This window comes from the organism of the source record quoted next, unplaced genomic scaffold, assembly GCF_019419815.1.
Source record: "Pyrus x bretschneideri cultivar Hongxiangsu unplaced genomic scaffold, Pyrus_bretschneideri_v1 Contig3, whole genome shotgun sequence".
Classification (NCBI taxonomy): Eukaryota; Viridiplantae; Streptophyta; class Magnoliopsida; order Rosales; family Rosaceae; genus Pyrus; species Pyrus x bretschneideri.
The window spans coordinates 12,009,034-12,286,807 of record NW_025999612.1 but is presented as its reverse complement, the minus strand read 5'-3'; the positions used below and the strand labels follow the sequence as shown (position 1 = coordinate 12,286,807).

General features: G+C 37.4%; 42 protein-coding genes, 1 long non-coding RNA gene, 2 other non-coding genes and 4 pseudogenes across 55 annotated transcripts; 25 read left to right on the top strand and 24 right to left on the bottom strand.

Moving 5' to 3' along the window:
- The first annotated feature begins 1,951 nt into the window (after window positions 1-1,951).
- On the top strand, window positions 1,952-3,307 carry LOC103938720. Its single transcript, XM_009348758.3, has 2 exons — window positions 1,952-2,476; window positions 2,959-3,307. The coding sequence occupies exons 1-2, from the start codon at window positions 2,054-2,056 to the stop codon at window positions 3,130-3,132; spliced, it is 597 nt and encodes a 198-aa protein (XP_009347033.2). The 5' UTR covers window positions 1,952-2,053; the 3' UTR covers window positions 3,133-3,307.
- Window positions 3,308-3,678: 371 nt separating this feature from the next.
- LOC103939735 (non-specific lipid transfer protein GPI-anchored 10) lies at window positions 3,679-4,589 on the bottom strand. Its single transcript, XM_009349854.2, has 3 exons — window positions 4,238-4,589; window positions 4,000-4,101; window positions 3,679-3,830 (listed from the first exon to the last, which is right to left on the bottom strand). Exons 1-3 carry the CDS (start codon window positions 4,587-4,589, stop codon window positions 3,679-3,681), a joined length of 606 nt encoding a protein of 201 aa, XP_009348129.2.
- A 957-nt stretch (window positions 4,590-5,546) lies between these two features.
- Window positions 5,547-6,176, top strand: LOC103939728. Its single transcript, XM_009349841.2, has 2 exons — window positions 5,547-5,834; window positions 5,926-6,176. Exons 1-2 carry the CDS (start codon window positions 5,585-5,587, stop codon window positions 6,075-6,077), a joined length of 402 nt encoding a protein of 133 aa, XP_009348116.2. The 5' UTR covers window positions 5,547-5,584; the 3' UTR covers window positions 6,078-6,176.
- Window positions 6,177-8,018: 1,842 nt separating this feature from the next.
- On the top strand, window positions 8,019-8,946 carry LOC103938715 (heavy metal-associated isoprenylated plant protein 26-like). The gene is made up of 3 exons (XM_009348744.3): window positions 8,019-8,215; window positions 8,316-8,397; window positions 8,564-8,946. Exons 1-3 carry the CDS (start codon window positions 8,204-8,206, stop codon window positions 8,836-8,838), a joined length of 369 nt encoding a protein of 122 aa, XP_009347019.2. The 5' UTR covers window positions 8,019-8,203; the 3' UTR covers window positions 8,839-8,946.
- A 4,484-nt stretch (window positions 8,947-13,430) lies between these two features.
- On the top strand, window positions 13,431-17,228 carry LOC103938704 (aluminum-activated malate transporter 9). Its single transcript, XM_009348734.3, has 6 exons — window positions 13,431-13,849; window positions 14,332-14,469; window positions 14,601-14,870; window positions 14,989-15,125; window positions 15,229-15,375; window positions 16,052-17,228. Exons 1-6 carry the CDS (start codon window positions 13,462-13,464, stop codon window positions 16,778-16,780), a joined length of 1,809 nt encoding a protein of 602 aa, XP_009347009.2. The 5' UTR covers window positions 13,431-13,461; the 3' UTR covers window positions 16,781-17,228.
- Window positions 17,229-17,593: 365 nt separating this feature from the next.
- LOC103938694 (serine/threonine-protein phosphatase 2A 65 kDa regulatory subunit A beta isoform) lies at window positions 17,594-22,180 on the top strand. The gene is made up of 13 exons (XM_009348725.3): window positions 17,594-17,741; window positions 18,049-18,465; window positions 18,781-19,027; window positions 19,163-19,275; window positions 19,414-19,493; window positions 19,658-19,799; window positions 19,935-20,015; window positions 20,107-20,211; window positions 20,684-20,866; window positions 21,169-21,261; window positions 21,456-21,595; window positions 21,679-21,745; window positions 21,866-22,180. The coding sequence occupies exons 2-13, from the start codon at window positions 18,073-18,075 to the stop codon at window positions 21,983-21,985; spliced, it is 1,764 nt and encodes a 587-aa protein (XP_009347000.2). The 5' UTR covers window positions 17,594-17,741; window positions 18,049-18,072; the 3' UTR covers window positions 21,986-22,180.
- Window positions 22,181-23,112: 932 nt separating this feature from the next.
- On the top strand, window positions 23,113-28,688 carry LOC103938683 (coatomer subunit alpha-1). Its single transcript, XM_009348716.3, has 5 exons — window positions 23,113-23,270; window positions 23,392-23,617; window positions 23,958-24,452; window positions 24,700-27,726; window positions 28,406-28,688. Exons 2-4 carry the CDS (start codon window positions 23,410-23,412, stop codon window positions 27,645-27,647), a joined length of 3,651 nt encoding a protein of 1,216 aa, XP_009346991.2. The 5' UTR covers window positions 23,113-23,270; window positions 23,392-23,409; the 3' UTR covers window positions 27,648-27,726; window positions 28,406-28,688.
- Window positions 28,689-39,288: 10,600 nt separating this feature from the next.
- LOC103938668 (cytochrome P450 CYP736A12) lies at window positions 39,289-43,242 on the bottom strand. Its single transcript, XM_009348700.3, has 2 exons — window positions 42,374-43,242; window positions 39,289-40,195 (listed from the first exon to the last, which is right to left on the bottom strand). The coding sequence occupies exons 1-2, from the start codon at window positions 43,058-43,060 to the stop codon at window positions 39,359-39,361; spliced, it is 1,524 nt and encodes a 507-aa protein (XP_009346975.2). The 5' UTR covers window positions 43,061-43,242; the 3' UTR covers window positions 39,289-39,358.
- A 5,219-nt stretch (window positions 43,243-48,461) lies between these two features.
- LOC103938658 lies at window positions 48,462-59,125 on the top strand (annotated as a pseudogene).
- LOC103938649 lies at window positions 58,987-61,455 on the bottom strand (annotated as a pseudogene).
- Window positions 61,456-62,410: 955 nt separating this feature from the next.
- Window positions 62,411-64,101, bottom strand: LOC103939718 (protein PLANT CADMIUM RESISTANCE 4). The gene is made up of 3 exons (XM_009349830.3): window positions 63,265-64,101; window positions 62,848-62,919; window positions 62,411-62,719 (listed from the first exon to the last, which is right to left on the bottom strand). The coding sequence occupies exons 1-3, from the start codon at window positions 63,347-63,349 to the stop codon at window positions 62,571-62,573; spliced, it is 306 nt and encodes a 101-aa protein (XP_009348105.2). The 5' UTR covers window positions 63,350-64,101; the 3' UTR covers window positions 62,411-62,570.
- Window positions 63,428-64,042, bottom strand: LOC125479724 (proline-rich protein 2-like). Its single transcript, XM_048589448.1, has one exon. It carries the CDS (start codon window positions 64,040-64,042, stop codon window positions 63,428-63,430), a length of 615 nt encoding a protein of 204 aa, XP_048445405.1.
- A 4,514-nt stretch (window positions 64,102-68,615) lies between the features above and the next one.
- Window positions 68,616-69,924, top strand: LOC103938639 (cell number regulator 2-like). The gene is made up of 4 exons (XM_009348667.3): window positions 68,616-68,961; window positions 69,088-69,159; window positions 69,278-69,487; window positions 69,593-69,924. The coding sequence occupies exons 1-4, from the start codon at window positions 68,784-68,786 to the stop codon at window positions 69,670-69,672; spliced, it is 540 nt and encodes a 179-aa protein (XP_009346942.2). The 5' UTR covers window positions 68,616-68,783; the 3' UTR covers window positions 69,673-69,924.
- A 1,580-nt stretch (window positions 69,925-71,504) lies between these two features.
- Window positions 71,505-73,929, bottom strand: LOC103939708 (annotated as a pseudogene).
- A 679-nt stretch (window positions 73,930-74,608) lies between these two features.
- Window positions 74,609-76,985, top strand: LOC103939697. Its single transcript, XM_009349810.3, has one exon. It carries the CDS (start codon window positions 74,794-74,796, stop codon window positions 76,873-76,875), a length of 2,082 nt encoding a protein of 693 aa, XP_009348085.2. The 5' UTR covers window positions 74,609-74,793; the 3' UTR covers window positions 76,876-76,985.
- Window positions 76,986-77,582: 597 nt separating this feature from the next.
- On the top strand, window positions 77,583-79,858 carry LOC103938598 (peptidyl-tRNA hydrolase, chloroplastic). The gene is made up of 8 exons (XM_009348625.3): window positions 77,583-77,846; window positions 78,000-78,084; window positions 78,468-78,535; window positions 78,620-78,670; window positions 78,816-78,889; window positions 79,035-79,093; window positions 79,208-79,284; window positions 79,369-79,858. The coding sequence occupies exons 1-8, from the start codon at window positions 77,598-77,600 to the stop codon at window positions 79,480-79,482; spliced, it is 777 nt and encodes a 258-aa protein (XP_009346900.2). The 5' UTR covers window positions 77,583-77,597; the 3' UTR covers window positions 79,483-79,858.
- A 2,746-nt stretch (window positions 79,859-82,604) lies between these two features.
- Window positions 82,605-84,392, bottom strand: LOC103938608 (protein ASPARTIC PROTEASE IN GUARD CELL 1). Its single transcript, XM_009348635.3, has one exon. The coding sequence runs from the start codon at window positions 84,308-84,310 to the stop codon at window positions 82,847-82,849; it is 1,464 nt and encodes a 487-aa protein (XP_009346910.2). The 5' UTR covers window positions 84,311-84,392; the 3' UTR covers window positions 82,605-82,846.
- A 2,987-nt stretch (window positions 84,393-87,379) lies between these two features.
- LOC103938617 (putative pentatricopeptide repeat-containing protein At1g53330) lies at window positions 87,380-88,849 on the top strand. Its single transcript, XM_009348647.3, is given in 2 exon segments — window positions 87,380-88,236; window positions 88,239-88,849. Coding segments are annotated over 2 exon segments (1,401 nt in total). The 5' UTR covers window positions 87,380-87,404; the 3' UTR covers window positions 88,808-88,849.
- A 975-nt stretch (window positions 88,850-89,824) lies between these two features.
- TRNAA-CGC lies at window positions 89,825-89,897 on the top strand. The gene has a single exon. It is a non-coding gene; the product is annotated as a tRNA-Ala (tRNA).
- Window positions 89,898-90,543: 646 nt separating this feature from the next.
- Window positions 90,544-92,585, bottom strand: LOC103938628 (ATP-dependent Clp protease adapter protein CLPS1, chloroplastic-like). The gene is made up of 3 exons (XM_048589615.1): window positions 92,427-92,585; window positions 91,746-91,893; window positions 90,544-90,969 (listed from the first exon to the last, which is right to left on the bottom strand). Exons 1-3 carry the CDS (start codon window positions 92,488-92,490, stop codon window positions 90,708-90,710), a joined length of 474 nt encoding a protein of 157 aa, XP_048445572.1. The 5' UTR covers window positions 92,491-92,585; the 3' UTR covers window positions 90,544-90,707.
- A 769-nt stretch (window positions 92,586-93,354) lies between these two features.
- LOC103938590 lies at window positions 93,355-95,097 on the top strand (annotated as a pseudogene).
- A 2,086-nt stretch (window positions 95,098-97,183) lies between these two features.
- On the top strand, window positions 97,184-100,967 carry LOC103938581 (carbon catabolite repressor protein 4 homolog 3). The gene is given in 15 exon segments (XM_009348602.3): window positions 97,184-97,370; window positions 97,373-97,564; window positions 98,056-98,184; window positions 98,187-98,218; window positions 98,334-98,399; window positions 98,505-98,557; window positions 98,649-98,730; window positions 98,902-98,988; window positions 99,140-99,232; window positions 99,336-99,368; window positions 99,470-99,582; window positions 99,795-99,906; window positions 99,981-100,066; window positions 100,174-100,258; window positions 100,516-100,967. Coding segments are annotated over 15 exon segments (1,365 nt in total). The 5' UTR covers window positions 97,184-97,285; the 3' UTR covers window positions 100,633-100,967.
- Window positions 100,968-103,564: 2,597 nt separating this feature from the next.
- Window positions 103,565-107,865, top strand: LOC103938574. The gene is made up of 9 exons (XM_009348595.3): window positions 103,565-103,896; window positions 104,024-104,197; window positions 104,743-105,148; window positions 105,238-105,521; window positions 105,622-105,690; window positions 105,785-105,841; window positions 106,129-106,181; window positions 106,273-106,348; window positions 106,538-107,865. Exons 1-9 carry the CDS (start codon window positions 103,853-103,855, stop codon window positions 107,472-107,474), a joined length of 2,100 nt encoding a protein of 699 aa, XP_009346870.2. The 5' UTR covers window positions 103,565-103,852; the 3' UTR covers window positions 107,475-107,865.
- Window positions 107,866-111,929: 4,064 nt separating this feature from the next.
- On the top strand, window positions 111,930-112,864 carry LOC108866601. The gene is made up of 2 exons (XM_018645534.2): window positions 111,930-112,447; window positions 112,626-112,864. The coding sequence occupies exons 1-2, from the start codon at window positions 112,346-112,348 to the stop codon at window positions 112,707-112,709; spliced, it is 186 nt and encodes a 61-aa protein (XP_018501050.2). The 5' UTR covers window positions 111,930-112,345; the 3' UTR covers window positions 112,710-112,864.
- Window positions 112,865-115,707: 2,843 nt separating this feature from the next.
- Window positions 115,708-121,922, bottom strand: LOC103938565 (pre-rRNA-processing protein TSR1 homolog). Its single transcript, XM_009348586.3, is given in 23 exon segments — window positions 115,708-116,212; window positions 116,391-116,454; window positions 116,560-116,638; window positions 116,740-116,973; window positions 117,048-117,134; window positions 117,222-117,481; window positions 117,565-117,668; window positions 117,805-117,880; window positions 118,544-118,732; window positions 118,872-118,970; window positions 119,346-119,429; window positions 119,579-119,685; window positions 119,688-119,700; window positions 119,772-119,864; window positions 120,089-120,166; window positions 120,319-120,441; window positions 120,553-120,693; window positions 120,774-120,824; window positions 120,960-121,091; window positions 121,206-121,283; window positions 121,367-121,443; window positions 121,564-121,671; window positions 121,799-121,922. Coding segments are annotated over 22 exon segments (2,373 nt in total). The 5' UTR covers window positions 121,649-121,671; window positions 121,799-121,922; the 3' UTR covers window positions 115,708-116,093.
- Window positions 121,923-129,106: 7,184 nt separating this feature from the next.
- LOC103938554 (histone deacetylase 15) lies at window positions 129,107-134,534 on the top strand. Of its 2 annotated transcripts, none has more exons than XM_009348579.3 (18): window positions 129,107-129,264; window positions 129,880-130,138; window positions 130,268-130,438; window positions 130,550-130,658; window positions 131,272-131,342; window positions 131,679-131,754; window positions 131,906-131,970; window positions 132,247-132,302; window positions 132,397-132,520; window positions 132,631-132,756; window positions 132,861-132,911; window positions 133,015-133,083; window positions 133,187-133,295; window positions 133,485-133,564; window positions 133,660-133,742; window positions 133,841-133,886; window positions 133,979-134,150; window positions 134,242-134,534. In XM_009348579.3, the coding sequence occupies exons 2-18, from the start codon at window positions 129,944-129,946 to the stop codon at window positions 134,358-134,360; spliced, it is 1,722 nt and encodes a 573-aa protein (XP_009346854.2). In that variant the 5' UTR covers window positions 129,107-129,264; window positions 129,880-129,943; the 3' UTR covers window positions 134,361-134,534. The 2 variants fall into 2 exon arrangements, with proteins under 2 accessions (XP_009346854.2, XP_018500757.2); XM_018645241.2 differs by having other exon boundaries at window positions 129,112-129,264; window positions 129,867-130,138.
- An 80-nt stretch (window positions 134,535-134,614) lies between these two features.
- LOC103938545 (transcription factor MYBS1) lies at window positions 134,615-136,501 on the bottom strand. Its single transcript, XM_009348567.3, has 2 exons — window positions 135,720-136,501; window positions 134,615-135,321 (listed from the first exon to the last, which is right to left on the bottom strand). The coding sequence occupies exons 1-2, from the start codon at window positions 136,148-136,150 to the stop codon at window positions 134,832-134,834; spliced, it is 921 nt and encodes a 306-aa protein (XP_009346842.1). The 5' UTR covers window positions 136,151-136,501; the 3' UTR covers window positions 134,615-134,831.
- Window positions 136,502-139,987: 3,486 nt separating this feature from the next.
- LOC103938535 (protein DENND6A) lies at window positions 139,988-144,219 on the bottom strand. Of its 2 annotated transcripts, XR_007260210.1 has the most exons (5): window positions 143,785-144,219; window positions 141,661-143,406; window positions 141,366-141,558; window positions 140,355-140,727; window positions 139,988-140,247 (listed from the first exon to the last, which is right to left on the bottom strand). XR_007260210.1 is itself a non-coding variant. In XM_048589464.1 (4 exons), exons 2-4 carry the CDS (start codon window positions 143,271-143,273, stop codon window positions 140,506-140,508), a joined length of 2,028 nt encoding a protein of 675 aa, XP_048445421.1. In that variant the 5' UTR covers window positions 143,274-143,406; window positions 143,785-144,219; the 3' UTR covers window positions 140,294-140,505. The 2 variants fall into 2 exon arrangements, 1 of the variants encoding a protein (XP_048445421.1); XM_048589464.1 differs by lacking the exon at window positions 139,988-140,247 and having other exon boundaries at window positions 140,294-140,727.
- Window positions 144,220-155,540: 11,321 nt separating this feature from the next.
- On the top strand, window positions 155,541-159,522 carry LOC103938522 (leucoanthocyanidin reductase). Its single transcript, XM_048589787.1, has 5 exons — window positions 155,541-155,916; window positions 156,157-156,297; window positions 157,471-157,708; window positions 158,326-158,529; window positions 158,786-159,522. Exons 1-5 carry the CDS (start codon window positions 155,701-155,703, stop codon window positions 159,064-159,066), a joined length of 1,080 nt encoding a protein of 359 aa, XP_048445744.1. The 5' UTR covers window positions 155,541-155,700; the 3' UTR covers window positions 159,067-159,522.
- Window positions 159,523-161,967: 2,445 nt separating this feature from the next.
- On the bottom strand, window positions 161,968-167,995 carry LOC103938513. Its single transcript, XM_009348524.3, has 14 exons — window positions 167,271-167,995; window positions 166,384-166,474; window positions 166,193-166,277; window positions 165,206-165,290; window positions 164,908-164,977; window positions 164,345-164,414; window positions 164,034-164,079; window positions 163,655-163,904; window positions 163,367-163,572; window positions 163,145-163,219; window positions 162,920-162,989; window positions 162,681-162,761; window positions 162,485-162,564; window positions 161,968-162,404 (listed from the first exon to the last, which is right to left on the bottom strand). The coding sequence occupies exons 1-14, from the start codon at window positions 167,390-167,392 to the stop codon at window positions 162,326-162,328; spliced, it is 1,410 nt and encodes a 469-aa protein (XP_009346799.2). The 5' UTR covers window positions 167,393-167,995; the 3' UTR covers window positions 161,968-162,325.
- Window positions 167,996-168,618: 623 nt separating this feature from the next.
- On the bottom strand, window positions 168,619-173,988 carry LOC103938503 (DNA mismatch repair protein MSH2). Its single transcript, XM_009348512.3, has 13 exons — window positions 173,798-173,988; window positions 173,591-173,640; window positions 173,342-173,374; window positions 172,131-173,204; window positions 171,421-171,975; window positions 171,239-171,349; window positions 171,031-171,120; window positions 170,853-170,924; window positions 170,562-170,672; window positions 170,289-170,415; window positions 169,940-170,142; window positions 169,592-169,744; window positions 168,619-169,274 (listed from the first exon to the last, which is right to left on the bottom strand). Exons 1-13 carry the CDS (start codon window positions 173,844-173,846, stop codon window positions 169,074-169,076), a joined length of 2,829 nt encoding a protein of 942 aa, XP_009346787.2. The 5' UTR covers window positions 173,847-173,988; the 3' UTR covers window positions 168,619-169,073.
- Window positions 173,989-180,145: 6,157 nt separating this feature from the next.
- Window positions 180,146-183,149, top strand: LOC103938490 (transcription factor TCP12). 2 transcript variants are annotated; one of them, XM_009348501.3, is made up of 3 exons: window positions 180,146-180,342; window positions 180,644-182,159; window positions 182,884-183,149. In XM_009348501.3, the coding sequence occupies exons 2-3, from the start codon at window positions 180,870-180,872 to the stop codon at window positions 182,980-182,982; spliced, it is 1,389 nt and encodes a 462-aa protein (XP_009346776.2). In that variant the 5' UTR covers window positions 180,146-180,342; window positions 180,644-180,869; the 3' UTR covers window positions 182,983-183,149. The 2 variants fall into 2 exon arrangements, with proteins under 2 accessions (XP_009346776.2, XP_009346767.2); XM_009348492.3 differs by having other exon boundaries at window positions 180,146-180,348.
- Window positions 183,150-199,181: 16,032 nt separating this feature from the next.
- On the bottom strand, window positions 199,182-211,466 carry LOC103938476 (transcription initiation factor TFIID subunit 2). 3 transcript variants are annotated; one of them, XM_009348477.3, is made up of 25 exons: window positions 211,255-211,466; window positions 210,667-211,009; window positions 209,867-210,012; window positions 209,710-209,776; window positions 207,825-208,024; window positions 207,570-207,723; window positions 206,793-206,877; window positions 206,577-206,668; window positions 206,170-206,301; window positions 206,015-206,068; window positions 205,250-205,318; window positions 205,043-205,140; window positions 204,595-204,942; window positions 204,412-204,499; window positions 204,177-204,302; window positions 204,036-204,092; window positions 203,191-203,270; window positions 203,054-203,096; window positions 202,525-202,611; window positions 201,989-202,078; window positions 201,621-201,679; window positions 201,444-201,534; window positions 201,186-201,351; window positions 200,909-201,092; window positions 199,182-200,751 (listed from the first exon to the last, which is right to left on the bottom strand). In XM_009348477.3, the coding sequence occupies exons 1-25, from the start codon at window positions 211,368-211,370 to the stop codon at window positions 199,398-199,400; spliced, it is 4,329 nt and encodes a 1,442-aa protein (XP_009346752.2). In that variant the 5' UTR covers window positions 211,371-211,466; the 3' UTR covers window positions 199,182-199,397. The 3 variants fall into 3 exon arrangements, with proteins under 3 accessions (XP_009346752.2, XP_009346760.2, XP_048445045.1); XM_009348485.3 differs by having other exon boundaries at window positions 206,170-206,295; XM_048589088.1 differs by lacking the exon at window positions 201,444-201,534 and having other exon boundaries at window positions 201,186-201,388.
- Window positions 209,284-209,355, bottom strand: TRNAF-GAA. Its single transcript has one exon. It is a non-coding gene; the product is annotated as a tRNA-Phe (tRNA).
- A 1,063-nt stretch (window positions 211,467-212,529) lies between the features above and the next one.
- Window positions 212,530-218,208, top strand: LOC103938461 (general transcription factor IIE subunit 1). The gene is made up of 10 exons (XM_009348469.3): window positions 212,530-212,703; window positions 212,829-212,951; window positions 213,718-213,838; window positions 215,650-215,775; window positions 216,006-216,115; window positions 216,205-216,391; window positions 216,509-216,712; window positions 216,854-217,090; window positions 217,186-217,375; window positions 217,650-218,208. Exons 1-10 carry the CDS (start codon window positions 212,681-212,683, stop codon window positions 217,739-217,741), a joined length of 1,413 nt encoding a protein of 470 aa, XP_009346744.2. The 5' UTR covers window positions 212,530-212,680; the 3' UTR covers window positions 217,742-218,208.
- On the bottom strand, window positions 214,373-215,742 carry LOC125479775. Its single transcript, XR_007260256.1, has 2 exons — window positions 214,861-215,742; window positions 214,373-214,569 (listed from the first exon to the last, which is right to left on the bottom strand). It is a non-coding gene; the product is annotated as an uncharacterized LOC125479775 (long non-coding RNA).
- Window positions 218,209-228,131: 9,923 nt separating the features above from the next.
- On the top strand, window positions 228,132-228,909 carry LOC108866504. Its single transcript, XM_018645222.2, has one exon. It carries the CDS (start codon window positions 228,136-228,138, stop codon window positions 228,559-228,561), a length of 426 nt encoding a protein of 141 aa, XP_018500738.2. The 5' UTR covers window positions 228,132-228,135; the 3' UTR covers window positions 228,562-228,909.
- Window positions 228,910-231,183: 2,274 nt separating this feature from the next.
- On the bottom strand, window positions 231,184-232,363 carry LOC103938450 (oleosin G-like). The gene has a single exon (XM_009348460.3). It carries the CDS (start codon window positions 232,138-232,140, stop codon window positions 231,496-231,498), a length of 645 nt encoding a protein of 214 aa, XP_009346735.2. The 5' UTR covers window positions 232,141-232,363; the 3' UTR covers window positions 231,184-231,495.
- Window positions 232,364-233,398: 1,035 nt separating this feature from the next.
- LOC103938434 (protein CHUP1, chloroplastic) lies at window positions 233,399-236,633 on the bottom strand. 4 transcript variants are annotated; one of them, XM_048589705.1, is made up of 3 exons: window positions 236,291-236,633; window positions 235,280-235,928; window positions 233,399-234,689 (listed from the first exon to the last, which is right to left on the bottom strand). In XM_048589705.1, exons 2-3 carry the CDS (start codon window positions 235,286-235,288, stop codon window positions 233,775-233,777), a joined length of 924 nt encoding a protein of 307 aa, XP_048445662.1. In that variant the 5' UTR covers window positions 235,289-235,928; window positions 236,291-236,633; the 3' UTR covers window positions 233,399-233,774. The 4 variants fall into 4 exon arrangements, with proteins under 4 accessions (XP_048445662.1, XP_048445663.1, XP_048445664.1 ...); XM_048589706.1 differs by having other exon boundaries at window positions 233,399-234,686; window positions 236,291-236,629; XM_048589707.1 differs by having other exon boundaries at window positions 236,291-236,628.
- Window positions 236,634-237,751: 1,118 nt separating this feature from the next.
- LOC103938425 (translation initiation factor eIF-2B subunit delta) lies at window positions 237,752-241,783 on the top strand. The gene is made up of 7 exons (XM_009348429.3): window positions 237,752-238,356; window positions 238,504-238,638; window positions 239,049-239,407; window positions 240,105-240,849; window positions 240,963-241,059; window positions 241,137-241,191; window positions 241,346-241,783. Exons 1-7 carry the CDS (start codon window positions 237,882-237,884, stop codon window positions 241,403-241,405), a joined length of 1,926 nt encoding a protein of 641 aa, XP_009346704.2. The 5' UTR covers window positions 237,752-237,881; the 3' UTR covers window positions 241,406-241,783.
- A 702-nt stretch (window positions 241,784-242,485) lies between these two features.
- LOC103938416 (zinc finger BED domain-containing protein DAYSLEEPER) lies at window positions 242,486-245,742 on the bottom strand. 2 transcript variants are annotated; one of them, XM_009348420.2, is made up of 5 exons: window positions 245,432-245,742; window positions 245,247-245,326; window positions 244,772-244,993; window positions 243,720-244,579; window positions 242,486-243,604 (listed from the first exon to the last, which is right to left on the bottom strand). In XM_009348420.2, the coding sequence occupies exons 2-5, from the start codon at window positions 245,284-245,286 to the stop codon at window positions 242,687-242,689; spliced, it is 2,040 nt and encodes a 679-aa protein (XP_009346695.2). In that variant the 5' UTR covers window positions 245,287-245,326; window positions 245,432-245,742; the 3' UTR covers window positions 242,486-242,686. The 2 variants fall into 2 exon arrangements, with proteins under 2 accessions (XP_009346695.2, XP_048445491.1); XM_048589534.1 differs by having other exon boundaries at window positions 245,247-245,742.
- An 812-nt stretch (window positions 245,743-246,554) lies between these two features.
- LOC103938404 lies at window positions 246,555-250,163 on the bottom strand. The gene is made up of 4 exons (XM_009348408.3): window positions 249,858-250,163; window positions 249,555-249,676; window positions 247,373-247,576; window positions 246,555-246,974 (listed from the first exon to the last, which is right to left on the bottom strand). Exons 1-4 carry the CDS (start codon window positions 250,077-250,079, stop codon window positions 246,872-246,874), a joined length of 651 nt encoding a protein of 216 aa, XP_009346683.1. The 5' UTR covers window positions 250,080-250,163; the 3' UTR covers window positions 246,555-246,871.
- Window positions 250,164-253,367: 3,204 nt separating this feature from the next.
- On the top strand, window positions 253,368-255,236 carry LOC103938393 (single-stranded DNA-binding protein, mitochondrial). Its single transcript, XM_009348400.3, has 4 exons — window positions 253,368-253,700; window positions 253,800-254,026; window positions 254,711-254,811; window positions 254,909-255,236. The coding sequence occupies exons 1-4, from the start codon at window positions 253,419-253,421 to the stop codon at window positions 254,986-254,988; spliced, it is 690 nt and encodes a 229-aa protein (XP_009346675.2). The 5' UTR covers window positions 253,368-253,418; the 3' UTR covers window positions 254,989-255,236.
- A 101-nt stretch (window positions 255,237-255,337) lies between these two features.
- Window positions 255,338-255,679, top strand: LOC103939680 (peptidyl-prolyl cis-trans isomerase CYP26-2, chloroplastic-like). Its single transcript, XM_009349794.2, has one exon. It carries the CDS (start codon window positions 255,338-255,340, stop codon window positions 255,677-255,679), a length of 342 nt encoding a protein of 113 aa, XP_009348069.2.
- Window positions 255,680-255,716: 37 nt separating this feature from the next.
- On the bottom strand, window positions 255,717-259,233 carry LOC103938382. Its single transcript, XM_009348392.3, has 7 exons — window positions 259,092-259,233; window positions 258,562-258,784; window positions 258,218-258,341; window positions 257,756-258,093; window positions 256,651-257,572; window positions 256,226-256,404; window positions 255,717-256,048 (listed from the first exon to the last, which is right to left on the bottom strand). Exons 1-7 carry the CDS (start codon window positions 259,175-259,177, stop codon window positions 255,950-255,952), a joined length of 1,971 nt encoding a protein of 656 aa, XP_009346667.2. The 5' UTR covers window positions 259,178-259,233; the 3' UTR covers window positions 255,717-255,949.
- Window positions 259,234-260,541: 1,308 nt separating this feature from the next.
- On the top strand, window positions 260,542-261,591 carry LOC103938375 (mavicyanin-like). Its single transcript, XM_009348384.2, has 2 exons — window positions 260,542-260,869; window positions 261,132-261,591. The coding sequence occupies exons 1-2, from the start codon at window positions 260,689-260,691 to the stop codon at window positions 261,470-261,472; spliced, it is 522 nt and encodes a 173-aa protein (XP_009346659.1). The 5' UTR covers window positions 260,542-260,688; the 3' UTR covers window positions 261,473-261,591.
- A 561-nt stretch (window positions 261,592-262,152) lies between these two features.
- On the bottom strand, window positions 262,153-266,417 carry LOC103938367 (DEAD-box ATP-dependent RNA helicase 51). The gene is given in 13 exon segments (XM_009348374.3): window positions 262,153-262,561; window positions 262,694-262,819; window positions 262,901-262,969; window positions 263,099-263,203; window positions 263,307-263,345; window positions 263,597-263,806; window positions 263,808-263,897; window positions 264,056-264,133; window positions 264,321-264,362; window positions 264,626-264,709; window positions 265,058-265,243; window positions 265,416-265,601; window positions 265,869-266,417. Coding segments are annotated over 13 exon segments (1,791 nt in total). The 5' UTR covers window positions 266,268-266,417; the 3' UTR covers window positions 262,153-262,384.
- Window positions 266,418-270,819: 4,402 nt separating this feature from the next.
- LOC103938357 (protein MIZU-KUSSEI 1-like) lies at window positions 270,820-272,123 on the bottom strand. Its single transcript, XM_009348366.3, has one exon. The coding sequence runs from the start codon at window positions 272,015-272,017 to the stop codon at window positions 271,151-271,153; it is 867 nt and encodes a 288-aa protein (XP_009346641.2). The 5' UTR covers window positions 272,018-272,123; the 3' UTR covers window positions 270,820-271,150.
- Window positions 272,124-273,384: 1,261 nt separating this feature from the next.
- On the bottom strand, window positions 273,385-277,098 carry LOC103938346 (protein Dr1 homolog). Of its 2 annotated transcripts, none has more exons than XM_048589030.1 (6): window positions 276,785-277,098; window positions 276,602-276,696; window positions 275,028-275,117; window positions 274,478-274,572; window positions 274,019-274,087; window positions 273,385-273,823 (listed from the first exon to the last, which is right to left on the bottom strand). In XM_048589030.1, the coding sequence occupies exons 2-6, from the start codon at window positions 276,654-276,656 to the stop codon at window positions 273,662-273,664; spliced, it is 471 nt and encodes a 156-aa protein (XP_048444987.1). In that variant the 5' UTR covers window positions 276,657-276,696; window positions 276,785-277,098; the 3' UTR covers window positions 273,385-273,661. The 2 variants fall into 2 exon arrangements, with proteins under 2 accessions (XP_048444987.1, XP_009346631.1); XM_009348356.3 differs by having other exon boundaries at window positions 276,602-276,663; window positions 276,785-277,089.
- Window positions 277,099-277,774: the final 676 nt, after the last annotated feature.

Below are 277,774 nucleotides of genomic sequence, written 5' to 3'. Positions count from 1 at the left end.
GAGATCTTTACTATGAATTAGGTGTTGAAGTGCATGAACTGCACGGAGGTTCCCAAGCCCCCGGCAGTTCCAACTCAAGCAACTTATTTATTCCGGCAGGGTTGATCTCTGTCAACCTCCGCTAATAAAATAATAGACTCCACCTTATCCATGAGTTTCCTACGTCATCTGGGAGGGGCCTCAAGCTCCTGACCTTCCCTTTGAAGACGTTTTCCAAGCTTTGGTAATGGCGACCTAAGCTTATCTTAGGGAATGGATAGCAAGCTACCCATTAGAAAACCACCATTTCTGTGATGTGTACGTGATTTCTTCCTTCATTTCTGTTGAAGCTGCTCAATAATAGGCATTGAAAGGATCCGAGCCCAGTTCAAAAGTCCCAACCTTAGAAAAACCCGAAGCGTCTGCCAACTGGTTATGGTTCACACTGTGGTCCATAGGGGTAGATTGCTGACTCGGCCCTGATTGGGAGAAAAGTTGAGGCCCACAAAGTTCCAACCCACTATTGGCCACCCCCGGGGAGGGGGGACCCATAGCTTAATTGAGGCTTATGATTAGGGGAAACGTCCTCACCAACTGGCATAACATTCAAATCAAACCCAAAAAATCGTAAACCTCCATAACTAGAAGACCTTAGTCGTCTTGAGAAGAGAACCTTCATTATCATCAATCACCACTATTCACTGCTTCTCTATGGTCAGCGCCAACCGCGCTGCAAAGTTCTCTACCATGTTGTCCATGAACCTTTGGACGACTCGCCAACTACGATTGACTGCCCACCAAAACTGGTCTCCAACAAGCTGGACAAGCCGGACTAATATCTAATGGGACACAAGATCCGTAAACACCACAAATCCCTAAACACCACAGATTCCAAAGGTTTAACTTGACTTCAACGCTACCACCGGACTCTGACTTGCCGTAGCTCTCCTAGTGATACTTAGGAAACACTAAGAAGCCCTATAGAGCATTTCCTATTTATTTTGATCCAATCCAATTATAAGTTTAGGGTTTAGCTATATATAAATACACAAATTAAGGAGATTTACTTCCTATAAGCAAAAAATAAATTTAATTACACCTAATTTATTTCAGTCTTCCACATTTTATTGTGTAATTACAGTAATCAAACCTTAAACCTAACTTACAGGCTGCTTCACCATTTTGGATCACCACAAAGACTTGTTCGATTTCTTTATCGTTAACAAGAGCTAGAAAAGTTATTAGAATTACAGGCTTAGTGTAATTTTCTTTTCATTTGTAAAGTGAGAATTTTTAAGTTTGATTTTCACAAGAATTGACTTTGATATTAAATTATTATGACAGACTTATTGTGCGACTTTAATACAAATCTCATACCGTTTAATATAAAATGTTGTTGCATAATCCCTCACTTCCTAATGTAAAATATCGTTGAATAAAAAAAAATATGGCTTCTTTTTTTCTTTTTTTTTTAATCTAAAATGGTCCATGAGATTGACATAATTCTTTATTTTGGTCCATGACAATAAAAATTGGTAAAAGTGGTCTCTAAATTTGTCCACTATAAATTATTTTGGTCATTTCCTGAAAAATTTGCCAATAGCCTCACTATATTGTCACATGAACGACCATGTGAGCACATTTATAAGGGTATTTTTTGTCAAACTAACCCCTCCACTTAACGAGGATATTGACAGATTTTCACGAAACGACCAAAATTATTTATGATGGACAAACTCAAAGACCACTGCTATCGATTTTTATTGTTACGGACCAAATTGAGGAGATGTTAATTTCAGGACCACTTTGGTCAATCAAATTAAGTATGAGAAAATAAACAATACACCACATCACTGCTTGGGCTCATAAGATGGAACAATAGTATACTAACTGGACCAAAGTGGACGGACCGGACGATCCAATATGGAAACAAATCTGGTCAAGTTTATAGAAAAACATCCATTATCATCTTCCCACACTCATTATCTCATCCACACACGCTGAAGAGATATTTGCACTCTGATCATTTAGCTTTGAGCTGCTAAGAACACAGGGATTCTCACTTTCCTCCCTCATGGCTCTAGCCATAGCCAACAGTGGAAGTTCCACCGGCGGAGCTAGAGTCCTTTACAGCAGCTCCACCACCAGACAGTATCCCTACACCAACCTCTCCTCACAACGCCAGCTCCTCTTCCCTCCCTCCTCCAGAAGAGCCCTTCACGTGGTGGCAGCCAAGAGATTCACGTCCAGAACTGGAAGGACCGACGGCAAGAACAGGAGGAGCAACACAACCACCAGAGACCAAGAACAAGAGATGATGGGGTCGCAACGAACGGCTGAGATTGAAAACGTCGGTGGTGGGGCTGTGGGAAACGTTGATGATGGGTATTTCTTGCCTAAGCTTCCCGGGGATGAGCCTTGCTTTTGGGAAGGTGAAAAATGGGACTGGCTTGGATTCTTTGTGGAGTACTTGTGGGCTTTTGGTATTGGCTTTGCGGTATGTTCACTACTACTCTTGGTTAATTCGTTCATCAATTTTTGTCCTTAATTTAATGTTGGGTGTTTATGTTCAATGATTCGTATGTAACAAATCGATGATTTCAAAATAATTTAGATTTTATTAATGAACCGTCTATTTATATGGTACTTATGAATCAACTAAACAATTACCAATTTGATTGATTCTTTTGCTAGAATGATCCTTAAATAATGAATAAAAACAAATAGATCCAATTATAATTGAATACTACGAAAGTTCGTTAATCACAACTTGATAGGCACTAGTTAAGGGTGTACTTCTTTGTCGATATATAAACTGCAATGCGGATAAATTAAAATACATAACAATGCATGATTAGATTAAAATACCGTAATTGTGGCATTCCTTGTACGTAAATTTCCCGCCCACTTACGTTCTTTACAAATTGAAGGCTAATGTTTGACCCCCGGCCGTTTGTTTGTTTTTGTTTTTCCCTGCAGCTTATTGCTTGTTTAGTTGCTGCTACTTCTTACAATGAAGGAGCAACTGATTTCAAGGAGACTCCAGTCTACAAAGATTCGTTCCAGTCTCGGGAGTTTTTGGAAGAACCGGAGGCATCCAACCCGGATGTCTTCGAATCCAACCCAACCGAAGTGGCTCCTAGTTTGGAATAGTTTCTCAATGAAATACGTGATACAATCCTAGGCAAGCAAACATTCTGTCGTAGTTAAATATCTCTGTTTGTAAGGTGACTTTCCACATCTAAACATCTTTTGTTTTCTTTCTGAATTGTATTTTATGATCTTGTACGATGTTTATCAAATTGTCAGAGATAGCATTATTTGTGGATGTATCTGTTTGAAGTAGAGAAAACTTGTGTGTTACCGGGTGTATACACGTGTGTCTACGTCTCTCATCACACACGGGTGTATACTTCCGGTAACAGGGCATAATCTCTGCTCCCTGTAGGCCGGTCTGTCATCTCTGGTTTGCACCATCGAAAAACAGTTCCACAACACTTAAACAAAACCTAAGTAAGCTGAGATCCCATATATAATTTGACAGTCACCACTGTTTTTATTCAAATCAATAGAAGTTAGATGCTATCTAAATAAAACCGTAATGAAATAAACTCTCGGTCCTAAGTTATAAGTAAAATCTCTAAACACAACATAAAAAACCATCCAGATATTAATATGGTGGTATAAATATGATCATGTTCAAAATGGAACTCCTGCCACCGGAAAACCTGCCACAGCGAAAGCCACTGCAAGATAACTTCCCATCTTCAATTTGGTCCCAGCATTTGCAGTTCTGCTAAAACCTAACCCCATCGTGGTGGGTATTTGTGCAGTTTGAGGCATTGGAGTGGCTGAAATCCCAAAAAAAAATTGCAAGCCCGAATTCAAGAACTTAGAGGGGATAGTAAAAAGACTAAAATAAGCGAACTCAAATTACGTTTAGATTGTTATTTAATTTTTGAGGCATTATATATTTTGTAAAATTAGAGGGATTGCACAAGAGTTAGACATTTTTATTACCAGCAATTGTAGAATTAGCAGCAGATGAGTTGGTGTTTTTTCCCAGAGGGGGATTTTGAGAACTAGGTGAACTAGGAGGCACAGGTACAGGTATCCCTGCGCCTGCAGCAAAAAGTTCGAAAAAAGATTAGAATAATATGAATTCATGTAAGATTATGTAATGACACAGAACAGTGAACAGAGCTGGACTCAGAATCGAAAAAAAAAAACCCCATTTTTCTTCAAAATCAGAAGTTACCCGAACAAGTAGAGATGTTGACTTGAAGGCTACAAACAACAGGAAGCTGGAGAGCACGAGTGGTGTTGATAGGGAATGTGCTCACAGTAGTATCGTTGAGGAAAAGGCAAAGGCACTCTGGCTGCTGGCTGTAGAGCAGCTTGAGGTTGTCACAGCATGATTGTGCGGGCGACATGGCAATGCCTTGCACGAATGGCACACATGGGGCCAGTGGAAGAAGCTGCGTGGTGCATTGAGCAATGGTAGGGTTTTGTGAGAGGACGGGTGGCGGAAGGGAAACGAGAAAGAGGAGTAGAGTCAGAGAGGAAATGGAGAAAGGATCTTGAAGTAGAGAGCTGTTAGGGGAAGCCATTGTTGTGTTCTCGTGTAGAAGAGTTTAAAAATGACCAAATAAGGTGTAAATTAAATAGACGAATTCTGCATGTTTTGAATGTGATGAGTTTCTTCTGCATGTATGGTGTGTGTTATTCTCTGCATGCATTTCTTGCTGTCTTTTGAGTATCTGTTGCTACATGCACTTCTTGCTCGAGTTCCCTAATAAATTTTGTAAATTGACCTCAATATTTTGCTTGTGTCTTTGCAAGCTACTATTTCACAACTCCAGATGATATAAAACAAACAATATGATCAATTAAGAAATTGGTACTTTTCAATACCTTAGTAGGGTTAGGGTTTAGGTCGATTGCAAAGTGCTAAAGTTTCGAGAGATTGGTCATGTGAACAATACTGAAATTCAAGTCCTCCAAGGATATGAATTTTGATTTTATCTCCTTGTTTAAAGAATATAATCCAATTTCAAATAAGGGAGCTAGCTAGAAGGATCACTATCCAAAATAATCAAGCACAAAAAGAAAATCATTTGCGCAGTTAATATGATTTAATTGTTCTACCTACAAATTAAAAACGTCACTTTCTTCCCCACGTACGTTCTCCATGTAAATACTGGATAAAACGAATTTCTCCAACATAAAGGTGATTGCAGTGAAATCATTACAGTCGAACCACTTCTGTTTCATGATTCTGATTTGCTACTTACAATTTTCCACGATAACTACTACAAGGAAAGGAAATATGAGCAAGAAATATTTAAGGCCATCAATGGACTCACCATTTTTGTCAACTTCAAAATGAATTCCTGTCAATTTCCTCTGCTGTTACGCAAACTTTGGCGTCTTGCTGTCCTAAAGCTTATGCAGCTCAAAATCATACAGATAAAAATTTTCAATCAAATATCTGATTCGATTAATTGGTAGGTGAACTGAAGCTAAGCAGATTTAATTAACGCGGTTAGGTAATTAGCTGCTATATATATATATATATCACTATTCTATATGTGGTGATGGTATAATGGTTTATTATGGCTTATCATTTCCTGTGCTGATAGATCAACAAAGCAAAGTCATGTCTCCTACTTCATTGGCTAAGAAGAAGTTTGTTCCAATGAGAGGCCACAAGAAGGCCAGTAAAAGCCGGCTACTTCCTCCAACCGGCTCTTCTGCTAGAACCAGTCCAGAGATGCAGGAAGTGGTTATAGGTGCTGATTTTCGATGCAGCAAGTGTCGAAAGAGCGCATCCCAGGTGATATCGGATGTTGATGGTAAGAGTTCTTTAAAACCTTTAAACTGTTCTGCCACTCAATCAAAAAAACTTCTAATGTACTCGTTGATGAGGTTTTGCATTTCTTGCAGATGTGGATTCCATGGCGGTACATCTTTTGGATAAGAAGGTTACACTCACTTGTAAACCAGTCCGTAAAGGATCTCTAAGGAAAATCTCGGCCTTCAGCGGAAAACTATCTCACAGAGCCTTAAGGACTGCGAGGTTTTATACGCGTCACTGATTCCGCCAAAAAATCGTTTCTGATAACGAATTGCCCTATGCATGTAAAAATACCTAGTATTTGTGTTTCCTAAACCCTTAAGTTATGATCATCATCTGTAATGTTGGCCGAGGTGGTGTTACAATAAAAATATCCTTAGGCCTATCCTAAATAAAGGGACACATGAAAAGCAGGTCTCCGATCACACCTTCTCTTAATCCTAAATGATATGCAACTGTTGGGGCATAAAAATGCTGAGAGTTGTTTTATGTCGATGAGGGACAACGTTTGTTTTATACTTATATGAACTTAAACTACTTCTCATATTACCAATTAATTTTATGGTAAAACCTCAATTTCATCACTAAACTTCGACCCCTATTTCTTTCTTTCTTCAAAAAAGAAAAAATAAATCTAGCCAAAAATAGACTCTTGCAGAAAAGAATCAAAATAATATGATATGCTTCTTGGGACTTAAAAAAACTTCACTACTTTCAAGATGTTTATCTCACAAAAAATAAAGTAATGTAACGAAATTGATAAGCAAGAAAAAGAAAAAACATTCAAATTATTATACAAAATTTTTATTCACTTACAAACTTAATACAAAAAAAACACTCAAACACCCTTACATTTCTTCACTCTTTTTCTCACTTCTTGCTCTATTACATGGCAACACACACACACACACCCCCCTATTTATAGGTGTGGTTTTGCCGACTTGAGTATTGTTTAACAACCACACAAATTGCTAGCTTTGGTCTTTCTAGAAAAGACTACATTAGAGTTTAGATATTTCTAGATGGCTAGAAAAGACTACATTAGATATAGTTTAGATATTTCTAGATGGCTAGAAAAGACTACATTAGATATAGTTTAGATATATAGTTTAGATATTTCTAGATGGCTAGAAAAGACTACATTAGATATAGTTTAGATATTTCTAGATGGCTTAACAGACTTGGGCTTTGCCGGATATATTTTGATATGCGTGTATTCCACCGACATGCTCTTGCTAGAATTATGTAGCATTTGCATGAATCATCCATTGTGCTTGTGTGCCTTTTCAACATGGGTAAGACTCGGTTCGAGACAAGATTATAATTCAACAATAACAACGTAAGATTTATATGTAAATATGGTACTTATTAAAAATAAGCTTGAATACAGCTTCTTATAATTAGAATGTTTATATATTTTTGATATGGTCTGGTATGAAATGAACTTATAATCATAGAATTGACTCGATCGTCAGATATAATTTTATAAATCATAAGTTCATAATATACGTTGGCGATTTCCATTTTGGATGGAACAAATTAAACTACTGATTCTTCGATTCCAGTTATTAATAGGTTCCCTACAAGCAGCCTAGAAATTTTTAACATAAAATTAGATATACACTCAAAAGCATCATGATATACATTGAAGATGACTAGAAAATCAAATATGATTTGTGTAAAACAAGCCTATACAGCCATTTCTTATATTGGCCGTTCCTTAATTCTAAAGGCAAGATTAGAGAGATAAATAATACAAAAGAGAGAATTTTGAAATCCCAAAAGGAAACCATTAATTAGAGTCAACTAAACTTTCCACATTCACCAGGATTAAAGCATTTACCATGAATTTGGAAAGGAAAAAAAGTGTATTCAGAAAGGTGATGCTTTTCCATTGGCATATATACAGTTATATGCGCTTCTGAAAGCAAGAAAGTTATTATGCCCTAAGCTTAGTGCACACGGGAAGTCAGAAAAGTTATAAAAAACAATGCAAACATGTCAAGAATATAATGGAAAAATCTAGCCACATTGCCAGCGGATACATATATACATATACATATATATACATATACATATACATATACATATATATACATATACATATATATATATATATATGTGTGTGTGTGTGTGTGTGTGTGTGCATCTTTACTGGGTGGAAGAATCAGATCCCAAGATGAACAGTCCATGAATTAATGAATCAACAGAATCAATGTAACCAGCTCATGACACTCTCCATTCATCCTTTTTCGTTTTCTATAATATCACAATGCATCATTGCCTTTAATATCACCATTTTTGTCGTCCATTCGAGAGTTTTGGATTCTGCAGCAATAGTACACATCTCTCTCTCATTACGATTTCATGGCAGACAAGGTATGCTTCAATTGACATTTTTTTGGGGTCAGGAATTTCATTAGTTTCTTCTAATCTTAGTTATCTTCTGTATCATCTGATATTGATTATGCATGTCCAGTTCTGCTACATGCTGATGAGAATCCATATGGACTGCAATGGTTGTTACAGAAAAGTAAGGAGAGCAATTCTCGATATTCGAGGTGAGAACACTTCCTTTTTCTAATCTCTAAACTCTTGGCTAGCTAGTAAAGTTGGCTAGAGCAGTCTTCTCCTTTCTGGCAGTTTAGATTGGATTATAAACTCTTAAGTTTTGTCACATAATTACATAAATATATATAATTTGTTTGTTCATTTTGTTATGCATAGAGTTGGAGACTCATTCGATAGAGAAGAAGGAGTGCAGGGTGAGCGTCTGCGGCAGATTTATACCGCAGGACGTAGCGATCAAGATAAGGAAGAAGACAAATCGCAGAGTTGAGATACTCGATATACAAGAGCTTATGAGCAGTAACACCACCACCAACGATCAAGAACACCTCCAAGATCAGACGCCACGTACGCCTTTGATCAGTTCTTGGAATAATGTCGTCTCGTACCCTAACCAAGTTGAAACTTTTTGTACAGAATCACACCACCGTTAAACTTGATTCGACTGATTAATGTGCATTTAAAACTACTGTAACCATCTTTCTTTACAGAGTTGGAGTATGCAGGATAACTTGTATTAGGTTAGAGAGACTGGTCAAGTTTGGTGTACATTATTTATATCCACTATTTGATTAAGAGATCGACTTAAGTATTTTACTTTGAGGCCAAACTACGTTTTATAATCCCCGTAATTTCATTTGATCTTCGACTTAAGGATTCTTAGTTTTGACATAAGGGGAGTCTTGCAGTTTGTTTAAGATTCCAACTTAAGAGAATCCATTCAATTAACAGAATGAAACTCACGTTTTTGTTAGATTTTTTTTTTTTTTGAAATATCATACGCACTTATACACATTTTTTCAAATTTTCATACAAACTAATATTTTAAGAAACTTGTCATATCAATTTTCTAAAATTAAGAATTTGTCATCTCACGCTAACTCCATTAAGTTTTTTATAAAAAAGAAAAGAAAAATGGTTTCAGAGTTGTTTTGGACTTTTGACCTCATTTTTGCAAATTCTTTTTATTTTTATACAAAAGTATATGTACACAAGGGGTGGGAAAATAAATTGAGGGTGGGAGAATAAATTGAGCTTGAGCTTTTGACCTTTTCAAAATTTCTGTACTTACAAACCTCAAAAACTTTGGCTAGTAAAATCAACATGTCAAGTTTGTTTAAAAAACTTATGATGAACTACTAAAAATTATATTAGGTTCACTGACAAGGAGTTTAAAATCCCCATTCAATTGTAACCCTAGTACAATCCCCAATTCGATTTCTGATTTCAATTTATGGTGTCAGTGCTCATGATATTTTCTTTTGATTTCTACATGATCTACTAGCTTACAATCAAAGAGATTTTTCAATGGTGCCTGAAACACAAGACGAGATACCAAATGTCAATATATAGTAAGAGGAACATTTGAAATTTTTTTCCTTCTAATTGTATGATAAAATACGGTGTTCTCCCATATCTTGACATACTAGAAAATGTGGCTTTTTTTTTTTTTTGAAAAGAAACGATAGTAGATTTCATTTCATCATAAATTGCATTACAAGGGTTGATCCATCTCTAAGCATAGAGCTACACATAGTCCTCGACAAGTATATCAGTTAAGATATTAGGTGGGGAACCGGTCCATTCACAGCTTTGCATCAGAGATAGGCCAACTTTTGCAAGGCGATGAGCAATAGGGTTAGCGTTTCAACGAATGTGCGTGATATTTGCTTCAGTGATTGTGTTCAGTAGAGCTTTGCAATCCTCCACAACTTGTCCGATGGGTGACAAATTGAGGGTAGGATCCCTCAGTGCCTCTACAATCTGAAGTGAGTTTGTTTCAATAAAAAGGAATTGATAACCCCTGTCCATCGCCCATAGCAAACTTGCCCTCAATGCCATAGCTTCCGAGAGCAATGGGGAGGATATATTTTCAAAGCTTCCAATACAAGTAGACATAAAAATACCATCACCATCCCTGATAATAGCACCAAAACCAGCAGCAAGGCTCGTTGCGTTCCATGACACGTCAACATTCATCTTGAGCCGCCCCTGGGGTGGGACAATCCATCTAGGGGGTGCCTCTCAATCTGCTATTTTGTTCCTCACCTGCGCTTATGGTTCTGGTAAACTCCAGCCACCATTAAATAGCATTAGTAGTGCATACCTCAGGAGAGTTCTCATCCCAGAGACTGTGCCCCCCCTCCCCCAGCCACCATTGAATAGCACTAGTAGTACATACCTCAGGAGACTCCAACTTCTCGTCCCAGAGAGACCGTGCCCCACCCCTCCCCCCCGGGGGGTAATTTCATTTGATCTTCGACTTAAGGATTCTTAGTTTTGACATAAAGGGAGTCTTGCAGTTTGTTTAAGATGTCAACTTAAGAGAATCCATTCAATTAACAAAATGAAACTAACATTTTGTTAGATTTTTTATTTTTATTTTTTGAAATATCATACGAACTTGTACACATTTTTTCAATTTTTCATACAAACTAATATTTTAAGAAACTTGTCATATCAATTTTCTAAAATTAAGAATTTGTCATCTCATGCTAACTCCATTAAGTTTTTCATAAAAAAAAAAATAAAAAAAAAAGAAAAAGAAAAAATAGGTTTCAGAGTTGTTTCGGACTTTTGACCTCATTTTTGCAAGTTCTTTTTATTTTTATTTTTATACAAAAGTATATGTACACAAGGGGTGGGAAAATAAATTGAGGGTGGGAGAATAAATTGAGTTTGAGCTTTTGACCTTTTCAAAATTTCTGTACTTACAAACCTTAAAAACTTTGGCTAGTAAAATCAACATGTCAAGTTTGTTTAAAAAATCTATGATGAACTACTAAAAATTATATTAGGTTCACCAACAAGGAGTTTAAAATCCCCATTCAATTGTAACCCTAGTACAATCCCCAATTTGATTTCTGATTTCAGTTTATGGTGTCAGTACTTATGATATTTTCTTTTGATTTCTACATGATCTACTAGCTTACAATCAGAGAGATTTTTCAATGGTGCCTAAAACACAAGACGGGATGTCAAATTTCAATATATAATTAGAGGAACATTTGAAATTTTTTTCCTTCTAATTGTATGATAAAATGCGGTGTTCTCCCATATCTTGACATACTAGAAAATGTGGCGTTTTTTTTTTTTTAATGAAAAGAAACAATAGTAGATTTTATTTCATCATAAATTGCATTACAAAGGTTGATCCATCTCTAAGCATAGAGCTACACATAATCCTCGACAAGTATATCAGTTAAGGTATTAGGTGGGGAACGGGTCCATTCACAGCTTTGCATCAGAGATAGGCCAACTTTTGCAAGGCGATGAGCAATAGGGTTAGCGTTTCAACGAATGTGGGTGATATTTGCTTCAGTGGTTGTGTTCAGTAGAGCTTTGCAATCCTCCACAACTTGTCCGATGGGTGACAAATTGAGGGTAGGATCCCTCAGCGCCTCTACAATATGAAGTGAGTTTGTTTCAATAAAAAGGAATTGATAACCCCTGTCCATCGCCCACAGCAAACTTGCCCTCAACGCCATAGCTTCCGATAGTAGCGGGGATGATATATTTTCAGAGCTTCCGATACAAGTAGCCACAAAAATACCATCACCATCTCTGATAATAGCACCAAAACCAGCAGCAAGGCTTGTTGAGTTCCATGACCCGTCAACATTCATCTTGAGCCGCCCCTGGGGTGGGACAATCGATCTGGGGGTGCTTCTCAATCTGCTATTTTGTTCCTCACTTGCGTTTGTGGTTCTGGTAAACTCCAACCACCATTGAATAGCACTAGTAGCGCATACCTCAGGAGAGTTCTTGTCCCAAAGATTGTTCCACCCCTCCCCCAGCCACCATTGAATAGCATTAGTAATACATACCACAGGAGACTCCAACTTCTCGTCCCAGAGCACCCCCCCCAAAAAAAAAAAAAAAAAAAAAAAAAAAAAAACCCAAATCACGGAGTGTCAGTGTTCCTCAAGAGCTGCGAGCCGCCGAGCTCATCCACGCACATTTCGCATAATGGCATTCCTTCATTAGGTGGATGGTAGATTCGCCAGATCTACCACACAATCTTTTACGTGGCTTTGTTCCGAATAAACATGCGCATGAATTTGAATTGACTGTTCAATGGCCTCTGTATCAAGTTTCAACATTTATCCAGAACCACTGTATATTTTGCTGCGACTAGTCAAACAGGTGACGACATCATTTCCTTTGCTGCTGGAGGAAGTACGAATCATTACGAAACGCGTTCGAATGATAAAACCTTATCCGGATAAATTTAACCGCGCTGCCAAACTCCGTCAAATCAATAAATTGAAACCCGCGGCAATTTCTTTGCACCTTCCGTACCTATATTATTGGACCTCTCTCGTTAATTTGGTTACATCCGGCCAAAATAAAAGTTTCGTTAAAATAAATAAATAAATATATATATTTTTTGTTTTTCAAATAATACAATTTAAAAAAATTATATAATTATTATTAATATTTAAAAAAATCTAATTATGCACTGCTTATCCTTTTATATGTCGTATCTGATCAATTGCAAATAAGGTCTCTCGAATGCTTTGGTTTGGAAAACTTCTTGATATAATTACAGATCTTCTTTTAGACGATAGTACAAACTTTGTAATTTTGTTGGTGCATGAAGCTCTTTTTCCTTTGACCTAGTTGAAATCTTCGATAAGTTTTTTTATTGAGAATCATTTAAATGCACCCATCTTTTTATATATATGTATAATTTTTGTTGTATCAATGAATATCGTACTTGTTCTAAAAAACTATTAAATAAAACGTAAATCGACATAACAAGACAATTTCGTACTAAAAGTACATACACACTGGAAAAAGCACTCCCAATTTCTAGAATATAACAAAAAAAGACAAATAACAACAAAATTTCTTTAGATCCAAACCGAAACATTTTCTGAAGCAATAAAAAGTAAGTAAATAAACAAATAAATAATAAAAAAATTAAAAAATCCCAAAATAGTATAACCACATGTCTCCAAGTTCAACAAACACAAGCTCATACTTTCTTATTTTGTAATCTACTTTTCTTTCCTCTACTGTGTTACAATTCCACTTACCCTCTTCCAACAAAAATGGCAGCAAAATTGGGTTCCTTCAAGTACACTTTCCAGGAGAAGAGAGAGCGGTTGCTCTCCGTCCAGAAGGGCTACTCCTACTCCGAGCTGGGTGGCTTCCCCAACATCGAGGAGCAAGAGCCGTCGTCGGGGTCTACCCGCTGCTGCACTTTCCGATCAGTCTCCGACCGAATTGTCGGCTGGTGCCGAACCGTGCAACATGTCTGGAAACGGGCGGTTCGGATGGGTCAGTCCGATCCGAGAAAGATCATCTTCGCCGCGAAGATGGGTCTGGCGCTGATGATCATCTCGCTGCTCATCTTCCTCAAAGAGCCGTTCAAGCAGCTCAGCCGCTACTCCGTCTGGGCAATTCTTACCGTTGTGGTGGTGTTCGAGTTCAGCATAGGTAAAATTGCTGTCTTGCCCATTCTCTTCGTTTTCGGGTTTATTTAGCAGTTTCGTCATCTGGGTCTTCGTCCTATTGGTTTTACGGCGGAACCTCAACTAGGGCTTCTATTGGATATTACTTTTGATTTTTTTGCAGAATTTGAGTTCTTTGTATGTAGATTTGTTTATTTAATGTGGAAAGAAACGAACTTTACTGTGGTGAATTTAATAAAGTGTAATGTAATCAGTGAAGGGAATTGGAAAAAGCATGGAGCTCATGATTATAATAATTAATTGAAGCTAAAGTTTTTTCCTTCTTTTTGGTTCACGGGAAGTTGTTATTTAGAAGAATGAATTTTTGTGACCAAAAATCTTTCTTTTGTATTAACAATGGTTCGAAAGGTAAATTCTTTTTGTTACTGTTGGACCTTCGACTCGATTTTGTTCTTAGCCGGGATTCAAGTGCATTTCTTTTACACTGCAATCTGCGCTCTTATGCAGGAGCGACTCTGAGCAAAGGATTTAACCGCGGGTTGGGGACATTTTCGGCTGGAGGCCTGGCTTTGGTTGTGGCAAACTTATGTGGGCTAGCTGGAGAGTGGGAAGAAGTCGTTATTTTCGCTAGCATCTTTATCGTAGGTCTGGATTTGCAACCAGTGTACATTTTTGGTTTTTGTAATGTCAGTGAAAAGTTCAACTATCTGCTAGACTTGCTAGTTGCTAAATTGTTGTTTGATTTTCATTTTCGTGGCATATTATGCGGTTGCTAGGATTTCTTGCAACTTATGCGAAGCTGTACCCGACAATGAAGCCTTATGAATATGGGTTTCGGGTGTTCTTGTTGACATTTTGTTTCATCATGGTATCTGGGTATCGGACAAGGGAATTTGTTCATACAGCTGTGTCTCGATTCTTTCTCATTGCACTGGGTGCTGGTGTTGGTTTGGGAGTAAATATATGCATTTTTCCCATCTGGGCTGGTGAGGATCTGCACAACTTGGTCGTAAAAAATTTCATGGGTGTTGCAAAATCACTGGAAGGTTCGTTTACTATATGCTTCGAATTTGTTGGACATTGTAAAATCTTTCTCTTTTATATGCCAAATCCCAGTTTTGTCATTACCAATTTCCTTTGCTGACCATCTTTATCATTTTTTAGGTGTTGTTAACAGTTACCTTAATTGCGTTGAATATGAGAGGGTCCCTTCCAAGATTCTTACCTATCAAGCTTCCGATGATCCACTCTATAGTGGCTACAGATCTGCTGTGGAATCTACAAGCCAAGAGGACACTCTGGTATTTTTCATTGCAATATGTTGATGATTGGCAATTCACGGCATTAGCATATTTTTTGGTTTTGGTTTTGGTTTTGTTTTAAACTCATTATTTTTATTTGTAGATGGGATTCGCTATCTGGGAACCACCACATGGTCGATACAGAATGCTTAGATATCCATGGAAGAACTATGGAAAAGTGGGTGGTGCACTAAGGCATTGTGCATTTATGGTCATGGCATTGCACGGATGTATACTTTCTGAAATACAGGTACTAACCATGTCCAACTACATCGTGAGGCTATTAGTAACAGAGATTTAGTGTTGTTTTTTTTTTATTATTATTATTTTTTCCTTTTCCCATTTATCTGTGCTTCTAAAGATGGTTTGATATAGCATGGCAATTTGCTCATTTGAAAAGCAGATCCTTCTAATTTATCGTTAATTGTGTTTGTTTGAGAACGTGTAATTTCTTTCCCACGTCTGTGACCACAATGGAATTTGTGCACTCAGGGTGTTCATAGATTTGTTTGTTACTTAAATTTATCCTCATGGTCTACCTTTGCCTGTTAATTTGAATTGTGCGTAGATTACCATAATTTAAGTTTTTCTTGCGTACAAATGAATTGTGAGGAAGCTCATTGAGTACCGGTAGTCATGGGATCCATGATCTTTTCATTATCATGAATGGGAAAGTTTTTCCTGCAACACATCTCCGGTGTTTTGGTATTGAAGAATTCTCGTTGAATGATCTATTTGTGTGGGGTATAAATACTGTATTTCTAATTTTCTACGTGGTATCTCATTTTGTATGTTCATCTTGTTTATGTGTGCACCTTTAACGTCTTCATGATTATGGTTTTTCTTGAACTATCTATTTCTTTGTGTTCATTTATTTGAAATGTTTTAACGTCTTTTTACTGAACCACTGGTATGTTTATATGTAGGCTCCTGCTGAGCGAAGACAAGTATTTCGTAGGGAACTTCAAAGGGTTGGTTATGAAGGTGCCAAAGTTTTACGTGAACTTGGAAACAAACTGAAAACAATGGAAAAAATAGGTCCCATAGATATACTCAATGAAGTGCATGAGGCTGCAGAAGACTTACAAAAGAAAGTTGACCAGAAGTCGTACCTGCTTGTTAATTCAGAAGGCTGGGAGATTGGAAGTCGACCAAAGGAGCTGGGAGAACCTCAGGACTTATTGAACGTGGATGATGAAGAAAATTATTTCCGGGAATACAAATCCCTTAGTGAAGCTGTACTTGATCTCAGTTCTTTTCCTGCGCCACAAAGTTGGGATGGCCAGGTGCCCGCACAGCCAAATGGCGCAGGCTCCGTACCAACTGAAGTCAACCACTCGAACCTGCCCGCAGGTCTTTCGTCAGGAAGTATGTTCATGAAACAGATATCGTGGCCTGCAGGACTTAAATTTAAGGTTGATGAACCGCCAGTAGCGGAGGAATCCAAAACCTATGAAAATGCTAGTCAGTTGTCATTAGCCACATTTACATCCCTGTTGATAGAGTTTGTCGCAAGGCTTCAAAATCTCGTAGACTCATTTGAAGAACTAAGTGAGAAAGCACATTTCAAGGAACCTGCCGAACCACCAGAAATCTTAGAGCCACCTCGCGGTCGCAGGGTTTGGACCCGATTGCTCAACTGTCTGAAATCCTGAAACCAGCACGCAGGCAGTACTATTCCACTTTAAGGAGATCTGCTGCTACTGCTAGTTCAGTTCCAAAATACAACGGCGGCACTGATTTCTTCTGCTGCTGTCAATGTCATCACTCACGGCTTTCTTATTTATCGATGGCATGTGAAGTGATCTCTATTTGGTTGATAAAGTAAGCATATAAGCCGCGCGGAGATGGTGATACCTCCGCCGGGGAGGGGTCGGATAATTTGCAGGCTAACGTTAAGATTACTCAGATCAATAGGGGATAATGAAACTGTTGTTTTCTGACAAACACTGCTTACTGATATTGGTGGTTTTAGTTTTTGCTCCACCAATTTGGAAGATAATATAATTCGGAGTCAACAACTTTTTACTAGGCTCTGTAACGCCCCTGTATCGCGAACTATATATATATATATATATATATATATATGAAATTATTTCAATATTTTTCCAGTGTTACTAATACATGGTTATTAGCTTATATTGCGTTTCAATTCCTAATCGAATTCAATACCTGTATTTCATATACGGCAGGTCTTGAGTTTGATTTCTGACGTTAGTGAATCATATAATGGTGGCAAGGGAGGCTGAAATGTCTCTGAAGTCTTCTCGACGGCTAAAAGAGTGGATTGCCGTGTTAAGCCACCATGTTTTCTGAAAAAAAAAGAAGAAATTAGACTTGACTTTCTAAAACTAATCGTAGAGACAAAAATGGGGGAAAACCGGATCCGGTGCTGCCCAAATTAGGACACGGAAAATGAAAATCGGGTCGGGCAGGATCCGGTCCTTTCCACCGTAAAATGTTTGGTAAAAAACAAAATGGAAACAATACTCTCTCTCCTCGCTCGCTCGCTCTCTCTCTCTCTCTCTCTCCTCTTCTGGTTTCTCACCCAAAAGATCTGTCCCATTTCCAACAGTGTATCCTTCTAGATCGAAGCTCTGCAAACAAAGCCCTCAGGTAATCCACTTCTCTCTCCTCTCTCTCTCTCTCTCTTCTCTCTCTCTCTCAATCTGCGTGTTTGCGCTTTATTCTATGGATCTTGTTGGAAATCGCTTGAGATATGTTTTTTTTTTTTTTGCTAAGCATTGTTTAATTGAATTAGGGTCCGTAGCTCTTTCTTCAAGTAGAGGAATTTATGGAATTCGTTTCAATTAGGGAGTAAAAGTTAGGGGAAAAGTCGAAAACAATCGAAAATTGTTACCTGTATTTGATGCAGAAGTGGATTTTTTCTTAAGTTTGTTGGGAATTTTTGTTTTGATTTCAGTTAGAGGCATAATTTGTAGAAAAGATGGCTATGGTTGATGAAACTTTGTACCCGATCGCCGTTTTAATCGATGAGCTGAAGAACGAAGACATTAAGCTCCGTTTGAACTCAATCCGGAGGATTTCCACGATTGCCCGTGCACTCGGAGAAGAGAGGACCAGGAAGGAGCTGATTCCTTTCCTCAGCGAGAACAACGATGACGATGATGAAGTGCTTCTGGCAATGGCGGAAGAGTTGGGGGTGTTTATCCCCTATGTGGGTGGTGTGGATCATGCCAACGTTCTGCTCCCGCCTTTGGAAACGCTCTGCACTGTTGAGGAGACATGTGTGAGGGACAAAGCGGTGGATTCGTTGTGTAAAATTGGCGGGCAGATGAGAGAAAAGGACTTGGTTGAATATTTCATTCCTTTAGTTAAGGTTAGATGATTTGGTCCTATTCCATTATTTAATTGTAGTTGTTTGCCTTCTCATTACGCTTTCACTCTGGACACATGATCCTGTGGTTTGACCTGGCGGATTGGGTTGTAGAGTGTATATAAAATGCCATGGTAGTAGGTTCACAATTCAAAAGTTTCGTTATCTCTTTTATTTTCTTCCCAGTTCATAAAATGTAATTATTCACAAAATCCACTAGAACTTATATTTTGTTCACGTTATCCCTATGAGAATCTTTACCTCAGTGCATTGGAATGACTTATCTGTATTTCTCTCCATGCATCACTTTGAATACAGAGACTTGCTGCCGGAGAGTGGTTTACAGCCCGAGTTTCATCCTGTGGTTTGTTTCATATTGCTTATCCTAGTGCCCCAGAAACTTTAAAAACGGAACTACGGACGACATACAGTCAACTGTGCCAAGATGACATGCCCATGGTTAGGAGATCTGCTGCAACTAACCTGGGAAAATTTGCCGGGACTGTAGAAGCTGTGCACCTCAAAGCTGACATAATGTCTATATTTGAGGATTTGACGCAGGATGGTATGTGTCTCTTCTCACTCTTGCATAAAATTCTATTATCATACACCAATATTCTATCTTTTTCTTAAAGACGGTTTTATTAATCTTAGCATTGGTATTTAGTATGAACTTTTTCCTGATGAATCTTGTTTTCAGATCAGGATTCTGTTCGGTTATTGGCTGTTGAGGGTTGTGCAGCTCTTGGGAAGTTGTTGGAACCTCAAGAATGTGTGGCCCATATTCTTCCTGTCATTGTTAACTTTTCACAGGTATATCATATTTCTTAGTGTTATTATTGCATGCGGTAATGAGCAATCTTTACACTTTGTTTATTCTGAATTATATAAATTGCAATATTAGATGTACTCTCGCCAATATTCATGATGCAAACTTGTTCTTTGGACCAGGATAAGTCTTGGCGTGTTCGGTACATGGTTGCGAATCAATTATACGAGCTGTGTGAAGCTGTTGGTCCAGAAGCTACAAGGTAGTCAGTTTATTTTGTGGCTTGGCTTTTATTGTGAATACTGTATTACTTGGATTAGGATGTTGTAATTATGTAAATGTGAATCAATTGCCCGATCTCTCTCTCTACCTACTTTGTTGAGTTCTAAATTAATTGATGAGTGTGGTGATGTTGGTATATATTAGGTCGGACCTGGTGCCTGCATATGTTCGGCTTCTTCGGGATAATGAGGCTGAAGTACGAATAGCTGCTGCAGGAAAAGTAACTAAGTTTTGCCGAATTTTGAATCCAGAACTTGCCATTCAGCAGATCCTTCCTTTTGTAAAGGTTACACATCTCACCTAATGTGTGGATTATATTTTCCCTAAGCAGTTTGTTGTTGAAGTTTTTAGGCAATTCTAAATACCATTTAGCTTTTGCTTGTATGAAAATGATATGACTTATTATGTTTGCCTGCCGTAGGACTTGTCAACAGATTCTTCCCAGCACGTTCGTTCTGCATTGGCATCAGTAATAATGGGAATGGCACCAGTTTTAGGAAAGGCAAGAAAATTTTGGGGCGTATTGAATTCAAATTCTTACTTTGAAGATAATTTTTCTCCCTCTCATTATTACTTTCTTTTGGTGGCTGCAGGATGCAACCATAGAGCAGCTGCTGCCTATTTTTCTCTCTCTTCTAAAAGACGAGTTCCCTGATGTGCGATTGAATATTATCAGCAAGCTTGATCAAGTCAACCAGGTTTGTCACAAGTTTTTCTATCTGTATGCTTTACATATTCTTTTTTCTGTGTGTATCGAACTGGTGGTGTTAAACATAAGATTTTGTATATTGTACATACTAGTATGTGATCGTTGGACTGTGTGGTAGTCAATTTTGTTTTGGATTCTCTAGGAAGGTAGACCTGTTTAGTAGTGTACTGCTTTTATATGAAACATAGCTAGCATTTGTGCTAAAGCAATGTTGATGAATCAGAAAAAGCTTTTGCAGTATGGTGCTAAATTTTTACTTTTACAGACAGTAATGATGATCTGATAAGGAAATTTTAGCATTTGCAAAGGAACATAGTATAAACATGAGCAACTCAATTGTTGGAGTTTTCAGAGAGATGCAAGAAAGGCTTTAAATTCTGAAATCATAGTCATTAAGTGTATTAGTTAAAGTTTTCATATTGAATTTGAAAAAGTTGTGGATATATCACTTGTTGATGCAGGTAATTGGGATTGATCTGCTGTCCCAGTCTTTGTTGCCGGCAATTGTTGAACTTGCAGAGGATAGACATTGGAGGGTTCGGCTTGCGATAATAGAATATATTCCTTTATTGGCAAGTCAGTTGGGCGTCGGGTTTTTTGATGATAAGCTTGGGTCTCTTTGCATGCAGTGGTTAAATGATAAGGTTAGTGCGGCTTCTGTTTTGAGTAATGATGTTTCTATATCTCGCGTTTATCTCGACTCAAAAAATCAAAAAGAACAAGAAAAGGAGTGGTGTTGATGCCTGTATTGTTTCTTTTTCATCATCATAAACAATGAATTTGCTGCCTATAATGGTTTCCTGGTTATGAAGTAAAAACATAGGATTCTTCTTTCTGGGTGGTTGACAGCTGGTGCCGTTTCAAATTATATAAACTGTAATCGGTGATGCAGTCTTGCCTTGTTTTAGATCTGTTTTACTGACAAAACTTCTGATGATGATGGTAGGTTTACTCAATACGCGATGCAGCTGCTAATAATCTGAAGCGCCTTGCAGAAGAATTTGGCCCTGATTGGGCAATGCAGCATATAGTCCCACAGGTTCTCTTTCTTTCTTTTCCTTATTCTGAAAAGATTAGATATGGTTATGTCTAATAAGCTGTAGTGACATATTACTAAACATGGTTATCGGACCCAGCCTTGTTAAGGGACTGGATTGTTGAATAGTGTTCTTTTGAATTCGAAAATCTCTTGACATGGTAACTAAACAGTTGAAATTGGAAATCTCTTGACAGGTTTTGGAAATGATTAGCAACCCCCACTATTTGTATCGGATGACGATTCTACATGCAATTTCCCTACTTGCCCCTGTTTTGGGATCAGAAATCACTTGTTCCAAGCTTCTACCGGTGGTAGTCACTGCATCAAAAGATAGGTATAGATTAGAAGCTATTAAGTTAAATTACGCTTCTTGTTTGATTTAATTTGCGCCGTTGGGCTGAGAGTTGCTTCTTGTAGGGTACCAAACATCAAGTTCAATGTGGCTAAGGTGTTGCAGTCAATTATTCCGATAGTTGATCAGTCGGTAAGTAATAAAAATCTCTTCATTTGATACTCCGAACGCACACGAGCATAAGATTCAAAACACAATATGCAGATCGAGTGAAAGTACTGAAGGGACTTATGCATAATACGCTTTGCGCAGGTGGTGGAGAAAACTATTCGTCCTTGTTTGGTTGAGCTTAGCGAGGATCCCGACGTTGATGTAAGGTCCTTTGCTAGCCAAGCCCTTCAGTCAAGTGAACAGGTCATGATGACTAGCTAGCGAGGTAGTCCTTAGTTTGCACCTTGTTTACTTTTTTTGTGGACCACGAAAATCAGATGTATCTTTTACCCTCTTGTGACTCGGAGGTGGTTTTCGTACGCTCGAACGATTTGCCATGATTTTGATTCTTTAGTACATTTGTTCACATCAGTGTTAGTAATGTTGTATCCAAATGTGGCGTTGGATTTTAGTTTCTTCACCTTTGTAATGGGTTGCGAAGAATGATTTTCCTTTTCCTTAAGAGTCTCACGGTATTAGCAAAACCATTCAAGTAATGGTCCTTCAACAAAAAATTTGTGACCAGTAGTCTTTTAATTCATCAAAATGTTCAGGTATGGTTATTTTCGTTAATTTCGTCAAAACTTACGTTCAAATGAGGCACATGCCACATACTTGAGGTTGAATGGAGAGGTAAATATGAAAAATTAAAATGAGAAAATTGTAGCAAAACTTTTTCAATTTTAACGCAATTGGAATACTGGTTTGTATTAATGGTCCTTTTATTATGACTTATTTTGATGAAAGTTTTGAAGAGATGACGAAAATGACTAGTGGTAAGGCACGGTTATCCATCCCTCCTGGGGGTTGGGAAGATTCACATAAGCATTTCAGCCTCTCTTTGGCCACATGTCTGGCTTCTAGACCAGCAGCGGGATTCAAACCTGAGACCTCCAGTTTTGAGTTTGAGGGAAATCTATCAGTCCGTCCTTTACCATTAGGCTATCAGCTAGTGGGTACTGGGTGTGGTAAATTGGTTAGAGATGTGCTATCTATACATCATTTTTTACTTTTCACACATTCCTTGTTAATTTCTTTCTGTTAATCTTTTTCAATTTATCTGTTCTGACATCCGAAAACCAAAAAGATGTGGGAGATGTAAAAAAAATGTGTAGATATCACACTCCAATTGGTTATTGTATATTTTGCGAAAAAATTGTCGTAACTCGAAGTCAATTGCTCTCTCGGGTGACGCACTTCTACTTAATCACGTCCATCGGATTCCAATCCAACGGCCACCGTCATCTCGCCCAATACTCAGGTGACGCAATTCCACTCGATCACGTCCATCCAATACCAATCTGACGGCCACAATCACCCAGAACAACGCCATAAAATTAATTAGTAAATAAAATCCGTCTTCTCTATCTAAATTTAACTCACCATTTGTCTCTCTCTCATCTTTCTCTCTCCATAGATACAAAACATGCACACATCGGCCTCTGGAGGTAAGTTTTGGATGCATTGGTGAGAAATTCGGATCTCTCACTCACTGATCGGATCTAAGGTACGATGCTCATCACAATTAGGGTTTCGATTCAGATCTTTCCCAATTTTGTTCCCCCTAGGTTTTGCGTTTTGATGAATTTGTGGTCTGTTTGGTTTTTATGCGATTCGATTGGGTGCAGTGACCGCGGTGGTGAAAGATGTTGACCAAGTTTGAAACGAAGAGTAACAGAGTGAAGGGACTGAGCTTCCACCCTAAGAGGCCGTGGATCCTCGCGAGTCTTCACAGTGGTGTGATCCAGCTATGGGACTACCGTATGGGGACGCTCATTGATCGATTCGACGAGCACGATGGGCCTGTTCGCGGCGTCCACTTTCACAAATCTCAGCCCCTCTTTGTGTCTGGAGGTACCGAATTCATATCTGAATTATTATTTTTCTTTTAATTTTGTTTGGATTTTGATGTATGCATTTGTTTTTTCGCAGTTAGATTTGGTAATTTTTGTATCTGGTTTGATTAGATCTAGGTTGGAGGCAACTGTGAATACGAAATTAAAATCGTAATTTGAATTTGTTTTGAATAAAATTGAAATTGACACAAACTTAGCCTGAGTGCTTATATCCGAAAGTTTCCAAGGCTTATATTCGAGTGCGTTGAGATAGCTCTCTTTGCTCTATTGATTTGTACGAATGTTACTTTTTTGTGTTACGCGTCATGTGTTAATCTAGCTGTGTTGCATTTTTACAGGGGATGATTATAAGATTAAAGTTTGGAACTATAAGATGCATAGGTGTCTTTTTACTCTCCTCGGGCACCTTGATTATATCCGTACCGTGCAGTTTCACCATGAGTACCCATGGATTGTGAGTGCCAGTGATGACCAGACTATTCGTATATGGAATTGGCAGTCACGTACGTGTATTTCAGTGTTGACAGGGCACAATCATTATGTCATGTGTGCCTCATTCCATCCTAAAGAAGACCTTGTTGTATCTGCCTCTCTTGATCAGACTGTCCGAGTTTGGGATATTGGTTCCCTGAAAAAGAAGACCGTATCACCGGCAGATGACATTCTGCGACTCAGTCAGATGAACACAGATCTTTTTGGCGGTGTTGATGCTGTTGTTAAGTATGTCTTGGAAGGGCATGATCGTGGTGTCAATTGGGCTTCATTCCACCCCAACCTGCCTCTGATTGTCTCAGGAGCAGATGATCGCCAAGTTAAATTATGGCGAATGAATGGTATCATGATAATTATTTTCCTTTTCATAATCATGGGGCATTTAACAAATAATTTTATTAAATGTTAGTCTCATAGGAGTCCATGGAACAATTTCTTTTGAATATAAATTTTGTTCATCTGTATTGCAGAGGCAAAGCTTTGGTTATGTAGGCAGAAAAGATTATAGTGCTTCTGAATAATCATTTCAATTGTGTAGGGGATACAGTGGTTTGAGTTACTGATTCAATTTGTTCATTTTGTATACAGATACAAAGGCTTGGGAAGTGGATACATTGAGAGGGCACATGAATAATGTTTCATGTGTCATGTTTCATGCCAAACAGGACATAATTGTATCTAACTCGGAGGACAAAAGTATACGTGTCTGGGATGTAACGAAGCGGACTGGAATTCAAACTTTCCGAAGAGAGCATGACCGTTTTTGGATTCTTTCATCTCACCCTGAAATGAATCTGTTGGCAGCTGGTCATGACAGTGGCATGATTGTATTTAAGCTAGAGAGGGAACGACCAGCCTTTGCAGTGAGTGGTAGTTCTCTGTTCTACGTTAAAGATCGCTTTTTGCGGTACTATGAGTTTTCAACCCAAAGAGACACACAAGTTATTCCAATTCGACGCCCTGGTTCCACCACTTTAAATCAAAGTCCAAGGACTCTTTCTTACAGTCCTACGGAAAATGCAGTTCTTATTTCTTCAGACTTGGATGGGGGATCATACGAATTGTATTTGATACCCAAAGACAGCATTAGTAGGGGTGATAGTCTGCAAGATGCAAAGAGAGGTATTGGAGGTTCAGCTGTGTTTATTGCACGGAATAGGTTCGCTGTGCTTGACAAATTGAACAACCAAGTCTTGATTAAGAATATGGCGAATGAGGCTGGTAAAAAGATCCCCCTTCCTTTTGCTGCTGATGCAATATTCTATGCTGGATCAAATAATTTGCTGTGTAGAGTAGAAGACAAAGTGGTTATATTTGATCTCCAGCAAAAAATTATTGTTGTTGAACTTCAAACCCCCTTCATCAAGTATGTTGTTTGGTCCAATGACATGGAAAGCGTTGCCTTGCTCGGCAAACATGCCATTATCATTGCCAACAAGAAGCTTGTGCATCAGTGCACTCTTCATGAGACAATCCGTGTGAAGAGTGGTGGCTGGGATGACAATGGCGTTTTCATTTATACGACTCTAAATCACATAAAATATTGCCTCCCTAATGGAGACAGTGGAATAATCAGAACTCTAGATGTTCCTATTTACATTACGAAGGTTTCTGGAAATACTATCTTCTGCTTGGATAGGGATGGAAAAAACAGGGCCATAGTTATTGATGCTACGGAATATATTTTCAAGCTATCTCTATTGAAGAAGAGATATGACCATGTAATGAGCATGATAAGGAACTCACAGCTATGTGGGCAGGCAATGATTGCTTATCTGCAACAGAAGGGGTTTCCTGAAGTTGCCCTCCATTTTGTGAAAGATGAAAGAACCAGATTTAACCTGGCTCTGGAGAGTGGGAATATTCAAATTGCAGTTGCATCCGCTACAGCCATTGATGAAAAAGACTACTGGTATAGGTTGGGGGTGGAGGCTCTTCGCCAAGGCAATGCGGGTATTGTGGAGTATGCCTACCAGAAGACTAAAAATTTTGAGAGGCTATCTTTCCTTTATCTCATTACCGGTAATATGGAAAAACTGTCCAAGATGCTGAAAATTGCTGAGGTCAAGAATGATGTCATGGGTCAGTTCCACAATGCACTGTATCTAGGCAATGTCAAGGAGCGTATTAAGATCTTGGAGAATGTTGGCCACTTGCCCCTTGCTTACATCACTGCTTCAGTTCATGGCCTACATGATGTTGCTGAAAGGCTATCAGCAGAGTTGGGAGAAAATGTTCCGACTTTGCCGCAGGGGGAAGTGCCCACTCTTTTAATGCCCCCTACCCCAATTGTGTGTGGTGGCGATTGGCCTCTTCTTAGAGTCACGAGAGGTATTTTTGAAGGTGGATTGGATAATGTTGGCAGGGGAGCTGCGGATGAAGAGGATGAGGCTGTTGATGGTGACTGGGGTGAGGAGCTGGACATGGTTGAGATTGATGGCTTGCAAAATGGAGATGTCACTGCAGGATTAGAAGATGAGGCAATGGGTGAAGGACATGAGGAAGAGGAAGGATGGGACCTTGAAGATTTGGAGCTTCCCCCTGAAGCTGACACACCAAGGGCTTCTGTAAATGCTAGTTCATTTGTTGCCCCAACTACTGGCATGCCTGTAAGCCAGATATGGACCCAGAGGTCATCTCTTGCTGCTGAACATGCAGCAGCTGGCAATTTTGACACTGCTATGCGTTTACTGAAAAGGCAACTTGGATTCAAAAACTTTGCTCTTTTAAAACCAATGTTTCTTGATCTTCACACTGGCAGCCACAGCTATCTACCTGCGTTTTCATCTGCACCGGTGATATCTCTAGCGGTTGAGCGGGGGTGGAATGTATCTGCTACCCCAAATGTGAGAGGTCCACCAGCACTCGTGTTCAATTTTTCCCAGTTGGAAGAGAAACTGAAAGCTGGTTACAAGGCTACCACAAATGGGAAGCTCGCTGACGCTCTGAAGATCTTTCTGAGCATTCTTCACACAATTCCTCTGATTGTTGTTGATTCTAGGAGGGAAGTCGATGAAGTCAAGGAGTTAATTATAATAGTCAAGGAGTATGTTCTGGGATTACAAATCGAGCTGAAGAGAAGGGAAATGAAAGATGATCCAAAACGGGAGCAGGAGCTTGCAGCTTATTTCACGCACTGCAATCTTCAAACACCTCACTTACGGCTTGCCTTGAATAGTGCACTTACTGTTTGCTATAAGGCCGGGAACATTGCCACTGCAGCTAACTTTGCCAGGCGGCTGTTGGAAACCAACCCCACCAATGAGAGTCTTGCAAAGAAAGCCCGGCAAGTGCTGCAGGCTGCAGAAAGGAATATGACTGATAAATCTCAACTGAACTATGATTTCAGAAACCCATTTGTGATTTGTGGGGCAACATATGTACCAATTTACCGAGGACAGAGGGATGTCTCTTGCCCATATTGTAGCTCACGGTTTGTGGCAACTCAAGAAGGGCAGCTCTGTACTGTTTGTGACCTTGCAGTGGTTGGGGCAGATGCTTCTGGGTTGCTTTGTTCTCCTTCTCAGGTTCGATAATCAAGCTTACTACTAAGGGTTCATCTTTTTGGAAGCGGAAGTGGTCATATCAGTTGATCAGTATCTGCTAGTTAATTGGGTAAGTAATACAAACAGTTCAACTTTCCAGTTGATTGTTTGTGATGTCTCCTTTTCTCCTTTATTGTCTTTGATCCATTGATGAAAGTCGATGGTGTTAAAACTGTTTGTGAAATTACACTGCCCCTGTATCTGTGTGATATCAGTTTCATGTCTCCTTTCTCCTTTCTTGTCTCGTTTAGGTTGGCTGCTTTCTTTAATCAGAGGGTCATGGAGTAATTTATGCGTGTTATTTTCTGCCTATCACACTCGGTTGTTTGTAACCAATAACTTGAACATTTAATTGTTGAGGTCATATGCTGGTTTGTAGGTGGTGTCATATCCTGTTGTGTTGTAAGAAGTACTGTGATGTTTTAGTTCTGTTCTCTTCCGTCTTGCAGTTTCTTGTGCATCTTTCGGATATTAATTTTAAGGTAGATGTAGTGGAGTGTAGTCCGTTTCTGCACAACCGGGGTTTTTTGTGTTACTATTGTATTTTATGCAGTCGGCCTACTTATGTTGCACTAGGTGTTCTATGTGGGGTGTATGCAATTGCTCTATTGACATTGCTTTCTTGCAAAGCCAATTTATTTCGACATTAATTTTCACTCTCGGTCATTCCACAATATTAAACGAGACTGCTCGTTCCTCTAAGTTTAGAACGTAAACTTTATTATGCGCATTCTTTTTTCTTTTTGCAGACGATGGCGAGCTAGGAAGGGGAGGATGCCCTGTTTTTGGCAACGTTGGTGCTATTTTGTTTTTCCGACCGAGGCAAAAGCATCGGTGTATTTACTCCTAGAGAACTTTAGAATTTTAGAACTTTGAGCAATTTTTTTTATTTTCCTTAATATTGAAATGGTTGTGTAGTATCGAAGCGCTCACGGTTTTTAATGGTATAGTTACTTTTAGTTGCCCAGAATTACAGTTACAGTTTGTTGTTATGATATAAATTATAATCGTATTTGAAAGATTATTGTTTTAGCACAAGCCATCTTTGATTAACTTCTTTTGTTTGCCACTTTGACGGGGATGGGTCGTACGGTTGGGTTGCGAGCACCGCTCTCGAGTCGTCGTGGCAGGCGTCGGATCTGGCGATATCAAATTGTCGTGGCCGCCAATCTCGAAGTGTGTGTGGGTTGTCTGCGTCATCAGGGCGTCGTGAGGGGTGGTATTGTCAGGTCCCTCGTGAGCAGCATCGTGGGTGGGAAGGCGCGTCCCTCGGTGGGTGGGAAGGGTCGCGCCTTCCCCTGTTCTGTTTCACCAATACAGTTTTCAGTTCAGTCCAATTCTATTGAGGCGGTCACAAAACCCAAACTTAAGGTCCACTTAACTATCATTAAACCTTTCAAGAGTAAAACTCTTCCAAATTATCTGACCACACACTTGGATGCATGTGGAATCAGCAATGGTGCAACGGGATGAAACCTAACGCTCTCTTTGACAAGCTTGTTCAAGTAGTACAAATTCGGCAAATCGCTCTCCTCCACCGTTGGATCCATTCTGATTACGGTTTGGAGCTCTCGTTGGAGAAACTTCAGAACCCTAGGATGCCTCAAGAGTTCGGCTAGAGTCCAAAAAATCGCAGTCCCTGGCATGTCTAGGGCACCCCAAAACATGTCAAGTAAGATGGCTTTCGCGTTAGTTCGGTCGATGACTTCACATCCCATTTTGATATATTACCAAATGGAGTCAAATCTTTCATTTTTAAATTGTATATTACCAAATGGAGTCAAATCTTTCATGTTTAAAATGATTTTGATATATTATCAAATGGAGTCAAATCTATGTTTAAAATGAGTTCTTTACCCTATACTAGCATCCTCTTCCTCCTAACTCCTAATCCACTTCAAATCTTGCGTGTTTAAAATGATTTTGATATATTATCAAATAGAGTCAAATCTATGTTTAAAATGAGTTCTTTATCCTGTACTAGCATCCTCTTCCTCCTAACTCCTAATCCACTTCAGTTCTCTCACACTTTCTTCTTTGTTTGTCTCTCTTTATAAAGAAGTTAACAAATGACATTGACATAACTTAATCGTAACCGTTCAAATAGAAGAGGAGGAAAGAGGAGAACGATTATAAGAGGAGAGAATTCTACTCCCTTTACCCTACTACACGCAAAACAAAATTTAACCAAATGATCGCAAAAAATAAAAAATAAAAAATCAAATTTACATGAATTGTTTTATATAAACAATAATATTTCGACTTGTACTCATGCAGCTACGCCCATCTGCAATTTTAATCAAATTGAGAGAGAGATTTTGAAGAAGCATAAAGACTTAATGCACAAGAGTTGATTGAATATGGATGGATAGGGATTCAATGAGGATAGTGTGAGGTAGCAAAGCGTGCCACCTGTTGAAAGTAACACTGCATGTCTTGTTCTAGATGTACATACATGCTGTGTGTTTTCAACTTTTCACGTGATTAACATTTGGGGGGGGGGGGGGGGGGGGGGGGGGACCAAAAAAGTAGCCAAACTGCATGCGGTTAATTTCTGGTGTTTGGGCGGATGAGATATTACCAGAGGGAATGTCTTCACCTAACCTGAGGGACGATGGCTATTATTCAAGATAACGTACAGAACGTTGTCTGTGTGGCGACTGTATGGAGTTTACCATAGACCTGTGTAAACAGATCGGCTTAGTCTTTTAAAATGAATTGTTGTTGGTTTAGAAAAAACCGATTAATAAAAGCATGAGCAATAATTTTCATGAAAAATGCAACTCGTAAGGCCAGTAATAAGGAAAATGTAATGCCATTTGGAAGTGGCCTTACTATCGTTTCCAAACTTCTTTACTTTGTCTAGCAAGAATTTTAAGAAGCTTGTGGTGTGGAAATATTTTTTTTGAAAATAGTGGTTTCGTAAATTTTCGTAGAATTTTGCCAAAGCTAATTAAAGCATGTGCCTAACAGTTTATATGAAACTTGGGCAAATATCTTAATTGCACTTGCGTAACATTGATATATTCGAGTGCAAATATGAAATTTGACTACAATATTTAATCAAGCAAGAAATTACAATCAAATTCAATCAGGGATACACAAGATAATTCCAAGATATATATTATCTATTCAATAATATCTTTAGGATAATTCTTTCCTACTCCATCCAGCGAATGACACACCTTGGCTAACTGGATGATGATACATAGTGCAAGATCTCTCTCCTCCATAGTGACCCTAGCTCCTATAAATGCCTCATTCTCCACCAAATTTTAGTAAGTTTTTGCTATGCAATTAAGCCCTAAAACTCTCTATTTTCAGATAAACTGACTTAGGCATTGAATATCCATTGGCCAAACACCCCCAACCTCACTCTTTGGGTGCGTGGCTTTGTCTTTGATCAAAGGTGTTTATTTGTTTTGTAGGTAAGAAATTCGTCTAGGCCGAAGACGACGGATTTTATTTGCTACCACAATATTCTCCTTTACCACCCTTCACTTGTAAGTAAGAGGTCTTAGGTTCGAATTTCATGAATGACAAGTTTGATACCGATTTATTGTCTCACCCTTTGGTGTAAACATATCATTGTATTTTAAGAAGAAAAAAAATAGTGAGATGGTTGCTACATGAGAGAGTTCCAGAGAAAAAATATATTTTAAGAGAGTTAAATTTAAGAATTCGTTTGATGACTATTTGATTTTTAGTTTTTGCATTTGTGCTTGAGCTGTGGAGAAAATATAAAGGAAAAAAAGAAAGAAGAATGGTGGGAAGAAGGAAAGAAAGAAATAATGAGCGAATGAATGAAATCTAGGTGCAAAACCCAAAAGACAAAAAAAACTAGGGAAACACAGATAAAGTGATAAACTTAGGGTGCAATTATTGAAATATTAATCTAAACCATCTCCAATTGTATTAGCTTTTTGTAAGATAATTTTAGACATCAATTAAGAGAATGAAAAAATGCGCCAGCATCCAACCTATTTAATTCACTCAATGAACAGTGATAGATCCCAATAAATAGTAAAAAACCAAATACATCCCCAATCCTAAAAAAAATAGCCTAGTCAATTTTATTAAAATATTATTATTTTTTATTATAAAATTATTTTTAAAAAATATTATTTTTAATTTTTGACTTTATAAAAAATATTATTAATTTACAACATTTTATTTTTATTTTTTTAAAGTTTTTTGGGCGGAAAAATCTGGACCGTTGATCTGAAAATCGAACAGTCCTCATTGTGACACGTCAGTAGCCATTAATTTTAAATTTTAAAAAAATTTTACCGTTGGAAATCCAACGGTCCAGAAAACTAGCCATTGGAAATCCAACGGACACAGAGGAGCCACGTCCCCACGCCGGAAACCCATATTGTGCCTACATAGTGGACCTCGCCTTTGCGACGCTGTCAGACGTGCTTGTGTTTTGCATGTGCCTGGTGCAAAAAAAATCTAAAACGGTATGTGACGCCACTCTGGCGTCGGCATGACATCACATAGCCCGGACCTTGGCTTAGCACATTTTGGGTCGCCCTATAAGACATCTTGGGCTGTGAGCCAACTTATTAGGCTAGGCTGGAGCAAATTGGCTAGATGCCGGGCCATTTTGGCTGCTGGGTATCGAGCTATCCACTCCCGATGGACTTGCTATGAGGATCAGTGTGAGGTAGCAAGGCGTGCCACCTGTTGAAAGTAACACTGCATGTCTCATGTTCTCGTAGTACAGTAGCCAAAAGTAGCCAAACTGCATGCATGCAGGTTAATTTCTGGTGTTTTGGCGGATGAAATATTACAAGAGGGATTGTCTCCACCAAACCTAAGGGACGATGGCTATTATCTATATAAATCTATTCTATATATATAAAGGAAACAACCAAAAATAATGAAACATTCAAAATACAATAAATTGTCTTTAAATTTTTTTAAAATTACGGTTGAATTAAAAGGAGTTAAAATGATTCAACAATTTTTATTAATTTTGAATGAATTTAAAATTTTATACCTTAGAAAAAAAATAACAAAACCCCACGTTAGTGGGTGGTTTATGCTTAACTTCTAATTTATTTTCAAAAATATTATTAATAAAAAATATATAACTAGAAAAAACTTGAATTTCTTAATTTATTTTGTAAAAAATCATAATAAAACTTTAATTTAACGTACAAAGGCCAATTGTCACATGCGTACGCGTGTGACAAGAGGCTAGTTCAAGATAACGTACGAAACATTGTATGTGTACTGACTATATGGAGTTTACACATACACTTGTGTAAACAGATCGGCTTAGTTCTAAAATGAATTGTTGTTTCTTAATTTAGAAAAACCGATTAAAAATTGGAGCAACAATTTTTGTGAAAAATGCGATTTGCAAAGCCAGTAAGGAAACCTTAATTAGTATCGTTTCCAAACTTCTTTACATTGTTTAGCAAGAATTTCAACAAGCTTGTGGTGTGGAAAAAAAAAATTCTGCGAAAAAAGTGGTCTTGTAAAATTTTCATAGAATTTTGCCAAAACTAATTAAAGCATGTGCGTAACATTTTCGGTGAAACTTGGGTAAAATCTTATATTGCACCTACGTTACATTGATATACTTGAGTGCAAATATGAGATATGATTACAATACTTACATGTATTTTGTCAACATAAATGATTTTGTGTTTATGTATATACAATTTTTTTCAATAAGAAACCCAATATTGCAATTTATTTCATATAAAAAGAGAAGAATATATAAAATGTAGGTAACATTGTTTCTAATGAGTTATCTTACGTAGTTATTAAAGTACCAGGTTTTTCTTAAAATGCAACTTTTGGCATATAATACAAAATAAAAAAGATTTCGTTCTTGTTAAATCATTTAAACAATTGGAGAAAATACATGTTGTCCACTTTCTTATTTATTTAGTGATGATTGATTTATTTTCTCCATACAAATGTTATATTTAGAATTAATTTTTTCAGATAACTATATAGAGATCATGACAAAGAGTTAAGGTCAGAATTTGCCTAGAGATGATAGGCACTCATCATGGAGGGTAGTAGTCTCTTTTAAAATCGCTACTAATTCTTCTTTGCAAACAATTAATTAAATTACAAAGATCAGTAACGATGTATCTAAAGATCACACAGTAAAAGTAAGATTACACAAACTGCTAAAGCGGCACAAACATACGCAATAAGAACTAAGCCAAGAAGAAAACCACACAAATTGCTAAGTTGCACAAACATACACAATAACAATTAAGTTGAGAAGGAAACCACGATCGACTCATCTCCCCAACCACAAGGTAAGGCACACTCATCCCAAGTTCCCAACCATCCACAACATCACGGGACCCCGACTCAATCAAAGTGTATTTGTTGCTAACTCGATCATTAAAAGCGTTTTGACAATACATCCTGGCCAACTGTGACGTCCTCCATGGATGCATGTGGAATCAGCAATGGTGCAACCAGATGAAACCTGACGCCTTCTTTGACAACCTTGTTCAAGTAGTCCAAATTTGGCAAATCGCTCTCCTCCACTGCTCGATCCATTCCTATTACGGTTTGGAACTCTAGTTGGAGAAACTTCATAACCCTAGGATGCCTCAAGAGTTCGGCTAGAATCCAAACAATCGCAGTCGCTGACATGTCTAGGGCACCCGAAATCATGTCACGTAAGATGGCTTTCGCGTTAGTTCGTTCGACGACTTCACATCCCAGGAGTCAAATCATGCATGTTTAAAATGATTTTGATATATTACCAAATGGAGTCAAATCTTGCATGTTTAAAATGATTTTGATATATTATCAAATGGAGTCAAATCTTTGTTTAAAATGAGTTCTTTAGTCTGTACTACCATTCTCTTCCTCCTAACTCCTAATCCACTCCCATTCTCTCACACTTTCTTTTTTGTCTCTCTCTATAAAGAAGTCAACAAAAAATGTTGATATGACTTAATCGTAACCGTTCAAATAGAAGAGAAGGAAAGATGAGAGATTATGAGAGGAGAGAATTCTACTCTCTTTACCCTACTACACACAAAACGAAATTTAACCAAATGATCATAAAAAAAAAAAAATCGAATTTATATGAATTGTTTTATATGAACAATAATATTTCGACTTGTAATCATGCAACTACGCCCATCTCTCTGCAATTTTCATGAAATTGAGAGAGAATTTTGAAGAAGCATACAGACTTAATGCACAAGAGTTGATTGAATACGGATGGATATGGATTCAATGAGGATATATAGTGTGAGGTAGCAAGGCGTGCCACCCTTTGAAGTAACACTGCATGTCTTCTTCTAGTTGTACATAAATGCTGTGTTTTCAACTTTTCACGTTCATCACATGATGGAACAAATGGACAAAAACCAAATGGCTGGCAATACCAAACTAACCAAACTGCATTCGGTTAATTTCTGGTGTTTTGGCGGATGAGATATTACCAGAGGGGATTGTCTCCACCTAACCTACGGGACGATGGTTATTATTCAAGATAACTTACGGAACGTTGTCTGTGTGGCGACTGTATGGAGTTTACCAAAGACCTGTGTAAACGGATCGGCTTAGTCTTTAAAATGAATTGTTGTTGGTTTAGAGAAAACCGATTCAAAAGCATGAGCAATAATTTTTATGAAAAATGCAACTCGTAAGGCTAGTAATAAGGAAAATGTAATGCCTTTTGGAAGTGGCCTTACTATCGCTTCCAAACTTCTTTACATTGTCTAGCAAGAATTTTAAGAAGCTTGTGGTGTGGAAAAAAATTCTTTGAAAATAGTGGTTTAGTAAATTTTCGTAGAATTTTGCCAAAGCTAATTAAAGCATGTGCCTCACAGGTTATATGAAACTTGGGCAAATATTATTTATTCAATAATATCATTGGGATAATTCTTTCATACTCCATCCAACGGATGACACACCTTGGCCAACTGGATGACGATACATAGCACGAGATCTCTCTCCTCCATGGCGACCCTAGCTCCTATAAACACCTCATTCTCCACCAAATTTTATTAACCTTTTGCTACGTAATTAAGCCCTAAACCTCTCTCTTTTTAGAGAAACTGACTTAGGCATTGAACATCTATTGGCCAAACAACCCCCCACCTTCACTCTTTGGGCGCGTGGCTTTGTCTTTGATCAAATAAAGGTGTTTATTTGTTTTGTAGGTAAAAATCCGTCTAGGCCGAAAACGATAGATTTTTGCTACCACAATATTCTCCTTTACTACCCTTCACTTTTAAGTGAGAGGTCTTAGGTTCGAATCATATGAATGACAAGTTTGATACCAAGTGATTGTCTCATCCTGTGGTGTAAACATATCATTGTATTATAAGAAGAAAAAAAACAGCGAGATGGATGCTACATGAGAGAGTTCCAAACAAAAAGTATATTTTAAGAGAACAAAATTTAAGAATTCGTTTGATGACTATTTGATTTATAGTTTTTACGTTTTGTGTTTGAGATGTAGAGAGAATATAAATGTGACATCCCGTCCCGGAAATATTAAAACGTACATGTGAATTGTCAACTTTGCCCCTAGTTCGTTTTTTTGACGTAATTGGTTGCTTTGTGTGGTGTGGCATGTGTTGGGCCACACACACACACACACACTGTCACTCTCACTCTCACTGTCTTTCCCTGTCTCTCTCTCTCTCTCCCGAGTCTCTATCCTCCTTCTTCTCCTTTAAACTCGTACGGACACACACACAACTACACTAAAACATCACAGATCGAGGGAACCAAGACCACCATCGTGCTTGTGAGGCTGAGAGGAGTCCGGTGGTGCCATTTTCAAGTAAGAACTTCGACGTTTTCACGTCGATTTCACAAGCTCCGTTTGGGGTACTATTCATGCAAAATTAACCTAGCTAGTTTTTGGGATTTTGAAGCTTGTAGTTGTGTTTGTGAGGTTCCCAGGAGCCTCGGAGTGCTTCGTTGGACAAATTTGGACGTCGGGAAAGCTTGGTTCGAAGTTGGCCGGTTTTTGAGTTTGAAGACAGGTATGATCGCGTAGTTTTTAGCCTTTAAAAGTAGTCTATCGTGATTCTCCTAGGTCTAAGCTTCATTTTGGTTCAAGAATCATGAAAATTGGTTGAAAAACGAAGGAGAATAGTGAGTTTAAAGTTTTCCCAGTTTTCCGGTGACCGGAGTCCGGCGAGGATAGGCCGGAGAAGAAACAGGAATATTCTGTTAATTTTAACGGAATATTCCTAACGGCAGTAACGGTATCTTGTTAAGTTTAACGGAATATTCCGGAGTTTTAACGGAATATTCCTAACGGCGTCAATTGACACCGTCAGTGTGCACGGCACGTGGCCGCGCGTGGGGGCGCGTAGGTCCGTGCCTATTTTGGCGCGTGGGGGCGCGTGAGAGGTCCAAAAATTATTTTAAAAATATGGTTGTGATCCTGAGGTTGTGTAGAGCACGTTGGTATATTCATTTGTCCATTTTGAGCAATGTATGAGAAGTTATTTTGAACGGAAGGTTATGTGCTTTAAAGTTAACGTTTTTATAGTTAATTCGCATATAGGTGATTCCTATCCCGAGGACGAGCGTGCACACTCGAGGCAGGGGGGCTACGACCCTTCCACATACCAGTGAGTGGGCTTTTGGTTTTCCGTATATACCTATATACATATAATTCCCAGAAATTAGTATAAATGCTTATTCGTTATATGCCGTTTCTTTTATATAATTGGTGGTTATGCATGATTAGTTGCATCTACGTTTATTTATAAATTCAATTATGTGTATGTATATATATATATATAATGGTGCTGTGGAGGCACAGGTAAGTGCCAGATAAGCGTTATTTCATATATGCAGTTAATGGTGATTAGAGATGCTTAAAGAGCTCATAACCTGCACCCCCGGTGTTAGTGCTCCCGCCCAGAGTAGGGCACAGTCCTTCACGTGTTGTTCACTTCCTGCACCACACGCTCAGCTTGGATCCAAGTTAGGTGCACAGTCCTGTCGTACAAACCACTATAGGTGGTTCCGACTCGTAGGTGACCCGCGATTATTCGCACAGTCTTCACGTGATCGTAGCACTAGAGCGTTTATATGTATCGTACCCAGGCCTGTCGTACAGACCACTATAGGTGGTTCCGACTCGTGAGCAGGTTTAGCTGTTGAGATTGAGATTTAAGCTCTAGATTCAGCCGTACAGGTCACTTTAGGTGACTCCGGCTGCCAGTGATAAGTTTTGACACGGTTTATACCTGAGCCCTTGCATATTATTATGAGGTTTTGAGCATGACGGCATACCTTTGAGCATGATGGCATACCCTTGAGCATATTTGGCATATTTATACCTACGTATATATGTTTATTTTCTGGGAAGTATACAGGTTTTACGGCGAGGGGTTAGAATGTATTTTATGAAATGGTTTTCAAAGAATTTGTTTTTGCCCACTCACGCTTTTGTTTTGCGCCCCTCCAGGTTCTAGTAGCTTAGCGGGTTCGGTGGTTTTCTCAGAGAACGTCCCGGCATTTCTAACAGACACGCACCGATGTAGGGTCACCTTCGGGTGCACTATTGTTGTATCTTTTCTTTGGACTGTTGTAGTCTTTAGGCTCTGAATTCAGCGTCTCACTTTCGCTAGCACTTATTTTATCACATTACATATGCTAGTTTTAAATTATTCGTACTTTTATATTATTTCCTTTAGCTTCCGCACTGTGCACATGGCTACGTCACCTCCACGTGACGGCCAGCATGCCCTGATCTCGGTTGGGGTGTGTCAATAAAGGGGAAAAAGAAAGAAGAATGGTGGGAAGAAGGAAAGAAAGAAATAATGAACGAATGAATGAATTATGAAACCTAAGTGCAAAACCCAAAAGACAAAACAAACTAGGGAAACACGCATAAAGTGATAAACTTAGATAAGTAAGTAAAAAGGGCGCAATTATTGAAATATTAATCTAAACTATCTCTAATTGTATTAGCTTTTTGTAAGATAATTTTAAACATCAATTAAGAGAATGAAAAACGTATAAGATGATTTTAAACATCAATTAAGAGAACGAAAAATGTATTATGGTTAACACTTTTTCGATGTAATTACTTTAATCTTTCCTAGTCTGAGATGGCATAAAAGGAACACAAGTAATGCTACGGAGATTAAATTTTGTAAACTAAATGACATGGAAGTTGATAATTGGATTATCATTTAAACGTTAATAAACGTGTTCATTTCTTATTTGTGACATTTCATTTAGTTTGCAAATTAGTATATAAATTTAGTTTCTTTAGCATTACTCAAAGAATACTATTATAACTACAAGACATTTATTTCAACCCTTTATGAAGGTTGACCGAGTAGGATTTGTAGTCTCCCTTGGAATACTATTATAACTACAAGACATTTATTTCAACCCTTTATGAAGGTTGACCGTGTAGGCGGTACGTAGGTGGGCATGGTGACAAGCAAATTAATTTTTACGGGAGGGAAAATCGAAGAAGCAACCTCAAGTGCAAGGAATAATATTCTTAATCAACTGAGCTACAAGATACTTGTATTAATTCAAATTATACGGTTAATTAATGTTTATTTATGCCTAGACATACTATATATATATATATATATATATATTAAGAGAGTAATACTAGAGAGACTAAATTTGGAGACTAAAATTGTAAACTAAATGATATGTCACCAATATAAATGAGTACGTCTATCAACGCTTGAGTAATAAACCAATCATCAACTTTCATTGTACAGGCGGCACGTCGGCATGGCAAGCAAGTGTTTGGCTTTCGACAACGACAAGCCAAATTTCTCAGTCATGTCCAGGTCTTTAGGTAGCATTCCACTAGGGAGCTCCCAGTTGAAGCAGTGCAACAAGTTTCCCAGAGCAAAACGAACTGTGGTTAACCCTAATTGCATAGCAGGGCACCCTCTTCGACCAGACCCAAATGGTATGAGTTGGAAGTCATGTCCACGTAGGTCAACGTTACTATTCATAAACCTTTCAGGGTAGAATTCTTCCACATTATCTGACCATACACTTGGATCCCTCCCAATGGTCCAAATATTGATAAAGATTCTTGATTTCTTGGGTATGTGATATCCATCAACTGTAATGTCCTCCATGGATTGATGAGGGACTAGTAATGGGGCAACTGGGTGTAGCCTTAAGCTCTCCTTGACCACCATGCTCAAGTAATCCAGCTTTGGCAAATCGCTTTCTTCCACCATTCGATCCATTCCGATCACACTCTGGAGCTCTTCTTGGAGACGTTTCATTACTTTCGGGTGCCTTAAGAGTTCGGCCAGGGTCCAGATAATCGCCGTGGCTGAGGTGTCAAAGGCACCCGCAATCATGTCGAGTAAAATGGCTTTGGCATTTTTTCGCTCGAGCATGTAGACTTCCTCATCGTTGGGCTTTAATGGTTGGTGGATTGATGAAAGCAGCACGTCTACAAAGTCCTTATGATGATTGCCTTGTTCACTTCTGGAACCTTGCTCATGATCCTGAATTATCTTTTCGAGTAGTTGGTCGACAGTCTTGCTAACTCTCTTCATGCGCTTGGTCAATCCCTAAGTGGAAGAAGTAATTAAGATTCCATACAATCAATCAATCATATGTACTTCTAGTCGAGTACTGTAGCCATCATTTTTATGAGACAACGAAATGGACAAGACATGCATGCATATATAAAAGCTATTAAATCTTGTATTTTTGGAGTAACTTTTGGGTGAGGATAGGCACATACGGTGACACTCTCACATGGGTGCAAGGGATCATGTACAACCCTTTTTTCTGAGATGAAAGTAACAATTACATAGAGAAACGTTAGTTTTGTTTAGTTTCATTCCTATATATAATCATGTACATTGAGTTTGATTCCCATAATATTATTGGACTTCTTTTGTCCTTATTTTATGTATTAATCTCTATTTTTCTCTATCAAATGGTTGATCATTTATTGGAATTAAAGTCATTAGTAATTATTAAACTCAATAATCAGAGTCACTCATGTAAAATGCAAATTTTCCGTCCTAGGAGTTTGATTCTTACAAAACTGGACTTAAACTCAATTTTACCCACTGCGTAAGGCCTCAAAATCTATATCTACATATTTACTAGCATTTTATCTTTTGAATTTTTGTAAAATCCTCATTTTCAATGGTAAAATAAAATCCTTATTATTAGTATTACATCCTTTATGAAGGATAAGAGAAAAAAAATACACATACATGTAACATATGGTTTTAAGGGAAGGGATTCTCATTTTTCAGATTAGTTGTGGAGTTTATACTGCATTGAACTTCAACGATATCCAAATTGTCTATTTTCAAGTTGTACCTCTTAAATCATTCTTGCAAAATTAGCCAAATATAAAATGTTTGAGGCATCAACTAATCTAATTGAGCTCCAAGACATTGACGAACATTATGTTATAAGAAACATTAAATTTCATCGTGACAATCAAATGACCAAATGATTTCGGATTGAATTGATTTTTTTGCAAGAATGACCTATGAATAGAGACAAAATATAGACAATTCGTATTATTGAAGTTTGACGTGGAATGAGCTCTACAACTAGTTTTTTTTTTTTTTTTTTTTTTTTTTAAATGGAGATCCTCCCTTAAAGAGCCTGTTGAATATATTTTAAATTTGTATAGTTGATTGCAGAAATTAAGGTTCCTTAAATAATGAATTGTGCATTAAATCCATTGCTATTGTAATGATATCCCGGATGGCATTGGCAACCAAATGGATAAGATAGGGAGCAATTTGTATTTATTACTTTAAGTTGGTCAGAAAGATGTAAAATATTGATTGGAAAATATAAATAAGAACTTATATACATATGTATGTATGTATATTTTTTTATGGTGGACTCCGCTACTCTAAGAGAGAAAATTAAATAAAAGCTCAAATTTACATCTCCCGTTAGCATAGAACTTCCATCTACACATCTTGAAACTATAAAATAAGATATTAATATGTTTTTACATCTCGAATTAGGAGATAGTTTATCGTCGGCAGGCTATGGAATGGACCATACTATATGAATCATATGATTTTGCATTTATAGTTTGCGGATGCTTTGACTTTGTGAGTCATATCACCAGCAAAAAGACGATAAGTGAGCTGGCTAAAGTAAACATATATTCCTCTCAGATTATCAGATTAATTTGTACGAAAGTGAACTAGTTAATGACTGAGTTTGGATATGCTTTTTAAATGACTAAATTGCTTTTGGAAAAAATGTTTTTGGATTCTAAAAGCAATATTTCAAGTGCTTTCTACAAGAAGCACCAATTATATTTGCTTCGTCTAGAAAGCACTTTAAACGTTTTTCCAAGATTTGCTAGCATTTTTATTAACGATTGTTTTTAAAAATAATTTTACCAAATACACTTTCAATCATTTTAAAAACACATTCAAACAAGCTCTGTTTCCCTAAACTATGAATTAATCTCGTTCACTTTATTTGTTGACACTGCTTCTGTTCCTGTTGATGGATCTATTGAAATACGTCATCTAAATAATAGAGTTCAAATCTTTTTAGAGGAGTAGTGCTAAGATCAGTCCGGCATATGTGCGTGCACTTATTTGCAACGCCTCTACTTTGTGTTTGTGCTTAGCAATAGCGTGAGTGCAATGATTCTAAATGCCCATACTTTACAGTGTTCCTAGCATTTCCCTAGTTTTATTATTGATTCATCTAACAAGTTTGGTAGTTAAGAATGAAGGGTAACATACCTGAACATCGAGTGGACTAAGGAATGGCACATAATCACTAATGTTGAAAGCTCCTGTCAAGAATAGGGCTTCCTCAATAATCCCCTTGAGATCAAACATATCATCATTTTTTCTCCCCAACACCATCCTATACGTGATTCCCTCAACAAGCTCACCGACCTTCTCACTAAAATCCACCACCTCGCCCGCCTCCGCAGCTACCTTCAGGGACTGCACTAACAACCCTACCTCCTCTCTTCTTAGCGGAGCAAAACTCTCAATTTTCGAGGGACAAAGAAGTTGAAGCGTGCAAAGTTTCCGAATATGGCGCCAATATGGGCCATATTCGCTAAAGGCCATGGCCTTCGTGCCGTAGGCCATGTACTCAGAGGCTTGGAGTTTGGGGCGGCTAGCGAAAATGGTGTCGTGGGTTTTAAGGAATAGCTTTGCTGTTTTGGGAGATGAGACCACTATGGTTGGTATGGACCCTAGACGCATGGACATTATAGGTCCATATTTTTTTGCCAGGTTTTGGAGGCTACGGTGTGGGAGGTCGCCTAGCATATGAAGATTGCCAATGATTGGCAGTGCCATAGGGCCAGGAGGTAGTGTTCGGCTTTGCCTTGAGGAGGCATTGATTAGGCGGAGGAGAGACCATAGGAATGTAAGGAATACAAGGATGAGGATGGCTATTTCTGGAGGACTCATTTTATATGATTTCTGGGTGAGATTGATAAATGGGACATTAGCCACACACACATATATATATATACATGTGGACTCATTTTGTTTGATACTTATAGAGAGTTCAAGATCCAACAGCTAATTGATATAATACCAAATGCTAGCATGTGAAAAATGAGTTCTTTAACCTCCATTAGGATTGTCTCCATTCCTAATTTCTTTCCCTTTTTCTTTCCTTCTCTCACATTTTTTCCTTTGTCTTTCTCTATCTATAAAGAAGTCAATAAAAGATGTTGACATAGTTTAATTGTAAACCGTTCAAATTGGAGAGAAGGAAAAGGCAGAGAGATAAAGAAGGGATAAAATTCTACTCCCTTTACCCTACGCCTACTTCTGTAATTTTCATGAAATTGAGAGAGAATTTGAATATGGATGGATCAATCCTCATGTGCCATCTTTTTGAAAGTAACATGTCTTGTTCTAGTTGTACATACATGTGTTTTCAACTTGTTGGGGGGGGGGGGGGGGGTTGGGGCGGCGGGGGTGGTGTTTAACTTTTCCACGTGATTCACTTTTTTTTTGTGGGGGGGTTGTGGGGGGATGCACAAGAATTGAATATGGATGGATATGGACAACATGAGGATACATGTGCCATCTTTCGAAAGTAACATGTCTTCTTCTAGTTCTACTTACATGCTGTGTTTTCAACTTTTCCAGGGAGGTGTGGGGCAAAACCAAAAAAAGTAGTCAAACTGCATGCAGGTTAATTTCTGGTGTTTTGGCGAATGAGACAGGATGGTGGCTATTATTCAAGATAACTTACGGAACGTTGTCTGTGTGGTGACTGTACGAAGTTTTACACATAGACCTGTGTAAATGGATTGGCCAGCTTAATTAGTCCTAATATGAATTGTTGTTTGTTGATTTAGAAAAAACCGATTAAAAGCCCTGTGCAACAATTTTTTTTGAAAAATACAATTTGCAAGGACCAGTAAGGCAGCCAGCCCTGAAGGGGGTGCAAGTAGTGCCACAACATAGGGTTCCCAAATCGGAAGGGCCCCTGATTTTTTAAATTTGCATGTATATACGTATATATAGCAGTATGTGTAGAATATTATAAACTTGAGTCTAAGCGCAAGTGGTATTACCGCTTCTTTACATCGGCCTAGGTGATGGGGTTCGAAACTCGTCTCCATTTTTTTTTTTAGTTTATTTTTATTAAATGCATAAGCTTCCACAAAATAATATAAAAATTCCACATAATAACATGAAAATTCAAATCTTGACCCTCTAAATAGTTAAGGAAAAACAATACATCACATTTCCACTTGTTGATTTGTTAAATTTGTTTGTGCTATTATAATTTAAAGAAACTCAAATGAAAACTAAAATTATTTTTTTGAACAAAAAAATAAAAAAAATATTCTTAAGTACTTTTTAAGACCTCCAATTAACTTTCGCATAAGGCCCCTAAAATCTCAGGGTCAGCCCTGCAGTAATTAAGGTATGGAAAAAATATGTCAGTCATCACTAAATAAATAAGGAGGTGGACAACATGTACTTTCTCCAATTGGTTAAATGATTTAACAAGAACAAGACAATCTATATTTTTATTTTATATTATATGCCAAAGTTACATTTAAAAAAAAAAACCTGGTACCTTAATAATTCCATAAGATTACTCACCAGAAATAACGTTACCTACATTTTATTTATCTATTTTTATATGAAATAAATTGCAATAATGGGTTTCTTATTTAAAAAAAAAATTATATATACATAAAAAGATAATCATTTACATTGACTAAATACAAGTATTGTAGCAAGGTCCATATTTGCACTCACATATATCAATTTTACGCAGGTGCAATATAAGATATTTACCCAATTTTCATCTAAAGCGTTACACACAGGCTTTAATTAGTTTTGGCAAAATTCTAAGAAAATTATACAAAACACTATTTTCGAAGAATTTTTTTCCACACCACAAGCTTGTTAAAATTTTTGCCAGACAATGAAAAGAAGTTTGGAAACGATAGTAAAATTTACAACGTTATGATTAAATTATTTATTTTTTTAATAATTATTTAGAGAGGTCATAATTTGGCTCCACATGGTTGCCGATGTGTGGATTTCTCACATATGACCAACTAATTGGGTCTTACGTGAGGGGGCATGTTTAACTATCTGACATTGGACAGAGACAGAGAAAAAAAAAAGAGTTTAAATATTTTAACTCTATTTCAACTAATACTGAGGTCTTTTGTAACAAAATTCCACACTTATCGGCCTAAGCATGTAGTAATTAATAAGTTAAAGACAATATTAGTGTAGTTAGAAGTGGACATTGGCCCATCTCCCAGATACTTTATTCATGTAACAAGTTTGGTAATTAACAATGAAGGGTAACATACCTGAAGATTAGGTGGACTAAGGAAAGGCACACAATCACTAATAGTGGGGAGGCTAGCAAAAATGATGTCGTGGGTTTTGAGGAATAGCTCTGCTGCTTGGGGAGATGAGACCACTATGGTTGATATGAACCCTAGACGCATGGACATTATAGGTCCATATTTTTTTGCCAGGTTTTGGAGGCTGCGGTGTGGGAGGTCGCCTAGCATATGAAGATTACTAATGATTGGCAGTACCCTAGGGCCAGGATGTAGTTTTCGGCTTTGCCTTGAGAAGGCATTGATTAGGGAGAGACCACAGGAAGGTAGGGAATACAAGGATTAGGATGGCTATTTCTGAAGGAATCATTTTTTATTAATTTCTGGGTGACATAGATGGACTCATTTTGTTTAGTACTTATAGAGAGTTCAAGATCCAATGGCTGATTGATGCATTACCAAATGGAGTCAAATCTTGCATGTGAATGAGTTCTTTACCCTAGACTACGATTCTTTCCCCCCTAATCCTCCCCATTTTCCTCCCCTATTCTCACACTTTCATCTTTGTCTTTCTCTCTCTATAAAGAAATCAGTATAAGATGTTGATGTAACTTAATCATAACTATTCAAATAGGATGGGAATGAAGGGGAGAGAGTTTAGAATGACAGAAAATCATACTCCCTTTACCCTAATACATGCAAAACAAAATTTAACCGAATGGTCGCAAAAAAAGAAGAAGAAAACAAAGTTATATGAATTCTTTTATATAAGCAATAATATTTCGATTTGTGCATTTGCAGCTTATGTAGCCACAACCAGCTCTGCAATTTTTATGAAATTGAGAGAGATTTTTGAAGAAGCATAGCGACGTACGTAATGTACAAGAGTTGATTGAATGTGTAGATATGGATTCAAGGAGGATAAGTGTGAGGTAGCAAGGCGTGCCACCTGTTGAAAGTAATACTACATGTCTCACGTTCGCGTAATACAGTATAGGTATATTTCACTTTCATAACAGGGTGGAAAAGGGATGTGATATCCACACAACCCATTGTACTTCGCACACACTTTTTTAATTTTCGATCGTCGGATCAGATGAATTGAAGAAGATCAACGAACATAAATTATCAAGGAGTGTGTGAGAAGTAAAATGAGATGTGTGAATAGCACACCCTGATGAAAAAAATGGTCAAGATAACGTATGAAACATTGTCTGTGTGCTGACTATATGGAGTTTACACATACACTTGTGTAAATGGATCGGCTTAGTTCTAAAATGAATTATTGTTTTTTGATTTAGAAAAACCGATTAAAAAACGTGAGCAACAATTTTGGTGAAAAATGCGATTTGTAAAGCCAGTAAGGAAACCTTAATTAGTATCGTTTCCAAACTTCATTACATTTTTTTAGCAAGAATTTTAACGAGCTTGTGATGTGGAAAAAAATTTCTGTGAAAAAGGTGATTTTGTAAAATTTTCGTAGAATTTTGCCAAAACTAATTAAAGCATGTGTGTAACATTTTCGATGAAACTTGGGTAAATATCTTATATTGCACCTATACAACATTGATATACTTGAGTGATTACAATACTTGCATGTATTTTGTCAATATAAATGATTTTGTTTTTATGTATATATAATTTTTTTTCAATAAGAAACCCAATATTGCAATTTATTTCATATAAAAAAGAAGAATAAAATGTAGGTAACATTGTTTCTAATGAGTTATCTTATGGAGTTATTAAGGTACCGGGTTTTTCTTAAAATGCAACTTTTGGCATATAATACAAAATACAAATTGTTTCGTTCTTGTTAAATCATTTAAACAATTGGAGAAAATACATGTTGTCCACTTTCTTATTTATTTAGTGATGATTGATTTATTTTCTCCATACAAATGTTATAGTTAGAATTATTTTTTTCAAATAACAATATAGAGATCATGACAAAGAGTTAAGGTTAGAATTTGCCTAGAGATGATAGGCGCTAATCATGGAGCGTGGTAGTCTCTCTTAAAATCGCTACTGATTCTTCATTGTAAACAATTAATTAAATTGCAAAGATCAGTAATGGCGTATCTGAGGATCACATAGAACCGTTACTTAAAAGTAAGACCACACAAACTGCTATGCGACATAAACATACACAATAACAACTAAGCCAAGAAGGAAACCACAGTCGACTCATCTCTACAATGACAAAGTAAGGCACACTCATCCCAAGTTCCCAACCATCCACAGCATCACGGGACCATAACTCAATCAAAGTGTATTTGTCGCTAACTCGATCATTAAAAGCGTTTTGACAATACATCTTGGCCATGGGTCCACATATATCCTCGAATCAAGATATAGTTCAACAACATTCATAATTACCATGAGTGAGTGGTCCAGTAGTAAAAAACGGATTGCGAGACTTCCTTTAAATTAAAAATTAGAGGTCTTGGGTTCGAAACCCTCTACTGGTGTGGAAGCCACACTTGTGGCCAAGGGAGATTGAAATGTCTTTGTGAGTCTTCCTGCTCTAAAAAATGGTGGATAACAGTGACTTGCCACTAGTTGTTCTTTATTTTGAAAAAAAAAAAGAAAAAAAAAACAACATTCATAATTAACTTAGACAAGTAAAAGGGTACAATTATTGACAGATTAATCGAAATAATGTCCAATTATATTGGTTATTTTGTACAAACAATTGTAAATAATAGGAAAATAAATATTTACAATTATGAAATTAATATGGCAAGAGATCAAAAAGTTACAAAGAGTGATGACTTTTGTTATCTTAGATATATTTTACAAAGTAACGGAGAATTGGATTGATATCCGAACTACAAAATATAAAGAGAATTTATCATATATAACCAAAATTTAACCTCCAATTTCATAAATGTTAGTTTTTATAAAAACTATCAATTATGGCTAAAAAATACATGAATAAACCTAAATGCCCTAAAAATTGATACACAATTAATCTAAACCCAACAATATACCAGAATAAAGTGACTTGGGTTATCAGAAATCTCACCATCGCAGCCACGTTTGCCTCCTCCCCATCCCGAACCACCCACTCACCGCCGCAACCCCTCCCTCTGTGTCCATCCTCTCTCCTTCTTATGGTGTAATGCTCAATTTATTAAAAAAAAATAATAATTTATGTTCTTATATTAATTATATACTTTCTGTTTGTCTTCAAAACCTAACAAATCAAGGGAAGCAAAGTTAAAGGAGGGTGGAGCATCATACGAAGGAGACGACGGTAGTCATCCCTCATCTGATGATCACAACCTTTACCTTTTGTTAAAAATCATCAAAATTGTATGTTAAAGAAATTCAATTGCAAAACAGAAAAGAAAAAAAAGAACATTTTTATTTCTTGGAGAGGTGGAGATGAGGCTGTGATTGATAAACAAAAGAAATTCAGTTCTTGATGAATACATATGATTGTTTGCATAACGGCGTTCGAATCCATGATTAATCTAACAAAATCTATTATTTGACAAAAAAAAATGAGGTTTGAATTTTCAGGGTTGTATTGTTTTTAATTTGGAGAGTATTAGACTATTAAAGTGTGATTTTAGTTATATTTGAAAGTTTTCATAAAAACTGACATTTATGAAATTAGAATCTTAATTTTGATTATTTATGATAAATACTCAAATAAAAACTAAGTGGTTGAAGTGAAAAAATACATTGGGTGTGTTGTGCGTATGCCTCAAAGAAATTTTTTTTATAGAACGACAATAAAATTAGTAATGCTTTACGACATGAAATGATGAGTGGTCAAGCATCAACCATGCACAAAATAAGTGTAACGAACACGAGGATTTGAGAGTTGAATGTATGGGAACACGAGAAAGAATGGATTTCTTTCTGGTAACATTTATGGTTACGATTCGGTTCACCCAGAAAAAATGATTGAAATCCAAAAGCGCGAGCTTCAGCGGCTGTTGACAGAGTGAATCCAATTGAACCAAATCTCAGCTCCCCATTCTCTCTCTCTCTCTCTCTCTCTCTCTCTCATACTATCTCTGTGCGTAGAGAGAGAGAGACGATCGTTGACCAATGGCTCGGATCTTCGAGCACTTCGTGGTGTGCGGGATCGGACCCGAGATTCGGACCCTCGACGGCGCCAAAGGATTTCACGGCTTCGGCACGTATTACCAGACGTCTCTTCTCGATCAGTACCCTCCACACTCTCTACCCTCCTCCGCCGCCTCAGCTCCCCACCGTAAGTGCCACTCCACCGCCGCCACCACCGCTCAATCTTCACTGCTTCGATTTCTGCTCGTCCAATTTGATCTGAGTATTTTTTTTTTTGTGAGGCAGTGTGTGTTGCCGGCTGGTGTTTTGTTCTATTCGTCAGGTTTTGATTCCAATGACGCCTACACGTTTCCACGGAGCTACCCCATTGTTCTCACCGGTACACTTGCTTTGTGCTCTGCACTATGCATTCTTCGAGAATCCGCTTCGTTGTTATTAAACTTGTTGAAGAAATTATTGAGCTTTGCATAGTTTAAGTTAGTGTTGTAGTCTCTAAACTTGAGCAACGACGCGTAGGTAATGCGCAGATTTATACATTTAGGATTATGCGAAATTTGTAGAAACACAAAGTTTCAGCGGACATTGGAGCCGTTATGCTAGCGGTTTTCCTGATTAGTATGTTTGAACTTTAAACAAAGCTTTAGAATTTATGTAGAGCTGTTTATTTTCTGTTTAACATTAGTACATAAGTTAGTGTTGTTTCTTAGAAACTAGAATAATGGCACGAAGAGGTTTTATACACATTTATACAATTAGGGTTGTGCGAAATTTGTGATGACGCGAAGCTTGAAAAGATATTGGAGCCATTATATGGGTGGCTTTCCTGATTTTTATGTTTAAACTTCAACAAAGCTTTAGAATTTAGATACAACTATTTATTTTCTGCTCAACATTAGTATGTAAGCTAGCGTTGTTGCTTAGAAACTAGAAAAATGGCACGTAGAGGTTTTACACAGATTTATACATTTAGGTTATGCGAAATTTGTGATGACACTAAGATCAAAAAGATATCAGAGCCATTATACGGGTGACTTTCCTGTTTTTTATGTTTAACTTTCGGTAAAACTTTAGAATCTAGTAGAGCTATTTATTTTCTGTTCAACATTTAGTATTGTTTTTAGCATCGTTTTCATATTTAGTTTATTCTATTGTTGCAGTTACTTTCTTGCAAGTATGCATGAAGGCATGTCTTATTGTTTCTTTCTAAGGTTGGATTCCTAATTTGCTGCAGAGGGTGATGGGACAAAAATTTATGTTAGTTGCATTGCTTTCCGGGACCCAGTTAGTGAGGATATTGCTGAAGCTTACTGTATACCTGCAAATTCATTTGCTGATAAATGTATCTGTCTTATTTCACGGTCACCCAGCTTTCGTTTACTTAAGAATGCACTGGAAGAATTATTTGCACTTTGTTTTTCCCCTAATGGAAGTAGGTGAGAATCCCATGATGGTAAATTTTGATGGTCTTGGATATGGAGATCCGTGGTAAGAATCCTAATGTTTTATGAAATTTGCAGCAAACCATTATGGGAAGTTATTGCATCTTTGGTGTCCACTGTACCTTTGCCTACTCCAGGAAAAGACCGAGTTCTGTTTGCTATTGTCTACTTTCTGTGGAGGCTCCACCAAAGGATGGGCTCCCTCATGTTGATGTACAGTTTCCATTTCTTTTTCCTGCGTCGTTATGAGTATGCTTCTTCCTTTTGTAGAAGATTTGACCTGGCTGTTCAATAACCCTATGGCATTTCTTTAATGCAGATATCGTTTCAGCCATTGGTCCAGTGCCTAGATGTTGACAACTTGATTAAATTTTTCACTGCTGTATTGCTTGAAAGGAGAATATTGATCCGATCAAACAAGTAAGCATCTTACTTAAAGACAATTTAATGCTTTGCAGTTGTGCATCTTTTGGATAACTTTTCCTTCTTTTGGCAGATATTGACTTTTGACCCTTGTATCAGAAGCCATTTGCCATTTACTTTATCCATTTCGGTGGCAGGTAAACTTTGATCTTTCGCAATGCTTTTTATGGGTCTAGAAAAAGATGTTCCTCTTCCCTTTATATATGCTTCATTTAGTTTGTCATTATGGTGGTGGAAAAATTTCTTATGCTTCAACGTTTCCACCAAACTTATTTTTTGTTCAATGGAATAACTAATGCTGTAGTAGTATCGTTTATGCTCCTTGTATTTGACTCTTGTCTCCTTTGTGCATGTTTATTGTGCTGAAGCAAGTCTACATTCCATTACTCTTTTTCAGTGGAGTAGACTATATTGATGCGCCTACACCATATGTGATGGGTCTCCATTCAGGCGTTGATACATCTACTTTGGCCATGGATGGTGTAAGTCATCCTGCATAAATTCTACTTTTGTCAATTTAGAGTATTATAATCTACATGTGCTGGTTGAACAATATGTATCCTGGTCTTATACACATTCTATGGTTCTTGGGTTCCTAATCAGCATAGCCAAATGCAATATATTGGGAACATATTCCATTTGATTTAGGTTTCATACATTTGTCTTACAGCTCTCTTTTTTAACCTTTTTCTTTTGAGTTAGTTTTGTTTTCTTTTTCCGTGACTTCTTCTATCACGTCTTCCAAAAGATTACAAAATCATGATGAAATTTTGTTGTACGTAAGAAGGTTAAACTGATGTAATATTTGTTTCTTGCCTTCCTCGTGTGGTTCTAGGTAGTTGTTGTTGACCTTGAGTGTAATCGCATCACAACGACGGAAGATATACCTCCAATCCCAGAGCCAGAATTGGGCAATTTGCGTGGGGAGATATCAAAACTGTTGTATCCAAATGTTGTGGGGATAGATCAGATCAAGGAAGGTTTATATAGTTCATCTGAGCAATATTCTAAGGCTGGCAACAAACCTTGGGGAGAGGATCACGACCTTCACCTTAGGTGATACTTGGGTGCCAAAGGAAATGATTATGAAGTACCAATGATAACAACATTTTCTCATTCATGTAAAACATGAGATGTTGATGTCTTATTCTAGAGGTTCCACTTCTGTAGTAAAAGACTTAAGTGCACAATTCTGCCTTGATTGATTTTAAATTTTGTGACCAACATTGCAGATTGCAAACAAACATCTTGCTGTTGTTGTTCACTTGATTCTTTTTGCTTTTTCTTAATTCAACTTCAACTTTGGAGAGGTCTTGAAGCATTAGAACTGTTAACCAGTCGGTGGTTATGCTCAATGTCTTCCATCTGAGCTATGGCTACTTGTTCTTCTAAAGCCTGCCTGATCAGAGATTATTAAGTTTTCACGCAGATTCCTTGTGTTTGATTTCTTGTGCAGATTAGTGTTCTTAAAATTCTTTGGATCGCTTTTAAGTGGCTACCGCAACTTCATAGTATGAAGCTTTTATTTAATTTGATTGTGAATTGGTTTTAATAATTTGTATTTGTGGATTCATTTAAATTTTATTTGGTATACTTGTTTTTTTTTTTCCAAGGAAATTTCTGCTACTCATGTCTTCAACACTCAAGCATTCTTGACAATGTGCTCTTGGTCAACTGGCCAACCACCAGAATCCATGGTATTTATTTTCATTGAACCCATCTTTGTCTTCGAGATACCAGTATTAGTTATATTGGTACTGTACTCATTGACTACAATAGTTATGACCATTATTGTAATTGTTGTCATTATTATTATTAGTGCTACTCTACATGTTTGCAAAATTTCTAGCCGAGCAGGCAATTGTTTGTGTGTACCGTTAGTTTATTGAATGTGTTTATGTTAACTAAATTTTTTCCTTCAGTATCATTTTAGTCTTCAATTCTTGTCCTGGGTTCCTAGTGTTATACTTATATCTGTGTTGGTATTTACAGTTAACACGGTTTCTGGATTCACATGGTTTCATGGATTATATAGAGAGAGGTTTGGGTTCTGAAGAAAACACTAATAATCTACTTGACAAGTTACAAGATGCACTTAGAAGAGGCCAAAATCCTGTTTCAATTCATCCTTCAAATTCAGTAGAGCCTGAGATTATAACGATTGCAGATACGGATGTGGGAAATTCAGGTGAATTTGATGTTCTGTTTATCTAAGACTGAAAATTATTAAACAGAGAAGATATTAAAGATTTTAAGTTTGATATGGTTGGCCACTTAGTACTACGGTGTAGTGGTATTCCTCTTCGCTTGTAAATGAGAGGTCTTATGTTTAATTCTCGCCAAAGGCAAATTTCAACCACATTATTGTTAGCTCATTGTGAGGCTAAGCCTACTCCCCTCCCCCTTAATGTAGATAATATTGTTTGTTAAAAAAAAAAAAAAAAAAGCACGAAAGTTTGATATGGTTTTGCTTTTTTCCTCATTTTCTCTGGATTTCAGGAGCAGGTGCCAAATACACATATGATCGGTTTCCCTCAAACATTAGGACAGAAGAGCAAGAAGACAAGAGGAAGCAGATCCTGGCTGTAGCAAGTGGATTATCCTCTAGGTATATACATGGCATGTTATTCCACACGAAACAATGACTGTTCTTGAGATTTGCAACTTTAGTACCGGTGGAGTAGTGGGATTTTAGAGACTAGTTAATTTTTATCTTGGCTGGCCATAAAACCAAACAATTCTTGGTCATTTGAAGTTGGGTATTGCTTTGTCAGTACTGAAAACTTATACACATCTTAATGGGGCTTCTAATCTTGTGCCCTTTTCATGTTTCTCCCTCAGCTCACAATCTGTTTCTAGTGGTAAAGACTCTAAATCAGAAACCCTAACTCCGCTGGAGAGGGCTGTAAGTTCTATACTCCAACATGATGTGTAGTCGTGGTAACTCTACTTTAGAGCTTTCTTAACTATATTAATTACTGGTCATTCAGGCGGAAAGGGAGTGCATGGTTTTGGACATAAAAGTTAAGCTGCAGGTACCTGTTTAATTTTTTTGTTATTCAATTAGTGGTGGACAAAACCTTTATACTTGATTAATATTTATTAAGTTCTACAGATACATAGTTTTTGACATTTTTCACTTTAAATGTTAAATGATTTTATTGTGTTTGACGACCAGGGTCTGTGGCTGCGTCTTCTGAAATTGGGACCTACTGATGATCCTCTTTCTTCATTTGAATATGGCACAATCCTTGGTATGATTGTCTGAGTGTTCAACCCTAACATGTATTATGACCAGGCAGAGTTCTGATGTCTATTTCTTGGAATTCCAATCTGCTTTGTGGTTCAATGGACCCGTTAATTAACAAGCATTACTATGTTGGCTTTGCAGCTTTAATTGAATCTGATGCTGAGGGAATTGGTGGCAGTGGTTTTGTTGAATGTATAAGGGAGCACATAAATCAGGGATGGCACTGTCAGTTGACTGAAGAACAATTTCTTGCTGTTAAGGAATTGGAATACAAATAAATCTCATTATTTTCAGAAGATGGATCTAATTTAGTTATAATAGTGAATCGTGAAGATCTTGTAACATAAAAATCTCCTTTGTTGAACTTTTGTTTTTCCAAACCTTTATTGCTACGGTTTTTGTAATCCAGCAAAAAACAAAACATTTTCTCAGTTATAAACTAGACCACGGTTTCAGGGTATAAGTATATCCTACTTTCCTTCCAAAACGCACATACACATGAGCACTCATTTATATTCATATTTCTGTAGAAGCTTACCTGAAGACAGATTGTTGACTATTTAGTCAGTTTTGCGTGCTGTGTTGTATCCCACTGTTGTCATTAGGCTAATGCTCTTTATAAGATGTATTTTTTTTTTTGATAATTTGTTTTTTTGCAATTTATCATCTTCAACATTAACTTGTATTTGAATTCAGCTCAAGACAGCTATCAGTCGTGCAACTTCCCGAAATGATATGTCGACCATCAGGGATGCCCTTGAAGTATCCGCTGACATGTATAAGAAGGATGCGCTTAATGTTTCAGACTACATTGAGCATCATCTTATATCTTTGTCCATCTGGGAGGAATTACGGTAGGTGGTTACAAGCCATTTGCCCCTCAATTTTGAGCATATATTATTCTGATGTTCATTTTTCCCTAGCAAAAAGTTGTTGGTTCTTCTCATTGATCTATCACACTTGAATGCTTTCCCATATTCTGTGTCCAATTTTTAACTTAGGTCTATGTTCAGTTTTGGAAGTAGGTGGTCTACGCTATGTGTCAATCAGAAGTGTTATAAAGCCTTAAATTACCAGTCTTCCTTGAGGCTCAGAGCTGTCAAACTGTTTACATCATGACAATGTGGATATTCAAAAGTAATAAATAAACCAGATGACAAGAAAGCCATTATTGATGGTAACATACTTGCAGTACTTGACAAGCTTTACTTGCTCTTGTTTATTGGCCGCCTTAAGTAAATTTATAAGATTCTTGAGATTTGTTTTGTAGTTCCTATTCTTTTTCCACTACGTAGTGGCTTTCTTGTCTTGTTTAGTTCTTTATAGCACTCAAGTTTCTTTTTCTTTATGTTAAAACTGACTTATTACTACATTTGTCCTACCTAGTTGTTTTGCAAGTGAATTGTTGGTTCTCTGTCTCTATTAATCTATCTATATTTTGCAAGCTTTTTATCCAACAAAAATCACAATTGTAACATTATGTTTTTTTTTTATGATTTTGCAGCTTTTGGGAAGGGTACTTTGACTATCTAATGGAAGGCTCTTCAAACCAGTATGGATTTCTTCCATTTTTCTTTTTTTTTTACTTGGTAGGTAAATCTACTTAATCGTGCATTGTGGATTTACGCACGAATGAATTTATTTGTACAAGCCTTGTACCTCGGACTTAAATAGTAAGCTTAAATGAAGCTCGTAGACAAGCTTCTGGTGTTGGAAGGAGCTGGGTTCAGAGCATGTTCAGCAGGGATACTGCATCCAGATCCACCTCTTTCAGTCGTGTTCATAATTGGACTTCTGATGGTGGCTCGTCATGTATGTTTGTTGCTAAGATTATGTGTTTGCATGTGATATTTTATTATCAGCATGCATGTCACCCTAGTTTCTTGTCATTAAGCTGCAAATGAAAATGGGGCTCCTCGTCAGCGAGATTTGTCTGCCAGTGGCCAGAAGAAAACTCAAACCAATGTTCGCTTACTTAGAGGTCATAGCGGCTCCGTTACTGCTTTACATTGTGTAACTAAGAGAGAGGTTTGCGATCTTGTGGGTGACCGTGAAGATGCTGGTTTCTTCATCAGTGGAAGCACAGACTGCACTGTAAGCTCCACATATTTACCATACAATTCCATTGCACAGGAATCTGTCCTGTAAAGGGGTAATATTAATTCGTTTCAGCAATCTTTTGAGGTTAAGATCTGGGATCCTAGTTTTCGTGGTAATGAACTTAGGGCAACCTTGAAGGGACACACAAGGTTTTGTTGTTTTCTACTGTTCTATTTTTCTTAACATCATCATTACATCATTTTGTTTTGTTTTTTGTTACAGTTTCTGGTTTAATATTCCGTTATTAAACTTTTAAAAATCAACTTTAGTGTTACTAATTTTTTTACAGTTTGGTTGTCTTTTTTTGCATGCCCACACATGCAGCGTGCATTTGTCAAAACCATTTGTTTTAATAATGACCAATTCAGCTTATCTAAATGTCCTTCCTGTCATGACCTTCTGGGCCTTGTTACAGAGCTGTCCGTGCAATAAGTTCTGATCGAGGAAAGGTAGTATGAGGTTTGGATGATCATAACTGTTTTAGTATGGGTTAAGCAAACCACTCAGCTTCTAGAAGAGTTGAAAGGCCATGATGCACCGGGAGCATGAAAAATCAAGCACTCTGTTACATTACTATGCGGTGGTCATGAAAAGTGACAGGTATTTTCGAAATTAATATCTCGTCCTTGTTGTAGACTACGTATTGAACTTTACTTCCTACTTTCCATCCTTGTAGGTTAGCTGTGCACGCATGCTATCTGGTGAACGTGTCCTTACTGCTGCTGATGATGGAACTGTAAAGATGTGGGATGTCAGAACTGACACTTGCGTGGCAACTGTTGGTCGTTGCTCTAGTGCTGTTTTATGTATGGAATATGATGAGATTACAGGAATCTTAGCAGCTGGTGGTAGAGATGCGTATGTATATCGACACTGATGATTAAGCATGCTCATAAAATTATGAATTAAAAGTTTATCCAATGAATTCCTAGAGATTAATCCCTTGAGTTTTTGCATTATCAGCGTTGCAAACATCTGGGATATTCATGCGGGCAAGACAATGCACAAGCTTGTAGGGCACACTAAATGGATTCGGTAAGCTAAAGTAGCATAACTTTTCCAGATTATGTGTTAATATTGTTGATTCTTGAGTAGCAATGTATTTTATACGTCAACCTTGCAGGTCGATTAGAATGGTGGGGGACACAGTTGTTACTGGTAGTGATGACTGGACCGCAAGAATGTGGTCTGTTTCCTGAGGAACATGTGATGCGGTTCTAGCATGCCACGCTGGCCCCATATTAAGCGTTGAGTATTCCACACTTGACAGAGGAATAGTTACAGGTTGGCATTTTACATCCTGTTCTGTTTGCATTGTTATTTCCCTAGATTGCTCCAAAGATTTTTGGTTGCAATGCTTTTACTCGTGCCAATAGGAGCTACTGGAATTATACCATGTGATTTCTGTTCCAGGTTCAACTGATGGGCTACTCCTCTTTTGGGAAAATGTTGAGGGTAAGAGCATTTAATCTTTGGACTCAGAATTTTCATTCATTCTTTCATGTTCAGCTATATTATTGAAAAAGTTCAAGGGAATACAAAACGGTGTAGGTTGGATTCTATAAGAACGTAAATTTAATCACATAATTATGTCAGAGTTTGTAGAAGCGATTAAGTTTCCCTTCGAATTACTGTCAGATTGAGATGCATATGTTCCAATTAAAAGTAAAGCCTTTTTCAATGCTACTGTTGCTTGTTTGCAGGAGGTATAAAATGCGTAAAAAAATGTTAATGTCCACAATTCCACAATGCTGCTGTATTGTCCATCAATGCTACGGAACACTGGTTAGGAATTGGAGCAGCTGATAATTCCATGTCTCTTTTTCATCGTCCTCAAGAGAGACTTGGTAGCTTCTCTGGCACGGGATCAAAAATGGCCGGGTGGCAACTATATCGAACACCACAAAGAACAGTTGCTGTGGTATGAATTTCTGACTTTCCCTGCACTGGGCCATTTTATTCCTGCAAGCAAACATCCCTTTCTTTTTCGGTTTTACCTTTACTTGTGCATGTAGTGCGTATCATCGTAAATGATTGGGTAAGAGGTCTCGATGATTTATTGTCGATGGCTATTGCATCCCCAGTTTTAATCCCTTTCTTGTGCTATCCAGGTAAGATGTATTGCTCCGGACCTCGAGCGGAAAAGGATATGCAGTGGCGGTCGTAATGGACTTCCTAGGCTTTGGGAAGCCAACATCTGAGTTCTTTGTGCATTTGTGTATTTACGCCAAATATTAAATTTCATAGGTTTTGTTTTTCCAAAAAAAAAAAGAAAAGAAAATGAGAACAGTACTTTTGCAGTTGCTATACGTTGTACCTACCTACGTATATTCTGAGCTGTAAAATTTACTTGTTCAAGCTAAATACAAAAACGAAGGAGAAGTTGGGGGTGTTTTGCTGTTGCCCCATTTCTACATTATTATACAAAATAGTATTTCTTGCTCGATGCTGTGCGCTTGCAAGTTTGCTTGGTTTGGTACTTTTTAAGTCGCATTTCCAGCACTAAATTACTGTTGAGTAGTACTTTTGTTAGGGACGTTGCATGCGCTTCTAAGTAATTGATCTAATCCTTATATAGCCAATTAGTTCTATGGTGGAATCCTTGCTTTTTTCATGGACAGAGCCAGTTGTCCCTTATGCAATGTCAAACGGCCACACCTGCAGCACATTAACTTATTTGTGTTGTCCACGTATTAGGCTCGAAAATTCGCCACATGTGAGGGTGTGTTGAAAGTATGGTTCCACATCCGAAAAAGAAGAGAGCTTGCTTGTGCTTATAAATAATTGGACTACTCTTCATATTGTCAATTGGTTTTATGGTGGAACCTCAACTTTTTTCAATTATGATGTCCTGTTGATTTTGCCGGAGATTGGATTGTGGTGGAGTAGTTGTGTGAAATTTGTCCCTTCGTACAAAATTTTCCTTCACATCGATCGGTATATACATTGATGATCCATCCCTCTTCGCCACCCCTCTATAGGCAAGTCAAACAGGAAACTGAACCATATTTTTCATCGGTGGATCAAAAATCACGATGAGCATGAGGCACGATCGATGAGGCCGTACTTCGTGTTTTGGTCAATAGCCCGTCATTCTTTGGGTCGTTGGCGGACTCATAGCAGCTTGCCGCTTTTGCTGCATCCTCTGAATTTGCTCCAAGTTTCCTACCCATCCTACAACATACAAAAATTTCAGATATGAAACACCTGATTTCAATCCGTTTGCTTTTAGAATCTCATTTTCGTATACTAGAGAAGTTTAGAATATTGCTTCGTAAATATGTTGAATTCTGGTACCTAAAGTAGGGTCTAGGCCTCTGAGCTGGAGCTCCCTATGTTCTTGGCAGAGAGCACACCACTCGCATAAGAAGTGAGTGATGCAATCCGGAGCGGGGCTTTCAGGGCAGGTCGAACTTGTTCCTTAGCTTTTTCCGGTATGTGCACGATAGCAAGCATGGCACAAAGATGCACAGCATGATCAACATGTAAATCAGTGCATTGGCTGCACAAGCTGTACGAATGACAACATAAACACCACGCCAGCAGTTAATCAGACCAGTATTCTAGACGTTAGTATTGCTAATTACCAAAGTTGAACATTGATTCCGTCGACTTACAGCTTCGACCATTATTGACGATCTCTGCAATCTGACCGAACGTCCAGCATGGGCACAATAGCGTCATGATAGCTGAAATAATCAAAATAAGAAATATTAGTAATAGTGTCAAAATTTCAAATAGAAGGGCCAACAGACCACGATTAACCACACCCGTACTGTCTCCAAACTTTCATCTCACCTCGTTGTAAGTAGAATTGGAACCATTCAATATAATTTATATATAGTTTATATTCTTCAAACAATTAGTAGGAACTAAATGAAGATGAAATAAATTGGGACTTGGGAGTACCATTTGGGGGATCCTCCATGCACTCGAAGAGCCCCGTTTTCCAAGTTCCATCGATGCCTGGCAGAGGCAGCAGCACTGGTACGTATTCAATGTTTTGGATGGGTACTCCTGTTTCAGCAAAATGACTGTTACAATGCAACGCCGGCAGGAGTTGATTTCTTGCGGTAGAAGCATGATTATAATACTGCAGCTGCAGCTGCTGATGAGGAACAATTTGGTAGGCAGCCGGAGGAGGGAAAAGCACTTGGTGTGAACTATAATAAATTGCATCAGCAGAAGCATCTCGATGGTGACGATGATGATAATGATGAAATGCATCGGCTGAAGCAGCTCGGTGGTGATGAGGAGGAGGATAATATGTACGTGAAGGCGCGTGCGCGTTGTAATTATGGTGAGGCCAATTGTTAATCTGCTGGTGCAAGATGAGATCAGCACTATTGAGGTTTGAGGGTGGCATCTGTACTACATGTAATGGTCGGGCTTGTTGATGATGATCGTGATCGTGGTCATGATATTCCTGATGATCAAAGCGTGATGTCCCGGCATTTTCGTGGGAAGAGGAAGAGGGGTTAGCCTGATGATTATCGGCGTCGGGATCAGGACTAGGTCGTATGTTAACAATGTTGACGTGGGAATTTATATTAGGGTTATTTGGAGGGGGAGATTGTTGAGGTTGGTGGTGATGGTGGTGGAGTTTTTGTACATGTACATGTAGTGCCGCTAATTTTGACGTTTGAGGGTGGAATACCAGCGGCGTCGCCTGATTTGGTTGATCTTCCATTTGATCGTTTTGTGCTTGAGGACTTCCTATATATGAGATCAACCTAGGGCGTCCCTTTGTCCGGGAAGAGAGGTTTGACCATCAATGGTACCCAATGGACAAAACAATTTCGACAAGTACTCTTTTATATACAGACGAGAAAACTGAGGACAACCTATCACTTTACTATTCTATCCATGCACGCACACATTATCAACACGGTTGACAGCAAAGAAGCATTGACTCCAGCTAAGCTGGTGTCTAAAAATACATAATTGTCTGAGATAATGAAAATTATAAAACCCAAAATTACCTTTTGTTCTAATTTGAATGGAGAGAAAATTAAACTCATATGGAAGGGATGATCATATTGCTTTGATTAATTGGTCTAATTCATGTATGCATCTTTTATATAAAAGATTTCATTTGGATAATTTTATACATCATTGACACATAATGTTGTCGTACTTTATCAATTACAAGTAATTATTTATTTAACCTAATGAAATTACCAACTTGTATAAAGATGAATATGTCAACTTACCACTAGACTTAGCTTGCGGCTGCACACGTTGCATTCAAATCTTAATAATATTCCCAAATACGAGTGGTGATTCTGGTTGAATTTTTGTGTGCCTGGAATCAGACAGGTTTAGAAATTCGGACCGTTCAAGAGAGAGAGAATTCTGAGCCATTCAAGGGCTTAGTTTTGTGTGGAATTGGTCGTGGAATAGGCTAATGGGAGCTACAAAAGTTAAATTAAGTGGCCCGAATTTCCGAGTTTGTCAACTCCAAACACAAATCTGGAATTCCCTAAATAAACGACTCCAGCAACCATCAAAACAAAAAGCCGTTCTTTTGAATTTTCAATACATGAAAATGGAAAATCGTCCAATATTACAGCAGTAAGGAAGCGATACATATTCATAGTATCCACAATTATCAATATACGAAAGTAAACATAACACGGAAGGAAAAGAAAATGTCTTGAGGCATGCAAAAGTAAACGCAAGTAGAAGTCTGCAAATGGTTGAGATAGTTCACAAACATTAATTTGTTTGAATCAATATTGACTCATATTTTGGTTCATTGGAGGCATCATCATATTAACCCTCGGCTGCTGCAAGCTGGGATTCCTTTGCACATTTCCTATCCATCCGATTGAAGGATCAATCCCTCTGACTTGAAGTTCCCTGTACTCTTGGCAAAGAGCGCAGGGTTCTCAGAATAAATGGGTGATCCAATCGGGTGCAGAGGACTCGATTAGGTTGTATTTGCTGCGCAGCTTTGTGCGATATGTGCATGACATTATGAATGGTATCCCAATGAACGCTGCAATCAATCCGTAGAACAATCCGCTGGTCTCACATGCTACACCGTAATATGGATATATACATCAATATCGCAAGCACAATTCCGGTTAGTTCTCACTTCAAGTCAAATCTTGTAACAAGATATGAAGTTTGAATATTAGATGTATGTTTTGGAATTTAACTTACAGGATGTGCCGTTATCCACAACCTCTGCTATCTGGCCAAACGTCAAGCATGGAACGAAAGCCGTTGTGAGAACTGAAATGTCATAGTAATGTTTTTAATAAATCTGCATTCATAGTTTTATAAATATGAAAACTAGCTACACATTGGATGTGGAAGGAGAAATAAATAAGGGTGTGACTGTTTTTGAGTTCAGAGTGCTTTGGACAATAAAACAGTTTTGAAGCATTTGGAAAAATAAAGTTAAAATTTCTTTTGTGTTATGAAAGCACTTTCACTTTCTGGAGAACATTAGGGAAGCACTTGAAAAAACTTCAATTTTTAGTAACGTGCGTGTTTCTAATAAAGTATTTTCTACAAATTAAAGCAGTCACAAACAAGCCCTAAGATATGTATGTATGTATGTACGTAAGTACGTACCATTCATTGGATCATCCATGCAATCAAATAACTCAGAACTCCAGGGCTCAGTGCCAATATTCTGCTGGTAAGGACTCGGCTGCATTGGATGTTGATTCTGTGTGGAAAATTGCACTGCCGGCTTCTGATATTGTTGATTATAATTCGTTGTAGATTTGGGAGGCTATAGTGCTGGAGACTGGGGAGGAAATTGTGCTGGAGGTCGTTGGTTCCCCATGCCCATTGGTTGTGGTCCTTGTGGAGGGTAGGCCGCCCCAGGTTGGTTTGGCACATTTGCATACATGGGATTGGGGTTTCGATTGGTTTGCATATTATTCTGGGGTTGGGGTGGAAACTGTGCAGGCCTAGGCTGCTGATAGTTTGCTTGTTGGTGGAATTGTGGGTTTTGTGGTGGGAACTGTTGCGGGCTTTGAGGAGGGAATTGCGCTGGCTGAGGCGTTGGAGTCTGGTAGGGGTTTTGTTGTGGAGGACCTTGTGGTGGTGGGAACCCTACCGGCTGAGGCTGAGATGGCGGTAGTTGCTGGAGGACTCCTTCTTGTGATTGTGGTTGTGGTTGTGCTTGGGGGTCATAATTATTTTGAGGTGCACTGGGTGGCGGTTGTGGTGGTGGTTGGTATTGATCTTGTTGGTTTTGGTTTTGGCTGGTGGTTTCAGGCACTTGTTGGTATTGAAATTGTTGATCAGCTTGCGACTCATACTCCAACTCCACCTCCACCTGAGGTTGGTAGGGTTCATAATCACCCTCGTACGCAGACGACTCTCCTTCTGGATTTCCCATTAGCCTAGCTAGCTACTTTCCTCCCTAATTTTCTTTTTGATGGGATCTCAGAGAAATAGAGATATATAGAGACAGGGAGATGCGGATGAAAACAATAGTTGCATGCTATTGTTTCGGCCCAAAATAACATTGTTAAGCCGAGTATAGGTTTGTGCTCGGCCCAAAGCCGTGTCAAAAATACTATGGGCTGTCTGCTGATTCCAGACCATTCAGCAAGGATGGTCGAGTCCCATCACAAGAAGGAGTAGTTCAGATAAGCAAAGGGGTCGAGGAAGTCCAAGTGCAATTAGGATTCTCGACCAACAATGAATAAAGCCCCAAAAATGGGTGAGTTCAAAGTCCTAATGGGAGTAGGGGTGTTCAAAGCAAAGTTGGAACAAAACAAGAACTCCCAATCCAGATATGAGTTTAATTCGATCTCAAGAAGGAGTTGGTGCTATAAATATAAGACATCGTGCAATGATTTGGGACCTTGAATTCAACACACAATTGCCTTGTGCAAAACCTCTAAAACATCTTGAGATTTTTTATTTTCTTTTTCTCGCCGACATATCTTCAGTTTGGATAAACAGTACTATGAAGGCAACCGGCGAACACCTTCAGTTTGGATAAACAGCACTGTTGCCGTAGAATCAGCTGACCGAGGAACACCTTCAATTTGGATAAACAGAACTACGTCGAGGTCGACTGGTTACCTATCCAAGTCTCGATCGAGAAGGGTTTTCGAATCCTTATCGGCAGAGGTCATCTTATTAGTTTTTTCGGTGAAGTAAGGTGTTACGAGTTACGACATTCGGCGTATTGGATGCCGAGTGATTTTATGATTGGGTACTCACAAGTGAGTTTCAAAGTTCGGCATTCTGACGACCGAACCACCTTCACCATTAAGACGTACATCACCTTTGAATACTTGTGTCCGTATAGTCTGGTGTTAATTCGATGTGCTTATACTCTTACGAATATAATCACTGTGATCGAATCGGGCACCGACGATTTGTGAACTTTGCAGAACTAGCAACCTTGTCTTCATGCTCGAGAATCCAAAGGCAGAGATTTGTTCCTTCCTCGGCCGCAGTCGTAAGATAAAGAAGTCAGCAACGCGCTCAACGAAACATCAACAAATTTTACTCCTTAGTCGAGCTCGGCCGACGAGTTGGCACGCCCCGCATTCAACCGAAGGACGTAGTTAGCTTATTAGTTACTCGGCCTGCGCGCCACGTAGGCTTTGTAATTTTTAGGGTCTACAGCTGTACATTAATATATATATATATATATATACGAGTATATACACACACATATATGCCACTCCAACTAATGAAAGGAACATGTTATGCAATTGAGGAAGCTTTTTACTAATTAACAAAACGCTACTTGTGGGATTTCTATCAGGATATATATCAAAGTCATATATACAAATGGCTATTTAATAAACTATTGAAAGTCAATGATCTTACGAGAAAAAAGAAATACCTAACAAAACAAATAATCTTAACATCGATGTCCAACTTACTCGCATGTATACAGTACAACTCCTCAATGTAAGTTTACTTAGTCAAATTTCTAATAGGAGACTTTCGTCCGCAGATACCTTCTTTACGTGAGAGAGGGGATAGATTATATGGATTTGTTCAATTAACTTCAATACTTATCGTGGGAAAGTCGTGGTGCTCACTGTCTAGTGTCTGGTGGATAATAATGCCGTGCATGGAATTGCAGAAGAGTTTACATTGACCAGAATGTCATTAGATTCTTACAAAATGCAAAAAAAAATGCTGGCAGCTAGCGCAATGTGTCTGCAAATTGCAACAGATTTTGGTTGCTAGTGGAGGAGCCGCCCTTTTTAGCTTTGGAATTGAGGGATCAGGATCCTCTCCTAATCTAAGGATGAGGAACTTCATGATCAAGGGATGTGGATCGTTAGATGAAAATCCAACGGTTATAATTATTATAACTTTAAAGGGATTCCCTGTTTGTAACCGTTGGATTTTCATCTAACAGTCCACATCCTTTGGTCATGAGGATCCTCATCCTTAGATTAGGAGAGAATCCTGGTCCGGAATTGAGAGCTTGACCCACCAAACTATAATCTCGAGCGAAGACCATAAGTAGGCTGACCTTAATAGTGGTTTATATATTCGTTGAGCACATGGACTCTTCAACCGCACGAAACATCCTAAATAAAATCAATGGGAAAATCATATTGCTTCAATAGAACCTTGTTAACTAGTTGAATGCTTCAATTAATATGTATATAATATAATTATATATATGCAGAATTTTTTAAGAGGGATTCCACTTCACTGTAAATGGAGAGGGATACTCGACAACATATCTGTTTGGGCCCGACTTTACATAATCAGTTCGATATTGGATGGACAAAATATTTGAATCGCTCCTAGGATAAAGATGTTTTTATTAAATTTCACGATAATTATTCTGATTAAAGATATCCAGTTATTATCTATCAGAGTAGTTATCTTGGAGTTTAATTAAATCAACAAATAGATTTTTTTTATCCAAACAAGATTGTGGTTAGATTCCATCTTGTCATATGGCCTTCATGCATGGTTACAGCCGAATATATCAGCATGGGGTTTGATTAGAGTTGTTGGATGCATGGTCTTCATGCATGCATAGGTAACTTGCAGGTGGGATAAGTTCCAGTAGCAAATTGGATAGGTGTCTGCAACGTGTGGGGCGTATAGGCATTGAGAAAAACAAGGTGATTGTTTTGGATGTGAAAAGAACGTGTGTGGGCATCCAATAAATTCAATGATAGGGTAAAGATAAGTCAAAGTTGGAATAAAATAGGATTAGAATGCAGAGTCCTTATTTGACATCCAGATTTGCATGTGGTCATCCTTTTATTTCTCAGAATATTCCGGTACAAAGTCTTTAGGTGTAATTGAAATGCTCTGCTTGTCGTCCAGGTCGTGCCAAGCAAGTATATCAGCCTTATAAATACAGAGGCAGTGACAACGAGAAAGGGACCTCCAATTCAACACACAACTGGCCCTGCTCAACCCTCTCAAACATCTTGAGATTTTTTATTTTCTTTTTCCGCCAACACATCTTCAGTTTGGATAAACAGCACTGTGAAGGCAACCGTGGCGAACCTCTTCAGTTTGGATAAACAGCATTGTTGACGTAGAATCAACCGACCAAAGAGAACCTTCAGTTTGGATAAACAGCACTGCGTCGAGGTCGACTAGTTATCTATCCAAGTCTCGGTCAAGAAGGATTTTCGAATCCTTATTGGCAAAGGTCATCTCATTAGCCTTCTTGGCGAAGTGAGGTGTTACCAAGTTACTACATTCGGCACCCTGAGAGCCGAATTTGATATTGAACTTCGCTAAACTAGCAGCCTTATCTTTAGGCTCGAGAACCAAAAGGCCGAGATTTGTTCCTTCCTCGGCTGCAATCTCAAGATTAAGAAGTCAGCAGCGCACTCAACACAACATCAACAAATTTTACTCCTCGGCTGACGAGTTGGCACGCTCCGCATTCAACTGAAGAACGCAGTTAGCTTATTAGTTATTCGGCCTGTGCGTCACGTAGGTTTTATAATTTTTAGAGTCAACAAACTTATAGTTGTAAGGTTTTTTTTATTTTTATTTTATTTTTAATGGAGTATCCCCTTTTGACCTCAAAGAAAAATCAATGAACAAAGTTAACCAGAGGAATGCAAAAGGTCAAAAGGAAAGTGAAATCGTAAGATAGTATGGATAAGAGTGATACAAAGAGTGAACAATTCTGTATACAGTATAAAAATTTCCTCTCTACCACTGAAGATAGCGTTCACACTTTTTTCCCCATTGCTTCTATGAGTTGGCCACTTGAACATCTTTTAGTACAAGTATATACCATGTCGTTATAAGACATGCAAGTGGTTTGATAGAGAAGTCTTGGATATTAATTTAATCCGCGCAATTTGTGATGGAAATGAGGTAATTAAAAACTGCAATTGGCGTTATATTTTTCATTTCATTCATGCAAAATTTATGGAATTCTCTACAAGTCCTGGCTGTGATTACAGATATCTAAGACGAATACTGCGGTTGCAGATTGTTATTCTTTTCAGTTAGGATAATTTATATGTCCACATGGTCAGTTTTCTGTCCTGGAAATATAGTAGATTCGTATGTTTTGTGACTTACATTTTATATTCAATATTCTAAAAAGAGGGAAGACTTTTGATTAACAATATAATCAATTTACTTCTTAGTTCCTTGACTAGGTCGAGAAGATAATTTCCCAATATTATTAGGATCATTTGACTGTGTTTTCCATAGGAAGCAATGCTGAAAGATGGCTTAGCGGCTCACTACTAATTAATTATAAACAACGATATTGTCTCCAACTTAATCATTTACAAAAAGTTTTGATGCAATTAATGGTAGAACCACTCATTATATGTGTTGTATTTTAGATTGTCATACCGCGGAGATTTCTGACGTTTTAAACACGTACTTGTGCTATCCAACAAACAATATGGAGAAAAGTAATCCAGATTTGTATTTTGAAAAGGTCAATAATATTAGTACGTCGACTATTTCTATGAACTTGCTTAATCATTGACCTAAGCAAATTACGTATGCTGCGTTATTCAACCACTAATAACTTCCTAGGTTGAGCAATTTTCTATATAAGAACTAAACTCATCCTTGCAGAAGGCCACCCCTCTCAACTCATTTCACACTTGGGCCTTCTTGTTTCCTTTAGTTTAAACAAAAAGATCAAAATGCATCCTAATTACAACAGTGATCCTAACCAAGCTCCACAAGGAGGAGCACATGGTTATCAGCAGGCGGTGCCTCCACAGGCGGTGCCTCCACAGGCAGCAACTTACGGCTACCAACAACAGGGACCGCCACAATGGACAACAGGTCTTTGTGGTTGCTTTGAAGATCCTGGCAGTTGTAAGTCCCAATAATTAATTGACCCTTTTATCTATAATGTCATCTCTGCTAATATGTTAGGAATCTCAAGTTAATTCTTATTGATTTAATTAATTTTTCCATGTTATTATGATTGTGATTAATTAGGCATGATGACATGGTGCTGTCCCTGCATAACCTTTGGGCAAAATGCTGAGATTATAGATAAGGGAGCAACATGTAAGTTAACCCTGACTTCTTAAATGAGTTGAATTAATCATATGGTAATTTAGCAAATATAATTTGATGATGCATGTCTTAATTTATTAATTAATTTGTTGCATACTATGTATTGCAGCGTGCGCTGTCGGGGGTTTGATCTACTTTGTTCTTGTCTATGTGGGGTGTGCTTGTTTGTACTCGTTCTCCTTTCGATCCAAACTGAGAGGTCTCTACGCATTGCCTGAAGATCCATGTGCGGACTGTTGTGTCCATTGCTTGCTTCCTTGTTGTGCTATTTCCCAGGAGTACCGGGAGCTCAAAAACCGCGGATTAGACCCCTCCATGGGTAACCTAAACCTCATATTCGTAGCTTCGATTATGCATGATTATTTTGCTTATAATATATTGATCTTCAATGTCAATTTGTTTTCTTTGGAATATTAATACACAGGTTGGATCGCCAATGCTCAGAGAATTAACCAAGGTGGAAACCCTGCACCTCCATACGTCACACCGGGAATGTACCGTTAGAGTTCCCGACTTGCCATATTGGTTCTTCTTCGTCTTTGTTTCGTGTCAAGAGTGTGATTGATTGTCTTGTTTCATTTCCAGTTCATGAATTTCTTTGAATTTGAATTAATTTCTCAGACGCGACCTGCAACTGGAATTTCATATGATATGCTATCGTATATATGTGTAACAGTCGACGGTATTATACCTAAAGATAAAACGTCCGTTGACTTCGTATTCAATAATAAATGATTTAATGTGATTTCGGTCTGAGACTGATCGAACCCTTGGAGACAACAATTTTAATTAAGACTGTCAATTCACAAAACAAGAGTATAGGATAACTTGATCAACAAGTTGAAATTAAATAAGCTGCTTATAGCTCAGTTTGTTAAGAATGTTTATTGTTGAACCCAAAGTTCTGTGTATGAATCCTCTTCCCCCCAATACCACTTGTATCATGTGGTTAAAACGGTTTACCTTTACACCCAAATTCACTTATAAGTTCTAGAGAAATTTTTAATTGTGACGGGAACATGGGTAGTACACCACGTGTTTTTATGTAAGTGGTGGCAAATTTATTTTTTAAGTTATTAACTTTTTTAACACACATATCCCATAATTTGTATAATAATATGTAATGTACCACCTTGTATACCAATCACACTGAAAAATCGCTCATAAGTTCTGGGTTGGCTTCGGAAAACACAAGTCAACATCTTGGAGCCCAATTCCTCAATATCAGTCATGAATTTGCCATCTCCTCAATTCACCCTAGTGTGGTGTTTTTCCCTTGATGAAACTGAATCTCAGTCATCGAAGCACGCTTATCCTCAACATAATATGCTTGGTTTTGTTGGTACTAATGAAAATTTTCAGATTTCTAAGCGCAATAGGAGCATGCTGATAACGTGTTGTGGCGTATATTTAACTGACACGTGACAGGGAGAGGGGGCTGGCAGCACATAGAAAATATAGAGAGATGTGGTTGTAGGGTTGTGTAAAGGATGTGTTATTATAGTGCCTTTATTTATAGTAATAAGAGAGAAAAATCTTTCTTCTCCAAGGAATACAAGTCCTAATAAGGAAGAATAACTAGAATTAAATCTAATTTAAGATTCACACAATCACACTTAATAAGAAGTTCATAACAAATATATATATATATATGTATGTATATATATATGTATATGTATATGTATATATATATATGTATATGTATATATATGTATATGTATTTATATGTTGCACAGGTGATATTGCCAATGCTCAGAAAATGAACAAGTAGAAATCCTGCACCTCCATATGTCACGCAGGGCACCACTGACCCGTTAGAGTAAGAGAACTAGCTCCGGCTTCCTTCTAGGTTCTTCAATTTTCCACTCTCTAATCACGAGTCACGACCTGCAAGTGGAATTTCATTGCTGAAGTTGTTGAGTTCATATGATAATTTACTTGAATTCTATATCTGTTCGAGACTGATCAAAGCCTTGGAAATAGAATTATTGATAACCACTCTGTCAATGCACATAACAAGAGAAGTATAACTTGATCAACAGTTACAATATAACTTGATCAACAGTTAATACAATACAAGGGGGTGTTTGCATGTACCCCAAGTGGTTAGGAGTGTTTGCAGTACTTATGGTTCGTTGGCACGTGATGATCCTGAAAGTTCACAGAAAATAAAGAGAAGACCAAATAACACCATATATAGTTGAAATTGGAAATTAACTATCTTGAAGGCCTAACTAGGAATTTTCTTGATTCATTATCTTCATATACATTTTTATTTTCAAATTGCAAACAATCTTCAAACAAATGATGACGGAACACTGCTACGCCTTCAAATATCAATCTACCACAGTCAGACTCTGATACTCTTCGCTGGAGATGGCTAGTTCCATGATAAGCTCCGGGTGAACTTCCTCCTCGTAATTCAAGAATAGCTTCATCAAATTCTTAGAGTAGCCACTCAACACCCCTCGTTGTGTATTAGACACCGGTGTAGAACTCGAGGGCCTCAGATTCCAAAACACAATCTGTGGCACCGCTTCCCCGTACCCTTTTTCCTTAAACTTTCTTTGTATTGCCTCATAATCAGTTTCCCAGCTATTACTCGAAGCCTGATCGAACTCCATGTCGCTGAACACGAAGATCCTTTTGATCATATGCTCTGGCTTCAATCTCCCATTCTACAGCCACTTGAAGAATCAAATCAAACACCTTCTGGAAATCCGTGTTCATGCCCCATTCCATCTCCCTAATAAACTTTCACTTGGACCGAAGATCATCCCCTTTTATCAAATGCAGTTGAGGCTGCTGACTGAAAGTGATAATCTTTCCTTTCCATGGCTCCTCGTCCAATTCAGACACCAAAAGTCCCAGCGCCACCAACACGTCCATTGGACTTGCATTGTCACGGAATGTGTCTAGATGGGTCGAGATACCATACATACTTCCGGTTCCGGACCATCCACCCATGCTTCCAGACCATCCATCCATACTTCCAGACCTTCCAACCATACTTTCAGACACGTCACACACAGCTAAGCAGTTCTTCATCTTGCCCTGCTTTAGCAAATCATCAACCATTCTCTGCCATTGAAGTGAAGCCACTTCATAATCCTCTTCCGCACAAGCTTGACCATAATAGTTGCCAATATTGAGCTGGGCTACGATCTCATGCGGCAGCAATCCACCGGCAGCAATCTTGGCCTTGCTGGCTTTCACATCCTCTAAATACTTCCTGAACCGCTCTCCGTCATGCTCCAAAAACTTACCCTTGTAACGTTTCATGGCCACGGATGCCACTCGGTTGTAAGGAATTGAGTCCCACTGTTTGGCAGCTATGTAAATCCCAGGCAAATCCATGGCCTTCCTCAAAGGCACCAAAATCTTCTTCCTCAGCCGGTGCCTGACTTTATGCAAGTACTCTTCCTCCTCTATTCCTGGGTATTCAGGGTATGATTCTCTCGGGAAAAGGTCCTTGCAATGCTCTCACAGAGCAACGTGGAGCGGTCAAATGAGGCGTTGAGGGAAGGGCACCACTTCGCCGCTAGGGTTATCTCCTTTTACTTTGAAGAGGATGACGTATCTTTCAGGGAATCAATATCAGTCTTCAAGCACTCCACAAAGAGATCTGAAACCCGCTCATGTAGGAACTGAAACTCTGGGTCTCGCTCATAAGTCTCGATTGCCTTCTTCGCCATGGCGACGGTCTTCTCTTTTGGTTTTTCTTTTCTCAATTTCTCTCTCTCTCCGTTGCAATCATTTTCATTTCTGATTAAGCGGGAGGGGGAGCTGATGTCATCGTGTAATTAGTCTTAGTATTCCAACCGCGCGCTGCCGATGCGGCTGCAACTCCGACCGACCGCTCTTTCCACCGCATCCACTTGGCCTTTTGGACCTCCCTCACGTCGGGGCCTTCCAAAACCCTGTACATAATTTCGAGGAGGACTTTGAAATACCCGAACTCCGCAAAGGATGCAACGTTACAACCTAGGGTTTTTGGGTGGTTGTGGAAGAGCCAATAGGCTGCCGTGTAGAAAACCTTCCCTACCAGACTTCCCCGTGCCACGGACCTCCACGGAGGTTGCAAATGAGCTTGAGGGTTGTTAGGGGATCGTGGGACCAAGCCATGGGAAGCTGTTGGCAGATGTACGAGGCCGGGGTGTCGGGTACGACGTGGAAGAAGAAATCAAGGCAGGAATTGCCGGAGGAGAGATAGGTGGGCGAATTGTTCTCTGTCTTTCCAAAGGAAGAGAGTTTAGCGTGATTACAGTGTCGTTGAAATTGTTGACCATGAGGTCTACGAAGGGGTCGTTGGGTCGGGTACATTGTAATTCTGGGGTGGAACTGGTGGCGGAGGATCGAGCTCTGGAGGACCAAGAAGAAGGGTTGAAGGAGCAGCCGCTGCTGATCTTGTGACATGAGGAGGAGGTGACATGATATTTACCCCTCTTTTATAGGAGCTAGGTTACTTGGGCTCCAAGACTCATAATTAAGATGTGATTTTGCTCCATTTCTATTTCTTCATGCATGTTTCCTATTAAAATTAACAAATGAGGGATTTGAAAAAAAAAATTATTTAAAACGAAGATTATTTAGTTATTCAAATGTTTATTCGAGACAGATTTATTTGATATATTTAGATCATTAAACTTACTTGATAATTTGGATGACAATATGTATGTTTAAAACAAAAAAAGGTAAAGCTGAAATTGTTCCAAGAAATTTTAATTGTATAGTGTTTTAAACAAACTGAAGGTTGTGAATTAAAAAATAATAATAATAAATAAATAAATAAATAAAAACCATTACAAAACTCCAAAACACATTCAACATTCCAACTTTTTTGTAATTAGAAAACTTGCATTAAAATCGATTTTGATTCTTAGTTTGTTTTGGTCAAATAATAAAATTCTTAGTTTTTACTAGGTTCCATAATACTATTATTAGTCATGTTTATACTTTTCTAAGGACAATTCTTAACTAGGTTGAACAACTGTAATAAGGAGGCAGATTCTCTGCCTCTCACTTCCTGTGCCCTCCCGTGTCTTCTGTTTGTGTGGTCATGGTTAAACCACGTCAACATTTTATATTACTATTCATTTTTATCTTATTATCTACTATAAAAAATAATATAAAATGTTAACGTAGCTTAACCGTGACCACATAAAACAGAAGGTCAAAGAAAGTGGGAGGGTAGAGAATCTGCCTTCCTGTAATAAACCTATAAAAGTATACTTTGCTATAATGTTGTTTGCCACTTTTTAAAGTCGATTTGCCAAGTCAAATTGAACCACGCTCATGTAGGGGCAAATTAATTTGTGCACAAATTAGTAAAATACTGCTGGCAGCAACAAAAGATGCAATACAATTTAAAAGGTTACAGATACTCTTTATCTTTTATTGTACAAATTTTAAATCTTTGAATGCGTTTACTTTCCTTGGAAAAGTACAAAGTCGGTCGGTTTCGTTGTTGATCTTTAAAAGTCCTTGGAGCCCAAGTAACGCTCCTTCTATATAAACTCACATCACGAACCTCCAAAAACCCATCAGTCGATCCACCCATCGATCAGATCACATCCCAAAAGCCCCCTCTGCAAAACCCCAATTTCGTACAATCCCGTACCACCAATGGCTCCTCCAAGTCTCCTCGGTCCTCCGGAGCTCAGGGCCCCAACCCCACCACCCCAAGCACAACCAGTAGCCCTATCCGGCAACCCATTCGTCGACCTCATGGTCACCAATTACAATGATGCCGCCAAGGTTCCGGTGATCGCACCTCTGATGGGATACACCGAGAACGGCGCCTCCACGTTCCTCAACTCCGGCAACCCCTGTGTCGATTTCTTCTTCCACGTCGTGCCCACCACCCCCACCTCCTATTTCAACACCCAACTCCCACTCGCCTGGGCACACGACGACCTGACCACCCTCAAGCTCATTTGCAACCTCTGCGGCGTGCGGGGAACCGGAAAGTCCGACAAGGAGGGGTTCTACACGGCGGCGTTTTGGCTCCACAAACACCACCCCAAAACCCTCGCCTGCAACGTCGCATCCTTCGCCGAGTTTGGGTACTTTAAGGACCTGCCGGAGATCATGTATCGCCTTCTAGAAGGAGAAGACGTGAGAAAGAAGCAAAAGGCAGAGTGGAATATCAGGAAAAGCGGGGCGGGTCGAACTAGGAGGGGTAGGAGGATGCGAGGCCACGGTCGGCCTTTACGCTATGAACCGCCACCATCAACCTACGGTAATTCACCATTCTATTCAGCACCACCTTCACCTTCACCATACGGTGGCTATTCAGCACCACATCAGCACCCGTGGGGTCTGAAACCACCATTCAGCGGCGGCCGCGGCCGCAGGTCAAGTAATAGAAAATATGGTCGAGGGGATGGGCAATCTAAAGAGGCAAGGATACAAATGGCAAAGGAAAGGGCACAATCAGAGAAGGAAAAGGCGAGCGTTTTGAGGAATGAGAAGAAGGCTGCCATGGCCAAGAAAGCCATTGTAAGGTACGAGCGTGACCCTGATTTCCGATTTCTGTACGAGAGGGTTTCGGACCTTTTCGCAGAGTGTTTGAAGTCCGATATGGAAAATTTCAAGGCCAATCAGTACAGGAAGATCAGCCTAGCAGCCAAGTGGTGCCCTTCAATTGATTCCTCCTTCGATAAGGCCACTCTGTTGTGCGAAAGCATTGCCAAGAAGGTTTTCCCGAGAGAATCGTACCTGGAGTACGAAGGAGTTGAGGAGGCACATTATGCGTACAAAGTGAGAGACCGACTGAGGAAGGAGGTGTTGGTGCCGCTGAGGAAGGTATTGGAGTTGTCGGAGGTTTATATCGGTGCTAATCAGTGGGGTTTGATTCCTTACAACCGAGTGGCCTCTGTGGCCATGAAGTTTTACAAGGAGAAATTTTTGAAGCACAACGAGGAGAGGTTTAAGAAGTATTTGGCAGATGTTAAGGCCGGAAAGTCCACCATTGCTGCGGGTGCTCTGCTTCCGCACGAGCTCATAGAGTCTCTGAATCATGGAGATGGCGGTCAGGTGGCCGAACTCCAATGGAAGAGAATGGTGGATGATCTGTTGAAGCAAGGGAAGATGAAGAACTGTTTGGCTGTGTGTGACGTCTCCGGCAGCATGAATGGGACCCCTATGGAGGTTTCCGTGGCTTTGGGATTGTTGGTGTCCGAACTGATTGATGAGCCATGGAAGGGGAAGGTCATCACTTTCAGCCACAACCCTCAGCTGCATCAGATACAAGGCCATGATCTAAGCTCCAAGTGCAACTTTATAAGGACGATGGAATGGGGACACAACACGAATTTCCAAAAGGTGTTTGATTTGATTCTCCAAGTCGCGGTGAACGGGAAATTGAAGCCGAAGCAGATGATAAAGCGGATCTTCGTGTTTAGCGACATGGAGTTTGATCAGGCTTCAACTAGCGGGCCTTGGGAGACCGATTACCAGGCTATACAGAGGAAGAATACTGAGAAAGGGTACGGGAATGCGGTGCCGCAGATTATCTTTTGGAATCTGAGGCATTCGAAGTCTACGCCAATGCCGAGCAACCAACCAGGAGTGGCATTGTTGAGTGGCTTCTCCAAGAATTTGATGAAGCTGTTCTTGGACAACGAGGGAGAAGTTCGCCCGGACCTTGTCATGGAAGCAGCCATCTGTGGGGAAGAATATCAGAAGCTTGCCGTGCTGGATTGATCAGTTCATCTGATGTTCCTCTTCCCATTGTAAAAATTTACCCAAAAAAGCAAAATCGAAAACAAAGAAAAAAGTTGTATTTCTAGGCTCCATCATATGAATTCCAAATTACTTTGATTTTTTCTATATAACATCTTTGGTTCTTATAATCGCAAGACCTCTAATTTCATCTTTTATGGCTTCAACAAAGTTACAAAACATACTGAGTCTTCTTGAAGCGTCTCACATCCAGTCTAATGATTTTAGGAAGATAATGTATTCCGTAATCAACCTTAACGATGAATGAAAATTAAACCGGTTTAGACATTCATTTTTCATTCATTATTAGGGAAAATGTGCATTTTTATTAACTAGAAATTTATATAACCTTATTGGAGTGATATGATCCGTTTATTTTTAAACCCGATTTTTTTTTTTTTTCAAATCCCCATTTCCATATCGTTCGGAAAAAAGAAATAAGTTTAAGGGATCAAAGTGTAAAACGGATTGCTATTTTTCTCTTAAGTGTAAAACTATATCTACATTTTTTATTTTGTCAAAAAATTAAATCAATATTTTTATTTATTTGATTAATTTCCCCAATTTTCAATTGGTAAATTCTAAAATCTAAAAGCCCGCGGCTAAGCGGCTGAGCGGCTTGCCCCTCATCTTCTTCCTCGCCTTTCAGCAGTAGGGTTTAATACCTCTATTCCTCAAAACCTTCAGCAAATCAAACAAGAAATATGAACGTTGCTGCTTCCCTATCATCCATCGCCACCGTCCGCTTCCCCAATTGCCACCGCTGCTTCGGCTTCTCAAAACCCCTAATTCAATCTCCGTCGCTTTGGATAATGGCCCAATTCTCGTCATCGCAATCTCCCTCCGCGGCGCCGGAAACCGCGGTTGTGGAAGCCAAGGCGCCGCCCAAGCAGCGGTGGCTCATCGTCGGCCTCGGAAACCCCGGGAAGAAATACAACAGCACCCGCCACAATGTCCGTACGGCCCCTCTTTCGAATTGACACACAAAGTTCAATACTTTGATCCTCATACTTGTGTTAAATCTTGTTATTTGATTACCCAATTGTTCAAATTTCGTAATTTTTGAAATCTAAAGATTGCAATTTATGGTGGTGATGTTTTCGCAGGTGGGTTTTGAGATGGTGGATGCCATTGCTGAAGCTGAAGGGATACCTATGAGCAGTGTTTCTTTCAAAGCCCTTGTTGGAAAAGGTTTGTTTGCTTAAATTTAGTTATCTATTTCAAATTTACAAGATTCCATTTGGAGAAGTTTTGTTATGCTGATTGTGTGATTATCTGCACTTGGTGAAATATCGTTTGATTACGGATGATTATCTGCACTTGGAGAGTTATGTTGGTTGTGTTTCTTTCCAAACCGCAACTATATTCGCTAACATTGTTCTATCGCGTTCACTCTCGCATAATGTTCTGCATGTATCTTTCGTATGTCTCGACCATTTACAATATCATGTTGTTATGAGTTTATGGCTACTTTATGGAGCTTACGGATGAATAGTTCTTTACTTTGTTTTCAAGATTCCAAGCTGTTAGGGAAAGTTATAATCTTCATTGAGCTTTGTTTTCATGTTCTCCAGGTCTTATTGGGGATGTTCCGGTTATATTTGCCAAACCACAAACTTACATGAATAAAAGCGGTGAGTCTGTAAGTAAACTATCTCAAAATTTGTCTTGATGCTTTTATATGTTTCGGTGATAATTGGTTGATAATTGGACTCTTCTGTTGAAGGTTGGATCCATTGTTTCGTATTACAAGATTCCATTGAAGCAAGTACTTGTGGTGCAGTTTCTCTCCTTTACTTAATCACTAATATTTTATCTCTCTCTCTCTCTCTCTCTCTCTCTCTCTCTCTCTCATTTTCCCTCCCCGAGTCAGAGTGTCCTGTTTCTCTGCCATGCTCTAAGTTTGTGGTTCCCGTTTTCAGATATTTGATGATCTAGATCTTCCCTTTGGAAAACTGCGGATGTTGCCGAAAGGTGGACATGGAGGACACAATGGGTAATTATACAATGCCACCATAGTAGTCTGTTGTTGCTAATATAGCAGTTTTTCTGTTAGATTTAACTCAATCAGTAAAGGGAAATAGAATTCAAAATGGCATAATGATTCTTGATTGGTTCCTATCATCTGCTTTCTGTTGCAGGATGAGGAGTGTCATTGATCACTTTAAAGGGAGTCGAGATTTTCCTCGTTTAAGAATCGGTACTTTCCCTAGACCACCAAAAGTGTTTCTCTAGTACTTCTTTATATATTACGCATTAAGGAAAAAGAACTTCATATGTTACCTTTGTCATTAAATTGGTGAAATTTGTATAGGCATTGGACGCCCTCCTGGGAAAATGGATCCTGTCAACTTTGTTCTTCGTCCATTTACTAAACAAGAACAACAGGAGGTTTGTAAAGTTTCTAATGCAACCTCTAGAGAGGCTTATGTATAGATTGCATTGGTGATTCTAACTACTAGAAATACTTTTCAGCTGAATTTTACGTTTCAAGAAGGTGTAGAAGCGGTGCGTATTCTTTTGCTTGAGGGGTTCAACAAAAGCGCAACTTTTGTTAATAGTGCCAAACCCTTGGAACAATGCGGTTAAATTGCTTCGTCTGTTATCTTGAGACTCGTATTATTTCAAGGTTTCTCAATTTGGCGAACCATCATTGCATTCATTCTTTTCTGGTGGTGACGCCGACTCACAAACGCTAGCTGAAGATTTATACAGAGCCTCCATAGGAATTATGCGGTCCAGAGTGGTTCCAACGTCCCTTCGCTGAAGGTGCAGCTGCAGCTATTCATTTGATAAGAACTATCATACTCTGAGAATTAGCATACTTGTAATTTTATCAGAAGTTCATTGTTGCTGTTTTATTTTTCCCATTTTTTTTGTTTTACATATCTTGGATCTATGCAATTTATGTAGTCTGAATCTTTTCTTATCAAATAAATTTTAGCTATTTAAATGCTTTTTCCAACGTTTTGGGTTTTCACCTTAATTAAAGCCATGCCATTGAAGGGTTTAGGTGGAGAAAAATTTACGTAGAACAGGTTCACAACAGAATTCTTGTCCAATAATGTAATGTCGTGTGAAGAAAATTTACTCATAGCAATGCATTATTTGATTGAGACATTACGTTGAAGGTGAACCCTTTCTACTTAAATTATTCTTATGTGAAGAGGTCCAGGTAATTTCATGAGTCTTTGGAACGCTCACCTACCTTTTGTAAGACTTGTGGTTTGACTTATGTTTTCTACTTCATCCCTTTCAAATCTATGTGCTGGGTTCCAACATCTACTGGTGAAAAGTTTGTCATGAATCTCGTGATGCAAACTACTGTTCTTTTTTAACATATAGATGCTTCCGTAACTGAATGTAAGAAAGTTGAATATGGATTGAGATATACTCCGGATCTCTATGTCTGGACCTTGCGGACGGAGAGATCCGGACGGCTTCATTTTAGTCTTACAGCCATCATTATTTCATTCCAATTGACCCATTTTACAAAACACTCAAATATTGAACGGTCTGGATATATCTATCTTTTAAACGGTTCGGATCTCTCATCTGCGGACTTTGGACACAAAGATTCAGGTCGAATCTCATTCTGTTGAGTATAACACTATGTTTTTTCTTTGTAATTAAGTTCGAAAAGTTTTCTTGTAGTTTTAATTAAATTAGAATGTTGCTTGAATAAAACGTCTCCACACTAGGGTTTTCTCTGCTGGTCTTGGGACCCTCCTATAATTGTATTTCAGCTAAATTGTATGGCATTTAGATGGCTATAATCAAAAGCTAGGTAGGGTATACCAAATTTCTATGGTTTTAATCCTGATTCTTTCAAAATATCTGGGTACTTTGACTATTTCCTTTATCTCTATTTCACTAATTAATCATCAAAATAATACTAATTAAGAAATAGTTATTTTTCTTGCAAAAAGTAGTTAATTTTCCAACTTCTGACTTCTAAATAGGAAAAATAAGGTCTCGTTTGAACTGTTTTTAAAATGACAGAAAACGTTTTTTTTGTGAAAATATTTTTGAAACCAATCTTTAGTAAATGTACAACTGAATCTTGGAAAAAGCACATAACTGGTGTTTTTTACAAGAAGCACTTTAGGTGCTTTTAAAACCCGAAACATTTTATCATTTTAAAAACACTTCTAAACGAATCCTAATTCAATAATATTACCTATGACCTGTTCAACCGTGATTAAGATAATCTAAGTTGGGTTGGGCATATATCAACAAGATGCATTCCCATTCGTCGAGGCCCCAACCAGATAAAGACCAGCTTGCCGACATTACGGGAGCAATTTACATAAAACGGAAGAACTATTTTTGTGACGTTCTCGCTCAATAACATGATGTCATATGCACATTTTCCCCGCCAATCACACAACACGTTCCAAGTCTCCAAGATATGCTAAACCAGCACGAAGTATCACTAATCAACTTTGTCGTTAATGAACATTGTAACACGTAAATCAGTAGCGTGAGGTTTCTATCGGAGGACGTTGTCTTCCACTACTTCCACAGGAGCCAAGAGGACGTTGTCTTCCACTACTTCCATAGGAGAGATCTACCTACGTTGTCGTCCACTTCCGAAAGTGGAGCCTACGATCCATGTGATCTATAACCCCACCAGAAGTCACAGACGAAGGATAGAAAAAGCTAATCATTTGTAAGAAGAGATTTTTTAGTGTGTTGGAAACACGATTCGGTACATCAAGTGTAATAATATAATTGTATAGAAATTTGAAGACAAAAAAATTCAACCAAGTGTATTATTATGCTTGGTGTGCTGAACCATGTTTCCAACGTACTAAAAAATCTCTTCTTACGGAAAGTTAACTTTTTTCTATCCTTCATCTGTAATTTCTGAAAAAAATTCAACTAATTATATTATAATACTTTATATACTAAACCTATTACTGGCACTCTAAAAATTTCTTGCCAGTAAGATCGTTTATTAGCTAACGCTCCAAAAATCACATGCAAAAACACACGGTCAGAGAGGGACAGGACGCCACCAAAATATCAATTCCACGTGGCACACATGCAGGCCTGTTACGACGTATCCCCACTTTTGGTATTATTGTATGGCCTATTAATAGCTCTTAAATATGAGAGATTTATTAACTTGCCTGAAATACAGTTTGGAATATTAAACGTAACAATATAATTGGTCAGATATTTAAAAAAAAATTAATTAATTATATTAAAACATTTGGTATATCTAATCGTTTTTTTTATACTCAAATATGTTTTATGAACTCATTTAAAACCCGCACCAGCAATTCAACCATATTTCTCGGCTAAAAACCCTAAGAAAAAGACACTCTACTCAAAATTTATGTATGTCACCCACTCTCGTCCACCTCTCACCTATACGTATACATACATTAAATATCCCACCTGCCTCTGTATATGTTATTTTCGAGACCAATTAATACGTATCACACTGCTACATTATTGTATAATACTAAAATACAGTTACCAAGTTGACACTTAATCAGTCAGATGACATAACTAATCCACAACTACGTTAATGTTTCTTATTAGTAGTACTAAACACAATCTGGGTTTAATGTTTTTTAGTTGTAGTACTACGTACAGCCACGTGACCTACTCATGCTATAATAGATACACTAGTTATACTATACTTTGTCCATGAATTAATTTGTCGTTTATATTATAATACGTAAACTAATTATATCACATCCGTGAATTGGTAGTGTTGCTTATTATGATATGGAAGTAGATGCAACTTTATGACATTTGAACTAGTTATACAGCATTCGTATTTCAATATCATACAATACCGCAACAACTTTACGATCACCTTCTTTATCACTTATCAAATTTACGAGGGATAAACAGCTAGTTGCACAATAATTTCATGTCACGATCCGAACCTAATACCTAAACAGCCCGAGTCCGACCCTACGTTTTTAAACTTTTCTTAACATTTATTTGGCGAGAATCCCACGCGTTTGTTCGCCAAATCGTAGCTGACACGTGTCCCTTGCTGCTGGACGTTCCCAATGATAGACAGCGACGACGACGTCGGTGCGAAAGCGAAGCAAAACGTCCCCGCGGAGTCCACAGGAATCAAGTAGTTCTTCGCGGGAAGGCTCAGAGACTTCCCGCCAGAAAACTGAAACGCCACCGTTGGGACCTGCACCCTGGTCCGCGACGACAGGTCGTAGCACGTGTCGAACAGCGCGAAGCTGCTTGCTGTCGGCAGGTCACGGGTATATCTCTTGAACGCGTCGCGGAGCGAGTTGTACGCCTGAGTCTGCAACCGAGTTATGGCTGTTCCCGAGTCGACGATGATCCCGCCGTTTCCGGACTCGTCCACTGCGAAGAGCGACGGCGGGACGGAGACCGGCTGACCGCCGACGCTGAATCCGGTGAGGCCCACGTAGTAAAACGTGCTGACTTTTCCGCTCTGAAGTAACGGCGCCGTGACCGAGTCTGCCGGTGGGGCGGAGTTGAACTCCAGAGTCGACGACGCGGACGAGTCGCGGTTCACCAAACAGTACGAAAACGACGACGCTTTGAACTGGGAGGTAAGTGAGAGGGGCCCACCGCCGAGGCCGAGTAATCCGGCAGCCCCGACAAATAATCCCTCATTATCGTGTCCGCATCCCAGCGAGATTTTGTTAATCGAGCCCGAGTTACCAAACGACAGCGTTTCGGTGACGTAATCGCCGACGGTGTAGGACCCGTCGCCGTACGACACCTGATAGAGGCACTTATTGGCGCGGCAGGCGGACACCTCGAGGGCCTGGCATTGCGGCGCGTCGCACGTGAGCTGGCTGTAGCTGGAGGATCCGGCGGGGTTGAAAACAGGGTCGGATTGCTGGTAGCAGTCGGAGCAGGGGTCGCACTGGAGCCAGTTGACGTCGCTGCCGGTGTCCGGAACCATGTAGAACGACTTCGCCGGTGTCCCGACGCCAATCCGGGAGAAGTACTCTCCGCTGCCCTGGCTGATGCCGGAGACGACGGGGGTGGAGAGGTCCTGGGGTAGGATCTTGGCGTGCATGGGCTCGAGATCCCATTTTTTGATCCCCTGGAGTGCCAGCTGGAGCTTGCTGTGGAGCGAGTGGACTCGGGCCGAGTCGCGGTAGAGTCTGGTGCGGGTGAGGGATTTGTAGTCCTTGTGCTGGGAATTGAAGAGGGCGTCCCGGGGGTGGAGCTGGAGGGATAAGGCGGAGGAGTTGAGGGGTCGGGATTCCTGGGATTGGGACTCCAGGGGCTTGAGGGATTCGGGGTCGAAGGATAGGACGGCGTGGGCTTGGCGGAGGGAGGCGGAGACGTCGAGGAAGGTGGCGGTTTCGGATTCGGGTAGGGTGCGGGAGAGTGAAGTGAGTGTGAAGAATGCTGAGAAAAAGGCCAAGTAGAAAAACGTCTTCTGAGCCATTTTTGCAGAAAGCAGAGAGCTGAGGCTGCTCAGAGAGATGAGTGGGAAGTGAGAGTGGGAGTTGGATTTTATTTAGCAGCAGACCTAGAGAGAGAGAGAGAGAGAGAGGTATGCCCACGTAAAGATTGAAGAGCAGTAAAGTAGGAACTGGGAAGTGGACTGGGACAGGGACCCAACTTTATTTGGATTCTGGCGTCCATCGCTAATTTTAATTAATTCATGGGTGAAAATGGATATAAATTTCACGCCGTCTAATAAGTTGGCTTGTCCGATCATTGAATGTCGATAAGTATGTGGCTACATTACCGGCTTTGAGTATGTTGTTCACATTACTAACACTAATGAACATACCATCAGTAGTTTTGACGTGGTCATGTTTCCCGATAACGTACATGGTAACTTATGACGTGACGTTATCTTATTACTCTCCTCGTTAGAGCTAGGACATATTTATAACTTTGAGTCGGAATAACTTACACGTACTATCTAATTGTCATCTGCACATGTATGGATTTACGGTAAAATTTACAAATCACACATCATCGAAGACTGCTAGCAAAGAGACTTGAACCTTAATGAGGTGACACACAAGGCACGGATTTTATCAACTGAGCCAACTCTTAATGAGAAAATAATATTTTTACTTGCTTGCAAATTCAATATATTTAAAGTCGAACTATCCAGTAGTTTAGAAATTGAAGACTTATTGGTAAGGAGGAGTTACTTATAAATCTCTGTGTTTTTTTTTTTTTAACTTTAATTTATTTTGCAGAAATGGAAAATGGAAAATACTCTTTTTCAAAATTATGCTTATGTGCTTTTTTAGTGGCAGAAGTGTCGGGAGTCTTTCGCTTCTTTGTGTTGCGTTTTGCATTTCTTTTCTCCTCCTTGTTGGGCGCAAAGGTTAAAGTCTGGTGGTTGATTTCAGCTCATGATGAGATTAAAGGTGGTATTAATAATTGAAGTCAAGATCTACTGCTTTTTCAAAAGACATACAGCTAAAGAAATAATTTTGCGTAAGAAATAATCTTTTCCCGTTGTATATCTTTCATTACGTAATTTATTTATGTACATAAATCTTTCGTTACATGCATATAGAAGTAATCTTTTCTCGCCTTATATCCTTCATCATGTAATTTTTTTGTATACACAAATCTTTCGTTACATGATTTAGTTACACGCATAAACCTCTCATTACGTGATTCTGCATGCAAATAAAAGTCTCTGTTACCTATCGATGGCAAGTGATACGGGGAAGAACATGATGTCATTTTGTAAAAACCTAATTGAAGAATACTCAATTTTACTTGACTTTTGCATATATATCATCTTCTTATTTATCATTATCTGTTAGTTATAATAATTATCAATCCACGATTACACACATTTTATGATAAACTAGTAGTACGGTTTAACGGTATTTTACTTCATTAGTAAGTAAGAGATTTCAAATTTAACTCACATGAACACAATGAAGTATTATATATATTTATGTCGTGTTATACCTAGCTAATGGCTAACCCATTATGTCGCCTAACTTTGTTTCCCGCCTCTTAGAGTAAATTAATATCCTTCTCATAGAGCAAATGTTTCATTTAAAAGGAAGAGTGGATGCGCATTGGCATCAAGATTAATAACTCCATATTCTTATTGGATCTAGATTCTCTCCCCTCCTATTTGAACGCTCAAAATTAAGTTACATCATTATCTTGTTTTACCTTCTTTGTAGAGAAAGAAATAAGAAGAGGAAACTGAGTGAGAATAGGAGGCAGGGAATGGAAAAGGACGAGAGAGAATCGAACTCCATTCTCATTTGTGAATCACATCAAATCATAGGTCAATTTTCGAATCTTAATTCTTGTTTATTAAGCTAGATGCTTCTAAGACTCTCTATAAAATAACTTTGTCCTACTCACTGATTACATTACATGTAAAAGCATTTTAGTCGATGCAACAGAATCATGCAACTGGGACGTAGATATCAGTATCATATCAGATAGGGATATATAACAATATTTTCAAGCGAATGAAGCACGACCACTTATTAGCAAAGCAAGTTTGCACCGTTGATTTGGATGATTGGAGTAGTAGCAAGATTACAAGACTTTAGATTTTACTAGCTCATAATAAGTTTGGTTTGTTTCTTTCACGAGTTTTGACGAGTTGAGTACATGTTGAACTTAATACAAGCTCGAACTGTTTCGAGTCAATTCATAATCTTACGTGTGAAAAGAATCGTAAACCAAAAAACAACCAAATGATGAAATCGAACTTGAAAGTTTTTGTTCAATCTTATGATCTCTAACCTACTTCCTTATTTCTTATTAGTCTTTATATGCTACTAGCTTTATAAAAAGGTGATCCCAAGCCAAAAAGACACGCTTTGTGAGAATCGCGGTGCAAGTAGAGGGTGGGGAGAGCGTCTATCCTACGCAGTCTTACCCATACTTTGCAAAAAAGTTGTTTCCACGACTTTAACCTGTGACATTTTGATCACAAATAAGCAACCTTTTTTTTACATGTACTTGAGATTAATTGTTTTTCGTATTACATTAAATAAGGTGGTTTAATAGTTTCTCTTGTCATCATTTGTTAGGTGGCATGCATTTGGTTATTCTGGTTATTGTGTTGTAAGAATGGTTTCCATGTCTACTTAGAAATGCCTTCTATGGTTTTCATGTCATCAATTTAACGAAGGATTATGAGGTCAAATAATTAAAAAGCATAGAATTACACAAGTCCAAAACATTAAAGCGTATGGGATAATGTCAGAAACCTGAAACCATGTGCCCATTTTAAAAACCAATATAAACCTAGAGTGTGAACCGTATTACTATTTAAAAATAATAATGAGTTTAAAGGGCTTGTAGCTCAGTTGATAAGTCGTTCCACCCTCGTACTTGCGTATCTAAGTTCCATTTTTTTTTTAAGTTGTAAAGGGCCGTGATTGCAGTAACATACTTGATCCACTAATTTAAGAATTTGTCATGGGCCTGCGGCCCGCTTATCAATTACGTCCTCTTCCTGCAAATATAGCCGTTACCTTTATTCTTCTACAAGGGAGGGAGTTTAAAACAATTGTAAGCAAACCAAAATGAAAGCTTCAAAACCAATATCTCCCTTCAGGCTCTGCTCCCTCCTCCGTCGAGAGAAGAACCCGAATCTCGCTCTCCAAATCTTCCAAAACCCAAACCCTGATTCGAATCCTCCGCCCAGAAAGCTCTTTCGCTACTCTCTCCTTTCCTACGACCTCATCATCACCAAGCTCGGCCGCGCCAAAATGTTCGACCAGATGGAGCAAATCCTCCATCAAATGAAGCAAGAAACCCGTTTCGCTCCACCAGAAATAATCTTCTGCAATGTCATTTCGTTCTACGGTCGGGCTCGTCTTCCCGACCGTGCACTCCAATTGTTCGATGAAATTCCCGCTTTCCGTTGCCAACGGACGGTGAAATCGTTGAATTCGCTGCTGGATGCGCTTTTCAAGTGCGGGGAGTTTGAGAAAATGAGGAGATTTTTTGGGGGTTTTGAGATTTACGCGACCCCAGATGCGTGTACTTATAATATATTGATCAAAGCTTGTTGTGCGAATGAGTGCTTGGATGATGCGTGGAAGGTGTTCGATGAAATGTCTATGAAGGGTGTTCGTCCGACTACGGTGACGTTTGGAACTTTGATTTACTGGCTTTGTTCAAATTTCAGGTTGAAAGAAGCTTTTAAGTTGAAATACGATATGGTGGCGATTCATGGTGTTGTGCCTGATCTATACGTGTATACCTCTTTGATCAAAGGGCTTTGTAAGATTGGTGAAATGACTTCGGCTTTTGAGCTGAAAGAGGAGATGGTAACGAAGAAAATCAAACCCGATTCAGCCGTTTATTCAACTTTAATCAGCGGGCTTTTCAATGCTGGTCGGAAAGAAGAGGTTTCAGGCTCTTGGAGGAAATGACTGAGTACGGGTGTAAACCAGATACTGTGACGTTTAATACAATGATTCACGGGTTGTGTAAAGAGAAGAACTTCGAAGCAGCATATAGAGTTTTGGATGAGATGACGGAGAAAGGTTGTGAGCCAGATGTTATTAGTTACAATGTAATTATCGGTGGATTATGCAGGGATGGGAAATGGATGGAAGCAAATGATTTGCTCGAAGATTTACCACGACGAGGGTGCACTCCTGATGTGGTATCATACCGAACGATGTTCGATGGACTTTGCCATTGGAGGCAGTTCAATGAAGCATCCCTCGTTTTAGACGAGATGATCTTCAAGGGCTTTGCGCCTCGGCTTGCAAGTACACAGAAACTTGTTGAGGGGTTGTGTGAGGAAGGTAATGCAGAGTTGTTAGGGACGGTTTTAACTAGTCTGAGAATGGGAAAGGGGAGTTTTCTTCATGTGGATATCTGGGGAATGTTGATTGATATGGTTTGCAAGAAGGAGAAGCTTTCAAATGTCTCTAAGCTTGTAGATAATTTAGTAATGCAATGTAGCAATTGATTTTGTGGCCATGCCAATAAGATAAAATTGGGTTTTGCTCAAGTGAAGACATTCTGATACAACGTCACATGTAAGTTACTAGTCATGTAGATTTCATTGACATATATATTAATAACCATATACTCGAAGCATTAATAGTACTTGTTTGTACCATACTTGATCAACCCTGAAACTATTAAGCACCGGTTAATATCATACCTTTAAGGACCCACTGAGGGGTTCATGTTGAGACACTCCTACCGAAGCACAAGAGTTTCCCTCCAACCAGGGGGGCCAATCATAGCACGACATATGTCAACGTCAGAATAAAGCTCATAGAGTCCCACATCGATCGCTGACAAAAGCTGGAGACTCTCCTCAACTATAAAAGAATACCATTCTCCTACAATTAATCTCTAATGTCATTATTGTGCTTAAACTAGTCATTAGAACCCACCAATGATGATTATGCTTAAACTTATGTATTTGTATAAACCCTTTACTATTAATGAAAACTCCTCTCCTCCGTGGACGTAGCCAGACTGAGGGTGAACCATGTACATCTTGTGTTTGCTTCCTTATCTCTATCTCTTTACATATTATCATCACTAGGTGACCGAAGGTCACAAACTTGACACTATAAGTTGTTCCAAAGTCTCGTCAATTTTGTGCATCAACATCACTGATATGAATGACGTACGAATAGTTGTTGATATGCTTATCGATATTGAATAGTCGGAATAGCTAACTGATCAGGCGGTTTGACCTAAAACTTTATGTATTTATAGGGGGTAGAAAAAATTTAAATACATAATATTTGTTTTACCCACATGATATCCCCGTTATTCGTTTGGAATACTATGCCGACATGGATGCTTTAGCCACCCAATGGATGATTGAATGACAATATTTGTTTTAAGTTTTAACCTAAAGATGACATATTTTGAACCCCCAAAACAAATTTAGACAGCGACCTGTTAATAAGACTCGGAAGTAAATCAACTTGTAAAGAAAAATTTGAAGGCCAAGGTCGATATGGGGGACGTAGCTCATATGGTAGAGCGCTCGCTTCGCATGCGAGAGGCACGGGGTTCGATTCCCCGCGTCTCCAGCCCTTTCTCCTATTTTGTTTATCTTTTATTTCCGCAGTAATCTCTGTCTTCGCACATCTCATGGAGCCGTTCCTGAAGTCTGTTTTTCAAATTTACTTTGAACAAACCCTTCACAATAATCATCTGAAATCATCTGAAAAACGTTTTTCAAAAACATAATTCAAAAACAATCGTGCAACTGTGCAAGAAAAAGGACCCTTCCTTTTTCTGGAACCAGATTTTGGCTGGAAAAGGAGTGGAGCTGCTATTGAAAATGCAGACATGTCCTCACCTAGTAGTGCCAGTTGTTTACTCTTTTTCTCCTTTTTTCTTTGATAATTCCCAACTAACCCGCCACTATTAAACTGATACAGATTTTGAGAGTTGTTCCATGTCGAAAAAAAGTTTTGACTTCATTTTTAAATAATATTAATCTTGTTTCTATGATCAATTGATTTTTAGTTGAATGTTCACGTTTTAATAACAAATACCCTTCTATTCGATCGTTGTCTTTCAAAAGATAAGTAAGGGACAGAGATGGGGAAGGAGGAGTTTTGGGAGTAAAGCCTCCGGATTTTAAAGTTGCTAGAATAATCTATATCTATCTGTGCACTCAAGTTTGAATCTTCTTCCTATTAGTTTAAAAGTATAGTATAGAACATCGCCTGTATCAACTACTCATTGATAAATGATTGGTATCATAATTTACATCGTTGTGTTTAGCTAGATGGAATAACTAATAGGTTTGTGATCTAAAAACTGCAATTCTTTGTGTAATTATTTTGTTTATGAACTATGATGATACTAGCTAATAAACTCTAGCAGTAGTCTTAACATCCATCACCGGCGGGCTCAACGGAGCTTAGAAGACCGTTGCCTCGGAGCTGCATGCAGTGATCTTCTGCATCCACCTGAGCACACACAATTACGACGGCCAGGCCGTTGTGATGCGCCTCCTGTATGACGTTCACCGCAATGTCAACCGTCATTCCCGGGATGACCTTCATCAGAACTTGCACAACGTACTCCCTCTTGTTATAGTTGTCATTGTGCAGCATCACTCGGTACGGTGGAGACATTTTCCTTGATTTCCTGACGAAAATTTGATCAAGGAAAAGCTAAGTAAATTAAACTTTCTAATGTTAATCACATGATTTATACATGCAATAGAGCAAAAGGTTGCTAAAACAGTTTCTAACCTTCAAATATTGATTCACTAACAAGAGGCCTTGTTGCTCAGTTGCGTTAAGAGCTTTCTAGCCTTATACTCGAGGTCTTGAGTTCGACTCTTCCTTTGGAACTTGACATGTTTCTTCCTTTCTTTGAAAGCTTTAAACTTCAATTACTTAGTTTGTACTGAGCTGAGTTTAAGGTTGGGGATGAAGAATTCCAATCCCAAACACGAATTTGACCTTAAACTTCTACTTAATTTACGGGTTTCACTTCCATGCTTCTATTCAATTTTCAAGGCAGGAGAACATCATTCCCTTAATTGTACTGAGCTGAGTCATACTTTAACACTCTTCAAGATGCTAGATATGATGTTGGGATTTCAAGAATTTTCGTTCCACACACAAATTTTACCCTAGTATATTTGGACGAGGGGCTTCAAAGTACCATGAAACTTTAGACACAATTGTTAAAAACGCACTGACACGACAAAGTTAGTTCTAAAACACTACAACGCACTACAGACACTAAACAAAACTTTCCAAGGTGTTACTGAAAAGTTTTCACAAATATATTGCATCTAATCATTTCAAAACTTCTATTTTATTTTTGTAGTGCATTCCTGATAAGTTTAGCGTAAGTTCTATAAATCTTTAAATCTCTCGTCAAAGCACACCATAGATTTCTAGTTTATTTACCTCACGTCAAACTCGGAGTCACGACTAGGAGTTGTTTTCTCTATGGTTGGCTTGTCCAACACCCCACCACCTGTGCCAAGCCTGGTGCTTGATGTTGTCATCAAGATGCTCCGATTTGGACTTTGTCTATGAAAATAATGTTTATCACCTGTTACATAGTCAATAATTAAACCTTGAGTTAATCAAATGTTTACTGAGCAACATAGGAATATTAAAGAAATAAAAATTATCTATATTGGCAATGCCAAATAACATGTACTTCCAGTTAATCACACTTCACATATTTTATTTTTCATACATGACAGTGAGTAATTGATTTGAGATATCACTTCTGCAAACACCATGTGCATGAAGTTTTCTTAATGTTCACTGCTAAGAGTTCAAAATTATAGCACAACTCAACTTGCAGAAAACCTACATATTGCTCCTAAGAAAATGCATAAAATAGTTTCAGGCTTTCAGCCGTCAAACCTAATCATCCACGTATTACGCATAATTAATTAACTTGAAATATCGTTAACTTGCACGAAACCTACATGTTGTACCTAAAGCAAATGCATAAAATAGGTTTCAACCATCCATCCCCACAAATGGATGCAAACTTGATACAAAATACAAAATTTGTGCCTAAGAGATTCAACTTTTTGCTCAAAAACGAAAGAACTCAGAAACAAGACTTACCTGATTTGGTGAGATTGAATCCATGGTTTGTCGAAAGAGGGACTCGACCGCAGATGGCAGCCATGAGCCTCTCTCTCTCTCTCTCTCTCTCTCTCTCTCTCTCAAACTCAGTGTTTGTGCCACAAAAGACTAGAAGAGAGAAGGTGGGGCATGTACAGATTGTGTGTTAAGTGGTGGTGTTAGTTAACGACACGTCGTATGAGAATCATATTCTGTGGAAAATATCCCGTTCTGGGCTGTGTGTGGCACTGAAAGTCTCTGGGAGGAGAGACAAAGTACGTGTGTGATGATCATGGAAAGCGATGTTTAACCAATGTTGCCAGGATTAGTAGTAAATTATTGACCTCGGTAAGAAAGCAACTGTGTTTTTAAGCCAAAACTAAGGAGAAAAACTTTAACACGACTATCCGTTTGAGAGTATTAATTTGCTGTAATCAGCCAATTCTACGAACTATCTTCTAACAAACAAATTAAAAGTCAAAAGAAGTTTAAAAGAACGAAATCACCCTAACAGTGCGAGTGACTCAATGACAAGAAGTTCTCCAAATCATCCTAGCAGTCGAAAGCAACAACTACCTACACACAAATAAAAAAAAGAGATGATTTTCTACATATCATTCTTTAGCCGTTGGATCATAAAAATTTAACAAAGACCTTTCATATGTAACTGAGCATTGACGACAGAAGTTGATGTGTTTTAACTGTAAATATATCAAATTTTTAATAGATCAGTACCACCACGCAATACTGCAACCTTGTAATACAATCTCACCTAATAATTTATCTGCTTCTAATCTTCCAACTTAATAATTAACTTTCATTTGAAATCTCACAAAAACTTTACTTAAATAATAAAAATATTAATCCTATGACAAATATTTAATAAGATAACGTATGCATGTCTGCCACTATCTATATTTTAACAGCTTGTGTCACTCCACACTGACAATATTCCCAGTTTGCCATGGAACTCCTCTGTCTACAGTCCTTCCTCCTCTTCCTCTTCCTCTTCCTCTCCATCTATCTTTACTTCCACTTCTTCGCTTCGTCGAAGAAATACAAACACACCGGCTTCAAATTCTACCCGATTATCGGAACCCTACCGGAATTCCTAAAAAACCGCCACCGGTTTCTCGAATGGACAACCGAAATCCTCATCAACTGCCCCACCAGCACCGCCATCTTCAGCCGCCCAGTCAAAATCCGTGGCATCATCACCGCCAACCCTGCCAACGTCGAGCACATGCTGAAAACCAACTTCAAAAACTACCCGAAGGCGAAAGGGTCATATCCCTCCTTCAAGGCTTTCTCGGCGGCGGAATCTTCAACTCCGACGGCGAGCTCTGGATGGTCCAGAGGAAGACCGCCAGCTACGCCTTCAACACGAAATCGCTCCGGAACTTCGTGATGGAAAACGTTAGGTTTGAGATTGAGTTGAGGCTAATCCCGTGTTTGGACACAGCCGCTGAAACGGGACGTGGTTTGGACTTGCAAGACGTTTTGGAGCGCTTTGCTTTCGACAACGTTTGCAAGTTGGCTTTTAACGTCGACCCGAATTGTCTCGCAATCGGAGGAAAATCTGAGTCCGCCGATTTCGATTCCAATTCAGATCAGTTCATGCAGGCATTTGAAGAAGCAGCCACGCTTAGTTCCGGGAGATTTTTGTATGCGTTTAGGTTTATACAAAGGATTAAGAAGTTTTTGAACGTTGGATCAGAGCGGAGGCTAAAAGATTCAATATCGACCGTCCATAATTTCGCGGATAATATAATAAAGTCAAGAATTAGCGACGATCGACGGTCGGAGGATCGTCACGATTTGTTGTCCCTGTTTATCGGTATTCCTGAAAACAACAGCTCGCCCGAGTTTCTCCGCGATATCGTGATAAGCATCATTCTGGCTGGCCGAGACACGACATCATCGGCTCTGACATGGTTCTTCTGGCTCCTGTCGTCCAGACCGCACGTGGAGCGCGCCATTTTGAAGGAGCTCGAAACGATTCGGGTCCGAAACGGGAAACGTATCGGTGATATTTACGATTTGGACGAGCTCCGAGACATGCACTATTTGCACGCGGCGATTTCTGAGGCGATGCGGCTGTACCCTCCAGTACCGGTCGACACGAAGGCTTGTCTAAACGACGACGTCCTGCCGGACGGTACGTTCGTGGGGAAGGGATGGTTCGTGACGTACCATGCCTACGCAATGGGGAGGATGGAGAAGATATGGGGGAAGAACTGCCGTGAGTATCTGCCGGAGCGGTGGCTGACGGAGGACGGCACGTGTCGGCAGGAGAATGTCTTTCGGTATCCGATATTTCATGGCGGGCCAAGGATGTGTCTCGGGAAGGATTTGGCGTATATTCAGATGAAGTCGATTGCTGCGTCCGTGATGGAGCGGTTTGAGATCGACGTTCAGGATAGGGACACGTGTCCTGAGCACCTGTTGTCGTTGACTCTCAGGATGAAAGGTGGACTGCCAGTGAGTGTGACGAGGAGGAGATGTGCTGCTGATGATCGTTGATTATGACATTATGTGATGTTTTATTGGACAAAATTAATAAAATCTTAATTTGCATTTGCGTAATTGAAAGTTTCACTGTGTTTCTGTTTTGTTGTCAAAATTGAAAGTTTCACTGTGATTACTACATAATATGTAACATATTCATCTACGTAAAGAGTCTTTTTGGTCTTCAAAAAAGTAAACTATCGTGACAAAGTTACCAATTGATCCATTATTTTTAAAGAAAACAAAAAAAAATGAATGCTACCTTTAATCAATTGGTTTAATCTACATCTAAAGAAACCCATTTTGGATTTAATAAAGCTACTTAAGATATTATTAATTTACAAAATGCTACCTTTAATCAATTGGTTGAATTGGTTTAATCAATCGGTAATCTATATCTATTGAAACCAATTTCATTGTGTCCGAAACACGGTTGGTGCACCAAACGTCATAATACAAGTGGTTGAAAAACATTTTTTTTTTTTAAGTATCAAACCATTTGTATTATGACATTTGACATACTGTGCATCCGGCGCATTAAAAAATCTTCCCATCACCAGACAACTAATCGTTCTTTGTGATGCACCTAATTAGATGAAAAGTTATAGTGTGGTGCACCTAATTAGAGTATTAATTAATTTTTACTTTTCGAGTTTTTGTTTGCTTCTTAATTTGATGGAGCTAAAAGAATGCATGGCATGGCCAAAGAGGAACTCGACGGCAGCCCTGGTACCCTTTCCACCTCCCTCTCTGTCTGTTTTTGTTTGTGTGTGCTAAAACTCAAAGGATCAAAACAGAATTACATTCGAATTTGCGGTCCTTGCCCTTAACTTTGTGTAACTATGTACGTAAAGAAATCAACGTAGCTTAATGTGAGAAAGTTATAATGCATAATAATGTTGTAAGTTTTGATGCTCGAACACGGGTTGTTGATTTGGTATTTTTAGTGTGAGTTTAGTTTCACTATATTGACATCGGGTTGTTGATTCTTTATAGCACTGTTTTTGCAGTTGTGTCATGTGTGAGTTTAATAGTGTAAGAGTCATATTTTATAGGAACAATCAAATTCATGAGATCAGCTCGTGAAACACACGATAGTGGTCAAAGAAAGGCTGAAATGTCTATATGAGTCTTCTTGGCTCCCAAAAAGTGAACTGATGCGATGAAGCCACCAACTAACTAGTCATTTTTTGAAGAAAAAAAGGGGTTTTAGATCCAGGTCCAAAAACATAGATTGTTTTTAAAAGTAAGTCCAGTTATCTAATTCAATATTTTTATTTCTTTTATACTCATTTTATATTTTCTAAAAATATTAAAAATCAATTAAAATCTTCTAATGTTATGCATTTTCCAACTTCAAAAGATCTAATTAATATTTACAACAGAAAAACTAATATTCTAACATAAATCTATCTGCAAAACATTATACCCTAAGTAACAAATATAAGAATGTATATTATACCTATAAGCGAGATATGAAACCTAACTAAAAGGTAAAAAAATGACATGTTGATTATAAAAAAGAATCTATCATATAGATAGATAAATACAATTAACCTATGATATAAGTTGATTATAAAAATTAAAAATAAAATCTATAAATGGGGTTTAAAGCAGGAGGAAGAACAAGAAATAACAAATAAATAAATAATCAAAGAGATAATTAGGAGGAAATTTGATTTTTATAATAAATCTTACCATTGAAGAGATAATTATTGATAATTAAATAATTAAATTTAAGGTTTTAGACTTATTTTAATAAACTGGACTATTCCTGTCATTGGCTAAAAAAATTAGAATTATATCAAGTTTATCCAAAAAAATATTCTTGAGTACCATTATAATTTACTCAGAAATTTAACTCCCCTTTGATGTATCAAACTTATGATCCATTTCCAATTCATTGTCGAAGGCTTGATGTTGAAATTGGCTTTTTTTCCCAAGGAATTAGAGTAGCGCTGAAAATAATTCGTGAGGTTACTGTTATCTTGAAATCTTAATTACGAGTTAATTTATCTGTCTAACATGAGAAATTGAGAATATAATTAATACCAAATATGATTTAAAAAAAAAATGATACCCGCACACTTATTTTCTACGTCTACACACCTTTCCTTATTTCCATTCACTGATTTTTTTAATTAATCGATCAAAAGGTTAAAAATACCAGGAATTAATCACACAGTAAATCAGCCTGTTAGATAATAACATTGGCGCCAAAGTTTACATAAGCAGTTGGAATTTGGAAGTAAAAAGTCAACAAGTTGAGAAGATAGGCAAATCCAATTCAAATCCCCTCTGAAACCGTAAGACGTTCACACGTTCGCACAACACCCACCTCATCTTCTACGATGCGGTGCGACGCTTCCTCTTGGCTCTGCGGTGGCCACGTTTCCGTTGCAACAACCGCACCGACTGCCACCACCGCTAGCCCCTCCTCTCCTTTCTCTGCAAGACCACCGTTTCTTGCTGCACCGCCGCTCCTAAAGGCTCGTCCACCTCCTCATCATCGTCATCTACTGGTTCCCAGACTAGTCGTCCGTGGTACAAGCAGGGACAGTACAGTCATGCTCCGCCGGACGTCGTACGCCATTGGATCCAAGCAGAAAATCAACCACTCGCTTCTCGAGGTCCGTATATGTTACTTATATCTTCCTTCTGAGAGATTTTTCAGTTGGCATAATATAATTGGTTTTGTATTATGACATTTGGTTTTACTAAGAAAAATGTATCAATGGTATATAGTTAGCGATAATGATATCGACACATGCATGTTAGGGATTGTTTATTTTTGCTCAAAGTATAATATGTGTGTATGCATGTTAGGGATTGTTTATTTTTGCTCAAAGTACTTATGCAATAAATGTTTTCTTAAAAACCTGTTGAAGTGCTTTTGGAGAATGTATTGGGAAGTGTCTGAAAGAATTAATTTCCTCAAAAAGTACTTTTATGATACGAGCTTTTTGGGTGTCAGAAGACGCATTTAGCACTAAGAGAAGCAGTCCCAAACATACTTGATAGTTTATATCATAGCATCCATATTTGTGATGAAAATATAAGATTTTGTCGATTAAAAACTATCTCTAATAATGTAATAACTATATAAACTTCTGTGTTGCAGATAGATTTTCTGTTGCATCATATAACATTTTGGGGGATCGAAATGCTTTCTGGCATAGAGATATGTACCGGAATGTGCCTTCCAAATATCTCAAATGGGACTATCGTAGGAGGGTCATATGCGATGAACTTGAGAATGGAACGCTGATATAATGTGTTTGCAAGTGAGTAGTAAGCCTAATTAATTTGCTGTTTTCATTTTGTTATTTGCTTCTGTAGTCTTTGAAAAAAATCTCTTAAGTGGGGTTTGAACTTCTTCTTGTTTGGGTGGTTTATTAGGAAGTAGACAAGTATTTTGAGCTCTCGGAGATTCTAGCGAAAGTGGGATATGTCGGATCATACAAGGTTGATATTTCCGTGTCGTGTACCATTTTTGTCCATGAGATTGAAGAAAACAAGTGCTTTAGATACAATTCCCTTCAGTTGATTTTACTATGCTTGCAATGACAGAGACGCACTGGAGGTTCCGTTGATGGTTGCGCTATTTTCTGGAAACCTGATAAGTAAGACAGTTGTGTTTTATTCTATTTCCTACAGCTTATAGTGCTTGTGATGGCACAATAAATCGAATAATTTTCCACCTCGTTATGTCAGTTTTTGGTTGTTGGAGGAAGAGAGTATTGAATTCAAGGGCTATGGACTTGGTGACAATGTTGCGCAACTCTCGGTTTTTGAGGTAGATCACTTGTAAACATTTGCCAATACTTTTCTACACCAGTCACGGTTCTGAGATTACTTGGCCTCAGATCAAGTCTATCAACCTTGTCGTACGGAAATCTTTAACAATTCTGCTGTTTAACTAGATGGTATCCAGCCTTTCCACATCTAATTTCATTCATACAGGCAGACGCAAAAAGCTGAATCAAGAAATGTAGTGATCGGTAACATCCACGTGCTTTATAACCCAACCCGAGGGGAAGCAAAATTAGGCCAGGTAAGTTCTTTTACATTGATGCTCATTTTCTGGTGCATAATAAAATGCAAAAATGTCTGTTTCCCAACAGAGATAAAGAAGGCTTATATACCTTATGTTGGGGCAATATGCTAAATTGCTTGATCAGTAATTGAACCGTGTTGTGCTTCAGATACGATTTCTCATATCAAGGGCGAAAATCCTCTCAGAGAGATGGGGTAATGCCCCTGTTGTCCTTTGCGGCGATTTCAATATCACTCCTAAGGTTGGATATTCTTAAGTCCAAAATTCATACAAATTTCATCGTCATTGTGCCCTACTTTTAACAGTGACAAACTAAGTTGAACTGCTTCCCTGCTTATTGACAGAGTGCAATATACAAGTTCTTGTCAAAATCTGAGGTGAGTTGCTATCCACTTGAATATTATTTTTTGGTCACACGGATACTGATGGATGCAATACATCCAACATTCATTTTGAAATCTGTATGATTTTTTTACAGCTGAATATCATGTTATATGACAGAAGAGAGTTATCTGGGCAGAGAGATTGTAATCCTGCTCAAGTTTTAGGTGCCAAACAAGAAATTAGCAGTCCACTTACAATGATAGACGGGTATGTCTCATATATGTTAAAGCAGATACATATTTTCGATTCTGTTTTTATTTAATTCCTATGTCCTAATACAGACGTGACATGCATACATTCTTCACAACCAAATTCTAATCATATATTGAAGAATTTGGCTAAACAGATTTGGGCTCTTTGCTATAAACAAGATGACTGAGGCGAGTTGTCTTATTTTGCTCTAAACGTTCTTATTTTAGATTGCTGAAGCACTGCTGGACAGACGAAGAAATTAGAGTTGCAACCGGAGATGCCAATTGCCATTTAGTTGTGCATCCGATGAAGCTTAACAGTTCCTATGCCACGGTGCAGGTACAAATTTTATTCCGTTACCACCCGAATGTTTAATACTCCAGTTTTTTTTATGTAGTATATCATATTTTCAGGGTTCTACAAGAACACGGGATCCCAATGGTGAACCTGTAGCTACTACCTACCACTCAAAATTTCTTGGAACCGTTGACTACTTATGGTAAATTGTTTTTCTTAAATTCTGTAACAACGATTCTAATGTTGGTGGAGTTGGTTATGACAATGAAAATGCTGATGAATCATATGAAACTCTTGTGTTGGGTATAGGTACTCTGATGGACTTGTGCCCACTAGAGTTATAGACACCGTTCCAGTTGATGTTCTGCAGAAGATTGGTAGCCTCCCTTGCAAGGTAGGGCAACTTTTGATTCTGCTACCTGATTGCATTCGAACTAAAACCTTACGAAGCTTCTCAATCGTTAATAGTGACATATAGATGCACTTGTGGGGTTGATGGAGGTTCTGTGTGCGTGTGCATGCGCGCTTGTGTGATTCTCTCCCAGGGGCATAGGTCCAGTTCGCAGTATATGATCAAGAGTGTGCGTGTGCGTGTGCATGTAAATAATGTTATCTTCAAATCTGATTCCATTTTCTCATACTTGTACACAGAAAGTGGGAAGCGATCATTTGGCCTTAGTTACAGAGTTCGCCTTCAAACCGGGCACAAATGAAGACAACAAAGAAACTGCTGCATCGTCAAGCAGAACAGCGTTTTCCAAGCTTTAGAGAAGGAAACTTGTTGGCATACCATGCATCCGGAAACTTAATATTCTTGCGCCCGCAGAAGGATGTTTTATATCTTGAATAGCAAGTAAAACGGAACATAAAGCTATATCGTTGCTCCCCTCAACATGTATTGTATTGACCATGCTTGGCTGCGAAAAGCTGATCATAAATGGACTTGTGTTTGAATAATTGACATCGGAAATTATGATGTCCACTTGTGATTGAGTTTCAGTAGCGAAGCATGGATTTATTGTTTTATACACGGTAAAACAAAATAAAATTTGTGTACAAATGGAAAAAAAAATAAAATTTATGAGCATCGATCATTTGAAGCTGGTGCTGCTGCATGCTAATCAAAACAAACACAAACAAAAAAATCATCATCGTCACCAATAATTTAACCATTAGATCAAAATTAAACTAATCATATGATTAATGTATAGTAGTCGCATACCTTAGTTTCTTTTGATTTTTTCTGGGGTTCGAACTGTGAGAATGTGAGGATTAAGTTCTACATCGGTGTGGAATTAAACTATGCAAAAGTTCACTAAGTTACTTTATATTACCAATTATTTTTATGATAGAATTTTAACTTTCTTCGCAAATTGTTCATAGTTGAGATTAAATTCATGTTCATCAGGAGAGCGGATGCAATACCAAAACAAAAAAAATCGACTTCCTTCTTAGGAAGTGCAGAAACGGCTTTTTGGAGTTCGAGCACGGTCCAAATAAGAAAAGACAAAATGAAAATGTGGCCAGCATTCTTTTTTGTTTAACATAAGTTTTGCATCAGGAAATTGAGAATACAATATACAAGTGTATGGTTCCACCTTTGATAATATCGAGATCTTTTATGATAAAACTCAACAACCAGTAATAGATGATTAAGTTGGAACAATGTTGGTGTGGCTAGGAGTGCATTAGTGCTATGTTGCTCTTATTATCTGATATGATCTTAAAGCAGATTTGATTATGTGTCTTGTGGGTCCGTCTCGCGTCCGAATTACCAAGGTTTAATGTAATACAATGCTTCCTCTCTTAAAGTCCGATGTGAACCACATCAAGTGGTTCAGTGGTAAGGGTGTGAACTGTGATTCTCCAATAAACAAAAAAATATGGAAGTCTCGGGTTCGATGCTCCGAGCTTATGAATTTGCTTGATTGTGGCCATGAACATAATGAAATTCCTCATAACCTCTTGTTTGGGCCCAAAATAATATGGTTGGGCCGAGCAGCAAGATGTGCTCGGCCCAAGGTAATGACAAATGCTATGGGCCAAATAATAAAACCCGGGCCAGCTGGCAGGGTCGGCCAAATCCTATCCTAAGAAGTCTAGATGAGTAGAAAAGGTCGAGGAAGTCCTGATGCGACCAGGATTCTCAACCAGCAAGAAATAAAGCCTCAAAAGGAGGAAAATTCAGAATCCCAGAAGGGGTAGGATTGTTCGAGCTAGAGGAAAAATGGGACAAGGACTCTCAATCCAAATTCGAATGGGTTTCAGGGAACGAGGTGCTATAAATACCAGAAATTACGCAATAGAAAGGACCTTCACAATCAGCATACAATTGCCCTGCGCAAAACCTCTCAAACACCTTGAGATTTTTCCCTTTTCTGTTCCTGCCGACACACCTTCAGTTTGGATAAACAGCACTGTGGAAGCACCCGGCGAGCATCTTCAGTTTGGATAAACAGCACTGCTGCCGCAGAATCAGCCGACCGAGGAGCACCTTCAGTTTGGATAAACAGCACTGCGTCGAGGTCGACCGATTATCTATCTAAGTCTCGGCCGAGAAGGGTTTTCGAACTCTTGTTGGTAGAGGTCATCCTACTAAGCTTTTCCGGCGTAGTTGGGTGTTACGAATTGCATTGCTCGGCGCATTGGACGCCGAGTGGTTTTATGATTGGATACTCGCAGGTAAGCTTCAGGGTTCGGCATTCCGACGGCCGAACTACGTTTACCATCAAGACATATATCACATTCGAGTACCTGTGCCCATATAGTTTGGTCTCGATTCGGCGTGCTTATACTCTGACGAACATAATCACAGTGACCGAATCAGGCTCCGATGACTTGTGAACTCCGTAGAATTAGTAGCCTTGTCTTCAGGCTATAGAACCCAGAGGCCGAGAGCGTTCCTTCCTCGGTCGCAATCGCAAGATACAGAAGTCAACAGCGCACCCAACGCGACAACATCAAATTTTACTCCTCGGCCGAGCTCAGCCGACGAGTTGGCACGCCCCGCATTCAACCGAAGGACGTAGTTAGCTTATTAATTACTCGCCCTGCGCGCCACGTAGGTTTTGTAATTTTTATAGTCAACACCTCTTTAAACCCTGAAGGGGTAAATAATCCTAACTTGCCACTTCCAGAAGAAAAAAGATATAAAAGGATCGATGTGGAATTGGTTCCATGTGTGGCCACTTGAGGGAGAATATTGAACACGTCCCATATCGCAACGTTGATATATATATATATATATGTATGTGTGTATGGTTCCTTTACTAACAATTTTTTATGATAAAATTAATATCTAATAATAAATGATTAAGTTGAAACAAAATCTATTTGGTTATGAGTCGACCTAAGTATCAAACACTCTTCTACTAATGGTCGGCAAGATGCACTCATTTCTCCTAACTTCCAAGCAATGCCGCCCGCGGCGTTCGTGTTTCCGTGGCTGCGTGACACCGTAAAGCTCAAGTGGTCCCACACTGCTCTAAACTCGCAAGCCACACGGCGTAAACCGCACAATCCCTTTGACCGTCGTAATATCCTGTCCGTTAATTTCATGCTGGCCCCACCTGATTAATTTATCCGGAACCACGTGCACAACGAGCCCCTTTTTTGGTACCATTACGTGTTCTCGTGAACACAACACAAAATCCAGAAAAAAGGAGAAATCGACACGCGTTTGACTCCACCAATCAGGGCCCGCCGCGTGTATTGCCCCCTCCGCCTTGTACGGCAAAGGATCACCCGCTACCTTCCCTCTATTTGCCGTCTTCGACTCCCTCAAATATCGGGGCTCCAAAATTTTCTCTCGATTTTTCTTCCCAATTGACGCTCGGATTTTTTGCGTTTAGGGATTCCAACCAAGCAGCTTTCCTTTTGAGATTTTGAGAAGCGTTGCTCTTTGGTTTCGACTCTGTAGTTTCCGAATTCGATTTTTCCAGAAATTTAATTCAATTTTTTTTTTTAAATTTGATTTTACTGTTATGAGATGATTCAACGGTTCGTTGACAACATCATCGCCGTCACCAAAGAGTGAGAGTCTTCCTTCTCTTTTTACCAATCCATTCGAATTCGAATTGTTTTTGGAAAAAGTTTTCGAATTTGGCTTTTTGGAATCGTTTTTGAAATTGGGTTTTGGTTTGATTTTGGTGGGTTGCAGGTCTGTGAAGACGTTCACGTACGAGTCGCTGAACAATGTCGTGCGGCTGATCAATGGAATTTCGGCTCTGTTGCTGACGTTTCTGCCGGGGAAGGCGAACATTCTCGAAGGCATTCATGGATGGGAGCTCAGGCCAACGTTTCGGGGACCCAGATTTCCTCGCTGGATGGAGAAGTAAGTTTTGGGTTTTGATCATGGAAAGATTTGGAAGCTCATTGAATTCAAAAGTTTGAGAATTTTCTTTCTTTTGGTAATTTTATTTTGCGATTGGGGGAATTGGGATTATTCGTGATGAATGAGTGTAATTTTTTTGGTGGGCAGTAGTTATTTTGAATGTATAATTGACTGAATTCAGAAATTTAAATTTTTTTTAATTACTTGGCAATTTATTTTTTGTTTGTGGAATTGGGATTGTTCATCATAAATGAATGGATAGGATTAGGGTGTAATTTTTTTCGTGGGCAGTTGCTATTTTGTACGAAAAATTGACTGAATTCAGAATTTTGAAAATTTTCCATCACTTGGCAGTTTGTTCTGTAATTGTTGGAATTGGGATTATTCAAATCAATGTGTGTTTTTTCTGGTGGGAAGTAGTTATTTTGTATATCAAGTTAGTTCCTTTTATGTAATATCTATCTATCTTCTTGTAAGAAGTGTAAGGTTTTGATGCATCAATATTAGTTGCTGATTGACATGTCCATTTTCGTTGATGTTTGTAGTGGGGTGTCCTCTTTCAATCGTTTTGTACACGAGCTTTCTGTGGATTCTGATTCTGATGGTTCGAACCTTGATTACGCATATGAAGATGAAGATAGTGATGATGACATATCTCCTGCATCGCCATCCTCTCAAAGTTCAAGAGCCTCGCGGGCTTCTAGTTTCAGCAAGCACGATAGGCGCTGGTCGTGGTGGATGTGGATCAGATACATATTTTTCTGGATTCTGTTTCCCGCCAGGTTTTTGCTTGGGATTCCAGTTCGCATTTTGCAGTTGTCTTATTCTAGATCATCAAAAGCCTCTGCTGCACCAGGAAGCAATGAGGCTTTGCAAACGATAAGTAAAGTACAGATTCTCAAGGATCACATTGTTCACCGAACCACTGATAGGAGACGTGGAGTCATTGAGGTCTGTTCACGGGCTAATTATGCCATTTAAAATAACATGCATCGTTTGTTTCTCTTCCAGTTTTCTCATCTTTAACTTGTTCCCAACAGGATCTTCATCTAGCAATCGAGATATTCATAGAAGCTATTTTTGATGTTGTTCACAAGGCAGCACATTTTGTTCTTTCCCCTTCAGTGGCTTTTAAAACACTATCAGGATGGTGTTCACTGAGCAGTGGTGGTGTTCAATATAGTCATGGTAATGATTCAGAAGTGACTGTTCCCACAGCTTCACTTGGAGAGAATGATCCAGCTCTTAAAGAAAGGAATACTTCTTTTCAGCATTCGCTAAATACCGATGCTCGGACTTGTCAGGATGTCATAACAGAGCTTGGGTAAGGCTTTGGTACGCTTACTTGATTGAAGAACCTTTCACTTTTTGTTTGAATGTTTCACGTGATCTGCAAATTGCTCATTCTTTTTTTTCTCTATTAGGTACCCATATGAAGCTATTCATGTGATCACTAATGATGGCTATGTTCTTCTCTTGGAAAGACTCCCAAGGTATATAATCGATATATTTGGCTTTGTTTTCCTTCCTTGGTGAATAACTTTGTTTAAAAATTGCGGTGTCTAATATTGTATTGTGATGCTGCAGACGTGATTCCCGGAAAGCTGTTTATCTTCAACATGGAGTTTTTGATTCATCTATGGGGTAAGTTATTTCTTCTATCCTTTTTCAAGTGTTATAGAAACTACGTCTCAAATGTCGAGTGGAAGTTTGTTGGTGGCACTGGCTATCAGAGTGATGCGTTGTCCTTCCTGCTACAATATCTCTATAGTTCAACTTTTTCATCTTAAAAATACGGTTTTAGAATGGTGTATCTTATTTACGGCTCATTATCATGTTCTGTTCTCCTGTATTTTTACGCTTTGAAAATAATTTGTTTTATAATAGTTAGCTTTACAAATGATTTCTAATGGATTATTTCCTTTTTCCAGATGGGTCTCTAATGGGGTGGTTGGTTCACCAGCATTTGCAGCTTACGATCAAGGTTAGCATATTTCCTTGGAAAGCATATACAGCTTGCAGTACAGACAGCTGTATTGGCTTAGAAATATGCTAATGGCACTTCTTTTTCGCAGGATATGATGTTTTCCTTGGGAACTTTCGTGGCTTGGTTTCTAGGGAACATGTTAACAAAAATATTTCCTCACGACAGTAAGTTGCTTATGTAACCTGCATGCTATATTGTATATGAAATATTCATCCTTGATTCCTTCTCGAACTCAAATTATCAAGGGGGCGGAATGAGGTTGCAATATATTCAGATTTTCTAAGCACAAAGTAGCAGTTTCCATAGAGTACTTTAGTATGAACAAAGTTACTGAACATAGAAACCCAATGCAGGTATTGGCAGTACTCCATTAATGAGCACGGGACTCAGGATATTCCTGCAATGATAGAGAAGATTCACCAAGTTAAAACTGCTGAATTGAAACTTAGTCAACCTGATCTTGACGAAGAAACAAATGATGGTCAACCTTACAAACTCTGTGCCATTTGTCATAGCTTGGGAGGAGCAGCAGCACTTATGTACGTTATAACACAGAGAATAGAAGAGAAACCACACAGACTCTCCAGATTGGTTTTACTATCACCCGCTGGCTTCCATGGTGATTCCACCTTTATGTTTACGATTATGGAGCATGTTTTTCTTTTATTGGCTCCTCTTCTGGCTCCTCTTGTGCCTGGTTTTTACATACCAACCAGGTTCTTTCGCATGCTTCTGAACAAGTTGGCGCGAGACTTCCATAACTATCCCGCTGTTGGGGGACTGGTTCAGACCTTAATGAGTTATTTTGTTGGTGGGGATAGCTCAAATTGGGTTGGCGTTTTAGGGTTACCACATTATAACATGAATGACATGCCGGGGGTATCATTCCGAGTGGCTCTCCATCTTGCACAAATGAAGCGTGCAGGGAAGTTTAGAATGTTTGATTATGGGAGTGCTTCTGCTAATATGGAGGTGTACGGATGTCCAGAGCCATTCGACTTGGGGGAGTACTATGGGCTTATTGATGTTCCTGTTGATCTGGTTGCTGGAAGAAAGGACAAGGTTATACGGCCATTGATGGTCAGAAAACATTATAAGTTGATGAAGGAATCTGGTGTTGATGTATCCTACAATGAGTTTGAGTACGCCCATCTGGACTTCACATTTTCTCACCGAGAAGAACTCTTGGCATATGTCATGTCACGCTTGCTGCTTGTTGAGCCAGCTCCAAAGCAGCAATCCAGTCAGAAGGCCGTAAAGTTGAAGAAGAGAGCCCCAGCTACTAGTTGATCGAGTTCAAGAAAACGCATGCATTTCCGTCTTTTTTCCTTCAGGATTGGCATGTGCTACATTCTCAGGTACAGATTACTGTTGTAGATGATTGAATATGTCAGATAAGTCTTTACTCCTGGGCAATCAGTTGTGAATAGTTACTGCCGTGTTTTCTTCCCCCTCCTTTTTTTCGCCGGAAGTTAACTGCCCAAAGGCTTGTATATATATATGTGTACCTTGGATTGAGCTTTGTACAAAAACCGATGTGTGTATATGTTGTAATGTATCTGAGAATCATGCTGTCTCTGTCATGTAACGTTAAATAACAGCGTAGGAAGTTTCGTCAACTGAACTTTCTTTACTTTTGATATTTGTACGATGAGAATTTGTGTACATTGTTTTGGTATAAGTTCGTGTGCTGTACTACTGAGTCCTATTTCTTACTAGATTGTACAAATCATTGTCGGGAACCTGTTTTTGTTCGGTTTTGTGTTCCCGAAACCTAGTAGCGATTCGGTATCCTCCCCATCGTTGTTTCTGTTGGAGCAAACTGTTGTAGGTGATACAACAGAGGGATGCTGTTCCAGACCATGTGTTTGGGCATGTTGATGTTGTTGATGAAGCAGATGATGCCGTTCCAAACCACCAGATGTTTCGCCAATATGTTGAGGAAGGTGGGGTTCCTGAGTGATTAAAGGTAGCTTAGTTGAAATGTTGATTGACTTAATCCTAGTATCCTCGAATGAAATACATTTAGCGAATTTGTAAAAAAGAACCCTTGGAACATACTACAGCCCCAGGTGGCGAAGAGCCGACATCGAGATGCCAAACATTCCCTAGAGTAACTTTTATCCGTTGAGCGACGGCCCTTCCACTCGGCACCGTCGGATCACTAAGGCCGACTTTCATCCCTGCTCGACGGGTGGGTCTTGCAATCAAGTTCCCTTCCAATTACGTAAATCAATAGTTCAAACCGCACTCAAAGGTAGGGCATTTTCCATTTTTATCGGAACTTATGTACCAAAAACAATGGTATCTCCAATTATAGCCCCTTGGGTATGTAAAATATATCTTTTCTCACTGACCGAATGGAAAATAGTCTCGATGAAGGTGTGGTTTTCGGCAGGGGGAAGATCGTCGATTGAGATGGGAGGTTGATTCTAGAACACTGAAAATCCAAATTAATAGACTTGAGATGAGCACAAAAGAGTAGAGAAAACGCTGAAAATTTGTTTTCATTAGGAGATGGCTTACAAGCTCATTATTTCTCAGATTATCAAATATTGGGTGATGATTCATAACCTCAAATCTGAGGATGTGTGTGTCCTTGGCATGATCTGGTACACCGGAAGATATATACGTATTAAGTTGAGGCATACGTACACACTCACACGTTATGAACAAGGAAAGAGTGGTTTTTGTTGTTAGACTCGCAGTCTGTTGAAAGCGGACTGCGCAGAACATTGCCCATCTGCAGTGTCTCTGGCCAATCGGCTGTAAGCCTGAAAGAGTGATTCAAGTTGCCAGATAAACGGAACAGAGAGAGAGGATGTTAGACTTACCATTGCGGTGTTGAGGCCTTCCTATAGGCCTGTTAGAGTAAGGAAAAAAGTCTCGTATCAAATGTTTAGCGAAATAATCAGTTATGGCTGTGTGTGCAGATGAACAAGTTCATATGATTACTAAATCATACCTTGGCTCGGTTGACCGGAATTGGTTGATCGTGATTCATAGCGGATATTGTTCCCTGAAAGCAGGCAAAGGTAAATTAACATACAAGTCTGATCACATATACTTAATCAGGAAACTGAAAAAATGATGAATTTTGTTGAACTGGAGCAAAATTACACTGATATCCTATGCATGAAGCTGTACTTTACCTCCCATGCCGGAACATAGGTTTCGTCTTGGGGTGTTTGGTTAGAACTAGCTGCAAGCTCCAGCCCACCATACAATCTGTGAGGCACTATTGCAACTGCTGTTCCTGCAACAAGGGCACCAATTAAGTTTGTCCCACGCTGTCCCGAGAAATTTCTTTGGCTCGCTTTAGGGCGCAGAGGACCAAGGCCTATGGCCCTATTGGTCTTTTGAGTACCTGAAAAGGGCTGCGGAACGCTTACGTATTCCATGTTTGGATATGCGACTTGCAGCATTTACAGCCGCCATCAGCGTTTTGTATTCCTGAGCTGATATTTGTGATAGCTAGCTCTCATGGAGTCTCCCGGTAGGCATTGTTTGGTGTCCATAACTTTCTCCTCCTCGCGATTTTCCTTGAGGATTAGGTTCCTAAACCAAAACTCAAAACAAGATTTAGTCCGTGCTGATGGGAACGGAAGGTTATTCAACCTGACAGATCTTTTCAAGGTAGTCTGAGAGAACGGTGTTCCATTAGGGCCCCATAGCTGCTGTTCCATGAACCACCACGACTAGATACCTTGCTGCTTGTGCTGCCATTGATTCTTCTTTCTGATCACCTGAAGAAACCTGCGCAGAAATATGAAAGATAAAAGCTGAATACTCTCTCTCTTCTGATCAGATCTAAGCATACTGACTCAGTGACTCCCGACTCATTACTGAGAGATAAGTAGAGGTTTTGGTTTGTGTTTTTAAAGCTCTCACTCTCTCACTGCATACTCCTCGTCTATGCACTGCACTATTCACTAGGTGGGGCCTGGTGGATTGCTCTTTGCCACCTCACTTTTGTTATTAGGCATGTTTCAAGGTAAACGTAACGGCTATATATGACCAAGAGGTCGAGATATAGGTATCGAAAACACAAGTCACGTAATGTATCATTTCACGTGTTATAATAAGGGTGGACGATATAGTTGATATATAAAGTTCCACTTATATAAAGGTTATATTAATTAAACCAGATACACATGTGATGGTTTGAATAAAATAGGAACGTCATGTGATCGTGCTCTAGGTACACCGAAAAGTTCTCCATAAGAACATGCGTAGGTGGACTAATTTATATCAGATACTTGGATTTGGACAGAAATTTACTTTTGGGGATTCTGTAGGTATGGTAGTGTAGGAAGGGAGAAGCTAAAGAGGTCTCTTCTGGAATCAACTGCAGAGTTGGAGGAAGACTAGAAGTATTCGAAGCTATTTACTGCAAAAGAAGTGTTCGAGGAAGTTGAGAATGGCAGAAGAACTGCGCCGAGTGGCATGTGGCCATGCAAAAATCTGACAAAACTTGCTCAGATCCACCAAATACTCGTACATGCGTACGTTATTACCAACTGTGACGTACGTAAGTAGGGAGTATTCCGCGGATTGTGTGTTAATTAGCAAGTTCTGTCAGATTAGTGCATGACCAAACGACACTCGCCGCAGTTCGTCTGCTATATTCTCAACTTCATCCCGCAAAACACTACTTTTGCAGTAAACAGCTTCGACTATATGCTTCCATTCTTCCAATTCTGCATTTATCATCACTTTTATACTCACATAATTAACAATTTAATTCAACTACAAGAAGCCCGACTTGTACATTAATTAGTTTTTAATTATATAAAGAAAAATGACAAAAAAAAAAGAAGGGAAATTAGCAAGGTTTCTAGCTTTTCAAATTATCTCATTATTTGAAAGAAATCATGGGTTTTCTGTTCTCATAAGTTATTACTTCATGTTGACAATTACTTTCTCTGAAAAGTAGAGAGTAAATTATATACCAAATATGTAAGTAATTAAATTAGTGAAAGAAATAGAAAAAATACAATAAGACGTACAAACACATTATATCAAACCATGGCACGAAATTACATTATAGAAATCAAATTATCTAATGTTCTTTTTTATCAAGGACGATGAAGAATTCGAATTTGAGGTTTCTTTCAACATTAGAAAAAGAAGCGCCTTTTTTTTTTCTTTTCTTTTTATTAGTTGGAGATAAATAATTCAAACCTAAGACATCTTTTGACATAGGAAAAAGAAATTCTACCGTACCAAGAATTAAATGGTGATTATACACTTCTTTGTAGGTGTGTTGTGAGAAAGAAACTAGGAGATGTTTAGAAACATACATCCTCACCCCTTATATACTGAAATATAGATGAGAATTACAAAATGAATCAAAAGATTTGGAGCATTTTGGGTAATGAAATATAGAAATATTGGAAACCAAATCTGAGATGATACAGCCTTTCTGTTGATTTCCATATGCAAGAGATGAATAATGAACTTACGATTTATAGCACTGTCAAAAAAACTTTTTATACTCATATTAACATGTGGCCTACATGCCTAAGTAGTGTCAGTGTCCACTGAAATTATAACTCATGGCCTACATGACATGTCAATGTCGTATTATGAATACGAGAAGCGAATAATGAACGTACGATTTACAGTCCTAACACAAAAATATTTTAGTAATAACCGCAACAACACGTGACATGAATGCTAAAGTGGTATCAATATCCACTTAAACTATTACTCATGCCTTGCGTGACATACTAGTGACGTGTTATGAATACAAGAGACAAGTAATGAAACTTATGATTTGTGGCATTGTCAAGGAAACATTTTGATTGTAACCGTAATACCACGTGACATACATGCCAAAGTGGCCCCGCTAACCTACTTTAACTAGAACTGGTGCCCCGCGTGACTTATCGTTGTCGTGTTATGATACCACGTATCAAATCATTGCCCTTTATCCGAACCAAAGTCAAAGCCCAAACCAGCCAAAAGCCCAAATAAACAAAATCTAAAATAGAAAACCTTCTTCCAAGCCCACAACCATCTTAGGCCTATTGGATCTTTTAACCGGTTCAGTGACCCGTCCGACTCAACACATTTACAAGTCAAGAGATCCACGACCACCGTCTGGACGCCGCTTGAAACTTTCCCGAGAAAATCGAGGAGAGAAAGCGAGAGGGAAAATGGCAGGGAATACTTGGGCCTATGTCCGGATCATCTCCGGCACCATTCTCGGTGGCATTCTCGGCTTCTACGTCATGGACCGCGCCGAGAAAAGCTACAAGGTCGGCGGAATATTCATATTCTTAATTAGCTCTCCGACTCTGTTTGGTTTCCGGGAATCCATCGGAAAAGAAAATTACAGCTTTCTCAGCTGCCAAACACTGGAATAATAGCATGAATTTATCGAATTTCTTATTTATGTGTTGGTCTGATTTATCTGTCGGGTTTTGGTGATTGCAGGAGAAAGTGCAGGAGAGGCTGAGAAAGTATGAAATTGAAATGAAGAAGAGAGAGAAATTGGACGAGTTTGAAGAGTCTCTGTAGATTTTAGCTTTTTTTTTTTTTTTTTTTTTTTTAATCATTTTTGCTCCTGTTTTTGTTGAGAAATTGAAATTTTGGACCACATTGTCAAGAGTTGTATAACGTTTGTAATTGTACGAGAAATTTTCTGTTTCGGTGACCGCACTCTAACGGTTTTACAAGCCAATTATATATGAAAAACTAAAAATTATTTATAGAAAACTTTAATGAAAAGGGCTTCTCAAAACTTTTAATTAACCAAAAATCATCTACTAACTTTATTTAATAAAAAATGCTTAAACTTTAATAAAAAGAGAGGTATTCATCAATTTCTCCTCCAAACTTATGACCATTAGCTAATTTCCCCTCTCAACTTTAATTTTGGCCAATTTCCCCCCTCAACTCTCATAATTAGTCAACTTCCCTCCCCCCTCAACTTTAATTTAGCCAATTTCCCCCCTCAACTCTTATAATTAGTCAATTTGCACTCTACTGTTAATTTTTTAATTTGATCATAATTAAACAAGTGTGTGTAAGAAACTAAATAAGATGTATGTTAATCATGTTCCTATATCTTTATCCTATTACAAATAGATTAAGATTTAGAATTTTACAATTTATCATAGATAGTATTATTAGTCATAATAAATCAGTATGGAGTAATTTTATTTGATTTTTGACTATACAAAATTGATAACGAAAAGGATTGATGCATAAATTTTTGTATGTGAATACAATTTTCTTTATAAAAGTGAAAGCTAAGTTCAAGTAAATTGCGGAGAATCGAGCTTTAGTGAAAAAATGGCTAGTCTATTCATAATTTTCGACTCCTTATTAAGAATAACCCATTTTATTGAAATAGGTTTGATCCATGAGTCTAGGATTATTATTTCTTTTTGTTATTATTTCTTCTTCTACATGCTTTAAACCCGATTCATAACTTTTTCTTATAATCAACCCATATCACATACTAACTATATTATGTTTTTGTACATTTTACCCTATATTATGCAGGTGAGTTTATGTTAATTTTAGTACTTTGTTGGAAGTTATTAGAAAGATTGAAAATTAAGAAAAGAATAGATAGAAAATTTAAAAAAAAAAAAAAAAATTAACAGTAGGGTGCAAATTGACTAATTTTGAGAGTTGAGGGGGGAAATTGGCCAATGGTCATAAGTTCAAGGGGGAATTGATGAATACCTCATAAAAAGAATTTAAATTTTAATGAAAAGGACAAAAGTTTTACATAACAACAAAACAAAAAAAAACAAAAAAAAAACATATACTGACGCACGGGACCGCGCATCACATCACACACACTCTCTTCCTCACTTAACCGTGCAATCTCTTTCTCTCTCTCCCTTTTTCGTATGTTCACATTCATTTTTTTTCTCTCCTTTCACCTCACCCATCTGCATCAACTTTTTCTCTTTTTTTTCTTAATTTTATTTTTTCACCTCTCCCCACTCTTCTCTCACCTTTCACCTCACTCCATAAACATTTTATTTTTATTTTATTATTTTATTATTTGATTATTCTTTCAATTGTTTTAGAACAAACTAAGTAATAATATTACAAAATCAAAAATAAAGAAAATTTTCATTATTTAGTTTTATGAACATTAATACTGTAACTATTTCTTAAACAGAACATTGATTACTTCTTAAACTGAACATTATTTCTTAAATTGAACATTGACTACTTCTTAAACCAAACACTATTTTGTAAACTAAACATTGACTACTTCTTAAATTGAACATTATTTCTTAAATTAAGCACTGACTATATATATTAAACCAAGTAATAGTACTATCACTATTTCATAAACTAAGCACTGACTATTTTTCAAACCAAACACTAGTAGTATCACTGTTTCGTAAACTAGTACTGTCACTATTTCGTAAACTAAGCACTGACTATTTCTTAAACAAAAAGCTAACTATTTCGTAAACTAAACACTGACAATTTCTTAAAATCAAACACTAGCACTATCACTATTTTTTAAACTATTTCTTTACAAATTACTGTCATGTATTGTTGTCAGCAATATATTTTTTTATCTCAAATTTCTCTCTTTTTTTAAATTTTTTGGAGTTTGTTGATGTCAGTTTGAAAGGATTTGGTTGGCTCTATCCTCACAATCTCTCTTCCTTGCGCACTCCCTCTCTTCCTTCCCAATGAAATATTTAAAAAGTAATTTGGGTGCTACTTTTGCACCGTTGATTTTCTGTTGAAAATTATACTTTTCTTTTCTTTCTTTCTGTACGTAAACAGATTTCTCTCTCTCCCTCTCTTAAAGAAAAAAGAGTCATTGAAGCTTCACTTTCACGTTTTCCTTCCCAATGAAATGTTTTAAAAATAATTTATTTCATCCATCCATTCCATCTCATCATTCATTGTACTACTCCCACTACGTATTTTGCACTGCACATTAGTCTTCTTATCAGTTCTATCTGCTCACAGTTACAGCAAAGGCTTGATTTGATATTTGAATTGGTTGGCGTGTGCTTATGCGCGGTTGGGTTGGATTATTTTTTATTTTTTGTCCTTAAATTTATAATACATAATTGTCTTGAAATGCCGTCCTTAGTGTAAGAGTGGTAACATTACACCATACTTTCATGCGACAAGATGTTATTGCTGCAATATTTTAAGTCAATCTTACGGCAAAAGATTAGAATGCAAGGCAATGCGTAATTGGCTTTGAAATACATTTTTAGCTAAATCATTGTGTTGAATTGAGAAATCTCGCTGTTCAGCAGTCTTCACTGGTGCACGAGCGTAAATCTACACTGATGACAACTACCGGTTAAGTGTCATGCAGAAGTCCTTCTAGCTCAAGCTTGTGGATGTACTTTGTCATTGATGGTGAGAGTAACCGATCTTCTCTAAACTTTTTATTACGAAAAAAAACTTGGGAGACATCTCGAAGATGTGAACAAACAGCAGAATCCCGACAACAACAATAATAAAAAGCTTTATCCGACTAAATAGAGTCGACTATATAAACCCAAGAACGCCATTAACATAAAAGGGCACACTGGTATAACTTGGAAATTTAGAATGGAGAATCAATACAACACTAAAACAAATCTCTGTTCTCCTAAAGTGTCCAAAGAAAAAAAGCAGCAGTGATTTTACAACTACGTCCTCGACACTCGACTTCGGGTGTCCGAGCAGGCAAAACTGGAAACCGCGACTTCGGGTGTCCGAGCAGGCAAAACTGGAAACTGGAATCAACAATCTGAACCAGAGCTTCATTCCCATATACAAGACGCGTGACTTTCTTCTGCGCTTGGAAGCCGCCTCTGAAGAAAGAGTTTCACGCGTCCGAGACGCCATCTTATCAAGCATCAAGAATCGGGAAGCACTCTAAGGATGAGTGTCTCGCGCCCGCACACAATCGTTTCAAGCATCGAGAATTGGGAAGCGGTGTTCCGGCCACTTGGGATACGCACGCTTGTACAAACTCATGCATACGGTGTCACTCTGCTGGAGGACCCCGTTGAAGATGCATTTCAATGCCCCTGAAACAAAATCATATGGAAAGAAAAAAAGGCACTTAATAGCTACCTAAATGCAACAACAAAGCACGATCTGTTTCGAACTATTTGGGTATGTCGGAGATTTCAGTGACTTGAAAAATCGATATAGCGGAAAGGGGTGAAAGAAAAAAAAAGAGAACAGATTGCTCTGTAATCTTACCGTGTGTACCAAGAGGCTCCTTGATGCGACCACGACGACCACATTTTGTCCAGACTTCAACAGGCTGCCACCACCAAGGACATTAAAAACATACCGTAATGATTCTAGTGAATTTTCTTGACACAATACAAAACAAATTTAAAAATTAAAAGATTGTCTACTATCTCACCTTGAACCATTTAACGTCCTCTGGGTTATGGAACATGTATCTTACAGAAGCTTTCAGTTTTGATACTCGTTGAGGGTAACTGCATCAAATATGTTTGTGGTTTAATAAATCAAAACTTTCAAGGGAAAACATCTGTACTACAAAAGGTCGCCACCCCCAACGGTAAAGAACGAATCATACCCGGTTAAAGTAATCTTCTTTAGTATAATTCTGTCAGGGTCAATGCATTTCAGTGCACCAACAGCAGCTACTGTAGGTGGAGCGGCCACCCCTTCAGAACTCTTCAAAGCTATCAAAGGAAGTGGAGGAAAAGAGATTGGAGCATAAATTGAAGCCATGGAAAAACGTCCTGGATGTAGAAACCTCTCCATTTTATGCTTGTTTGAGTTCATGTTGTCAGTTGAATATATTGGCCTGCAAGTGACGAGCAAAAGCGTCAATCACTAAAATTCAGTAAGTATATAAGTTGATGGCATCAGAGATACTACCTGGCAATGAATTGGCGAAAGCCAACATGAAATATTAATTCGTCCTTGGATTTGATAGGAGCATTGTACGTGTCGTGCTTCTTTATGCTGCAAAACATAGATCGCCAACAATCATGAGAAAACCTCCCCTTCAGAAGACCACAGAACTGCAAATTTTTCTCAACTAGAAGATACCTGAAATGAAGTACAGACATCTTGGACTCATGCTGCAAAAGACCACATGCTACAACAGGAATTGTCTTCGCATGCATACATAATTTAGAAGCAACACTAGTTGGCACTTCTGTGATATACAGCCTTGCATATGAGCCTGCTGTGGCACAGTCATCACTGTTTTCTTGGTCCATTCCTAAAGCTTTAGCAAGAACATTTTTCTGTGTTCTGTTAAAATTATCGAATGCAAAGATTCTGGCATACTCTGCAGGCAAAGACTCCTGAAGTTCATCAAAGACATACGTCAGTTTGACAATTGATACAAATAGAGTGAACGACTATTACACAAGTACAAGAATATTACTTTGGGATCCCACGAAGAGGTCCTGAAGGACTTCAGTCCCCTATACTTTGCAAAACGTTTTCTTGCTGGACTATCTAATGGTGTATCCACTTCATCCGGAAATTCTGAAACATATAAAATAACCATTATAAGCCAACTAGGTAATGCAGCACTAAACATTGACATAAAGGTGCTACAGATATAGTTTTTATAATATAAATCATGTAGCGACAGATAGAACATAGCTAAAAAGACAAGTACCCTCATCATCAGCGTGTGCTTGCTTTATTTTTCGAATCTCATTCTCCAACTGTTCCTTGGTCAAGTTTTCACCTTCCTGTAAAACAAAGAATAAAAATTTAAGTCTTATAATATACAGAACTTGAACAAACAAAGTAAACTTCTTAATGACAGCACATAAATATTAGCAATCTGACTAGTACCAGTACAGTGACAATTGAATTCTTACAGACAAATACACATTGGGTCCTTTTCCTTTTTGAAAAATTCCCATAAACCTTAAATGCTCACAGATGAATTCTTTACAAATTAATGAAAGTGCTGCAGATAGATAGATAGAGAAAAAACCAATAACGTAGAAAACTCATGAGCGAAAACCTACTATGCAGCATCTAATTCAAACCATTAAAGTGAGTGGTTTATGCACCTTTTTAAAAACCTATTGTCTGAAGTACTATGTCAGTGGTTCAGCTTACCCTAGAGAAACACTAGGATTCTGACCATTGAGAAGTAATATCTGACCAAAAGCAACCACAATTTACCTTTGCGATCCATGATTAGAGGATGTGGTTGGTATTTTGGTATTCTTAAATCTTAATGTTCCTTACATTTGAAAATGAATAACAACATGATAGTATTCCATGTTAATTGGTGTGTCTTCATGTTAGATCAGAAACCCTTTCAATGAGAACAGAGAGACCGACTAATTCTGGTAATACAATAAAGATCACTTGATGCACAAATAACATACAAAGCTCACCATCATCACTGAATCAACATCAGTTTCTCCATCAGAGTCCCTTATTGAAGCTTGATCGTCGCTCTCATCTGAATAATTATTGTCATCTTCACCAGGATAACCACTGTCCCTCTCATCCAATATCATACCATCAGCTTCATCATCAGTACTTGACTCCTCTTCATCTGTATCATCCACAATCCAAGCAGCCTGCAAGAACCGAAATCATGTCTCTGGTATACCACTAAAAGTTTGTCTGTAACCTCTCAACATCAACAAACAAATATGTGACTAACATATAACAAAGAAACATTCAGAATTGAAGGAATTGACAAGAAAAGATGCCGACCTGGTATTCTGAAGTGCCTCGAGGAAGAGCTCTCTTTTTCTTCTTTTTTTGCTTCTGACTTTGTTCAGCCTCAGCCATTTCTGCTTCTGTTGGCCATGTCTGACAAGAACAGAATTTAGGTTTGAGTGAAGTTGTAACTTGTCCCACAACCAGTCCAATAATTCACCAAACTTCATAATAAAACTAAGAAAATCTGAAAGTATATCACATTAGCCAAGCGAAATAGGAGCATGGGAAAAAGCTGGCTGGCATGTCAAAAGCATTCATCTGAAGTAATTAATGCTCTGGTGCAAAATTTTACTAGCATGACATTCTACTTTTATAGTTCATGCAATTCCACTCAAATCCCCCTATTTTTGTTTTATTCATTCATGGATTAGCAATATACAAGCCATATTCTTAATATCAACCCATATTTATGTTAATGGAAATGAGTAAGACAAACAATTAATAGAAGAAGGGTAATCTTGTTACCTGTTCACCTGCAAGGGGATCAGGAACATTCTCAACTAGTAAAGCCTCCTGCTTCATAGGATCAGGAACCAAAGAACGAAGGACCTTGAAGAAGAAAAAGAGCACAGAATATTTCAAAATTTCAAATGAAAAATACTTCACAAAATAAATTAATCACATCAAATCTTATTATTAAAAAGGAAATAACTTATTCTACAGACATTGTACTTCCATTCAAATAAAACAGCTAATACCTCTGCATCACCCACTTCATCCGAGTCCATGACATCTTGCTCTTTTCTTGCATTCAAAGGAAATGGATCCTTGAGAATTTCCATTTTGGACAGCTGGAAATCCCCCCACCAGAAACATGAACCTAATATAAAAGAAAATAAGACAACTTCCAAATCATGTGACCAAGGACATGTCTTTGGATGAACTAATTACCAGTTGGTTCACTGAAAGACTGCGAGCACGTATATATCCAGTAAGGAGAAGGGTGCACTTTCCCAAATTGGAATCATCTGCTACCACATCAACCTATAAAAATACAAAATGTGTTAGCTTATTACACAGATGAAAATAACTTGAATCATCTTTCTTATTTATCAAACTCAACTCTACTTTAAGAATAGTTGTTCTTCTACAAGGCACACATGCCTCGCCAAACTAGAAAAACTTCTCCCCTATAATTTCCTACTAGTTTCCACCTCTACCCAACAAAGAATGACAGCGAAGTACTTAGATAGGTTCAAAATGAGCACCTTCTGGGCCATCAGGTAAGCCCGTTGACTTCGCCAGTAAGGAATTGAAAGCCTTTGTTCCTTAAAGAGCCACATGAACTGCAATTATAGTAAGATGACAAGGGAAATCTATGAGAGGCATGATATTATGTACATATAAAACAAAATAACTTCATTAAAATTATAACCCACTCTGAATTTTGTCACAGAAAGCATAAACCTAAGATAAAGAATCTAGAGTCAACAGTTACCTTGTGCAACTCATCCTTTGTATCAGCTGGATAATATTTACAATCCTCAGGAAATTCAGAAGCAAGACTAGACGTACATATTTTCTTTGAATCATGTCTTCTTTTCATGTCAGCAGGTAGATCCTACAAGCACGAAGCAAAAGGAGAATAAATCCTATGTCAAATTACGCACAACCTAATTTTCCTATTTTGCAAGTATTTCCAGGAATATATAAAGCCGATAGACAAACATACACGAATTAGCACCACAGTGCTCGGTAAACCAAGGGACCTAAGAACAGAAAGACATTGACTTCCAAACGAGTCAATGTAGTCAGACGTTCTTCCTTCACATGAAGAGCTCGCTGATGCCACAAAAGCGATGAGATCAGCAACCTACAACTCAAAGAACCTTTTTGTCAAACGAAACACAAGCAAAAACTTAGGAAGAATACACAAGTGACAGACTTTTTTACCTTGGCCATTTCCATACATGTTGGAAGATCACCATGAGGTGCTTTCAGTACCTAAAAAGATACCATGAATTAGATACTTAAAATTATTCACATCAGTCATGGATGTTAATTACTCGACCAACACAAAACATTTATATGATAATCATTCGACTAAAAACTTAAAATACAGCAGCAGAGGCAGGGTACCGTCGTTCTCAGCTTGTACTCAGGAGAAGCAACCGTTGGAAATGTGGGTTCATAACCTTGCGGAGATAACAAGGATAAAAGATCCTCAGCAAGTGAATTTAGGTTCGCATCAGCAGAAAGCCCGAACAAAACCTGCCATTAGCGGAACTTCAAAAGATTACACAGCTGATAAAAACATCCTAATTGCGCATTAGTCCACTCAAAACGCTTTTCTCTATCAATGCCAACTGTAAACAAAACACTCACAATGACACGGGGAGGACTTGCTGATCCACTCGAAGCCCTCTTCTCTTTCAAAAGAGCCGCTCGCTTCTGCTCCCGAAGCTACAAAGCATCGAAATGCAAATTAGACGTTTTGTACGAAAAACCGAAACGACAGAAAGACTGGAAATTTCGAAACCAGTTACCATCTTGCTCCGCTGAACGCGAGCCGCCCGAGCTCCCTTGGCAACATTGCGCTCAGTTTTACCGATCCTACTCTTCTCTGAAGCACCAAAAACACTCAACTTATACACAGAGATTGAATTTCATAGCCGTTATGTCTCAAATTTTCGACGAAAAGGAGGCTGAATAAAAAAGAAGTGCGAGAAAGTAGAGAGAGAACCTGAAGTTTTGTGGAGATTGCGAGATGACTTTGAAGCGAAGCGCGTCTTGTGCTGCTTGTTTACTTGAGCTCGCGAGCCTCCCATCGCAACGCTTGCAGGGAGAAACGCTGCAGGCGGCGGCGAGTGCAATAACGATTAGGAATATACCGAGTAAGCAGCCAGGCCGAGTTGGATACATACATACATATATATATATAGAAAGAGAGAGAGAAAGCGATGCGTCGAAAAGCTTACCGTACTCGCCGCCGCAGTCGATAACTCAGTGCGGTGCCGCCAAAACAGAGAGAATGGTTGAGAAGAAGAGAGGGAGAGAAGCAGAGAGGCGGGGTGCGTGTGAAATTTCGGGCTTCAAGTTTTTAAACGTAGGGTTGGGGAAGCTCAAAACGCTGCGTTTTACTTAATGTACTCTGCCAAATCATGGGTTTAGGGAAGTTCTACTTTGGTGATGTAGTTTTTGGAAAGAGATCCTCTCACGATCCCTTCCACCAAATCCTCACCCATCAACCAATCTGGGTTTATGAAATTTGATTCAACGGTTAAAATTATTATAACTTTTAAAGTGAGTTTATATTTTTAGTTGTTTGATCAAATTTCGAATGTCAAGATTAGTTGATGGGGAGGATTTGATGAAAGAGATCCGAAAAGGATCCTTTCCGTAGTTTTTTTATTACAAGCTAATATTCTATTTTAGTCTATGCTAGGGGGAGAGTTTGAACACAATGAGTTAAAGAGAAAGATTTCAATTATCAGGGTAGCAAGTATTATAGGGTTGTGATTTTGCTACTTCAGTTGTTGAAATTCGAAACTATACTTCAGGAAATGCGTGAGATTGTTTCTCAATAAAACACTGATAATTGTAAGTATTTCTTCGTTTATTATAAAATGTTGTATTCATAATCCAACTGTTTCTTGAAAAAGCATTTGTAATACCCTTTTATGAGCTAAAAATACTTCTAAATGTTTTTTTTAGATAACTCGTCATTTTATTGTTAAAGAGAGCTCGTCTATATGTTTGGTTTTACACAAACAAGTTAGAATCACTATTTGACTATTAAAACTCATCTTTTAACCCCTACAAAAGCAATTCCAAACAAACATTAATTTTTTATTTTTCAACATATTTTTGTGTCAATAATACATATAAAAGATTGACATTTTTTATGTGTAAAACACTATACACGCGTAATTTATTAAGAGTAGTGTTATTAAAATACTCATTTTTAGCTCCTACACAACTTTACTAATTTTTGTTATTGATATTATTCAGTTTATTCGATCTAACAGTAGAAAATTAAGAAAAATATGTATTATATAAAAATGAATATATAGATAGCACCATTTTTTTTTTTTTTTTTTTTAATCCAAGCGAATATTAGGAGTTGAACCAGAAACTTCGAGTGCATGGCCGTACTGCGATAGGCTTAATAAACTTTTAGCGTTCTGCAGATATAAAAAGGCGGGAGAAACCTGGAAGCAGAGAGTCGTTGAACTGAGCGCACACGCAGAGTCGCCGGAAAAGATACAAAAATGGAGGATTCCGGGCGATCCTTTGCCAAATATCAACATACAAGGACATGCTAGACCAGGTACACTCTATCTCCTCATCCTCCATTTCCGATCTCATCCAACGCTTCATCTCCCCCAATTTTCCCCTTTTTAGTACAATCGTCATCGATCGAAAAAGAAACTTCTTGCTTGTGAAATTAGGTGAACGAAGAAATCGAGGCGAATATTCAGATTACGCGGGAGATGAGTCAGAGATCGTCAAATGCTCCGATGTCGAACGCGCTCTGGCCGCCAAAGAATCCGACCTCACCAAGACGCTCTACTTCTCGCAATCTGAACTCACCGGACTCCTCACCGTCGCCAGTAAGTTCTCCGATTACCTCACTTGCTTTCCGTTATCGCATCGTGCTTAGATTTTCAGAAGGACATTGACAATGGTAACGCTAACGAACTACACGCTCTTATGTTGGAAAAACAGTTCCTCGAAAATGAAATTCGTTTATTAGAAGAGAAGAACAATGGTTTGAAGAACTCAATGCTGGCAATTGTTGAAAGAATTCGCTCGGCCAATCGTCGGAATGTGTACGAGACGCCATAAGGGTCCAATATCTCTCGAAGATATTAATAGTTGCAACTCTGGTACAAATACCCTGCCTTTATTTGCAGAATAATCTCCTTAGTGTGAAATGTGAGCAATTCTCGTGTCAATAGTTAGTAGTGTTTAGGGTTTAGGGTTTAGGAAGTTATCTAATCCAATCGTATTGCTCTTTTTGTTTAATTTAGTGAGACGTCCAATCCAATCGTATGCACCGAAGTCCTTAATATCATCCTGCCACTAACATTATCATGCACTTTCCTTAGGTTAAGATGTCAAAAGATAAAGAAAATAGGGATGGAAGTGTAACAGGTTTTTTAGACATAAGTACTCTTGCTCGTTGATAAACGAGATGTGTGAAAACCTCATACTATATGTTTTGAACTAAACTTGGATGATGTATTTAACAATGCTGATCAAATACACACTTGAAACTGCAAGTATGTTGTGAAAATCGTGTGATTCTCTTATAAAAATAACTGGTTGCGTGGGGCCATGCCAAGTTTTACCATTTATAACCCATGTCAGGATTCAGTTCTTGTATGAAGTATATTTCGACTTGTGAAAAATTCTCACTTCAATTCAGCTTGTTGTGATACAGCAGTAGACTTTCAATTACGCCACTCGTTATAGCATAATAGCTGTTGCCCCTTGAATGGACTGAGATAAAATAGCACTTCTTTCTAAGTAGCTAATTTAATTTCTGGATAGTAAGGTATTCACTGTAACTATTGTAGTCGGATCATAGTGGACCGTTCTAGTAATGCTTCGCTAACTTTGTGGTTTGCTACAAACTGTTGGTATGCAGCTTTACAAGTAGATACACAGCGAGGAAGTCGGGAGAACAAGAAGTTAGTGAAGGATATCGATAATATGAAAACCTCATTGCCTTCAAGTTTCGACTATAGCGATAGATATGCCAGTGGTAACACTGGTAAGCCTTTTACATGATCTAAATGAGTGACATAATTGATTTGACTGTCATCTTAGATTTCGGAATGGTGATGTGTAAGTCATAGCTAGTGAAGTCCCTCGACAATCATTTGGATTTTCTTACAAGATTAACAATTTTCACCTCCCCCTGTATAAAAAGTATATGAATATTGAAGTAGTAACGCTTGTCGCGCGTTTGTTTTCCTTAGATCGGAAACCGGCATGCTACTCCGTCTTAGTAAGTATGAAGAATAAGATAAGATGCATCGATGCGTCGTGATCTTTCGTACATGTAACAGTATATACAAATGAACAGATAACCATATGCAATATTTGCTGTGATACCTACATCATCTTCAATCCGTTTTAGCGGCTTACAGTGACTTGGAATTCATAATTTGTAACCCCACGCATCAATTTACAGTTTCGAACCAGGTGCAAGATCGTGGACTGGACAGGAAGTTGAAGGTACGTGTACCCTCTGTTTCTAGCCAAACAAACTGCGCCCTCCGAATCCAATTAAACAGGTAGGCCTAATTTGAACTGCTGAAATCTCCTTTCTTCATGAATAGTTTCTGGCATCATTCTTTTGCAGTCATGCATGCAGCATGTGTTATTTTGAATGTAGTTGGCTTGGATTCTTGTCAAACTAAGATTTTCTCTTCTCACATGTCACTAATTCACCGCGTTGTAATCATTCATTAGACAAGCAGCGCACCTTTAAAACACGTAAAAAGCATTTAGTGAACGATAACACCACTGTAACTAAAACTTGGTTGCACAATCGAGGGAATCTCTTGCAAAAAAGTTTTATAATTAAATTTCATCTCCCTTGAAGAATCATATTTTCCTCATCTCTCATCCAATTCACATACTTAAGAAACATTTTCCTCACCTCTCTGATACATCATAATATTGATATCCCAATCAAATCACACAAAACATATTACGTGTTTGAACTTTTTTATGTGATAGTGAGTTATTCGTTCGAAATACCGCTACACTGATGTGCCCAGTATACGTATCCCAAACCATATAAAACTCCACCATACACTACCATGGCGGTATTCAAATCCAACTAGATGGGGGTCCAGCTTTCATGTATTTATCTAGTTTTTCTCATATCTGGTTGGTAAGCTAGAAAAAGCATAGGGAATTATAAATTGGAAATTGCTCCGAAGCTCTCATATCAAAAACAGAAGTAGAGTCGTAGAGAGGTGATAGCTATAGCCTATTGATATATTTCTTCGACGGAACAAAAATGTGGTTCAAATCAAAACCTCTAAATAAAAGCTTTGAGTTTGTCTTCCATGTCACGGACAGTGACCATGTTCCTCTGGTGAATATCACGTGCGCCCTGGGCCCCGACCGTACCATACAGCTATGTCGTTTTTGTATTCTGATGATATTGGTACTTATTATTGTTGTTGTGGTTCAACTCTTCTGTATTGTCAATTGTGCTGGCCACACAACTTATAAAGCTCCACCGGACCTCTGATGATTGGAAAGCAGAAAAGAAAAGAGAAGCTGGGTCCTTTGTCAAATTGCCAAGTAGAGTTTGGTTCACAAATTCATCCATGTTTTAGTTTAGTATGTCAGTAAGTGCTTAAGTTGTCAATTAGGAACTTATAATTGAGGTTATTTATGGTACTTAACACTAAGTTAGGTCCCCTTAGAACCAAGTAGCTTCTAGTGCGCATGCAAATGTCACTCGTCAAAATAATGACCTGAAAATTTTATGCACTAGTCAAATTATTATATCTGTTATATGAAATGATTCTTTACATATAAAAAGTGAAGTATCTTTCGTTTGAGATGCTATATTTTCTAATTTCAATTATATCATCGCCTAAGTATCTTTCTTCCTATCTCTTTCATCACTAGAGAGGATGTCTCACTTATTGCACTCAAGATTTTGCCCTCCTTTCGGAGAGAGACTTGCATGGACAAGTTTACGTCGTATGACATTCCAATTCAATAATATGTTACAGTGTGTAAGTTTCTCTCCACATAGCAATGTATTGTTAGACTAAAATGCTACAATAACGACAAAACCCATTTCATATAAATCGCGCTCCAGCATTTTGCAATATATATTTCTTGCCATCGACACTCTACATATGTATGTATAGGTGATCGTAGTTCCTAGTTGCCCTAGTGCATCCTTCTATTTCTAGGTTGGACACTTGGCATGCCCAGAGATTAGGGCCCCAAGAACCAAGGTGCATGACCATTGACTACTGACCAGTGAGGTAATAGAGCGATTAATCCTCCATTCACTAATCCCTCGATGATCCTTCATGTTTGGTCTCTTTCTGGGGCCCCGTTTTGAGCCTGCTGGCTGGAACCCACACTATCTTCTTCTCCCTATAAGAAACCATCCTCCTCCCTCCTCCTTAATTCTCATGCAACTCCAACCGTATATTCAAAAATAGTTCACACAGGGGAGTGAAAATATTGAAAGAAGCAGGGAACTAGTTCAAATAGTTGTGCGGAAAATAGAGAGATGGAGATGAAGAGTGGTAATCCTGTTGAAGCCTCGAAAAGAAGGTTTTCGGGTAAAAGATTTTGCGGGTTTCTTAAAGAAGGAAGAGGAAGGTTCTACGTTTTCAGAAGATGTATTGTTATGCTTCTTTGTTGGCATGATTAGGAATTTAGGATAAAGTGCTTCGTGTATTAATCGAGCTATTCGCCTCCAAAAATCGCTTCTTTTTTTTTTTCCTTTCATTTTTCAACGTCAATATTAGGTATTATGTGTTTCGTAATTAACCATTTGAGGGAAGGTCTTCGAGCAATGAAATGTTGCTTCTTTGTGATCTAAAGGTCCTGGGTTCAAGTCGTAAAAACAACATCTATTGTAGAGCAAGGATAAGACTACATACAAAAGACATTCTCCTTCTAATCTTCGTAAAGCGGATAATCATGTTGACTTGGGATCGCTCTTTATGTATGTAGTAATGAACTATCTGTACTGACTTTTATTTTCTCTGCTGATATGAACTCGTAGTTATGGGTGATTTTGTTATACTATTTATGTTTTGCATCATCAATTGAACTAACTCGATACAGTCAATGCTGCATTTCATCCCTGTGGAATATCATCCATGCCAATTAAACTTAGTACGTTAAAGGTTTTTTAGTTTACGAAATAATTTATTTTAAACTACATGTAAGTCATTAGCCTTGTGCATGTATTGTCGGGACACCACCATGCACTCGTGCAAGCGACCTTGTTTCGGTCAAAAAACGGCCAGAAAAGATTGTGACAGTTCATCTTCCGATCAGGACACGAGGTTCATATTTGATCTATGTGGGTCTGGTCACACGCTGGGAGGGCCTCTCAATCTGGAGAAGGACGTACCTACACCTCGATACGCCACTGTAATGTCATTGGTAGCATTTAGCCATTTATACATTGTACTGCATGATTGGTCCCGACACCATATTGGAGGGGCAACGGTGTAGGCAAATCTCTTTCCTTAATATATACTAACATACAGGCACACACAAAGTGTGTGAGAAATTTTTTTTTTTTTGTTTTGAAATAGAAGGAGAGAATAAGAGAGCGATAGAGAATGTGGGAGTGAAGTTTTTATTTTTTTATTTTATTTATTTATCATTATTAATTTTTAATTATATATATGTTAGGATTAGAGAGAGAGGAGAGAGAGAGAGAGAGAGAGAGAGAGAGAGGAGAGAGAGAGAGAGAGAGGAAACATACTTGCATTTAAAGGTGTGGCCATCGGATAGATTCCGAAACTTTAAAACTCAACCAAAATGCCTAGAAATAGAGTTCGAAATTAGGGTGGCCAACTCAATAGGCTTGGGTTGAAATTCTTCACACTCAATTGTCACCCAAGAAAAAAGGCAAACCAACACATCCAAACCATTGTTAGGCGGTTTGGGTTGGGCAGGTTCTATGGATTAGCATTAATTGGTTTCTTTTTATTTCTAATATGAGTTTGAGTGACAAATAGATCAATATTTACGTTATTAGCCTAAATCATGTGAACTTGGTGTTGTAGAATTACTACATGTTACTTAATATATAAATTTCACTATTCAAATAAAGTATTAATAATTTAAAAGTTACTAAATATATATATCGATTCAATATACATGTATATTTAACAATTACAATCATTCGGGTGTGTCAGTTCCAATCGGGTTAATAATATTTCAACCTAACCACCAGTAGGTGACTTAGTGGTTGGAGACGAATTCAGACTTCTATTTCACACTGACACGTTTTAGGTTCGATTTTTGATGTGGGTGAATAGCACAATGATGACCAGAAGTAGACTGAAATGTATATGTGAGTCTTCACGATCCCTAACTCAATCCACCTATAAAATGAGTGGTCCCATTTATCCAAAAATAAGTTTCTAATATTTAGAACTCAACCCAACTCAACTAATTTTGGTTAGATTGGTCGGTAGACCCACTCAAACGCCCACCCGACCACAGACCATGGACTAGGGCATATAATGAAAACAAAACTTTTTCTGAGAAATATAATTGAAAACAACAAACTATAAGGGTATATAATTGCAAAAAAAACCAGTCAATTACATAGTTCATAGGGCGCTACCTTCTGGGCCTGAGTTTTTGCTTTCCCGTGGAATTTGCTGATACAGTAAGATTCCCACGCTTTGTCCTATCCAAGGTAACATTACCACCCTCTCCTCCTTCCTCCTCCTTCTGTTCGTATATTTCACAGACCTTTACATATATGCCATGTATGTATTATATATATGGGTTCAGTACAATCTAGGGTTTTTCGCGCACCCACACTCAAAATTTACTGTATAGCATAGAAAGTTCAAATCTTGAAGTATCTCTGCTACTAACTGAACCTTTAGGCTCACTTGGTTTTCCTTTTTATAATACAATTAAAGAAATTTTTCAAATTTGATACAGTAAATTATGCAAGATGTGAAATTTAATTTAGTTAAATGGAAAAATAGATGAAATTTTTTAACTTTTTTGGGAATTTTTTAAGGATTGATTGCGGTTGGAAGTGCCCATGTAAGCTGTGAAAACAACTTTGCTCAGAATCACTTTCAATGGGTCCCTTAACAATTGGGGAGGCTGAGAAAGTTCAAATCTTGAAGTATCTCTGCTACTAACTGAACCCTTAGGCTCACTTGGTTTTCCTTTTTATAATACAATTAAAGAAAATTTTCAAATTTGATACAGTTAATTATGCAAGATGTGAAATTTAATCTAGTTAAATGGAAAAATAGATGAAATTTTTCAACTTTTTAGGGAATTTTTGAAGGATTGATTGTGGTTGAAAGTGCCCATGTAAGCTGTGAAAACAACTTAGCTCAGAATCACTTTCAATGGGTCCTTTAACAAATGGGGAGGCTGAGAAAAGTCTTGACAAACCAAACAATCAAGCTCAATGTCAGGGTTCTCATGGGAGATGTGGAAATTCATGTTCTCACGGAACCAAATCTAGACCGTGCCGTGAGGAAAATTGTGGGGAAGGAGATGTAGGAGTGTCCGGAAAAGATGCACCAGCTGACATTTTAAATGTAAGTGGTTCTGGCACTTCGATTTATGACTCACATTTAAGAATGTAGTTTCTTGAACCAGTTTCCGTGCGTTATATTGCATGTAATATTGTTTTTAGAGAATAGAGGTTCAAGTTTATTGTTTTGTAGAAAAAGGCGGCACAGCAAAAGGAAATGACATTAGAAGACATGTATAACCAAGACCTCGACGACGAGGATGATGATAGTGATTGGGATCCCTTCCAACAGCCTTTAGAAGTAATGAAGTGGTTCTGTACCAATTGTACAATGCTCAACCTTGGTGATGTTGACCATTGCGAAGTATGTTCAGCCCTCCTTAAGTTCGTTAGTACTATTCTGCCTTTGATATATCATCTTTTTGTATTGCAAGGAGGCGTAGTTGTTTAAGATGGTGCTATCATTACTGTGCAGGTATGTCAGGAACATAGAGAATCTGGTATCTTGAAGCAGGGGTGTTTTGCATCTGCCTTTGATTCTGGCCTCACTGAGACTGTGTCTGACACTAGAGAAAGACACAAAGGTAAGTACATGATTGGATATTGAGTTTATTTGAAATTGTTGGTGTGGCAGTGTTTGAAAAATTCTCACGAGAATAAACTGTATGAGATTTTTCATTGCCTTGTTGCCTATCTTATTTTGGTGGCTAATGTTATTGTTTGGGATGAATCCTGATTATTTTGCCTCTTAAGTTTGAATATCGTTTCCAGATATAGTAGCAAATTTTCATCATTTTGACCTACAAGTATATTTGTTTGCAGGTGGGTCGTTTAGTATGATATGTTCTATGGCCCTTCATGTGTTTCAGTATCAATCTAAGTTTGTGTCTGTTGTGACTCGGTGCATTGCATATTCAAATGCGGTGGCATAGTATGTTTGCAATATCTTAATATAAAAGAGCTAATATCAAGCTATATTAGCAGCCAGTAGTTTTCTTTTTTCTCCAATTGGATACTGATGTTGCCATTCCAGTTCTTCCTTGCTTTGGTTGCCGTGTGTTGTATGTCACTCTTGGAAACGTGGTGCATTTCCTTTCAAATAGACTGATGTTGAGTTTTGGTAGACTGCCAAATTTGTATCAATATGTCGTTAATAGTGTTGTTTTGTTTTTTACTTGTATTTTCTGGTAAATGCAGGCTCACAAGATTCATCGTCAAATAGTTCCACAGTTGTAGGATTCGATGAGAGAATGTTGCTACATTCAGAAGTATGGTGTTGCTGTAGTACATGTCTTCCTTATATTCTTTTAGTTTTCTCATTTATTGTTCTATTTTTGTCTGTATGTTGTGTTTAGATGCAAATATGTGTTCTTTCTTCATTACATAGAACTTAAGTGGAGATCTACAAAGCAGTTTTCCGAGAACTTTCATGTCAATTCTTGCCTTAAAACCCAAACTGCAGTAAATTTGATGTACTATAAATTTTCTAAGTCATTTATTATGCATATGTTTTGTGACATTAATGTGGTAAGTTGGAAACTGCTCACTTCTGTTTTTGTAATACTTTTATTTTTTCTTTTCTGGTGGTTGTTATGCTAGAGCAGGTTCAATTGAAGTCACATCCTCACCCAGAAAGACCAGATCGTATTCGAGCCATTTCTGCTAGCCTTGCTACAGCCGGTATTTACCTTCACTGAAGTTCTTTTTGCATGTCAATTGTTACTATTGAGGTCTTTTACTCTGGTGTGCTGTTAGTACTTTGTCTAGTAATCGCTGTTGGCATTATTTTATTTTAGACTGATATGCAAATGGGAAAATTCATCCTATGCAGGAATATTTCCAGGAAGGTGCCATCCAATTCCTGCTAGAGAAATTACACGCGAAGAACTTCAGATGGTAAGTAACCATTCATCAAACAATCTGACCAGTAACTGTTTTGTGCATGTGCACGACTAAGGAAATTGGATCTTTGTAAGTTGAGTTCTGATTTTGGGAGTTTACGGGATTTGTGGTTCATTTCATAACAAACCTTCTTCTGCACTGTCAAGATGCTAACGACGAACAGATTTTGTGTGGCTTGTCTTTTAAAAGGAAAAAAATGGCCATTATAATTTTTATTGTCTTCCTTGGCCTCTGATTTTTGTTTGTTGTCTCTATTTTTGTGAAATAAAGGTCCATTCTATGGAGCATATTGAAACAGTTGACCATACAGGCCATATGTATTCAAGGTATGTTTATTTGCGCATTTCTCTCTGTCTGCATTTGTAATAGTATGATTTATCGATGTTGTCTTTTAATTGATAAATTATTTATGGTTGGCAGTTATTTCACTCCTGACACGTATGCCAATGAACATTCAGCACGTGCTGCTAGACTTGCAGCAGGCTTATGTGCTGATCTTGCTAAAGCAATTGTTTCTGGACGTGCCAAAAATGGTTTTGCCCTTGTATATAACCTTTTACTCTTATTTCGGCTGTTTCAGAATTATCGATGTAATGAGAACTCTTTGAAAATCTCATTCTTATTAAAGTTACGCACCATTACTGAATGACTCAGGTTAGGCCTCCTGGTCATCATGCTGGTGTAACACAGGCAATGGGGTTTTGCCTCCACAATAATGCAGCAGTTGCTGCATTAGCAGCTCAGGTTTCCGGGGCTAAGAAAGTGCTAATTGTTGATTGGGTAAGGTCAATACCCTAATGAAGTTATCTCATTACAGTGTTTCGTTAGCTTCTTATATATAGATGAATATTCAAACCTGAAATAGTAGTCAATGAAACCTGCAGGATGTTCATCATGGGAATGGCACACAAGAAATATTTGATCAGAACAAATCGGTGAGCAATGTAGTACTTAAAACTGTTACTGGAATAGGTCCCATCTGTTTGCGTTGTGTGGTTATTTAGATTTTAGTGCTGATAAGTTGATCCCATTCTCTAGGTCTTGTATATATCCTTACATAGACATGAAGGAGGGCAGTTTTATCCTGGTACTGGAGCTGCTGACGAGGTGCTAAATTGATTGCACTTGGTTTTTGTTTTCCTTTTCAGTTTTGTATTATTTTATTATGTTTTTTACTGTAACTAATGAATATAAGTGATGACTACTTCAGGTTGGAACCATGGGGGCTGAAGGATACTGTGTGAATGTTCCATGGAGTCGTGCTGGAGTTGGCGACAACGATTACATATATGCATTTCAGCATGTTGTGCTTCCTATAGGTTGTTATTTCCTAACCAAGGAACTTGTGCGATAACAGTAAACTTTATTATTGAACTATTCTGTCCTTTTTGTGACAAATATATTGTGCGGGTTGCTCTTTAAGTATACACAACTGCGATGTTTTGAATTTGATTTCTAAACCGAATTATATCCATTAATGATTTCTAAACCGAATTATCTTTTTACAGCTTCTGAGTTTGCTCCTGATTTCACCATCATATCAGCAGGATTTGATGCAGCAAGGGGTGATCCACTGGGATGCTGTGATGTAAGGACTTAAGTCATTTCATTGCAGACAAGCACATTGCTGGACTTGTATTCTCTTAGTGTGTTTTACGTTTTAATGATTTTTTGTCGTTGTAGGTTACTCCTGCCGGCTATGAAAAGATGACACACATGTTGTCTGACTTATCTGGAGGAAAGATGCTTGTTATTCTTGAGGGCGGGTTTGTGACTCGTTCTTTTGTTTTTGGTTTTCTCGTAGTGGATCACACCTTGCTACAGATATGATTCTAACTTAATTGGATAATGTTGCTTTTTACAGTTACAATCTCCGTTCAATATCGTCTTCTGCTACTGCAGTAATTAAGGTAACCATTTCGCACAACTCCACGCAAAGACCGAAATACATTTCTATCTGGATATGTGAAATATGTTTCTGATTTATCTCTCTGTGAGATAGGTATTGCTGGGTGAAAGTCCAGGATGTGAATTGGACACGCCTTTACCTTCCAGATCTGGCCTACAAACCGTTCTGGAGGTCCTTGAAATTCAGAAGAAATACTGGCCTGCTCTCGGATCCAGCCTTATGAAACTGCAGTCACAATTGAAAATGTACTCTGTTCAAAACAAAAGTGAGGAACTCTCTCCCTCTTTCCTTTCACTGTGTGGAGTTAATTTAGCAGGGGGGGGTAAAAGAATTCACATTCCTTTCTATCCCTGCAGAAAAGCAAATTAAGAAGAGCCGGCGGGCTGTGGCGCCATTGTTTTGGAAATGGGGAAGGAAAGCTCTATTGTATCATCTTTTAAACGGGCATCTCCATGTAACACAAAAGGGTTGGTGATCGACTCTGCTGATCGTGTCCACATATGCTTCCTCGTGTAGTTTGATGCATTTTTGTGAACAGGTAGCTCGGGAATGATATGTTGATATCGCTTCCTTTTGTTTTTTCAACAAGCAATGATGATGATGTTTTAATCATACATTATCAGAACTTATGAATTTCAATTCGGGTACAGATCTCTCCTTCTCTCTATCTGATAAATCTATTCCGGCAAGACCCCCCCCCCCCCCCCCCCCCCCCCGATAACAAATCTATATTTACAACGAGGAATGCAGATTCGGAATGTTTTTACAGAAAAAAAAAAAAACATGATTCGAATAGAAATTAGTGCTACAGAAATGTGGATATATATATCTCTGTGATTATTCTGCTCTCTTGCTCTGCCTTGTGCTCTACTATGTATTATTCTTCCCTTTCAAATCCACCTGAGACCTGAAAACCCTAATGAAAAAGAAGAAAATTATGGTTTTGTTATTGGTGCATTGTTGGATGTGCCATTGGGTAAGCAACTGGTACGACGTATGGAGGATGGGCGTGGGGATGGTGGCCCGGAGGAAGCATAACTGGAGTGCCCACCGCCGACGCCATATGTCCCGGAGGAGCAGAAACCGGGTGCCCCATCGGTGCTCCATACATTCCTAAACCTGCCATGTGTGGCTGAGGCCGGTGCTTGGCCGTCTGTGGTCCTCCTACTCTTATCGCGGTGCCTGCACTTGGTGCGTACGTGTTGGTCTGTTGGCCGGTGATTGGCGGCTGCTGGTGAGACGAGACGTCTCCGTTGTTGACGCTTGTAATGTCATGGATGCTTGATCTCCTCCTGTCTCTGTTCATGGAGTTCAAACGGATGAAGTATTTTTGTGCGTGGCTTGCCACTTGGGTTGGGGTTCTGGAAATGACAAAGTTTCTTGAAATGCTTCTCCAATCGCCCTTCCCAAACTTGTCAAGACCAAGTAGAAATAATCTGATGAAAAATAAAACCGGTTACAAATTTTTAATCGGAAACATAACTAAATGGCAGTAGACAGACGATAACAAGTTTTCTCCACATTAATTTGTTATTTATATAATGTCAAATAGTCTACACTTTTCTTATCCCCTCACATTGATTTCATCAATTTTGTCAGTTCTACAGTTTCCAAAAATCAAATGGTGGAAAGAGATTCATCGCTGCAACCCACATGGTTTTTCGTTCTTGAATCTGACTTGACCTAATTCTAAACTTACAGGCAAAGCTTTCTAAATTAATAAAAAAGGCTGCCTCCATTTCTAAATAAGAAAATTAAACGTATCTGGAATGTCACTGTGACGATATTGAAAATAGAGATTTAGATACGAGCAAAAGCAATAGGAAGAGTGTACCTATGCTCTTCTTCAGTCCACGGAATCCCTTTCTTCCTCTCTTGGTCCGCCCTCGACCCTCCCTTACCGCCATGGCCCGCGGAGTCATGACCTAAACCTGAAAACCCACCTCCGTGACCGCAGTTTAATCTCTTTTCTGAAGCCGAAGCACCGGAAGAAGAAGCACGATGACCACTGTCCTTACTAGACGATAGTGTATTAGCAGCTTCATCAGCTGCGTAGTTAGGCGGTGACACGCGCCCCGCCTCAATTGCACCCACATCGTCGACTAGCATTTGGTAGTGCTGCTTCAACTCTCCCATGCTCTTGCTTGGAACCAACTCAGCAATCTTTTCCCACATTTCTTTCGAGTTTTCATCGATCCAATGCATGGCAATTGCGTTCTCGAACTCTTTGTCTTCTTCTTTGTTCCAAACGCTAGAACTCGACATGGCTTTTTACGTTTGGAGAATTAGGGTTTTGAGAACTTGGGTTTGTTGAAGAAGCTAGCTCTTGGTGTAGCTAGAGAATGGGAAAATGGTGAAAATGGTGAGGAGTTGGATTCACTTTTCTTTCTGGTTAGTGGGGGTTTTAGAGAGAGAGAGAGAGAGAGAGAGAGAGGGTGCGTAGGATTAGAGGGGTAGGGAACAGAAGAGAGAAGGTGTGTGTAGGATAAGGAGAGAGGTTGTCAAGTTATCAGTCGAGAAAGGAGGACCACTTTAGAATTGAAGGGATGGGTTCTTTGTCATCTAGGAGAAGCTTGAGCAAAAAATCTCAATCTCTCTCTCTCTCACTGTTTTCTGAATCACTTACTGCCGGAGAGAGAGAGAGAGAGAGAGAGAATGGCAATCATGAAGGGGGTGAAACTGAGGAACTTTTGGAGGCCCATAGAAATTCTCAAACTACTAACATCACATGCAACCTCAGTTCTCAACTATAATCGAGTACATATAGCAACATGATCTGAATAATCCTGTTAAAGTTAAAGAAACCAATACCAGCGGCCTAGTTACTGTTCAAAACTTAGATATTATTTTATGTGATAATGTTAGGGAGATCTAATTTTGAAAACAAATTTTGTAAATGTACATGCATTTATTACTTAAATGTTGATTAACGTGCTTATTATATATGGGTAACACATCATTTGATTTTCAAATTTAATTTAAAATTTTGACCTACTTAGAATTACCATTTTTTATCAAAGAAAAGTCCTGCATGTACTCGTTAACTATTGCATACAACTAGATGCGAGAGACGCTTAACTATGTATATATTTAAGAAAACTATTACATGCATAAAACTAATATACAAGTGCATGTAAATTTTTCTTCTTTAAAAACACTAACTCTTTGACAGTACAACTGCACGTCTCAATTAAAAAGTGTTGAGAAATCAGATTCTCCGGTGAATTGGTAACTATTTTTATGTTTTACACAGAGAGAGAGAGAGAGAGAGAGAGAGAGAGATGTCAGATCCGTTTTTCCATCTCTGAGACGTGGCCAATTCTCCATTTCAAGTTGTTAAAACGGCCCCCATATATCTCCAACTCGGGAAAAGAGATATCATATCAATTAGACCAACATGCATTATTGCCAATTTTACTTTCATCGAACCTAACATTCCTTCTTACTCTCGTTTCCCAAACACTCTCATTGTATACACAGGCTTTACATATCTATTTTACTTTGCACATATCCTTATTAAATTTGTCTATTAATTTTCTTTTATTCATTCAATTTGACGATTAAAATTGAGAAGAGTGTGTAAAAAATACATATATGTGTATGGATAGTACCACTACATATATATACATATGAGGCAGATCCGTGACACTAACTTTTTTACGCTTAACCCATATATAGAAGACGAATCCGTGACACTATTTCTTTCACGCTTAGCCCTTATATATTATATATAATGGGAGGGTTTGGGAATGAGAGAAATGAGGCATGTTAATTATGTTCGACGGAAAGAGACCCTCTCCAGATCTCTTCCACCTAATCCTCCTTATCAAACAATCTGGACCCTTTAAATTTAATCAAACGGTTACAAACAGAGGACCACTGTAAAAATTATAATAACTTTAGCCAATAGATCAAATTTTAAAGATCCGGATTATTTGATGAGTATGATTAGATGGAAGGGATCCGGAGAGGATCCCTTTCCATGTTAACGTAAAGGTGTCATGAAATTCTTGATGAAAAACAAAACAAAAATAAGAATCTCGTAGTAACTCGTGGTAATTTTTTTTTTTTTTTTTGTGTGTAAAATTTTAGAAGAAAACAATAAAACGAGTTTGAATGTTTGTTAAGATTTAGAATTATGTTATGAATCTACATGAGATTAGACCTTTAATATGGGTGAGAATTGAAAACTTGTCCTAAACATCATGTCAACCATCTTAATCATTTTCTAGTGATTAACGCGGTTTGTGGCTTGAAACAAATGCATAAAATCCCAACCCACTAATGATAGATAACAAGCTGTATTCGCTTAATCTGCGAAATCAATTTGTAGATCTGTGTGATTAGAAAACTTCTCACATCATGTTGGATCAACGTGAAATTGAATATGATCAAAATATATAGAAAATTATGTTTTTGTGAGACTTTCCGTGAGAAAGTTAAACATTTTCACATAGATATCAAACATTTATTCAACATTTCAGAAATATAGGCATTTTGAATAAATTCTTACGAGTTATGTACTTTTTTTCTTCTAACAAACTGATAAAAATTCATTTTTGAATCTTGAACCGTAGCACGATCCATATATTGGGAATAGGTCCAAAATTTAACTGAATTGATATATCTTAGGAAAATTCACTTTGAAGTGACTATCTTGTTTGGAAGTGATTTTAAAATAGCTGAAATCACTTTAAAAAAAAAAAGTGCTTTTAAAACCAGTCATTTGTAAAAATACAAATGAATCATGAAAAATCACTTGAAGTGCTTCTTACAAGAAGCACATAACCGGTGCTTTTTATAGAAAGCACTTAAAATGCTTTTGAAACCCAAATTTTTTTTTTACCAAAATCGTTTTCAGTTATTTTAAAAACATTTTCAAACGAATCAATTAATCCGGTATCCCTTACACAAGTTTATCTCATCAAAGACCTGAAGATATTGAGAGTCAACAAAAATTTATGTAGTGGAGAAAATGATGACCCATCAATATTTGAGAATTGAGACTCACTCCAAAGGAATATAATCTAAGAAATCTTAATCAGATTTTAAGGGTAGACAATTATCAACGGTGTCACGTTCAACCGTCAATTTTTTGCTCACCAAATTGACATATCAATTAGCGGTTTACGATTGATTTGTGGTCCAAATTTTACTACCAAGACTTCTGTTCCTTTCCCTTTCACAAAGAATCTTTAACCCATAAAAATACACACTGCTCAGGTTGTTGCTTTGTTGGTCACTTGGCCATGCTCAGGTAACAAAAACAATTACTGCGGTAAACAGAACTGCAGTACTTTCTGCAATCAAAGGGCCAAGTTGAACTTCAAAGGCCCCACAAATATTCTGCAATCGAAGGGTCAACAAATTGCCGTCTTTTGGCCCATCTTAGAAAGCTCTTACGAAGTTGGTGCGAGTGTTATTCCATGTTGGCATATGCTGGACTTGGCCAACGGATTGCGTTGTCGTGTCATTTTCATGTCATACCTATTAAAATTATTTTAATAGATTCTAATTTTAATAGATCGTGTCGTGTCAAATTCGTTATTTTAATAAGTTTTTAACAGATGACCCATAACGACCCGATTTATTAACTGATCGTGTCGGGTTAACAGGTTATACAAAAAATTATCATGTCTAATCTCTAAATATGATAAACAATATCTTATTAGGCGCTTAACGGGTAACCAGATAACGACCTAGATCGTTAACAGGTTGACTCGAAACATGTTATTTTGTGTCGAATTAACAGGTAATGCAAGAAATTGTCACAAATACTTCTATTTGTATGTCCTTAGATGCCCAAGGGACATGTAGTTTATCGGCACTGTAGCCTCCAAACTACTACAACGCTACAAAGACTCGCTCAATATGGCTTGGTATTAGTGGTTGAAGAATTAAGACGTCACAATAACAATGTATTCACATTCTTCCATTAGGCTACCCATATACAGCAAATACGTACATAAGATAGGCCCCCTCCCCGGCCCATCTCATGTGAGCGTGTTTGCCGTAACTTCAGCAGCTGTACTGATTACTATGGCCGGAAACAAAAAACACTCATTGGTAAAGCAAAAATAAACAACACTTGCACACCAAAACAAACCAAAAACTCATCTTTCACTTTCTGATAGGGAGGGCTGAAAACGATATTGAATTGAGGCAAACTACAAGTGGGAGGTTGTGCCCCAAGTCGTTTTGACAAAAGTACTAGCTTGCACTGTTGAGAATACAAATGTTATATGGATCTTTGCCTTCTAATCAACGCCAGTGTTTCAAAAACGATCGAAAAGATTATCAATCACCTCAAGTTTACTGTGAAAAGGACGACTCATTTGACAGTACTTTGATTCTGGGCACATCTGTGTTTATAAAGGAGGAAAGTTACCAAAAAAAAAAAAAATGAAATGAAATGAACAACTTTAGATATCACTAGGAAGGAAATAAGCACCGAGTACGGATCAATTACCTAATAGAAAAATGGATCTTGAAGTTAGGGAAGTTATCTCAGCCCAGAAACAGAAGGATGCTACAAATTTAATCACAAGTGCTGTCCTTTGGCGGCACACGACGTCGATAGTTGATATCAGAGGCAACTGATCCCCAGCCAGTTTGGAACACTATCTTGGTGATGTTGATGATACAAACCCAACTTGTGCAAGCGGGCGCCCGGGAAGTTTTGTATGTTCAGGAGCTCCTTTTATAAGAGCCGCCTTTTGTGGGTTTAAAAGTAGAAGTTGCTGCATGTCCTTGGGAAGTACATTGAAAATTGCCAGCAGATCTCCCTTTAGTTTTTGGCAGGTTGCAGTTGAGTCTGCGCCAGCCCTTCCTGATTGCTGCGCCTGAGAATTGAAAATTTCCGAAAAAATGAATATAAAAAAATTTCTTCATTTGTTATAAATACATGAAAAATAGTACTTCAGCGAAATTATGTTCAACATCATCTTCTGCTTTAGATACTTCTGAGCATATCATTATCTTATTCTATTTAGGTAGCAATTTAAAGCTTACCTGCACAACAGGACTCTTGGGCCAGATGGTCCAATATCACAATACATACTAATTAAGAATAGGGTTAGTTGGTGATCTCCTCATCGTTTTTACTTTAAGATTAGAACAAACTTACGCATAAATCAACAAGAGATAATCTACTGTTAACTCAAAACAACATTGAAACTGCAACAGGAGATCTACCAGATTTCCTACAAGAGATACCGAGAGACAAGATAACTACACCTAGTAGCCTTGTAAACCAAACATCTTGCAACGCTTGAACAATTGCACCTTTTGACTTCTCTCATAAAGATATTAGAGTCGTCTTATATCTTAAAAGTGGTTTCAGATGGACCATCATAAAATAGTTGGTAGATATAGCATGCTTTTACCTAAAACTGTTTTTTCTTTTTCTTTTTTGTTTAATTTTATTTGGGGAGGGGAGCATTGATAGAAGATAGCATACTTAGCGGGAGTGGGACATTACCAGTGTTTCTTCAAGAAGATGCCTCTCAATACAATTAAAGGAATCAATAATTTCCAATTCAGACATCTTAGACATCAACTGCTGCATATCAGTCTTCATTCTGGCGTGCCTCCACAGTCTATCTTGTTCTTGTTCAGCAACAGCACGCCTTCTTTGAAACCATGGTGCAAAGTTTGGTCCCTGTAAAAATCGCCTATACAGACACAGACAGGATTACCATGTGTAAAGAATACCAAGTAGAACGGCTGGTGAGGAGTGGTAGTAAATGATACATATGAAATTTAATATTTATTACCGGTACAAGTCCAGCCAGTTAGATCTCATTCGCTTCGATAGAAACTTCCCAGGTCCTCTTTCTGATAAACTTCCCAGGAACTCATCAGCATTAAACGGAATAAGAGGGGGAGGGTCTACAAATGGAGAAGATCCTTCTGAAGGTGTTCTAGTCCTAAAATATGGGCCAAAAGGCGCCAAAAAGTTAGTGGTGAGCTCCAAGAAATGTCGCCGCAATATTTCATTGTTAACAACTGACATTGATTCCTCAACCCTTGGTGACATCCCAGCATCTATAAGCCTATTTAGGATTGAAGTGTCCGGCTTAGTTGTAGCAGAGTAAGTGCTCCAAATGGCTTCCTTATGTTCCGTCATGAGACAAAGAGGACCCTCTCTCCTCAACTTCACAGCATTCAACAAATTTGAAGGAGAGAATTTTTTCAAGGAAAGCTGTTGAAAGCCAAATCCTTCAGCTCTACCTGTAAGTCTTCCAGTAGATGACCTGGAAGCAAGGGCAAGCCGGTTTGTATTAGGAGCAGGGTTTCCAACTGAAACAACATGGGGCATATTACGAAGAGATTTAAGAAAAAACAGGTTGGTTACACCCAAGATCATAGGTGGAAAGGTGTCTCCTTCACGGAGGGAGTTGAGGTGGGCAAATTTAGGGTCATGGATAGTGAAATAAGGTCTAAAATCCACACTGCAAAGTAAAGGTGCAACCAAACTGACAAGACCAGCAACAGCCTCACTGCATTGCGGAGGAGTTGGAGCTATGATAAGCATGGGCTCACCAATAAGTAACAACTCCCACATAACCCAGAGCTGTAATAAGAGACCCCTGAAGATGCCAAATAGATCCGAGTCATGAAAAAGGCCCTGTGGGACTGACTGGTTATTAGGAAGAAAAGGAGCCATCGAGGAGGCAGACTCTTCAAGCAACATTCCGTTTTCTGACGCCAAGCTATGTGCAGGCGGCAAGTTCACTTTCAGCACAGCATTCCCAATAGGAAGCTCCATCAGCTTACCAGGAACAGGAGCAGGCCACATTGAAACATAAGCAGCAATATGCTCAAGAGCTTTCCTTCCAATGTCAAAAAATAGAGGACCCATGATTTGTAACAACGGTCTAAACACACTAGAGTACGGACTGTGCGACAAGATTACAACAGACTTCTGCTCCCCGCCTCGTTTTAGCCTTTCATCATGTCTCTGTCTATTAAAAACATACCCATACATGTATCTCGAAGCATTAGAATTGTTGTTACTTTTTGACCTCTTAAGAACTTTTACATCGGGAGACTTTGGATCTAACTTCTTATCACTTTTAGTCATCTCAGTGGAGGACACCTTAGCAATTTGAGAATTTTCCCGCCTTTGAACCCGGAAAAAAAATATACAATCATGAATGCTTGAGCGGTTCTGATGCTGGGAAACAGAATCCGGGAACGAACTAAAGGCGATTTCAAGCTCCTCATCTTGTGTAAGACAACCAGGTGGATAGCACTCTTCAATTAGCTGACCCTGTTCAAGATCAAACCTAATAAGACAAAAGGCAACGACCCATTGCTGTAAAGATTCTGGATCAAGCTTCGGACTATTTTCGGACTTCACTGAAAATGAAGGAGAACGACTCATTTCCAACAAAATCAAAGCCCGATTTTACTGATAAAAATGCCACTCCCCATCGTCTTCTGCAACCATTTCAACTACAAAACCATTAATGCCAAACTTTCCCAGTTGAACTTTTGTGGGTTTTCTTCCTCACAACCTAGCCAATAAATCCAAAAGAGTTCATTAATTTCTAGATAACAATGTAACTCAAAGAGGGAAACTTTTGTTGGGTGATTGCAGTTTTTCCTTAAGAATGCTTGAGCAAATTTTAACAAACAAAACAAGTTACATTCTTTTTCTTCATCGATTGGGACTACAGTTCTTTAACAATGCATGAATCTAAAGTTAACTTCTTGCTTACTTCAGGTGAAATTACCACATAACAAAAACAACCCAAGATTCTATTTTGTTCTTTCCTTTCATTTTCTCAGCAACCAAACAAAGTCCCAACCAGAAAAAAATTGGAAATGCAACACTAGAATCACAAATTCGAATTCAGAAAAGGATCTACGCAAAAGGGTTGCTCGAACTTTACCTGAATCAGAAAACCCAGAAACGAATTCTCGCAGAAACCAATCTGGATCCGCAAAACGAAGACACCCAATTGGCCAAAACAAACGGAGGAGCTCCCTCATAAACCCAAAAACTCGAACAAGAAAGAACTGTAAAGATTCTACGAAGGGTTATGCAGACTGTCGGGGAACGGAGCTTCTTTCTGGCTGCTGAGGAGGAGGCGGAGTATCTTAATTTATGATATAATTGGGGAATTTTACAGAGATTGTGAATTTTAGGGTCTCTGTCGATGAGGTCAGGCCGCAATCGTGACTAAATAGGGAAAGTAATTGACGCCACCTATTGAAACACTCTTGCTCCTCTTCCTCCTCAGACGTGTTCCACATCCTGTTGTATATCTAAATCTGGTAAATAATTGTATTCACCGTACCAATTTTTGGTCCCTGCGGTGGTGCGGTTACCCTAATTACCTACCTTCTATAATTATATTAATTATGAACAATGTTCGACTGCTCAAAAATGAGTTAGAATTTTTTTTCAAAACTCTTCGTGTTTGAATCAGAGACCTTTGTGTTTATAATCAGATACGTTCATATTATAAATCACACTGTAAATATCATCTCTGTAAAAAATAAATTAAAACTAATATCGTTTAGTTAATCTATTCTAACAAATACATTGACGGTTCGTAATACCTTTACCAATTCCATTCATTTGTTTTTATACAATTTGATGACTAAACGACCTTAGTTGTAATTTCATTTTTACATAGGAGATCTTTATAGATTGATTTATAATATGAACCGTTCTGATTATAAAAACAAAGTTTTATAAATTAAGAACGAATAATTTTGAGTGGAAACTCCTATTCCTTCTTTAAGTAGGCGAATATTGTTCTAATTATATTACCTCTTTTTAATTTTATTTTATTTTATTTTCCTTTTTATTAAATCGTTAGGATGTTGCTGAAGAAAAAGAACTGTGATTAGGATGAGTTATGCAATTTTTCTACAATGCAACGAATTATTTAATACCCTGAAAAATACAAGGGGTCAAATTTGAGTATGTGAGATTTAACTGTTACAAAAAAAGTTCATACGAGACTAAATATGGAATACGAGACATGGTAGCAACACTTCAAGTTTTTGGTCACATATGTATTAAATTGATGTGTCTGAATCAATTCTCTTAGATGTTGCTCGGATTCACAAATTTACTTCTTTTTGTTGTTTGACATGAAGATCAACCAAGGCCAATATGGTCAACTGTGGGTAGGTTAAGGATTATAAAACTAGATAATTAACAATGAAATTATGATTCACCTTAAGAAACAAGCTATGCTTATTACAAGAGTATGATATGTATATATTTGTCTAAACAAAGTAGTGTAAATTCAATTTTCGAGGTCCGACCACTTATAAGTGGTCTTCGGCCTCCTTATATAGGTCTCAATGAGCTCAAAAGTCATGAGCTTTTAAATATCTCATTGCACTATCATTTAATGAGCCAAATACGTAACGTATAAGTTATTCCTCCATTATTCACTCGAACGTGGAGAGGAAGTGACATTTGCTCATATCTCACTGCGCTAGGCCTGACAGCCTTTACATCTATTCATAGACTTCTTTATCTCTTGATAGACAACGCTCACTATGAGTTGACGTATGCACAAACCTATCTTTGGAGTTTCGTGCTAGAAAGTTGTCAGGTTTGCCAACTAGCTCAAGCCATCGAAACGTACTTTAAGTGTTGCGCTCGTCTCTTTTGTTGATGGACAATCCAAAGTTGTGCTCGGTTGTCTTTTGTTCTCGTGGTGGTGCTCTGTCATCTGATTTTTTGGGGCTGGCTTACGAGTCCAATAGTATGATCTTCTCATCCTTTAGTAGGTTATCTTCAGGCTCATCCTATTAGGTCGAACACCATCTGTATAGTATTTTAATGAGTTTAAGATGACTCTGCGTTAACAATACTAAGCATTGATATGTTATTGTTGAAGTATTATTTTTTTCAAGTCTTTTTTTCTATGCACAATTATATCTATTTTTTGTCAATAAATTCAATAAATAAATAAAATTTGAACAAAATTAAACACAAGTGTGCTTAAAGAAAAAAATACGTAACAAATGTTTCCTTTCTGTGGCTTGATTTTTTGTCAAGGTATTCAAATAAACAAAATAAAAGAAGCAAGTAGCCTTCTACTACAATAGTGAGGAGTAGTGTTGTCCTTGTCCAACAACATGGATTCGAACTATGTCGGCTCCTAATCTAATATCTAATCTAACAAATCTATCGTTTAACAAAAAAAAAAAATATATATATATATATATATATTTAAAATTCAGGCACGGTGAGAAAATTTCAGAACCACGAGTGGCCTTCCTGAATATGGGCTGAAATTGATCCGAGCATCTTCTGGATTTAGTTGATTTGGGCTTAAGAAAATATCTTCGAAAGTAAACAATTGACCCAACTCCAACCAAAACCCTCATCGGTTAAGCCGACAGTTTCTTAAAAGGGTCCATTTGTTTCCAAAATATTGCTTCCATAGGAAAACAATTTAATTGTGATGGAAACACAAGTGGTACATCACATATTTTAATGTGAATGATGAGAAATTTTATTTTTTAAGTTATTAACTTTTTAGCATATATATCTCATCATTTGTATAATGACACGTCAGGTACCACCCCGTGTACCGGTTGTACTGACAAATCTCTCATTCCATAGAGCTTTATTAAGGTATATGCTTAAATGCCTAAAATCACAAATAAAAATCAGAGTAAGCAAGAATTGCGTTACGAATGAATCCGACTGAGTATGAGATGGCAAAAGCTATTCTTATTAAAAGCTTGTATGGGAAAAATCTCGTAATGTATTTAACCAGAAAATATATTATGCTTATGCGAAAGTATTTGTTTATTACGGAATTTTAGGTGTCAAAGTGTGGATAAAAAAAATAATAATAAAGTTGAATCCAAAGAAAGTACGCAACAACTATAAGAAATCCAAATAAAGTGCGCACCAACTATAAGAAATCCAAATTTAATATTTACCGACTCATTTTATAGTAAAACACTGTTCATTCTACAGTGTGCTCTCCCTTTTGCTCTTGCTCGGTTTGTTTAATTTTATTTCTGCCTGGTTTACACTTGTTGGTCACTGGTGATGGTGGACGAGTGTTCTCTCTCAGATCTCTCGAGCTCTGTCTCTCAAAGGTTTCAATACACTTTTCCATTTGCTTCCAGTACAGATCTCTTGACTTCTCCTTCAGACACCACAAACCACAAACACAAACCCAATAAAAATATCTTCACAAACCAGAATGCCTTATCGCTGAAAACAATGAATCAGGTGTCCATTCGAAGAAAATTTCAAACCCAAAAAATTTAGGGTTTTCTGGTCTCCGACCGGTTTGGGGTGGGTAAATTTATGGTTTGAATATTACATGTTTAGAATTGTAATTTGGATGAAATACGTGTACTTATGTACAAAATAAACTCTATTTTTTATCCCACTCTTGTTAAATCAGTAGGTGACATTATTCAAAATTAGGAAAAGCTTATAGTGGTCATTGTGTCGGTAGGGCTCAACTATTTGTTTTACCAAAATACAAAACATGCTCTAAAAAAATAGGAAAAACCTCTACTCTAGGCTTTGTGACGAGAGAGAACTTTTCGTTGCGACGATATTCTAAATTATGACATTATTAGCGAAAAAATTGAAATGCATGATAGTGATTTTATTGACTTAGCATTTCGTTATAAATAAGCTTTCCTTCTCTGGTTGATGAAGGGAAAAAAAAAGCAGAAAGTGACAATGTCATGATTGGACACTTTTTCAACAAAGATGGCTGGTTGAATATTCGAACCTACAGCGGAGCCATGGCAATTAGGATTTCAAGATGCAGCTAACACCTCTACGATTCAATAATTGGCTGTTTACCATGTGGTTTAGTTAGTTTAATACAAGCATTATTTCGACAATTGAAGATATAGATTCCTTCCATTGCATATGTACATGCATGCACTAGCTTTAATCGCCTCCACTACAGTACACCATCGTGTGAAATATATTACGAGGAAGAAAACAAGACGAGAAATATATGGAGGAAACTTATTCTAAATACAATATAATGCATGCATGTCTTGGCAGCATTAAGCATTATTTCGACAATTGAAGATATAGATTCCTTCCATTGCATATGTACATGCATGCACTAGCTTTAATCGCCTCCACTACAGTACACCATCGTGTGAAATATATTACGAGGAAGAAATCAAGACGAGAAATATATGGAGGAAACTTATTCTAAATACAATATAATGCATGCATGTCTTGGCAGCATTGCTGCTGCTGCTGCTGATGATGATGATGTAGTACAATTTCTGATGTGCTGGCAGCTTGTGATAGAGACATTAGCTCGGATCTTGTACTGTTAGCAGCAATGCTGATGGTGATCAACATTTACTGGTCTTGATGGTGATCATCATTTACTGGTGATGGTGATGCAAGATTATGGTACATTTGCTGCCGTGGAACATCAGCCCACAAAAGATAATTGCTGCCATGTTGGCTGCCGTGGAAAAATCCTGGGATGAATTTGTCTTTTCTAGTGACGTCTAATCTGACATGGTGTTTGAGAGTTGGATTTTGTGCTTTGTAGGCAGGATTAGAATATTGAATTTCTAAATTAAATTTTGTAAAACAAATGATGTGGATGTTGATAATTAAATTATTATTTAACTGTTAATTAACGTGCTTATTTTCTAGAAGGCATATTCTCTGCCCTCTCACTTCTTGTGTCCTCCTATGTTTTGTGTGGTCACGGTTAAGCCACGTCAACATTTTATATTTTTTTATAGAGATAATAAGACAAAAATGAATATTAATGTAAAATGTTGACGCGACTTAACCATGACAATACAAACAAGAGGGCATGAAAGGGCACACGAAGTGGGATGGCAGAGAATTTGCCTCCTATTTTCTACTGATGACATATCAGTTGGTTTACAAATTTAATTTGAAAATTTGGTCTCTCTAACATCATCTTTGTAGCCATGAAGAAAAAATTTTTGAATTGGATTTTGTCTCTGATGGTCTTTGATTTGACATCGTAGTTTGAAAAAAAAAAGGGAAATCAGCGCGGCTAGATGGTGCCCTGATACATTAAGAAGCCAAAGTAGGGAAGATTGAATAGAAAATTGGTTAGAGTTTGAATAATAGAGAATTTGATGAATGATTTTCTAATAATTCTCAGCGACAACGGTACAAGATATATACCAATACAACATTCAATCACGCTTATATCTAAGGTTAGAAATCTGTGATCCATCTCTGGTATAATTTGATCTAAGACTAAATTATGAAAGTAAATATTACAAACACACAAGATTCTAAAAAAACACTAGGTGTTTGTCGGGTGGTGAGCTGGGAACTAGCGTTTAGCGGTTAGGCAGGCGCATTAGCGGATTAGACGGATTTAAGTAAATGTATTATCATGTAAATAAGAACTTATTTAATTACACTTAAAAAAATACATAATTGTATTAAGATACATAAATTGTAAAATAAAATGATATTATAGATTAAAGTATTATAACATATTGAAAATATGGAGAACTAGCATATCATGAGTGTTCATATCCAAGTCTCTAACAAGTCTTTTACAATTTATTGACAAAAATAAAATGCAAAATAAAAGTTATTGATTTTTTTTTATCTAAGTGAGAGTCACAACATAGGCAAGTGCCTAGGCGGGTCTAGATAGGCGGACTAGGCAGCCGCCTAAGAGACGACGTCGCCTAGGCGCCATTTCTTGATTTTCGAACACCCCGTCATTAACCGAAGCAGCGACCAATGCCTAGCGCCTAAGTGGCCAAGTAAAGATTTATTTTATTCGTAACATTTAGCTAGTTTAATTAGTTCACTATTATGAATTATTTTAAATTATACTAGGATTTGCCTACACACTTTGTGTGTATGAACATATTTTTTTAGAAAATGAAAAGGAGAGGGAGAGAGAAAGAGAGAGAACGTGGGGGAAGTGAGAGGTTTTTGTTTTTGGTTTTATTTTATTTTATATTTTTAAATTTTAAATATTAGAAATATTTTAACATCATCTATAGGTGAGGCTTCAATTAAAAATAGAAAAATTTGGACTTGTGAAATTACATTATTGCCCATCATTTTTTTTTTTTTTGTGTGATAGAAAACTAAGTTGTCTTTTTACCCTCTTTTGATTGACAAATAAGATTTCATTAATTAGTAGAGATAATAAGCCTCAGTAATAATATAAAATTTAATTATAATATTATATACTTCAATATAATTAAAATAATTATCATCTCAAGAGTCAAATGATATCGTTTCCTTCTATTGCGTATGTATATGCATGCACTAGCTATAATCGATACCACTACAGTACATAATCATGTGAAATATATCACGAGGAAGAAAACAAGACAAGAAATATAAAAAGGAAAATTTTCCTAAATCACCATGCATGTAATGCATGTAGAATAATGCTAGGAAAATTAAATTTGTAGACAAAATTTTAAAAACTAAAAGACATGAAAGTTGATGATTGGTTTGCAAGTTGTAAGTTGCTTAATGCCCTCCTCGTTCCAACCATCCTCGTAATACTATATGTGTGTATCCTTGTATGGTGATTAGGGTGGGTTAGAAAAATTGAAAAAAATCGAATTGAATATCCAAGTGAAATCCAAAAAAATTGAACCAAATTTGAAAATTGAACCGAACCAAAATTGGTTGGTTTGGTTTATAACCGTCAAACGACGGCATTTTTGTCTACTTATAAACCTACTCTGCTTCTGTCCTGGGTTTTCTTCCGCGCCATCTCACTCTCATCGACTCACTCAGTCATGCGTCAACTTAGTCACTCCCACGAGCTTCCTCAGGACGTCGACCTCGCCCACCTCTCAGCGACGCCATCTCTTCTCGGTGTGGACCGCACCCACCTAGCCGTCACCCCCGCAAACTTCCCCTCGCTGTCTTGACAGCCCACCTCGCCCCGCGCGCGAATCGCCCAGCTTGATTTGCCGAGGCATGATTCTGGTATTTGCAAGATGTTTGAGTTGGTGAATTTTTGTTCTGGAACTATCTTCACCACTCTTGTAATATATACAATTTGTGTATCATTCAGAGGAGAAGTATTAATATTGAAATTATAATAGGAACGGCAAGATAGAGCCTCTGCTCAAGTTGCTCAAGTTCTGATGTTAGGATGGACCTTTTATTTAAAATATTAGTAAGTCTGTTATTAAAAACACATCAAAATCAAGGTACTGAGATGGCCAACAAACAAAATCCATCCAGCGACGCTGCGGTTTTTCAGTTACTCCACCGTGAGAACAGTCAAAGAATGAACTCATATGTGCGTTGATCTTCGTTGTTTTTTCTGCTTCTGCTAGCTTTATATGTGTCTCCATCTCCAAATAGTTATTCTATGTTTCTTATTTTTATAGGTAGAAAATCATTGAATACATGGAAAATTAAAAACGTTTTGGTCTTTGGAATGGTTTAAAATGTTTGTTGTTGTTGGTTCTAATGCTATTAAATATTTGACGGGTAGTTTTATAGAAATAAATATTTGTTGTTGTTGGTTGTATTTAGCCTGTTCAACTTCTTAACGTAAATAATTTCGTTTATTAAAAAAAAAAAATCACTTGCATAAAAAATCCACGGTCATTTTAAAAACTTTAAAACACAACCTAGCTATAAAGTTAGTGATGCATAACACAGCGTAATCGGTGACATCATAGCTGGCACTAATTTCGTAATAGTAATCTTGGTCCATATCCTGCATCAGCTAGTTAGTCCCAAGTCCCATCCTATATATAATATAATATATATATATATATATATATATATATGTATGTATGTATGTATATGTATCCGGCATTGCGTGAAGAGCGAGTTGAAGAAAAAGGAGGTAGATGAGCATGTGTTTCCATCTGCAACTCTTTTCTCAAACGATTATTAGTATGATATAAGCTTCGCACTTTTTCAATTGCTTTGGGCTAATATTACTTTGTCTTGGTAACTTATGCATGGACGTAGTGAGGGAGATCCCTTCAAATTTCTCTTTTTTTTATTAATTTTTTTTATATTTGAACAGTCACGACTCATGATTAAACTACGTTAATATTTAGTGTTATTTTTTAGGGTTCTTTAGAAAAAGACCCTTGAAACTCTTATTTTCCAAACAAAAACCCACATAATATTAAACTTCCAAATAAAACCCAAATTTCAAATAGAGTACCATGTAGACAAATATGTAACCAATTGTCATCACATATTTACAACTTATGCCACAAAACTCTAGTTATGTAAAGAAATATTATTACCCACCCTAATTATGATTAGCAATTAACCCCATATGGAAATTTTACCTTTCTTGTATGATAAATATTAGGAATATATATATATATATATATATGTAAATTTAGCTATGTTCATAAACAATTTATGGGCACATTTTTCGTTTGGAAAGAAAAATCCTTTGTACAATCAGTTATTTTGCATCAAATAATAATATTGTTTTATAAAACAACAAAAAACCAATTAATATTCTTTTATGTTGTAGTTAAATTATTTTACCTAGATTATTACATACATTAGGCATTTCTTGTTTGTTATCATATGCTTGTTAAAAATAATATATCTATATTTATATGTAAAATATAAGTAAATTAATTTTGAATCAAATAGTATTTATTTTGTAGGTAAATTAAAATAGTAGTTCCATTATTTTGGGAAAGTTAAACAGTGCCTAAATAATTTCGTAAAAATTAAACCAAGACAAATTATCTCCATTAAAATAAAACAGTACATATTCGACAAAAAACAAAATAAATAAATAAATAAATAAAATAGTAGATACATTATTTTCTTATAAGATTAAACAATAGGTAAATTATATTGTAGGTACATTATGTTTGTAATATAAAAAAAGAAATTGAAATTCATAAACAAAAAGTAGTAGATATATTAATTTTTAATCAAATTTCCCTTATATGTTGGTGAATTATTTTCATGCATTATTATATATATTGGGCATATTTTACTACTAATATATATGTGTGGAAAAATTTACCTATATTATCATATAAAATATAGATAAATTTATTTTGAATCAAATAACATTTTTTATTCTATAAGTAATTTTTTTTTTTTTGAGTTGAAATGATAGCGACTTTATTAATGTCAAGAAGACGACATACACTAATCCAAGAGGGTACCCTAGAGTAAATTATTTTGCATGTATCATTACATATACAGGGCAAATTTATTACTAATGCACATGTCCAAATAATTTACCTGTATTTTTTAAATATAGGTAAATTATTTTATAGTGCTCTTCCAAATTTTCATTTGGTAAGAAAATGACAAGATTTAATTAAAATTGTCTAATTTTATGCAAATTTAAAAAACAATTACAAACTCTTAAGGAAAGTATAACATTATTAGTTCTTTTTTGCCTTAACATACAATTTGTTTTGATATATTAATGCAATGATTTTAAACATTAATACATTTCTTTTTATTAATTTCTCCCTTCAAATCTGCATAGAATTAAATATCTACATCAAAACGGTAATTAGGGGTATTTTAGGCATCTGAAAAATGCAAAATGTGTAAAGGCAAACAAAATTAATGAATTTACTTATGTGGAGCCTAGTCATTGGGTTTTATTCAGATAAAAAGACTATGTCGGGTTTTATGTAAAGAAACTTGAGTTTCAGGGGCTAAAGTCAAATTTTCAGTATTTTTTATAAAGAGAGAAAAAGAGGAAAGTGAGAGAGAAAAGGATTAGAGGGGAGATGCTTTGAAGGAGAGAGAATCCAACAGTAGTGAGATATGATGATTCACTATTACATGAAATTATTATGAATCTCAAAATTCTGAATCCCAACAAATCATAAGAAAATTCATCAATTTATTCATATATGAATTTACTCAAGATCAGTTTGTATTCGTAAGAACGTCTTATGTGACGATAATCTATGATTAAAGTCTTAACTAAATCTGTAAAATTAAATATTGATGAGGTGTCCTCCACACATGCAGTCTTGTTCTCTTAGATTTCATGAATCACCGTTTGATTAAAATTAAACCATGCATAGGTAAGCCGGAAACATTTGACTAGTGGCAGGGACTCAAGACAACCCCCCAACATTCTCCTCATTCTTCTCAGAAGTCGGAACCAAATCATCAAATTTAAACCACTGGTAAACAATTAATCATTACACAGTTACCAATGTTATAAATTCAGTCTCATCCAGATTAGGATTCCTTAATTGGTAAATTCCCAGCAAGTGTCGTTGTCCATCGATCAGAAAACGAAACTATAGTTTATAAACTAATAATATAACTTTACAAGTTGATCATCGATTATTGTTTCATATAATATATACAACTACAACTTACTTCAAAGTTGGAGGACCAGGGATTGTTTTGATTTAAAAGATAACCCTAACCGTCTAGATAGCAAAAACCAAAGAAATTTTTTGTCATCGGCTCCTTTAACTATGGGCTCGGCGGCAATCTTCTTGAAAAACATTTTTGGTCTCTTCCCTCTTCCTTTCTGTTTACTTTGTTTGGTGGAGAATTGTCGTCGTGATAGTCGTCGTGTTTGGTCCACGCACACAATAAATACTAAGGTTTGATCCAATTATCACTCTCGATATAGTGTTAAAGTTGTAAGTCATGGTAGATGTCGGATTGTGTCGGAATTAGTTTAGCCAGAACGACAATACGAATTTAGCCCGTGCTGTTATATGGCTTTCAGATGTCTAGAAGATGTGGAGTGGTGACATGCTCTTATCCTTTTATTTTGTTTCTGTCTAATCATTTCTAGTAATTATCTTGAAGTTTGGTTTTGATTTCTCTCTTTAGGAGAGTTTGCTAGTTTGATTGCTCTCTATAAAAGAGTTGCTCGATTTTTAATTTTCATTTTGATGTGTTACCTCTTTTGGATCTATGTGTGAAGCGTGGAGCTGTTTGATTTGCTGGATCGACTTCACTTGGGGTTCTGGGATCGTATTTGAAATTTTATTCTCACATTATCTCTGTGTAACATGAGGTTTAACTTTTATTGATCTGTGTAATCTTGTGGTTCCCAATAAGCTAGAAAGAGTGTTTGATGTCTACTCATTACTTTATTATAATATTTTTAGATCTAATTTGCAAAGATCCTTTGGGGCCGATGATTCATGATATGTAATATATAAATGTTTGTAATATTTTTTTTCTTCTTCAAATGAAATATCGTCCTTTTCTTTGAAAAAAAAAAAAAACCCCTTCCAAGAATCGTACTCTGGCATATAGCTAGATTCACTCAAGGACAGTAATATTTGTTTCCTAAAAAATATATATTTATATATATATTCAAATACTTTTCTGGTTTCTATATATGGTTAAATGAAACAAAAGAGAAAGATTTTTTGGACTAAGTTGTGGAAATACTCATGTAAATAAATTCACTGATTGACGTCCACATATGATACATCTAGCTACCAGTCGAAGGAAGTGATGATGTACCAAATTAGCATGCTCACTTTTCACATATCCACCTACCAATCATAGCCAAGATGAGTAAAATATCACGTTTCACACCGCACACATACCTATACACTTACATGTGTAAGTCAGAGAGAGAGAGAGAGAGAGAGAGAGAGAGAAACCCACATGTATCTGCCAAACCCCAAAATCAATAATCCATATCTGCACCTATATATCTGCATCTGCATGCATGGGAGAAAGCAAGAAGTTCAATGTGGTAACTCCCTCTTGTCTCCCTGTGTGTTTCCTGTGTGAATCCTTACCCCACTAACAAAGGAATTGTGGTCACAGTTGAAACTAGCTTAAATACTTAAACGTCTAAAGTTAAGGGAGGCAGGCAAGCAAACAAACAATCATGTGTGGAACAACTACTCCGAATGTTTCGGAGATTGCGAAACATAGGACCCTGATCATTGGATCAACAGGATTCATTGGCCGGTTCGTTGCTGAAGCCAGCCTTCACTCAGGTCACCCAACCTATCTCCTTGTCCGCCCCGGCTCAGTCGTGGGCTCTTCCAAGAGCACCACCACTATCGGGTACTTACAAGAGAGAGGAGCTATAGTCATAACGGTACCTCTCTCTCTATATATACAAATCCTTATATATGTGAAAGTTTACGCTATTATTGATATCGACTGTATTAACAACATATGAACATGTCCACAAATGCGGTTAACCACAACCTAAAAGAACTCTATATAACATATTTAATAATATTGCATGTACTACTTATATGTGCATGCATGTGAATAATAACCGTGTTGAGCTGATTATTGTGATAAATTAATTGGTTATATACACACACAAAAGGGCTCCATTGATGATCAAGATTCAATGGAGAAAGTGTTGAAGGAGCACAAGATTGAAGTTGTCGTATCAGTTGTGGGTGGTGCAAGAATTTTGGATCAGCTTATTTTACTGGAAGCCATCAAAGCTGTGGGCACTGTTAAGGTATTATATATAGTTTAATGGTATATCAGTAATAGCATAATAGCTGTGGGCATGTTTGTATTATATATAGTTTAATGGTATATCAGTAATAGAATAATATGAATGATAACTTATTTTGTTTTTCCTACGTTGAAACGTCTGTATATACTTGTTTGGTGGTCAATAATAGCTACATTATTGTGCAGTTAATTTTTCTTTACCGTCTTAGACTATTTTCAATGAAGGTGTTAAATACGCTAATTAGGACTTAAAAAATAGGTGTTCTTCAAACAATATGTCATATATAACGTGACAACTGAGTCATTTAACTCCTTACTTTCAAGCTATGTTTTTTGCCGCAAACAAAGATGAAGTCAAATAAAATTTTGACATATAATATTTGATGTCTATGTTGAAGATGCTATTAAACTTTACTATTATGAATTGAAAAAAAATATTCCTATTATGAAATGACATCATAGAGCCCATACAAAAATACTAATTAAATAAGGGTCTTTTAGCCAAAATGGTCTATGAGATTGTTCATCATCCATTATTTTGGTCATTCCATTAAAAAACTTCATTAAGTGGTCCCTAAGCCTTTTAACAGAAGGACCAAATTAAATGATGGATGGTGGACAATCTCATAGGCCAAAGTTATGTGTTATGCAAATCTCAGGGACCAAAATTATGTGTTATGTAAATCTCAGGGACCAAAGTTATGTGTTAAACCCTCAACTTAACGGAGTTTTTTAACGGAATGACCAAAATAATGGATGGTGGACAATATCATGGACCACTTCTATTGATTTTAAATCTCAGGGACCAAAGTTATGTCTTATGCAAATCTCAGGGACCATTTTGACTAAAAAGCCTTAAACAAGTGAAAACGGTCATGTCAAATAGCAAATAGACATGAGCAAGATGGAAAAGGATCCCCGCAGGATCCTTTTCCTGGAGATCTAGGGGATCCCGTGATCATGGCTGTTCATCGTATATCGTGCAGTCAGTTTTCGTTAGATCCATACATACAATCATATTAAAACTTTTTTTAGATTAAAGTACTTTCTTGCAAATTAATAACGATTTAACTAGAAAATTTTGGTATATATCACAAACACATATACCTACGTTCTACATAGCAAGATGGTATTGTTTAGTACATGAACATGATGAAACTAAAATTGTGGACAGAGATTTTTGCCATCTGAGTTTGGGCATGACATAGACACAGCTGATCCAGTAGAGCCAGGGCTAACTATGTACAATGAGAAGAGAAAAGTCAGAAGGGCCACTGAGGCTGCTGGAATTCCCTACACTTACATATGCTGCAACTCCATTGCTGGTTGGCCTTATCATGACAACATTCACCCCGCCGATGTCCTCCCGCCGTTGGATCGATTCCACATCTATGGTGATGGCACTGTCAAAGGTAATTAAGCTATCTAAAGACTGCTTTGATTATTTATTGTATAGTACATATGCATGCACCAATACTAAATGTAGAAGTCCCAGATTTCTTTAAAACTAATGGTTGGTAAGCATACTTATATAAGACGAGAGAACAGATCAAATAAATGAATATTTACTTTCATCAATTTTTAATATTAACTATCATCGATCAAATTTGAGCCATTACTTTTTTTAACAAAATGAAAACTAAGTGCATTAGTTAGATTCTAAATGCTACACATTGAATATTGAAATTCAGAGACCAAAATGAATAAAAGAGTCAATTTAAAGACCTTTTGTGATAAATAAAAATCTTAAAAGAAATTACGAAGAAGAGATGTAGCCGGCCGCCCTAATTTTGTTTTCTTTTCATATTTTTTGGGTCATAGCCGCCCTTGATTGGAACATGTGAACAACTACAACAGAAAGGAAAATTCCAAAAGAGATACAGAGGGAATATACAAATAATACACGAGACAAGACAGTATTCTTTTTCCCATTTTCTGAGGAAGGTTAATTAAAAAAATATTAACACGTAATTAGGACTTTAATTTGTCAAATTCAAAGCTTAATTAGTTGGCTAAACTGTCGCTGCAGCTTACTTTGTGACTGGTTCTGACATCGGAAAATTCACCATGAAAACAATCGGTGACGTCCGAACAGTCAACAAATCTGTTCATTTTCGACCACAATGCAACCTGTTGAACATCAACCAGCTTGCATCTTTGTGGGAGAAGAGCATTGGACGCACACTCCCTAGACTCACTGTTACAGAAGACGACCTTCTTTCTGCTGCCAAAGGTGCATATCTTTAATCCAAACCCTACTTACTTTCCGATCGCCCAGTAACGTGTTGGCTTTGCGTAACATACAAAGTCCAGCAGATATTGAGTTTAACCAGCAAGCCTATAGTAACTTGTTGGCTCTGTGTTACATTAATTCAAAATATAACATGTCTTAAATTCGACCGGTGGTGAAATTGAGGATATTAATAATAAGTTCCAGGAAGCCATTTTAATTAATTTAATTTAATGGCTAATAAATTACAACTTTGCAGAAATGATCATCCCACAAAGCATTGTGGCATCCTTCACTCATGACATTTTCATCAAGGGCTGCCAAGTAAACTACGACATAGAAAACCCTAACGACATTGAAGTCTGTTCTCTCTATCCCGACACACCATTTCAGACCGTGGAGGAGTGCTTCAAAGATTTTGCCACAAAGGTTGTCGTCGTTAATGTTCCGAAAGTAGCTGAAAAATCAAAGAGCAAAGATTTCATCCTCGTGCCGAATACGAAACCAGAAGCGTTAGTTGTTGCGCCAGCATCAGCTTGATCAAAGCAAGGTTAATCTTATTTCTTCTTATCAATCTGCTCAAGTAAAAAAGAATAATGAATGTACCGTATCCGGTCGATCTTTTCCCTTCTTCTGTTATTGTAGGAAATAAGTTTGTCTCGAGGAAATTATGCACTATTTTGTCGATCTTTAACTTGAGGAGAGATTTTTCAAACACAATCCAGTATACCTAGTGTAATAATACAATTGGTTAGAAAATTGAAAAAAAAATTCTAATCAATTGTATTAACACTCGAGAGTATCGTGACGTGTCCCGGCACATTGAAAAATTTCTCCAACTTGATAGTCAAATGATGCAGCTAGTGAACAGTCCAAGATTGTGGGAAATAAATGAACTACTTATCCATATAGAGTTTCAAATGAAACTTGTCTTCAAGCAATCGCTTGTAACTTGTTCGCTTTGTGATATAATTAAAGATGAGGGAATTACAGATTTGACTGACACCCAATTAGATCATTATAAATTTCTTGCCTTGAGTTTGTTTTCTTAACATGGTATGTTAGGGTGAGTGTTAGGTACTAACTGTGATAAATAATGCACATTTTGATAACTTTAGAAACTTCAGGTAACGATTTTTATTTCAGGGACCAAAACCTAGTGAAAACGAGCAAAAAAGCCCGCGCGATGCTGCGGGTTTACAACTCTAGTTCAACATAATTACAACAATGTTTACAATTTTGTTACTACATGTATACAACCATACTTACAATCCTATTTACACATATATACTAATCAGCATTTAAAACTATGTGAAACGGGGAGGGAGTTTTACCTCAATACAAAACACAATAACCTAAAATTAAACATATCTCCATGTCATTCATTTTGCATTTTGACCCCTCCTCTTATAATGCAAAGAAGGAATTCTCCATCATCACCACCACCATTGGTGCTCTCTTCTTGTTTTCATTTACCCAGAAATTGGGAGCCTGTGTACAACCAAAAGTGCGGATTTCTACGTCCTAGCTATATACAATTTACTTGAGTTTCTCAAAACCTAATGCAAACAACTAATTTTGGCTAAAATTTGTCCCTCATGTATTTTCCTCATCTGAAAAACTAATACAAGGTTCTAACCATACAACCAAAACCTCCAAACATCTACAATCAGCGCACCAGACAACATAACACCACTTTCAACAACTAACAAACTCATCATCACGTAGCAACAACATCACTGTTAGAGCAACTCCAACAAGAGTTGGAGCCTAATGGACCGACAACTTTGATGACCCAATAGCCCCAGCTACTTTCTCCAGCCCATGCGGGCGATTGGGCAAGGGGCCTTGAGTGAGAGGCCCGGCTCCAATTGGTGGCCCGAGAGCCCGAGGTTGTGTGATGCTTGGCTGACATTAGTCACATTTTAAAATTAATATAAAATAATAAAAATGTAAAAAATTAATAAAAAATGTAAAAAAATTAATAAAAAGGTAAAAAATTAATAATTTTTTTTTTAAATGTAAAAATAAATTTAAAAATCCGAATTTTTTTTAAAAATTTAAAAAAAAATTTGATTTAATTTTTCTATAAATATGTTATCATTATCTTCCAACTTACACCACAATTTTATATTTTCTCAAATACTTTGGGTTGTAATTTCTTATTTAATAACACGTGGTACAACGAGATCGATTAAAAATCCTATCCTAAATTACAAATAAAATTATTTTTTATTTTTTATAAAATAAAAAATACTAATATTTTATTGCCTATTGCCATGTCTATTCAGTTTAGGGGTGGAGATGCAAAAGGCAAGTTAAAGGCAGTTACTGTTTATTGGAGGGGATTGAATAGGAAGTTGCCCTAGGGGGACTTCCTCATACTTGCTCTTAAGCAGCGCCTGGGTTTAAAGAAACGGAAAATGAAATCGGATAAGTAAAACGTAAGATAAAGATGGCAATGAAATTGAATTATGGGTTCCTACCGTGCCCTTTGCAAAGTGTCCTTAGTTGAGCAATATATTCAGATATTTTCCTGATGGCTTCCACCTACAAAAAGGTAAAAGCAGAACATAAAATATCATGCAAGCAAGTGTCCCTGTAGACCCTTTCCAACTGACGAAAAATAAAATCACCTAAACCTAATCATCTTATATTAAGAAGACATCATACAACAACAATGAATGTTTTACACTGTGCAAGTGAAGTAGCTTTCATTTGCCAATTTCTCAAGCGATAATGCAAGCTCCATTGCTGGACAAAAAAATAAGGACCGAGAAGACATCAAATCAAATGCAGAGAGCAGATAAAATTGCACCCAAAAGGCAAAAGCCTTCTCTAACAAATAGATACATATAAGGAGTCGTTTGGGATATAGATATGGGTGTACCTAGAAGAGTAGAGACGCACTGAGTCGGAGAGAGCAACGAGAGACAGTGGAATTTTGGAGGAATACTGGACAACGACGAACTGCGCAGCCAGAGCTGTTGGTGGCAGTGATTCCGCTGCGAGAGACAGTTCGAAAAAAAGTATTCAATACGTCTTACGAACTGTAATAATTCAGTCACAAGCTTCAAATCATTGGCATTTCAATTACAAGGATTCATAATTTCAATTTTAAGATAGTATTAACGGTTTACAAAATTAGAGGCAGCTGATGGCATAGCATACCGGCTTCAAGTATGCTAAAATTATACAGTAAATTGGGGTATTTCCGTTCTTTCACTGTGATTAGGAACAGTGAAGCTCCTTAACTGAGTTTTAGTATATATAGAATTTATCCTCGTAACACTCACTTATGATTGACAGTATATTTTTGTATTGAATGAAATCGTGAGAAAAGATAGAATGCTGCAACTTCGGTTCTTTCAATTCAACTGTCGGAAATTAAAAAAGGTGTGTACGAAGTAAAAATTTTAAACGAAATACTTTTTTCTCAAATCTCCTAAGAAATGACCTCCATCTTTTGTATTAATTTCCCGGAATATTAACGTCATCCATGCTACCATATCGCATACGAAAACTTAGTTGTTATGATAGTAATTTTCCCTCTATATTTACAGTTTCAAAAGGTAGAAAAACTGAGAGAAAAAAGCTACTCAGTTTTAGCAACAGAGACTGCACATCCTGCATCTCCTATAACCCTTTGCTTTGCTTAACTAGCACCAGAAAAACTCCATGGAAGTTGCAGTATAATCTGTGTTCAGAACATGTGCTGAATCAAGGTTATCGTCCCGCTCTATGTACCCCAGTTCCATATTGTAAACAAAATTCGAAGCAGGGAGGATTAAAACCTTAACTAAACATCATAGACAGGCAAGCGCTTCTCGATTGATTCACGGCATATCGGGCACTTTTTACACTTGTCAGAACAGGAACTGCACGATATTGAAAAACAATGAGCACGAATACATCTATATCAAACTGACAAAAAAGCATAGCAATAATATGATTGTACCTGCAAAGGACACGATGTCGACATGGTAGCAGGACCACACTGATCTCTCCCTCGAAGCAAACGCGACATAACACTTTTTCCTGACCAGTAGAGTATCATAGAAAATTTCAATCACAATCGAAGATCTCCAGATTCTGAAAATGAAATAACACATACGCATGCGCTACAACTAGTTACGGACTGGAGATTAGATTACATTTTGAAGTCTTTCGTACTCCTGCTGGCTGTATTTGGTGATTTCTGTCTGTTCACCAAGAGCTGCTTGAAGTCTCCATACCTGATAATTTTAGATGATCACAAACAATATTAACAACATAAAGGAGGAAGAGGAAAAAATTGGCCAATACACATACAAATTGTAATTTAATTATTTTTTGGACTGATACAAATCATTATGCTAGCCAAAAGCAACAAAAACGAAGGCGCTATGATCACCTCCTCAGTGAGATCCTTCTTGGGCATTTTCTTCACTATCTCAGGTGGATAACCAGAAAAAGTGTTATATCTGCATTTTAGGAACCAAATATACAAATGTCAGAAACGCTACATCTAGAAGTTTTATGAATTTGTTAATTACCCGAAGATAGTTCAAACTGCACACTGTAACACATTTGAATAAATTATTTCTCAGAGAACATAGAAGACAAGAACAATACTAACCCTGAAGCCCCCTCATGAAACAGTCTGGCATCTTCTTCTCGACTTCTTTCATCAATCGACCACCAGCCCAGTAGCCTGCAGTACACAATTTTTATCATTCCATAGGATATTCACTGCTCTTACTGCTTATATAAATACAATGGGTTGAAATCTTCTTATTAAAGATCCTTTCAGAACAGGGAAGAGTTGATTAACAAAAAACAAAAAACAAAAACTTCCTACCTAGAACCACGGTGCAAAAACCCGAAGCAGTCATGAGCTCTTGAAGAAACTCTAAAATATAATCCGGTGCCAGCCCCAGTACGCAACAAAAGTACAATTTTCTCCACCAACCTACATGCAGACAATAGTACACCGGCGCCTTGGAGTAAAAAAAGAGGAGAGAAGAGAACTAGAAGTGGGATATGTCTAGCATTTGCTGGGGTTCCCTGAAATTTGAAGTTACAGAAGGTTAGTTAATAAGATTCTCCAAAATGTAGCCATGAACCACAACCCAGAAACGTGACATACCTCAAGGCGCATACAAAGGAGAACTTGAAAACCAATCACTGGAATTTTCATAAGATGCCCACCAATATCTTGCAGACCACACATTCTATCTTGATTTTGATCCTCTTCTGCTGAAACTACTAATCCGCTATTCCAGTCAAGATATCTAATAGTTGTAGAAGATGAAGTAGCTTCTCTTGAATGAGCACTTCTATGAATCACTGGATTAGACCACTTTGTACAGACAAGAAAGGCAAAGCATTCTGCAATACTGTGAAATATATGCACTTCTTAGTCAACCAAAATAGGAGCAGAATCTTTAATTTATATATAAAAGCAAGCACCGGAAAATGTACATGCGGAATAGGATATATAGGCACAAGAGGCACAGAAACTGTACCCAAAATTTATAAATAAGTCCCACCAACCAAGAGCACCTACATCACCTGCACATTTCATATGAGATAGATCTCAATTACCGAACATTAAAACACTCCTTTGGACTCTCTCTCTCTCTCCCTTCCCACCACATACATATATGCATGTATACAGTGAGAATTCTATATGTAAGTATGCATATATAAGATGATAATTCTATGGATCAATTAGACTATCCAGAGAAAGGATATTACAGATGAGTAATGAGAGAAGACAACAATTTGAAGGCATTTTTCATTGTTACATTTGACAGCAAGGAGTTACAGAAATTACCGCATAACTTAAGCAGGGTGAACACTGTAGCAGCAACAAAGAAAACCATGGAGATTGCTACCCAGAAATGCTACAGGAAATACATTTGGAAAACATTAGTGGCACTTTCCAAAATTGACTTTCTAAAAATAGGTAAAACAAACGTTTAAGTTGAACAGAAAGTAAGACAGGAGGAATTTCAAAAGGCACTTCATACTCTCACATCAAATATAAATTAATACTTACTAAATAGTAAAAACCACCCTCAAGTGAAACTATTTTCCCACTATATCTGAAAGTTAAAGATAACATAAATAGACATGCCATGATGTCATTACAGAAATAGTAAGTTTGGACAAGAAAAATGGACCAAGCAGAAAAGGATAAAACAAAAATGCAAGAAATATCATAGGAAAACTATTCATTTCCACTTGAGAACGATGGCAAGAAACTTTTGGAAATTTTGTAGGAAAAGCTAACCATTGCTATCATCTCTACAACACTATCTTCTACGCACATTAATGACGGTATGAAAAAGTTTGTTAATCCTTAGACAGTTCATCAACTAATGAAATAAAACTTACAGGAAGTGTCTCCCATATTGCCTCATCACTCATGCTTTCATCATCCCCTGGCATTAGAGCCCTGCACATCCTGTTAAAGAAATGAATATCGATTAAAATCAGCAGAATACACCCACTACACTAGAGCATTTCTAGGGGGGAAAAGGAAAGTGACGGGAGGGTATGATTAACAGAATACATATTTCCATATTCTTAATTATATAATACGTTTTTGATATGTTCTCCCAATAAAAATAAGCAGTGATCTGTTATACTAAAAGATGAGATACAACGGAATAATGTATGTCAAAAGAGATACCTGAAATTGTCAATTAGAATAATTATTTCGAATGCCAGTAAGGGTAGAAAGACAACCTTCAAGTTGACAGCTGCAAAACCATGAACTGCACAAGAGATAACTAATCAGGGTCTTGCACTAGGACCTACCATGCATGGACAGAGACATGAGGATACGACACGACACGACACGGGCATACATCAAATTTCTGAAAATGAAGACACGATAATACGGCAATTTATATAATAAAACATATATTTAAATAACAATAAAAAAAAATTAATCATCCAAATCTAAATTTATATAATACGAACTCTCAAAAGGAAAGGATGGTAGTGGTGTAGATCTGGTGGGCTATGTGGTTTTGTTAGTTTTGAGCTTTAGTCCCATTTAAACCCTAAAAAAATAATAAAAGAAATAATGTGGTGTCGATTTTCTCTACAGAAACAAACGAAATGGCATGTCGACCTCCCACCATATCACATCATCTTCTTCGCAAGGCCTCCTTCCACCAGATCACATCATCTCAGTGCTAGGCCTTCTTCCACCAGATCGCATCACCTTCTTCGCAAGGTCTCCTTCCACCAGATTGCGTCATCTCCATCGTGAGGCCTTCTTCCACCAGATTGTGTCAAAGGCCATGGCAGGGATAACCATATCCAAACCGTCAGATACCCGTATTCATCTGTCAAATGCTGTATCCGTCGATCCAGATACATATCCAATGCGTATCCAACCGTATCGGAGGCATATTGTATCCATTCGCGTATCCAATACGTGATACCGTATCTGTGCATCGTAGACTAGGACTCATTCCATTACGGAGTTGACAGTTTGATGCATTAAAAGAAAAATAAATAAAGTTCATTCTGTTCAACATCTTCTGCATAGATTTCCCACACATGAAAGTAGGCATCAGTCCCAACATACATTTCCCACACATGAACGTAGGCATCAGTCCCAAAAACTATTTTTTCAAGGATAAAAAGAAAGAAGTTGGGTGCATACCGGAAACACTTTCAAGATATATACAAAGGAGCAACTCAAATGCAACTAGCAATGGTGTGGCGGCAATAGCATGACATGGTGCCCACTGTACAACAGAGAAAATCTTAGTGGTGCATATTCACAATTTTTTATTATAAATTTTAGTGTAGTGAAAATAATCTACTGAATTGTAACGAAATACAAAGACATACAAGACGACTGTGTGGAACTGAAGGAGCAGGTAGTGAGAATCTTCCTCGGGCAACAACTGCATGAAATATCCAAAGTGGAAAGAAAATTATCCTGCAACCAAAACACAACACATTCAGAAACGAATCAAAGTGATTGATACTAAGAAGACACATGCCCTCGGGTGGTGGTTCTAAACTTCTAATTAACATATGAATTTAAATGAAAGTCACCTATTCTCCATCTCACTTTCACAACGAAATCTCTTCCAGGAGGTGCCAATACCGCTATCAGTTGGAAGACTGATTCCTAATGTACGTAGCACACAAAATGGGCAACGGGTGTTCTTACCATTGGCACGAAACAGTTCAATACAAGCTCTTATCTATTTTCTTCAGAGTTCTAACCAAATAATTCGTATGTTAATTAAAACGCAGAACGAAAAGAACACGGACAATAACCCTTCATCTGTAACAACAAAAATTTCGAATCCCGTTCGTATTAAAGAACCCTCCTTGATCCTAAACCTGTGCTACCTATGCCACCAGTGAACTAATTTCCCAATCTGTAAGAAAACCAATTCCTTTCTCCACTGTAAATATCATCAAGTTAGTCTTTTTATCTCACTTTTTTCACACCAGCTGCCATCTCTCCACCAAATTACACACTTTCTAATTTCATTTTCTCACCAATTACAACAAAAATTCAAATTTGTTTCCTTTTCTTCTCAATAAAATTTACACCGTTCACATGCAAACCAATTTTCCATCAAACCAAACAAACCCCATCACCTTCCTCATGAATCAAACAAAAATTTTCCCAAACTTTCCCACCCTTAAAATTAGACAATTCCATTCAAATTAAAAAAAAATGCAGCTGAAAACAGAGAAGAGAGAGAGAGTAAACGGACCACCAAGAGTAGGAGGCAGCGACGCCGTCCAGCTTGAGAACGAGCAGTAGCGTGAAGGAGAAGAGGAGGCTGTGGGCCGCCAGGGCCTGCACGGACTTCAACACTCTCCACCAGTTCATCATCACCGTAAAACGACGTCGTTCGCTGCGAGCCGAGACTTCAGATTGTGAGAAATTTCAGAGAGACGTTGCTGTTCCAGTAGGCGCCATTGAAATGACAGGGCCAAGAAATATTCTCTCTCCTTCCTCTCTTTCGTGTCTCCTTTCTTTCATGAATAAAAAACAAATCGCATTTACTCTCTCTCCTCTGAAAAAAAAATAAATAAATAAAGTTAGGGATATTGTTTGCTTCCCCTCCACGGCAAAGTGACGGTACTGCGGCGGAAACGGCCGGCGCGGCCTGATCGGACTGTGCTCTTTCCGATTCCGGCACCCGGATTGTGCGGTCCATTTTGCCCCTGAAAGTTTGGTGGGTATGCTAAAAGTTAAAGGTACAATATCCATATTATCTTATCCTATCCAGCCCATGCAGGAAAAAACAAATCTTAAAATTGGATCGCTTTCCTTCTATGATTTAGATTCACCACTGTTCGTATATCATCAATCTCGCGTTCGGATTTGGTAATTAATTTCTTTCTTTTAATGTTTCTAAAAGAGGATCTTGGTTTAATCTTCTTCGAATCTACGTATTATTTTTACCAATTTTGGTTTTAACTCCAGCATCGTACAGCACTTAATAATGAGTCTTGGCAAGAGAGATACGCGTGAGTATAAAAGAGAAAACACGAGTGAAAATCACTACTGCAAATATTGTAGCCGATTATTTGGCTAATCGGGGTACTAACGATGGATTAAGATTCTTTTCCCTTCTTTTTTCATCCTCTTTTATTCTCTTCTTTCACACACTCTATTTTATCTCTCTCTATAAAAAAAAATTAATATAAAATATTAACGGGCTTATTCGTTACCGTTTAAAAAAAAAAAAAAAAAACAAAGAGATAATCCTTCTCCACTAACGATACCCTCCGTTTTGGTGGTTAAACGTGGTGGTTCAAGGATGGTCCAAATGGAGAATGATATGACACCAAGCACGTACAATTATATTGGAGTGACAGCCCCAAGCACGTACAACTTCAATTGTCCAATTGTTTCAGCCCACGTGGTAAGGATACCTATCTCCTCCCTCAACTTCCCGTGTTTAAAAAATGAATTTGTTGTCGTGCAGCTGTGAGATTATTAGCAATGGATAAGCATCAGATTCAAATGACAAGAATCAAATATAAAATTTTTAACTCACAAATTAAGAAAAATAACACTAGATCGTAGTACTAAATGGTAAATAAAAAAAATAAAAAAACCATGCATGATATTTATCTTAAACGTACCAATATACTCTGAATTGAACACCAAGGACCATGAAATTCAAACTAACCAAATTGAATCATGCGGTTCCTATTAATTCATTTCATCGTCTCACCTCACACAAAACAAAGATCCGGATTCCGAGAAGTGAAATCCAGAGAGGATCTCAAATTCCAGAACACGAATTACTACCCAACTCCTACTTTTAACTTTTTCAAGAACAGTTCCAAACAAAAGTATGAACCGACAAACACAGCCCGCCAAATGATCCAACTGTCGAGCTCTTGGATCTCCTCGCCAGAGGGCCCAGCCCATAATAACCAAAACAACGCCGAAATATGTTTGGCGCCGTTGCATTTGCATACATCCCAAAACATACACACAAAACAAGCTTTACATGCATCTCACAACATAAATTACCGTCCCTCCATCTGAAGAAGGACTAGAAAAACTGCTGGAGCCATTGGGAATTAGCTGCATCCTTCTGCAACTCATCCTTCATCTTGCTAACTTTTTGCAGAGCCTGCTGTAAATCCATCGTCTCCAATGGCAGATTAGAAAACTCCTCCAGAAACTTGTGCGCCCGAGCAGCTCCTTTAGACATATCACCAGAGTCGTGCTCTCTCTTACGCTTCAAACCAACCTGTAAACCAAGATTTTTATTGATAAAATCCAAAGATTAAACAAATCCAGATCAATTCTCTTTGCTAAATACATCTTGACTTGTTTATTGTGATAATCAAGTGCGGAAAGAACGATGCTTAAAGTTTCTATACCAGTGTTGCGGTCCTGTGCCTGTGAGCAATGTATCGATCTAATAGTGCAATGCAATTCCTACCAGTACTCTATGCATCCGAGTTCAAAGAAGTCAATGTACAACGTATTTGTATCATCAAACACCAGTGTAAGGCAGCACAAGAAGTTATAGCGTTGTTAATTATTCAAAGATATGGTCATCACCTCTTCTGTAGCATCATTTGGCGTGACTGTAGTAGCAGAGAAATCCTCCAGTTCAGCAGCTTTTTCTCGAGCAAGGGAAACAACACTTTCAGGAAAGTTTGCAAACTCTGCAACTTGAATACCGAAACTTTGATCACAAGCCCCTGGCTCAACCTGGAAAGTATGATCAAAACAAGAAAATGAGTGAGTTCAGTTTTGCACAACCAAGATCGCATGCACTAGCATAAAAACGAAGAGAAGATAGAAGAAACATTATAGAGGTTAATCGCAAACATAAGTACATGACATCTCCCTCCAAATCAACTACATGAGATTCTGGAAAAGACAATAACTAGAAAATACATCTACCTTGTACAGCATAGTCAACTTGCGGCTTGATGAGTCAATATGTGCACTAACATGATAGTTTGCTACGCCAACTATTTGCTTCATATTAGTGTCCTCAACGACATTTTCATGAGCTAATGCAGTTAATTCATGAAAGTGGGTTGCGAATAAGGTAGGTGCTTTAATCACTTCAACAAGGTGCTCACAAATGGCCCAAGCTAAACCTGAGCACCATAGCAAATATTGATAAGACAAAGCTGTAACCATTTCTATCGCGTTTAACTAAATGTATCATGCATTAACAAAACTGTAATATAAAACATTGGCAGTATCAAATACATTGGAAAAAAAAGGTTCAAGAGAAACTAACCGAATCCATCATAAGTTGAAGTCCCCCGGCCTAACTCGTCAATAATTATTAGTGACTTGTCTGTAGCTCCTTTCAGTATAGATGCAGTCTCAAGCATTTCTTGCATAAAGGTAGAAACTCCACGTAGCTAGAAAGAAGAAGAAACACAATTAAATTTCCAAAATGGAAAGACAAATCTCCAGCGGAAGATAAGAAGACTACAGTGAACTAAAAGATCATTTAAATATCATAAAAAGAAGTTCAAACTTCAAGAGAATATGCCAGGAAACTCACTTGGCAGTCACCAGCTCCCACCCGAGCAAAAATGCAATCACGAACAGAAATGCTAGCTGAGTCACAAGGAACGAAACAACCAACTTGTGCCATCAGAATATTCACTCCAACCTGCCAGTGTAAAGAAAATTCAGTCACTTGTTAATAGTGATTAAAACATTTGGAATTGAGCATGGCTGTGGGGTGTCCAATTCGGTGACACGAGCCACATATCAAGTGCAAGAATGTAATAGTTGCATGGAAAGTTATGGAAGCAGCAGAAGAAGCATTTGACGAAGTCATTAAAATCACCTGTCGGATAAATGTTGATTTACCACCCATATTGGGACCTGTGATGATTTGGAACCAACTCTTTCCTCTCACCTAATCAGCAGAAATAGTAACAAGCACATAAGAACCCATCCAACTTATAAATTCACCAATATCTTGTTCTTTTTAATTTGTTTTTCCTGGGTTCACAAATACTCACAAGTTTACAATCGTTGGGTATAAAATTCACCCAGTCCTGCGCCTCCACACACGGATGTCTACTGCCTTCTAATATAATATCCCCTTCATCCTATTATAGCCAATAGCACAATAATTATTATCAAAATATACAATGTAATAACAAGGACTAAAAAAACATTATTGTTATTCCGTAAGAAATAGAAAGAAAACAAAAGGTCTCTGATTACCGGTGGCGTGATGACTGGCCTAGTGTAAGGAGTAGGACAACTAGAAGCCAAATCAGCAAAACTAAGTAAGACATCCAATTCAGAGAGCAACCCAGCTACAGACCAGAACACCTGGAGATGAAAAATCCTTTAATCCAGAACAAGAAATAGGATTAAGCACAAAACACAGCAAAGTATACTACCTCAGAGAAAGTTGTTGTAGTTTGAACAACTCGGTTAACAAGCTCTTTCTGGCAACTCTTATACTCTTCAACTATTCTTTGATACTGATCCCCTAACTTTTTAAGCTTTGTGTTGGTAAATTTCACTCCATCCTTTCGGGTTTCCAGGACAATGAATTGTGTTGTGAGCTTCTTCCGTATTTTTGGCTCTTCCTTCTTTGTGATTCTGAAAACATGCCCAAATTGTGTACCTTTATCTAATTTTAAAGCCTTATCTAAGGCGAGATCGAGATCATTGGCAGTTTGTTTGTGCAAATTCTGTATTTGGTGCTCCAACGACTCTTGCTCTTCCTTCAGTGCAGACAGTGCTGGGTCATAACTAGATGATATCATGTACTCTCCATTCTCAAGTTGATCAAGGTCAACAGCAGCTTCCACCAGAGCAATGAACTTATTTAAGTGGCGATCATCAGTCCATAACTCAAGGGGTTCCCAATACCTTTCCTTGGTCAGTGAAGACAACTGTCCATCATAGCGTTCTAGGGCACTCTTAATGTAGGGAAGTCTTATACATGACTGCACTTGAAAAGGAAAAATGAGTCAGCTTAAATGCATAGGTACACCTATAAGATAAGTACATTATACTAACATTTTGTTTTACAAATATTCATATATGATCATACCAACAGAACCTCAACACGGTAGATAACCTTATAAGACATAGATTGTACCTGATAAAGTTTCACAATATGCTGCAAACCAGCTCTTTTCTTCTCAAGATTGTGCATCAGCCGCTCGATGTCTGAAATTCTTTTCAGATGCTGCCTCAAATCTTGGCGAAGTGCAGGATCCTCCACAAATGCTTGTACCAAATCTAGCCTCGAGTTGATTTCATTTACATCCAATAAAGGCTGTTTTAGCCACATGTGCAGTAATCTTTTACCCATTCCAGCAGTACAAGTCCTATTCATAAGACCAAACAAACTGAAATTTTTGTTTGCATCGGTTTTGCTTTCCAGGACATTAAGTGCCCTCATAGCAGCAGAATCTAACCTCATATAGCTATCAAGATTATATCTTTGAATGCTATAATTTCCATAATTGCTCTCATCAGCAAGTAATTCTGCATAAGAGAGCAATGCCCCCAATGCACCAGGTGCAAACTCAAACCCTGACACAAAATCTCGAACTGGTTCAATGGAGCCTTTGACAAGCCGACTAAGATCCTGAACCAAATCCCTCATCTTAAATTCAGTCTTCTTCCTCTCAGTTAACATCACACCACATCTACCCAGTGCATCATGCAATGTTCTACTTTCGCTAGTTTTGCCACTCTCTAGAGGCAGAAGGCATTCCTTGCAACCAAGTGCAACTAAAGCTGATTCCACATTTGTAAAGTGACTATCATCAATAAATTCAGCTAATCCAAGTACTCGTTTAGTTAGATCAACATATCCTAACCCAACTGTGCAACCATTTTCCCGAAAGTTAGGTAATAGCGCAACAACCACTGGGGTATCCTGCATCTCATTGTTGGCAAACAAAACATCTTCAAAACTGCCAAGGTTTCCAGGCGTTCCACTTTTCACCAGCCTCCAACTTGAGCCACTACCCTCGTAAATCTCAAGAGTGTGGTCTGTTCTTTCCAGTAGTATATCACGTGTAATTGTCTCAAACATATTTTTACTAACACTCACACTGGATAGGCCATTAGATCCGCTACCCAACTGCCGTAAAGCAGTGGTGGTACGGTAGTAGGTCTTTGCGATGAGAGTGGCATTTTCACCATGAGCAGTATAGTAGTCCTGAGATAACAAGTCACATGAACTGGTCAAAATGCAGTTACAATAAGAATAACGAGAATCCAATAGAGATAATAGAGGAGGAAAAGGGGATAATAAAATAAGGGAATGCACAAAAGAAAGCTGGAATACAAACTGACCCGACGATCAAACAATCGAATAGCTCTTGAATCCTGCAAAAATATAAACAGAACAAAACCCAAATAGTCAACCGGAAAGTAAATGCAATGAAACGAAATCAAATCTAAATTTTTAAGTCTATTTCAACCTCAAGCCAAATTTTCATTCAAATAAATAAATAAACAAATACAAAAATAGAAACAAAAGATGATTTTTATCACTTTCAATTTCAAGAAATTAAACAGACAGCTAGGGTTTTGAATACTCACATTGGGGAGGGTTTTGAAGAATGAGAGAAACCCTTGAGATTGCTTTGCATCTAAACAAATTGAAAAAACTATATAAATACAGAAACATATACATACAAATGAATTGTAACAAATATATGTGTGTGTGTGTGTGTGTGTGTATACAAAAAAATAATAACTGAAATAATTAGTGAAAAATGCAAAGCTAGGGTTTTTGCGAGGCTTTACCTAGCTTGAGCTCGGGAAGCTTGCTGTGGTCCTCAAAATTGGCATCCATGGCCGATTCGCTGTTAGGGCTTTCAACTCTCCGACCAGAAAAGGAAGCTCCTCGCGCCTCAAAGTTTCTGAAAGTGTGGGTTTTGCACAAGAAAACGAAATGAACTTTAATGGAGTTTGGGGATTGGCGGGAAAGAGACGAGGGGCCGCGGGCTTTTGGAGAGCCGCGCGTGTGCCACGCTCGTTGTGGTTCTTAGTACGGAGCTGAAATCTGGCGCGTGGGGTTTTCGAACGTTAGTTGGACCTGGGCCGGCCCAAGAAGGCCGACATTTCTCGATCCAATGCTTTTGAAAGCAATGTGGCAATTTGGAATTTTATGGACATATTTGGAAATGCCAATAAGACTCTTTTAAAAGTGACTTTTTATGAATTTTCTGTCATCTCGTAATTTAACATTATTTATGTGCCAATATTATAAAACATTGTGCTAAAAAAATAAGGAGGCAGAGAATTCGTGAAGAGTCTCATTTTTCAGACTCTCCTTAGCATTTCTTTTACTTATAATAATTGATTGTAAAGAATATATCATTCGTGTTCATGTATTTACTAATAACTAAATGAATGAAAAAGCGGGTAACTCTTGTTAGTTTGAGTATGAAATATCTTAAAAGCGAAAGTACGCGACAAATAAACAAATTGTTTATCTCATATCCATTATTTCTTATTTAACTGAGTAAAGATGTCCAAAATGATTTGAGGTAATACTAGGGAGATCATTTATTTAAATTATATTTTATAAAGGGTGATGATAGGGAAACCAAACGATATAGACACTGATGATGGATTACTACTTAAGTGTTTATTAACATGTTTATTTCCTATTGGTGCAAATTTAGTTTAAAAATTTGGTCTTCCTAGCCTTATTCTTTTGTAAACCATCTGACGTGATTGTTTATGACTGTGTTATTACTTAAGTGTTAATTAACATACTTATTTCCTATTTTGTGACACATCACATAATTTATAAATTTAGTTTAAAAAATTAATTTACCTAGCATTACTCAATGATTTGGCTAACGATATTGTGTTGTACCCGCCTTATAAGAACTTGTCCTATCCCCTAGGAATGTATTAGACCCACAAAGAAACAAAGGAAAAGAGAATCTTAATAAAAACACAGAGAAAAATGTCTTCGGTCTGTGATAGAAAACATGATATATGATCAAAAATTGTACTGAGCAGACAAGAACCTTTTCATAATTTTCTTATCCGGATGTTTTTCTGTTTTTTCTTTCCCAATCCTTTGCTAAAACGTGTCCAGATAGAAGTTTGCTTAGACCATTATTTCTTCCCACCATCTATTTTTAGATTTTTTGCGGGCATTAATTTCAATATTTATATATACTGATGAACAAAGGCATAATACATAATATTTCTGAAGTTTTCTGAAAACCCTAAATTTTTCCAACCCTAAACTGTGTGCATCTCCTTGGCACTATCTTCATAAGTTATTCCGTTGGTTTGAACATCTAATCACACAAGGGCCGGCCTACTGTAATATAAGATAATATTGGCATGAAATTATATGGCAATTTATATGTGGGATTTTTGAACTTTAATTCTTCAAGAAGATTAAAATTTAATAAAAATTTGGTGTTAGATTGAATATTGATTTTAGTGTGTACTTAATTCAAATTCCTATTATATTTTTGTTTTTATATTTAATAAATAACTTATTTAATGTCATTACATTAATTTTTAAATTTATTATTATTTTAATTCATTAATTTTATTTAACTTTCTCTAAATTCATTAATTTTTAATTAGTGTTCCTAAACGTCTGTATCATAATATTTTACTTATTAGTGTACCGAAATGTCCGTAACTAAATATATTGTAGTGAATTAGTGACACATAAGTGTACCGAAAATTTCGTACCTAACTATATGATACTAAACTAGTGTACTGAAATGTTGGTACCTAAATATATTACACTAAACTAGTGTACCGAAATGTCCGTACCTAAACATATTATACTAACTTAGTGTATCAAAATGTTTGTACCTAAATATATTGTAATGAATTAGTGGCAGATAAGAAAATATGCAAAAATATAAGTGTACCAAAAAATCTCTACAAAATTATTTTCTTATATAATGCTTACCATAGTGAAAATTAAAATTTATAACATTTTCATAAAATTAAAATCGATAAAAAAAAAAATAAAAAAAAAAACATTGAATGCATATGCTGGCATTGAATAGAGTCTATGGACTAAAATCAATTTTTAATCTTGTATAAGACATTTTTCTAAAATTTCATTTTATTTGGAATTAAAATCTAATTTTCTATTTATATATCTAATAAAACCCTATAAAGAAGCTGATATATGTATATATGTGTGTGTGTGTGTGTGTGTGTGTGTGAGACATGCAAAAACCCTAGCTAGCTACTTGATAAATAACAACACAAAGTGCTTACGGAAGAAGAAAATCAAGGGCTTTGCGCACAGGAAGCATGAAGGTACAGCATCGGCCATAGAATATTAGGTAGCACGCATGCCTATACAAAGTCGTCATGTCACCAATCAGAAACTTGGGGTCAGATACATAACTCCATGCTTGGCTCATGGATTTAAATATATAGTATATTGTTAATGTGGTACAATCCACCGGTCCACCTTAGCTAGCTAGAAAGTAGTTTTAGTTTGAATCGTAATGATAAAATTTCCTTTCTTTTAGTTATTCCTTTTCTATGTTGAAAAAGTTGGATTTACGTCTAAATCATCACTTGTCAAAACTACTCTAAGTTAGAAAGAGATGTTGCATGTATATGAATCACTCAAATATGATTCGGAAGTGTTTAATCGGAAATACAAAATGTAGGGATTAATGTATTATAATTGGTTAGCACTAGAGTGCTTCTGCATGATTTATGTACATATTTATTGATGCTATAAAAGGCTAGAAAGATATCATCACTAGCAAGCATAATAAGGATAAAAAGAAGCGTGTGGACTTTCTTTCCCCATGACAACTTAATCAAATTAATCAAATTAGACATATATATATATATATATATGAGTACCTTCGAAATGCTTTAGCTGTAACAACTTAATCAAATTAGACATGTAAAATTACTTTAGGGACAAGAAAACTCCAGGAAATCGACCTAAAAGGGACTTAAATGAGGTGGAGTTTTTAAATTTTAATCAATGTATAATTACCACAAATAGTCACTGCACAATAAATTGTCCCGCACAATGCCCCAAATTCCTTTGCTATCTGTGGTAAATGGTACATCCCCTACAAAAACTCACATTATGGATCACATCCAGATAATATTCCAAATGAATCTCATGACAAAGCAGGCTCATGTGATGAAAGCTAAGGTTGTAAGTTTTGAACCACAGATTTGAACATGGTGGTACAGACAGGGCAGAGACCATCGCCCGCAAGGAAATGAAAGCACTTAGACAAGCAACCAATATAACCATGGACTTTTTAGGGTTTTATTGTACACATTCACATTATATATCACCCACTCTAAGAAGTGGTACACTCGTCATCCTCTTTACTTTCATAGTTATCTCCTCCTTGAAAGCAACCTTAGAACAACCATGGCACTGGTATACATCATCATGTGGTCCTTGTTATTATGCCAGCCTAAAGAGGTCAGGCTTTAGCTAAAGCTACTCTAGAGAGAGAGAGAGAGAGAGAGAGAGGGACAGATAGAGGTGGTTTATATAAGTGGGGAGAAGGACGGCATGTAAAAATGGAAATAAAATTTGAGAAAGAAAGGGAATTAGTAGGTACATAAATATATACATAATGCAAAGAGGGCTTTCAATTGTCGATAGGATTATTGCCATATTCATATAAGATGGATGGGATTGGTTGTGTGGCTATTTCTCATTGGCTAGGGCTCTTAGAAGGTCTTGGTACAGGGCAGTGGCAAGTACAAGCATAAGCAACTTTTTCTTGACAGTGAGGGAGGGAGAGAGAGAGAGAGAGAGAGATAGAGAGAGAGCTAGCTTTTCAGCTTTCATTTCGTAAAAAAGCTTAACCGATAAGAACGCATGGGATGGGAGGGAACCCAGGAACATTCGTACATGGACATACTCAGTGAGAGAGAGAGAGAGAAAGAGAGGGATAGATGAGGCTTCTCTTCCTTTTGGTGACAGCGACATGAACGGAGATGCCCTAGTCAAAGGAGTACTTGCCCTATGAGAGTGCAGGCCTCACAGTTGGTAATGTCCCTTTGAGTTAAATAATTGTCCTCCCTTTCTAGGGTTAGACAGACGTGGAGGTTCATACTTCATGCATTAGTATCATTGATTCATTATGTATAGAAAAACACAAAAGAAGAAAAGAGAAAAGCTAACTATACTTGGAGCAACACACATAGATTTGTTCTTTTATTTTGCTTAGCTTTTGATGGTGTTTGGCCTCTCATGTGAGTTGTATATAATTACAAAGTAATACAAGGACTATTCTAACTATTGAAAATTAATGGTGCATGCCATGTCACTTAAATGATGATTGAGACATATAGAGGAGTAACTTAACTTTTTCTAAGAATAAGGTTGCTTAATTTTTCATGTGAGACAGCACATAACATTTTCTCATAACCTCTTACGTGTTGCAACATCCAAATCAAACATATAAGCAACATATATTGGGTTGCATAGATCACGTGTGACCTTTGTACTTCACATGAGCTAACTAATCGTGATAATTATCAAGGAATTAGTTGAAGATTCACTATAAAATTAATTAGCAATAAAGAAAGTAACTCTACTTCTGAGATGTGTGAGGACTTGAGGTTAAAAGATTCTCATATTGGTGAAAGAGAAACATTGCAAGAAGTTATAAGAGGTTGTATTGCTCCACATATTGCCAATTAATTTTATGATGAAACCTCATAAGAGGTTGTGTTGCTCTCCATATTGCCAATTAATTTTATGATGGAACCTCAGCTTTCTTCATAGTATTAAAGTAGGTTGGTTCACGTGCTGAAACCCAACTAGCATATGTGATCCACGTCACCCAATTCATGTTGTCCACTTGTTTGGCTTGAAAACCCACAACATGTGAGGGGGCAGTGTAAGGATATGAAGATAAAAGAATACCACATCTTTAAAAGGAAAAACCTTATAAGAGTTTACTAGAGATTGAATTACTCCTCATACTACCAATGAGTTTTATAATAAACCTCAACTTTTCGATACAGACATGTAGATCACTAAACTTTTTGAGTGGGAAATCACTCCATATCCTCACAATATTCATATAAATTATAATTGAAATAAATAAGTTAATTATAGTTGAATCTTACCAAAACAAACCACAAAATCCACTCTCCATCTTTATGTGTGTGTGTGACGCTATCTAGCGACTGTGGTGTATATGTCTCTGTCTTTATTTTTTTTATTTTCTTTGATAGAGAATCTAGGTTATTGAATTAAGGGGTACTTTGATCCTGTTGTTGTTGAATTTAGACCCTTTTTTTACTTTTCAATTTTAATTTCATTTCTTAATTTATGACTATTTACTTAAAATTTTAATTTGTTTATTTTAATATGAAAATTAGACCACTTTGAAAATAGTTAAAAGAAAATTTATTTATCATCATATATGATACATGTACCATAGGTTGATAAAATACATTTAACATATGATAGAGGCATCAATGAAAATAGCTAAAAATTAATCTACCTATGATCCATGAAAATAGTTCAAAGAAATTTCATCTTCCAAAGGTTTATAAATTCATACTAGTATACATGTTGATATAATATAATAACTATAACATAAATTAGTTAACACAGTTAACTTGGGATGGAGGTAAAAGAAAAAATTAAGATACGAATTAGCAGAAGGAAAAAGAAGAAACAATAATTAATACTTATATTTAATCCTTAAATGAAGTAAAAGATAAACCTATAAATAAAAGATGGTATTTATCATAATTTAATAAAATATAATAAAAAACCTAAGTCAACAAAGTGGACTTAATCCAGTAATACCTAAGAACTTGGATTTATATCAAGTTTTCTTTTGAATGAATCTATACCAGGCAACCTGCAAACCACGTGAAGAGGTGGGGCAAATAGAAAGATTTTTATGTGTGTTCAGAATTCAGGATGAAAATCACATATTATTATACAATAGAATGAACACTTAAAAAATATTTTATTATGATTATATAATAATATATGATGTTTCAATACGTGTTTCTGATACATTAAAAAATCTCTTGTGAAAGTAGTACCAGGTGTTTTCCTATCTACTCAGTTGCTTCCACACATTATATTCTAAAGTGTAGAACCAACTTTTTGATGAAAAGACTAAGAAAAAGATAGCTCCTTGTCTCTGCAATAAATTGCCCCCTACTCTCCTTTGCTTCTTTACCTTACTACTTCCTTAATAGCTTCTCTCTCTCTCTCTCTCGCTCGCTCGCTCGCTCTGTGATTATATTCAACCCCTATGGACATATGGTGTTCTTGCTGTGCTGTCTTTCTCAACATCTCTATCTCCTAACCATGACGATCGATGGTAAATGTACGATCTCTCTCTCTGTCTATGTCTTTTTCTAGCTAGCCATAACCTTTTCTCTCTCGGGCAAACACAAAAGGAAACCAAATAAATACAGTACATATAGTTAAAGGTGTACATATTCATATTACTAATACGTACAATATATATACACATATGAATTATAAGTATATATAGCTATCTGAGTAGCACTGCAGGCAGCAGCTGTCTTTCTCAAGCGCTCAGCTGGCCGTAAATACAGTAACACACGGCTGTCTTTCTCAAAGCTGTCCTCCTATAATTTCTCTTACTACTTTTGCAGGAAAGGTGAAAAACAAGTGCACTGAAATCTCATTCAATGGCAATGGCTTCATCATCAAGTCGTTCTCAAAGCGCAAGCCAGGCCCAACGCCTAATTTCAGTCCAAACAATCAGTAAGCCGATATCCCCAAGAGTACAAATTGTACACTATAGATGGTAGCTAGCTAGGGTTAATTTGGAAATTGAAAGCAACCAAACAAGCTAAGAGTCTAAGAGGGAGATATAACATGTTTCCCTCACACAACAACAATCTTAACGAATTAGTACCCGTGTCTTATCCTCATGTCGATCAATCAATTTTCCATAGCTGGCCATTTCACCATGACAATTCTACATTAACTCCCAATTCCCTTACTATTCTCAACCCCAATCCCAACTCCAGGCAACAAGAAGGAGGAGAAGAAAACCTTCATCAACAACATCAACACCTTCCTTTTTCTTTGCTCTACTTCCCCTCTCCGTTTGAAGACGACGACGTTTTACTCTTTGATCAGCAACACCATCACCAAGAACCTGACCATATTGAGCTTTCACTTCACCAGTCTCAAGAACCACCTTATTTTATGAAGGAAGCTGCTGCTGCTGCCGCTGATGACAACACCGTAGTAGGCAATGATCATCAGAAGACCACTACTACTAGTGTTAATAGAAAAATGGTGGACTGGGATTCCAACAAAAAGGGCCATCGCATGAACATGGATGATCAGCCGCAGATCCCGAGAAGGAGGACTTGCAAGAGAGATCGCCACAGCAAGATCAACACTGCCCGAGGCCCCAGGGACCGTAGGATGAGATTGTCCCTCGAAGTTGCCCTTAAGTTCTTTGGCTTGCAAGACGCGTTGGGGTTTGACAAGCCCAGCAAAACCGTGGAGTGGTTGCTCATTCAGTCGGAACCTGCAATCAAGAAACTATCAAGAGATCATCATCGACAATTCAACTACAAACACATGGTGAGATGTGCAAAAACCACATCTCCAGCTACTTCGGAGTCGTGCGAAGTGCTATCCGGCGTCGATGAGGCTCCAACAAACGTTAACATTAGTAGTAATGGTAAAGTAAGAAGCCGCGGGATCAAACCCTCAGCCAAAGAGAGAAAGATTGTCCACAGGCAATCAAGGAAGAGCGCATTTCACCCTCTTGCAAAGGCTTCCAGGGAAAACGCAAGGGCAAGGGCGAGGGAAAGAACAAGAGAAAAGATGCAGAGGTCAAAGAAGCCTAGTAATGATCAGGCAAATTCAAGCCGTTTGAGTTCTTGGAACCCATTTGAAACTGAGGAAGAATCACCAATTCACAACAACAATATGACCAGTACTACTAATGATCAGCCCAATTCAAGGGCGGTGCTGCGAGATTACCCTGATGAGGTTGAAGAACCATTAAGCAGCTCCCAAGCCGGAGATATTCAAGACATGGTTGTTGATCATGGTACTACTCATGATGCTATGGTGGTACTGGGAAAGTGGAGTCCTCCTCCAGTTTTCACTCGTCTCCAGCAAAACACCGGTATTTCCCAAGAGGTAACTTCCACCACCAAGTTTCAACTTCTCTAATGTATATATTTTCACAACAAATTATAAAATGTCTGAAAATTATGATAGAAAAAGGCCGTACTCAATCGACATATTGTGGATGCTATAACAAATGTGCATCAAGTATTGTCGATTGAGGTACGATCACTAATCTAAAAATCGATCCTAGACGGCTAATTATCGTTCCGATTAATACCTAAGCATTTGAAAATTAAGAAAGGACGTCCGCCTAGCATCCGCCTAGACCAGTTGAGGCTCCCGCCTAGACCATCTAGGCACCCGTCCAGACCCGCCTATCTAGATTGTCTAGACGCCCACCTAGACCAGCTAAGGCACCCTCCTAGGCACTTAACTAGGTTGCGACTCATTTAAACAGAAAATAAATAACTTTCAATTTATATTAATTTATTCTAATAAATCGTAAGAAACTTGTTGAATACTTAAATGATCACACTATATTTGTTCCCTATATTTTCATTATATTCAAATACTTCTTTATACGGATGCCATTTTATCTTATAATTTATGATGAAATTATATATATTAATTATAAACAGGCTTATTTACACGAAATATAATGGATTTATTTAAATCCGTCTAAGCGCTAGACCTTAATTCGTTGCTCAATTAGCGTTTAGTGTCTTTTAGAACCTAGATAGTAAGTATTTGCTATGGCTTCTTCTGACAACACCACATAACTCTTAATTTGCAGCACCAACAGTTTGCAGACTTTCAATTCTTTGGCAAACCATGGGAGGTCGACAACAATACTCATAATCAATCTATTCTAAGTGGAAATTTTCTCTCTTGAATCATTAAATCTCAATTACAAGTGCCTGAAAAACATTCTGATCAGTAATTCGTGTACATGTTTATTCTGTTTGGAATAATGTAATATAGCAAATTAAGTGTCTTAATTTTCAATCGTTGTGTACTTTCCCTCTAAACTAGTATATGTAAATTAATGATTTACATCTACATCCTTTGCACTAAGGAAATTTTCGGTTTGAACTCTAAAATAGCTTTCCCTGCTTATGATTTTATGCTGATGTAACATATTTGTATCCAGCACATTTTTTTTTGTTTGGGGTACAAGGCTTAGTATTTAGGGCATATATTTAAAAAATAATTAACTAAAAGTCCATAACAACATATGATTTTCCACTTGATGAATATGTCATTTGCTTTTTTTTTTTTTTTTTTTTTTTTCCTCCAAGCTCTAAATTTTTTTTAGTAAGGTTTAGGGTCACTTCTCATGCATATAGTATGCAATATCCATATGTAGTTGAACTAAGTGCATACCAGTCAATAAATTCTGGCTATTAATCAGCTTATCTTTTTAGAAGTGATTGAATAGACCCTTGAGTGATCCACTAATTCCCAAATTCAAGTCATATGCATGCATGCTTCCAAAAGTCCATTGAGGCCTGATGAGGAGAGAAATATCAACAGACAAATGATCCTTCACTTCGTCACTTTTATGTAATGTTTAAAATATCTACGAAATTGTTAAATATCTGAAAAATCAATGATCGATGTAGAAGATGAGTTGAACTGAAAACTTCAATTTATATCAGCGAGATAGAAAAAAATTAATAAATATCAATGATATTTATCGATATATCCATCAATATTTACATAAATATGGATATCAATCTTTCCATATAGTTCGATATTATAAAGAGTGCTTTCATCGTGTCATAAATTCTGAATGGAAGACGATGCAGGTATCATGTACATATGGAATTTTGTGTAGGGGAAAACGCAAAAGGAATAATAACATTAAATTCTAGTAACCTATAATCATGATAGAAGTTGATTTGTTTAAACATGTGTAATGAACTTGGATTAATTAATAGCTATGAGATCATATATTTAATTTCATTACAGTTATAGTGCAGATTCTTATAGCACCTAGCAGGCAAAGACCACAGAATAGCCCATATTACATTTTTCAGAATTTAAATAAGCTATCAAGACTGAAAAAAGCAATAAGCTATTACATAATTCCATCCTATAATACTAGGTGTCGAGTAAAATGTGTAATGTATGCATTTTTCTCGTTTGTAAAGCTACTGCTAAATGTCATCTTTCTTTTTTCTGTGTTAGTGAGCATGCATGAAAGAATTACGTGTCTCATCTAACCATTGACAACAAATAACCTTCCAATTTAATTAGCGAGTCAGGTACATATATACATTGGTGAATTGTTCCATACATCGATCGAGCATTAAGAGTAAAAATACTGTTTATTAGTTGAGTTGTGTAAACTGAAACTTGAAAACCACCCTTCGGGTCTTAGCCTCGCTCTTATGTAAATTGCACTCTTTCCTTTAATTCTTTAAGCTGACTGCAGGTGATAGTTGGGGGAAGATAAATAAGAAAATAGGAAAGTAAATAGAAATCCTTGAAAGTCAATTTAATCGGATGGAAGGTTAATAATGTTTATTTGGCTTTAGGAATATTATCTGGCATGTATATATGTATGTAAATATATATATTTACACAATCACAATCACATATAGGAATTTGAGGGTTTGCAACTTTATTTGGATAAACACTTCAAATTTTTTAGTGAATTATTATCCCTTGGATTTGAGGTAACTACATTTCCGTATCTCTTGCTGAAGGGTAAAGTTCATAATGTTTAACTTAGATATGTTTTCAAAGTTTTAATTAGTAAATTCCTTATCATCACACACACACACACGCGTTTATATATTATTACAAGCGAATCTATACATTAATCTATACTAAAGAGAGTAAGATGGTTTAAACCTTGGGAGCAGTGGGTTGAAGAGAAATTACCCTAATCACTAGGACAATTCACCACTTCTCTTAACTATCAGAGCAATATCTACCAGAAGCTATCATATATGGTTTATAAAACAAATTACTCTTTTGGTGGTAGGAAACATGTATCAGTACGTACTTGCTTCCACAGGATTACGTTTTTTTTTTTCCTCCATAATTTATTGTATAATAGCACTGAAAACAACAAGAAAACTCTCTTTCCAAATAGTATGGATATTATGTGGAAGATTGCGGCTTCAAATTTATGTAAAATGACATGATGCAACACATCATACCATCCAATACTTCCGAGTCTTTTTCGATCAGAATGTGCGGTGTGGAAGGTGGTGATTGTGATATGATGTTGGACTTGCTGTTTGCTAATTACCTTTATATTTACATTTAAGTTTATCCGTGAAGTTTAGCATCATATTTGATCAATGACTCTAATTAAATTTTGGATATAAGGCACGGCATTTTTTTTTTTTTTTTTCAGAGAACCTCAACAGTATGATTGGTAAATCGAAGATTTTTGAAGTACTTCTTTCTCTTCACAATAACAAGTGCAATACAAATTTATCCATATTAATCTAATTTAAAAAATACACACACACACACACACACGCACACATCGAAAAAGTTTCCTCTTCTCCTCTCCTAAGTTCCCAATTTCATTTTTAACTTTTACAGGTTATGGTGGGATGGTTGTGCAACTTCACTAAGTTTAATTTAAAACGAATTACAAAAAATTGGAAACGGTGAGCAAGACAGAACTAATGGTTCAATGACAAAATTCTGAAAAGAGCGAATAAGAAAAATTCAATAACCGTACGTTCCATTTGGATTTTACGATTTGTCCTATCTTGAAAATTCTATTAAAAAATTCAAAGTGCCAAAATAGTGGATGGCAGATTTGTCATGGAAATATTTCAGATGTCGTCTTGCCCGTCAAAAGTAAACACACAAAAAAAGGGTAACATGCTAATACACAAGCGGTCTATAGGCGATAGTGCGATAAGGGAAATCCGGCTATGACCGGCTAAAGTACGCGAGCTAGAATGCATCGGATGTGTGGTTTAGCCACAATTTTAGGATAACTAATGAAAGTAACTGTAAATTTAAATTTTAATCAAAGGATAAAAATATGTTGTAAATAAATAGTATCATTAGTGATTTTTTAGAGTAAAAATATCATTTTTATTAAAAACCAAAAATGTTTTATTAAAACTTCGTTTTGTTTTTACCTTTTCCATCTTTTAGTTAATGTTTTCTTACTTTTCCTGACTAAATGTTTAAGAGTGTATACGCGACTCGTGAATTTCATCAAGTTTGTGCATTCTTAAGTTCACAAAAAATTGAATTATTTCTTCAATTGGCCTATTTAACGAAACCCTATTCCTCCATACCGGCCGATATATTGCACAATGCCGGATTTTGGTTTTCTTTTTTTCGTCTTAAGTTCAGATGATTCCATTCCATGCATGACAATGGCTATCAATTCATACTTCTCCTAAAGAAAAAGGAAACATAAGGCTAACAAGAAATGGAATCATAATACAGCTGCAGTAAGAATGGTACAAAGAAAAAACTGCAAGAACCTAGAAAGCAGGATTTTCAGGTAAGTTTATTAAAAGTTTAGTTCCCCATTAGCAAAAGATTGAGCCTCGTAATGTTTTAGTCGAACTAAAGGGAAAGATGGCAGATGGAAAACTGCAAAGTTCCGGATTTAACTGGCGATTGCACCTTTTGCCTAACCCAGAAATCTTACACGCTATTTAGATTCTTTTTAAATTTTGTTTGGAACAGACCGATGCTTTTTTTTTTTAATAACAAATTAAAAAAAATAAAGAATGGTAAAAAGCACCCAAAGACCATTAGACCATCTTCAATCTTTGAATTAAAATATAAAATTTTAAGCTAAAAAGTTTAGATTTTCAACTTTTCGAGGATAAGATTTTAGTATGAGATTATTATGATAACTTTTTTGTTAAAACAAAAATTTATGTAAATTATTCTAATTTAATTTTATGAATATTTAATCTAAAAACATTTAGATTTTAATAAATATTAAAAAATTACTAAATCGATCTCATAAAACTTGTGAAATAATAAACAAAAATAAAACACATAAAAAATTATTTTTAATTATTTAATCGTTGAATTTAAACTTGAACCGTTAGATTTAACTATATTATATCTTAATTGTTAGATTCAACAAGTTTATAAATTTAAAAATATAAGAAATATATATATGATGAGTCAGCCAACTAAGTTCAGGAAATACTGTGCTGAATTTGTCCAAAAAACGATCTTTGAGTTAAAATTCATATTTGACATAAAGAGTGCAGTTGAGTAAGTTTAGAATTTAAAATTTGAATTTCCTCCAATAGTTGGAGTAAATTTTACTAGATTCCACAGGTTAATTTCAGGTGAAAAAAAAAAGATACCACACGTACATATATATACACACATGTATATATATATATATTATATAGAAATATGGACTATTTATTTCACATAAAAGAAAAAGGTTAATATGATATAAGAAAATAAGAACACTTGTAGATCTGATTAATTATTGCCCAAAAAATATAATTAATTATATCAAAACCCTGTAAACTTCGATCTGATCTGATATCGACAACTATAAAGGATTATCAAAACAAACCATTATTCGTAAGGGATAACAAAGCCACACACATCCCAGATCTTGTAATTTACACGGCTAACGCCCGACACCCCAACAGAGATATTCTTGAAGAAATTAGACAAAAGCCAAAACAGAAGTTGTTCATAGCATTGATCCGGCCGCAAAATCTATTCCCTCAACATCTCCTTATTTTATGTTATTTTTCAAAGTGGAAAAAGGCAAATCAACAAACCCTAAAAGGAAGTATGTCATGTTTCTATTTTTGAGCATGTAAACTCTCACCTTCTGTGCTCTCCCTTGAAGTTGATGCAGAGCCACACAAAAACAAAATAAACAAAAAAATGCAAAAGAAAAACTAAGATCTACAAAATTAGGATGAGATTCCCAAAAACCAGGGGGGAAAAGCATAATATTAATCAAGAATTTCCTCTTCCAACATCGATCTGAGAGAGAGAGAGAGAGAGAGATGGAGGGAGGGGAAGGAGAAAAGAAAATTAAACTTCGTCCAACCTAAACGCTGAGAAACCCTAACAGAAGCGCCTGAGACGCATGAGAAACCCTAGTTGGGAGAAAGAAAAAGCAAAATTAAACCTGAAAGCCCAACTGGTGAAAGGCAGAAGGAGCTTGTCTTTGAGTGGTTGGACCAACTGTAGAAGTGGGAGACACCCAATCAGGTCCATATTCGGACTGATGAGAACTGACGCTTCATTTGGGATTTGCCGTCTAACCCATTATTCTCGCTAGTGCAACAAATAATGGCACTACCACTGCTGGCCTTTTTTTTTTTTTTTCTGCTACGAGGAATGCTAGTAATTTTACTGCTGGACCTTTGTGCTCACCTTTCAAATTTTCATCTTTAAATGTTGTGGGTAATCAGAATTTTCTATATTTTTGGCGCACCTTTAAAAACCAACTTGATAGAGTCAACCAAATCCAAAATCTTTAGTCATCTATCAATTATTCAATAAAACATACGAACAATGTTATTAAATTAAACACTAGATTTTTTACAACGTTATTAATCAAACAAGGTTAAATGATTTCTAATTGAATGGATTTTTACGACATTATTATTTAAACTGAAAATTTGATATTACCCCTTGAAACTATATTTCCTCTACTAAAACCCATGTGCTTTGTTTTCTTGAATAAACCCATTGACTAGCCTCCAATTAAAACAAATTCTTTAATTAAGTTTGACTTTCAAATTGTGTATTTTTCGAAGCCTAAACTACCCCTATTAATACTTGGATGGGGTTTTTGGATCAGTTACTTGTTATATCCATTTAATTAATTATATAATTTTACAAAATAATTCATGCCATTCATGTATATTCAATGTATTAACTTTCAAATTGTTATAACGTGCCAATTGAAAAATAATAATACTAATTTCATAATTTTGTGCATTACATATATAAGTTAATTTACCTACCAACACAACAATAAACCTAAAACAGCTTCGGCTAATATTCCAATCCCTAATACACAAAACAAAAGCTATATGTTCCGCACAATTCTTGCCTACAAAATAGTGTAATTTACCTATTACATCAAACCAAAATTTAAAGGGTCTAGTTTACTTTCAAAATGGTCTAATTTACCTACATGATTTATGTGCATTAGATTAAAAGTTTATTTAATTGCCTACAAGCACAAACCCACAACATTCGAACATTATCTAATATCACTAATTTTTTTTTTTTTGGAATAGGTAAATTAATTTAAATGTAGGTAAATTAGTATAATATTAATAAGTAGGTAAATTAATTTAAATGTAGGTAAATTAGTATAATATTTTATAAGTAGGTAAATTAATTTAAATGTTGGTAAATTAGTATAATATTTGTATGTAGGTAATTACATGATTCAAAATGCAGGTTTATTAGTATATATTTTTAAGTAGGTAATTATTTGTATGTAGGTAATTACATATTCCAATTATTTTTTTCCGTCAAGATTGTCTTTCTCTTTAAATTTGGTAAATTAATTTATATCTATGCTAATATTATGAGACAAGAAAGGTAAAATATCCATATGGATTTAATTGCTCATCATAATTAGGATGAGTAATAACATTTATTGACCAAATTAGGATTCTATGGCATAAGTTGTAATTGTATTGTAATAGTTGGTCATATATTTGTCTACATGGTAGGCTATTTGAAATTTGGGTTTTATTTGAATGTTTAAATTTAGATGGGTTTTTATTTGGAAAATAGGAGTTTCAAGGGTCTATATCTAAAGAACCCTTATTTAAATGATGTACCAGAAAAATTGATGGTTCATAATCAACCAGGAAAAAATATGAATGAAAAAGATAATGTACAAATACTGTTATCCACAAATACTATGATTACAGATATTTGAATTAAACTAAAACAAACTTAAGTTGGAATCGTTGTGGACACTTGTTTAACAGAACTATTTTAGAGAGTTGCCTACCATGAAAACGAAAAAGTTGACAAGGAACACCAAAGCTAGTGAAGTACGATAAAACATTATTAGATAAGCTTTCACATTTGGTCATGTATCCATGTACAAGATCATGTTGGAAGGGACTAATGAACAATAGTGCAGCTAATCTCAGGCGCAAGCCCAAGCTATCTTAATCTCATATGTCATCAAAAGCAAAATTTTGGGTCAACAAATGCCATCAAATTCAGTTTGAACTAAATCAAGCAAATATTGGATATTTCAGCACTTGATTATTTCTGTTAAGTACATATATGCACTATTATATGTCAAACAATCAAACTTTATGGTTGTGAAAGTTAAATTTATGACAAGGAAAAATTGCTCAAAGATGGCTAATTAAGCAGAAATTTAAAGGTGCCAAGGACTACTCACATTGAGCTGTGCATGCATACAGGTGGCAAACACATTTAAGTCCTCAATAACATTTTCTTCTACTCTTCATAAATCCTTGATTTGAAAGATATAAGAAATGTAGATCATCAACAGCAAAAGTCAACTGCGAGATTAACAACTGTAGGTGCTGGAGATTAAGTGAAACAACATTTTTAATAAGCCAGCAAACCTCCCACCAGAAACAATCAAACCCTAGCTTAACCAAAACCAAAAAAGATAAAAGAACTCTTGAAATAAATAAAGAAGCAAACTAATCTAAAGATAAACTTAAAAAACAGACTAGCTCATACGTACATGCGTATATAGATATATTACTACTTGTGCAAGATGGTAATGGCCGTTCAAATTACTTCTGGAATCGGAAACTTACATAACAATTTTCTGTAATTTTTGTAGTGGTATATCATCAGCACATTACTATGCTAAAATAATTAACTAGAAGTGTGCAGACTGTTAGGAATATTGCATATATTCCTAACACAGACTTATGTAGTTAAATGTTACATATACATATGAAACATATATTCAAAATAAAAGGTTGAAAAATATATTAATAGGAACTACCAATTTAATCATTAAATTTCAGTTTATGCTAATTCGATCTGTACATTTAGTATTTCCCAAAGTCGAAACGAGTCTAATTAAATCAAACATTTTAAATTCACAATACTGAAATATATATATATGTCCCCTGTTTCAAGATTTTAAGGAGTTATCTAATACTTCGACTTATATAAGGGAGCAAAGTAAGACACAAGACCACGATAAATTAGAAACGGAAGTATGCTTCATGTGTTAATTAAGCACTAAGAATGAACTAGAGACCATATAATCGATCCTAACCATGATGAATTTCAACATAAGGTCCAGTTTTCTTACCAGCAGACAAGACTAATGAACTGCTACTAACACTAAAGATAATGAATAAGATACAAACGGAAGGAATTAAGGTGACCTACCTTGAAGTAAGCATAAGGATTAAGGGTTACCTGACGATGAAGCGATTTCTTGCACCGATAAAAAAATCCCCCCACTCTCTACAATTAACCCTAATGGCACAAGCTTATGCAATAGACCAAAGCGCACTCAACTTAATCTCACCTATTAAGGTACTGACTTTGGCTTATCAAACCACATTCTTACCTTACCTACATCTTCTTTGACTAAATAAAAGCATAAAAAAACAGTGACCAGCCCAATAATATTACATGGTGTCCAAACAATTGATTTCTTACATAGCATCATGTCCTCTTACGTTGGCTACAATATTTAAAGAAACAAGAATAAAAGCTTAACTAACTCGAGGGAGTACCACAGTTTTCTTTCAGAAGACAAATTTCAGTCTAAACAAAGAGAAATCGGATTGGATATGTTTGGGGGCTGAGAAAACAGACACTGGAGATTTATGATGCTTAGTTGAAGATGAGGGCTTGAGAGAAGCCATTCAATAATGTGCATATTCAATTAACTCTGACTTGAACATGTAAAAATATGCAGATATCACAAAGATAGCAGAGTAAGTTATGAAAAGAACACATTGGATTAGCTTCGAATCCAAGAGCGATAATTCGATCTGTTTAAAGAATCAAATCGAAAATCATCTTGTGAACAGATTCTAAGAATGCATATGGACCAAAGTCAGTGGAATCTGACCATGAAAAGTTACAAAAATACCAAAGATCTACAGACTATCTTAGCTAGCTTTAGAACCCTTAACCCTTTAGGAAGAAAATTTTGAACTGAATGCTCTATTCAATATTTTGCAGTTATAAGAGAAATTGCTCTTTGAATTCTACAGTATTCATCTATCCCTGTGACAACTTACAGAAAATCTGTTAACAAGTACAACTAATCGATCTAATTGACTGACACTCTCAACGGAGGCTATATATGGATTCTTTATGTAGATCTCTTCCAAAAGTTTAGCCTACAGGCTCTATCTCTGCACATGAATCAATTGTATTTCTCCTCTTATATAAATTCAATTTCATTTTTCATTTTTTGTATACCAGTACATCCCTAATATTTATTATATCACAATAATTTATTAAAAAGGAAAATATATATAGTTACTGCAATCTATTCTATTAAGAGAAAAAGGCTTGTCAACTTTTTACTCTCTTTTTTCATTTTTGCCCTCATTTTTATACATAATGTTGAAGGAGGGCAAAATAGTAATATTGTATCTTTTGATAAAATGACAATCATATCCCTATTTTTCCTATTTTACACTTTTTTTTTTTTTTTTTTTGAGAAATGACAATCATATACTTATTTTTTTAATTTTACCCTTACTTTTGATATACATATTTATATAAGAAGGATAAAATAGGAAAAAAGTTGATGATGAGACTTCTCTTAATAACACTTTTGATACATAAAGAGGACAAAATAGGAAAAAAAAAAGAAATTGTTGTTAAGGAGGCTTCGCTTTATATAATAGTATAGAACAAAATATGTACTTATTAAGAAAAATTGTTAATACACATAAAATGTGTTCTTTATGCTAGTAATCAATTAAAACAAGAAAAAGTAAATAAAAAAGATTAATTGACACAGATAGTACAGTAATCATTTGAAGCAGGTAAAGATAGAGAATGATACTCTTTTCTTCTAATCTCTCTTCCTTTTTCTTCTCTTCTGCTTGAATGGTTACAGTTAAATCACATTAATATTTTATATTAATTTTTTTATACAAACAATAAGATAAAAAATAAAAATATGAGAGGAGGAAATAAAAAAAAAATGAGAACATGATGGAAGAGAATCTGACTCTAAGTAAAATGGAGCAACTTTCCAGTTTCCACACATAGGACAAGATCGATATCAAGATTTGAAGGGAAACCGAAGCCCACAAATCTGGAAAAGGAAGATTCAGCAATAAATGCTATAAAAGCATGCGCCAGAATTAGTAGTAGTCGTTGGATTTCCAAACCAAAACTACAGGCTATTTCCTATTTGTATAGAGATAGCTAGCTACGATTGTCAATGCTATGATATTTAGAGCAACAGTGTTACAAACTTACATATTCGTGTCAAAGTTTCAGCCGGTGCCCACTACTATTTAACATATTAATTATTTATTTAGTTTAACATAGATGGTGCATTTAAAAAAAAAAAGGAAGATATTCATATTATCAGTAGTGAAATCATTTAATAAAACGAAACATGTTTCAACGCACTTACATGGAACCATTCTTTAGTGGGCTATATGTGAAGAAAACTCAACAATGGTAACCCTTTTTTATTTGGGGTTCAACTATTTTGTTTGGGAACTTCAAAGTTTTTCGAGTGCCCCATCGAGCCCAAGTGATTGGACTGCTTTGATTATGTCAAAGTTTCAGAGATGGTCTATCCTCTCGCTACTAATTAACATTGATATTATTATTTTTATATATTTGACCAGAAATTAGAAGAGGCCTGCTGAACATGGTCAATCTTTTATTTATTTCATTAAGTACGGTTAGTCTTACCAAAAGAAAAATTGATGTAGTCCAGAAATTAAGTTGTCTGAGATGTACTAAGATTAAAAGAAGGAAGCGACGTTCAATGAAGAAAAGTGATTGGAGAATTAGAAATTCCAAGTTTGAAGATTATTTGTCATTACCATATCTCGAGAGTTAATGTTCATGGACTTTTAGAGTAAGTGGACAAGCAAAAAACAAAGAAGAATCAATTTTGACAAATCTCTGGATTTTTAGTCTTGAGACTTGTTTTCCAGAAATTAGGGATCTATTGTAGGTATTAGTCTCGAGACCGTTTTGGCAAAAATATTTATTCCGTGTTTTTGGTATTTTAGGAAATTTTCGGGATTTAATTATTAACTATTTTATTTTTCTTTCGGAGCTAGGGTTTGCTTAGACTATATAAACAACTTTTAGGGTTGTATTCCGACATTCATTCATATTATTATTTATTAAACTTTAGGATTTTCTCTATTTTATGTAGGATTTTGAATTGTTGATAGACTTCAGCTTATGCTCTAGGATTTGACGATTATCAATCCTACTTTTCTCGTTTCTTGCTGCGTCAAAAACTTGGTTTGAGATTTATTCTAATTAGTTGACTGTAGGGTAATTCTATGGTACCTTAAACAAAATTGAGGTTGTAATAGTTTATAACACTATTAATGTTGATTATTAAATCAGGAACTAAGGTCTTGTTACAACATAGACGTAATTTATTATTAGTAAAAGTCATGGAATTACTCATTATTGTTATACATTTTTGTGCTCTCTACCTTCATATTTAGTCAGTTAATTGTATTATAATGTGACTTACATTCATTGTTTGAACTATAAGAAAGATATGTTTACTTTATAATCGTCAAAGTGTCCAAAATGTTACTATGTAATGATAAAATTGTTTCAATGTAGCTCACTAGACATTTATTGGATTTGTTTCAATTTGAATTAAAATAACTTTACCATTGTTCTTACAGTTAGGTCATAGCTAATAACACTAACTTACATTGTTCTTACTGTAATCATGTTGATTTTATGCTGTAGCGTCACATTAAATGTTATGCACGAAAGTGAGATTAAATTTGTAGACAAAATTTGCAAACTAAATGATACATTACCAATTAATAGGAATGAGCACGTTTATTAACGGTTAAGTAATAATCTAATCATTAACTTCCATATCATTTAGTTTACAAAATATTATTTATAAATTTAGTTTTCCTTAATATTACCCTTTACAAAAATATTGTTCCACCAATGCATTTCCGTTATATTGGAGGGATTTGGATCCTCTCCTGAGCTAATGGAAAGGATCCTTCTGATCAATTATCATTGACCGTTGGATTTTTATCCAACGGTTACAATCATTATAACTTTAAAAGGACCCTCTTGTTTGTAGCCGTTGAATAAAAATCCAACGATCCATGATGATTGGTCATGATGATCCGCCATTCGCGAGAGGATCCAAATCCATATTGGAGCAGTGCAATTTTACTTTTGGAGTACAAAATTTTGACTGTTGCATCATGACAAATATCATTTAGGTATAATTAAAGTCGCTGATCAGAAGAAGGCTGAACACATAGCCACACTTTTAAACGTCTTCCATTTTCAGTACCTTCTTGTATCTTATTATTTATATAGTTACGGTTAAGTTACTTAAACAACATGAAGAACAGTATATGGACTAGCTATATATCGCTACTGCGTATATCAACAATCGTCAAGTACATATAAACTGAGCATGCATGCAGGACTTTTTCCACCGTCTGATTTGATCATACGGCTGGGATTGAGTGACTTGGGGACTTGTTGCAGACTATTGTACTGCCCAAATAATGAAAATCACAAAGTTAGGCAGTTTTGTGCTAAAACATGGCTGCCAGTCGGGTGTTTTCGAATAATTGACCGAATTTGGATCAGTAACACAACCACCTGAACCGCCGTGTTGTTGTTCCACCCAGATACCAATTCATTTCCTCCGCCGCCGTCTAATATGGTGTCACAGGAAGCGATGTGGGTCGTTGCTTGAGCTCCTCTTTCTCCCTGCGGATGATATTTTCACCGAAGAAAAAATGTTTCTCTGGTTTTCCAGCAGCAAAATCCAATCGATTTACAAGAAAATCATAGCCTGACACGGAAAATTTCCATCAGATCTTTTTGCTGCTTTTTCCATAGAGCCATCATTTTTTCGTGTAACTTTTTCCAACCCAGAAGCACTGTGACTAACAATTTCTTACGTCCCTCTTGTCTCTAAGTTGCACTGCAATTCTCATAAAGTCACATTCTTGGGGCGTGGCAGTTCCTACGTACCTAGCCGCCTTCACGTTTCTCCAGGCCTTTGCATTGATGTAAATGTTTTTCTATTTAGTTTCTCATCTTCTTTTATTTTTCATCCACAACCTTGCAAATTACAGTTATGATGAAAATTGACATATTTGGATCTATAAAATCACATATGCATGTGGTTGTGTGGTTGGAAAAATTCTTAGGTGCAAGCGTTCAACATACATAGTCGTCTAATTGATCACATAAAACATTTATTTTTGTATTTTGGTCTCACTCTAAGTGTTTAGTGCGAATGCAATCTACTATTAGAGAAGGGTTTACACTCTTGGATGTTGTCATGGTATTCTGGATTAATAATATCATGTCGTGAAATTTACATAAACGTGTGTAATAATTTGGATGATTTATTGATGGTGTAAACCCTCAATTTATCACTATATGCCCTAGAATTGTAAGGAAAAGACTCGTGGATATATAAGAAAGCTTAGTAATCATATACTAGCAGATGAGCACACACTTTGTGTGTGTGAACAATTTCATTTTTTTATTTATTAAGGTGTGTGGTTAGTTTTTAAAATTTTAAAAATAGTATGAAATAATGATGATATGACAATTTCTCTTAATAAGTACATATTTTTTCTTAATAGTACATAATTAATGTTTTGTCTTCCTTATGTAAATATTGTGTATTAAAAGTGAGGGTAAAATAGGAATATGATTGTTATTTTTTTTAAAATAAGGGTAAAATAGGAATATGATTGTTATTTTCTCAATACAAAATTACTGTTTTGCCCTCATGTCAATATTATGTATCAAAAGTGAAGTAAAAATAAGAAAAAATGGAGCAAAAAGTTGACAAGAAAGATTCTCTTAATAAAATATAATAGATAAGCAAATTCAAGTCATATGAAACAAAGAATTCTATTTGGCTGAGTTATCTAATTTATTACTTATTCTATTGTTTCATTTCCCGTTTGATATTGTATCATTAATATGAGATAGTAGTATTTTTAAAAGTCTCTCTCCACATATATTACAGATATCCGAACACGAGAATCTCTTGTTTCCGACGGTTAGGAAACTTCGAGGAGCCACCAAGCATGGCCATAGCCATTCTGCGAGGCCAAGGCAATGCCACGGTTTTCGCCTGGCATGTGGGACCCCTCGTGGCTGTGGCCTATGGGTGTGAGGGACCGGGAGAGTCTCAGTAGCTTTAGCTCTTCATTTCTTTCTGCCCTTCTGCCTCCCTAATAGATCTGCGAGAGATCCACCAACACCAAATAATAAATATAGCTTTCACCGAGTTGTGCCATTCATATAATTAGTTGCACACCCCTACTTCCCCGCTAAATGGAGGTAGATTGTCTGCCCTCCTCTTTGGATACTCTTTTTATCTTTTTTTATTTTATGCAGTTATGGTTATACCACGTTAATATTTTATATTAATTTTTTTTATAGAGATTATAAGATAAAAAACAATAGGAATATAAAATGTTGACGTAGCTTAACTGTGACCGCACAAATAGAAGGGGATGAGAAGAGAACCCAAACTGCCTCCAAAACTAAACCCTTCGTCCTCCTAACCCTAGGCAATAGTAACCCCCCCCCCCCCCCCCCCCACGAGAGAGTCTTGGGCGCACGTATGGAATGGAAAATGGTATGAGAAGGGGGTGGGAACAAAACATGGGGTAGTGGTGAGCTTCAAATCAGGAGTGGTGGACCATAGGTGTTTCTATGAATGTGTCGCGTAGGAAACTGGTGATCCGGTTTCCCTACACTAGAATTTCTCCAACCCCACCTCCAAGGGAAAAACAAAAAGAATGCCTCCGAAATTGAAAACTAGGGTAACCATGCGAGGTGCGAGAGCATTATCCTCGTACTTATGAGTCACAACATCTTTGCGATTGGTTCTATGATGACTAAAAATGCTCTATAACAATCTTACAACGTTTATGACTACCTTTGATGAGAAAACATAATAAACATTTTTGAGTTGTAAAAGCAGTTTCTAGAAAAATAATCTCAAACAAGCTCTTAAAGCAAATAACTTCCCCACACCCCACAAAAAAGCGTTGTTGTACACACTGAAAGAGCATATTCCATGAGCCCAATAAGCCTTCCCCAAAGCGTTGTTGTACAGGTAGTATTTTAATCTAGATGCTTGGTTTTTGAATTTTTTAAACCAAACGTCCAGGGCTATTGAGCCCAGGCATTAAAGCGAGGTGAACGAGCACATTTCCCACCAGGCCATTACGTTCAATGGTTCGAACTTCGTAAGCCAATTCCATGCCTTCGAAAAATTAAAACAAAATAACTGAAAAGAAAGAAAACCATTTTGATTGTCTTCCCCAATTGACATTGTGGTGTTATTCAATCAGGAATTTAATTCTTTTAAGTTCTTGACTAAAAAAATTAAAATATTAATTGTACACTATTGTTTCCATTCAAAACCCGAGCAATTATTTGGGCATAGGTGAGATTTTCACTGCTAAGCTGGGGTCTTTACTTAAACTTACAATTGACATGGAGAGTATGGATTTGATAACTTACTCAACAGTCACAGTTCAGTTGGTGTTGCAAGGTACTAGCAATAATCATCCTTTAGGTCCCTTTATTTTGGCTTGTCGAGAATTTCTTTCAGGACGAACAATTTAGCAACCTATAGTCATGATTTAGATTTAGGTAATTTTTTTTTTATACTTCTTGTTCAGCCAGTTTTATTCACAAAGATCGATTAAAAATGTCCTAGTTTAGATTAATTATCGAGTAGATTTATTTAGACTTTTGCTTTTAGCCCCGTTTTTCAAACAAAAGAAACCCGAGCAAACTGATTTGGGGGGAATGCAGATTGGAAACTAAGATAGAAAATAAATAGTTACAATCACATTATTACAAAAAAATAAAAAATAAATAACTTCACAAAAATAAATTAAAGGCAGTAAAAAATAAAACAAAATTGTAAAGAATATAAGCAGAAGGGCATTTATAAGTAATTCTACAGTGAGCTAGAGTCTCTCCCATTTCCCACTATGCACACCTAAATCACTGCCTGCCGGATACAACACAGATTACCAATACAAAAATTTAAACCAGCCACCATAGCTCGTTACAAGGGAAAACTACTTTCATCATGGATTGTTCAGTGTTCGGATCTTTGTCTTAATACGAAACTTCGGTAGTAGCGGAAGTTGTACCGGAAGGAGTAGCGGAAGTAGCACCTTCGGATGGTGCAGGCCTGGCGGTTTCAACCCCTGTGATTGCCAATTTGTTGGAACCGCTAGGCTCGACCGGCTTGAGTTGCACAGTTGCCGACTTCACTCCAAGCACCTCTGTCTTACTTGGTAGCTCCGTGGATGGTACTTTGGCGCTCTCGTTCAACAACTTCGCTATTTCTTTCTCCTTCTGCTTTTTCTCCTTCTTTAGGCGCTTCCGCTCCAAATACTCGGGATTATCTCGGTGGCCCTTATGGCCATCCCGCTTTCGTTTCTTTTCCTTGTCTTTCTTTTTCTCCTTTTCTTTCCCGCGAGGAAGAGAATCCGCCATTCCAGATGAACCACCATTAATATCGTTCCTAGGAACCGAAAGTTCTTGGAGACTTGCATACTTCTGTACTTCTGCATCTCGGTTATCTTGGATAAAGCTAGGTGATGGATCTTCGGGCTGAGGCAGTGCAGAAACTTTGCTAGAGTCGGCAGTGCACTGCAATTCCTTTCCTATATCATCGACATCGCTAGCAAGTTTTGCGCTACCAATGCTGGCAGTCATCCGGGATCCAAGATCATGCCAAGAGTTAACTTCCTCAAGATTTTGATTGCTAAGGCTCACCTCTGCAAAGTTTTTGTGCGGAGCATCCACAGATACTGAACTGCTGGCGCCACGATCAGTTTCAAGATGCCCACCTTGCGACCTCTCAACAGTTTGATTATCACCTTCTGCTCTACTAGTAGTAGCAGAACTTTTGACCCTGATCTTAACCGTCAGCTTCCGTCTATGGCTGTTAGAAACGGTATCTGCGTCCTTGAAAGGTTCCAGAACAGCCAAGCTATCCTTGATAGGTTCTGAAACCGTTAAGCCATCAAAACTACCAATCGGAGGTTCTGGAGCACCAACACCACCAATGGAAGGTTCTTTAGCGACCAAACTGCCACCAGAAGGTTCTGGATCACCCAAACCACCACCAGGAGGTTCTGGAGCACCAAAACCATCAGTTGTAGGTTCTAGAGCACCCAAATCATCCTTGGAAGCAGCTGGAAGGACAAACCCGTCCCTGGAAGTTTCTGGATCTGGAATAGAAAACGCATCTGTAAAAATTTCTGGAGCAGCGAAAACATCTCTGGAAGTTTCAGGAGCAGTTAAATCATCATGTGAATGGTTTGGAGCTTCGGAAGGTGGTTCCACATATTTACTTTCTGGAATGAAAGCAGCAAAGATGTTTTTCTGCTCTTGGAAGCTTTCCGCATCACCTAAATGAAATGGTTTATGATCTCTTGGCACTCCATATAGTGTTGGCGGCCTGAAAATGAGTCTCGGTTCAGTTACAATTAATAGAAAATATTGAAAAACGTCAAGCTTTAACGAAGAACAAATGAACTCCATACTTAGCAAAAGAGAAAAACCCAGGTAATGTTTTTCATCTTGAAAAGGAATCATAATCAAGTGAAAATAAATACCTTCCAGCAAGGATTTGAAGGATGCAGAATAAGTGATGACGAAGAAAGATATTATTAAAAGCCATCTGGCCTTCAAGTAGACGAAGCAAAGCCACAAGAGTTTCGCTCCTGATGTTGTCAGTAAGATCAGATCCACCTCTAATCTGGCATAACCTCATAGCATGCACGGCCAGCTTCACCTGCCCTGCAATCAAGGAATATATACAATAACAAAAATGCACACTTTTAATGAAACAATGAGATTTCCAACATTCACGAGGAAAGTAGTGACAAGAACCTCGGAAGGACGTCTCTTCATCTAAATATTTGATAAACAGTTGCAAAGCTGCATCAATGCCTTTACAATGGAATTCAAGATCAAGCAGTGCTCTGCTTGCTTCAACCCGAACTTGCCATACTGCCTTGATATCCCGAAAAGGTTTCACAAGTTCAAACACGCGATCCTGTAGCAAGTCAAAGAGCTGGATAAAGTTGCCAACACTACATGAAAATACAATATGTTTAAAAAGAAAAGCATAGGTGAGAAATTACTCACCATAGGAACAAATCCCAACAGTTTTAGGGCAATCTGTGTCAAGGCCCTAATACAACTGACCGACAAGATACCATTGTAGCTAGGCATCAACCTGGAACATGCCAGTTCCAGACACAATCAATTATATGTATTACTGGATATAAACCATTGAATTCAGTATGATATGAGTTAACACACCTGTCAAATTGCAAGAGGCGATCAATGCGCTTCAGAAGAGACGATAAAAGGAGAATACTCTGAAACGGAGTAAAGGGAACACATGATTATAAACTTCATATTTGTCAATTTTGGGATTATCCAATGTGATAACCCACGTGAATCATTGGATGACATGTATTTTTTCAGAGGTTAGGCCCTTAAGAGTCCGGGGTAACAACAGTATCATGTAAAAGCAATTCCAAAATGGACTACACCTAAGACAGAAGTGCACATTACATTATCTAATCCTATGTACTTCTAAAGTAAACCAACAGAGTGTTCATCATAGCCAAAGACAGACATGTAAGCCTCAACAGAACCGCTGAGCATTATCATGTAAGACAAACCTGTTGCCCAAATTCAAGTTCTCCAACAGACTCGATTAATGCAGCAAGCCAGAAGACATCAGAGTAAGGGTTCCCATTGTTGTCATTGTACTGTCAGACAATTAAAGACAAAACATTAAGAACTGATTTTCAGAGTAAGGCACTTGGGGGGAAGTTCAAAATTCAAATAATACTAATATACAAAATCCAGATTGTTTACTGTATTTTACCGTAAGACAACGGCCATACATAGCAAGACATAATAGTATTGCTGAATTATTTCTCGTGTTCTCAAGTTTAGAACGTCTAATCAAGGCCAACTGAAAAATATTGTTCTTATTGTAACATTGTCACCTTAATTTTTTGGGAGTTTTAACGAAACACTCTCAGTACTGTTCACTTTTAACGAAAAACCACATTTTTACCTTTTTCTGGTACTATTCACTACACCTTTATTTGTCCTTTTTCATTAAAACTAGAGTTTTTTTGGACTTTTCGTTAGTTTTCCTTAATTTTTTCAATTGATGCTTTATGAGAAATGTCCACGACAATACTACCTTCAAAAGTTGTAAAACAAACTCTACAGCCTCTCTTGGACTTTTCTTGTCAGCAGCTCTGACCATAGCAATAGCATGAGGAATGGCCTGTAAGTTATAGAAACAACAATATAATATACAGATGGTCCGTGACCAATGAAATACATTACCATCAATAAAGATGATGATGATAATGATATAAATAGCATGATACAATCATAGATTTAACTACGAAACACATAAAAGACACTAGTCGAATGTGTTCATGATAGCTAATCCAGAACTCAGATGCATATGTTATCACTATGCCAATGTCAGGAGACTGAGATCCAAAACACCAAAACAAGACCGTACCGTCTACAGGTGGGAGTAAAGGTCGAAGTTATGCATCATAAAGGCACATAAAATGAAATTGCTCCACAGGTTTGTGTTAAGTAAAGGAAAGCTACCAACAGAAGCATTTTATTGTAACTTCTTTGAAACTGTTGATACGTAAGTGTGAATTACGCATGACAAACAACTTATTACTTATCCTACCTCATTTCATTACCTCAAGAACAAAGTACTCAGAAATGTCATGGAAGTCATTTGGCCTGGCAATATTAACAAGAAAAATCTTTGTTAACTGGTATCGTTAAAGTAAGCTCTCAACCACTTGGAGTTCAAACACACATGTACAGAACGTACTTGGGGAGTCCGATGTTTGCATCAAACCTTCGGCTTTTATAAAATTTCACTAAATGGAGTAGACCAGCCCAATCAGTATCCTGCAAGACAATCACATCATTCTGAACATGCCAATGTAAAAGTTGAAGTCTCAAGGCACAGATATATACACTAAATAAGAATTGCAATGCAAATGTAAAAGCTACTGTTGGAGCTAAGACTAACAAAACGACCAATTCAATGAATCAATTTCAATAGTAGAAATTGTCACTTCAGTTGGGTAAGATACTAAAGAACCACCCCAATACCCTTACATATGTTATATATACATATTTTTTTTTTTATGAGCTAATGCCCTTGCATACGGTTAAATTGTTAAGGGAAGCTGATTATTATAACCAAATTTGCAATAAACTAGAAGTTCAAGTAGAAGCAATGGCTAATACAAAAAACATTAAAACTATTCTAGATTACTAAGATCTGAAATTGTTATATCACATCACTAAAAAGAATCAGATAATGTTCTGTTAGGAACTAAAATAAAATAAAGTGGGCGGTGCTATCCACATAGCCCTTTTTACCTTTCAGACACTGTTAATTTCTGTCCTTTGATCCTCTTCAATTCATTCGATCCGACGGTTGGAAATTGAGAGAGGTGTGGAAGGTAAAAATGGGTGCGTGGATAGCACCACCCAATAAAGTAACTCAAATCAATCATAAATATTTGTAAATATGTTTAGAACACCAGATACAAATATCCAAAGGTTAAGAATTAGATAATTTGCATGAACCAATTTCAATCTTTTAACGATGAAAAACACAACTCAAGTGAACAATGGATTCCAAGGCAAATAACAATAATTTACCTCAGATGCTGTATTAGCCAAAGCAAACGCGGCCTCAATTCGAACTCTCCAGAAGGCCTTGAAATCATAGAAAAATACTTCAGAAACTTACTCCTTGAGATACATAATTCCACACAATATAACACTGAAAGTGGCTAAAACCTTGGAGTCAATGAGGAAATTATTCAGAGCGTTAACAACAGAAAAGGAAAGCTGTGGTAGAGACTCCAGTGTTGCAATTGCTTGTGCCTGTGCAACGACATCTTTGTCCTTCTCCAACTGATTAATCTGATATGGCACACCAATACTAAAAATAGTCAAGGACCAATAGACTTATCTAACCCACATATTAAAAACTCCAAGAAAGCATATAGAATAACCATAATCCCATTCTTACCCACATCTGTACAGGTTGATTGAAATGAATTTCAGCAAGATATTCAATTTCCGGGTCTGCCCTCATCCACAACAATGGCGACTCCATACTGCCAAAATAAGAATTTCAACAAGCTGAAAATACAAAATAAATATTCATACAATAAGAAAACACAAAATAAATATTCATCTAATAATATTATACCTAGAACGCATGTCTAGAGCTGGTGTAGCATCCCCATTATCATCAGCCCCATCTAGTTTTGAACTCTTTTTAGGCTTCTGAAAGCGTCTAGCAGCAAGCTTTGAATGGCATTGTATTTCCAGCAGCTGCCATGTTTCTCCAGCCATTGGCAGAACTGGATGATCAAACGTACCATCAAGTTCGTGAGCCCTGATGCTCATCATTCCAGGCCATCCATTGTCAATGTCTCGCTTTTCAGGCTCTGGATTCGCATTAACTGCTGAAGCAATTGAATCTGATCCGCCTGTGCATCCACGTAACACTGCCAATTCAACCATATTCTTCCTCTTGTTATAGGAGAAGCCCATCCTTTCAATTTAAGTGTCAATAAATGAAGAGCATATTAGTTACTGAACCGTTAAAAAGATCCAGCATGAAACAAGAAGAGTAGTGTGCAGCTCATGCATACCTCAGCAGTGGACAACCACACAATTCCACCCAGCGAGGAAAAAATTCTTTAAGAAATGGACGCTCAAGATTGCCAACCTTATTAGCAAAATGCCTAAACTGCACCACAATTTATGGTATAACTACTAGAGAAAAATTAATGAATAATAAACTGAAATTACAGCAGTCTATACTTCTTATCCAGCAATATGTCAAAAGATGTTCATACCTCCTTCGTACTAAGGGATCTTAAAGAACGGATCTTATCTGGAGCCCTAATAACTATTGCCTGCAAAATCTGTAATAAAACATATCGTATCAGCTGGCAAGAAATAACTACGATCTATAATTCACATACTCAAAATTCTATCAAAGCAATTCCCTTCCTCCAGTTCCCATCATTCCTTCAAATCACATCATGTACAAGGCTCATTGAGATTTTTTTTTTTTTTTTTTCATATTTCCTAAACAGAAATTACTTGGAATCAGGCATGTAGGCCAGTTATACTCATATGCATACATGTTTGATACCTCACACTATATTCATGTTTTGGGATTACAGGAAGAAACCAAAAAGGGCATGGTTATGTGGTCATGCCTTGACCAAAGTAGTAAAAAAAACTTCAATATCCCCATAGAAGATCTCAAGGGCCTGTTTGATAACCATTTTGGTTGTTAATTTTTAATTTTCATTCATTCATTCTTTGTTTCATCCCCACCCTCCCACAACACTTTTTCATCCCTCCTTTCCCCCATATACTTTCCCTATTTCTCAAGCACAAAAAGTGATAAGTAAAAACGAAATGGCAACAAATCGGGTTCCTAAACAGACCCATATAATGTAATATCCAAAAAGCACAAATGCTTGCAGCCCAAATGATAAAGGCCGTGACTAGCCTCTAATTGATAATACTTGGCAATGTTAGGTTCAATGTACAGGGTGAGTGAAAGCATGGTGAAACAGAAGAAACCAGTGAGTTCCTAGAATACTTACTTTACGAAAAGACTCTGGTCCCATCTGCTTTTCCAGCATTTGAAGGATTGCCACCTTTTAAGATGTTCATGCAGTCAATAGGTGAAGATGGAGAAAAAAAAAATGAACATACTGATACTCCATGGTAATGAACAAACAATTTCAACATTACTCACAGATTTCCATGACCTAATTTTGCTGTATATTCCAATGCATTGAGTTCCATACAAATCCTTACAAGAAGCAGCAGAACTTAAAGCGGTTGCGCCACTATCATCTGCTTTGCAAACAGCACAATTTGCCTGCAACTCCATAAAGAGAAAAATATGTCAACATGAATTTTAGAAAGAAGAAACTGTAACTCATGTAGCTTTACTTTCTTTTGTCCAAGGAAAGACCAAGACAGAACAAACCAGAAGTAGGGGAGTGAAAGATTAATATGAAATAGGACAGATACTTCTTGGGAGACCAGAAATCATTGAAAAATGAAAAACTCGATACAAGCCAAAAGGACAAGGGTTGCAATAATCGGCTAAGGTATCAACTTCCCTACATCAATCATGACTTCATCTATTAAATTCACCTTGTATCTCCGGTAGCGGGCTTCATTATTTCCCAAATGTTTTTTGATAAAAAAATCTGTCAAAAACCCAGCAAGACCGTCCAGCAGCCACTCTGACAATATGAGTAAGCAACCATATTAGAGCCAATGGAATTTCTCAAAACTTATCAAAACAATTCGGTACCAATGATCTAAATACCAAATAGTAGTACAAACCATAACACTCTACTAGCTTACCATCATTAGGTGCCTCGGGAGTGATATAGACACCAAACCATTGTCTTGCAAGAGCAAACGCAAGTTTAATCCTTGTGTCAATGGTCTGTTGTGAAAAGTTATACACACATCAGCTTAATAGAAAACATGAGATGAAAAAGAGAAATGTACAAGACATGCACTAGTTTGCAGCTCATGCCAAAACTGAAATGGAAAATGCGTGTTCATTATATCATGAATATTACAATTACTCTAGAAGCATAATAGAGGACAAATGAAGTCCTCAAGAGGACTAGCTTTTTTCAATTAGTGGCAAACACAAAATAAATGCTCAAATTTGTTTTCATGTCAAAACTACGATGAAGAAGCTTATGAATTAAAATCATTAATATGCTATACCGCCAATAAAAAAACTAATTATTGAATGTGAGACGGCTTTATTTTTTGGGTTACATTGAAATCGAACCCTGGAACTATCATAATCCTAATCCATTACCCCATCCTCTCTCACCACCTGGGCCAACCACAAAGATAAGATTTTAAATATGCAGTGGTCAGGGTATCTGACCGTAGTGGTAAACAGCAAAACTTTCCATTTTTCAGGTTTCTATTTAAGTATTAAATCGTTAATACACCTTGCTTAAGCTAGCTTTATGTTGTTTATTCACTGCCTACTACATTTATCAAACCTCCACAATGGATTTTACACCTACATGCAGATCTTGCTTAACTTTCATAAATGTGAAATAAAATCATCATATGAATGTGACTCATAGAAAATATGTGGAATAACCAAACCTGATCAATGATCTTTTCATCAAATAAAACTTGAGAACTAAAAACGCTCATGGATGCCCCCGAACTTAATGATGATACTGCCATCTCGGGCTCAATAAAAACTTGCTTGTATGACCCAAAAGGAAATTCTATCGCAAGGTAATCCTTATAACAGCTGCAGAGTTAAAACATAATGGTAAGAAAATGATGTATGATGTAAAACATGAACGACACACATTACGAAACCAAACAAGGACATATGACTAGAAGACAAACCTAAATGCACTATGGAAAAACTCTACAGTATTCCGAAGCTTCGACAGATTAATGGGCAAGCACATGTGAGATATTAGACCAAACTGCTGATCGGGAAGGATTTCAAAAGGCGCAACCACCAAAGATATCCACCGAGCGCTAACTGGAACATCTAATCTATAAACATATGTTTTGCGAGGAGGATCATCCTTGCTCAAAACCTGCAATGAAGTCGTTATGCATAGTTGCAACATCAACACGGAAAACACAGTATGATACAATTATACTAGATGTGAACAATGACTGGCCAAATGCCCTCATGTAGAATGTTAGTGAGTTATTTGCACATATAGATGGCAACAACAACTTAAGTGACAAACTTTGAAGGAATATCCTAGATATGATTATCCAATTACATTTACAATTGCTGCAGGCCATATCTCGATTATGACTTTATCTCACACTACTACTGTCTATAGATACTCAAGATGATGCCACAACGCTTGGCTCCATAACAATAGTTCTATTCCACCATATATACATAGAAAACCTTGATTCTGAAATTGGAAACTTAAGTCAAATGGTAATACGAAAATAAACTTCTACAGGCATTCAACAAGGCTGCAGAAATTGAATTTCGTCTCAATATCTAGGCCCGTGCATGAGGATGCACATGGCAACTGGTCTTCAATAGACTAAGGGCTAGCTCTCTATAAAGATCCACGTCACATGCCGGCATAAGAAGAAAAGAACATTGTCGTGTACAGACGATACTAGTAAACAGGTGGAATATGATTGTCTCATAGACACAACCCCCCCACCCCAAAAAGAAGGATTTTGTGAATATTGAACTTAAAATTGGCAAAATTCTGTCTCAATACAGAAGCATGGTGACACCTCCACTAGTTTATTTTTTTTTCTTGGTTAAATGACTTCCATTAGCTAATTGTCATTCTATTATATGCATAATAAGATGAATGCTGGCGAAGAGACAAAAACTACATATTGGTTTACAATTTGTCAAGTCATTAGAAAGGTACCTATGACCATGTAATAACAACTGTAACGGTTCTACAAATATTTTAAATGCTGACTAGATAAGAAAACTAGCAAGATTGTTGAGGTGAAGGAACAGAAAACAGATTCAATCGCCTATGTAATGCCTTTTTTTCCCAAGGGAAGCGTAGTTTCAGGTATCCAGGATGTACACACACCTTATTGGCTTTCAACAAATTACTATTGGTGTCTCTAGCATACTTGGACTTCATCAGCCTAGAAACCTGGCCAGTTGCATGGTTGCATATAAATGGGGATTTACAGAATTAAAGAAATTACTTCCACAATAAGTAATTAAATGTACTTTTTTTTTGTCTCCACTTGAAAGCTTGACTTTTATGCTGTATATTGCCCTTAACAATAGAGATTGTCCCATCACCCAAGTTAAAGGTCCACTCAACAGAGCGTCGATCCAGTAGATGCCAGCGGTGAGCGTGGATCGAACACGCGACCTCAGATCTTCAGTCTGACGCTCTCCCAACTGAGCTATCCCCGCAAATAGTGCACCAACCCGGAATCGAACCCCGGTTTATATCATGGCAAGGCATTAATCATACAAAGTGATAAAAACTTACTGAAAAACTATTTCTTTTTGTGACAAATTTCCTTACTTTTCTAAGAGAAGTATTTACATCAAACAATATTTTTCTATTGTTTGCTAACTACTGTTTTACGGAATAAAAACCACAGAATATGCCTATTAATTTCAGATTTTATTCTGCTATAAGTTGCACAATTACATTTTACACTGGTTAATGGACTCATCACAGGCATGTGCACTTCTGTCATGAAAAATACACAATATGTTGGCACTTAAACATCAATAGACGTGTTCTATCATTGATCTCACCTGGTATAGTAAGTTTCCGGTGCTAACAGCCACAAGATTTTGTGCAACAGTGAACTCCAGATCATAGCTGAACATGTAATAGTCATTATGAATATGCCGAGTGTTATCAATAATATGCAAAACTACCAAAAGAAAAGCACAGTTAGACAATTAGTACCAGCAACTTTGTGAATTGTCATCTATACAAGGGAACCAGCACCGTGCACGCCGTATCTGGTTATCAGTATGTAGAATGGCATCATGAAAATAAACTCCTGTCTCTGCTTTTTCTACCCAATAATCAACACGAACCAACCTCACATTCTGCACACCAACACCAAACAACATGAGAAGCCATAGACAAGAGAAACGCAGTCACAACACATTATGCCAATTGAGCCCTCCACAAAATGATCAGTTCTGATACTGATCATTTCCTAATAACTTCTGGCATAAAATCAACATTCATCTTCTATTAAGCTATGAACACATGCCATAAAAATTCTAGATAGGCGCAGGGAAACAAAAATCTGAAACATACACAAGTAATTCTTTTTACTTCTTTTTTAGTCAATATGTACAAGTATAAATGCTTAAATGTGTAAGCCGATATGGGCATACATAATGACCCTGGCAGCTAAATTTCGATACAAAACACGAAATGTAATGCTATTTTATAACCCTTTACATTTATCAACCTGAACTCTAAAAACCCACCACCAAAGTTCTAGACAAGCGCAGGGCAACAAAAATTTGAACCATACGCAAGTAATTCTTTTTCTTCTTTTTCAGTCAATATGTATACGTATAAATACTTAAAACGTGTAATTCCATATGCGCATGCCCTACCAGCTAAATTTGATACAAAACGCGAAAATTAATGCCATCCTAGAAATTTACATTGATCAATCCTGGTGTTCGAAAACCCAACACAAAATTTCAACTCACAAAACCACAACTCCAAAAATAAACCATAACCTGCTTGGCTTCTCCAGAAGACTGCTGCACTTCATTATCCCCAAGCAGTTGCTCCTGCGGTTCGCTTCCGGCCTTGAAAGCCTTACAGCAATTGATCAGTAAATTCGGGACCAGCTCTCTCTCAAGAGCCGATATATATGTTGACCCTGCCGCATCGGCAGCAGAGCTCGGCGATGTCACCCAGCTCCATCTCCTCTCGCTCTCCGCATCCTTATGATTACTCTGCGGGTAGTATTCGAACTCGGTCTGCTCACCGTCGACTGAAACACTCTCAATCCCCAAATTCTCTGCGTGTAACCCTACAATCCCAATTTCTGGGACCACAATCTTCAACTCAGTGTACCTACAATCCCATCAAAATTAAACAAAATCAAGCAACATAAACACTAACCATGCAGAATCATGGCTCCCAAAGCTGCTTATCTACGATCCAATTTTTACCAAAAACAAAACCCAATTCACAATTTCCCCGAATCTCAAAACCCAATTCGAATTTTCCCAAAACCCATAGAGATTCGCCACGAAATCAGTGAACATGCAACAGTGTATTCTTCCTTTTGTGTGTGTTAATGCAGGACAGAGACGAACCCATAAATGCGACGCTTATCGACGTCGATGGAGAGGCAGAGCTTCTGGTGACGGACGACGGGCCCGGAGTTTTCAGGCTTGGCGTCTTCGTTCTTGGGCTTTCGGGGCTTCGCCATGGATGTACGGAATCCCAGAGAGAGAAAGCTAGAGAGAGAAGGATCGAACAAGCTCAGTAGCTGTCTATCTTTTTATCCCAGAAAAAATAAAATGAGGGTTTTATTTTATAGACGCACTCACGGGCTTCCCTCTGGCTAAGGAGGACGACAACTGCGTTATGATTCTCGCTTGACCGTACACTTGTTGATGATGCTGATCTAACGGCTGATAAAAGATCTTTGCTGAAATCAAAGTGCGGTGCAGATTGTATGTGTGGGACCCTTGGGGGCGACAAACCTATTTTTTTGTTTTTGATCCCCCTTCCTTCCTTAACAAAACAAAGGAAGCTACGAGAAAAATTCTTGTTACTGTTTATTTTAATGAAAAATTATTTTTTTATATTAAAAAATTAATCATGGTATTATTTATAATGAAAAACTCTTACTATTATTTACCTTAATGAAAACTATATTTTTATATTAAAAAATTAATCCTGATGCATTTATTTTTCTTTTATTTTATCTTTTTCGTTAAAACTCGAATTTTTGAACAATTTTTATTAATTTTACTTTTAACAAAATGCATTGCGTCACATCAACAATCGCAAGAAAGTCAAATTTGTAATGGAGGCCTACAAAGTTTGGAAATTATGAAATGCCCCATGTATTTCATCTTATATGCTTAACTTACCACTTACGACTTGAATTACTTTGAAATCTTTCTTCTAAATCTAACAAGATTTTGGTCGTGTAAGAGGCTGGTAAAGTTCATAATCCAAAGGTAGGGTGCTCATTAAAAGAAGGCATCGCCCAACAAGTAGTAGATTTTGATGAAATCTTATTTTGACGCTGAAAAATCATAAATCTAAATAAAATTTCATTGATAAATACATAAGAGTTCATGCTAACGCAATACAACATACATATTGTAAAAAAGAATATAATTTATTGGCCAACAAAACAAACATTTTACTACAATCAACGTGGAAAGATGTTTCAAATCGATTCTCTTAATAGTTAATACAGAATTTACAAAGTAAATAAACAAAATTCGTGGCGTGGATGTGGGTTTTATTATAATAGTTCAGAAACCTTCCAACCCCATTCGTGAATCGCATATTCTCAACGGCCTTTTAGGCAAATTACTCAACTGCATAAGGCATACGGCATTACCATAGGTCCCTCCATAACCTACCAGAGAGCCACAGATCTCTCTCTCTCTCTCTCTCTCTCTCTCTCGCAGTAGCCCAACTGAACCCGCGCACGCAGCAGTGAGAGAGAGAAATTATTCAAAAATCAGAAGAAATTCGCCGGAAATTGATTCGTAGACGATGAGCATCGAGCCGTTCAACAAGTAGTCGTTCTTGAACTCCCCTAGGGTTTCTGTATTAAATCGATCAATTTGCGCTCTCATTTAAAACTGCAGAAATTTTAATGTCGTATTTGATTATCTTCTTGGTGATTTCAATCGGAATTCAGGCTGGTGAAGCTTACTGCGAGGGCGTTTTACGATGACATACCGACGAAAGGGGAGAATCAGCCCAAGACCGGACGGAGCGATAATCGGGGGATTGCGGTGGTGGTGCTCGATGCTCTATCGAGGTTTGTGAAGTTAATTGTATTGTTTTTTGGATTAAGGTAGCGTTTTTAGGTTGAAAGATGAAAATTTTAAGTTGATTGAAACCCGAAATCGTAGAAATGTGGAGTGAGAGAGTATTGGTAACTACGATTACTGACTGAGTAATTGGAGAGGGAAAATGTGAATTAGGGTTGGTGAAGTGAGCTATGAGCAACTATTTTGGTTGAATTTCGTGTGTGAGTTTGATTACCCAAGTGCTTCCTTGAAAAGCACTCGCACATGTTTGGTGTTTCCTGCTTTCCAGAAAGTGCTTCTATGACCCATAAGCATTTTAAGTTTTCCTGTCAAACCTAGGCATATTTGGGATTGCTTCTGGAAGCACTAACAATACATGTTTACAACCAAAAGCACTTCTCACTACGTTTGGCAGAAAAATTTGAAAGCCCCTTTGGATCGTAGAAGTGATTTTCTAGGAAGCTCTTGAATTTTTGGACTTATGAGCAAAAGCACTTATAAGCATAAGTGCTTCCTACAAAAGCAGTCCCAAATGAATTCGTAGTGAGAAGCGCTTTTGGTTATCTAAAAACACGTTAATTATTCCAGTCCACAAGCAATCCCAAATGGGCCCTACAAAACTTAGCATAGACATTGCTATGAGGGTTTTTATTGTGCATTACATGGGTGATTCCGTGTGTGTGTGTGTGTGTGTGTTTGAGGGTGAAGGTGCACAAGCTTTTATAATTTGTCATTTGTTTGCTTGTGAGTAATATTTAGATGTTTTGATGCCAGACGACAATGGGTAAGGGAAGAAGATTTGGCAAAGGACTTGAAACTGCACTCGAAGCAACTTCGTCGTACTTTGCGATTTTTTGAGGAGGAAAAACTGGTCACCAGAGATCATAGGAGAGAGGTCATTCGTTTGATCTTAGTTATTGTGTATTATTCAATGCTTTTTGGTTACCAGTTGGTTTGGTCCATCTGATGAGTTTTACGTATTATTCTGATTCATTTTGTGAATATTAATATTCAAAAACAGAGAGAAGTTTCTACATGCTTGAAGGGTTAAACCAAGAAGAATATTAACAATGTCGGTATCTGTATTTTTAGGTATCTTTCACTTGTAAGTGATCCTAGTGCTCAATCTAGTTTGTACCATTAGTCATTTCAAATAGAAATTGAGTAAACCAAGATTTCCTAAAGCAATGCTGGAGCTTTGAGGCGCCTCGGTCCAAATTGTCTAATGGCTTTACGGATTTGCCAATTATAAGAGAATGGTCTTAGGCTCTTAGCTGTTACTTCACTTTATCCCCAACCCTAAGATAAAAGCACAAAGGGGGATCCAAGTCCAACCTTTGTGTAAACCAAGATTTTTATCAATGTCGGTATCTGTATTTTTAGGTATCTTTCACTTGTAAGTGATCCTAGTGCTCAATCTAGTTTGTACCATTAGTCATTTCAAATAGAAATTGAGTAAACCAAGATTTCCTAAAGCAATGCTGGAGCTTTGAGGCCCCTCGGTCCAAATTGTCTAATGGCTTTACGGGTTTGCCAATTATAAGAGAATGGTCTTAGGCTCTTAGCTGTTACTTCACTTTATCCCCAACCCTAAGATAAAAGCACAAAGGGGGATCCAAGTCCAACCTTTGTGTAAACCAAGATTTTTATCATTGTCGGTATCTGTATTTTTAGGTATCTTTCACTTGTAAGTGATCCTAGTGCTCAATCTAGTTTGTACCATTAGTCATTTCAAATAGAAATTGAGTAAACCAGGATTTCCTAAAGCAATGCTGGAGCTTTGAGGCCCCTCGGTCCAAATTGTCTAATGGCTTTACGGGTTTGCCAATTATAAGAGAATGGTCTTAGGCTCTTAGCTGTTACTTCACTTTATCCCCAACCCTAAGATAAAAGCACAAAGGGAAATCCAAGTCCAACCCATGTGACTTGGACAGTAACCAGATAAACTCTGATATGACACCTCTTAAAAGATGAGGTACAATAGAAAGAGATAAACACCAGTATGTGCGCGTGTGTGTTCAAGAGAATTTATTTTCTCAAATTCCAGAAGCTAACAAGAAAGGCCCTGGTATAAATGTGTCAAAAGAGAAATAGTTGTATAGTTTTCCTGAAAGAACTAGATTGCATTTGATTAACCTGAGGCAGGTCAAGCTGATGTACCAGGTTATTGTAGTCTTCATATATGAGGGTTTAATCAGGTTTAAAAAGGTAATTAGATATTGTTGTGAAGGCAGGGAATCAATTTTTTTGCTTACAACTTGCTTAAACCTGCAAGAACACCTTGTTATTAACACTTGTTCCTTATAAATAAAATTTACTCTGTATATATGTTCTGTTATTGTTTAACACTATTTTTTGATATATTGGACACTCAAGCCCTCAAGGTCGTTTGCAACTTTAATCTTATGATGGAAGATGTAATGAGGGATTGCTTTTTGATAAATTTCATTTTAGGTTATGCTAGATGATTCTGCCATTCCAATTAATCTTCGTAGTTTGTGCATTGTGGTTGTCCTAGTAGTCCATCGATCTCTATTTGATGAATTATAGTAATCTTTCCCTTATATATAAAGGTTGACGTCTAGTAATTTATACAGAACAAATCTTGCTTCTTTTTGCTGTTGATTGATATGGATTAACAAGCTGCCCTATTTGGCGAGTAACCCTTTATGTAGGTTTTATTCCTTATATCATTAATTTTTGCAGACAGCTAAGGGTGCAAAGGTGCACAATGCAGCTGTTGCTGCCACAGGAGATGGTCCACCTGTAAAAGAAGGGGAAGAGAAAGTTAAGATGCACACTCACTCTTACTGCTGTCTGGATTATGCACAGGTTGGTTTTATAGATTTTGTATAAATATATATCTAGATTCTTTTCTTATTTTTAGTTATGTAATTGACTAATTGTAAACAAAACAAAAAACAATTAGATCGATAACTAGATGGTGAATGATTCAATGTTGGAAGTTTTGCTGGCTTGACTAGATTATTCAATGTATCAATTGCTGATAAAATATTGGCTTCTATTTTTTCGGTTAGGGCCTAAACTAGTGTATATTTCAGATATATGATGTGGTAAGGTACAGACTGCACCGTTTGCGGAAAAAACTGAAAGATGAGTTGGAGGACAAGAACACAGTTCAGGAATATGTATGCCCCAACTGTGGGAAAAGGTCTCAACTGTTTCTTCTTTTTCCTGTGTGTTTCTCTGTGTGTTCCTCATTTTGATACTTGAATTATGCATGCAAGCGCAAATCTTTAGATACAACGCTTTAGATGCACTGCAACTGGTGTCTATGGAGGATGAGTACTTCCATTGTGAAAGTTGCAATGGAGAACTTGTGGCTGAGAGTGACAAGCTAGCTTCGCAAGAAGTAGTAGGAGATGGAGACGACAATGCAAGGAGGCGGCGACGTGAAAAATTAAAAGACTTGCTTCAAAAGATGGAGGTTTTTGCTCTGTCTTTTTCTTGATTTTGATATGTAATGATGCACTTTACTGTACTCGTGTATTCTGTATTCTACTGCTCTAATGGTTCTCTGAGTTGATAAATGAAATGAATGCAGGTACAGCTGAAGCCTCTAATGGACCAAATTAATAGAGTTAAAGACTTATCTCCTCCTGAATTTGGAAGTCTCCAAGCTTGGGAAGCGCGAGCAAGTGCTGCTAGACGTGCGGAGAATGGTGAGTCTAGTGCCATGGATCCCTCCAAATCTTCTCATGGGATGGGATACGGTGGAACGCCAATGCCCTTTCTTGGAGATACAAAGGTAAGTCTTGTCCCCTCCCTCCAAATATCCAATCATGTCTCTCAGCCTTGAGGTGTGTTTGCAATAACTGTTTTTTATTTGACAGTAATGACTATATGGTATTGCATCAGCTGTGAGGATTTGAAATATCTCCGTTTGCAGGTTGAAGTTGATTTCTCTGGGGTTGAAGGAAAAGGAAAGGATATTAAATCTGAAGCTGATGGTACAAGCCTGAAAGTTTTGCCACCTTGGATGATCAAGCAAGGCATGAACCTTACAAAAGAACAACGTGGAGAGGTCAAGCAGGAGCAAAAGATGGATGCCATTGGAAGTGTAGCAGCTCCAGAGTTCTCAGAAGACAAAAAATTCAGTACCGAAAATAATGAGAAAAATATACAGGTTTGTGCAATAATTTCTTGCTTTGAGACCCCCTTCAAAATAAATAAATTAATTAATTAAACTTTTGAGTTAATTGTATCTTCATTGCTTTACAGGATGAGTATTTAAAAGCATATTATGCTGCTCTAATAAAAAGACAGCAAGAAGAAGAAGCTAAGAAAGCACAGGAAACACAGATCTCTGATGGTCCCTCCGCAGTGTCTCCTAATCGTCGGGTTGGCATGAAGTCAAAGCGCGAGGATGAAGGAGAAGGTAATGTAGACTGGGAAGAGGCTCCAGTAACAGGTAAATGTTAGTATTTGGCAATCAGTGTTCAATTTCAGATTGTTCTCTAATTTGAATTGCCGTCCTCTAATTCAGTTAATTTTGACAAACAATGAGAATGGCACGTGGTCATTAAGCCAATACATGTGTTGATTTATGCTGTATGCATATTCAAGTTTTTGATTCGCAGTTCATTTCTGTATAGAAGTACAAATTTTGACAATGCATTGTGACAGATTCTTCATTGATGTGCTTGAATATTGTTGTTTGACATCTTTTCTCATACACACTACAGGTAATGCAGAAAATTATAAGGTCCATGACTTGAACGTCGAAGCTGATGCTATAGCGGACGATGAGGATGATATAGACTGGGAGGAAGGCTAAAGAACATGACCTGAACGCTGAAGCTGGTGCTATTGACGAGGCTGATTTAGTGAACGGTATGGATTTCGAGGATCTGAAAGGTCCAAAGTAATCAAAAGCAGTGCTTAGGTCCGCACCGTAGGTGCAGTTTTCCTTTTCTTGTGTATTAGGTGGAGTACTGCTGATTTTTACTTGGTCTTGGCTTCGTTTGTTACTCCTCGAGTCTTTGCTGGCAGATTTAGTGTGACAAATGCAACAGTTCACGTAATTTTCATCGACTCAGTATCCTTTGAAGGATTTGTACACTGAATTCCGATGGTTTTGCTAGGATTTAGGCCGTGGATCAGCTGTTGACGGAGAAAGGGGAATTTGAAACCTTATTCTCATGAGGCAGGCGTATTGGAACTTAACTCCCGGTACGGACCAACTATTGTAAAGTTGCTAAAAATATCATCAGAGTTGGTATAATTTAGGTAAATTAGTGGAAATTCTTGTGTTCTTAAAATTACAGAATTTGCCATCAACACCCTTATTTTCTCAATTTTTGAGATGGCCAACAACTTGTTTGAACTTTGTGCTTTCAAAGTAAAAAGGAATGGGCCAGAAACAGTGTTAAAAGTTGAGATCAAAGAGGTCAATGTCATCTAAGAAAAGTAGATGAAAAATGTTGGGCCACGTCGGCAACCCCACGTGGCTGATTGTGGTCAGAGTAGATAATAGAAGGACAAAAACTTTCTAAGCACGGCCGGTATCTCGTGTCATATAAGTATTTCTTGTGAAAATGAGTAGACCGGTTGCCATGTGGGCATACTGTCCTACTGAGGCAAAGTGGGTGAGACTAAGAAGGGCACTCCACGCTAGTATCTCCTTTGTACGAGGGTAACCTAATCAGACAAATACCAAATTTCCCCACGAAAAAGGAAGGTAAAAGGGCATGTTAATTGCTTGCCAGCCATATGGCGATCTGAATCCATGGTCTCCATGGATTTGGTCCACCCGACAAGAGGCTTTTATCTTGGAAAAAAGGCAATTCAAAGTCCATGCCCATTCCCGGAAAAGAGAGAGAGAGAGAGAGAGAGTAAAGAGCGGATATAATGCCTTTGGAGATCGTGCTTGCACACACAACCATATTGGATCTTTGTGTAACTTGCTAAATTCTATATTCGTATTGGTATTTGCTTATTCCACTCCATTTTATGCACCAAAAAAGTGCATTGACATTCAAATGTCTCGTCACAACAACAGCGCTCAAGTACTAACCAATTTGTAAATTAATAGAACTCTAATCAATTTATAAAGCAATACAACGCTAACCATATATTCCATCTTTTACCTCCGTGCAAATATTTAGTCAAATTGAAAAAATTGTCTGACCGTTTGATGATTATTTAGGTGTTTTATAATGATAAACGCGAGTAAAATTGAATTCTATTATATTAATCAGCTCGGTGTTTAAAGAAAAGTTGAGTTGTCAAATATATTTTTTGTTGCGACTTTTGTTTAGTTCAAAAGAGGATCAAATTTACAAAAACCAATGAAACAAATGAAAGAAAATATATAAAAAGAAAGAGTATCAGGAAAGCAAAGGAATTGTTTCCTCCCATGCAATTACTTAGCGTGCATTAACATAGTTATGGCATATATGTAGCTAAGCGTGTGAATATGAATTGAAAACTCGAACATGAATTGAATTCGATCCCTCGTGACAATAAGGTCAAACAAGCAAGCTACCACATGTCATGAAAATTATATATAAAATCTAAAAAATGAAAGAGTCAATCTTCCAATTTTGTTTATTTAGCATGAAACAAACATATGTGATCAATTGTGATGGTCAAATTGTTCATAGCTAGCTAGCCTAGAGTATGCTCAAAGCTAAGACCAGACTGGCTGAGTCCACAAACCCCGGCATCCCACAATGTTGTCTTTTCATAAAAAGGGAATCAGTTGGTGGTTTCGTCATCACAGTCCACCTTTATGGAGGTCGAGAAGACTCACAGATGCATTTCAGCCTCCCATTGGACACCGTTATGTAATTCACTAGCACCATCATCGAACTCAGGATGTGTCGTGTGTAATACGGGCCTCAAATTCGTCTTTTACCACTGGGCATTTTGACTATCTGTATACATGTACTATTGTAATTCAAAAACTCAATATTTTATATTTTACAAGATGAAGGCAATATCCTATACTAATATACGCAGAGGGAGATATTATCTCGAGTACTAGAGGAGGGTCACACTTGACCAACTAACCTAACTCAAATTTGCATGGATCAAAAAACTTGTAATTCAAAACCTGCAAGTAAACTCCATTGGAATCAATATGAAAACGGAATCATGAGTCGATCTCATCATGGAGTTTGTAGGTTAACTACAAAAGAAATCCTCAAATTAAGCAGATATGTTGGCTGTTGCTCTAGAGTGTTGCAACAGTAATGGGACCTAATCTCATCCCATGTATTTTTTCATCATCTTCTCGGGTCACCGCAATATATAAACCAAAGGTTTGACAATTTTCACTTTTGATGGCCCTAATTAATTGGTTCCTTGAACGCAAAGGTAGTCTCATTGGTAGAAGAATGCTCGACAATCCTGCCCCCCCCTCCCCGCATCTACTGGCCCTTTGCCTTACAAACCTCTCTCTCTCTCTCTCTCTCTCTCTCTCTCTCTCTCTCTCTCTCTCTCTCCCCCTCTTACCAGATTATCAAGCATTTCTTATGCTAGATAGCTTTGTTGGTCTACAAGTTATAGCACATTTAAGCTGTCAAGCTTCCAAAACCCTCAACCCTCTCTCTAAAACACAGAAACCCTAGCAACTTTTATTCCCACAATCTTCAGATCAAATTCTCTCTCTGTCTCTTTGTTCTCCATGCACTACTCTCTATTTTTCATCCCCTCCCTCCCCTTCCATGGCTTCCAAGCTTCTTATTCCTCACCTCTTTAGTCTCATGCTTTGGCTCTCATTGATCTTGTTATCCGTCCACGGTTGGTTTCATCTCGTTTCCAAAAATAGCAGTAACCACATAAACCCTACGCAAGCAGCAGCATATTCTCTCAGCAGCTCCGATCGTAGTTACACTTCGAGCAACCGGAAAGTACTATTGGCTTCTAAATTTGACTTTGCCCCATTTGTCCAACGGAACGGGCAACGTCAAAAGGATCATCCTTACAAATATGTGCCTGTGCGGCCGGAGCTGGGCGGAACGGAGATCGACCCTCGTTATGGTTCTGAAATGCGCCTTGTTCCCACCGGTCCAAACCCATTGCACCATTGATGACAAGGTTTTTTCATTTTTAGTTTTTATTTTTTTTCTTAAGCTTTTGTGTATTATTCATGTCATTGTAATCAAATATTAATTCAAAAAGGAAATAAATCCCATAATGTCTAGTGAAATATTTATAAAAAATTTCACATTTATTATTCGTGAAAATTCCTTCAAATTAATCATAAATTTTCACGTGCACTCCATTCATATGATCATCATGTGCATGTATGACTACAGAGATTTCACCATACAACAACATGCTGAACGATGGATCACTAAATATTCTGGCCAGAAATAAAGGAAAGGTCGATCGATCTCACTGAATTACATGATTTCTTGGCTGTCTTACTCTGATTAATAGTTAATTGGTGGTATGAAAATGAAAGCAACTAGAGTGGTTGTGACGGCACGGCATGCCAATTGTCACGGATATCGAAATATGTGCAATATATATTATACGCATAAATGAATTAATATTTTATAGCTAATGTTAAAGAGATTAAAATTTTAAATCAAATTTTAACATCAAATGATGTGAATGTTGATGATTAAATTATTACTTAATGTTTATTAATATGCTTATTTTTTATTGATGATATATTATTTAATTTATAAATTTGATTTTAAAGTTTAATTTCTCAGACATTATCCTTGTTTTATTATTAAGCTATGTTATGAGTGACGATGAGAGTTGAGAAAGCAGCAATTAGAAATTAAATATATAAATCCGATATTAAATTTTCTACCACCTGATGCATGGCTGATGCATGGCTTATGCAAGGCTTACTAGAAAGGGTTGACTATGAGACACAAATTAATTTATAGATTATAAAATTTGAACAGATGAGTTGATGGAAGATCATGTATCCAACGTCAATAGCGACATGAGTAAAAGAATACTTTGCATAAAACGGGGAGGTTAGGATTTTTCAACGATGCCCCGATTGATCTAGAAAAACAAGTTAGTTAAAGAGGTATCTTCCGAATTATGATATCAAATCAAACATATGTTGGTATCTTTGCTTGGTAATGATATTTCCGGTTCATAAAAAAAAAATATCAAATACATGCTATGTTGAACTATTTCGTATCAATCGTATATTTGAGAACATAAGAGTTTAAACAACTCCACTCCAACTAATACTGTGACCTTTTGTGATAAAATTCCACATCTAACGGATTGTGCATGTGGTAATAAACAAGTTGATGACAATATCGATGTTGTTGGAAATGGGCATTTGGCCCGTCTCTCTGATAATTTGACATAGTATCAGAGTCAGGGAGCGGACCCGTACTGCTACGTGATGGGTGGATCCCTTTGGCCCCGCGCAATGACGGTGGGTCCCTAGGCCCTGCAGATAATGTGAGTCCTCTTGGCTTCACATGGTTGCCGTTCTGTATATCTCACACATGTGAAATTGGGTTCCATGTGAAGGTGCATGTTGGAAATATCTCACATCGATTGTATCTCTAATAAAAGAAGAATTTAAATATCCTAACTTCACTCCAACTAATACAGAGTAATAAAACCTCATACTTAACGAATTGTGCAGGTGGTAATTAATAAGTTAGTAAGAATATCGATGTTGGTGAAATTGAGCACCTTGCTTGTCCCTCTGATAATTTGACATGCTCAATATTGATTGGATCTACAAACTTTCAATTTCTGCTTACGACCATTTTTTTTTTCTGAGCTTTATGATCTTCATTCCAATTTTTTCAACATGGGGTTTGGTATTTGAGAAGAAGGTCAAAATATGTAAATCACATGCCTTCTCTCATTAGACTTTGGCTTATTTGCGGTTGGAGTTCACACGTGATTAACTCATTTGGCGTTAGGGCATCCAATGACCCATCCTTTGATCATGTTTGATATGAAGTTCTAGAACAATGATGATTCATACTGTTGTGTGAAAAGAAGAATACTTAGCCATTTAAAGATGAGTATGAATTGTTACTCAAAATTCTTTATATTTTAAACACAAAGTTTTGTACTTATGATCAGAACTGTTCACACTATGAATCACACTATAAATATCATCTTTGCAAAAAATAAATTAAAACTAAGGTCGTTTATCGTTTAGGCAATCTATTATAGCAAATACATAGACAGTTTGTAATGCTTTTACCAATACCGTTCATTTGCTTTTAAACAATTTGATGGCTAAACGACCTTAATTTTATTTGATTTTTTGCAGAGGTGATCTTTATAGGGTGATTTATAATATGAACGGTTTTGATTATAAACACGAAGTTCTATAAATTGACAACGAACACAATTGTGAGGAATTTTGAGTAGGAGTTCCTACTCATTTTTGAGTAATCAAGTATTGTTGGTGTGAAAATAGAAAAAGTAGCAATTGTTCTTTTGGGTTGTGAATTGGTTCATGGTTGGCTTCCCATACGGTTAGTGACCATACAATCAAAGATGAGAAAATAGAGATCGAGAAATGATTTCTGTAAATTTTATTTTATTGTTTTAGTATTCTCATATTTTAAATTGTTTCTTATTTTATTAGATTCAATAATTAAAAATAAAGTGGGACGCCTATAGAGAGGAAAAGAATATATGTGCGAAAATTATTTCTCACAAATACACTTTTTAAGCAAAAGATCATAAAAGCTAATCAAAGAGATGAGAGGTTTCTCTTTTTATGACAAGAAGCGATAGATATATTTCACTGATACATTAGAATGGTTACAAGGATTGCCACACGTGGGTATACTTTTTTCGTGATCAATACATTAATTTAGAGATAATTTACATAAACAAGCATAAACGATAATCTTCTAAATAGCTACCACAAGCACTAATACTATTAGTAAAAGCAAAGGTACCACTGATACAAATTTGCCACAAAGATGACCGACGTAATAAACCTGCACTTGAGGCATATGTAATGTCATCACCTTCAAACGAGATCACAACAAACCATTGTTAGCAGACGAGGCCACATCAAAAGAGCTTAGGTTTCTCTAAGTGGAATGTATTCTCATTATTTGGAATTGTGTGATTAATTGGTTTTACATGGGATTTTCTTGTATAACATTGGGCTTGAAAAACTAATAATTGGGCGGGAGCTGTTAAATATAGGCCCAGTTTGTAGCTATTGGGCTTGAAGTACCTAAACTAGTATTTCTTATGACATAAGCCAGGGTAGACGACAGAAGAGCCCAACAATCAATCTGACATAATTAAGGTAGGTCATTGCTCATTATGCTGTTTACAACCAATGAAGTGCCTCTGTGAATCACACAATGGGATATGGGGAGACTGAAATATCTCTGTGAGCCTTTTTGGCCTCGAAAATGTGAACTATGGTGGCAAAACCAGAAGTTGATTCCCTTTTTAAAAAGCAAAAACTACTCATTATGTTGTTTACAACCTATGAAACATGTTGGTCATACATGTATAAATTTTGAGAAAGAACTTTCTTGCAATTTTATTCTGAGCTAAATGAGTAAGCTAAATATGCATTGTCATGTACGTAATGCATGATTCGTTTGAGAAACCGCCACAATAAAATTCTAAATGTAGGTATATTGGTGAGGAACTTTGCTCAACCGGTATCTACAACCTTGTGACATAAATTTAAGTTATATTAAAAAATAAATAACGTGATCACCGAAAAGCTTATAATTTAATGACTAGATATTCACCAATCCAAGTGTTTAAACTACTCTGATTTAATTCTTCTCCTTTCATGTCAACGTTGCGGCCATCGCCAAGTGATTACGCCACTTAATTATCTTAGTGGCCATTATAATGACTTGTGTATGACAGGTACATATCCAGTAAACGCTTATGAGAAAGAGGGATGATATATGTCGTATTCGTTCTGTATGTTTAAAAAAGATTATCACAAATTTGGAAGTTGCCTTTTGGACTAATCTGACTCGAAAGGGTGGCTTAATTTGTTCTTTGTATATCTCAGATACTAAGTTGGCTAATATGTTGGCATGAAATATGTATGGTATTTTCATATGCTGAAACTGAATATACCTTTTGATTACTATTTTGTTTTTAGTTATTAGATTTCAACCCCTTGTTTACAGGAGAAAACAACTTAAAATAGTTTTTAGGTTTTAATTTCATTTTGTATATCATTTCCTGTACGTTTCTTTTACATCCCTTCCAAGGTATTTCTCCTCTATTTATAACAAAAAAACTAAAAATTAAAACTTGAAGCAGAATGATTATCAAGTAAACCTTAATATATATGGAGACGGAACCGTGTCATCATTTTTTTTACACACATTTTTAGGGGTCATTTTATAATGTATTTCAATGATCCAAACCATATATCTTTTAGATCTTCGCTCAAAGATCATGTCTACCAAAAAATCACCAAAATCTAAAACCATATGACCGTTAGATTAATTAGAGTATAGGGTTTTTTTTGTATAACTGTATTCGTTCATTTTCTTTACTACAAATGAATATCTAATGGTTTTGGATTTATCTAACTGTTTTGCAAGAATGATCTATGAATGATGTTCTAAAAGATAGACGGTTCAATCGTTAAAATACATTATAGAGTAGTTCCTACAAAAACGTGTGTCAAAAGTTGTGTAAAAAAGTGATACTACGGATCTGCGCCCATGTATGTGTGTGTGTGTGTGTGTGTGTATGTTGCACCCAATGGACCTAATATATATTACGGCTTATAAGTCTTAACTGGCCTGATAAACCATTCTATAAGTTGCTAATTAGTCATCACTTAAATGTTAGAGATGGAAGGTAGCCTACCACTACGTGCCCCTTCAAAGTATTCATGCTTGATTTCATATTAGGGTTTCCAAAAGGAAAACTGTGGGTACGCAGAAATGGGCAATGATTAGTTTCAGACTTGAGGAATTGGATGGTAGAAATATAGGGAGATAACTTTTGTGGTGGCCAAACCAGAACAACGATTAATGCATGCTTCATGCCTAACTATATATATAGTGATCTACTGCAGGTTGAGAGATAATGGTTTCAAATCAGACGATTATAGCAGAAACCAAAAAGTCTATAAACGCATGGAAAGACCAAGTCGCAATCTGGGGCGAGCCCTAATTCCTAAATTCCTAAGTGAATGAGATTACGCAAACACATTTCCAAGTTGCAATACTCGGTCCAACCTAAGACCGGCTTTGGCACTAATGTAATGTAATATTATGTGCCCCAAAACCACAATCAAGAGACGGACTTACCTACATCCTCAGAAACGTTATTCTAGTATTGTAAATCAAATAATACGATATTACATATTTAATTTTATTTTATTTTTTACATAACTTCACGTAATTGATGTGAAACACCGCTACTTTAAAACTACATGTTTCATGTCCATTCTTTTCTGCCATCAGTTACAAGGTAAGACTTGGCAGGATATATGTATGTATGTATCTTCGAATGATATCTTTAAGGAAAATCCTTGAGAAATATCTTTTTAATTATACCATATGTGGCGGTTGAAAGTTGATTTTTTTTAAAATCATTAAAGAAGAAATTCAACTCAACCGCCATATCATTTATTCTATTAAATATAGTTTATATAGATGATCTCTCTAACGAGAAAACTTTTAATATACCGAGAACACAACATCGTACATCAAATGTTATAATACAATTGATTAGAAACTTCACTAATTATATTATTATGCTTAATGTATCGAGTGGTGTTCTTGACACACTCTCTAACATCACTCTCTAACATCACGCTGACCATCACGACCCTTAAAGTGGAACCCCATCTACAAGTTACAGTTAGTAATTAGACATCCAATCCTGACCGTCACTTTTTATTATATTACATAAGCATGCACAATTTTGATAATTTGATTTTAATTACCATGACTCACTACTATTACATAGCATATTTACTGTGGCTCTCAGGTGCCTAAAACATATTTCACACGCGTATATATCAATTTTATATACCAAACACATGCTTTATAAATAAACAAAAACTTTAAGCACTAAAGTAAGACACAATTGTGTAATGAGATAAAAGGAAAGAAAAACAAGTAGGTTATGAGAATAAAAAATTAAAAAAAAAAGAAAAAAAAAAAAAGAAGAAGATCATATTATGGTTATAAATTGGCTTACAATTGTGATCTCTCTAGCATATTGTTCGATCAAAAAGTAATTCATTAAATAAGAATGCCCGACAAATATTATTAAAGAAATTCTGCAATTTTATTTGGCTATTTAGGATTCGTTATTCTTACAGTACATTTACAAAAGAAAAGTTGTTAATTTTCTTTCATTATTTAGAAAATAAATTGGAATATGATTCTCTCCCTTCCACATTCCTTGTTCTTGTGACCGTTCAAATAAGAGATGAGGCAAGGGAAAATATTTTTTTTTTTTTTGTTTAACAAACGATATTATCTACATTAAACGGAACAGGAAATCGGGTTAAGCCTCCCAACATATAGCAATAATGTGGTTTAAATTCACATTTTCGAGAGAATCAAACTTAAGACCTCTCACTTACAAGTGAAGAGTAATATCATTAGACCGTAGTACTAAGTAATGAGAAAAAGAAATTTGAAGGGAAAAATAATCCTACTCCAATCAAATTTCAAACCGATCAAAGATTGAAATTCTATTTCCTTCATTTCCAATCCAAATTAAGGAAGGAACAAAAGGAAAAAGGGGAAATAACAGAGGGATTCATGCAACAAATATGAAAAGAATCATAAGTCCAAATACAATGCACTATTTTATGAGAATATGGAAATTTTTGTGCTTATCCAAGAAGTACATCAAAATATCAATGTGTCACACAACACCCTATCATGGCTCTCATTGTTTTACATACCAACTTCTAACCCTAGTTCAAGTCAACCCGAAAGCCACCGGTTCACCCCCAACTATTCCACCCAAAAAAAATGAAAAAAATAACATCTACCGGCAATAACCGGTCACCTAAACTCATTCTTCACCCTATTTATACCCACCACCACACATAACACCTCTCTCAAATTGCACCCACCACCAAAACTCCCCGTACCCCCAAACACCTTCTCCCCGCCAACTTTTCCTTCCGGCAGTATTTCGGATACGCTAAAAATCTCTAATATGGCTCGTCATCTGCATACAAGCGAATATTCTGACTCGGACTCCTCGATGCGCTTGAAGTCCAAAGCCCGTATGGTGGCCTCCGTCTCGGCATTCCTCGCCATCGCCCGCCGCCTCTCGGGAAAACTGAAGGCCGCCAACTCCAACATGATAAAAAACAACCACCAGTCAAAAGTCGCGCCGAATAAGTCACCGATGATGAGGAAGCCGAAGCAGCTAATGTCGACCATAAGCAACAAGGCCATCACGTTCCTGCACCGGAAAAAGATCGGCGAGGAATCGGACAGTAGGGGCCGCCTCCACGCGGAGGAGGAGGAGGAGTGGGGGGACGGTGGGGTATGGCAGAGGTCGATCCTGATGGGGGATAAGTGCGAGCCGTTGGCTTTCTCGGGCGTAATTTATTACGATATTGACGGGAAGAAACTTAACGGAGCTCCCATAAGGTCCCCACGTGCAAGTCCGATGCCGGGGTACCTCGAGAGGGGTAAGACAAACTGACGGCGCCGTTAAATTTCAAGTGTTTCGTCGGAGAAGACGACATGTTTTCCAGCGTTAATTTGTCTCTGTTTTTTTTTTTTCGCTTCGTTTTCGTGGTATTGCAACTGTTGTGTCGTGACGTATCACGCATGTGAGTTCTTATTGGTATGGTGGGCGCATGTATGAGTTTTAGGGGCCACAGTTGACGTCCTCGTCGTTGGCGTCGGAAGTAGGTAGTTGAACTTCTCCAGTGTAATAGGGCGGGGACGTGTGTACATATGGAACGCATTTGGATTTTGCAACCCCTTTAATTTGTGGATGATTTTTAAATTTAGTGGAAAAAAATGGACTCGTGGGTTTTAGATTTTATCTATGTTGAACATCTATATCATTCACAACCTTGAGTAGTTGGCTGGCTCACTCATTCAGTGTTACAAATATATCAACATGTTATTGATTGCCGATATATTGGCTATATTATCGATATCAATATGCATCAACGATCTTGTTTTCAAAACTATCGATATGTTTTTCACTAAAAGTTTATATGACAAAGAATAATGATGCGACATCATTAATTTGATTGAAACTAGGACTAATTAGTTGGTCGGGTAGTGTAACTTAAGTTTTTTCCCTAAACATATGATCGAGATTGCCATCTTTTCAAATTATTATTTCGATGTACTTTATTTTTCATTCGTTTATTATCTATTTGAAACTAATTTGTAAGTAGAGAAATTCGAATTCGGATGCACAGCGCAGTCAACTATAGACCACTAGCCAACCTGCCTGCTTTATTCGCTTTATTACTAAATGAATGTGTGGTCTAAACTCTAAGCCAACAAATTACTAACACTGTAACACATTATCGTCAAAAACTGCACTTGGAATAAATTGTGATCCACTATGAAGCACTAACATTCGAGCTAGGCCTCGATTTGATCCACTAGTAGTGTACGGGTAGCATCTCAATCTATCTCAGAATATATTATCTTCTTAGAGATGATGGGAAGTAGGAATTACTGATGTCACATTTTCTTTATTTATTTTTTCAATTAATTGTGCACACTAATTCTACACTATTTTATTCAACAAATAATCATTCATTAGAAGAGTTCAAAAGGTCATCTGTAATGTGATGTCAAGGGGAACATATTTGGAATATTTTTGCTCATTGTCCTTAAGTAATGGTGATGTTCATCATCCTATTATTAACATTAGATGAGTTTAAATTTCGAGATATGTATAATAGATATACACAAATTTCATAAGTTTAAACTCATCTAATAATAATAAATCGGGTAGTGAGCGTTACAACCATTCAAGAATCCTTTACCAAAACCTAAACACAAACAACATATGCAAATCCCACCCTTTGAAAGAACAAATAAATCCATAGATACCAAAGTTACCTACAAATTGAGAGCCTATACCCTTAACCTTTTTTGTGCATACTCCTCTCTCATTGAGAGCCTATATCCTTAACCTTTTTGTGCATACTCCTCTCTCCTTTTTCGCGTGCATGCAAAGTTACATGACCAATTCTCTCCCATTTCTCTTCACAATTCGCATGTGGCACATTACATTCCTATTTCTTCCCCGCGTGATATCTCTTTTCACGTTAAATGTCAAACGAAGAGAGAGACGTGCACAAATGACCTATTACCTAAGTCTTAGCCTAACAAAGTACTCGGAAACACACACACACACGCACAAAAGACTGGCTCCATCAGTTACCCAAAGGTTGTATATAAATCAGAGTCACATACATGATTCTTACAATCTTATAATTTGAAGTGAACCTCGATAATTTGATGAAAACTTTCAAAAATGATGAATATTCTTCAATTATTTATGTAAAATATGCCTTTGGTCTACCGCCATCTGCAAAGAAAACAATGTTTTCGTTGAATGTTGAATTACACGCACATTATTTGTAGTAGAGAATAAAAAAATCAAGTTCTAAGATTGTTCAAATAGAATGCTTCGTACCACCCGCGACATGCTGCTAATTGGTTTTCTCTTTGACTTTCATTTTTGGTATTTGATGAGAAAAGATAGGAAGCAAGGAAGTATCCATCAATGAATGACCAAATCCTTGGGTTTGATTCGTAGGTCAGGTCAACTCAGAGTAAGTTTTGGGTCCAATAAGAAATTAACTTAGAACTAATCTATAGCTTAGTTGAAGAAAAAATAAGTCCTCAATAATAATTATGAAAAATTTCTTTGATGACTTTTCTAAGTATGACTTCAATGCCAATGCTACGTTTGAAAAATAATTAAAAACGCTTTTGAAGTTTTTAAATCAAATTTTAATAAAAATGCTTAAAAAGGCACTTGAAGTGCTTTTTGAGAAAAAAGCACATAACTAGGTAGTTCTTCCACTTCAAGTGTTTTGCACCAAAAACATTTTCTCTATTTTTAGTCATTTTAAAAATATTTTCAAACATGCGCGTTGTTGTTTTATTTTACAATCAATTAATGTTAAGGGCATGTCTAGTAAGTACCAACCATCGATGGATTGTAGTCGTATTAGCAAAACTATATTATTGCTCCATTTTTCCAATTCAAGTAGAATAATTCATGAATTCCATTTAACCAAAGGAAAAAAAGGTAAGAAAGGTCAAACATTTTTTGGGTCCATGCACAAAAGTAGATTCCTTCCACTTACCAAAACCATAACAACATATATAAAGAGCAAAAGCCCAAACCATGCACTAAATAAAGCCTTTAAATCTGACCCCAAAAAGAAAAAAAAAATTAAACTAAAAATTAAAAAGAAACAAACCAAATATCAGAGACATGAAACGTAATAAAAGATTGACCAAAAAAAAAAAAAAAAAAACGTAATAAAGGAGAGAAAAAAAGGGTCCATCATATCTGCAGGTTCAACATTCAACAATAAACCGGACCGGTGAAGAAAGAAAACAAATCCTATAGCTCTTGATCGTAGGTTTAAGCACCGGGAGCTGCATCCTTGACCTTACTGTGTAAATATCCGCCATACTCTCTAGCATAATCCTTGACGTGGCTCGCAGTATCGTAAATCCGGCTCCTTGCGTAGTCGACCCGGTCCGAACCGGGCGGGTGCATCCCCTTGAAGTACCTGTACATCCAAGACAAACCGGCCACGGCCGCGGCTCCGAACCCGCACATGGACACGAAGAAGCCAGCAGTGAGGACGAGGACGATGCCGAGGGGGACCCATATGGGACTGGAGACGATGATGAGAGGGGTGAAGAAGATTACGCCGAGGACGGTGGCGGTGACGGTGAGGCCGGTGAGGAGGAGGAGAATGGCGCCGGAGACGAGGAGGGTGAGGAAGCCGACGAGCTGGGCAGAGTTTGGTGCACTGCCTTGGAGTTTACGTAGGAATGTGGAGGCATTTGTCGGGGTGTTATGGTTGCTGTGTCTCGGAGCTCTTTGCTGCTGCTGGGTTTGTGCTGGGTTTTGGTGACGGTCGGCCATGGATGCGTTGAGAGAGAGAGAGAGAGAGAGAGAGGGGAGGGGGAGGGGGACGTGGAGTGAGACAGAGATGCGGGAGATGTTAAGAGGGGGTGGAGAGGGACAGGTGTGGGGAAGATTTGAGCATGGAGACATGCATGGGAACACGTGGAGGGTGGAACAAGTTTTTGTGAGCAGTAGATGATTGTGGTGTGGGAGATTACTTGACCTTTTCTATGGTTATAAAACTCATAGCAATCCGTGGAGGATTCTGTGTGGTGAAGGTAAACTGTAATTTTAATCATACTAATTTCACTCTCTCTCTCTCTCTCCCATCTGTGTAATCATATAGATTTGCGACAGTTGGATGGCTGATGAAATCTAGTTGATCCAAATCTTTTTGGTGAATATTAGAAGGCCAGATGGCATCTGGTGAACTGAATTATTACTGTAAATCTCTACTCAATTGCATGCCAACAATAAAGCTTAATTGTCAAAACGTCCCTTGTTAGGACATGCGTGTTCATATGAAAAAGATAATGTCAGAGGGATTAACTTTTTAGATTAAATTTTGTAAATTATATGATGTTGATGATTGAAACATTATATAAGTGTTAATTAATGTGTTTATTTCATGTTAGTGACATATTATATGATTTATAAATTTGATTTAGAAAGTTGTTCGAGATGCTTAACCCTTTTATTATCTATTTAGTAGTAGTTCTCATCTTCCTATCATGAAATTTCACAAATTTTCAATTTTTCATATTAATTTTTTATTTATTTTACATATCCAAATATATATATATATATATATATTGATGATGCTATCCACGCACTTTTTTTTTTACTTTCCACATACTTTTCTCAAATTTTGGTCGTAAGATCTAATGAATTAAAAAAGATTAAATGACATAAATTAAGATGGGGTGAGTGGGAGGTCAAAAAACACAAATGCTAAGGAGACTCTTTCAAAAGTGAGACTCTCTGCCACCTCATATTTTTGTTCAATGTTTTATAGTGTTGGCACGAGAATTAACGTTAAACTGTGAGGTAGGATAGAGTCCCACTTTGAAGATTCTCTTAGTATATCTCAGTAAAAAATGGTGTGTGAATAACACCATCCTTATATATATATATCCATAGTCTATCTGTTATGTCTTTTATTAATAGATGATGTAGCCTGTCCTCGAAATTGAGACAGAATAAACTTTGGGCAATACAACAAACTTTTTGATGGGCCAAAACCATAGCACGTTATCAGTTAACAAATGACCTAACTGATAGACTAAACAATGTATGAAAGGAGTAAAACAATCAATGTTTAGGTACAAAAGTGAGAAAAAAAAAGTAGGTACAAAAAGTTGAAAATTGAGAAGTTCTAGGGTAGGAAAAATGGAGAATGAACGTCGCATAAACAAAAGAACTAGCCAAGGTAAGCTAACATGAGACATGAAATGAAAGTTTAGACAGAGAATTGATTCAATTACAAAACAAAAGGGAAAGTGATATTTTAGGGTGGTGATGAATCATTACCGTAACTCTGCTACAAAAAATATAAACAACAATAGTGGCAAATGGCAATCTTGTTAATATACTTTCCTCATTGGAGCGCTCCTCATTTTTTACGGAAATCAAATATTGAAGTTTAAATCTATCTTAATCCTCACTCAGTATCCCACTACAAAGTCCTCATTTATCGAATCCATTACCGCAACATACGCGTTCTATCCAAATCCTCACATGTTACCCTACCCTCGGCTAACCCTAGGCTTCCCCAGCTGACTAAATTATAACATGCGAGTCACAACTAATATAAAGAGGAAGAAAAATAATGCAGCAACAAAACCTACAATACTGCTGTCCACCTCTTTCTCCTCAGCAACAACCACACAACGCAAAGCATCGGTGTCTGAAATTTCAGTACTGTTGTTTACTTGATAAGCAATATTGCTGTCACTTTTCATGAATTCAGGACTTGCAGAAATTGTCACTTCTGGTGATGCTTCGAGTTCATGCATTTCTCCCTCCAATTCATGAACATTGTTGTAATTTTGGGTTGAATCCATCGCAATTGTTCCAGACGTCCGATCAGCTGACTTTGGAGTTGAATAATCACGAGACGTTGATTTGACTGAATCGCTGAACGACACCCTTCTAACCCTAGATAAACTTGGAGCCCTGGAGGATGGAGAAGAAGAGCTGGTTGTGCTGCTCTCACCTCCGTTTCTTAACATGGAAGCCTTCACCGGAACCATCGACGTCGAAAACCTCCGAACAAGGTCTCTCTTGCTTGGAAGGGCATTTGAATAATCCATGTCCTCCTCCTCCTCCTCCTTGCTTCTTCTTCTTCTTCTTCTTCCTCCCCACGTCTTAATATTCTGCATGAAACCAGACTTCTTAATCTTATTACTTTGGCTGCTTGAAGAGCTGCCAATGGTGGTTGCCTCGGTTATTTCATCGCTCAAACTAGCAGATGAAGTGTGAGATGAAGGGCTGAGATCATGTTTTGAAGTGTCCGGTGATGGGCTGCTGTGGATTAGGGTTTCGAATCGCAAGCAAGCGTAGAGCCACCGCTGGTACACAAGTTGTTCCACCATGTCAAATCTGTTTTTCTGCAGTTTTTCGACTTGTCTCGAGAGGTCCTCATTGGTGTGTTTCAACTTGCTTACTTCTTCTTCAGCCTTGGCAATGGTTTCACTCTGCAACAAAAACAGAGCAACTCTTTGTCTCATTGATAATTGGATTAATTTTTGAAATTACATGAAACACTAGATGGAAAAGTTAAAACGTCTTTTTTAAGAACTAAATGCGCTTTTAACAACATTGACGGAAAAACTTAAAAGTAATTATGAATGGTAAAAGCTCTATTTTTGAAGAAGCACTTAGAGAGAAGCACTCTAGTAAAATGCTCATGAGCATAAATTATTCCTACATAAGTAGTCCCAAACTGAACCTAAAGGTGGACCATCATTCAGAAGAAAAAAAAAATCCACGTGCAACTGTTATGGTTTTGACAATTATTTATTTTGAAATTCAATCAGAAGTTTCAACATTTTTCCAATGAAAATACTAGCAAAAACGATTATAAGCATTAATGCTTTCTACAAAAGTAGTCACCTACAAAATCTTAAAAATACATTATCATTTTGAAGAAAGAAGGAAAACCCTTAACGCAATAGTTATGGTGGTCGGGTTTTTTTCTTCTTTTGTAATTTGATTACTTTAGTGTTCTCACTAACGTTAACAACTATCAGACGAGCAGTAAACTAAATAAGTAAAGAATTATATGTACCTCATTCATGCTAGACAAAGTAGTGATTCTGGTTTGTGCACAAACCAATTTGACTGCCAATTCCCTCTTTTCTAGCTCAAGCTCTTTGTTCCTCTCTTCATCTTCAATACTTCCAACTCAACATTTTTCACACCTTTTAGCTTCTTCTCAACTAGTTCATCTCTAATACACATTTCATCCTTGGGAAACCTAGAAACTTGTTCTCCCACCACCAACAACCTCCCCTTCACGTCATTCTTGCCAGAATATTCCATCCTCCTTTGCATTTCAGCTATCATTTTCTTCGCCGCGTCTAGCTGCTTCTTCACCAAACCACACTGCTTCACATCTTCCATAAGAACCTTCCTCTCAGCCTGCAAAGAAGCAATGGTGGCGTTGAGCATGTCAAGCTCCACCGCCTTTTCATCTAGATTCCTTTGCAACTGAGTCACGTATGATTGCTCTTCTTTTAGAACACATAATTCCATCAATTTTCTTTCAATTCGCAGATTCCTCTGCTGCAATTCTCTCACTAGATTATGCAACAGCTCTATATCTTTCACACTCTTGTGACTCTTCAATTGTTCACGTCTGGTAATAATTTCAGCCGCCTCCTCATCTTCCATCTCTCCTTCTCTCTCCTGCTGGTGGAAGTTTGAATCATCTTTCTCTGCAGTACAAGAAACCAACACCAATCACTAAAAATTTACGTGACTATGACTTCGCTTCTTGAGAAATCCATGCGGCGGAATGTCCTAATTTTGAGACTTCCTACATCAAAAACATTAGCTGTAGCCAGTCGTGACCAAGTAATTACCCACTACTTTCGCTTGGTGGGCCAAAAATGACCATTTACTTGGTCACGACTGGCTAGTGTTCAATGTCTAATCTAAAAGTCCAAGCTAAAGGTCGCTTTTAGATCACGACTCTTGCGTAAGTACCGTCGTTCTTTTCAGTGTATTTCCGATAAACTACTAGAACAGTATAGAAGTTCAAACAATGTGAAACTGCAAATTTCTCTTTTTATAGTACCTGGAGGATCGATGGCAGTGCACAATTGCTTCCTGGTGGAGTTGCAGTTTTTGTGAGAGACTGCAAATGCTGCAACCGTTGCTGCAGCCAGAAAGCTCACCTGGATCATCATGTAGGCAAAATCTCATAACCTAACTTGGGCATGTCCTCAGAAACTCAGCAATTCTTTGTATAATTTCACCGTCAAAATATGTGAAGATTATAGCATGAAGTGGTTCATCTTATCCCAGACAATGGGTTTGAATGCACTTTGGAAGAATATATTGTCATTACTTGAGATTTTTTCTTCCTTTTTTCTTGGTCGAGATGGGGACAAATAGAAAGAATGTGAAGAAGACTGGTATTCGTACATCTTAACGAGAGAATCTTGTCTACACTGAGACGTTACTCTAGCATATATAGTCAATCATGAATTGTTTTATTGTCATGTATTTTAACTTTTTCTATTCACTAAAAAGTTTAGGAGGGGAGGTATCCCATCTCTGGCTAGGGTAAGGGGAGACTATCCCATCTCTAGCCAGGGTAAGGGGAGACTATCCCATCTAAGGGTCGTGACATACTATAAGATTCTTTGAGGACTTATATAGGGGGTCTTTGCCCATTTTTTGGTTTTTATAGATTGCCCATCAAGAGGAATTGCCGGCAGCGGAACTCGAATCTAAACTTTGATCTAGCCAAGATAACCATCCTTACTAACTCAAGTAACCATTGTTGACTCATGCATTTTAACTCTGTTATCGAGTTAGAATACCATCACAACTCGTCGAGTTTCAACACAAGTTCTTCCCTTATGTCAACACCAATCAACTCTCCATCTTTACACCAATTAATTTGTTGGTCCCATGGTGTTTAGCAGGTAGCAGAAGATTAGGTCAGATCGGATCAAAAATAGTAGAAGACAAGTAGGATATTTTGCTACTCTTCGATGGATCGGGAAGTGATGAGGGACTAAAAAAGGATCATTAGCTTTGGTGGTCCACAAATAAATAATTAAAGGGCACCACATTGTAGATATACCTAAAAATGCATTTATCCTATTTGGTCAAGATTTTTGCATATAATCATAAAGTTGGATGTTAACTATTAAATAATTGTATCTCGTTTTGAAAGCAAAATCTCACCGCAGGAATCACAAAAAAAATTAACGTTTTATTTTCAACTCAATTTTAAAGTTTAAAGTTTTAACTTTTCACTTTCCACCCACCACTAATATAAATTAGAATAATGTATTACTTGTATTAAAAAAAAAGAAGTTAAAAGACCAAAAAAAATTATTCTCAAGGAAATTAGGAATAGCATTCTCTTTTATTTTAGGATAAACTGTTGATTTAGTCTATTACTTATCACCACAATAAAAACTAGGTTCAAAAAATAATTTACGGACCGAATTTTTGCACGAGTAATAATTTAGGAACTCAGTCGGCAGAAAGCCCAAGGCTTTAAAACTTGACCAATACGACACCGTATCTCCCGTTTAAAAAACCTCCACGGCGTCCAATCCTCCTTCGCCTTCACCAGTAGCAAGTTAACAGACAACTCCTCCCTCCACCGCCAAAATCCGTACCCTAGTGACTGACTCTCACGCGGCTCAATGGACGCGCGTCGCGTCTCCCGCACCGTGATCGACCCCAAGGTCCGCCAAGTCGGGTTCTTCACCCCCAACGCCGAAGCCCCACCCGGTCGGACCCAGTCCGGCCCGGTAATCCCAGCCCCTTCTCTATCCGAATCTCCGGCCAGCAACTCCCTCTATCCCGTCATGATCCCCCCGTCGCGTCATCTTTCCGACACCGTCGCGATCCGTACGGCTGCCGTGCCGGTGCCGGATTCGGCGTTGCGGCGCAAGGAATCCGTCGACGTGCCAGTGGGCAGCTATAATCCGTCGGAGTCGTTGTTAGGGACCTCGCCGGTGTCAGCCTCGCCTTCGAGCCGCGTTGGGGATGGACTCGAATTCTCCGATGAGTCCTCGGCCCTTTGGTGTCAGCGGAGTGGCTCCGGAAAGATGGCTTCGAGCTTGCCCGGCGGAGGATTCGAATCCGCCGCATCGAAGACGCCTGTTGAAGTTCCTGGTAATTTAATTGCATTGACAAATTGAATTTCAAGTTATTGCATTGGGCCAAATTGAAATTTTGGATATTTGTATGAGTGCTTTGTGTAATTATTTGGTGATGTTTTGGTTTGTTTGCTAATTAGTTAAGGCTTGCAATTCCTTGCAGAAAAGAGTGGAGAGGCAGTTGCGGAATCGCAGAAAGAACTTCCGGCAAATGCAGAACCTTTGAAACCCAAGACCACAAAAGCCGAAAGACGTGCCTTGCAAGAGGCTCAACGCGCTGCAAAAGCCGCTGCTAAAGGTTTGAAAGTGATCCTTTTTAATCCCGCAGTATTTTGCAGTGTAGCTGCTATTGCACGATAAATGTGTGTCGAAAAATCGAGTCACTTTCAAAGCATTTTTGTGAATTTAGATATGCCATAATTTGTATTGTCGCTCGAACTCAGTTTGACGTGTTAATGATTGCTCAATTTCAATTGCGATCTCCCAAAGGAGCGGCTGAATTTATTGTTAATTGCATACAGACATGTAAACATCATTTATAAGTTTTACAGTGTAACGAAAATTAAGTTAAATCGATTCTAATAATGTATTTAGTACGAAATGCTCATCTTTTTCTTTTGCTTTGGATTCTTTGTGTATTTGGAGCTCCCCTTAATATTATCGATATATTAACTGTTCTTATGGTTCCCCGACCTTGTAAATATATAGGTGAGGGGAAAAAACCTGCTGCTGTAATCGGGGGTGGCACTCCTGGTAAGACTGCTAAGTCTACAAAGCAAAAGAAGGATACTCCTCAAGTTGCAGCTTCGGTGGCTGCTTCTGATAAAAAAGGGGGTGATCGACCACCAGATAAGGAAAGGAAGAAAGATGTTCCTCCTCCACGTATGCAGTTTGATGATAAAAGCCGAGTGGAGAAGGCAAAAAGGCGTGCAGTGGTCAATCAAATCGAAGCTAAAAACAGAGTTGAATTGTTCCGGCATTTGCCTCAGTATGAGCGTGGAACTCAGCTTCCTGATCTTGAATCAAAAATTTTCCAACTTGATCCAATGCATCCTGCCATTTATAAGGTATTTGTTTTAGGAAACTAGTTATGTTGGTTCATCGTTTGTGGTTATGTGGTCAGGCTTTTATTGCAAAAAAGCAAATTAGTAATTCAAACCGTGAATATTCAATTTGTGATTAGATGAAACTGTTTTGAAATAAGGTCGACATAAGTAAGCTCACACACGCTCTTTGAATAAATTTGGTGTTGAATTTTTGTTAAGAAATAACGCGTGTCTCAAAAGCTTTCATTATATGTTTTTTTCATTTGCATGTTGCCTTTGCGCACACTTTTTTCAGGGCATTTTGTGCACACACTTTTTTTAAAGGAGTTCCAGTATTTCTCTCATATCGAGGGTTAAGATCTTTTCTTTCTAGTGGTGAACATTTGATTGGTAATTTAGTAGCAACAAGATGTACTTTTTCTGGAACTTTTTCTCCTGTGTAAGCAAGCAAAATGTATGTATACAGTTCACCCTTAGCACACAAGCTGCGGTTTATGCATATCTTGTTTCAAATTGCTAATTTCATCAGTACGTTGTTCTGTTGCCAACCTTTTGCCCATTTGTGTCTAGGGATATCTATATTTTGTTTATTTTTCGTCTTCTCTTGTAGATTGATAAAATTTATCTGAGTGTGAAAAATAAAAGGAGTGGATGAACGTATCATTATAAATTATCACCTGCGTGGCTAATAACATAGATGTAATAATGGACATTTCAGGTTGGACTGAAGTATTTAGCTGGAGAAATATCGGGTGGTAATGCTCGTTGTATTGCAATGCTTCAAGCATTTCAAGAAGCCATTAGAGACTACTCCACACCACCAGAGAAAGTTCTTGTCAGAGATTTAACTGCAAAAGTCAGTAGTTATGTCTCATTTTTCACTCAATGCAGACCACTTTCAATTAGCATGGGAAATGCAGTTAGGTTTCTTAAGAGTCGTATTGCTAAATTGCCCTTGAGTCTTTCTGAGTCTGAAGCAAAATCTACACTTTGTTCAGAAATTGACCGCTTTATAAATGAGAAGATAATACTTGCTGATAAGGTGATAGTTAGGCACGCTTCTACAAAGGTTAGGGATGGAGATGTTCTTCTCACTTATGGATCATCATGTGTTGTTGAGATGATTCTGCTATATGCCCATGATCTCGGGAAAAAGTTTCGTGTTGTAGTAGTAGACTCACGTCCAAAGCTTGAAGGCCAAGCATTACTTCATAGGCTGGTCGCGAAGGGCCTGAGTTGTACATATACTCATCTAAATGCCGTGTCTTATATCATGCATGAAGTAACACGAGTATTTTTGGGTGCCGCCTCGGTATTAGCCAATGGAACTGTATATTCGAGAGTAGGAACTGCATGTGTTGCCATGGTTGCTCATGCGTTTTGTGTTCCAGTTTTGATCTGCTGTGAAGCTTATAAATTTCATGAAAGGGTACAGCTTGATTCAATTTGTTCTAACGAACTAGGTATGTTGTATGTGGCTCTGAGCTTGTGTGATGATTTTGTTTCTTTTATTTGCATAACCCCCTTTTTTTTCCCACCGAAAGTGATTTAAGTACCGTTTTTGTAATCCTTGCAGGTGATCCACATGCTATTGCGAAGGTTCCTGGAAGAACGGATGTAAACTATCTAGATAATTGGGCGAATAAGGAAAATCTACAGCTTCTGAATTTAATGTAAGTTTTCATATGGTTCGATATACAAAACAACATTAGTTGGAATGATTCTTAATATTCTGCTGGATGTGTAACAGGTACGATGCTACTCCATCAGATTATATATCTATGATCGTCACAGATTACGGCATGGTAAGTCATTTTTATGCTCCTACTTGAAACCGTGAAACAAGAAACTCAGTCATTGTTCCTTTGTAATCTCTCCTTTCTTTTCTTGTTACGAATGCGTAAAGAGTTTTCTTCATAATTAGTCTTCATCATGTTGATTTTTTTGGTTTTACTGTAGATTCCACCCACAAGCGTGCCGGTCATTGTCCGCGAATATGGGAGAGAGCACTTGTGGTGATAGGGAACTCCGAAGTAGACTGACGACGGTGGATGAACAAAGTATTCACATGTTCTGCGGCAGGATTGTCTTGCAGGCGTGAGCGAATAAACTCGGTTTTTTTAACATTTGATTGGGAGAACCTGCGAAGCGAAACGTTAATGGTAAGCAATTGTTAAAGAGATGATGGTAACAGGAGGGTATAAAATTTTGTTGGTAAATACAACTCAGTGAAGAGTGCATTTTGTAGCCTCTCCTGACAGTTGTGGAGGTTTTGGTTTCTCGTATCATGTAGTTCTTCATTTGTCTCCAAATTTTCGGAATAAATGTTTTTGGAATATGTTTTTTATTAACCTGAATTTCTTGGGATAATTTAATTATTGGAAATTTCCTTGTGTATTGTTAATTGCATATGTTATTTACTTCCCATGGCGTTTTTTTTTTTCCCAAGGTGCCCATATTGCAAATGTAATGTGAAACAAAACTAGCCTTCGTTTCGAAATACTTTTCTGGGAAGCACTTTTGCCTATGTTTTTCTAACCTAAAGCACTTTACACTTTTCCTCAAAGAGTTGTTGGATATGCTATTGATTTACGAATTTGGATACTCTCTGGATCTTATTGTTTGGAGAATAACCCACTTCTTGGTCTTTGAACCCCTCAGTCACTACAAACGTTCCCGGACAGTGCAATGAGATTTGTCTATTTATCTATCTCTTGACAATGAGATTTGTCTATTTATCTATCTCTTGACTCGCAACTTTGCCGTCCACTGCCACTAAATCGCCACCCCCCACCAAGTCGAACTGGTGCTTGTTGCACCATGGGCCATTGCTTTGTGTGCTAACACATGACCAAGAAATCCGGACCTTTGATTTGTGTGAAAGAAACCGGAGCTCTTGATTTGTGCAAAGTAGGCCCGCAGAATGAGTTAATGAGAACCGTCGGATTCAATTTCAGTAGTTTAAATTTCGTGATCCTTGGGCTTCGGATAATGAGTTTTGGAGTGGATATGTATCCTTTGGTTTACAGGCCGAATCACTTTGATTGCAGTTTGTACCAGTAATGGGGGAAAAATAGAGGGCAAAATTGTTCCAATAAGTAGAATTAAAACAAATTTTCTCTTTCAAATCATCAGATTACATTAGTATTTACAATAGTTTTAAACTGTACACGAAATTTTAGCCTAACATGCAACAAAGCATTTCAAATGCCTAAAGATGCCAATTTTCCCCTTTTTAAGTGGTTTGGCATGCCAAGTTGACGGCATTTCAAGTCAATCACACGTTGCCATGTGTTCCCATCAATGTTTCGGTTTCTTCTCAGAGCCATGAGCACTATTATCAGCAGCAGCAGCACTTGTTGCCAATTCCATCAACCGCTCAAAATCTATTTCAGTTGATTTGTACTTCATTTTCATCCCACTCTGAAGCCATGATCTTATACAAAGGAGAGTTTGTGTGCTGCCGTGCGGCATACAGAATCGTTGCTTGTAAATTTCGTCACCTTTGCCGCAAAACAGTTCTTCCGGCGCCACTGCAACTGCCTGCACAGCTAAGAAATCCCGAGCCATCAGAGAAAGCCGTGGATAACGCATACTATTGACTTTCCACCACTCCAGAACATCTGTTGCTAGTGGAGCTGGAGGCTCTGACAGGTATTGAGTGAGCTCATCCGTTGCGCTGCTCATGTTTGCCCTTCGTTTCTTTCGTGCGATTTCCTCTGCAAACGATACATTGCATCCCTCTTCCATTTCTTGAGCACTGTATCCACCAGCTATGGATGGGAAATGCGTGGTCGAGTAGTTTCTGATGAAATGAGTTCTTGCTTCGTCAAGAAAATTATCCGAGTTGAGGCTTTCGGGAAATAGCTCTCCTTTGATTCGAGGATCAAGAATCGCTGTCATGTATATGATTATGTTGCAGACCTGGCTATTGTAACCTCTCACCTTTTCAGCCATTTCTTTAGCGGCATTCTTTAACGATTCTGGGTAAAGGTGAGAGTCTCTGCAAGCAGCGATTGTCTCGGAAATGTGATCCATAAAGAAGAGAACCAGCCCGACAGTGGGAAGCTTGTCTGTGCACATGTTGTTTGTGGTTTTGTAGAATGGTTCGAGATATCGGTGCACATGACTGACTGCATTCTTCTCTACAGAGCTCAGCAGCATCCTACTGCCTAGTGTCTCATACTTCCTGATAACAGCATCCATGGACTTCGAAGCCTGCATAAAAAATACACATCGCGGTTACTTAAATCCGCAATCAAAGTGAAGAGAGAGAAAGAGAGAGAGAGAGCAAAGATTTTGTCCAAGATCAGGTAATTTCCTCATATCATACCTTGCATACAATATCTAGCATCTGATAATTTCCACTCCACCGCATTGAAGTATCAAGCGGCATTTTCCAACAAAGTTCCTGGTAAGCTGCTGTGAATTCAGCAAAATCATCTGCCATCTCCTTGGACGCGTTTAGCCCCATTGCAAACTCTCGGATCTTTGCGATCACCGGCTTTGTGGTTCTCAATCCATCGTTTATAATCAAGTTCAAAATATGAGCAGAACAGGGGATATAACAGAAGGGCCCAACTTTCTGACCATCCAGGTAGGCATGCATTGCACTCTGACTGTTATCATAGGTGCATGACAGGACTCTGTTCTCAATATTGTACGACCTAAGAACCTTCACCAGGGAGTGATAAATCTCGGCACCACCACACGGGTAAGGTATGTGACAGATATCGAGCATCATCTTCTGGAAAGACCAACTCTCGTCGATCCAATGGCATGTGACACTCATGTAACTAATTTCCTCATAGGAAGTCCAGAATTCAAGTGTGATAGAGACCTTCGAAGAAACATGTTCGAGTGAAAGTCTTACTACTTCCTGCATACTCTGGAAAACTTCGTAAAATGTACTTTTGTACTCCTCGCTTGACCATAGTTGTACGGATGGATTCAAAAACTTGTACGAGTTTGCCACCCACTTCTCTTCCAATGTTGCCGGAGGCAAAGAAGCTAAGACGAGCCATTTAACAAGCAACCAGTTTATATGGTTGTAATCCAATTGGGATGCTTTTGATTGAGATTGCGGTTGATGTTTCCGGGCTACAATGGCGGATTGTGGTGCAGGACTGGTGACAACATCGCCAGACTTATCATAACCGGGATGGCGATTACTTAGGTGCCTTCCCAGATTACCTTCAACAAGAAGGAAAAATGAATTAAAACAACCAAAACCTCAACCGAAGCATAAGCCATTCACAAACGATAATTCCGAAGACCTTGAGCTTCTTACAAATCAGATAACCATAAAACAGCAGATCGATATGAATAATGATAAAAACAATAACAAGAACAGAAGCAACTACATTGTGGGCACAAAGAAATTACCAGTGGCAGTTGCAATGGAATAGCTTTGTCCACAAAACTTGCACCGGCGACTTTTTCCGTCAGAAGCTGTCTCGAAAAACTTGAGATAAACCGACGTCATAGTCTTCTTTCTGGGTTTGGTTGAAGGAGTAGAATTCCCCTGTTCCGAGGAGCCCAAACCGATATCCACCGGATCAACGATTGGAATCATCGCCATGTCCATCATTGATTTGGGTTCCACATCTAATCCACCAAGAAACAAATCAAAACCCCTTTTAATCTCGAATCGAAAGCGGAAAGAAAAACGTAAACTTCCATCATCCAGCAAGTAAAAACTTTCAGCAATCAGCTCATGAGCCCATCGCATTGCAATCCGACAACAAAATATATGAATTTTATTTGAACTTTTTGAAATTCAGCTCAGAAACTCAATCCAACATACAGAAAGAGAGAATTTTAGCAACAAAAATGGAAAATTGGCGATTTGGGAAAGTACCTTTGAAGGTTTTGAAACCGGTGTTTGCAGCCCAGTCCATTTGATATGCTGCTTTTGCAGTCTGCAGCTGCCCAGCAAACCTGAAATTCAAAAAATCGACAAGGTTTAGGGCTTTTGGAATTAGGGCAGCTGCCCAAACAGTCCTTCACTCAGTGACTCGGTCACTCACTCACTCACTCACTCACCTAGCTCTGAGTCAGGAGAGCGAGTCAGTCAGCAGTTTGAATCACAGAGATGATGAGAGTGAAAGAACTGAGGAGAGAGGGGAAAAAATGGAGGGAGACGGAAGTTGGAAGCGGATCGGCGCCAAGAGTGAGCCGGATCGCAGCCGAGCGAGGAGAGAGAGACAGCGAAGATTGTGGAGTTGCAGAGCCGCGAGCGACGCCTGAGTCGTAGATCTACAATCTCAAAATCTTCGACGGCTTACAAAAGTAAACGCTCACTCGCTCAGAGACTCGGGAGAGAGAGAGAGAGAGAGAGAGAGAGAGAGAGAGAGAGAGAGGCTGTTGAGGGCTCGGCTGCTTGGTTGCGGTGGGCTGCTGGCGGCTAAGTTGTGAGTGAATTGTTGAGCCCGGGCGGCCAGGCCCAAGCTTTTATGCATGGCTTCCGTTTCTGGCTCCACCAGCCCATTTTCAAATTTAACGTTCACTTTTCTCTTTTTTTTATATTTCTTTGTAAAGGAATTTAAATGTTTTTTTATTATATTTATTTGAACGATGTTCTAGTCTAATTTAATAGGAGGGAGGTCGAAGTTAGACTTATATTTGGTTACTCTTAAGTTTTTCAGTTTATATAGGGTAATTTGCATATTCTTAAAAATTTGTTTGGAAATACTTTTAAAATGATTAAAAAAGTTTAAAAAAAAAAAAAAAGTAATGTTAGGGAGACAAATTTTTTAAACCAAATAATATGGATGTTGATGATTGGATTATTATTTAAGCGTATATTGACGTGTTTATTTCCTATTAGTGACATATCATTTGGTTTGCAAATTTGGATTAAAATTTTAGTCTCCCTAGCATTATCCTTAAAGAATGTTTTTGGACTCCAGAAGTACTTGAAGTGCTTCATTTTTTTATTTTTTTTATTTTTGAGTAAAGACTTGTAGTTTAATTAGTTAAAAGCATACACATTTCTATTCGAGATCGTGAGTTTAATTTTCTCTATCTGTTATCGCTTGTCTAAAAATAAAAGTTTAACTCCCTTCTTAAAATATATGTTTTCGCATGGATTCAATTAGTACTGCTGCAGGTTGCTCATGCAACAAAAATGAAAAGGGTATAAACAATCTTTGAAATTACAAGAAAATTGACGTTAATTAGATTTTATTGAAAACCAGAAAAAAATTACTTCATCATGATCGTGTCAGCTCCACTTAAACCTAATTCGTTTATAAATTTGTGTGTGGGTCGGTCTGTGGGGAAGAATTTACATGCGCTTCTCAGCATGTCACGATAGCATCACGAACGGTCCATGTAAGTCTCTCTCATATATTCGAAGTCAACAGAAAAAAAACAATGCCATGCCATGCCCAATCGTGTCGTGCCCAAAATGGCTCAATCAGCTGAACCTGCTGCTGTGCATTTGAAAAGAAATGTGTACATATTTGAGCTCTCTTTGATGAACTATGTATTTCTCCTTCTCCTTGACTTCCTTGATTTCCAGATGATCGCATAAGGGTTTGGGCAGATTCTGTATGGAACTTTTGGTGGAGGAACATCGGGGACACTGCAATATATTCATGTACAAAACAAATATCCATTAATTGTTACCTTAGTCATTCTACAATGCCGTAAACTACACTGTGAAACGACAACTGTAAAGTTAAAGTATCAACAATATCATAATCTTGACCCCACACCAACAACATATAATGTCTGCATTTTAAAAAGATGCAATAAACCACATTGTATGTATGTGCGTATACGAACATTGGCGCAACAGAAAGGTTGCTCCCTTGTGACCAAAATGTCACGAATTCAAGTCATGAAAACAATCTCTTTGCAAAGTGAGAATTAGGTTGCGTAGGATAGACGTTCCTCCCCAATCCTTGCAAAACAGAGAGCCTTGTTCGCTTTGTGTGTGTGTCTGAAGCACGTAAAAATTTAGATTTCAAATATTCTTACCGTAGTCCACCAATGTCGATCTGTGAAAAGTCCATGTTGGTTGAACTGTCGAGGAGGGCTTGTGTGACAGCTCCATTGGTGTTAGTACTGCTGGTCCTCCTCTTGCTACTTAATGGTGATGAGGAAGGCGGTGGTTGCTTGATGGCCAGGACTTTGCAGTTCAAGTTGTTTGCAATACTAGTGCTGCTGTGGGACATTGCCAACCTATACACACACACAAGTAATACCCAATTAAAAATTAATCACTACCACACCATATTTATTATCCAAGTCAACATGTTTATTATATATATTGTGCATGAAAATTGACAGCTTTAATAAGAAAAAAATCATTTGTGAAGAACAAATAAAACAAGACATACATCCAAAAATTCTGATGGGGAAATTAAGGACCACATCTGTAATTGTAAATATAAAATGATTGAAAACTATCTAAAGATAAAAGGGAGTTCTAACGAAACACACATTTTCGGCACTGTTCACTTTTAACGAAAAATCATATTTTTTCCTTTCTCTAGTACTATTCACTGCACATTTATTTATCATTTTTTTTTAATTAAACTGAAGTTTTTTTAAATTTTTTGTTAACTTTCCTAAGATAAAATTATTCACATTCCTTAAGGAGTTGTTGAATTCAATTACAAGGGATCACCACCAACACAGCACATGAAGTTATAAAAGAATTAGTATTCTCTCATTAATTAACATTTAAAGCTTGGCATTATGTAAACAACATCATGTTAAGAGGAAGATTGGGGGTAATTGGCTAAAATTAAGTTAAAAATGGGGTAAATGGTCAATTACAAAAATTTAGTGAGTAATCAACTAAAATTAAAATTAAAAATAAAAAATTTGCAGCTCCTTACAAGTTTGAAGGGAAAATTAACGAATACCTTTTGGCTAATATATGCTATCTGCCAAAAGATAGACAAGTGGGTATGGTCTTCCTAAACTAAAAATCCAATGATTCTTCATAAGCCACATATTATGTCCAAAAGCCAAAAAGGCAATCTACGAAGAAAAATTAAATTCTTTTGTGTATATATCTCTTTTTATATCACTCTTCACGGATGACATGAGAAGAAAAATATGCAAAAAGGAATAAACAACTTATTGCACCAAAAATCTTTTTCCGATCTACCCCTATAGTAGAAGAAATTCTTTAGGAAAAACACGTTACTCGTCCGACCATGCACAGAAAGAGCGACATCCTCCTGTATATAGGGTCTAACACAAGGCTAGCTATTTTATTTCGGACCTGGCATACACTTCTATCTTCTTCTATTTGTGAAGTCACGGTTAAGCCACGGCAATATTTTATATCACTATTTCTTTTTGTCTTATTATCTCTATAAAAAAAAAATCAATATTAAATATTAATGTGGCTTAACCGTGACCATATAAAATAGAAAATAATGTGAATGTATGAGAATTATGAGAGCAGAAAAGCCGGGTCCTTTTATTCCACCGGCATGCCACATGCATAGCAACATAGATTGGTCAAACATGACTTAAATATTGAACCATATATGGCCCCATTCCCATCCCACTCCGACCCTGCTAGCTCTATCACACGCGCTACATATTATATAAGGCGTACAGGAAAAGAGTTGATGAGGCAATGAATAATTGGTGAAGGGGATTCCTCCGGATCCCTTCCACCAAATCTTCTTTATCAACTAATTTGGATTTTTAAAATTTGATCAAACAGTTAAAAATAGAAATTCACTTTTAAAGTTATAATAGTTTTAACCGTTAAATCAGATTTCAATGATTGAATTGATTGATGATGAGAATTTGGTAAAAAGGGATCCCTTTCGAAACAACCCATTGGACATTGACAGTTGACTCTTCTCTTATGCAGGACCTTCCTCTCCTATGGAGAAAATTTTGTGTACGGCAATTGGAGGTAAGATAATTCTCAAAAGCATGAGACGTTTTTATATTTTGATCACTTCCACGTTAGTCTCAACAATCGTAAGAGCTACCCTTCTGAAGTCTCTCACCTTCCTTTGAAGCTCACCTTATCTAATCTCATCTCAATTCCAAAATTGAATGCTTCGAATTATATCCATCAAAAACTTAATCCCATCGTGATCATCACAATGATTAAAATCAAACACATAATTATACAGATTAAAAACAAATGTTCTAATTAAACCAATATTCTCAGCAGACTTACCTGTAGAGAAAGCTGTGATCATGGAGTCCAAGAACAAGAGTGGAAGCCCCAATCTCTCTGACCAAAGCTGCAATCTTCTTCCCATCTTGATCACCTTCTGTGACAATCATTTCAACCTTGGTCTGTAAATCATCATCATATACACTGGTAATTTGAACATACATATACATAATCAGCAACATTTAACTCACACACATACATACACAAATTGGTCAAAACGATCGTATTTCAAATCCGAATTCCTGAAATGATCAGTTTTCAGTACGTTGATCACTCATGTTATAACCCACATAAAATACGTACGTTGGGGAAGGTGCTGCAGATTTCTTTGAAGGAGAGGGTCAACTGGAAGCCTTTCAAACGGAGAAGCCTGGATTTGTTCCTGTTTCTGGATCTTGGGGCTGGAAACACATGGACCAGAGTTATCCAGTCTCCAAACCTAACCAGGTTGTGGAGCGCCCATCTCAGAGCAGTTCTTGCTGCTTCCACGTCTTCAACTACTACTGCTATTCTCCTCACATCCATTACCGCCACCCACCTGCTCCTCTCTCTCTCTCCCTCTCTCTCTCTCCCTCTCTCTCTCTCTCTCTCTGTAGAAATGGATGCCAATACTCTCGAAACACACGGATTATTCATGACTTGCTTTCTCGGTTTCTTTTAAGTGAGTTTGATAGACGCGTCAATCATCTTTCTTCCTTAACCACAATATTTAATTTGATGGATAATATTACTATATCAGGGTATTGACAACTTTTACTCAGTTAATTTTTTGTGCATGAACTATAAGATGACAAGGCAAGCGATAATTGTTCGTGCATGAATTATAAGATGACGAGATAAATGATAATGTTTATGCACTGTGACGTTGATTTGATCTCTACCGATTTTCTTTTACTTTTTAACATTTAATAATTTAACCCGTTAATACTGTCGTTTATTAAATTCAAATATTATGTGCATCAATATGATGACATTTCATGCTATTTAGATAAAATTTAACATAATCAACTATTTATATTTAAAAATATGATAGTTTAATGAGTCAAATGGTACAAATGTGGTCCAATGTAATGCTTACAAATTATCGGTGTAAGTTTCGTGCAGTCAAATTTGTAACATTGCGTAATAGTGTGACTTTCAATTCTAATCTTTTTTTTGCAATATACGGGAAGCTTATACTTCCATGAGTAAAAGAAATATTAATCTCTATAGAAATAGATGGCAAATTAAATATTCTATATCCCAGTTTTTTAAGGAAAACTAATAGTACCAGTGAAAGGTAAAAATATAATTTTTCGTTAGAAGTGAACAACACCAATAGTGTTTCGTTAAAATTCTCTTTTTTTTTTATTGGCTTTTCCCAGTTTAAAAATAGTATTTTACTTCAAGTCACCTTACATATTCCCCTTAACTATTTTACTGATTATTTTTTCATGATTTGATGAGATTTTGGGTACTAACCTAGATTTGTTTAGAACTTTGAAACTAGATCGTGCCAGTTAGTGCTTTTTGGATCTGAAACCCAGAAAATTGGCATCTTATTTTCAAAACTTAAAAATTAAAACAATTTATCAATTTAAATTTAAACTTTCTTCCCCACCTTAACCATGTCAAAACTATGATCCACTTTTCCAGCAGTATTTCAAAATTTGAATTAATGATTAAAAAACAGAAACTCGGATACGAGCAAACCACCAAATATGTCGAGGGATCAGACAGAATTGACATATTCTTTCGGATATAATATTTGCCACCTAATTCACCTATTATTTTATATATAATTATATGACTATTAAGAACCCTAATCCCACATAATATGAATTAATTTTATGGAAAAAATAATAAAAAGTGTTTTTCTAGTTAACCCACTTGATGGATGCTTAGCTACACAAAATTACTAATTAGCATAGTATTCCCTCTGGCCGATATATATTTTATTCATGCATGCACCATTTTGTAGGGTTTATACGGCACTCACGTTAAAAATTAAAAATAAAATTGGAAATGAAGTCATGACTCATGGGGGCTTCGTCACATTGCTTTTTTAATCACAAAACGACGGAGAAAAAGGGGTCGTGCCATCGGTTGATGCTGCTCTTCTGTCGTTGTGTCTTTGCATCTGTTTCATTGTTCTGCTTCTTCTGTTTTGTGTGGTTCCAAGTGCGCCAAGAACAAGGTAGGGCAGCGACACTTGCTTTCCTAAAATATGCATGATATTCATAACCCTAACTGCAACTCAGCAGACAGAAATGTAGGAATATTTTTCTCACCACATTTGCTTATCATTTTATATATCATTGTTAGATAAGTTTTAAATTTCAAGAAATTAATATAAATCTTAAAATTTAAACTTATTCAACGATAATAAATAGAATGACGTGCAGTACCACCACTTGACGTGATGAAAATGCATCCCAAAAAATGTGTTTAAAAACAAAAAAAATGGAATCTATATCAGCAAACTGCCAAATCAGTTCAGTGTTTTGCATCTATTTATATTCAACTCTTTAATATGAAAGATTCATTTTTATATTAGCCTCACACAAATCATTATTATTAGGATCAATACTGTCCTTATTCCATATGGTAGCATCAACGCCTTTAGATTTCCACCAAAAACAAAGAAGATTTTTTTTATTTTTCTTATTTTTTTTTTTATAACCACAATTTACTCATGAGTTAAAAATGGTGGAGTTAAGACTTTAGACTAGAAGAAGTACAAAAGTCTCAATCCAAAACACTTCTAAGGAAAATCAATATGTGTTGTCTTGATTCATTGAACACTGTCATTTGGGTTAGTATGGCGTCATCCTCATCATCCTCTTTTTTAAATTCAAACCCCAAGCCAACATCAACCGATATCACGACTCTAATTGAATAAAAAACTCACCCCTCTTTCCTTCTTTCTCTCCCTCCACTGATCTCCACCCTCCTCAAAATTCATAAGTAACGAATTGCCTGAACTCCATAGGAGCCACCAACCTCAAATCAAACTCAATGAAATAAATAAAAGGAAAATATCAGATTAAAGCCCTAAGCCTAAGGAAAAACCTTGAAACTCATAGGCATAACACTGACTTTTTAGCATGAAAAAAAATTAAAATCAGAATAGGCCTATATCCATCTTGATCCCTTTATGACTTTGCCTCTCTGAGTTAATGTGTATCTTAAGCCGAATTAGCTACCAAAATTGATATGATTTTAGATACCATAGCTCATACACAATACTAATTTAGGCTAGGTATATGAGCAAGGATGATTAGCTACCGAAATATTTACGCTTTTAGTTTCCCATATTTCTCTAAACAATTTAAAAGCCTCGTTTGGTGTCTAGAATTGACTTGAATTGAATAAGCATTAGATTCAATGAGTGTTGAACTGGTAAATAGATTTGCTTATTTTGTATGGAAGGTAAAAAATAGATTAGTCATGAAGAAAACTTATATTTTTTAATATCCACAAGGATGGTAGGATTCCAAGTGATTAGTTTTCTTCACGACTAATACATTTTTTAACTCCAGCTTGGACAAAATATGCAAGTGGCATCCATCTTGTCGAGAACTTTCGACTTGTTAAGTGTCATGTGATGAGTGATATGCTCACATAGAGATATACTCAACGACATATGTGAAATAACCTGAGTCCACGCAAATTAGGCCTAGCCCATTTATCTTCTTCCATTTACTTGGGCAAACAAAAATAGGCCCAATTCAAAAATTGGCTCGGGCTTAAGTCTAAAACCCAAAAAAATCTTTCTGCCTCCAAAGCCCGAAAGGGTTTAAGCTTGCCCCAACTAAAACCCCTCAAAAATCAAGAGAGGGAATTGAAATTTGCACCACCGAAACCATTTTCCTCTCAACAAAAATGGCTTCCTCCTCCATGGCCACGCTCTCGAGGACGCTTTCTCGCTCTCTGCAAGCAAAGTCCCGGACTTTACTCTCCATGCGCTTCACCACCACCACTACAGGCGCCTCCTCCTCCAGCAGCGACAGCTCCGACTCGGACGAGTCCAAGCCTCTCAACTCGGAGGCAGAGTCAGCCCCGGGCGACACCCCCCCACAGCCGCCTCCGTCCGAGGAACCCAGTCGGAGAAACATCATGTATGATAACCCGCTCGAGAACGGCCTCGACGCCGGCATTTATAAGGTACATTTCGATTCAATCGCACCGTTCCGATAGTTCAAAGTCTCAGAATTTACGGATTTAGGGTTTTGATCCTGTGCATCTAATGGTGTACATGTGCAGGCGATTCTGGTTGGGCAGGTGGGGCAGAGTCCACTGCAGAAGAAGCTGAGGAGCGGGACCACCGTCACCATGTTTTCGGTTGGAACCGGCGGGATTCGAAACAACCGGCGGCCGTTGGATAATGAGGACCCGGTGGAGTATGCGAACCGCTGCAACGTCCAGTGGCACCGGGTTTGTGTTTATCCGGACCGGCTTAGCATGATTGCCATGAAGAATGTTGTGCCTGGGTGAGAGGATTTTTCTTCACCTTGTTATCATGTTCCAATTTGTGTTACTTTTTCTGATTGTGTATGATATATGACCATGTTTACGAAGCAGATCGTGTTTTCCGAAAAAAGGATGAATCGTTTTTGTACAATTGTGTGTAAAATGGATTATTGGACTAGCTTTTATGTGATCAGGGAGATTTGCTAGTGCCTTATGAGCAATTTTTGGTATTTGATTCGAAATGGAACGTTAGGGAGAAAGTACGGTTTGCTGGAATCAGTCGAATTTGTAACGTAGTGAGCAGGTAGAGACGTATAGAGGGAGTGGGGATTAGTGTCTTTTGGGATGCATCAAATTGATGGAAGAAGAGTTGTTTGAGTTGCCCTAATTCTGGACGTGATGAAAACTGAAAGTTGCTTGGTTGGTTCGGGGTCTCGTTGGTTGAAGGAAGATGGCAACAGGGGAGAGGAAAGTAAATAACAGATTCGTTGTCTTCGGTTTTAAAGTTGCAGTTTAATAGCATTCTGGTTTGTCATTGCAAAGTATCTTTCTGTTTTGCGTAATTTGTCATAACTTAACTCCGCTGCTTCTTTCTTATCACGATCATGGCCTCCTTCCTCGAGTTCAGAACTTTGGTTTTGTTATTTGGAGTTATAATCGTTTCTGCAACTGGCAATAACATATTGAAATTTGATACGTTGCAGTTCGATTCTATATTTGGAAGGTAATCTGGAGACCAAAATCTTCACTGATCCGGTTAGTGGTCTTGTTCGACGAGTTAGAGAGATTGCTGTTCGCAGAAACGGTATGTACTTGTCTATTTAAAATTGTACACTGAACCTAAACATCTATATTTTTTGCTTCTCATCATGTTGATGTATTCTATTGCCCGTAATTCACAGGTCGGCTTGTGTTTTTGGGTAAAGGTGATGGTGCCGAGCAATCACCAAAATGGGGGCTCAAACGTGTTGGCTACTACTAAAAAGCTTTGTTACAACTTTTAAGCTGTAAGATTTGTTCGACGAAAGTCCAATTTTTTTCCCTTGTAAGTAACGTTCTGTTGCATATCGAGTGGTTGAGATTGAGACTCAGGAGAAGGAAAGATCAATGCTGATTGAGTTTTCTTGTTCCAAACAAAGCCGTTACGCTTCTAACTCCGTGTCAACAGTTGTCTCTCTTTTTAATTCGGTTTTTTGACGTGCTCAGAATTATCGAAAGTTAATTTGTTCATCGTTTTGTAGTGTTGCTTGTGTGTTTACATTGCATTCTTTTTACAAGGCGGTATTCTGAGCTACTATGATTTACGGATAAGAAAATTGAACATAGATGCAATGAACAAGCAGCAGAAACTTCACGCTGCTGCTACTTGCATTGATAGAATCCCGACTGAGTGTGCATTTCTTGATATATCCATCGGCGGAGAACCTGTTGGTCGGATAGTAATCGCGCTACTTGAAGACGATGCCCCGGTTGGAGCTGCTAGATTTGGTAGTCTTGCCAGTGGTGCTTCTGGCACTAGCTATAGAAGGAAAGAGTTCGTTAATGTTATGCCCAGCTACGTTCAGCACGGCGGAGTAGGATCTTTCGTTGCGCCTGCCGAGCTCGCAAAGAAGACAGGAAGGAATTTGGAAGTCGATAGTCTCAATGAAGAGTGGGAGAGAGTGAATGACTAGTGCCCGGACATCAGTACATCAAAATCTTGTAGCAGTCTTAAATCAATTTATATCCCTCAAAACTTCAATTGCTATGTTTATCAAAATCGTAAGAACGTTACGGTTTATCGCTCAAGCGCAATTTTACACTCTAATCTCGTAAATACAACATTTTTAAGCTCTCGAGTGGGACTAATGCCACGAGAGGGACTTTCGAATGGAGACGTTACAGTCTAACCTCTCTAACATCGGCCAATCCTGGACCTGCTTGGCAACAAAAAAGTCACTCATCTATTGGTCAGAAGTTCGAGTTGTTAAAACAGTTGGCTTCATTCTTTTCGGAGATGGAGACATGAAAAGATTTCTAATTGAAGTGATAGGGTCATCAACCTGCATGATTGATCAAATATCAAATGATGATTCTCTTCAGAAACCAAACCCGAATATACGTGTAAGAACACAGACAGGCCACAACATAGGCTGAGAAGGGCGCTGCCCATCTCAATTAACATATAGAATAGAACCCTAGCATATCACTAGGACAGTTGAAGTGGGCTTCAGAAATACCTTAATTATGGATGCAGATGACGGAGAGCCGCCTTCCTGACGTTGTAAAGCAGATAGTGTTTGTTTCCATCCAGGTGCCCCATTACCTGTTGATGCAATCCAAGGGCAGAAATATCTGTGCTGCCTGATAGGATCAAACTCCATCAGGCTACCTGGCACTACATGCTTTAGGTCCTTCCCTGGAAGAATAGACAAAGCAAATTATTAAAACCTAGTTTGATATCATCGGGGAATTCTATCACTGACAATAGAGTAAGAGATGGCGCGTTTGCATAGAAATACAGGCTGCTAACGTCATTTTTTACTATAAAATTTAAACCAATTATCAGCTTGAGGTTAGAGTTGGACCGAATATAACAGATGCAAAAGCTATGTAGTTTACTTTAATGGTTGCATTCAACAAGAAAGCAATAAATATTGCTTACCACTACTGCCTGCCACAAGTTCACTGTTTGCAGGAATCTGCACTGTGTCTTCACTAGCCTCCTGGTTTGAGGTGGATTCGGGATCAGTTCTGGAGCTGTTAAGATCTGCATTGGCTTCAAAGCTAGATGGAACACCAGGAGACTCGTGCTCTTCGCTGTGCTCTACAATGGTTCCTGAATGTAACAAATCTCCCTTGCTAGAAACCATCACAGGTGAATCACTTTTGTCCATTTCACCATTTAAATGTGTGGCGTTCGCATCAGGGGTTCCAGGGCCACTCACTTCTGAATTCTCCAGTCCACCATTTTCTGCATTTTCTCGGTAGTGACTTTCCTCTTTCTCCATCTGGGAATCAGATTGCATACCTTCCTGGCGAACAGACAAACAATCTCTCAATTCAGAATCATATGAAATCCGAGCCCTTAAATTTTGACCAATAACAGGTAACGAAATTGTTGCTTTGAAGTTCTGATTTGTAGGTGGAGGACCCCCTGCAATTGTCAATTTTAAATTTGAGAATCTGTCCTTTGACAATGTTGCACCATCTACGCCAGAATTTAAAACATCTATACTACTGTCACAGTGACTTTCAGCATTTGAATCATGGGTTCCAGAATGACTTTCAGAGTTTACTTCTCCATATCCAACTAATCTGAAACATTCCACAGGCCGTGGAACGGTAGAGAATGCCCATAATCCAACACTGGCTCCACAAAGCTTGCAGTCTAAAACAACAGAATTGTGTTCAGCCTGTATATTAGTAGAAGCACTAGCGTTTTTGTTTTCATCATTACTAGCAGAGTGCACACTGATGCTCGGATTTTGTCTGTTGGTAGCTGAATGATTCAGTCTGTTCCCAGAATCAACAACGTAAGGTAGTAAACGAGGTTCCCAGCCACATAAGCTTATGAGCTTTTGTGCCTGCAAAAAAAAAAAAAAAATCTTTAAAACGTCATTGGGCTACATGAAGAAAGCAAGAATGCTAGAAACTGATAAGACAGACTTAGTGTGAAGAATTAGAGTCCGAAGATATGAAACAGTGATGCACAAATAAATTCAAATGATAGTGTACATGAAAAGGCATGCAACTAAACAGGTGCATACCTGATAATATAACTTGGCAGAATCTGCACTGCCTTCGTTGTCCGAATGTTCTGTTCTAGAAATGTCTCCAGACCCATTGCCATAAAACATTGAAGACTGTCCAAGAAATTGCTCGAGCTGAGGGCTCTTCATGTACTCAATGGCTGAAGACGAAATCACCAGGAGAACTGAGAGTTCTAAAAGGGCATAGCAGCGTTCTCTAAACTTATCAACTAAAACTGGAGGTGGCGTAGGTGGAAACTCTGCCAGTGTTTCATCACATGCGTTGTCAATCCATGGACAGAGTATCTTATGCCCATTGTCCAGCTTTAAACTAAACACCAAAGCTGCCTTCTCAACTGGAAAACAAGGAAATAGGTTAACTTTACTTTGAATATAAGATAATTACAATGTATGGCTACTTAATTTTACAGCACGGGTTCAATTGGCGGGAGATTTAACATAAAGAGAAACATAACATGCCTTGCTGCTGATTCCAAGACGACGGAGTAGAAAAGAAGAGGCGTGCCCCGCATGATTCACATGCTAATATATCTGCATCCACATTGATCCAGCCTCTTCTGGCACAATTTAAAGCACTCACCACCTGTTCAAAATTGGCGAAATTGTTGTTTGTGCATCCAAAAAAATTAAAGCTTTGTATTATACAACGGCTCCACTGCAAACGAAACATAACAAAACAAAAAAGACAGAACCAGGAGCTCATTTCCAGACCGCATTATTCACCTATTCGGAGCTACTTTCGTAAGCTAACAAGTAAACACTAACATTACAAAACATGCTATAGTGGAAGACATAATTCTAACCTTAGGCTTGGCAAACCAAGTCATGGACTTGAATGTAGCTACCCTCCTCATAAGATCCCCACGGTCCCACGGCCTACACAGCGGAGCATGAGCCGCCACAGCCGGAGCTGAAAAATGCCGGGTCACCTCCATTCTATCGCCTCTCGATTTCGGTTCCACCAGTGCCAATGCGGATGAGGGATTTGCTCGCTTTTTGCCTCTCGAGGTTTGTACGCCAGACGAACTTCAGCAAAAAAAAAAGTGACTGACATCAAAGAAATTCCATGATTTGGCACACTAATTACATCAAAATTTCCATAAAATCCGAATAAAAAGAAAATCGATTTATCGTAATTTTATTCAAGCACTTGATAATCATGTTTGTATATAAGCAGAATCGAACTCTAACAAGTATAAAAATCCTATTTGCAGCATTTTCTCGGGAAACAAACGGAAAACGAGCGAGAAAATTAAGGCCGCAATTGAAAATAAATATAATAATAGATATACATACATACATACATACACACATATATATATATATAACGAACCTGGAAGCGGAGCTGGGCGTAGATTTGGGAGCGAAAAATAGCTTGTCCATGATCAAGTGGAACTTTTTCTCTGAATCTTTCGACATCTTTTATTTCTTCTCTCTTTCTTTTTTCCAGAAGAACCTATGAAATGCATTCAGAGCTCAGAACCTAGCAAGCGTAAAGTGCCGTGAGTTACGACGTCGTTTGACGCTGGGGGTGAATTAGCGGTACTTGACTCCTTGGGTCTCGACAAGAGTTTGGGTTGGGCCGGTTGAACTTGGTCCAATCCAATAAGATTTGGACCGTGATGGCTAGGCAAAGCTGACGAAAAGAAGTGAAAAAGGTAACTATGAGCTGGTGGTCCAGTAGTAAAAGACGGATTACGAGGCTTCTTTAAAACTAAAAATTGGAGGTCTCGAGTTTGAAATCCGCTGCTGGTGTGGAAGCCAAACTTGTGGCCAGGAGGAGGCTAAAATGCCTCTGTGAGTTTTTTCAGCCTCGAAAATGGTAGGTAACCATGGCTTGCCACCAGTTGTCTCATTTAAAAAAAAAAAAAAAGGTGAAAAAGGCGTAATTGGAGAAGTAGTCCTTCAATTATTATACGAATTGATGAATAGGGCTAGTGTGCAATATATTTGTTAATTTTCGGACTCTGAAAGTTGATATTTGAATTTGGGATCAAAACGTAACTCATGGATTATTTCACAGTTTAGTTTGACCTTGCGTAATGATAATGAATCGTTCATTAAACTGACTTGTTTTTCATGCAATTAATTACTTTAACGTCCTACTCAATTACGAAATCACACTATTAAACTCGACAACTATGCAGCATCAAGGATATGAGAAGGTGATCCAAACTCACCCAATGCCTCGAACCCTACAACTTCTTAGGTTCAGCCCGCATTGCGTCTCTTCATTTTCGCCCCTTCTTTCTAGTGCAAATTATGTCTTCTCTTCTCAATATTCTTGTTTTACATGTCTAATGTCACTTACCTTATCTTGTAAGAAAATGTTAAGTGTCTTTACATATTATAAGAAGATTGGGTGTGACACGAAGACCAAATAATAATTGAAAGTTAGACTTCTCATCTCTATAACCATTCTTTTTTTTGTTGTTGCTTTTGAACTTTTTTAAGTAACATTGCCGGTTTGAACGGTGAGAGATGTATTCATGTGTCATCCGACACGACTCTTTGTCATCCCCTAGACTACGTATTTTACGTCACTTCCGTACTTCTTTTTCGAATAATATTCTAAAATACTCTATATTCCATATATCCGGAAATTTGAACTGAGGTAAGAAAGCTAGTTTGACTCAACAACCTCATCACCTCAGCTGCCATTTGAAAAACATTTGTACCAAGTCAAAGATTGAGAGATAAGGGTTTTGTTTTCCTCTCAAACGGCTACATCCACCTCCACTCTTTACTCCCAAAGAATCCTCACTTTTTACCCACCCTCAGTAAAAAAAATCTAATTATCCATTTACCGCAGCCTCACCTCTTTTTACCGCCTGCACAGTATAAATTGCAGTGCTTCCTCCCACATCCATCAAATTATACTGCTCGTTTTGTTCTTGATAGGCAAAGAGTGAGCTCCCTGCACAATCCAAATGGAAACCTCCAAAGTATTTCTCTTCTTTCTTCTTCTTTCTACCTTCCATGTCCCTTTTGTATCTTGTACCAAATTTGAAGTTGGAGGCAAGAGTGGATGGGAGGTCCCGAAATCGAAGAGCCAACAAATGTACAACGAATGGGCGTCGAAAAACCGGTTCAAGGTCGACGACACTCTATGTAAGTCACTCTTTAGTCACGTCAAGAAAAAATAATGATAATCACTGTTATCAGTTGCACAGAATAAGACAAGTAAAATGCATGTCGTATCAGAGGCTAATGGAACGGATAAAGACAGATCAGTCACTGATGCGTCTTTTATTCGCTACATTTTGGGCAACTAATGTCAGTAGCTATTGTCGGGTTTTCTTCTATCGAAATCAAAAACTTCTTGCCTATGTGTGTAAGTAACATTTTGCTATGTTTTGTTTCATGGACTAAGCGTTCAATTACACGAAGGACTCGGTGGTGGTGGTGACCAAGGACGAGTACGAAAAATGCCACTCTGCTCATCCCATCTTCTTCTCCAACAATGGTGCAACTACGTTCACACTGGACCGGCCCGGTTTGTTCTACTTCATCAGCGGAGTTGCCGGGCACTGCGAGAGAGGGCAGAAGATGATCATCAAGGTCTTGGAACCGGCGAGCCCGCCTCAGTCTGCTGATCAGAACGCAACGGACCCTTCGCAGCCGAAGCATGGTTCAGCTGCAACTGCCGCCATCTCCTCCGCAGCAACTCTTGTGTTCTGCGTTGTGTCATTTGTTGTGGTCTTTTTCTTCTAGTTGCAGTGATATGTGATGGTTTTTATGTTCTGTGTTTTTACGTACCCCTAGTCTGATTTGGGTCTTTTGAGATTTAAAGAGTGTAGACTGGAACTAATTTATGGATTTCAATTTTTTTTAAGTGTGATAATTTTTATATAGATTAGTATAAATGGGGATGGATGTCTGAATCGTTCTCACATTTTATTTTTTTAAGGGATGGTTTCGTCATGATAGTCCATCCTTTTGGGGTCGTAAAGATTCACAAAGATATTTTTAACTTCTCAAGCCATCATCGTATGATTCAGTAGCACTATAAAAAAGAAGAGAATTTAGATCTGAAACGCAATGAGTTAGAAAGAAAAGCCATAATCGAAGACTTGGAACTGAACTTCAAAACTTAAAAGGGCAGTAAGTCCACACTATCTAAACTAAGAAATCTATTATTCGGAATTTTTCAACTCAAGACCAAGGTTAAACGTTTTCACGAGTCACGACTCGTTTGTAAGTATTTCTAAAATGACTGAACCAATCTTTGATAAAAGTGCAGGCCAATTCTATAAAAAACACTTGAAGGGTTTTCAGGAGAAGTAGCACCGATTATGTACTTCCTAGAAGCACTTTTAAGTACCTTTGAAAGCCAAAAGCTTTTTCCGTAAAAGCACTTGCTGTCATTTTAAAAGCACTTCCAAACGATTTCGGGATTGCAATTGTAATTGATATTATCATAACAGTGTCAAAGACAAATCCATGTACTAAAAACATCAATGTTAATTTACACAGTAATAACTAGGGAAGACGAAGCACAATGAAGCCATCGATCAAAATTGCGTTTTACAGTCTCAGTTTCGGCTTCAACGCCTCAGTAGAAGATAAACAAAACTGTCGCACGAGAGAAGAAAGAAGCAGAATTGCTGCACACACAAGGCTCCTCTAGTGCCTTACAAATTGTCTATCATCTCCGCCTTTTCGATTGCCGTAAGGATTGCTCTCACTGAATCCATTTCGACTTGCTTCTTTACGCATCTTCTTCTTGAACTTTGATTTGTTGCTGTCTAGGTTCAAATGCACCTTGGGTGGATTAGAAAAGCAAAACGAAGCTGCCACCGCCTGTCCAATTGCAACAAACAATGAGATATCAGGGCGGATAATCCGTGTTTCCCTACGAAAATCTCTTATCTTTACACAGTAAAGGTTTAGACGAAACGATAAATAACTTCATATCAAGAAACAGACGGGTACCTGCAGATCAAGCCGGTGTACATTAAAGATGTCCTTCATAGAGTGTGAATTATATGCTAATAGATAAGATGTATACGCCTCTTTTGCTGATTTATTCAGGTAGTAATTGTTTTGAACCATCTCCTCCTGCATCAGTCGAAGCAATACATAAATTTCCTTGGACCTAGTTATTGCATGACAAAGAAAAACAATTGAACAAGAAATTACCAGTTTAGACTGCACATTCTTCAGCTTCTTTTCATTAAAATCGTATGGTTTAACGGGGACATTTGCAGCCTGGAAACAAGAACGAAGATGGATTGAAATGGAGAAAAAGCCCCACACCGCAGATTGAAAAACTAACCGAAATCTATATATTGTTTACTTTAGATACAACCTTCTGTAAAACATTTTAGTAAATTATACCTTCAAATAGCGAATGAATTGCAACTCTTCAGGAATGAGGAAAAGTAGTGCCTTTCCTTTTGCACCTTCCCCTCGAGCTGTTCGACCAACCCTATGGATATATTCCTGCAAGCATATACCCCATGATACACTGTTATTCATCATCAACGAAGAATCACCAGATACTAAAACTACTAGAAATCTGTTAGCAAGAAGGAATAATAGATACCGTCGGTTCATCTGGAGGATCAAACTGCAAAATCCAGTCCTACAAGCAAAGGAAAGAAAGCAGCATAAGATTATCGTGAGCATAATGTAGATATTGCTAATAGGATAAAGAGGAGGGGACGAGGGAGATGTCTGGGAAGAGGCTGATAGATCAAGATGAATGTTGCCTTTGTGGTGAAATGAATAAACGTACTCATTGTTGTACGTAACATAATTGAATGATGGAAAAATAAAAGTAAACATAATTTTCGTGAGTTTCGGCCATGCTACAGAAAGGAGAAGGAAATTTACCACAGCAGGAATATCTAGTCCACGAGCAGCAACATCAGTACAAAGTAAGATTCCTTTCTCTGCTTTGCAAAAGTCAAAGAAAGTAGTTGTCCTCTTCTGCTGCTTTTGCTTTCCATGGATATCAAAGCAATCCACATTAACGTATCTAAGAAGTTCGGAGTGAAATTTCACTGAGTTACAAGACGAGAAGAAGACCATAACTTTCTTAGACTGTATTCTTTATCAGGAAAGAATATAAGAGTAGAAATCTCTTAGCACTTGGCACAACACAATAGCCTTGTTCCAGCCCTTCATTGGTGACCTACAGTGCACACAATCTAGTCAGATTCTACTGATTAGGGCTAAATCACAAGAAATAAAAAATATGGGTAGAAAGTCAACTTAAATGCATAACAGATATGCACATTCAACAAATATGAAATGAGGAAAAGGGAAAACATAATCAAACAGGATTCCTACCTTTGACCTCCCCTCGTCCACATCAACGTAGATAGGTTTCTGATCTTTTCGAAACGACAACTTAACAAGATCTTCAACCTATAGGTTTAACAGGAAAAGTGTTATCAGAACAAAGCACTCATGTAACAAATGGGGCGCACAAAGATGTGTTAGACTCAAAGAAACAAAAGTTAGAGAACTATTGAACTGTGTTTAAGCCAAGACATTTTAAAACAATGCAGAAAGCAAGATATTGGCTACTGTGCAATACGGATACGATACTAACCTTCTTAGTTTGGGTTGCTGAAAATAAAGCTGTTTGCCTATCCTGCACATCCATTAGCAATTCGATAAGCCAATGCACTTTACCAAGTAAAACTCAAGTTGAAATGGCACCTAAACCCTAAAATTAAAGTATCCAGGCCGATTTCTGATAAAATCAGTACTCAACAAATCAAACTTCAAGCTTCTCTTATTAAAAAAAAAAAAAAAAAAAAAAAAAAAAAAACAGAAGCTTATGTTGCTAGATACATCTAAGGATTGCAGCCTTGAGTCTTTGTCACACGAAGGTAGAAAACTAAATAAGTTTACCTTTGGCAGAATCTTGACAATCTGTTTCATTTCCTCCTCAAAGTTTGCTTCCAATAACCTGTCAGCTTCATCAATCACGAGGCACTGCAAGTCCAGGACAACAATGAAATTAAAGATTGTGAAATTTCTGTGATGTCATGATGCGCTACATCTCAATCAAAGATATTCAGCTTAACCACACCAAGAAGCTAATTCTTTTCTCTAACATAACAACAAACTGCAATAGGATCCAAAAATACGATTCAATATTTCAGTAAAAGGACTAACAACGACAGCAGAATATTCTGAAGTCACGGAAACAGTAGGTAGAATTTTCTTCAAATCAGAATGTCAACTGTAGAATCAGAATCATTTCACAAAAGAACCACTCGAAAATCTTTAGGAAGAACTAAAACAATATTCCCGAAGAATAGATGTGAGCATGTGAGGTACCTTCAAGTTCTTATATATGAATCCTTTGGTATTCTGAAGATGGTCAAGAAGTCGACCAGGGGTTGCAACCAATAAATTTACTCCTTTTACAATACGTTCTGCCTCCCCTCTTCTAGCTGAACCTCCAATTACCAAGCCAAGAGTCTGAGAGTGATACTTTAGAAGGTCCTTTGCCACAGCATGGGTCTGAATTAATTGGAAAGGAGAAATTGTCAGGGACGAATGAAGGCGTTCAAATGTAAATCTCACAATGCGACATCATAAAAAAATCTCTTGAACTGGAGCAAGCTCCACCATGCTATAAGAAAAAAATTTAACATGCTAATAAAAAAAAACAACAATATGCAGGGGTTTTCACCTGTATCGCAAGTTCCCGTGTTGGGCAAATCACAACAACACCCATTCCGTTACGAGGAGCAAAATGTGTGTTATATAGCAGCTCCATAGCTGGTATTAGAAAAGCAAGAGTTTTACCAGACCCTGTCCTTGCAGCTCCGAGGACATCTTTCCCGATCAAGAGCGGTGGGATTGCTCTAGCTTGAATCTGCATTCGTAATAAACTGTAAACTCAACTCATCCCAAATCATCATCAACTTTTCCAACTAGATATCTCAACGAATACACACATTTCCCATCAAGTACAAACCCCAAAATTCTCTGAAGTTACTAAGTTCTCGCTTGGAATCTAAACAGACTTTTCGACCAAGTAACTCATAGTATAAAATCCCAAATCCTTAAATCATTAGAGACTAGAAATCCCATAAAAATTAAGCTAGAAGTTACCGAAATCGAATTCGAAACGGAAAATTACCTGAGTCATATACTGAAATTTCATTTCTTCAATGGCCTTGTAAGTGTTCTCAGACAAATTCAACGAAGCAAACGACTCCGTGCTCATAATCCCAGTCCCTCCGCCGCCACTTCTCACTTTCTTCTCCTCCTCCTCCTCCTCCTCCATTGCTTCTTCCCCCTCCTCTTCTTCTTCCTCATTGTCCTCCACAGGGCTCTGAGCCTCCGGTTCCTCTCCCTTCAATTTCTTCACCTTCTTCCTTTTCTTCTCGCTCTCGCCCTTAGCCTGTTCCCCCTTAGTATTTTCGGGCTCCGGTTGCTCCGTACCCGCCGATTCCGACGGCTTCTTCGCTCTGTTTCTCTTGCGCTTCTTCTTCTTCGTCTCGTCCTCCGGCGGCGCGTGAAGGTTTTGGTCTGTCATGGCGACTGGTTCTCTAACGAATTAGGGTTTTACAGTTTCAGTAGGCGCAGAGGAAGAAGACGAGCCTTCTCTCTCGTGGTGGTGAGGTGGATGGTAGCTGTGAAGATTTTTCAGTAGGGTTTGGGCGTTAGTTGTTAAACCCTAGCTGCAACTGTACTCGCTCGACTCGGACGAGTCCACCCAAATTATGAATGCTTGGTTCAAACAGGCTCAAACCCAAAACTCCTAGGCCTCAGGCCTGTTACTATTACTAGTAATTTGGGCCTCACTTGTGTTAAACTTGCCATTTTTTGAAGCAAAGCGGCCCAACAAAAGCACTTAAACCAAAACGCTAAGAGAATATTTCCCATTTTCTCTTTGAATCTAAACTACATATCGATAGGATCCTAAATATCAACTAAAAGAGGTGAAAAAACTATTTATCCTTTTATCGAACAAAAAAAAAAAAAAAAAAGCTATGGGCAGTAATGTATTTTTGCAATACCAAATTTGCTGCTTTGTATTTCAAACCTCATCTATAATGAACAGACGATGAACACAAAAATCAGCAATAGTGCACATACAAACATCAAATTTTTACTTTGAAAACTACCTAGAGTGGAAAAATATACCATCAACACATGTTTTTGCAAGTGAGCTAGGAGACGCTTACATGAAAGAATAAGTCCATATGTTTCAACTTTCTTGCATGGCGCTACTTCAAGGTTTTATAATATCACCACAATGGTGTGTCACTGTATGTTTGATCCGAAAGACCGCCACAATATAATAGTGTTCCCCCACCCCCAAAAAAAAAAAAAATTGTGTATGAACGAAAGGGATCCTCTCTGGATCCCTTCCTCCTTATCCACCAAATCAGTGGATCTGTGCCCTTGAAATTTGATCTAACGGTTACAAATAAGGTCATACCTTAAAAGTTATAATAACTTCAACCGTTTAATCACATTTTAATAGAACGGATCTACTGATTTGATGGATTAGAAGGAAATGATGAAAATACCAAATAAGGCCACTTGACACAAAAAGCCAATCCACTTCTATTGATCCGGCCCTTAATTCTGCTTAATTATATTAATTAACCCCCATTAATTTCAACTTTCAAGCATAATTAGTCAATCCACTTGTCTAATTAAGGAAAAAGATACATGGGTGCGCAAGGAAAAGTTGTTTTCTGCATTTCAGCAGCTCTTCAAGCACGGGGCTCAGAGCCTTTTCCCTGGTTGGCTGGTTCCCCACCATAAACTGCATTTCACCTTAAATATTATGCTTTTGCTGCTTCAAGGCCTTCAACTTACTAATTAGGCCAATAATCACTTCATCATTTTAATTAAGAAAGCTTGAGCAGCGCATGACGACTTTCTTAGAGTGCTAATAAGAGTTTTCGAAAAAAAATACATGGTTTGAAATTCATATCATATTATGCATCTAACCAGTGGTTCTTATTTACTTTCTACATAACCATCTCTTATCAATATACATCTCCTACTTAACGAGAAAAAACTTATCTATGGTGGTGATGCTTTGTGGGAAGTATCGCAAACCAATTTTGCACTACCATTCGTTTTAAATTTTTAACAAGATAATACGTGATTTGCTTGAAATATAATCATAATCACTGACCTTGTATCCACATTACTGCTCTCGTTCAAGACAGCCTCCATGTGTGAATTTGTATGTTTCTTTTTGTGGGTTTTATTTATTATTTTATTGCAGCAGCTGAGTGCTAAAGAGCTGAGGTTGTATTTCTTGGGACAATAATTGTGTAAAGCAGTGACCTACCCTAGCCAACTTTAGGTACAGCCACCAACTTTTGCATCCTTTGAAGAACGATGACTGGATGATAACGACCCTCGATTTCTGCGTTAAAATAATCTTTCGAAGGGATAGATTTTGATCTGAAAAATGATTTCTGCACACTTTATTTATGGTTTGCATTGCATTACTTAATTTCGGGCCTTAATCTCTCTTTTGATTTTTATTTTCAATCCAATAGCTAAACAAATGAGAAGGGTGTGCATGAATCATTTCCCACTTTGATCCCATTTGTGAACACATTCCATTTTAAAAGCTTAAAGCCAAAAGGGCTCTCTCCCCACTCTTTTCACTGCAGTTGCAGAGAGAAGAAAGAAAAAGGACATCTTTGAAAGCCTTGAAACTAGGGCATGGTGGCATACTTGCCCCCGTTCCTTCCACCATAACTTTTTAAATCCGCGTACGTCATACACGTCAACACACTCATGTAAGTTCTTTTTGAGTTTCGTTTTTTTCTGAGTATCTGTTGGATACAGGCACCGCAAATGATAATTTGTCTTCTTTTCATTACGTTGTAACTCATTTAAATCTACAGTTGATGTGTCCAATATTAAAAATACTTACAAAATTATTGACATTTCCGTCAAAATATCCAAAAAATAAAGTGAAATGCAATCTTCACCCTATATCGGTGAGATATAGAAAAATTAATAAACATTGACAATATTTACTGGTTCACTACATAATTTTTGTCGAGACCCATTGCCGATTTCGAACTTATGAAATATTTTGAGAATTTTTTCTCCAATTCCGACTAAATTTTGAATGAATTGATATACTCGTTCCATTGCAAATTTTTATAATTACTATCGGAGGCAACCAATATTAATATTATTTTATTATTATTATTATTATTATTAAGGATGAGAGAGAGGTTTGAAGCTATTAAAATAATTAGGGGAGGAAGAGTTTCGAACTCGAGAAGCATAGGTGGAATCCAAACACTCTATCCACTAAAATATTGATAATTATATTCATATATATATTTTTATAAATTTGTATATTGATATTTTTATCTATATCAATTTTTAAACACTGAATATGTCATACCATAAAAAGCCACATTACTGAGGAGAATGACAAAGGGTGATTTAATTTCAGCAGGAAATCAAATGCCAAAATGGAAAAGCAGTCAACAAGACTTATTCAGGAAAAAAAGAAATTAAACAAGGAAAAAAAAAAAAGCAGTCAATCATAAGAAAAGCCAAAATTCTGCTGTCAGGAATTGGATTTTTCCTTTTAATATATATTTCTGCTTTTGATGACTTCTATGATTACTTTAGTAAAAAAAATTTGATCTTGGGATCATTTGTCACACAAAATTATATATCAAAAGCAATGATTGGAAATTGGAATTAGCCTATACTTTTAGACCAAATGCCTAAATCTTATTGGAAGAATGTGTATGGAAAAGAACATTACTGCTTAAGGATCCAAGCTAAACGGGGAAAAGAAATTAAACAGGAAAGTAAATACGAGTAGTTTTAGGAAGATGATCAATTTAAATTTTAAATTACATTTAGTAAATTAAATTATGTGGTTGTTGATGATTGAATTATTATTTAAGTGTTAATTAATGTGCTTATTTACTATTTGTGGTACATCACATCATTTGTAAATATGGTCTACAAAAATTGGTCTACCTAGCATTACTTAAGCAAGTCTCGTTTGAATGTGCTTTTAAAATAACTGAAAGCGCTTTTAGAAAAAATGTTTTTGGATTCCAAAAGCACTTAAAGTGCTTTCTGCAAGAAGCACCAATTATGTGCTCTTCCATTAACTTCCAAGAAGCACATCAAAGTGTTTTTTTCAGGATTTACTAGCATTTTTACTAATGATCTTGTTTGGAAGTGTTTTAAGATGAATGAAAGCGTTTTTGGTGAAAATATATTTGGAACCAATCATTAGTAAAAACACAAGTGAATCCTGAAAAACATTTGAAGTGCTCCTAGAATAAGCACCTAAGAAGCACTTCAAGTGCTATTTGAACCCTAAACCATTTTCTTTAAATAACTGAACTTTCAGTTATTTTAAAAGCATTTCTAAAACAAGTGTTTTTCTAGTGCTTCTTCCATGAAGCACTTCAAGTGCTAAAAGGACTCCAAAACAAAGAGAAAAATTGCCCCCACATAAACAAAACAAAAAAAAAATTGAAAATTGCATCTCTGCATCATTAATTTTAATCATTTCCTTTTGGTTGTTATGCATTATTTGCAGCCTTCTTATGATATGAGTACTAGAGTTTAAGCAGTCTGTAATCTCATATAGGCTTTTCTTAATTACCAAAAACATTTATGGTTCCTTTTATTTAGGTTTGGCCTCCTTTTGTTCTTGTCACTCTTGAAGGGAATTTCAATTTAGACATTTTTTTTAGTAGTGATATGAAGCTTAGGATTAACTTGAGGTTGATTTGGGAAATATAAGTTAAGGCAGTGCATTCGTTTCTCTTGTGATCTATGTACAAATATAACCCTCATAGATTAAAAGAGGTAAACATTATTACAAGGAAAAGCTCCTCGAGCACCCCAAAGAGCCAAAGCATCCCAATGTATGGTATGACTTTTGGAAGCCAACGCATTTGCTACAAAATTAGCTTCTTTAAACACGTGATTAAAGAAGATAGTATTAAAAAAAGATGTCAATCGCTAAATCTTTTTAATGATAATATGTAGTAATTTCAAGGGATTTTCAGATCTTACAATAACGTTATTAATAGATTAAAACAGTTTAGCATGAAAAAAAAAAAAAAAATCAGTACTAGAAAAGAGAAGAAATTAACAAAAAATTACAAATTAACATATACCCCCACAGCTACCATCATGTTCTAATGTATTTCCCTCCACCAACTAAGCCTAAACAAAACAAAATATGAAAAATACAATAAACCCCACTTCTCCAAATATACCAAAGCACAAAATAAAACAGAAATTTAATACCAAAAAGAAAAGAAAAAACTACTTGGAGAGAACTAGCTACACCTCCAATTTCCAGTTTGATCAGAGCTAAACTGAAGCACACATACTGGAAATTCGAGCGGCGGCGACGCGAATTCGTGCAGCTTTTCGGGTTTATTAGACTCGGAGCAAGTAGATACTGAGCTCAGGAGCTCCATTGCTATCAGGGTTCATCATGTAGAAGGCCTCAGAGTCTCTAGACCCAACAATTCTCTCAAACTTAGCCCTCATGTACATTAGTTCCCCGTCGGATTCGGACCCGGCTTCAGCTTCATTCCCGTCCACCACCGCAGACGGCGGTAGCACTCCAGCCCCCATTGAAATGGGCTCCACAGCTTTCAACACCTTCCACTCCTTGGCCCCACATTCTCTTCTGCTAGCAAAACCATATTTCTTACCGTTGCAAAAAGTTCTCCACACTGGCTCTTCCAGCAACCTCGGAGCTTTCTCATCTTTCTTTTTCTGATGATCGTCTTTGTGATCCTTGTCACACTCCAACGCAATTCTGACGAGCCCGGATGCCATTTCTTTAACCAACCCGCTGATCGGGGTGGCGAGCTCGATCAAGAAGGCCGGGTGTGAGCTTGGGTCTCTCTGGAGTGCAAAGTGTACGTGGCCACGCCTGGAGCCGAAAAGTGTGCCTACCACTCGAGGTCCAAGCCCGAGTGGTAGGCTGGATCGGTTCTTACCAAAAGCGTTAAGGACTGACCTCATCCTGGAAACCGCAGCCGCCTGCAGTTTCCTCCTCGGAAGTTGATGAACCACAGGACCATGCTGTTGTTTTTGATGATGATCATGCTCTTGTTTCTTCTCCTCCTCATCAGATTTTGTTTTCGACGAGGAGGAGGAGGAGGAGGAGGAGGAGTTGAGGCTCGGCAGATCAACATGATCAACATCTTCATCTTCTTCTTCGTTGCCAACTTTGTTTGTCCAGTGGAAGTGTCTCTTGGAGGAGGAGTCCTGCAAGCTCCTTGCCATGCTCATTTCATATGAGAAAGCAATCAGTGGGACGAAGGGCAGTCCTTAAAGATGGATTGGTGGGTAGAGAGAGAAAGTGAGGAGAGAGAGAGAGAGAGAGAGAGAGAGAGAGAGAGAGAGAGAGAGAGAGAGAGAGAGATAGTGGTGATTCTGGTCTCTTCTGTCACTTTTATTGACGTGTGGAGGGATTTAATTTCATTAATTCTTTGTTTCTATCCCTTTTTTGTAGCCAAAGAGAATCCTGCCAAAAGAAACACAGCCTGACCCACCATCTGAATGAGGAACTCTGAGAGAGAGAGAGAGAGAGAGAGAGAGAGAGAGAGAGAGAGGGAGGGAGATTTGAAAAATAGAAAAGAAAGGAATCTGAGGAGACAATGTGTATGTTATTTCACTTTCTGGTGGGGTAAAGAGGAGGGGGGGAGAGGGAGAGGGATGTTTGCTTGACTGTCTCTTTTGACTTGAAATCCCCAAAACTGCAAAGAGATGGCAACCAAAGCCCACACAAACCCAAACCATCACCATTCACACCAGACATGCTCGCCACAAGTCACTAGCTTCCATAACTCATATCATAATTATGATATGGACTTTCATGTAACGGGTATTTTATCATGCTGATATTCTAAATCAATCATTATTATGTGAGATAGTAAAAGCTCACCGTGCTGTTTCATTCACCTGCGACAGTACCAAAAACTTTCATATACTTGAATGCTTGATTAGTTTATGTACCCATACCAATACAATGAGAGAGACTAATCTACTATCGGGACATTATTGTGATAGTATTTCAAACTAGTTACGCAGATTATCTTGCAAGAAAGTCAAAATGCATTACAACGTATCATTAACTTACGATATATTCACAAACTATTCTAGATGACATTGCGTGATTGGTTTCAAATACTGTCATAGTGCGTGGTTTGTAAGATTCTCACCATGGACCATACCATGCCCATGCCCACGTCCTCTTCTAGTCGAGAGGTGCACGAGGTGTGTGGTGGTGTTGCTTGTTGGGGTTCTCATGAGAACACTGAAATTTCTTGGGCTATGTTGGGTGCAGAGTCTACACTTCACCTACCTGCGAACTGACACCTCAATGTTTGTGGGGACCCAAAAACCAAACCCTAACTCTTTTCCTTATCGAGTAGAACCAATTTGTAAGTCTCTCAATGTGGCCTTACCACACCACACCACCACACCACATCTGTTGGTGCTGCCGGTTTGAGTTTTATGAGGAACGATTTTTTCACCGAAAGGTTCGGTTGTAACCATTCGTAACACCCCACTGGACAACCCGAAAGCCTAAGAAAACACTCTTGTTGCATCGCGTTAGATGTTTTGTGAGAGCAAAAAGAAAGCACAGACGCGAGTAACCATGCGAACGAGCTCTGTCGTCCAAACTATTAACTAAACAGCGCCAAATAATTACATACAGTGGCGGCACCAGGAGTCGGACAAACTCTACTAATTACATTAACTTATAGACATGGATCCATAAAGAAAATACAACTTAAGCGTGCATAAGGGCATAGACCAGCACACTCACTACTCAATGGTTTTTTCCTTTTTTTGTACATATACGAGAAGCACAAATCGATAAGTCAAGGATACTTGCCTACGGTTCACAAAAAAGTAAAGGTCCTAAAGTTAGCTCTCTAAACTTTGTTCGGGATCTGGTTGCTTGGGTGCAGTGGCACCACCATTCATTCTGGCACGTGCCTCGGCAAACATCCTCTGCTGCTCAGCCAAGGCTTCTTCCTCTGTCATCTCTGTTCCGTTCCCCCATTTGACACTTTTTGATAAGTCATGCTGCAAGAAGGAATCCTGCTTGCATCAGTACATACTTCTATGTTGGAAGATCACGACTGCTTAACAAATTAAAGATAGATATGTGAACCAGTTAACTAGTTGTAAGTGCGGGAGTGTGCAAGCATGTGTACATAGATAGAGGCAACTGCAGGTTTAAACCAGCTGCACAGAAGGCACAACATCGTGAACACTTACCATAGTCTCAAGCTTGTGTTGTTCATATGCTGAGTAAACTTCCTCAATGTACTCGCTAAACCCAAGAACCTGATAACACAGAAGAGAACGAATGTCATAATGCAGTTGTCGTAAACATGTCACACGGTATAGGACATATTTGCTCCTTGCCACTAATTACAATACTAACAAACTACCTTCCATTCTTGGTATACACACAAATCAGTGGTAACAATTTAAGCTTATCGTACAGATATGCATCTCATCGAGGATCCAATGTCATGATAGCTATCACGATAGAAGTATGAAATTCATGTAGGTAATGCCTACAAGTATAAAGATACATCCATATGCACAGACTCATAGACATAATGACTGATACTGCAATATGAAAGTACAGAAGCACCATGGACAACAACAATTTACGAGAACCATATTTATAAAACTTAAAAAACATGTCCAAATGGGTTGTTTACAAACCTGTAAAGCCTTGATTACATGCTCAGGAGCTATTGTTCTTTTCTCCTCTCTGCTACAAACTTCATTTGACTCTGACGAGATGAGATTTATAAACTCTGCAAAAGCAATAACGTAACTCATGAAGGCTTTTCTTCAGTAATAAAGAAAATAAAGCATCCATCAAATCAAAGCACCAAGACAGTAGACAACAATTCAAAACCCAAAGTTACGGGGCAAACAAAGAGGTTGGGAGGAAATCCAACTGCTATAACTGATAATAAAAATCTCAGAAAAACTGAAATAGTAACTTTATTTTAACGTTGCTTCAAGCTTATTCAAATAATACATGTCACATTTGTATTGGAATCCAAAAAAGCATCTTGTGTATTAACTGAAACTACTACGTTTGACATGCAGAACATGCTATTGGCCTAAACAGATAAGGGTTTAATCTATACAGACAGCAAGAGACAAAGATATATGCATCAGCAATAGCAAAACTAAAGCAAGTTTGAATCAAAGTACAAACGTAAAAGCGTAAACTAAAGATAACAAATTCATATATTCTCACCTACACAACACTCAATCAAAAGATCTTGAGCATCTCTTGCAACGCGTACATCTGGTGGTAACATCTCTTTAATGATTTTCGTCATGGTTGCTGAAAAAATGAATATTAATCATAAGCTAGACGTACATATGGTGGCAATATAGTGTACAATAAACAGTAGGTTTAAAAACCTGTTTTTATACCTAAAATCTATTTTAGTCACTGTGTTTTCAATTCATCTGATTTGGTCACTGTGTTTAGCAAAGTTTGCAATCCCAGTCATTTCCGTTAACTTTCTGTTAAATGTAATATTAAAATATTTTTAACCAATTTTAAAATTATAAAAAGTACTTCAAGTCAATTTTAAACACATTTTCTAAAATTAAAATACTTAAAAAAAAAAAAAAAACTGAAAAAAGAAAATCACCACCGCCGCCCCCAACTGCCCACCAACCCAGATCAGTATCTCTCATTTAACAGTATCTCCTCTCTTTCATCCCCTCCACAAATCCCACCCCACCTCCCAGTGCTCCCACAAACATCTCCCTCCACCAACCTAAAATGCCCAAAGCCCCTTACCGATACAAAAATTCAATATCAGTTACTATGCTCCCAAAAGATCATCAGAAAGATAGAGATGGTTGATCGGTGTAGGGGTGGTGGTAGTCCTAACCCACTTCTCCAGATTCTACCCCTTGATCTCCCTTTTTTTCTCCAGATTCTACCCTCTGATCTCCCCTTGCCTTTGGTCCAAAAATGTATTTTAAATCTTTTTACATTAACTTTTTTTTTAATTGATTAATGAATATTTAATGTATCTAACTGAAAGTCAACGCAAGCGACTGAGATTGCAAACTTTGAGAAACACAGTGAACAAATGGACGAATTGAAAACACAGTGACCAAAATAGATCTTAGGTATAAACACAGTGACCAAAAAAGTTTTTAACCCTAAACAGTATAAGATGCCATATGGGGAATTCAAGAACATAAAGAAACCATGAGGAGCAACAACTAGAGATGATAAAAGTAAAGACTAATATCATTAAGTGATAGAGATAAATGATTACAGGGACATATGACTAGACAAGTAAACGCAAAAATAATTTGTCGCGCCCGGTTAAAGGGGTTGCCTCAACATGAGGAAACATGAACTAGCACCCAACCTAATGACAGTTCTAATCACATGCTGAAAGCAGTCCTTAAAGCAAATTCGGGGCCCCTGACCAGCAAGCAAACCATGCATACCTACTCCATCCAAATCAAAATTGTATTCCCTTTGTTTATACCGTTCTACCCGCTATTTCGTATCCGATAAATCAATTTCTTGAAGCCCTTAATTCAATATACTAGATTTTGTCCATCATTATTTTCAATCGAGCTTTAATTAATCAATTTACATAAGCAATTAGCAAAAAATGAAGAACAGCAGCAAATCCCCAAACCCTAGGGCACTAATGTTGCCAAAACCGTTCTATCACAAAATCCAAAGATAATTACACCAAATTAACAAAAAAAAAAATCATGAAATCGATAAACCTAACAACAATAATCTCAAAAATCAAACAATTAAAAATACAAAAATTACAAATCTACCTTTCGGAAGCGAAGCATCTTCCTTTGACTTCCCGATGATGTCCATCGTATCCATCCTGAACCTGCGCACACCGTAAAGCCCTCGAAATCAACATCTACATATTCAAGAGTTCACCGGAAATATACAAAACGGAAAAAAGATATCACAGATCTGAAGATTCCCGCAGAACCGAGACAACTGACCTGATAACCGAGTTGAATCGGAGAGCGAGAGAACACGAATCGGACAGCGTAAACGACGAATCAATCAACCGATCGACAACGATCCGAGTTGCAGGAAGATCACAAATCGGAAGGAGGCCATGGTGTTGAATATATGGATTTATCAGGGGAAGGGCGTTGGGTTCTTCAGGATAAGAGAGCCAGATCTCGCTCGCAGGCGATTAGGGCAAACGAAACAACTCACCCCCAAAAGCGCGTTGATTTACGAGTCCGCCACGCGCGTCGTGGAGGAATTTTCGACGTCCGTGTTTTCGGGGTGCGAGTGGTTAGCGGGTGTTGCGCACGCGGAGTGGGGAGTCGTGGAGGTTTTCAGGGATTGTTTGGTTTTCTTAGCGAGAGTGTTCTACTCTCTCTTCTTCCAGAGAAAGAACCAATGGCGATTTGGCGCGTTTGAGAAAATCACCCGAAATTAACTTTGGGATGATTTTGGTTTACCAAGATCATTGTCGGATTCTCTTTTGAAATTGTTTATAAAATAACTGAAAAATACTTTTAGATAAAAAAAATTGGAGCTTCTGATATTAGTGCCTCATTCCCTCAACTTGTTTGATTAAACATATGTAGGTTTTACGTTTTAGATTGTACCACCTCCTCTCATTGAGGAGCCAAGTAGATTACAAAAGATAATTTCGTTTTTCTAAAATTTACGGACACTATCATTCTTTCAAGCATTGAGAACTTATTTATTTTTACTAGCAGATTTTTTCCTTTTGAATTTAGTATTTCAATTCCATTAAAAATTGTCATTATCCTTTTTATTTTGTTGTTATCCTTGGAATTATCTGGAAATATTATTTTAATGGCTTTTGAATTTGAATTGTTAATGGTTGCTTACTCAATATATGACAACAATTGTACCCAAGTTGAATATGATATACAAACCCGCTCGGTACACTAAAAATGTATACCACTGTTAACGTACCTATTTGGAAAACTATCAATAAAAAATTT

Bases quoted from the DNA above. Each gene is read 5' to 3' on its own strand.
- LOC125479724 (XM_048589448.1), bottom strand. From the start codon at position 64,042: ATGGGAAATCCAGAAGGAGAGTCGTCTGCGTACGAGGGTGATTATGAA.
- LOC103938416 (XM_048589534.1), bottom strand. From the start codon at position 245,286: ATGGACTGGGCTGCAAACACCGGTTTCAAAACCTTCAAAG. The intron at 244,580-244,771 runs GTAATTTCTTTG...TTCTTGTTGAAG, and splicing joins TTCCATTGCAACTGCCACTG to GTAATCTGGGAAGGCACCTA. The intron at 243,605-243,719 runs GTATGATATGAG...TTTTTTATGCAG, and splicing joins TGCTAGATATTGTATGCAAG to GCTTCGAAGTCCATGGATGC.
- LOC103938545 (XM_009348567.3), bottom strand. From the start codon at position 136,150: ATGTCGAGTTCTAGCGTTTGGAACAAAGAAGAAGACAAAGAGTTCGAG. The intron at 135,322-135,719 runs GTACACTCTTCC...ATTTTTCATCAG, and splicing joins TGGACTGAAGAAGAGCATAG to ATTATTTCTACTTGGTCTTG.
- LOC103938425 (XM_009348429.3), top strand. From the start codon at position 237,882: ATGGACGCGCGTCGCGTCTCCCGCACCGTGATCGACCCCAAGGTCCGC. The intron at 238,357-238,503 runs GTAATTTAATTG...AATTCCTTGCAG, and splicing joins GACGCCTGTTGAAGTTCCTG to AAAAGAGTGGAGAGGCAGTT. The intron at 241,060-241,136 runs GTAAGTTTTCAT...GATGTGTAACAG, and splicing joins CTACAGCTTCTGAATTTAAT to GTACGATGCTACTCCATCAG.
- LOC103938513 (XM_009348524.3), bottom strand. From the start codon at position 167,392: ATGATGAACTGGTGGAGAGTGTTGAAGTCCGTGCAGGCCCTGGCGGCC. The intron at 163,905-164,033 runs GTACAGTTTCTG...TATATTTCACAG, and splicing joins GACTTATTTATAAATTTTGG to TATTGCAGAATGCTTTGCCT. The intron at 163,573-163,654 runs GTATGTCACGTT...TTCAAATTTCAG, and splicing joins TCCTTTGTATGCGCCTTGAG to GGAACCCCAGCAAATGCTAG.
- LOC103938382 (XM_009348392.3), bottom strand. From the start codon at position 259,177: ATGTCGAAAGATTCAGAGAAAAAGTTCCACTTGATCATGGACAAGCTA. The intron at 258,785-259,091 runs GTTCGTTATATA...TTTTTGCTGAAG, and splicing joins ACGCCCAGCTCCGCTTCCAG to TTCGTCTGGCGTACAAACCT. The intron at 258,342-258,561 runs GTTAGAATTATG...AATTTTGAACAG, and splicing joins CTTGGTTTGCCAAGCCTAAG to GTGGTGAGTGCTTTAAATTG.
- LOC103938522 (XM_048589787.1), top strand. From the start codon at position 155,701: ATGTGTGGAACAACTACTCCGAATGTTTCGGAGATTGCGAAACATAGG. The intron at 155,917-156,156 runs GTACCTCTCTCT...CACACACAAAAG, and splicing joins GAGGAGCTATAGTCATAACG to GGCTCCATTGATGATCAAGA. The intron at 156,298-157,470 runs GTATTATATATA...AATTGTGGACAG, and splicing joins AAGCTGTGGGCACTGTTAAG to AGATTTTTGCCATCTGAGTT.
- LOC103939735 (XM_009349854.2), bottom strand. From the start codon at position 4,589: ATGGCTTCCCCTAACAGCTCTCTACTTCAAGATCCTTTCTCCATTTCC. The intron at 4,102-4,237 runs GTAACTTCTGAT...TTTTTGCTGCAG, and splicing joins CAACATCTCTACTTGTTCGG to GCGCAGGGATACCTGTACCT. The intron at 3,831-3,999 runs GTAATAAAAATG...TTGGGATTTCAG, and splicing joins TGCTAATTCTACAATTGCTG to CCACTCCAATGCCTCAAACT.
- LOC103938574 (XM_009348595.3), top strand. From the start codon at position 103,853: ATGATTCAACGGTTCGTTGACAACATCATCGCCGTCACCAAAGA. The intron at 103,897-104,023 runs GTGAGAGTCTTC...GGTGGGTTGCAG, and splicing joins ATCATCGCCGTCACCAAAGA to GTCTGTGAAGACGTTCACGT. The intron at 105,691-105,784 runs GTATATAATCGA...GTGATGCTGCAG, and splicing joins CTCTTGGAAAGACTCCCAAG to ACGTGATTCCCGGAAAGCTG.
- LOC103938404 (XM_009348408.3), bottom strand. From the start codon at position 250,079: ATGGATGTGAGGAGAATAGCAGTAGTAGTTGAAGACGTGGAAGCAGCA. The intron at 249,677-249,857 runs GTACGTATTTTA...GATGATTTACAG, and splicing joins TCTGCAGCACCTTCCCCAAC to ACCAAGGTTGAAATGATTGT. The intron at 246,975-247,372 runs GTAAGAATATTT...AATATATTGCAG, and splicing joins ATCGACATTGGTGGACTACG to TGTCCCCGATGTTCCTCCAC.
- LOC103938393 (XM_009348400.3), top strand. From the start codon at position 253,419: ATGGCTTCCTCCTCCATGGCCACGCTCTCGAGGACGCTTTCTCGCTCT. The intron at 253,701-253,799 runs GTACATTTCGAT...GTACATGTGCAG, and splicing joins TCGACGCCGGCATTTATAAG to GCGATTCTGGTTGGGCAGGT. The intron at 254,027-254,710 runs GTGAGAGGATTT...GATACGTTGCAG, and splicing joins ATGAAGAATGTTGTGCCTGG to TTCGATTCTATATTTGGAAG.
- LOC103938598 (XM_009348625.3), top strand. From the start codon at position 77,598: ATGAACGTTGCTGCTTCCCTATCATCCATCGCCACCGTCCGCTTCCCC. The intron at 78,536-78,619 runs GTAAGTAAACTA...CTTCTGTTGAAG, and splicing joins TGAATAAAAGCGGTGAGTCT to GTTGGATCCATTGTTTCGTA. The intron at 78,890-79,034 runs GTAATTATACAA...TTTCTGTTGCAG, and splicing joins GGACATGGAGGACACAATGG to GATGAGGAGTGTCATTGATC.
- LOC103938704 (XM_009348734.3), top strand. From the start codon at position 13,462: ATGGCAGCAAAATTGGGTTCCTTCAAGTACACTTTCCAGGAGAAGAGA. The intron at 14,470-14,600 runs GTCTGGATTTGC...TGCGGTTGCTAG, and splicing joins CGCTAGCATCTTTATCGTAG to GATTTCTTGCAACTTATGCG. The intron at 14,871-14,988 runs GTTCGTTTACTA...ATCATTTTTTAG, and splicing joins TGTTGCAAAATCACTGGAAG to GTGTTGTTAACAGTTACCTT.
- LOC103938715 (XM_009348744.3), top strand. The intron at 8,398-8,563 runs GTGAGAACACTT...TGTTATGCATAG, and splicing joins AGCAATTCTCGATATTCGAG to AGTTGGAGACTCATTCGATA.
- LOC103939718 (XM_009349830.3), bottom strand. From the start codon at position 63,349: ATGCAGCCGAGTCCTTACCAGCAGAATATTGGCACTGAGCCCTGGAGT. The intron at 62,920-63,264 runs GTACGTACTTAC...ATGACATTTCAG, and splicing joins CATGGATGATCCAATGAATG to TTCTCACAACGGCTTTCGTT. The intron at 62,720-62,847 runs GTAAGTTAAATT...ATTACGGTGTAG, and splicing joins TGTGGATAACGGCACATCCT to CATGTGAGACCAGCGGATTG.
- LOC103938720 (XM_009348758.3), top strand. From the start codon at position 2,054: ATGGCTCTAGCCATAGCCAACAGTGGAAGTTCCACCGGCGGAGCTAGA. The intron at 2,477-2,958 runs GTATGTTCACTA...TTTTCCCTGCAG, and splicing joins CTTTTGGTATTGGCTTTGCG to CTTATTGCTTGTTTAGTTGC.
- LOC103939680 (XM_009349794.2), top strand. From the start codon at position 255,338: ATGAACAAGCAGCAGAAACTTCACGCTGCTGCTACTTGCATTGATAGA.
- LOC103939697 (XM_009349810.3), top strand. From the start codon at position 74,794: ATGGCTCCTCCAAGTCTCCTCGGTCCTCCGGAGCTCAGGGCCCCAACC.
- LOC103938375 (XM_009348384.2), top strand. From the start codon at position 260,689: ATGGAAACCTCCAAAGTATTTCTCTTCTTTCTTCTTCTTTCTACCTTC. The intron at 260,870-261,131 runs GTAAGTCACTCT...TCATGGACTAAG, and splicing joins CAAGGTCGACGACACTCTAT to CGTTCAATTACACGAAGGAC.
- LOC103938554 (XM_009348579.3), top strand. From the start codon at position 129,944: ATGGGTCCTTTAACAAATGGGGAGGCTGAGAAAAGTCTTGACAAACCA. The intron at 133,084-133,186 runs GTGCTAAATTGA...TGACTACTTCAG, and splicing joins GTACTGGAGCTGCTGACGAG to GTTGGAACCATGGGGGCTGA. The intron at 133,887-133,978 runs GTAACCATTTCG...TCTGTGAGATAG, and splicing joins CTGCTACTGCAGTAATTAAG to GTATTGCTGGGTGAAAGTCC.
- LOC103938461 (XM_009348469.3), top strand. From the start codon at position 212,681: ATGAGCATCGAGCCGTTCAACAA. The intron at 216,392-216,508 runs GTTTTTGCTCTG...AAATGAATGCAG, and splicing joins ACTTGCTTCAAAAGATGGAG to GTACAGCTGAAGCCTCTAAT. The intron at 217,091-217,185 runs GTTTGTGCAATA...ATTGCTTTACAG, and splicing joins ATAATGAGAAAAATATACAG to GATGAGTATTTAAAAGCATA.
- LOC108866504 (XM_018645222.2), top strand. From the start codon at position 228,136: ATGGTGGCCTCCGTCTCGGCATTCCTCGCCATCGCCCGCCGCCTCTCG.
- LOC103938608 (XM_009348635.3), bottom strand. From the start codon at position 84,310: ATGGCTCAGAAGACGTTTTTCTACTTGGCCTTTTTCTCAGCATTCTTC.
- LOC103938490 (XM_009348501.3), top strand. From the start codon at position 180,870: ATGTTTCCCTCACACAACAACAATCTTAACGAATTAGTACCCGTGTCT. The intron at 182,160-182,883 runs GTAACTTCCACC...CTTAATTTGCAG, and splicing joins ACACCGGTATTTCCCAAGAG to CACCAACAGTTTGCAGACTT.
- LOC103938535 (XM_048589464.1), bottom strand. From the start codon at position 143,273: ATGAGTCGTTCTCCTTCATTTTCAGTGAAGTCCGAAAATAGTCCGAAG. The intron at 141,559-141,660 runs GTAATAAATATT...GTGTCTGTATAG, and splicing joins AACTGGCTGGACTTGTACCG to GCGATTTTTACAGGGACCAA. The intron at 140,728-141,365 runs GTAATGTCCCAC...TTCAATTCTCAG, and splicing joins ATCTTCTTGAAGAAACACTG to GCGCAGCAATCAGGAAGGGC.
- LOC103938450 (XM_009348460.3), bottom strand. From the start codon at position 232,140: ATGTCTCCATGCTCAAATCTTCCCCACACCTGTCCCTCTCCACCCCCT.
- LOC103938683 (XM_009348716.3), top strand. From the start codon at position 23,410: ATGTTGACCAAGTTTGAAACGAAGAGTAACAGAGTGAAGGGACTGAGC. The intron at 23,618-23,957 runs GTACCGAATTCA...GCATTTTTACAG, and splicing joins GCCCCTCTTTGTGTCTGGAG to GGGATGATTATAAGATTAAA. The intron at 24,453-24,699 runs GTATCATGATAA...TTTTGTATACAG, and splicing joins TAAATTATGGCGAATGAATG to ATACAAAGGCTTGGGAAGTG.
- LOC103938694 (XM_009348725.3), top strand. From the start codon at position 18,073: ATGGCTATGGTTGATGAAACTTTGTACCCGATCGCCGTTTTAATCGAT. The intron at 18,466-18,780 runs GTTAGATGATTT...CTTTGAATACAG, and splicing joins ATTTCATTCCTTTAGTTAAG to AGACTTGCTGCCGGAGAGTG. The intron at 20,212-20,683 runs GTTTGTCACAAG...TTGTTGATGCAG, and splicing joins AGCTTGATCAAGTCAACCAG to GTAATTGGGATTGATCTGCT.
- LOC103938476 (XM_009348477.3), bottom strand. From the start codon at position 211,370: ATGGCGAAGCCCCGAAAGCCCAAGAACGAAGACGCCAAGCCTGAAAAC. The intron at 204,500-204,594 runs GTATAATATTAT...TTATTTTGGCAG, and splicing joins GCTCTAGACATGCGTTCTAG to TATGGAGTCGCCATTGTTGT. The intron at 200,752-200,908 runs GTATTTATTTTC...ACTCATTTTCAG, and splicing joins CTTCAAATCCTTGCTGGAAG to GCCGCCAACACTATATGGAG.
- LOC103938668 (XM_009348700.3), bottom strand. From the start codon at position 43,060: ATGAGTCCTCCAGAAATAGCCATCCTCATCCTTGTATTCCTTACATTC. The intron at 40,196-42,373 runs GTATGTTACCCT...TCTTCCACTTAG, and splicing joins TTAGTCCACTCGATGTTCAG to GGATTGACCAAGCGCATGAA.
- LOC103938639 (XM_009348667.3), top strand. From the start codon at position 68,784: ATGCATCCTAATTACAACAGTGATCCTAACCAAGCTCCACAAGGAGGA. The intron at 69,160-69,277 runs GTAAGTTAACCC...TATGTATTGCAG, and splicing joins TATAGATAAGGGAGCAACAT to CGTGCGCTGTCGGGGGTTTG. The intron at 69,488-69,592 runs GTAACCTAAACC...ATTAATACACAG, and splicing joins CGGATTAGACCCCTCCATGG to GTTGGATCGCCAATGCTCAG.
- LOC108866601 (XM_018645534.2), top strand. From the start codon at position 112,346: ATGGCAGGGAATACTTGGGCCTATGTCCGGATCATCTCCGGCACCATT. The intron at 112,448-112,625 runs GTCGGCGGAATA...TGGTGATTGCAG, and splicing joins GCGCCGAGAAAAGCTACAAG to GAGAAAGTGCAGGAGAGGCT.
- LOC103938503 (XM_009348512.3), bottom strand. From the start codon at position 173,846: ATGGATGCCAATTTTGAGGACCACAGCAAGCTTCCCGAGCTCAAGCTA. The intron at 173,205-173,341 runs GTCAGTTTGTAT...TTGTTATCTCAG, and splicing joins TTCGATTGTTTGATCGTCGG to GACTACTATACTGCTCATGG. The intron at 170,673-170,852 runs GTGATTTTAATG...TTACACTGGCAG, and splicing joins AATCAACATTTATCCGACAG to GTTGGAGTGAATATTCTGAT.
- LOC103938357 (XM_009348366.3), bottom strand. From the start codon at position 272,017: ATGAGCATGGCAAGGAGCTTGCAGGACTCCTCCTCCAAGAGACACTTC.
- LOC103939728 (XM_009349841.2), top strand. From the start codon at position 5,585: ATGGTTTATTATGGCTTATCATTTCCTGTGCTGATAGATCAACAAAGC. The intron at 5,835-5,925 runs GTAAGAGTTCTT...CATTTCTTGCAG, and splicing joins GGTGATATCGGATGTTGATG to ATGTGGATTCCATGGCGGTA.
- LOC103938628 (XM_048589615.1), bottom strand. From the start codon at position 92,490: ATGGCTGCCATCTGCGGTCGAGTCCCTCTTTCGACAAACCATGGATTC. The intron at 91,894-92,426 runs GTAAGTCTTGTT...ACTATGTAACAG, and splicing joins ATTCAATCTCACCAAATCAG to GTGATAAACATTATTTTCAT. The intron at 90,970-91,745 runs GTAAATAAACTA...AATTTTCGTCAG, and splicing joins GACTCCGAGTTTGACGTGAG to GAAATCAAGGAAAATGTCTC.
- LOC103938346 (XM_048589030.1), bottom strand. From the start codon at position 276,656: ATGGATACGATGGACATCATCGGGAAGTCAAAGGAAGATGCTTCGCTT. The intron at 274,573-275,027 runs GTGAGAATATAT...TTGCTTTTGCAG, and splicing joins TTTGATTGAGTGTTGTGTAG to AGTTTATAAATCTCATCTCG. The intron at 274,088-274,477 runs GTTTGTAAACAA...CTGTGTTATCAG, and splicing joins ATGTAATCAAGGCTTTACAG to GTTCTTGGGTTTAGCGAGTA.